This window comes from Colias eurytheme, chromosome 17, assembly GCF_061535395.1.
Source record: "Colias eurytheme isolate Ceu_HAF_F1 chromosome 17, ilColEury1 Martin Lab GWU primary, whole genome shotgun sequence".
NCBI lineage: Eukaryota > Metazoa > Arthropoda > Insecta > Lepidoptera > Pieridae > Colias > Colias eurytheme.
Window position 1 is genome coordinate 1,487,601 of NC_142996.1, and position 273,513 is coordinate 1,761,113.

Below are 273,513 nucleotides of genomic sequence, written 5' to 3' on the forward strand. Positions count from 1 at the left end.
CGACCTTTCGAAGTCGAAGACCAGCACCACTGAGCTACTACTGGCCTCTGGTCAAACTCAATCTCAAGCTAAAACATTTATTTATTCAATTAGACTTCTTTGATCGCTCTTGAATCGTCATAACATAGTTTAACCATTAACCATCGGCTGCTGCGGCATTTGCTGTAACTTATACCTCAAATCATAAAAATTAAGCTCTAATTCACAAACAAATCCGTTGCGCAAGCTAGTGCACATACCTGCTACTGATGACCTATAATCAGGTACAACAGGAGACAGGAGGGGAGCAGCTTCCTGCAATCAGCTGCCCTATCTCCCTAGATCTCGTGTCAAGTGCACATTTCCGTGAGGCGTTACTAGAGATAGGGTTGCCACCTGATCCATTTAACTTTAAAATAAGATGAAGCTGAGTGTTGTTGTAACTTGTAAGCAAAGTAATTTATGTGATACGGCTGATCATTGTTACATCCACGGAAAAAACAAGGGCCAATGCAAGTATTTCTGCAGCTGATGCGTTATTCTGCTACATAAGCTCTAGTATCCATCCATCCCCATATACTTTTATGTTGCCAATATTAGAAGAATTTTGCAAAAATCAACTAAAAAAAAACATGTCCATAAGTAGCAAAACTATAGATATATAAATTTTCCCGCTAATAACGACCTATTTAGACATTTAAATGACGATGTTAGAGCTGGACCATTTACATCTCACATCGAAGATGTAAAAAAATCGATCGATAGTATAAAACGGAGGTAGGTATACATATATCAGCGTAAAGATCATATGAATATTGATGTCCTTATGCAAAATCTTACATAGGAATATCCCTTAAAAATATTCCAGTTTCACAATAGACTTACGTTATCAATAACAATCAAACATCACGTGTTTTCTATCTTTGGAACATATTGTATTGTGCCTCTCGTAATCCCAGGCAATTGGAAGCTATTGAGGTAAAAATAAAACTTGTTAAGATGGTACCGTGAATGTGAATTGCATAATGATAGCTCCATAACCTAAGACACATGTCTTCAAAGGTACCTAAATCTTTAATAAAAACTCTTCGTGTACATAAAGTTCTCAATAATGTACATAATTTTATCAATAAAAAATGGCTTGTAACTCTAAAATCTAAAAATAAGTATATGTAGTTTTACTAACATTAGAATTAAGTACTACTAACAATATATGGGCAATGCTGCCTGACATAAAGAAATAAATAAATAAAATAAAGTGGCATTTCGTACCTAATTAATACGCATACAGAATCCTAGCTTCTATATTGTTTATATATGTATAACGTCGAGAAAGGTCTTATTAAGACACATATACCTATACCTACGTATTCTCCACGTACGTACTAACAATTAAGAACGGATGTATTTGTTAGGCTGGGTCAGTCAACCTGAAATGAAATTGGGAATTGGTCCTTCGAGACATATTGTTCTCTCCGTTCATACCGATTCAACTTGAAACAAACCACATCTCACAAATCCTATGAATACAACAACAGTATAGATTCAATTAAACGCATCACTAACCTTTATTAATGTTTCCTTTGCACTTGTCCTCTTTCTAGGTACCTGCCCAGTGTTAGAACCGAAATAATCTAGTTATCTTTTGTATCCTAGATTCAATGAATGAGTGTTATATACTGCGGTAATTCTGTTTACTCAGTCAGTTTGTAACCAACTTTACTAGTCGCTTAATGAAAATTACATTTTCATTCATTATCGAGAATCACAAAATTGGCAAGAACGAATTTATTGCGCCTGTTAAAAGAGAATAAGCAAATCTACAGTACTTAAAGTGTTTAATAGTTGCAGGCGTAAAATGTATACACATACTAGTGCTAAACGAAACACTATTCTCAGCAGTGTAGTACTTTTGTCTGTCTTCAGTTCATGTAAGTAAGGAAATTAAATTGTACAATAATAATTTGGCAGCGAGTATATTAGACTTCATTAATTCTAAAGTAAACATTTTTTAAAGTACCGCACTTGATCAATTTTATCACCAATGCAATGTGCTTATTATATCGGTAGTTAGTTGTCCATTTATAATTACAATTACAGAGTTTATAAGTTACATGAACGTTACATGGGTTAAATTTAAGTCCACTGCACACTAGAGGGCGTTATAATCAATATCAAAGTATGTTAAAAATTAATTTGATGACATACCGCCAGATGTCGTTAAAATAAATAAATTATATATACTCCATATTTTCTAAATCTGAAATACCCAAATACCACAGCCAAATACCATCGAATTCTTAGCCAATTTACAGAAGCCTTGCTTCGTGCTCATTAATGGATTTTCAGTTTGAGTTTAACAAATGACTCTATTAAGATAGGTACCTCTCACCTATCTAACTAATATTATTTATTAATTTCATTTATTCTTAATATCACACTAACTAATATTATAATTTTGGAGGAGGAGGATGTACTCGTTTTTCTAAATTCCCCTGGACACTTACATCGCTATCAATATTGAGTAGTTTTGATTTTTAAAGTACCGGAAAGTTAATATTCTCATCAATAAGGAACCACAAAGGAAGTCACATGTCAAAATTCCTATGTAATAAATCCCATGTGGAAGTCACCGACCTTTTGCTCTCAGACGGCATTATTAAAGTAAATTGTATTACCGTCGACACCGTATCCGCTGATCTCGCAAATTGTGACTGGCAGCCATCCTTCGTACCTATCTTAGTATCTTCATATCCTGAAACCACCAAAAATGCGTTATATTGTATGTTTTTACATGACAAAAAAGTAACACATACAAACAATAACATGTACCATTGATATTACAGAACAGCTTTCTAAAGTTCTTCCGATAAATCAATATTGATGTTTTCTAAAATATCCTCAATTATTTTTTGTCCTTATTGTTTTATTGTTGGATTATATTTAAATACATTTTCTATATAAAAGTGACCTCTACCTACGATGGATTTTGATGAGACTTTATACGTAACTACACAGTATTCAACTAATTAATTGTTTGTCCCTTTATAATCAAGGATGAATGGATTGGCCTATCAAAAGCCTGAAGCCTTAAATTCTTCAATTAGAAGACAAATTTTAATCGTTAGGAAACATCAAAGAACTATCGCGTGTCATTTACAATTTACTTGTAATTTGTTAAACTAAACCGTAATTAAACAGTAACTTTTCTAGGGCTTATTCTGGTTTTTATAAGTACTTTTAATACTTATTATAATTACCTATATGTTGTCACTTTTGTGAGGTTATTCCACAGGGTTATTCGCATCCCCTAATGCTAGTGTTGTACCACAGACTAATAATAATATACTACGTATACAAGTTGTACTGTGCTAAAAGTATATAGCTTACAGTAAAGAGTTTTGGTAACTCCTAGGAAATAGGGGTTGTACTCGTAAAAAAAATATATTATTTAAAAATTTTAGTACAGTAGTGTGTGTCGTTTTTGCTTTACTGTAGGATCTTGTCTATCTAATCGTAGGTAGGTAATTACTATTTTAATACCAGTAAAACAAAATAATTATTGATGTTGTTACGATTGGTAATTTAATAAAATATAACAATTCATTGAAGTGAACAATCAGAACTCAATAATAAAACCTCATAAATTCCCTATTTATGTAGAGTTGTAAATTAAAATTTTGTCAAAGATTTGAAATTAGTTCGAAATTTTCCACAATGACCAATATGATCGAATTTCGCCGTATCAAGAGATAACCATAATAATAAACTAACATCAAGTTAAATAGCAATATAAGTATGAATTCTGATGTAAGATATATTAGGTCATAGTGCATCATAAATAAATAATTAATTGAATTAACATTGAGATTATTTCTTGACATTGGTTTAAATTAGTTCCTATTGGATCGTCTCGTTGATAATTAAGTACAAATATAAAAGTGGTGTAAAAAGAAGCTATTTTTATATCTGTATGATGATAGCTTAGCTTGGTTATGTGCAGCCGACTTAGTTTGACCGACTTTCATTGTAAAGCTTTATAAATTTACAGAATAAGGATGTTTATTGTCACTTCTAATAGCTTTATTCGAACCTCAGAGCGTGTCCACTTGCGGTTCAGTTGTTGGTGACCATCTGACCAGTGACAGTAGTAAAAAGGTTTTCTAATAAAAAATAAAAACTGTCAAGTTGACGCATAACTTTTCCCGCCAATTTTCAACAATGTTCGTTTTATCTGTGGTGTGTTTATTTGTGGTAGTTCAAGTCGGTGAGTTAATTTCAGGCTTCATTTTCGTAATTTTATTTGATTAATTTATGCTTGCTGGGGTGCATTTTGTAGACCATTACATGCATACGCACCTTAAATAGGTACTCTCTTATGATAATATTACTTAGGGACATCTTTATTCTTTGATACAGGGCGCTGAAAATATTATTTAAATAATTTTTGTAAAAATAAATTAAAAATAATCAATTGACATTAAAATTATTTCCATCGAGCACTCTATTGAAGCTAAATGATTCTGTTAAGAGAGGAGTTAAATTAATAAGGATTTTCAAAATAAGCAAATTAACCCATTCATTTCTATTGCAATTTTATAATTTCCAAAACAACTTTGAATACAAAAATTCAATGAAACCCTTCAGCCGGTCATAGGTTGGAAAGGAAAGGTTTGTAAAATAAGTGTAAGAGCTATATTTTCCGAATAGTGCAATTAAAATTCAATTAAATTTATCTAATAAAATACTGAACAGAGCTGGCTTTTTTATGAACAACGAACTGGAGCATTTTATGAAGTGAGCAAATAACTACGATATGACCTGCATTATAAATGTATTTTTATTTATTTAACACTTTATTGTGCATAAAAACGTATTTATATACGTAACAATATGACATTAAAATAATATAAAGCACAAGGCGGATTTATCACTGTGCAGTGATCTCTACCTGCAGGCAACCACGAAACTAATGTACTTACTAAGCTAGAATGGATAGGTTTGGTAACCTAGGTAGTATTTTGAAGGCTATATCAATTCAATGTACCAAAAATAATTTCCCAGGCTCAGCAATAAGATGCTACGACTGCAACAGCGCCAACAATTCCATGTGTCTCGACCCCACGATATACGACGTGGAGAGCGTTCAGAAATACCTGAAGACCACCAACTGTGAACGGAAGATCATGGCCGGACAGCAGAACGACAAAATGTTCTGCCGGAAGATTATACAAACTAGTGAGTTTTAACTGGAATAAAAATTAAATAAATAATAACATACCTACAGGTGAAGCTAATATAAAGCGTGTAAAAAACGCTCTCTGCTGTCTACTGCACTTGCACAAATGCAAGTAGACTTCCGTGAGTGTTTTTTTTAATCCCCACAAAGAAGAGTAATATTTTGTTCACGTTTCCACTTTTGGAAAACAGTTACTACAGAGAGGAGTGAAAAGAAACTCTGCGGTTGTATTTTAAATTACTTACATAATTATGCCAATTTTATAATTAATAACTTACGCTTATATATCATAGTAATGATATATAACTTTACTGTGGATTGGTACCCAACCTATGTTTTAACTTTTATTGCAAGTGTCAGGACTCAGGAGCAAATTCCAGAGCCTTTGAAGGTTCTTCGGTTAGGCCTATATCTCCCTCTAGCCTGAATTTTAAAAATATGATCTGATACGCGTTGGCGCGAAAGACAAACAAACATAAAATAACACAAGGAGAAAGAACTAGTAAGACTAGGTACTAAACATAATATTATTTCAGTTCTTCACAAAGGTCACGACGCGGAGGTCCGGGTAACTCGCGGCTGCGGCTGGGTGAAGCATCACCGCGACTGTTACAAGGCTGACAACGAGGACCACCTCGAGACTGTCTGTCAGTGCTTCACGGACGACTGTAACTCAGCGCTGGCTCTCAGCGCTGCGACGGTTTTGCCTTTAAGTCTGCTTGTTATGTTCGCGCAATAAAATGTTTTTTTTGGATTTTGTGGTTTTATTTTTTAGTGTGATAAATAAATGTATCTTTATACTCTTTTACACTATAGAATAAGGTTATTTAGGCTTTCTTTGTGAATCAAAGCCTTTTCTAACTTTAGCCTTATGTTTGTATAGGGATGTTAAAATATCCAAATATTTTTTCATCATCATCATCATCATTCCAGCCTTACAGGACGTCCACTGCAGGACATAGGTTTTTTTTTTTATAGTGGAGATGCATTTAGGCATACCCAGGGCACTCGGGGGAAGAGCCCTGGGTTATGTCGGACTCACCCTGCTGAGTGCAGGGACCTACCGACTAAACTCAACTGTGTTCCGCCGTGCCGCTTTATTGACGGGGCCGCGGGTATTCGGTAGAACCGCGTCCGCAGAACAGGACATAGGCCTCCCCCAAAGATTTCCAAAACGACCGATCACCAGCGGCCTGAATCCAGCGGCTCCCCGCCACTTTGATCAGGTCGTCTGTCCATCGCGTTGTAGGCCGTCCCACACTGCGACGGATTTTTTAATTTATCATATTTTTTAATAAGTACTAAAATATTATTACGTACTTTTCCGTTTCAATCAGATGACGCCGGGACACAGAATACATAATAGTAGCTAAACGCTACAGAACGGACACTCTCCGCCTCCCGCCAAAATTAAACTTACCTCACCCCCGCGCGATCAGACATAAAATGGGCCATATTTTTCTGCAAGGACGATACGCAACGAAGATTGACAACATTAATCAAATTGACTTAAAGTAATTTTGTTATTTTGGATTTGTGATTATCGTTTTTCGTAGAAAATGGTTAGATATTGTGCTGTTTACGGATGTATTTCATCAGAAAAACGCGAATTTTTTTTACGCTAGTCACAAATGTGCCAACCATAAAGCGTTAACACACACATTTGCAGTCTCTACAGTGTGACTGTCAAAACGATCATTTTGTATGGAGTGTCCGGGGTGTGGCCGGGACCAGTCGCGAGAATATTATTCATTACTAGGTATTTATCTATAAACATCCTAACAAGATAATTATTTTAATTGCTGTCTTAACAAGTCACGGCCTTTGTAAAGGGCTTCCGTAGATTAAGATGGATGGATTGACAAGAATCTTTAACATCTTGTAATTAAATAATTAGCTAGGTTAATCACGTGAGCGTGTGAAGGTATTTTAACTCTAGGGCATATTTGCAAAACATTTCTTATCTCTATACGTAATTTATACTTTGTAATGATGCCTCTTGAACTGCAGGTACTGGAACTGCAATTGCAGATCTCTTTAAAATATTATGTATAAATAATTATCTTTCATCGTTTTTGTAACCAAACTCTTCCGAAACGATTTGTTGGTTCTGTTTATATTATGTAGGAACGAGTTTATTCTGGCAGAACAAATTTTGCTGATCAGCTATTTCTAGCTAGGTATACGATAATATATATATATGTTAAATGTCAACTTGTCAGTTTCTTTTCATCTAGGTATTTCTAATTCTAAATTGAGTCATGAACAATATACAATACATTGATACATCTTTATATTTAAAGATGTAGGTAGGTATAATATAAGAAATTAATCGAAAGTCGAAACTGAGACAATTTTACTTTTAACATCTTGACAATAAAAAGTTGGTAGCTCTGAAGCTACACAAATTATATTATATTTTAATAAAGTCGACTATAGCGCCTATATTTATGTATAGAAACTTGTATTATGTATATCAATAGTACCATAGACAAATATCTATTTGTCCATGATAGTACCCTCCTTTTGTATCAGTATCTAATGGTGGTTTTAGTGAAATCGTTAACATGAGTTATGTAGCCGTGACCATTTCATTATGTTGACCAAAAGTATATACTTTTGACAAAAGAATTGTTATGGTGAATGATCTCTTTGTAATCCTACTGGCTACTGTATTGTAATATTTTAATTATGCTGGTATGACATTGTAGGTCACCTAGGCCTGTGCCTAGGCTGAGGTTGAATTGTTAAACAAAAAACTACTGCTGTTGATTGATTCTATTTAGCTTTGAAAACCAATAAATTAATAAAACAATGTTTTCTGTACTCTGTAGACTGTTTTCTGTTTACACCGTATAACTTTTTACACAATAAAAATTAATGGACCACAGTACCAAGGTACTCTTAATTAAAGGTAATTCAGTCTAGCCGATGTATCATAAGTCATAACTATTCTTTGTGTTTAATTTTCTTTTTGATGTATGATTTACAAGAAGCAAGTTAACATTAAATAAATAAATATGAAATAGGATATGCAGATGATACTACTGTTGTGGAGAGGTATCTGTCCAATGCCCAAGCATCCCAAATCATCACCAAATCCGAGCGGCAGGCTATGGTTACGCGTATGAACTCAGCCTTACAGGATGTCGCTAGTTGGGGCGACGCTAATCTGGTAGAGTTTAACGCGAAAAAAACACAAGCGTGTTTTTTCACTGCCAAACGGACTTCTCTCCATCTAACTCCATCTTTCTGTGATGTACCGATCTCATTAACTGACTGCCTTGATCTACTTGGTGTATCGATTTCTGCAAATCTCAATTTCGGACAATTCATCGAGTCCAAAGCCCATATAGCAGCCAAAAAACTTGGAATACTTGCTAAAGTGAGACAATACTTCACACCGGAACAGCTTCTAAAACTTTATCAAGCCCAAGTTCGGTCGTGTGTGGAGTATTGTAGTCATCTTTGGGCGGGTTCCGCCAAAACTCACCTTGGAGCTTTGGACTCCATCGAGCGACGAGCTTGCAGAATTATTGCCGATCCCTCGTTGATTCGTCGTAACCTTCAAAGTTTAGATCACCGCCGACAAGTTGCATGTCTGTCGGTCTTCTATAGAATACATTTCGGTGAATGTGCGTATGAACTCCACCACCTTATTCCACCTTCTCCATTTCTTTATCGAACATCCAGGCGTGGAATGGGGTTCCATCCCTTCACAGTCGATATACCGCACACACGCACTCAGCGTTATGCGAATTCATTTTTCATTCGAACTGCGAAGGTGTGGAATTCTCTTCCATCGTCAGTATTCCCGGACCATTATAATCTGCAGCTCTTCAAGTCTAGAGTGAATAGGCTTCTTCTAGGCAGACGTGCTCCTTCATAGATCACATCACCGCTTTACATCAGGCGGGATAGTGGTCAAACGCCTGCCTATCATGTATAAAAAAAAAATAAAAATAAAAATAAAAATTTCATGAATTTTTGGTCAAACTTACACGTTTCATAATCGCGCCATCTATTACATATTTCTACAATCATTTTATTGTGTTAGTTCGCGGAATATTTCATAGATGTCTATTTGAATATATGTTTAGTAGAAAAAGTATATATATGTACGTATGTAATTTCTATTTAAAAAATATATTAGGTACTTAGCAGCTGCTATAATATAAACGTTTTAATAATATGGTCAAAATCTTATGGTCATATCTTTAACGATATATTATGCTTGATTTATTATGCCTACTTCTACTTAAATACTTAATTATTGCTTTTCGAAAAGGACATAAAAACGAAAGAGATTCTCAATTCGACCACAGATTCGACTATATTATTTTATTTGTGTTAGTTACCTCAGAACTTTTGACTGAGTGGACCCATTTTGATGTATCTTTTTTTATTTGAAGGCTGGTGCCTAGCATATTCTGGTCCTATATTTTAAAGCCGCAAAATTTATTCGTGATCTCTTAGGAATATATTGATTTACATTGATTACTGAGTTGTATGTACACTAAGCCGTACATATTTTGTTTTGTAAAATATGCAATTTAACATTTACTTATAATTGTAATTTTCATTTAAAATTTAAGAATATTTAGCTGTTATGATCAATGAAACTTTAATTAATCTTCTATAAAGCAAAATTTTCTGTAATTAAAAAAAAAAGAAAAAATACAACCATTTTGTCAGGTGTGGGGTTCGAACCCACGCTCCCTCTCGGGAACCAGAGCTTAAATCTGGCGCCTTAGACCACTCGGCCAACCTGACGTGACAAGTAATGCAAAATTATTGATAATATTCTAATCACATATTTTTTTTTTCTATCCAATGAGTAATGACTAGTTACTCGTCCCAACTCTGCACACTGCACAAGTTAGCGCATACAAATCACACAGATATACTTATAAGATATTTTATTCATATTACCATGGACCAATATACCTTGGTCCATGATATTACTTATAATATGTTTACCCACGTCCGATTAGGGCTCTTCTGGCCTCCTCCACTCAAGCGACAGCCCAAGCCGAGGTTCGAGATCCCCGTCAAGGGGGGACGCCCTTGTGCATGTCGCTACCAGGGTGAACCTTCAGTTCAGCCCCGCGCCCGCGTTAAAATGTAGAAGCCCTTCTGGCTAACATTGAGACACCACACAAAAAAAAATAAAAATATGTTTAGTTACCTATTATACATATTGCATCATTATGATGACCTAAGTACATAATTTTACAATACTTGTATCATTATAATATGGACGAACTATTTTTATTTTAAATTATTATATAATACAATATTAAGTATCTAATGTACTAGTGTACTACCTACTATAGTGCTCTGTGCTACTATTAACGACCTATTTAGAGGGAGGTGGGTCAATTGTGAAAATGGATATTAGTCAGTTCAATAAAGAAACGAATCTTCAATGGCGGCCAAAGCTGACTTTGACAGATGGTAGGATCATCAAAAAAGAAAATAAAAATAACGTAAATTGATAATTATTTTATTAATTATTTCAAATTGTTTGTTGACAAACTTTTTTGTTATTCTATTTGTGTATTTATATGAATTATCATATTTACGTATACAGAATGTAATAAAATCCCCATAATACTTGTAATAAGCCCATAAAACTGAACAACTTTTCCCAAAGAACATATTTTGTCAAATTCCAATAAAACATTATTTACTTTCGCAAATGCATAATTGTCATTGTAAATTTATGATAAAAACTATTATAGGGAAAATCAAATACATTTTAGTGATTTTATTTTTCCATTTTTTTTTTGCATACCGTACGGCCGTGTGTGAGCGAGAGGGAATGATAAGCGCCGCCATTGAAGATTCGTTTCTTTAAAGAACTAACTAATAGCCCTCGTCATCTTCTCTGTATATTATTATTATATGTAAATGTACTAGTTTTCCGCCCGCGGCTTCGCCCTTGTTTTCAAAGAAAGGCCTGCATAGTTCCCGTTCCCGTGGGATTTCCGGGATAAAACATCTATGTGTTTATCCAAGTTACCCTCTATATGTGTGCTAAATTTCATTGTAATCGGTTCAGTAGTATTTGCGTGAAATACACATAATATACACTGTACGCAATACATACAGTTGAATTAATGTTATGCATTATGTCTGTGATTATGTTTTGTGTCACGCTATCTTATCAACAGCCAACATAAATCATAATATAACGTTGATAGAAATTAACAACTGCGCAATATTTTAATCTATGTAAACAATGTAGGTAGGTAGGTACTACGAGAAAAATTTCCATTGGCTTATATCTGGCTTGTTCTAGATTCTAGAATCTAGAATGTACAAACACACACAGCGAGGATTACAATTTCAAACTTTAATTCTTTGGATTAAAGTCTAAAATATCTTACCTGTTGTAATGGTGTACTCACACATTCGAAAGTGTGATGAAAACATAAGTGAAAATAACACATACGCACAAATACAAAGCACACATGTATTTACGCACACTTACACACAAGTATCAATGGATTTGGAATGTGTGGACGGAAAAACAACAACAAACGACGAAATAAAAATATTTTGATAGAGCAAATGTTTTCACTTAAAATATAAAATGGAATGTCCATTGCGTTTGATATTAATACCACGTTATAATAACTTTTGATTGAAATTTTTATCTAGTTTTGATAATGTAGAGTTCATTGTTACGTTTTCAATGTGTAATCTTTCTTGTTTGTATTCAATATACCTACCTAGCTATAGGTACGAGTAAGAACCATTTTTATAACGTGTTCTATAACAAAAAAAAATCCTAATAGGTACGATTTAGCGAAATGAAATATTTCAAGATAAAGCACAAATTAGATATACTATGTAGTTAATTAGAGCAGGTATATTTATTTTCCTAGTTTATTACCACAATTGTTATTACTATCTTCTAATATACCTGCAGAGTGCAGGCTGCAACTGACAATGTCCAAGGGTCAACAATCTACCTGAATTCTGAAAGGTAACAAAAAAGTTATCCCTTACCTACATAACTACATAGTCCAAAACCATTGCAAAATAAATAATATTATGTACCTACTAAGATAAACCCGAAACTGCTGTTATATTTCCACAATGTTCAATTTTAACATTTGACGTTTTTTAAACGAAAGTTCTTTCAGTCAATTTAAGCGCTAAGTAGGTTATTTTAATCGAAATTCTTATCTGTCTAGACTTGAGACTTAAGAGTGCTTAAGATGACTCTTTGATATGTAATGTTTGGTGAAAAATTAAAACATTCTTCGGTCTCCTTGGAAGAAATGTCCAAATAAATTAATTTATCCATTTATGGTACTTCTTATGGCTTCGCGTGTCACGCAACACGCAAAATCTTTGTCACGTTGCAACCAATTATTAGTCAAATAACACGTGACAATTGTGTCACGTTTACTTTCTGTGTTTCCGAGAAAATTAACACAATTTACCATAAAGCGTGTTGTGGCTTTTATCGTTATATTAGTATGTATTTAGTACAGCTACGTCATCATTGCATAATATTTTGCGATGACTCAGCTGCTAAAATGACGTCGAGTCGGTTAACTGTTGGTTCTTGGAAGGCCTAAGGTCAATAGTGTTATTGATCCTACAGAATTTAAAAGCATGCTATGTTGTATTGTTATGTAAAAACACCATGCTTGTATAATGCGAAATTCTGTCTGTGTTTGTTGGGTTAGGTTTGGTTTTTACTTTTTATTTTTGGAATTTGGATGAATCGGTATGAAAAATTGTTGCATTGATGGACAGCTATCGATAATAATAGATCTAAATCATCGTGACAAAATTTTTCTTAGATAGGTAAAATAATAAAAATAAACTAGGTAAGTAATAACTAATAACTATTAACTGTTCTATTAACAGTACTATTCTGTTGTATTGTATTCCGTCTTATTAATACTATTGGTATGGTAATGAACCTAACTACTTAATAAAGAAACGATATTGTTCGCGACAATATAAAAACGTATGTAAAAGTTATTACTTTAAGTTTCATTTATATAGAGTGTTTATTTCGTTTCATAATAGTTTAACTGTGTTATAAGTTCATTTGTTTTACATAACAAGTTTAATCGTTTATAATGTATGTGTAATGTTCTTTTTCGTGTATTTAGTTGCGTTAACCTGTATAGAATGTTTTAAGACTGATTTAAATGTGTTATGTTCGTAAATTGTAATAGTATATAAGAGAAAATAGTGTGTGATACATAATAGATAGTAAAAATAGTGTTCGTATAATTTTTATAGTTTATAGATTGTTTTGACAAATAAAGTTTATGATTATTGGTGTTGTTATTTTAGCATAAGTAAATAGTATTATAATGTAATAGATATAAGTAAATAATATAATGTAATAGATATAAGAAATTATGAGAAATAAATGAGTACTACGCGAGAGTTTTCCTACCGCACGCATTAACACCTGTAATCGACACATAAATATAACCGCTTTTCGCGCCAAAAGCACGCACGCTCGCATAACTCAGACCACATAGTACACTCTGCGGTAGAAGACTCGTCGTATAGTAATAAGCAGCATTTGGTCTTTCTCTTCACCAACCCCAGCACAACTATAGGGTGGAAGCCTCCACCGATGTGAGTCTTACAGTCCCTCACAGATATACTTAGGTTATTTTCCTTATTTAATGTGTCAGAATCAAACTAGTATATTCTAGAAATACCTAGCTTTTAGAATATTACCTGTGACCTTAAGGGCCTAGAATACGACCTTTAACGATTCAGGTTAATTTGATTACTTTCCAAGGTGCCTGCTAGGTATTCCGTGACATAGAGTCGTTCAAATATATTGGAATACAGGTATTAGACTATCATATATTATCTGTACCTATGTTTTTCCTTGGTTTTTCCTATTCAAAGTATGTAACAAGTTTGGGTAGTTCATAAAAGGATTATTTTAGTGCATTGGAAAAAAATATAAATTAGAGAGTTACCTATTGAATAAATAATATAATGTAGGTATATTATGATTTAAGATGGTTTTTCATTTTTTATGGATCACATACCTATCTACATCTCGCATGCCCTTTGAAGTTCGAACCATAGATAAAATAAAGATATAAAATAGAATATAATATAACAAAAAGTACGGATTGCGATTACGATATTTACTTTTTTTATGTCTGGCGAAAAATGTAATTTCCATGATAATTTTCTTTTGACTACACGGACGAAGCTGCTATTATTTACATAAATACAATTACTGATATGTTATCTTCAATCTTTATTAGTAATAATTAAATTAAATATCTCTAAATCAGAACTGAAAGATATAATTAGAATTCCAATAATATAATCATTTTATCGGATATATTGATAGAAGCCATTTATCAATCATTTCAATCTTATGATGATCTATTTGTCATTTTAATATTATATTTTTTTGTTTAATCTTGTAGTTATATGAATTAATCTAATATATAAAATTCCCCTGTCACAATGTTAGTTACCATACTCCTCCAAAACGACTGGACCGATTCTCATGAAATTTTCTGAGAATCAGCCAACATCTATTTTTCATACCCCTAAGCTTACCCCTAAGTGATACCACAACGTTTGCCGGGACGGCTACAGACTAATGTTATATTTTCCATATACATTTCTATTTTATAGGATTATCTACTATGAAATCATTAGATTGCATTTGATTTTAAAGGTACCTAATTTCTCACTTATCACTAATTTGATATCCAATAAATTGCCATCAAATTATTAAAACCTGCATTTTACAGTTATTGCATAATATTTAAGAAGTAGTGATGCTCTTTTTATTTCATCAAATCGAATTTTCAATTTATGTAATTTTGAATGAGTTAACCATTTCTACGTTACTATTGAATACACAATATGGACTCAGATAATATTAAATGGTGTACACATGGCATTTCTGGCGTAGGTCTGGACTTTCACTGCCATTGTCATTTCTGCTATTTCATGGAAAAAATAAGGTTTGTGTTAAGAAACTGGTGGCTATAAGTGTCCCAACTTGATTCAGGTAGCAAGTACAAGCAAGCAAGTTGTACGCATAGAGACAGGTAAATAAAAAAACAAACAATGAATGAAGTAGAAGAAATGAATAGGTACACACCTTGTGAAATAATTTATACAGGACTTAAATTATATAATATGCTACGAAATATATTATAATATTATATAGGTACTGAAACATACATAAAAAATAGTTTTTTTTTGTATAAATTAATTTTTAGTTTAATCCAGTCCAATAATCGAATATCTCAGTGTGCACTAAGGACTATTCAATGAAATCATTCATGTCATGTCATTCGTCAATCAAAATTCAATTCCTATATTCGGAAGTAGATACACCAGGAGCAATCTGTTTAAATTGTTTTGAATAATATTTACGCAGTTAATTATATTAGAATTATACGTTATCAAACTATTTGACTAGCATAAAATATAAAGGAAACGTATGTTTATTTGTAATCCATCTTTAATATAAAAAGGTATGGTAAGTTTGTCTGTCTGTACAGTGAAACTATATTGTGAAGTGTATACTACCTACATCAAAGATTTAAGCTGTGTTTAAATACTATTCAGAACACATTTTCTTTATATTGATAGATCATAGACCCATTTTTTTAAATCGCATTATTTTTCATTTTTCAAAAGAATACCGCTAAATTTGAAAAATACCACGTGTTTTTGTTGCGTACCACAAACAAAGCCGCAAAATTGAACTATGTAGTTTACATTCTTCAGGTCAAAGACACATTTTTCCGTTATTTACCTTAACCGTGATCTTAGTTGATTAATTTATAAATTACTTAAATAATTTTATAAGCAGCTGTTGCCACACGCACGTGGTCATGTTTATGTGTGTATGCCATTGATAATAATATTTGTGTGTGTGCGTAATGTTTTGACGCTGTTGGGTTAGGTAATAGGTTACATTGATGAGCTTAAGCGGGCGTTTAACGTGTCTCCAACCGAATGAATAGAAGAGATGACATAATGTGATTGTACATAACATGAGTTCATTGTCCGCTCTATGTAGAGCTCTGTTTCCATTCAATGAACTAACTAAACGGTTTCGCTCTCAACGCTTTTACTCAATGATTAATTGATGATCTTGTGAATTAGAAATAGTCATAGAATAAATAAATAAAATAAATAATAAATATTATAGGACATTATTACACAAATCGACCTAGTCCCACAATAAGCTCAATTAAGGCTTGTGTTGTGGGTACTAGGCGACGATAAATATAATATTTAATAATTTATCTATTTATACTGCCTATTATATTATTTTTTATTTTATTTCTGGTTTAAGTTTTTTCTTTTTTTCCATTTTTTTGGTTCCATCTGCTTTCTGGGTTCTGGCAGAATAAACAGCGTCATGAGTCAGCCGACTCATGACATATGCTGAGCCAGGACCCTTTCACAGCCATAACACTTATTAGCAACCTATTTACTTATTTATTTATTATGTATTAAATTGTCATGTGTTTGGTGTTTTTTATTTGTATTTTTTCTATGTTAAGTATTGTGATTGTCAGTTGTAATAATGTGTTATTTTTGTGAATAAATGTTTGTCTATTGTCTATTGTCTAATAAATACATATATAGATAATAACACCCAGACCCAAGAACAAATAATTGAGTTCATCACACAAATATTTGCCCTGACCGGGGATCGAACCCGGGACCGTCGGCTCAGTAGGCAGTTACTTTACCACTGCGCCAACCGCGTCGTCAAATGAATGAAAGTCAATTTATGATTGGTTTCTCATAATTGATCACCTTCGTTTCAAATTAGTGGAAAAAGTAATTACTTAATAGACAGAAATGTTCTCATTATCTAATTATCGCACATTCATGGAATCCAAAAACAAGATAAACTCTACACAGAACTTAGATAATATGCTACCTGTATTTCTAAGTAAACATAAATCGCTGCGCTTATGGAACGTAACCAGTCCTCAACACGTGAGCTCACAATTTAAACACACGTGCAAGTCACGCACACACACCCATCCATGACGCAGATGGCTCTGGGCCGCGGGGGGAAGCGCGGGGGCTTGGTGAGGGGGGTGTAGAAAAACGTAAGCTTATATAGGACGCGCGAACGCATCACAAACCAGTTCAATTTCAAACGGAAACAAAGACACATCCAAGAGGTAGACTTCGGAAATACATACGTAATGGGTATGTATTCTTGACCTTAGATAAAATTTGTTTCATAATTAATCGCTTGTTAGTTGTTTTGTTTTTAATCTAATCTATTTTTAGTTGCTTCCGAGTTCCGATTTCCTAGTTTTGATAATTTTGGGTCAAATTTTAACTGTGTTAAACTGTACTACAGGGGGTTTACTCCATTCCATTCCCATGTCCCAATCATGAAAATTCTCTTTCCGGTGTATTAAATTTTATCGTATCCTTATTATTTACAATAAATGTTCCAATCTTCTTGAAATACTTGTCACCTTACGCAATTAACAATCTAGCATTGAGTCGAGATAATTCTAACCATCTGCAATGCTAGGGATTTCCCCTATGCCAACAACATTATCAGTCCTTTTAAATAGTTCTCTTATCTCTATAACATTTATCTGTAGGTATATATGTGAAATGTATCATCCTTAGCGACTATAATACCATCAATTGGTTTACAATTGACCCCTAATTGAGTATCATGCGCGTTCGTCGTGACATGGGGCACTAATACCATATTCATTCTGAACAAAAACCTAAGTACTAAAAGCATTTCGGTGTCTCGCATATTTCAGTACGTATGATCATTAAATTTATTTCTCAGTAACAATGTAACCATTCTTAATTATTGTTTGTTAAATATGATTCGGAGAAACGTTTAGCGTCGCATATTTCTGGGTTATTACAACACCATCCTTAATGAATTATGACGCATTGATATGGATACTTATTACCTACTTTAATAGTTTGCAGCCTTGCCAATATTTAATGCTTTGAAATCGCAATCTAAATGTGTACTGGGTATGGAAAAATTGGTGACATTGGGAATTCTGGAATCATTTGCGTCATAGGATGGTGGGGTGCGTCACGATGTCATCGTACTTGTACGTACAGATTTATCTGTAGTTCCGTTTGGTATATTTAAAGTACTTTTGGCACGTATCATACTTATATTAATAATTGGTACCTACATGGACTTCAAAGTAAGTCGGCTATTTTTAGAATCGGAACTCGGGGAATTTTGGCATCTTGATAATTTTATGGCTTCCAGTACAGACAGTTAGGACGTAGGTAGGTAGATATATTGTATAAGTATGGATAATATATACAGTCGAATCGTTCCAGATTTAGATATTTTTTGAGGCTTCGCCAAGCACTTGGAAACTATTTCTATCGAATACGATCATCGCATTTTAGGAAATTTCTTGCTTTCATAGTTCGTACATTTTATCTTAGGCCATCTTTATTTTTATTTGTTCCTTTTACTAACGATTGACTTCTTTTTCAGATACGTTGAATATAAAACCGTTAAGTAAGGCCAATGAGTGGTCTCTGGACGCGTCGGCCGGCGCGGAGACCGCTCGGGAGGCGGTGCAGACTCCCGCAGACATCGCTTCGACCTCGAGCGAAGAGCGCGCCATCCGCCGCGTTATGGGCCGCTGGGGCGCCGAGTGGTTGAGCTGACTCGGCTCCGAGTACAAGTCAACTGGGCCCCAGTGGCCCTCGGAGCACCCCCTGCCGCCACCACGGTGGGGGGCCCCGCGCCCAGCTGTGGAACTGTCCCTGCAGCAGTATGAGGACCTAGTTGCCAAAGCTGAGGCAATAGTGAGCCGACTAGCGGTCTCCGAGAACTATGATTCCGTCAACAACTTCATCACCCTCTACGAATCTTACATGGCTTCTCCTGACGAGACGTTAGCTGACTTCTTCCCCAAATACAACCCTCCGATCCGCGCGCACAAACATACTTGCGTGGGACTGGGCATGGAGACGATTAAGCGTTTGAAAGTCCTCGAAAAGGATTTCCCTGGAATCACAAAGGCAATGATGCTGGTTTCTTGTGATGAGAATATTCAAGATCTGGTCGACTACGCAACGGCGTCCCCAGGCCCTCAGGGCTTTTTGATTGAAACGGAGAAAGACCACGTGATGCTCTGTATCCACATTCGGGTCGCGGGAAGGCCTGGTGTCTTCCTGTCGGACCTTGGATACCACATCGCGCGTGTGGTCACTGTTATGGCGGATCGATGCTACCCACATACTGGTAAGTTTAATTTCATGCTTAATTAACAAATATTTCTTTTTATTATTTTGTATCAATCATTTTTGTTCGATAACAAAAACTAACTAACTTCACCATTGAAATTATTATCTTACTCATAAAACGACAAAGTTATTGCATTGTAAAATCTTTATATCAAACAACTAGTCGTACAAAAATACGAGAAAAGCATCCACAGATAAATAACCTCTTTTTTTCTACAGGCTGGTTCACCCAATCGGACGAGCCTCACAGCCGCAAGGAGTACAACTACCAGCTCAACTTGAGCAACCCCAACTACGTGGAGTGGCATGAGAGGGACACTAGAGGTGCCAGCGTCAAGGAGCGACTATCTCTTATCTACGTCGCCAAGCCTTACCTCACTGCTGTCAGTGTTACTGAGAAGAGGAATCTCGTGTGGGATATGAGGTAAGAAATAAGAATTGACTTTTTGTTACCCTATAGCATTTTTTACCAGGCCGCCAGAAGAGAGCTTACGCGTATGGGTTGTTCCAATGAATACGCTGTGAAAATATTGGAATTGACCAGCTATAAAACTTATCATTTCAAAATAGCGATAAAATATTACGGGGCTTTTCATTCAAATACGTTCACAATTAACATTTATTTTTACGGGAAATAGATTTTACTGCACTGAATAACAAAAATGACATGAATTCACATACTTTTTTCCTATGGAACATACCGAATCTTTCAGGACCAATTTCCTGAATAAACTCAACACGTATTAACCATCACATTACATTTTCCAGGAGTCTTTTGGCGCGTAATCTCAAAGGTCACTTGACGGCCGGTATCTACTTCCCGGTGAAGGAGAAGGACCAACAGTTCACCATGTTCTTCGACGGCCACAACGGCAAGCAACGCAAGAAGCTCAAGTTCGAGTCCTTCTTGGAGTTGCAAAAGGTGAGGATCCACAAAACGAAGTAAATACAGTTTGATCCGTTGGGTATCGAGCTGAATTGATATGATTTGAAAATATTTGCCCGATAAAGAATTTTAAATTCGTGTTAACACAAATATTATGTTTTCTTTGGTAGTTCAGATGCCGGAGTCAGCTAGTGTCATTTTGATTTCAAGCAACCGCATATTTACATTTTAAATTGCCTTCTTTTTTGCATAATTGCGCATAGAAACAAATTCGATTTGCACCAAAAATCATCATTTATTTCACACGTCTATTTCTCAATAACTAATGAAATATTTCCTAATTCCAGATACCAGACGATTTAGTGGATGACGTAGAGCAATGTAACGAACAACTCAGAATGAGGGACGGGGAGCTCCTCTCCATCTTGAAGAAGTTGGCTTCCATCATGGCTGACGAGGACTACATGGTTGAACTTCTGGAAATCAACAAGAAGATCGTTGAACTGTCCGCTGGAGACCAGTAGACAAGTAGACTAGTAGAATAGTAGACTAGTGCCTTAGTTCGGCTCAATGGGGCTAATAAAAATGTAGTGAAAATTTGTTTGTTTTATTTTGTAACCTGAAAATATTTGTGGGACATTTAAACTGTTTTATAGGGTAGATGTTTCAAAAAACAATTGCTATAATGATAGAAAATATTTCTCTTTTTTATTTTTTGTTCGAAAATATTTTTTGTATTTCTTAAATGCATTATTAGATTGGATTGGATATATAAGTAACGCAGTCAATAATTATTTATTTTGCGAAATAGTACACAGTACACACTTTGAGACATATCCTTCAACGACTGCAGTTCGTAAAACTGATGAAAATACAATTTATAACTTACTTTATAACTATACAAGAAAATGTCTCAAAATATTGTAAAAAAAGAAACAGCCGAATGTAACAAAATGTTATTAGTTAAAGTTATACAGTTAACTCGACTTCAAAACTTTGTTTCAAACCCACATAAACTGAACTGATTTTATGAAATTTACAGAGAGACCGTAGCCCTTACTTCATACAAATAAAATATTTTGAACAATGTAGGTAAGGTGCATTGGGGTAATTCCGGTCACGGGGTAAATACGTATATTATGTTAAATTAATACGTAACTATCGATAGATTAAGCAAATATGTATGCTATTAATATCAAACCTATATATCTTCATGCCCTTCCTTCACGATACTTATGATAAAGCGATGCTCTAAAGTGGTGTTCACAATGTTCTGAAATTACCCCTCATCCGAAATTCCCCCAATGCTTTTGTATATAAAACTTTTGTATATTGGCATGTGTTTTTTCTACGATTCTACGCTAATATTATATTTGGATGGAAATTTTTGATTTTCAGTTTTTAATAGGAGGGTAAAATTTTTAAGAATTTATGCTTGAAACAGAATATTATGTCTTAGTACCTACTTTTAACATTTGTTGAAATGATACTTCTTTATGGGGGTTGGAAAAAAATTTAGAGTAACATTTTTTCGTTACGCGTGATATTTTTCCGTTACGCGCCATCTTTTTCTTAAACCTACCACGCGTGATTCGACATATTTCTGCATTATCTTGCATAATAAATTATTTTTTGAAAAATAGGGTCATAAAGAAGTTTCACTTCTTACGTGTGTACACTAGTACACGCACACTTTTTTTTGTCTCCACCAGTAGTCGTAATCAGCGACTCGTAGAGTTTGTAAGTTTTCTTAATCTGACACTAGATGGCGTTAGGTGCATACCGGGAAAGTTACATTACAATGTAAATGTAAGGATTTGTACATGATTTGTATAACTTTTTTTAAATCTTTGAAAGAATATTTTAACCTGATTTATGTAATTAAAGTACGAGTTTACACATTGTGTATGTTCATATCTACGACTACGTAAAAAGCAGCACCCTGGCAGATTTTTTAATTAAAAATTAAAACGCAAGCGTAAATTTTGATGAATAATAACAGCTTTTTTATATAGTTTAGATAAGTAATAACTAATATCAATCGTAAATTAAAATGCGTATATTTTCAAGTTGTATGTTAGTGTCAAGTGGTTGGTATATTACAAAATCGATACAAATAAATTATAATTATTTTTCAGTACAGTCAACGGGTAATAGCCATCAAGGCTGGTGCGCCTCATGTGGTTCCATTTAAATTTGACCCAGATCTTAATAGTTTGAGTTATTCTCAATAACGTAATTAATTAACTTCATCTTCATCACTTATCACTAATCGAAGTAGATTTTTTGTATGTAACTGTAATACTAGCTTTCCGCCGGCGGCTTCGCCCGCGATTTCAAAGAAAAACCCGCATAGTTTCCGTTTGCGTGGGATTTCCGATATAAAACCTATCATTTGTGTTAATCCAAGTTACCCTCTATATGTGTGCTAAATTTCATTGTAATCGGTTCAGTAACAGCATAGGTAACAGTGCGTGAAAGAGTAACAAACACACACATCCTCACAAACTTTCGCATTTATAATATTAGTAAGATAATAGTATTAGTATAGGATCATATGTCATTGAATAAATTAGATAAACTTCTGTTTAAAATTTTTATAAACGTAGATATTAAAACAAACAAGCTGCAATTTGTATGAATTATTTATATATTTTTTTACACCAATCTAAGACCTTGGCCTTGCCGCTGTTCTAGGAATCCTGAATAAAAACAGTATTTTAATTACACATGCTAGAAAAATAACACTTCATGAGTTTCATAATTAAGATATTGTTGCACGAGGTTCAAAATTATAAGAAAAACCTTACTTTTTATTATTAATTTTCACTTAATTTAATGTAGGTAGAGTCTTCGACTCTAGGCTCTATAATATTGTAAATTTACAAATTCATTAAAATTATTTAAATTGTAAGTATAATTCGAGAAATTTATTCTTCTTTTTGGTTCTTTGTCAGTGGATAGCATAATAATATGTGAGACTGCATAATGAGAGGTTTCAGCTGCACGTTCTACAGGGTGATTCATAAACGATTTTCAGGAATGGTATTTTTGGATTACATTTCAAGTAAAATTTATTTTCCTAATAATAACACGGTATTACGTCCTGAATCCTGATTAAAAACACAATTTTTTTTTTTTTCAATTAAACACTATTGGAAACGCAATGCAGGTACCTACTGCTCTAAAAATCGTGCCTGAGTAAAGGCAAAGACAGAGCTTCACTACATAGTATGAAACAAAGTAGCTTTCTCTATCCCTATGTATGGTTAAATCTTTAAAACTACACAACGGATTTTGATGATTTGATGAGGTTTTTTTTAATAAAAACGAGTGATTCACGAGGAAGGTTTTAGTATGTATATTGTATAACTTAGGTAATAGGTTTGGACAAAGTGGGCGAAGCCGCGGGTGGAAAGCTAGTAAATATAAATAACAATAAGAAATAAAACGTAACAAGGTGTCGAAAACAGATGATACAGCCTCATGTTTCGAAGGGCACGTGGTTCTGCAGCCTGCAGGAAGATTCTTTTTATACAGAGTGTGGAAATTAGCAAACGATTATTTTTTTAAACGATTAATATAAACTTCTGTATAATTTGTGCATATACATATACATTGTAATGATGTGAATGCAAATTTATATAGCATTGAATCATACACAGATAAGAAAGAAACAGTTTAAGAGCAATTATGGTAGGTACTTAAAAATATAATAAGAAGGTTGACGCGAATAAATATTTAAGGCTAACCTTAGTAATAAAGTAAACGACTGAAATGACATAAGGTCATACTGAGACGAAACGAAGATATATAGAGTCAATACCCTCGAAATGTCAAAAAGAAGGTATATAACCACAGTATTACAATTATTTACTGATTAAATTTGTAAACAAGTAATAAATGATAACATTTAGGTACTATTGAAATTCAAAACTATTTCATATTATTTTTGTTTAGTTAAATATTTTGTATGTGTATCTTAATGGGCATTGGGCGTGTCTGTTTTGTCTCTTTAAAACAAATTATTTGTAAATAAAACAATGCTTGTTATCACGTTCATTAGTTAATATATTATTTAGGTTATAAGTACAGAAGATAAATAATTAATAAATCGAATAATCACTGTTATTTATTCTATTTTGCGCGGGGAATTTTAGGCGCCGCGGCCGCATTGATTATAAATTCTCTGAATTTAATAGATTTTAGATAAGTTAACCGTATTGCGTAGGTATTTAGGCATTTGTAAAATAAAAACAATTTACATACAAATATCTGTCCTTATAAATGCAAAAAATAAAAAATAAACCGCAGCCATTTTCACCAAAGCGCGCGCTGTCAAAGTGAATATGTCGATTCGAATTGTCAATGCACGTCTCATTCATCAATGAATAACTGCAACAAATAAATTCATGCGTGTTTATATCGGTTTTACGATAAGCCGCGTGGTCAACAATGGGTCCGCATGATTTTCAGGCATGCGCAGAAACTACGGCGTCTACGTAGCACGTGCTAAAAATCGATGAGGAAACGTTATTTATTTACAGCGCGGCGCGGTATCGGTATTCGGATAGCAGGTATCGTTATTGGGTATTTGTACTTTTTTACACTTATTTGACGAGTTTTGAATGTAAACTACTTTTTTTAATGTGTGCTGTTGCTGTGCAACGATTGCTAGGTCGTAATGTTTAATTTAGATTAAATGTTATAAGTACATTGTGCACGTAAAAGATGACGGGAATATTAAAGAAATCCTAAATTAAAACTATCTTTTACATGATTACTACGTTAGATATTATTCGTTTCGCCTTACCATGTTTACGCTACGCTATCTTATCACAGTTAGCAAAGCAACTATGAAATCCTATTATAAAGCAACGCTTAAACTTCAATTTAAACAATTATAGCAGATTTTTATTGTCATTACATCATTTAGCTCCAAAAACTAGAAAGTTAGTGTAATATTCGATACCACACATACCGATACCAATCGTTTTGATGTCGAGTATCGCACATCACTAGCGCGACGTATAATAAAGCGGCCACGAGCGAGCACAACAATCAGTTTGTCTGTATCCGTTGCTACGAGAAGCGACTCGCACAGGGCGCGGCTTCGGCACCTGTTTTTCTTTTTTTATTTGGCTGCTAGCCGTTGTATGGGTAAGTTGACGTATTCATTTATCATATTGAGTTATAGTGCCGATTTAGTGTTGTGCTTTTCTAATATTTTTTCTATCGCTCGATATATTTTACGATGAAACGCGCGGCGATATGTGGCATGGCGTACGGAATTTGTTTTCTTGCGGATATAAACAAAGCGATCCGGTTATTTCTGCTATAAAATTGTTAATTTAGTACATAACAAACATTACTAAATTTATATGTATTTATTTGTTCATATTTCATGAGGAAAAATAATTCTTAAAACGTTCGATAGCTCTATTTTATTTCCGCAGACGGCTGCGATTTTGATGTTGCGGGTGCGGATAAATGAAAATCCATATACATATCGATTAAAAAAGTACGCAACTGTAAAACACATGCAGCAGAATATAAAATAAATATTGTATGCATTCGTTATCTGCGAAATGCTATGAATATAAAGTAGGCAGATAGTGACGTATAGAGCCTCGTTGTGAAATGTAATTAAGTTTAAGTGCCAGTTGATACCATGGTTACTGGAAACCGTCGTGAAAGTGAACTGAAAGGTGAAAGGTATTGCCTATATAGGACAAGAAATTATAACATAAATAAATATTTTATACACATTTATTACGTACTAGTTTAACTACGTAGGTAACTGAAGTGCGCATCCTGATAAAAGAGCTATGAAATTTTCATTCCATTTTCAAAAATTGATTTGTTTTTTTTTGCTTCTTAAATTAATATGGATTTATTTATTGACGTGAAAAATAAACGATTTCAATGTTTAATTTAAGGTGCGATCGAATGTACTAGTTTTTGCCAGACGGAGCCGCAAATTGGTTCGATTTAGCCAGACAATTTTAGCGCAGTTCAATCCAGATGTTACTATACAACATAAAACCCGTATTGTCAGGTTTACCTATATGATATCAAAGTTTATATTGTAGGGAGTTTATATTTACAAAATAACATACTTACCTAAATAAATAATAATCAATACCTTTTATTATTAAACAAGTGAACAAAACACATTTTTAAAGATTGCGAAATATTTATTGCATAACAAAATTTCCGATAATCGCAATAGTTTCAGGAAAATCAAACACACACACACATATATATCGAAGGCTGTTTGTCATTGTTTTAACAATTCACGGCACGTCACGAGATCACGTGCGAGATAAGGAGTTCTCAAAAACCGTGACGTAACTGAATAAAATACATTTGCAATAACGTGACTAGGTCTATCTGGGAAAGGACCTTCGTCACGAACAAAACACAATAAAAAACAATAATAAGACGTCATTTATTTTTAAACTTCACAGTTTACAGATTTCTTGCCTTACCTAATCTACATATATAGGTACCTACCTATCTATGATAGGTACAATACGCAATTACGAGTTATACAATTATTATCGATTATATATTTAAACAGTAACTTAATAAAGAGTGGTCATAAATATATAAATTATAAAACGATATTTTACTAATTACGTTAGTATATTATTAAAATTTAAATCAAAGTGATGAACCAATTATAAAAGATAATACGATTATAGTCTGTCCACTATAAGAATTGCTTTTTGACAGCTCGACGGGTGATACCAGAAGTGATGTTCAAAAGATTATCGATTGTGATACCATTTCAATTATAAATTCAAAATATTATCATAAATCGAATCAGGTACGTAAATAATAATTACAACGTAAACGTACTAATAATATATGTAATAATAAGACCACATATCTATGCATTGTATGTTAAAACTAAACTAAACTAATATTTTATTTTTTATTGGTTTCTATCTTACAATTTGGTTGTCTTTACGTTTAAATTATATAACATAATAGAAGAGTTTTTCTGTATCGGATATATTTTACAGAGTATTTCTATCGATTATTTTAATCTATCGACCCATCATTGAATAATTCTGTGTAGACATCACTAAGTGGGCGGAACCTGTCCATGAAGAACGATAATTATTTGTATGACATTTTAAAATAGACAATACAATCCTTCATAGGCGTGCAGCTGTCAAAAAGCAAATAATATAATGGACAGAGTATAATTTAAAAATTGTTTCCCACAGATTATACTCATATATTACAGTGAAAGCCGAAGTCATTTTAATTGATACAGATAATAAAATGCATTATATCGTAACGGCCAGACGGTCGTTAATATTTAATGTCTATAAAATATTTACTGCGTTCTGCTCTTTTTCAGTTATTATGGATCGTAAAATCTTAAACGGATATAGGTACATAGTTATTTTTATTGGGGAAACTGATAAAGTGTCAGTTTTATTTTATTAAAGCTTTATTTTAATTTGCGATACTACTTATTGATATGCATTTTGGAAAACATATGGTACACTGTTCGCTCTTGTAGAGTTATTATTGTTACAAATCATAACTTTATTTGCAATATGTACATATCTTTACTTGATGAAAAAGTCAAATAAATAATAAATAACGCTATACAGCTTGTCTAGACTGGCCAATTTAGGATTCATTTCGATAGGGATTCGTGGCTATTATTTATTCCGTGATGCAGGGGAGGAAAATTAAAGGGTAGGGGTGGAGAGAACCGTCTACTCTCTACAGAACTTGAACGTTTTAGATATGTATAGAATATATATTTTTTTTTTTCGATTACTTTGTTTCTAATTTTGTACAAATTCTCTCCGTTTGTAGAGAGTGCCTAAAATGGGTTTTGGTTCTATTTTTTGGATAATTTAATACTTAGTCTATAATGCTTATATTTGTCTGTATTATATAGTATGGTGTATTAGATCATTTCTATACAAATGATAAATGATACTGCTTGGCACTCTATGTAAAAATTGATATTTATTCGCGAGAAATTGGGTCGACTAGGTATGTTTCAAGATTTGATTTCTTGCCAACAAATGCAAGCATGCAAGAGTTTAACCTTATTGGGATTTTTATTTTTACATAAGTTAATTATATAGTAGTCTGTAGTATAGTAAGAACTAGGGTTGGAAAGTTTTAAGTTTAAATAACATAATTAAATTTGTACATACCTATAAAATAATTCTTCTTCTTCTCTTAACTAATGGCTCCACTATAAAATAATTTTAGATTACCTATAATGAACTAAATAACAATACATACAAGATATTTCTTTTATTCATATGAGCTCAGCGTGATATAACTGATAAATTAGTCATTAATTACAATGACAATGTAGGAAACCCCGCCAATAAATAATGATCTGTCAATGACGTGCGATTTGGCGGGAATTGTATTATTTTTAATTCTGTGAGTATTTTACTTGACACTGGCAAGTTGTCATATATTTATGAAAAAGAAGAAAAAAAATATGAGTAGTGCTGACCGCTTTTTTTTTGCTTTCGGAGTGTTGCCCTGCGCAACTGCGAAATTCCAATTACCAGTCGTGTGACTTACAATCTGTTATAGAATGTTCAAGGCGGTCAAGTGATCATTGAATGCCCTTACATCACGTGTAGGAAGGCTGATGACACAATGGCCTACTTGCGGTCTCGTGCCGTGAAACGTGCTGCCAAATCTGGAACGAGGGCTTTTGTTCGACGGTTAGAAATGCTTTGAATATATTTTGTAGTAACAGCCGATTGGATTAATGAATGGTTTCTCATTATTTACGCTTGATGACGTTTCGATAGCGTTGTATTGTTTTCGTTGAGAAGTTTGTCTAGTTTTTTTCACTCTTATAAAATTCTCTGAGGTAAAGAAAATTCGCAAAGTATTAGTTAAGTTATCAGATATGAAATAAGATATGAACTGTCTTAAAAATTGGAATGCTAGAAATATTCTAAGAAATAAAAATGTGCATTTTATTGCATCTCGATTGAACCATTGTTGTTGAGAAGAATTGAAGGAATAAAATGCAGACAGCGGTTTGTGTTTCGTTGTTTTGTGGTAGAAATGCAAATGGCGGGAAATGGGCGGGAAACAATAACTTTAAATTCTTTCTTGTCTGAACCGTTTTGTGTTTTAATTATTTTATTCAGCTATGAATAATCTATAGTTTACAAAAGCGCGAAAGTCCTTTATTAGGATTCTTTATTCATTCAATGTAGAAAGAAAAAATTCTTTAATTAATATTTGTGATTAATAACTTAAAATGTTAGCATAATAAAAACGCTGAAGCGCTAAAGCTTGAGTAAACTCAAGTTGCGCGTGCAAACTTCATAATTAAAAGTTCATTGTATTGAGCACAGGGCATTAATCCCGTTATGTTGCAAAAATTGCATTTCTTTGTTAGCGCAACGTTATCGCTATCAATCTCTTTACGGCCAGTGATAAATACAATCTGCGTTCATCGTTACAGATAATCAATGTTTTATTATCTATGCTTTGGCACAGATAAGATAAGTTAACGTCATGACAACCTATAATAATATACATAATTATGTTTTAAATTAATTTTATATAATTGGGAAAAGCAACATTAATCCGTTTTTCAATTAATTATATAATACAATGTTTAAAGTACGTTTCTAAAAACTATTCGAACTGAATTCGTATCGATTTTCAACGTGTAGGTACTCCAATTCATTTATCAAATGGTCCAGGACAGGACAAATATAGTTATGGAAGTGTTTTAATCACTTTCCCGTAAATTCCGCTTGCTTTGGATTGTATTCAATAATAACTGAACACCTACACAACACCCACGGTTTCTGACTTTCTGCCTACGTGTTATAACATTTTTCGTAGAATTTTCTCTATGTTACGCAGACATTTTCTTGCCTAGAATAGCCTTAAAGGTTAAGCCCACGTCATATTTTGTTTTAATGTAAATAAAATGGAAGTGTTAGTAATAAGAATTATTAATGGCTCTTTATTGAATGAGCGTTAAAGAAATTAAGAAGTAGGGTCAACCGGGGCAAATGCAACTATGGGGCTATGGCAACTAGTTATCATAACTATTTTATTAGAGTTGTTGTAATAAATCGCCACCTATGATTCAATAACTCAACGACTAATAAATCTTACAAGTAATAGATGGTGCCCCTACGATGAAAACTATTTGATTGATAGGCCATTTTGTCAAACCGCTATTTTGAAGTTGGTGTGCGTAAAAACAGGTGTCGAGTTTTGCAGACAAAAAAATTGTTTAGGACTGATTTTTTGCAGGTGTTTTTGATTGGACACGATTATCACAAGCCGTTAAGCATATTTCATTTATATTTTTAGTGCGTTAGTTGACTCTATTTTGTGTTATTGATGCAGTTACAATTGCCTCATGAAAATTTCACTGTGGGGTTATTGCAACTGTGAGGTTAGTTACAATAGCCCCTTATATTTTTGTATGAAACTAAAAACACTAGTGATGTGATAGTGTCGATATTTTTATTATGTATCCTTCTTGGTAGTCAAAATATATTTTCTTTATGATTAATTAAAGAAGAACCATCGATTATTTCTTCGATATTATACCCAGAGACGGGTTCATAAGTAAAATTCAAATTAGATAAAGCGTGGTTAAAGAATATAAGTAACTAAAAACGATAGGTAGGATAGTTCTGTGATTGTTCAAGTAATTTTTAGTAAACGGTTGATTGACTAATAAACGTATTTTGTTTGGTTTACGTTTTTAACAATATTTAACACAAAGAATATTATTTGTTCTGATTAAAAACTAAAATTGACTTAGTAGGTAGTACACTGTTATTTTTTTTGTTGCGATTTAAAGTGGTAAATCAAAGTAGGTACATGAGTTTTTCCTCTAAATAATGCGGCGCCATCTACGATCGCAACGTTATTGTATAGATAACGTTATTGTATATATATAGAATAATAAAAATATATCGATGAATAAGTTTTTTGCATTCCCCACACTAATTCTCTAACAAATAGTCGCATTTGCCCCACAATCAGAAAAATAAGATTTTTCCTGAAAACTCGTTCTTGCTACACGGTAATCCAGTTCAAAATCCTATGAATAACATGAAATCTCATAAATTTATTCTATATTCGTTGTTTTATATGAAATAGAAGAAGAGCTATGGCAGTTAGTTGCATTTACCCCCGACTAGGGGTTAATGTAACTTTTTCTACCAATTTTAGGAAATATTCTCACTACCAGTTATTTATAAGACTACTGTATTGCTTGATTGGTTGAAAATAATCTTGAATAAATACAAAAATCACTAAATGGGTCAAATAAATGACAAAATATAAAAGGAGATAACTGCAACCGATCAAACTTGAAACTTGTTATTTTTTAGTTGCATTTGCCCCGGTTGACCCTATTAATTTTTATTGTTTGTGGATGAATGAAATGGATTCATTATTATGAGTCATCACTTTGCTGACTGTTATTATATAAAATAATAATTTATCTAGTTCGGATTACTTATACAATTTTCTTATTTAATTTAAAAAGAGGCTGTTAATCTGAAAATCCATACTCAACAGTCATTAAAAAAAAGTTGAACCATAGACATAATGGCGGGAAAAGCATAGAGATGATAGAGACGAGATTCATTATGTGTCGGCATTTCTTTAGCTTGACTCATGAGTTGTAACCAGGCGATTACATGTTTCCTGGTACACAAAGATACTTGCGTACATATGACTCAGGTCATACGTCATTCGAGTATTTAGCAAATTGCTTGATCCACAGCCACTGAACGTTGAGCGATAGGTAAAAGTTCAATGAATCATGATGTATGTAGATTTCTTTATTACAGCGCTGATGGTTCAGCATTTGCTGATTGCTGTACCTTTGACGTTTACTTTTCTTTCTAAATGATGATACATTAGCAAACTAGAGCAAAACGAATAATATTCTAAATACCTATTATACTTTTTACTTTTCTACATTCTTTATTTTCATCATAATTTTACGCTCTCAAAAATTTGTTGCTTCCTACAAAATATGTATTCAGTATTCTATATTATCCCGTCAAAGCAGCAGCTACAAATGTGAAATGAGCAAACAATTTCCATTTACAGTTTAAACCGTGATTTAATTTTCCAATTTACACCCTCCATAACTCATGCTCGATGCACAAATATTTGGTAATTTGCAGTTCAATTTTAACTGGCCTTCTCTCTAATTATGTTGAACCAATTTTAGATTGAGTGCGCAAATAACCTCGGCTGTGTGATAACATCTAATGATCTAGATTGTATATAGACAGACTATTTAGATAGACCGCAAGGCTGTTTTTATTGCACGTTCGTTTTAATTAATGGTCCGGGAGCCAGCAGCAGATTTTATGACCAAGTTCCTCTCAAGCGGTAATTAGTAAAATGCATCAAAGTATAGTATTATGAAGCCTCGTGAACGTCAGCTGGAGCTCGGTTGGGGGGAAGAGCGGTTGTAGCCTCCCGTATCAGCTGACGGTTTTTCATATATATTTATCCACAGTTACATATAAGCTATCATCAGGTAAATTTTTGTTTGAGAGGAAATAACGGAAAATAAAATTTTCTTTAAATTTAACTTTCATGTTCGAGACACCAGCTGACGTATAATACACCATGTTGTAACCAGCTGACTATTTTTTTTCGTTGAGATATTGGGTTAGCTACAATTTGACAAATTTTTAGCTGAGAGGAAATGAATGAATGAATGTATTTTTTTTCCTATGTGCGTGGGAGGCTACAACCGCTCACCCCCCCAACCGAGCGCCAGCTGACGTTCACGAGGCTTTATAATACTATACTCTCATGCGTCTGACGAATTATCTCTTGAGAGGAAATAGTTAACCAAATTTGCACCTGGCTCCCTAACCATAAGGGCTTGGTGATTAACGTTAACTAGGCTAGCTTGCGGTTTCACTCGTCTGGTACGGTAAAAAGCTTGTTGTAATACTAGAGACGATCTCTTGTACCAAATTTAATGTATGAATATTAAAAACTAACAAAAATCGATCTTACCATATTATTATATATCCTATAACTTATAAGTAGGTACTTATTATTATAAAAATTACTGCGACGTTATTTCAATATATTTAACGAATAGTTTATGATGTTAGAATCACGCTTGCAATCACCGACAATGTTTCCTTTAAAATTCGCAGAACAAGTATTCAGAATTAACTTCACTACATTGTAATCAACGAGATTGGATCATTATTACTTTACTAGGAAAAAACACTAAAGAACACAAATCCTAAGTCACTTTCATATCTCCAAGCTTAACTAAGATAAGAGTTTTAATTTTTTACTAAGTCATAAATGCCAACTCGGAAAATAAGCAAAAAAAACATACCTAGTTACTTAATAACTAAATTTTTACAAACATAACTATAAACCATGAATTATTATGTATATTATTAATATACTATTGAGTATTATTAAATAATGGTAACATGACATGACTTCCCGGAATACAACATTTTTCTATGAAAACTTATTAATTACCAAAATGTTCTTGAAAAGAGATACGTCATACAATAATCAATGACAATAATGGGTTCGAAATTATACTTCGCGGAATTTATTTTTTACTAAACATAATAAGTAATATAGTTTTATAGCAGGAAATAGCTACAGACAATTATTATTTTTTAGGCTTCCATTAAAGTTATTACGCGCTGAAAGTCATACAACGACCTTTGTAATATGTATAGTAATAGGTAACTTTTAAACCATATTTCACTTTGAATTGAGTTAAAGTTCCGTCAACTCAATATGTAGTTTGCATGATTGCCTGAAACTTGCCTGCCTGGGTCGGGGAGATGTGAATTTGTATGACAATTCAATTCTATTTTTCTAAAAACCTAAGAAGAGGTCGCAAGTAAATGATAGAATTTGTATAAAGTGCTATGAAAACAAATTCCTCGGTAGTATTCGCCTTGCCAATATATCGATAGTATCTCTTAATCACAGACGAATAATAATATACTACGTATACAATCTTAATGTAAACTCGATGTAAGAGTATTTTATGTGAGGATGTGTTATGCATTAGGTGTATGTAGCGCAAGATCGGATTATTTATGATGTTTTGAGAATAGAACTGTTGGAATTCATAACATCTGGTAAATTGCTCTCTTTTATCGTTCTCACACATAAGTACAAGATACTATAATACGATTGGAAGTAATTTAACAGAGTTTATGCATTTCCTTTAGAAGTAATTGTGATACTGTAGGATTTTTTATGTGTTGTAGTAATTGATAGAGGAGAAACATAGAAATAACAAGAAATATCATTGCAGAGCGTGAAAAATCGTCAGCACTGGTGTTAGAGAAGCGTGAGGCGCTCGCCAAGGTAGAAGCGACCTACGAGCGTGTCCGAGACGATGCTCGGCCGAGTTCCAGGGCGGAGGCCGAGGCGGCCGGGCCTTCCGTGGGCCGCTGGGGCGCGGAGTGGCCGAGTTGACTCGCTTCGGTTGCGGGCGACCGCGAGCCGCCCGACCGGCATCTGACCGCACCCCTGCCGCCCGCGAGATGGGCGCAGTCTCGCAAGCCGCTGGCGCTCTCGGCGAGCTCGCACGAGCAGCTCGCCACCGAGGCGGAAACCGTCCTCCGCTGCCTGCTCGTCACCGACAACTACGACTCCGTCAACAACTTCCTGTCCCTGTACGACGAGTTCCACCGCACGGAGCACGCGCTGTACGACGTGTTCCAGAAGTACTCGCCGCCGATCAGGAGCAAGAAGCACACGTGCGTCGGCCTCGGCATAGAGCTGATCAGACGGTTGCGGGGGTTGGACAAGAGGTTCCGCGGCTTCACTGCGGCGATGAGCCTGGTGTCGTGTGAAGAGGCGGTGGTCGACGTGCACGAGTACGTGACGAGCGGACAGGGGCCAGAGAGCGTGGTGACCGCGGAGAAGGAGCACGTGATGGTAGCCGTGCAGATCGCGGTGGACGGCCGGCCCGGCGTCATGCTGGCGGACCCCGGCTACCACGTGCCGAGAATCGTCACAGTCATGGCAGATCGCGCTTATCCTCATACTGGTATGTAGCACTTTAATTGTGTATATTCTTTAATCAATTTATTTCTGATGTGGGTGTCAATATATTGTTGAGATGCTAAAAGAACAAAACCCTTTATCGTTATATACAGGAACACACAGCAGTCCAACATGATTTAACGTTACTTGCGCCAATTTATGTGTTCGAATAAATAACCTTCAAATAGAGCTCTTTTATTACTTCGAATTTTTATGATGATTAACTATTGCGGTATAAAGTACAAGAACTGCAAGATAAAATCTATGAAATTGTCGAGAATAAAGCCAAATGCATTGAAATTTTCAACAGCGCACGAATAATGCATACATTTGTATCTTCTACTTCCGACTGCAATGTGCACTATAGGTACATAACTGCAGTTTCGTTGCTCTGACCTAAAATGTGGCCGTTTATCTCAATTCTACGAATGGATGTGGAACACCCACACTCCGACATTTTAAAGAATTATGAACCAGATATAAAAGGGTTAACAAATATTTATTCGGGATCACTTAATTACAATTTTCATTTGTTGGCTTTTGTGAAGCTTTTACCTTTTAACTTTTCATGTAAATACCGGCTGTAGACAGTTGTGTGTTTATACTTTATAGGCACTTAAAATAATTTCATTTAGTAATCAAGTTAACAGCTTTAATGTACATAATATGTGAGTAGGTAATGAATACGTAGCTACAATGTTTTCTCAATTCACTTTGAGCTTTTGAAACGGGAGCTTTACTTATTCTAAAAGAAAATCGATTTTATTATCAAACAAGTCAAAAGACATGGGTCTTCGCTCAAGTTCTGAAATAAAGGTCTATATACAATTTGTTTATTCATTAAAATAACAATACAAGATTTAACACTTAAATAGTACACAGCTCTATCTAAGCCATAGAAAATTTCAGTTCCCACAAATACCAAATAAGCCAATTAAAATCATTCATGGTCATTCTAAGTCAATACAAGTCTGAAAGTATAAAATTATACAATATATTATATATAATTGTACAATTTCCCTACGCCAAAAGTAGTCTGACACAAGCCAATTTCCACAGGTTGGTTCACACAGTCAGACGAGCCACACTGCCGCAAGGAATACGAGTACAGCTTCAACCCGCAGAACAGCAACTACGTGGAGTGGCACGAGCGGGAGACGCGCGCCGGAACTGTCAAGTACCAGACCTCGTTAGTGTATGTCGCCAGACCATATCTGGATGGTGTTAACGTCACTGAGAGGAGAAACTTGGTGTATAACTTCAGGTCTGTTTAGCTTAAATATTTGTTTTCACTTCTAGTTATTTTTTTAAGAATACTGTGTTACCTTTCTAAATATTTGCCTTATTATCAATGTTCATCTATTTTTATCAAGTGTTAATTTTGCTATCGAAACGAAATGGGATAGGTTATTCCCACATTTTCAAGTTTCGGTCAAATTTTAAACTGAATTTTAATTATCTTCAAGTTTCTTCCATGATAAATGCTATTTGTTTTTCGTTCACTTTAAAATAAAACAAAATATCTCCCTCCAGGAGTCTCCTCGCGCGGGACCAAAAGGGCCACTTGACCGCGGGTCTGTACTTCCCCGTGGGAGGGAAAGGGAAGGACGCTGTGTTCACACTCTTCTTCGACAATGGAGAGAAAAGGAAGACGAAGTATAAGTTCAGCATTTTCTCCGATCCTAATAATGTGAGTATTTCTCATTTATTGATTTCTTTAAACGTAACGTGGTAAAAAAACAACTGTTTTGCTTTAGCAGCAAAACAGTTGTTTTTTTAAAGCTAAAGCTACTTTTCATAACGTTTTAGGATATTATGATATAAGGTTGGTACTGTGTATTAGTTACCATAAAAAAATCTAAAAAAAAATGAAAAGAAAATTGAAATGGTAGGTAACTGTTGTTTAGGACGATGTACGGCGTCTGTTGGTTTCAAAATAAAAGTCCATGATAAAGGACCTTTTAACAGTTCAATGACATATGACTTTGCGATTACAAAGAAAAGAGATTAACAAAGGCATTCATTTGTCCAGGCCGTTTATACTGATCTGCTTAAAGGTCAGTTGAGTTCATGACATACAATACTCTATTTATAACGTGGCACATTGAAAAAACATATTTTCTATAGTGTAGGCTTCTGTTTATAATCTTCTTAGATTACTAAATCGGATTTTTTTATAATCTTCTTAGATTACGACGATTAGAATAAAGACATTATCTATACTAATATTATAAAGCTGAAGAGTTTGTTTGAACGCGCTAATCTCGGGAACTACTAGTCCGATTTGAAAAATTCTTTCGGTATTAGATAGCTCATTTATCGAGGAAGACTATATAGGCTATATATCATCACGCTACGATCAACAGAAGTGGAGCCACGGGGGTGAAACCGCGCGGAGCAGCTAGTATTCATATAAAAAGATGAATCGTAAAACTTACATTTAGATAAATTTTCGAATAGGAGCAAATTAAACGTATCATAAATAAAGATCGACATTCCTTTCGCACATTAATCAATAGAAGTATAAACAACTAATTAAAACTAAAAAGCATTAAAACTGTGACAAGTTAAAAAACAAAGAAAAATGGCGACAAAAAGCATTATGTACACTGTTTTGATAAGGACTTCTGCGAAGAGTCGTGTGTCCCGCAAAATGTCAACACGTGGCTTCGATAACAATGCAGTTACTTGTAAATGTATTTAATTATGCTGTTTAGTCACAAGATTGTAAATAAACTATTTATGATTGATAGTTTTCTTGATAATATGGTAATTATTACGCGTGAACCTAGTTTTTATACCCTGTGGATTATAAGAAACAGTATTCTTCTTTCTTACGATTACAATTAAAGGTTTAAGTATCTAATTATTAAATAATTCTCATGGTATTATTTTTAAATAACTTTCAACGCAAAAGAGCCCAAAAATTTGCTCCGTTTTTTTATGATATTATAAAGAAAGGTACCTAGTCAAAAAGTGGCTACGTTCACATCAGGTAGTCATATATTATATTACTCTATGAGGTAGTCTTTACCGGTACTTAATCTGTCATTCTCCAATTTCGTTGGGGCTTATGGGTAAATAAGACCTCTGCATCCAACGTTCATTTTAATTAAAATCTTCCAAGTATTCATTAAGGATAATTAATGTTTTTTAAGTTCAACTTTTGAAGTGGTTAATTATAATTTCTAAGGCTCGGTCGCTGAATATAATGTAGGACTGTATAATTATCACTTTTTGTATAACCAACGAACAGTTTAGAAGAAAAAGTCAATACCTACAGCAGTAAAAAATCAATACGATAGTAATTAGGTACGCTAGTGTTTTGCGATAAAAAGACTTTAAAAATTACACGTGTATTCAATGCACAACAAAAGACGCAATTTACATTTTAATAATTTATCAAATGGAAATCAGAGGTCTTTGTAAACGTACAATTTGAGTTTGCGACATTATGTTTATTATTCAAAACATGTTGTCATGAAATTACAGGTCTTTGAAGATTCTTAGAACATAAGAGAAGTTAATGATAAGCCGCGTCCAGACCGGCTGAGCGCGGCTCGCGAGCCGCGCTCAGACTTCCTGCTCGCGAGCCGTGGCACCAGAGCTATTTGTGAAAAGTTCCGAGCCGCGCTCGCGAGCCAAGGTGAGCCGGTTTGAGCATTCAGTTTATCTCCGTATAACGATGGAAAACCACGTTTTATTAGCTGCTGCGGCGCTTGTGTTGTCTGGATATATCATAAAAAAAAGAAAAAAGAAACAAAAAATCTGGATTAAAAAATTGTACCAAAGCCGAAACCAATACGGTAACAGTTTGTTAAAGGAACAGGAACTCGCTTGTTTTTATTTAAATGATCTGGATCTTTCGAATCCAATAACATTTTGAAGCTTCCGTAAAGTTGTATTAAGCGAATACTGTCTTCTTTATCCATTTTTGATTCTGGCTCGCGAGCGTCGTTATGTCCGTCCACACCGGGCGAGCAGCTCAGACTGAGCCGCCTTTGAGCATCGCCAAAAACCGACAACGCATGGCTCGGGGCTGAGCGGCGCTCGGCCGAGCCAACGTGCGCCCGAGGAAGCCCGAGCGCCGTCCACACCGGCCGAACTATTGGCTCGCGAGCGGGACTCGCGAGCCGCGCTCGGTCGGTCTGGACGCGGCTATTCACGATTATCTTAAATTTTTTATTTATTTATTACTCTGTATTTAAATAATTTTAAACCCCCATGGTATGCATTAAATATTTGAATAGGTAGATAACTTATCTATAGGTACCTACTTATTATTATTAATCTGAAGTTCAAACCAACAAACGACTTGTTTGTTTTGTTTGAACGCGCTAATCTCAGGAAGAGCTAGATCTATTTCATAAATTCTTTCATCATTGGATATTATACATGATCCCTTAGACTATAAACCCGGACCTCTATTATAAACATTCTTAATTAGATCCTCTTGTTACAGATACCAAACACAATCCTAGAAGAAGTGGAACTATGCAACAACCAGATGAACTACAAGGAGGGTGAACTCCTGACCGTCATCTGCAAGCTCGCGAGGGTGCTCGCGGACCAGTCCTTCATCGACCAAGTTCTGGAGATCAATGACGAAATCTGCCGCATGTGCCTCTGACAGTCACCGAGTGTCGGCGAACACAAAATGGCCGACGGAGAACATATTCAATTATCTTAATTTTGAACTGTATTCCAATTTTAAATTTTTAAATATATCCAAGATGTATTATATTTTAATAATTTTGCGTATTAAATTGTTTATCTATGTTATAGGTATTGGTTTTGGGTTAATGGGATTAAATTAGTAGATTAGTTCCTTGGTTTCATGACAGTTAATTTAATTAAATATATTATCCCCAAAATTATGTGGTTTTATTTGATTTGCAATCAATATTAAATCAACATAAATATTAACATTAGGTTGATAAAGAATGATAAGATGTGAAGGATCACAAGGCTGAAAACGTGATATTTATTTATTTAATAATAATAGACTCACGTATCTGAATTGTCCAATCATCACCTATTTATGTAATCGTTATCTTATTATCGCTATCCTATACTTTGATAACGATTACAGATCTTTAAAATAATATTGATTCTTGGTCAAGATTTCACAATTACCTATAAATTATTCAAATAATAAGTCAAAATTGATATACATTTTTCTAAGAAGAATGTAATTTTTTAAGCTCGGTAAAGAAATTAAACAATTTTCAACTCTAATGTAAATACGATATGTACTTGAAAATATGGTGGCTCTTATATTATATCTCGTAAAACATGGTGGCTTATAATCCTTTTTGATAATGTATTTAAATCGTAGTTTTAAGTTAATTGCAATGTCGCATAACCCGCTAGCTATAGCCATGAGCCAGCATGATGGATTTATTTATGGCCTAAACCTTAATAAGAGGTATTTCTCCATACTGAGAAATTATACAGGCTGTGACAGTGTTACAGTGTGTGACAGTGTTATCAATATAAATTTATAAGAAAAAAGGTATCAAAATAAAACACCGTCATAATATTCACTAATTTATTTCTATAGATCACACGAATGACATTGGTTCCTTAAGGTGATTGCTACGATCTGTTCCCAGCCAATGTCCCGCTAGATGGCGCTGAATTCTACATTTCTAGTTTATTTGAGTTTTTGCGTAATTGGAATAGTCATCAAACCTAGGAATAGTCATGGCGGTTACTGAATATTATATTTTATTGAAATATGTTATATCATTGCCTTAAAATCCACCCAATTCGGTAAAATTATGCGTTTTAACATCTGTCATTGCATACAGGGTCGTTTACACACACAGACGTATACAAAAATGATAAAGATTTAACTCTAGATGGCGTGAATGTAAAGCGCGTCACACACGGTGAAGATACTACCTATAATATTTTATCTAATCTAGTAATATTTTATATTACAGTATCTTAAGGTATCCGGTATCAGCGTTCTGACCATCATTTTTCTTTTTTCGCTGTAGAACCGCCATCCTGTTACAAATGACCCACAAAGGAGAATGACCACGGGTGGTATCGGTAAAATTTTAGTTGTGCCACGTATTCGTTATATTGTTAATTCCTATTTGTATTTATAATGATCATATGTATCAATATTAAGTCTTAACTAAACCGGATAAATTGAAATAATAGTAAAAGTTTTTCTTTTGAAACATGTATGACTACGTATGGAATCGGTAAAATACTAGTTGTGTCACGTGTTCGTGATATTGTTAATTCCTATTTGTATTTATAATGATCATATTTATCACTATTAAGTTGTAATTATACCGAATAAATAGAAATAAAAGTAAAAGTTTTGTTTTGACACATACCTATATCTATCTCTCTTGCAAACGTCATAATTATGTCATAGTTTCTATTTGAAATGTCAAATGAATGTGTTCGACGCATTGTTCGATGTTATTTTGAAATAATGTTTAAATTACGATTTACTTTTCACATTTGTCTTGTAAATTAAAATATTACCTATGTAATAAATGTAAAACTTAACGTTCATCGTTAGTTTAAACTCGATTAAGTAGTTTTTTGAAGTGTTGAATAAAACTATTGTTTTATTTTTATTGTCGCGAACTGCGGCTTATTTACATAAAAACTTTAATCATATCTAAAAGTACTAACATCAAGCTTTAAATTGAGCTATATTTCATCTTGACACAATAAGTTTGATTGCGATACCAAGTGCCATAGTCACTTGGGCAATCTCCTGTGGTTTTCATTTTTCTGTATGGGTAGACAAAACTTCAAAACGCCACCTGCTACGGTTTATATTATGAACGATTAGCTTTCCGCCCGCATTTTCAAAAAAAACACGTATAGTTCCCGTTCCCGTGGGGTTTCCGGGATAAAACCTATTCAATGTGTCCAAGTTACGTTCTATATGTGTGCTAAATTTCATTGTAATCGGTTCAGTAGTATTTGCGTGAAACACACACATACACATCCTCACAAACTTTCGCATTAGTAGGAAGTAGGATTGTTATAAAAATAAAAGTTATATTTGTTGGCGTAAACTATTTTATTGTAATTTTGGGAAATAAATAATGTCAAAATTGATTACCTACAATAAAACGCAGTTTTATTTTATTACCTACATTACACTATTGTTTTTTTTTATCAAAACATGTATTTGAAGTAGCAAATATGATATTATGCTGATCCAAGCATTTTCACTCAAAACTAATATCACTAGTGATTTGTAAAAGTAAATTATTTCAATATACATTTCATAACCAACAAGTAAGAATAATTATTCATACAACAACAAATCAAAAACACTATTTACTATGGAAAAAAAACCAGGAAGGTGAAAAACATATTTACGATTTCGATGCACTCGACTTTTAGTAAAATAATAGGTAAAAATATTATTAATAAGGTTTTGATCACAGACATATCTGTGGTTTTGATTTTAGCTACTAGTATCAGAAAGCTGCGTGTTCAATGCACGTCGGGGTCCCACAACTGTGGAGGAAGGAAGGTAGAATACCTCCATCGAATAAGTGAAGTTTCTCGACATACTCGATTTGCCGGCCGGCCTCAATGAAGATTGTCCGAAAGTTGTATATGTGCTCTGTAACGAAAAAATTTCGCTAGCGCGATTCAGAGTGAGGTGTCGTACAATATACCTAATGAAGTTTTTCATCTTTTTATTTTACTGCAAATACAAAATAAAAATTAAACAATGGTAATGTAAATTCTAAACAAACTACTACCAAAATACAATTAGAACAAAAATCATTTGACTTGTTTATTTCACCCAGAGGCCAGAGGCGGCTCGTGACAAAATTGTATAGGTGTTCACTTGAAATAAAACAACGAAAATACAATAGCGTTCGGGATGATTTATTACAAAAAAATGAGCACCACATTTTATAAATGTCTATAACACTAAAAATTACAAAGTACAGGCTATTTCAAAACGAATTCAATGACTAGGTATCAATAATTAGTAAATCACCGAATTTGCATTCGCGAGCGTAGGTATCCATAGTGTTTGTCACTGACGGTCACTGACCTCTATAACTTATAGTTATAGAGGTCAGTGGTGTTTGTTGTGTAAACATGTATGTATTTGAGTAGTTAGTAGCATATTATATTCTGAATTTCTGATCCATGCCTATTCACTCAAAACTAATAACACTAATGATTTGTAACAGTAAATTATTTCAATAGGTAGGTATTTGAACATTTCCCAACAAGACGTAAGAATAATTATTCGTAGGTATACAAGATAAAATAACAAATCTAATACACTATTTATTATTTTATTATTTACTAGCGGTCCGCCCCGGCTTCGCCCGTGGTACATGTTTACGTTTTCTCTCCATAAGAAGTAATAGCTAGAGAGCTAGCGCAAAGCTACCTGTATGTATTTGACCAGACCTGGATTTTTGTGTGTTGATTCCCCTATACCTACTATACATGAGATGAGGAGTCACTAAGCCCAGAGTGGTGGACGGGGCGCGCGCTTAGGTAAGACAGGTGGAAATTTTTGGCGAACTTTGAAACCATTTGACCACGTCTGCCATTTTGATATTTGAAAATAGATTATTATTACTATCGGAAAATAACAATGGCAGACCATTATCACGCGGATAACATTCTGGCAGACACTTATGAAAGTGCTGAAAAAAATACAATTTTGAAAGTATTTGACCAGATCTGCCATTCATATATTTTATTTATTAGGGTCTTAAAAACTTATTTTCGAAACGGCAGACATTTTCATTGCGTACAGACTTCAGCAGACAACAAAACTTTACAGACTTCAGCAGTCAACAAGACTTAGCTTCTACATGGTCAGATGTATACCTATATGTATTACGTTCCCTGACCTTACATCAATGATTTACTTTATTAATGTTTTTATGGTCATTTACATTTAATTTTGAAAACTATGGAATAAAATTTATAAATTTGATGATACAAAACTAAATATACATTTGTAAAGAATCTCAAATATAAAGTTGTGTTGCAAATAACAAATCATCATTTAAATATTTAGTTTATTTCTTTATTTAAGAAACAATTAACAATTACAAAACAACATAAAAAAACACGCATGCATTTATTGAAATGTTCATTCATCATCACTATCGTATGGCGTTGTGTGACTCGTCTTCATAATCCATTGAATCGGATTCTGTAAAAGTAAAACGTAAATTATATAATAAAAGAAATGAGTAAAGTCAAAAATAATTATTAAAGAGTTAATCATTATAAACTTACCTAGTAAGGCAATGCCTTTGATGTCGCACGATGCCGCCGCGCCGCCAGTGTAGGTACTTCTGCTGCTACATGAAAATATGCTAGGGTTGCAACAAATGGGAAATAAAACAATTGTGATTATTACTATTATGATGTAATCATTTATTCATATGTACATTCAAAACAATTGCGATTATTAAATCTGATGTAATTATTTTTTCATAAATATATAATTATTATTAATTACATAATATATTGCACTGTGAAATATTTACGTATCACTTTATTTTTGATGTTCTTAATTGTCTTTTATAAAATTTAAGTGACGCATTCGCATTGGGATCAACAATCCGATAAGAAAAGAATGGAGACAACATATACATAGCTTTGATTTCAATTCTACAGATACAAAATATACAATCTATCTAAAATGATACAACGGATGTTTCCTGCTTTTTCTCGTCAAAATACCGAAACAACGTAATTATTGTATAGTAGTTGGGCGTGAAAGTAAAAAAACAAATGAAAAGTGTTTTCCATATGATTATTTATTAAATTTACGCGATTAAGAATAATTTCAACGATACAATTTAGTAACCGAGAATTCAGAGGATTAAAGAAAATACCTGCCTGATCATTTTATCAAACTCTAAAAGAATTATGGTTATTTCGCATCTATCGGTTTATTAGTTTGGTAATAATTATTAAAGGTAGTTACAACCCTAGCCATTGAGTCGAACGGTAGGCAACACAATATCGACTTTGTGCGGGTACATATGGTACATTTCTTCTTGCTGTGAAGCGTAATTATTATTATTAAGATTTTTTAGGCTATTTTGAATCAGCTGTTCTAATTTAATTCTAGAAATTTATTAAAACGTGATTTTTTTAAAAGTATATTATGAGTTTATAAATACCTCAACCAATAGTTATTGTGTCCTATCCTCATTTCTTTATATCTTGGTAGTTAACTAAAGTGTTAAATTTACATAACCTCAACAACAACATTTACACTGCCACTGCACTAAAACTAATATGGAATCCATCACACAGTCTATTGATCAGATGTTTGAAGTGTTTAACCACAGAATGGATGAGTTCCAAAAGGATCTCCAGACAATTTCAACAGCCCCAATGGGTAGCCCGTCTTCTAAATTAGCGTCTGACTTTACAGTCTTTCGCACATTTGTCTTGACATCACTACAGTGTCTACAGTCTGAGGTTATCCTCCTGAGTAACAAAACAAAAGTACCTACGACGGACGACCACGCTTCGAGTTGCCAAACACACAGCCAAACAACAATAATGAGTAATAAATTGTTTACAAAAAAAACAAGTTTTCCATTTTTCTGTATGAGTAGACAGAACTTCAAAACGCCACCTGCTACGGTTTATATTATGAACGATGGTTATAAAAATAAAAGTTATATTTGTTGGTGTAAACTATTTTATTGATCAATAATTTTGGAATTTAAACTGTCAACATTATAAATAAATATAAATATAAATATTATAGGACATTATCACACAAATCGACCTAGTCCCACAGTAAGCTCAATTAAGGCTTGTGTTGTGGGTACTAGGCGACGATAAATATAATATTTAATAAATACATATATATAGATAAACACCCAGACCCAAGAACAAATAATTGAGTTCATCACACAAATATTTGCCCTGACCGGGGATCGAACCCGGGACCGTCGGCTCAGTAGGCAGTTACTTACCACTGCGCCAACCGCGTCGTCTGACAACATGAACATTGATTACAATAAAACGCAGTTTTATTTTATTACACTATTGTTTTTTTATCAAAACATGTATTTGAAGTACCATATAATATTATGCTGATCCAAGCATTTTCACTAAAAACTAATATCACTAATGATTTGTAAAAGTAAATTATTTCAATATACATTTCATAACCAACAAGTAAGAATAATTATTATTATTCCTACCTACAACAACAAACCTAAAACACTATTTACTATGGGAAAATAACCAGGAAGGTGAAAAACATTATATTACCTATTATTTACGATTTCGACGCACTCGACTTTTAGTAAAATATAGTAGGTAAACATAATATTATGGTTTTGATTTTTGCTACTAGTACCTATAAGAAAACTGCGTGTTCAAACTACTTGTTTGTCTGTCTGAAAATTCGGAAGTACTTTGGTAGTTTACCGATTTATAATAATATTGTATATATCGTTGTTTAAAAAATATTCAAACACAATAAAATATGATATACTGATTTATCACTGGTTTCAGTGATGAACTGATGAGTCAATGTTAGCCACTATACTTTCGTCATACGTGTGTATGATTGATGTGATTTGCAACGTGGTGATATTTCAGAAAAATCACGGGTCAAATTGTCCCACCGAAAATATAACTGCGTTATAAGAATAACTATACCTACGATAAATTATACATAATACAATATAGTCTCAAATGCATACTAGTGAAATATTTTATTTGAATAAATAAAATAAAAAAAAAATAAAAAATAATAATAATACAAAAATAAATTCACAACACAAGACAATCCGCGCGCAAATCATAGCGCGTGACAATGAAATCAAGAACTTTCGAGCCGACGCGACGCGGACGACGAAGGAGCCTAACAAAAGTACCTACAATCATAGGCGGCTCGTGACAAAATTGTATGGCCGTGTTCACTTGAAATAAAACAACGAAAATAGGTACCTACAATAGCGTTAGCAGTACAAAAAAAATGAACACCACATTATAAATGTCTATTTATACACTAAAAATTATAGAGTATTTCAAAACGAATTCAATTATTATTTAGCAATAATTAGAAAATCCCCGAATTTGCATTCGTGATCGTATTCATAGTGTTTGTCTACACTAATATTATAAAGAGGAAAACTTTGTTTGTTTGTTTGATTGTAATGAATAGGCTCATAAACTACTGGACATTTTACCAATGTTTGCAAGTTTGTGATTACTTTGATAGTTTACCGATTTATAATAATTGTATACTTATATCATTGTTTAAAAATACATATTCAAACACAATATGATATAGGTACTGATTTATCACTGGTTTCAGTGATGAACTGATGAGTCAATGTTAGCCACAATACTAATCACTTTCGTCATACATGTGTATGAACTATGATTGATGTGATTTGCAATGTGGTGAAATTTCATAAAAATCACGGGCCAATTTTTTGTTTTGAATCCCACCGAAAATACATATATTACTAATTGCGTTATTAGAATAATTAATTACTATACCCACGATCAATTATTACAATTTACAATATAGTCTCAAATGCATACTAGAGAAACATTGCAATTTGAATCAATTAAAATGCATAGCATACAAAAATAAATTCACAACACAAGAAATTCTCATTCTCATTCAAGAATTATGCTCATTATGTATAAGATAACGAACGCGAATGCACGACATCTAGCGCGTCAATGTCTAAACATCGCCTTTCGTTTAGACATTGACGCGCTAGATCTGTAATAAGTATATAGTCTATGCGCTAGATGTCGTGCTTTATGTCGTGTTTCGCTTGGCAAAAGTCACGCACACTACTGTAGAAGTGTCAAATTTTTCCGGTATTTTACTGTTGTTTTTCTAAGTAAATATTGTAAATTATTGATTAAAAAGGTCGAACGCGCACACATTTCATTATAGAGAAGTGATAAAATGATTAGTTTTAAAGAAATAGTGTCTGTGTTAAGTGTTTAGAGGTAATCAAAAATGTATGGAGGGACGGTCGGAACATCAACCTTAATCTAACATCAATATTACACAAAAAGATTTATTCAGACACTTTATGTTGAAGTGAAATGTCAACGTCGGAAAGAGACAGACTGAAGGATCTGTCAAAATTAGCGGCAAATTTGAATATAGAACGGTTAGTATTTCAAATTTATAAAGATCGTCTATGGTTATAAATGTGATGAAATCATTTTTTCTAACAGTATATTTTATGTATTCACTTAACCATCCAATAATTTATATCCCTATTACATTTATCATTCATAAATTTGAAATACTAAACAATCCGTAATTATTTTATAGTATTTTCTAATCTATTTCAATTTGGTACCAAGGTATATTATTACAATTGAACTGTCGACTACTTTTCAAACTACTAGTATTCAATCAAAAGTGAAAAGGAGCTCAACCAGAAACAATATTCAATATACAGGGTGTCCCGCTATTGGTATACTAAGCGCGAAGGAACTTGTAGTTTTGCATACACTGATCATGTAAAAAATACTTTAAAAAAAAATTACGTCCAAAATTTTTTGCTAAATTTTTCCTGAAAATCCATGTTTTCTTCTCTAGCTTCGCGCAGCCGGCATATACCGCTTCTCTAATATGAGCATTTTATCTATGAAAACATAATCTTAAACGATAGCTCACGTGCTGGTGGCAAAGTTGGGCGGCTCGCTTGTTATGGGTGTACACATAGAGTTTTAAGAATTCATCTATTTGAAAAAAAAATGCGTCTGGAATTTTTTAACTATTTTTTACGTACTCAGCGTATGTAAAACTATAACCTCCTTTGAGCTTAGTATACCAACAGTGGGACACCCTGTATACGCTAACATGTTATAAGACAAAGACGCAAGATACGTTGTAAATAGCTCCATCTCTTTCAGCGAAGTTAAAATTAAATTGTAATTATATGCCTCAGTGTGTACACTGTTCCTAGCTTTTTGCGTAATGGCAATGACATCAAAGTTGCCAGTGTCAAAAAACCCGCATTTTAACGTATGACAACAACAAAACAAATATTTAAGCGTCCAGCACCTATTTTGTGCCATTCTTACAAAAGCTATTTGTTTCTAATGTTTAAAGTTATTACATACAATGCGTTTGCACTAAAACCTATCTTATTTAAAAAAAATATTTAATCAATACTAGAATGTTTTCTCTCTCACACACATGTCATTTTTCATGAGGGAAAGAGACAAAACACTGAGCAATTTAAACATTTATTACGTTTATGAATTCTAACAGATTTTATTTCTCAGTAACTAATCAGTTACCCCTTCACTCTTCAATGTTTTATCACTAGAGAGAAAGGGACAAAAATATTTTTTTTTGTTTTTTAGTTTGAAACATTAATTACTTATTTAACAAACATTTATGATTATGGAAGCGTGTAAATAAAACCTTAATGACGAAACAATAAGGCTCAAATTAAGTATGAAGTGAGGTATTTAATACAGTCCTGCTCACGAGATTTAAAATTTAGAAAATAATAATAAATATATGAATAGAATTTCCTTATATTTAAATAAGTGAAATTTAATTCCTATTGAATGTAATTAGAAATTCTTAATATTCCCTTTTTAAATCTCGTGAAAATAAACGAAATACATGAAGATTAAAATAATTTCGGTTCGCATTTTTTTGTTCCGTTTTGAAATCTGACATTTATTCCGTTTAAAATTCGAAAGAATTTTGTAATTTAGATTTAAAAAATGAACAGAATAAACGTTTCATTATTTTTATTCATGTTACAGCATACTTATTACATATCAGATCGAATTTATATTTCGTAAATAAATATCCTACGTACATTTACACTAAAATTATCATACTTATTTATAATTAATTATTATTTATAATCTATTGATATTAAGAACAGGCGATAGAACATGGAATAAGGAATAGCTTGAAAACAGAAAGAAATTTAAATGGAATTAATTTTATTCTTAAATCGAACAAAAATTTAGTTGCAACTACCATCATGAAAAGACACGAATTTAAAATGAAATGAGTTATAGCGATATACAAACTTCCAGCGTTTAAATGACGTAAAAATTATACCTTCGTCAAATAAGTATGCAACTACTAAACCATGAAAAAAAAGTATTAAAAAATGTGAGCTGTCAAAAAATTCATACACTAATTAAAAAAAAATCAAACAGAACATCAAATTTAAATTTCTTCTTCCACATAAATCGTACCGGCCAGCATTTACAGGGCTACAGGAATATTCGTCGACACTCGTCTATGGTCACAATCAGTGTCAAGTGTCAAATGTCTAGTATGTGTGTTATGTGTCAATGTCAAGTGTCAGGTGTCATGTGTAGTGTCACTGTCGAGTGTCAGGTGTCAAGTGTAAGGCGTCATATGTAGTGTCGCTGTATGGTGTCGCTCTGGAGTGTCTGGTGTTATTTGTCGAGTGTCAGTGTAAGTGTCGGGTGTCTAGTTGTCGGCGGGCGAGTGTCGGTGCGACTTGTGGTGTTTGTTCCTGTGACGCTGCGGGTGCGAGCCGCCGTACACTTCACGGACACCGGACCTGCAAAACGCAAAATTGAAGGTCAAAAGAGTATTTTTTAGTGTATGGAGTTTTATGCAAGTGCTTTTAAAGGAACTCCGTGAATTCCGTTGGTTAAAGACGTGTTTTTTTATTATTATGAGTAGAGAGTGCTTTATGACGAATTCATAGATAAGAAAATGTTTTTCGGATAATAGACATTTTATATTTCATACATACAATATTTTCTTACGAGGGCACAAAGTACTATCTAATAGTGGGAAATAACGTAAAAAAAAACGCTAAAACAAATCATAACAACATTGAAAACTCTAAAACTAAAAGCGGACTCATGCACCGCATCCACTGAAAGCACTAATATATAGAAAAACATAGCAAACGTATATACAGCATAAATAAATAAATAAATATGATTACTAGTAACATTAGTAGTAACGCCTCCTCCAATATCTGGAACTGGAAACGATGCCTTATGTAATAATAATTATTAATTTTATTTTATTAGCTTAACTATGTATTTAAATTTAATTTTATCTATGCTATTAAATACCCTGTTAGATGGACATTGGACACAGAGAACATAGACTGTATTAAAAAATTATATTAGACAATAATGTTAATATTTTAATCATAAAAGCTAATCAATATTGGAATCACAAGTTATTATCCACATTTCTCATGGGATTGGGACAAAGATGGCAGACAAGATAGAATGGTAGGAAAAAATTGGCAATCCATTTTTTTTATTATTATTAAAAAATGTGAATTTTTTGATTTTGTTTTATAACAAAATAATTATACTTTAACCAACATAAAATTAGAACCAACACAAATTATAAAAAGGGTTAATAATTAATATGATCGTATTTCCCTATATCGCATATCGCTAAAACCCACATGAAATAAGAACAAAAACACAAAAATTAAATTGTATTTCCCTATATCCCTTCACATAAAATTACAACAAAAAACACACAAAATTAATCGTAATTCCCTATATCGCATACCCCACTAAAACCCACAAAGTTAGAGCCAAAACACAACAATTAAATTGTATTTCCCCATATCCCCCTATTATATTATCTGGACAAGCCAATGGGCTGGCATCCCCAAAAAACCCACATAAAAATAGAACAAAAAAACAAAAATTAAATGTTATTTCCCTATATCCCCCACATAAAATTGTTTGTCTGTAAAGTCGGTTTACTGACGATAGTTGAACGTGACAACGTCTGATTGTGCTTCTTTGTCGCTCGTTCCGCGCTCTCACTTGCACTTCAAGCCTTACATGGAACGCTTCAGAGCGTCATGTTTTTTCGTTCGTGCAGCCGGCTTTATCGAATTATAAAGCGCGTCACACACGGTGAAGATACTATATCATCATCACCATCCTGTTACAAATGACCCACAAATTTCGGGTAATTTGTAACAGGATGGCGGTTCTACAGGGGTCTTAGTACGCAATGACAAAAAGAAAAATGATGGTCAGAACGCTGATACCGGATACCTTAAGTTACTGTAATATAAAATATTACAGTATCTTAAGATAAAATATTATGGTATCTTCACCGTGTGTGACGCGCTTAAGACGTTGTCACGTCAAAAAACTGACACTTATATATCGAATACTCCCTATATTCCATCGCATATTACCTGGAAGAAGTAGCCAAAGGGTTGGCCGTGGTACGCAGAGGTCGTCGAGCGCTCGGGCGAGTTCGTCTCGGTGCTTCACTGTAAGAGATTCGCTAGCTACTTACACTACGCTATACTACTCGTGGTGGATGGTGGACAAATTAATAAAAACAACATTGACTTTGAATAGAATATACTTTGATTAGTTTTAAGGTGTTAATAAACGCGGGATCTTTGAAAATCTAGAAAGAGTTGTTCATTTAGAGGGTAGTTTGCAAAATTTTTGGGCATTTAAACGGAGGCATATTTCGACACGATTTACATTTTAGAGGAAACTTTGAAAAGACAAACGGACGTATTTTAAAACGTTATTTATTTAATACTTCTAATTAGTCTGTTTAAAATATACAAATTATTTTTAAACCGAATATTTCTTAAATTATTATTGCTGAAGTTGTAAGTCAAACAAATGATTTAATTTATCTTCGTCAAATGCAAAAAAAATATACTTACTGCAAAAAATTAACGCGCCATTTATACTGTGCATATCAAAAGAAATTAATTTCTTTAAAATACTTTATCCACCTATCCATCACAAACATAATATAATGCAGAAAAATAAATATGTATAAATAAAAAAATAAAGAGGCATATTAAAGCAATATTTGCAAATAAAAAATCTTCATGCTAGCTTACTACTCTATAACCGTAAACTAATAAATGTATAATAATAAGCAATATTATCAATAAACATGTTATGAATATCCTGTTGTAGAAAAAATCGATCACGATAGGATAGGAGTCCTTGATCAAACTGTTGGTTCGAATGCTGCTTCATGATCAAATGTTTTTATTATTTCAAATATGTGTAAGCATCTTAATGCTTACTTTTTCAGATTTTCATATGAAGTGTTTGAAAATCTGAATGATTTCTCGATTAAGTATAATTATAGTTGATAATAAAAACTTATGGTGATTTAACTGAAATTTATAGTTGTTTGACTAAAGGTATAGGATAATTTTTATCCCGGAAATCCCACATTCCCCCCATCCCCATCCCCGGGAACATTCCCATAATATGCCAGTTTTCCATTTACAACGCGGGCGAAGCCGCTGGCGCAAAGCTAATAGGGTCCGTTCACACAGACCGGCTCTTAGTATGGAATTTGAATGTGCCGTGTGTGAAAATTGTCCTGAAATATTTATGTAAAACAATACTCACGTAGCGGGCGGCGGTGCGGGTAGCGCGAGGCGCGGCTCGTGGCGAGGTGCGTGCGAGTGTGAGTGCGCGTGGGAGTGTGTGTGCGCGCTAGATGTGATGCGCGCGCTGCGGGCTGCGCGCTCTTGGAACTCTCTGGAATTTGCCATTTAAGTCAAATAAGCACCGATTTGTCAATGCTTGGATAAAACCAAGAAGCTTATATTATCTATGTAATACTTTAATCCCTTTTGGGATAAAAAAACATACAGGCGTCATTCAAGGTCATATTTTCTTGTTACAAGTTAATGTTCATACTGAAATCTCCAGTGTATTAGATATAAGCTTCTTGGATAAAACTTATCCGTCCAATAAGTATTACACGATAATATTAAAATGTCACGTAAACTGGCAAATACGGACAATTAGAATACGTTTTTAAAATGGTAGTTTTATACATTATTCGACGAATAAGTTTTATCCAAGCATTGAAAAATAGGTCCTAAATAAATTAACAATTCCCAAATATTATACGCCACATGGCAAATCACAGCTAGTCTTAGATGCCACTGCAGGATTAGTGCGTTCATAGTTCTTTTTGATGAACCCAAAATTTTTGACTGGCAACCTAGGCGATATAATATATTCTCAAATCCATACTAATATTATAAATGCGAAAGTAACTCTGTCTGTCTGTCTGTTACTCAATCACGCCTTAACTACTGAACCAATTTGCATGAAATTTGGTATAGATATATTTTGATACCCGAGAAAGGACATAGGATAGGTTTTATCCCGGAAATTCTACGGGAACGGGTTTTTCTTTGAAAACGCGGGCGAAGCCGCGGGCGGAAAGCTAGTATTCTAAAAAACTATGAATGCACTAATCCTGCGGTGGGATCTAGTACAAAGAGGATCACCTTTACATAATGTAATACCAAACTTATAACCTGTGAATCACAATAAATAATTTTGAATTTGAATATGCATTCATGTTTATTTATTGTCGACATTCCATTTTTTTTATTAACGCTATCCCTTGCTAACAGATGGCTATAATGTTATTCCTGTGACAGCTTCCACTTAGCCAGTGTGATAGATTCTAACCTGCACTGGCATAGAAAGTATGTTTTCCATTATAGACAAATTTATAATCCCACCTTGAGATCAATCTTTAAATCTATTTTTAAATTTATATTTCTTAAGTGGCGATTTTTCAGTCCTTGGTTAAAACTTATTCGTCGAATCATGTATAAAACTACCATTTTAAAAACGTTTTCTAATTGTCCGTATTTGAGAGTTTTCAAGTGACATTTTAATATTATCGTGTAATACTTTATTTGACGGATAAGTTTTAACCAAGCATTGAAAAATCGGCCTTAAAACATTTTGAATTCTACAAAGCAAAATATCAATTAATTAATAAAAATTAATACAAACAAATAATATTTATTTAATTCATACAAACCTGTCAAACTGTTCCGCCTCATCCTCCTCCAAATTGATAAACTCCTGCCGCTCCTCTGCGTCCCCAGAGTACACGTTCTGTTCCCGCTCGATCACGTGTGCACGCTCGCCGATGTGGTGCCCTGGTAATTATTTATATTTATTAGATAGGTAATAGATATCTCTACTGTAAGAAATTAAAACGAGAGAGAGGCCGGGTTAAATATTAGTTTGAATGTAATAAGAATGTACTGTGATTCTACACAGCTACCTAATTGATGTAGGTAGTTGATAACAAAACGCAGCAAGTCAACGACTATTAGCAAAGTGAGGGTAGTTGGGTCGAACGTCGTATAAACAACGTCCGAGCCCCTAGGCACGATTCATACGAATGCGCCACGAGTCAAAGGAACGCGGCAATTTATAGTATACAACAGCTAAGCATGTTCGGACAGGAAACAGTGACAACTATATTGACATTTGACAACTACTCATCCACAAAAATATTAAATCAAAAGTTACGTCTAACAATACTAATATTATAAAGCTGAAGAGTTTGTTTGTTTGAATGCGCTAATCTCAGGAACTACTGGTCCGATTTGAAAAATTCTTTTGGTGTTAGATAGCCCATTTATCGAGGAAGGATATAGGCTATATATCATCTCGCAAGACCAACAGGAGCGGAGCAATACGGGTGGAACCGCGGAGCACAGCTAGTTGTTAATATTAGTTGAGGTAATTTAATAATACATTAAATATGTAAATAGCGGAAAATAGTACTGAGGTACTAATAGGGTTGTCATTGAAAAAATGATTGAAGTTTTTGAAAGTACTTACAATTACAAATCATCATAATCATTGTCTTGTCTTCTTTTTTATAAACCAACTAAAATATATGTTTAAGCTTTGTCAAAAAGGGACTGAATTGATCCATTTTATTTTTACAAGTAATTAGGTCAACATGTACAAAATTAATGTAATAACCAAGAAATAAAACATTTTATCATGTGTTTTGACCACAAACCAAATTGATAGTGTTCTATATCAAATTATTTGTTCAATCCTTTGCTTGAAATATATTTTACTGGTGTTGTACTAAATCTACATTTTTTCAGTGACTGATTATTTTACATTTAGCAATCCTTTTTAGTGGCGTATATCCAGGAAGGTTATAATTATTTTAAGTGATTGAATCAAGGTCCAGAGTTGTAAAACCTGACTGCCTAGTTTATTTTATGTTTAAATGATAAACTAATACACACATACTCACCGATAGACATTTTCTTGACCCCAGTGCGAGAGTCCTGCAGAGTTTTGCGCGTCTCCTTCACTCCATTGGGACCGATCTTTGTGCTGCTTGATGAACTGTATACCTGTTGATAGTTTATAGTTTTAATTTCTGCTTTCATATACATACATACAGGTACTTCGAGTTTTAGTTAAGTTCTCAAGTAATTTTGTAGTGTAAACAGTGTGATTGTATTTAAAGTGAAACTTTTATTACATCGTCTCAAACTTTTTGGTCTGTGTAGCGCATGTCGCGTGTATCGCCACGCGACATGCGCTACACAAAGCAGTGTTCGGAACCGTTCGAACAGTATCACTTTTACCGTGGTTTCATAAAACCACACAACATTTTTTTTTTTTAAATAGAATAGTTGCATTCCACATGTGTTGCTCTTGGATGGATATCAATAGCAAACAAAACAATATCTAACTGAATATTTCATATAAATTTATGAAGAATAGAAAAAATTCGATCACGAGGCGGGACTCGAACCCGAATCCTTTCGCGCCAAACCGGGGCGGATGCCTGACCAATTCAGCCTGACCCGATTCTGACCCGCCAGAGTGATCGAATTTATTCTATTCCTTCAGTTTTATGTGTCTAAGGGACACACCGCGCCATGAATATTTCATTTTATTTTTATTTATTACTACCACATTAAAATATACATTTTCAGTTATTCACAAGTGCTCTACATTAAACTGTGCAAATATACCCGTATTTTATCATTAAAATATGTTCATAATACACTAAAATGTATGCTTACAGTCATATGTTGTGGGTATACCTGCGGCTTTCCATTTGGTCCGCTGGACATAACTACAGTGCTGCTGCTAAACGAAGTGCCTGGCCCCATGCTGCCATCTGATATATTATTTGCTAAAAAAAAATTGGTTGTTTGTAAAGTAGGTTTACGATCGAGATGTTTACGTGATAACGTCTTATTGGTGGCAGCGCTCGAGATGAGACGGGAGATCGATCCGTCTCTCTCTCGTTATACCTGCGATCGCGCTCGTGAGGTTTTGGTGTGACACAAGTTTCTGAACATTTCACCCGACTAAAACGATTTTAAAAACGTTATCACGTTAAAAATTAAAATAGAAACATTTTTTTGAATATAATATATATTGTGATATCAAAAACAAATAAATATAAATCACTACATAGCATAAAACAAAGTTGCTTTCTCTGTCCCCATGTATGCTTAAATCTTTAACTACGCAATAGATTTTCATGCGTTTTTTTTTAATAGATAGGGTGATTCAAGTAGAAGGTTTGACTATATCATTTATTAGGTTTAACACAAAGCAAAGCCGGGGGCGGAAAGCTAGTAAGTAATATAAATATTCTAAAATATTTTAATGGTAAATTATTTTTAGTTTTTTTATGATGCAATTAGTTCTCACTTCAATCATTAAGTGAAAAAAAAATTAACATAAAATGTGACTTTGTTAACGCTTAAATATACATCAATAAACATTTTTACAAATTACAAAAAAAAGAAGTAAACATAATAAATCGCATTGCACATAAAAAGCATTCCAATAATACCTGCAAACAAAGTATTCATCGACGGCATTTGTGGCATGAATGGCATGAGAGCGCTACCGTGGCGCGGCCCCATGAGAGACAGGGTTCCCTCACCGAGCATGCAGAAAGGATCAGAGAAAATGGAGTTCATCATGTTGCTCATCTGACGCATGTGGCGCATGTGCGATCTGGAATCGAATCAAGGAACATCTCATGAAATTATATATGTGTCACAATGTTTGTCCTCAATGGACTCCTAAGCCACTTAATTTGGGGTGTCATGGCTGTATAACACCTAACAGCCAAAGCCAACCTCACCTGCTCGCGGTGCACCCTGCTGATCGACGAACGAGGCTCTGGCGATCAATTTACATAGTGGTAGAGCTACAGTTGCTTATATACTCTGTAAGTAGCACGAATGGGCGGTAGCTCGTCCGGGGTAGAACCACTGTCACGCAGAACACCGGCGTGAAGTTTTTATCTTCTTAAAAACGTTTCGCAAAGGTCAGCGTGATAACCGGGCGCCCATCTCTCCCCCCCCCCCCCTTAAATAACTATGGCAGCGAAATTAAATAGATATATTATACCCCAGGAGGGTACCAGCACAGATTGTGCAGGAGAATCCCTCCCTGAGCTCTCTGGTTCAGGCTGCCCAGCGTATTCTGGGGTGGGCAAAATTTCGCTCAAATCCTCTTCCCGGGCCAATAAGAAGAATCGCCTTTCCACACCCCTCTCCACACTACAGGTGGATTTCTGTAACGTCAGGGGTCTGCACTCGAACATAAATTCCATTCACTATCACCTGGAATCCACGAAGCCGGCGATGTTCTTCTTAACGGAAACACAAATCTCCTCCCCACTCGATACCTCGTATCTTCACTACCCCGGCTACAGTCTGGAACATAAGTTCCTGCCGCGTGCCGGTGTATGCGCGTACATCCGTCAGGACTTGTGTTTTCGTCGCCTTGGGAACCTTGAAGTCAAGGACCTTTCAATCTTCTGGCTGCGTATAGATTGCGACGACCACCCGCGCATCTATGCGTGCCTTTATAGGTCCCACAGTGGTAACACGGAGACAAACAAACTTGTGGAGCACATCGAATCCGTGACAGATCACATACTCCGTGAGATCCCCTCTGCTGAAGTCGTGATACTGGGCGATTTCAATGCCCACCACACAGATTGGCTGAATTCTCGTACAACCGACCATGCAGGGAGATCTTTTTATGAGCTCGCCATTGCCTATGGTTTGACACAATTGGTGCCCTCACCTACAAGAGTGCCCGATGTGAAGGATCATTTGCCTTCCCTGTTAGACCTTATGCTGACTTCCCACCCTGAAGGCTATCAGGTTAGTGTCGATGCACCCATCGGCTCGTCAGACCATTGCCTAGTGCGGTGTGAAGTGCCAATAACGTTCTATCACCGCCCTTGTGCGAGTTCTCGTCACTTATGGCACTTCAAGTCAGCAGACTGGGATGGGATGCGCACATTCTTTTCTTCGTATCCCTGGGGCAGGGTTTGCTTCTCAGAAAATGATCCTAGCGCTTGTGCAGAATCTGTCACTGATGTCTTGCTGCAGGGCATGGAACTCTTTGTTCCTAGCTCTAAGGTGCCCATCGGTGGCAAATCAAAGCCCTGGTTTGGTGGTTCCTGTAAAGCGGCTGCTCGCTGGAAACAGGAATGCTACCAGGCCTGGGTTACAGGATTAGCGGCTAGAGACACAAATTCCAGTACCCTCAAAAAGAAGTTGAACTCTGCCTCAAGGTCATTCAAAAGAGCAATTGCAAAAGCGAAGTCGGAGTATATTGCCAAACTAGGTGATAAACTAGCCCACCTTCCTTCTGGAACAAAAGCTTTTTGGGCTCTCGCCAAAGCCGTTCAAGGCAATTTCTGTCGCCCATCTTTTCCATCTTTACACATGGGAAATGATCGGTTGGCACACACTGCAAAAGAGAAAGCCGATCTTCTGGGCTCTCTTTTTGCAGAAAATTCCACATTAGAGGATAAAGGTAAATTACCGCCGCACATACCGCACTCTACATGCTCTATGCCGGAAATACGTTTCACGCAAAAAGCTGTACGTAAAGCCCTTCTTTCTCTAAATGTGAATAAGTCATGTGGTCCCGACGGTATTCCCCCCATTGTGTTAAAGATGTGTGCCCCTGAACTGACTCCAGTTTTAACGCGTCTCTTTCGGTACTCGTACTCTTCAGGCATAGTCCCAAGCTCCTGGAAAACCTCTTTAGTACATCCCATTCCCAAAAAAGGCGATCGCTCAGACCCGTCCAATTATAGACCTATTGCTATCACCTCTCTGCTCTCAAAGGTAATGGAATCAATTATCAATCGCCAGCTTCTTGAGTTTCTAGAGGAGCGCCAGCTGATTAGCGATTGCCAATACGGTTTCCGTAAAGGTCGCTCAGCTGGCGATCTTTTGGCGCCCTTGACTCACAAATGGGCGACTGCTATTGAGAGCAAGGGTGAAGCTTTAGCAGTTAGTCTGGACATAGCGAAAGCCTTTGACCGGGTTTGGCACAAGGCACTCCTATCAAAGCTACCATCATATGGGATTTCCGAGAAATTGTGTCAGTGGGTCACCAGTTTCCTCACAGAGCGGAGTATCAAAGTCGTTGTCGACGGTTCGTGCTCCGAATCCAAGCCTGTGAATGCTGGGGTCCCACAAGGCTGCGTTCTTTCTCCAACTTTGTTTCTTCTGCATATCAATGACATGCTACTATCTAGTGGCATTCATTGCTATGCAGACGACAGCACTGTTGACGCTCAGTATACCGGCCGATGCAATATTTCTCGGGATACCGTTACTGAGCACCGGAACGAACTTGTGTCTCAAATTGAGAACTCTCTTGAGGAGATCTCCAATTGGGGTAAACATAACCTTGTTGAGTTCAACCCAAAAAAGACACAAGTTTGCGCGTTTACCACCAAAAAAACTCCCTTCGTCGTGTCTCCAGTTTTTCAGGGCATTCCCACCAGAGTCTCAGCCAGCATTAGTATACTTGGAGTCGAAATATCGAATGATGTCCAGTTTCGTTGTCATCTGGAAGGAAAAGCTAAGCTAGCCTCCCAAAAACTTGGTGTGCTCTGTAGAGCGGGACAGTATTTCACACCCGGCCAACGCCTACAACTTTACAAGGCTCAAGTCAGGCCGCACATGGAATACTGTTCCCATCTCTGGGCCGGAGCACCCAAGTATCAGCTCCTTCCTTTTGACCGAATCCAGCGACGAGCTACTCGATTAGTGGACGACCCTCGTATTACTGATCGGCTGGACTCTTTGGCTCTCCGTAGAGATGTTGCATCTCTCTGCGTATTTTACCGCATCTACCACGGCGAATGCTCTGACGAACTGTTCGGAACAATACCGGCTGCTGAATTTCACCATAGAACTGCTCGCCACAAGTTGAAATATCACCCTCAACATCTGGACACTTGGCGCTCTTCCACCGTGCGATTTAGGAGGAACTTTCTTCCACGCACCACTCCTCTGTGGAACGACCTCCCGAGCTCAGCATTTCCGGACAGATACGACTTAGGGTACTTCAAAAAGAGAGCGTACTCTTCCCTAAAAGGCCGGCAACACACCTGCAACCATACAGGTCTTGTGGGTGATTATGGGCGGCGCCAATCATCGCATTAATCCGGTGACGCGCCAGCTCGTTTGCCCGCTAATATATAAAAAAAAAAAAAAAAAAAACTTAACCGATTATAATAAAATTCGCACACCATGCGCAGTTCGATCCAACTTGAGAGATAGAATATGTTTTATCCCGGTAATCCCACTGTAAAGGGAACTATGCGGGGTTTTCTCTTAAAACGCGGGCGAAGCCGCGGGCGGAAAGTTAGTGAAATTATAAGTTAAAATGTGATAATGGAATCAAAGTAAGATATTGAGAACTAACACAGAATAGGCGATGACAAGGATTAGCCCAAACATACCTTTATTATTAGTTAAGATTTCCAGACAATAAAAACATATCATATAATCACTCAGTTAATAGGATGTGAAATAAAAACACATACTTTTCGTTTATAACATTAATGTAGTAAGGAAGAGAGGATTCACTATTGTCTAAAATAAATTCATTTATTCATATAATATTCTTTTTTTTTTCAATACATTGGTTGCTCGGGTTGCTTGGAAGAAATTGCTTGAAGCAATAAAGCCGCCCTTTGCATCAAATGTCCTGTCTGTGTGTGTGAAATTTGTATTTATGTTATGCAATAAAGATTATAAATAAATAAAAAAATAAATAAATTCAGTTTTGCTGCATCAATGCATGGTAGTAATATGGTATTCCCAGCTGCATAATAAGTCTTGAAGTGTATTCACAGCTATATTATGGACCATGATTACAGATTACCATTTATCAAATAATCCAATATATTTTGTGTGAAAATAACAAAGAAACCTGAACAAACCAGTACAGTTTTGAGTGTATGTTAAAAGCGCTGCTGTGTAATATTAAGTACACTGAAAGTCACACCCATATTTTATTGGTACAATCTAAATTGTGAATCAAATTCTAGTCAGCTAGTTTATTTTATAAAATACCTATTCAAGATGATTTAATTCAGATAAGCCTATTTCAAAACTTATCTTTAATACCACACAGTTGATGATCACTCATGATTAAAATACAAGAAAATTAATCTAAAAAACTTATCACCGTTGGCTATGTGATCCTTTAGTTCTATAGGCCATTTAATATTTATTTATATTCCTTTGCGAAGCCGTATAAGACCACTAGTTTATCATATACTGAATTAAAATACAATTGATAGAAATACACACACTATATTATAGGTAAGTTTTTCTTCAGTCATTTGAAAGAAAAAAGTCACATGAAAGAGGGTAGTATAAAAACAGCTATTTAAACATTCAAACGACCGTCGCAATATTTGCGAAAATCTCGTTCACGTGTAAACTTATTAGTCAATACGTATCTGTCGTTTCTTGTAACTTGTAACATATTTCTTCTAAAAGAACACCATTGGAATAAAATTTTCCATTCCTTAAGTTTAAGGCTTTGAGCTTTCATACTACGCATATGTATTATTAGTGATATTCCACATATTTGTAAGCTGTTAATTATTATGGCCTTGCTAATGAAACAATTCCATGCGAAAAGTAAACGAAGCTTACCCGAAAAATGGATCTTCCTCAACGTCCGCCATCAAAGATCCGAAAAGAGACATTTTATTAGCTCTCTAGGAATATAAACGAGAAAAAGATCTTTTAGATAAAATCAATAAGTTACAGAGATTCACCCAAAGCGCAATGAATTCAATATTTGCAGATAAACACGTATGATTGTGCAAAACCGAAAGCTCTAGCAAATATCAATTATCAATTCAGCAGCACATTCGCTCTCTCACAACAAAACTACAATCTGACTTTACTCTCTTGTCTCTGCCTCGCCCATATAACAGATTAAACAATACCTGCGTGTGCAGATAAATAATAAAAATAATCAAAAATAAACGGTTCCATGACGGTTTCAAATTAAGTTTGGAACTGTGGTTTGGAACCTCTAGAACCACAGAGCAAGTTAAATATTATCTTGTCTTGAACCTTTCGAATATTTTTAAATAGTATGAAAAGATCCATTTAAAGTTCCCTAAAATATTACTATTTAAGTACTAGTGATTAATATAATTGTGATTATAATACTAAGGACTGGGTACCATGCAGTTCTAAAAATTAATTTAAACATTTCAAGTTTTATGCACTTTATTATAAATTAATTTTTAATGTTACATCACAATGATAAATCACAAAACTAATTTACACCATCACTTAATTTACATCATACAAAAAAAAATTTGATAATTCTCACTAAACAATCAAATTCTAAATTAAAAACGATATTTATTGTGACGACGTCCCACTAAGTTTGATCGCTGACCATCTCCGTGAAAGCTCCAAGCAGCTGACGATGGATATGAGGTATAAATTACATCTTGAAGGCCATTTCTATACTTACGATTATTAGACGGCAAATCCTAAGTGTAAAATAAAATTGATTAGTTTCTTTCCATTAAAATCATGCCAGAAATTAAATAGAATAATACAAAATACAAATACGATTAATTGTATACCTGTTTTGCCAAATCTGGCTTATTTTCTTTTATGACATCTCCAATTTGACCATTTACATGTGCAATGTCCATCTTCTGATTAATAGGTTGATTATTAGCATATGAATCACCTCCCGTTTTCTCTACGGGGATAGGATTAAGTTGTTTTAATTCCTTATTTATGTTCAATCGTCTATCAGACTGCGAGGGACCTTCGACAGGTACCTTAACACTTTGTTGTGTAAACGATTGAGAACCTTTGTATTGGTTATAAATTTGCTGCAATTGACTTCTACTTGGTGTTTGGCCAACTGGTTTATTGCCCATTAGAGACGTTTTACTAACAGTCGCCTTTACATTGGAGTATTTGGCTTGATTGGTTTGTAAAGGTTGAGGAGACAATGTTTGTGGCAGCGTTGGTATAGGTTGATGGTACATATTAGCTGGAAGCTTTTCCACTGGCTGTCCAAGAGTGTTGAAGTGAGCTGGATCCATATTTTTACGGTTAAGATTATTGTAAATTTTTTGATGTGTCGTATCTACAGGAAATATTGGTTCTTTGAAGGTTTGAGGTGTTAGATTCTGTTGATTAGATAATTGAGACTGTGGCTGCGTCATAACTAAGTCTTCGCGAACTGTTGCTAGACTTGGTGGTGAAGTGAGAGCACCCGTATTTGGGTCAAACATTTGTTGGGGAGCTGATTGCGGCAATGTGTTTTGCTGAGTCATTTGAGGATTTGCAACCGCTTGGTAAATTTGTTGATTATTCGCAGGAATTGCGTTCGGTTGTTGTTGATATGCTGCCATTGATTGGTTATTCGGTTGAGTTGATGGCATTAAACTTTGTTGATTGTTCATTTGTGTCTGATCCATAATAACGTTACTTTGAACTTGATTTGCAGGACCTCCTTGATTAGATACCATTTGACTTTGCGGTGTGATCGTATTTTGTTCTGGCTGTGTGGGTGATAGATTACTAGGCTTCTGGAACATTTTGCCGATATTTTCATTATTGTTCATCATTTTCTGCATTGTATTCATAGCCGCTTGCTGTTGATTTGCGGGATTCATTTGAATTGCAATGGCCATTGGATCGAAGCCCAAGTCACCACCTAAACCTTGCATTACCCCTGGAAACATTTCATTAAATTTTCTTATACCTTGATTATGTTGTCCGTAATTAGGTGCTTGTTGTGGTAATTGAGCTTGTTGCATTGGATTTGCTTGTTGCGTTGGATTAACTGATTGCATATTCGACATTGTATTTGTAATATTGGCGGCATAAACATTCTGCTCATTTGGATTGATGCTTTTACCATACGATTGTACGGGATTATTAAAGTTACCGTAATTAGGCATAGATAAAGGCGTCACTCCAACTTTTCCATGGGGTGATTGAGGAGCGTCAATGAGCATCGGTTCCTTTAGTTGTTTGCCTTGCTGTTGCTGCGGCGCACCTACAATAGACTCCCCGTTTATCATATTCATAATTTGAGGACCCATGCCTCCTAAATATTGCTGATTCTGAGCTGTACCTGGCATCTGGGAATTTTGCATCATTTGGTGACTTTGCATTTGACTGGATGGCATCATGTTATTCGTATAACTTTGATTCGTGGGAACTTGGTTGGAAGAATTCAAACCTTGTTGCGTTTGATTCAAACCCATTTTTGCACCCATTTCGTTGTTCATGATTGTGTTTGCAGGGCTAATGGTTCTAAGATCATGATAAACCTCCTTGACCACCGGTTGCATTAATTTTTCATTTAAAAAGTTATAAGTATCAGCGTACAGTTTAGGTGGATTGCAACGACCCATGCAAGAATAGGGAGCCTGTTGTGAATAGGGCTCTCCACCTGCAACCCCGTTATACCCGCATCCGTGCCCATGGCAACAGCCGTGTCTATAACCTGCCTGTTGTACAAACGGCGATGCCATTGAGTTATTATGCTGATTTGAATTACCAAACAATTTTCCCATGCAACCGCTGTAATAAAAAAATACTTTATTATTGTATCAGTGTATTACTAGGTATTAGTTTACATATTGTATATAGAACTACTTACCAGTCTGCACTCTGTAACTGATTTACAACGCTCCCTAATTCGCTTAATATCTTTTGCTTATTTAAAGTCATTGCCTACTTTCCTGAAAATTTTTATTACTTTCAAAATTTTGATTTCAAAATAATGTATTTTACATCCAAATTATAATTGCCAAATAAGTCTTTTGTTATTTTTTAATCGTAATAAAAAATCTTATTTTTCAAGCCATGTTTCCAGTTTTAGACGAAAAAATATATTAAACCTATATAAAATTAATAAATATTAAGATTTCGTCATTACATTTTTATTATTATATTCTAATTGCTGAATTCATGTAAAACATTGTTTCATTTTTCATTTTTTTATATAATTTTGATTTATAGCACAACATATTATTTTATTTGTACAAGTATCCGAATGGGTTCAAAGTCAAACTGACTGATGACGTCAAAGTTCAACTTGAAAGTTGAAACTTGAAAATTGAAATTATAATCATTCTGTGCCTGCACCTAGATTGCTCGGGGTCACGTATTTTTAAATTAAATTTCCATTTTGGCTTTTATCAGTGCCTGATAAGTTATATCTTTAATAATTTAACTGTTATCAGTGTAATACTTCAAATTCTGTGCAAAGGATTCAATATAGAGTGTTACATTTTCCGTGTAGATATAACTTCGCAATAATAGCGGTACAAGCAGTCGTCGCAGTTCAACGTTGAGTAACCGAGGTAATTATAAAACACCAAAATGGGTAGAAAAGTTTTCGTAGTTGGTGTTGGAATGACTAAATTTGTTAAGCCTAGTCCAGACAAAGATTATCCCGAGCTGGGCAAAGAGGCCGTTTTAGCTGCCTTAGCTGACGCCCGTATCAAATATGATGACGTACAGCAAGCTGTCTGCGGCTATGTCTTCGGCGACTCGACTAGCGGTCAGCGCGTATTGTACCAGGTCGGAATGACCGGCATCCCGATTTACAATGTGAATAACAACTGTTCGACCGGCTCTAATGCTTTGTTCCTCGGTAAGCAACTCATCGAAGGAGGCATATCTGATGTCATCCTCGCCGTTGGATTTGAAAAAATGGCTCCTGGTGCGTTGGGAGGGGGCGCTTACACGGACAGAACGAATCCAATGGACAAGCACACATTGAAAATGGCAGATCTGGCTGAACTTACAGGTGCTCCAATGACCGCTCAATATTTCGGTAATGCTGGGCTTGAGCATATGAAGAAGTATGGCACCACTGAGGTGCACATTGCAAAAATCGCAGCGAAAAACCACCGCCACGGAGCAAAGAATCCACACGCGCAAGGAAACAGGGAGTACACAGTTGAGGAAGTATTAAAATCCCGTAAAGTGTATGGTCCCCTCAACAAGCTAGCATGTTGCCCGACAAGTGATGGTGCTGCTGCTGCTGTCCTCATGTCTGAGGAAGCCGTAATCAAGTACGGCTTGCAGAGCAAAGCTGTAGAAATCATTGGTATGGAGATGGCAACAGACACTGAGGGTGTGTTCAAGGAAAACAGTTTAATGAAAGTTGCCGGGTCTGATATGACTAAATTAGCAGCAGAACGCCTCTACGCCAAGACTGGTATTTCTCCAATGCAAATAGATGTGGTAGAATTGCATGATTGCTTCGCTACCAATGAAATGATCACATACGAAGGGCTTCAGCTCTGCAAGGAGGGAGAGGCAGGCAAGTTCATAGATGCCGGAGACAATACTTATGGCGGCAGAGTTGTTGTCAACCCCAGTGGTGGACTAATAGCCAAAGGTCATCCCTTGGGAGCAACGGGACTAGCTCAATGTTCCGAACTTGTGTGGCAACTGCGAGGCGAAGCCGGCGATAGACAGGTTCGTTAAAATTTCTCAATGGTTGTCGGTGCAAGACATGTGACTGTAAACTGCTGATTACACCACTCAATACTACATACCACTGTGATATAATTGTTTTACTTGGTTGCCGGTAAACCTGTATTGTACTCAATGTGTATCATGCCTATATTACATTAGAAATATGTGTACTATATAACAGAATACAATGACGAAAACTGTGATTGTTTCTAAATTGACATTGGTAATAGGGTTACATGAATATCTGCTCACTGAACATTTTTGTGATATGTATAATTGTATTATTGTCCATTGTGTAGTTTTCATTTTCCTCTTTGAAATGACTGTACTGTATTATTTTGTTATGTTCTTATAGATAACTTATGATTACATTTATATATAAGGACAATGCACCTAAAATGATAACATACTCGCTGATAAACAATGTTCTTCATTGCTGTATTTTATCATTCTGCAATGTTAAAATCTTCACATTACAAAATTACATACCATAACCTTAATGACATGAGAATACATAAATGAATACCTACATATTATTTACAATGCTCACTTTCAAGGTTTATTGTCTCGAAATTTCGATGTTATTTCATACAATATAATGTTTATATCTATTGTGTTAATTTTTCCTGTTGTCTGGCTTATAAACTCAATTTAATTTTTGCAGGTACCTCGGGCGCGTATTGGTCTGCAGCATAACTTAGGTCTCGGAGGAGCAGTAGTCATTACAATGTACCGCAAGGGATTCCAGAATGCCAGCCCTAACCAGGTTGCAGCCATCACTGACAACCCTGAAGGGTTCAAAGTATTCAAATACATGAAAATCTTAGAGGAGGCGATGCAAACAGATGAGGAAAAACTCATCGAAAAGGTCAGAGGAATCTACGGATTCAAGGTCAAAGGACCCGGCGGTCTCGAGGGATACTGGGTGATAAACGCCAAGGAAGGCAAGGGGAAAGTCACGTACAACGGTAAAGAAAAGTGTGACGTCACATTCACAATCAACGACGACGATGTCGTCGACCTGATCTCCGGTAAACTGAACCCGCAGAAGGCATTCTTCCAAGGGAAGATCAAGATCCAAGGAAACATGGGACTCGCGATGAAACTGACAGATTTACAGCGCACGGCGGCAGGCAGAATCGATAAGATCCGATCCAAACTGTAAAAACCGCTTGGAGCCGGTTTTAACCAGCAATTACCGCTAAAATCTGGGCTATGGTGCGGGCATGGGCATTTAATTGTAAATATTTTCACAAACTTAGTACATGTAGAGTAGAATGTGCATAAGGTTTATCCAAATGTTTATAAATCATTCCATTTTTAACACGAAATGGCATTATGAATTATGATGGTATTGTTGTTGAGATATTTTTTATAAATTAAATATTTTATATAAGACTGGCGTTTTTGTTTATACCATTGAGTAGCAAGAGTATGATGTTGCAAGTTTCGACGATCGTAGAGCGTTGCGTAATGCGAGTTTCCTTATTACACAAGTCCCAAGTATTAAGTTGTGAATTAATTATAAAGTTATAAATGATTATTTGCAAAAAATATTTCTATTTGTGTGCTAAATATGCAAATTAGCATTTTATTGGGTAGATTTTTCCACAGTTTTAACAGTGGATTGAGTTGAAATTTCAATATTAACTACTGACAAGTTTAATTTCTCTTTGTACTAAGTAAAACATTTTGTTTCTCTTGAAGATTTGTTTGTCAGAGGTCAGGAACTTAGCGTTTGCGCATTGAGGTCATCTCGATATCTTTACAAACATGTTATTGTATTATGATTTATGAGTTAAAATTAGTCACTTCGGTTTGGTGTGTGTTTGGTTTCAAATTGGCGAAAATATTAATGTTTTATGTTGGTAATAAAAACGTCCAATCTCGTCTAAATTAGTTATATTTTCTTAAATAATAAACATGATTAAACATTTATTTCGAATAGATTCTAAAATACAAAATTTTTAGATTCTATACTTTCCACTCTAGATAAAAATTTCCATCACTTAATTAAAGTGATTTTTTGCTTTGAAATAGTAAGTGTATTTAGGTAGGCCTTTTAAAGGTATATTTGGCAATTTTACTAACGAATTTTAGTTTTTTCTTACACTGACCTAGCCAATTTTGTATGATAATTTATTTGAATAAACCGGTATACCAAACCAACTACAAATAGGTCGAGGTAGGCTGTGGAGGTAGGTAAACCTACTGACCTACCACATCATAATATTATGTAGGTATGTAGTTATACTTTAAATTATCGAATTAGGTATAAATCTAAAGCTTTCTTGAATCCATTGTAACAACAAACAATCATTAAAATCGGTCCAGCCGTTTAGCAGGAGTTCGGTGACGAATCAATTATCAAATCTAATCAATGTGTTATGTGTCACTCCTTTTTGATAGACAAGCGAATGAACCTTTTCATTTTGCTAGAAAATGTAGACTGTACTTGCCAAACATGCTCTCCCATATGGCTCTACCTGTGTCTTAGCTGTCTGCTGACCGTACTAAAGCGGCAAATAAAAGCACTCTGAATGATTTCTGGAGTAAAACAAAGTTTTTCATTTAACAAATTATCAGAGTTCAACATCTTTATAACTTAATAAAAACAAGGGACAAATTGTAAGATTATTCACTATAATTTGAACGTTCGCTGATAATTTATTTAATAGATAATCTATTTTGTTAAAATTAAATTAGAGCTTGCAAAATATTACAAAATATACATGTCACGGCTAAAGGTAGGTGAGAACACATAAACTTAACCCTCCGTGCACCATGTGGGGTTTAATACACCCCAGCCATACAAAAAATCTTTGTATCTTTTCCAAACATTGTGCGAAAGTCTTGAAACCTCGTGTAGCTGGAGTTGCGACCTTGCCAGACCTCTTAGCGACATTGGTTTAGTAATAGCGTCGCAGACGCGGTAAACGGACGCCGTCAAAGTGCAGCTGGGTGTCAGAAACCCCACGTAGTTCGGGACGTCCACTAAAAGGTGAGCAGTATGGTGTGATAAAATACGACTATTTTTATATAAATATTTATTTGGTTTGTTTTTTTATTATTTAAAATTATCTGAAATTGTTTCTAGGGCTCATTATGGCTCATCACATCAATGAAAATGCAATAATATCCGCACTTATGGAAGAAAATGATAGCGATACGGATGAGCTGTTTCTACCTGGAAGTGAAGATGACTCGGATCACTTGAGCATTCAGTCTGAAAGTGAAAGTGAAGAGGATGTACAGGATATTAATTTTTAAGCTATTGCATAGCTTCTATCGCGGGCTTTGAGCGCGGGGACCGAATCCAGAAATTCCGTAACGAAAAACCTCACGCTCCCCACTCCGACGGGCACGGAGGTGTGGTTTGAAGGCATAGCATGCAATATCTTTACCGCGGCAGTCCCCGAGTGCCACACGTATTTTTTTTTTCTTAAAGTCTTACCGAACCGAACATAGTCTTATTTTAGTTGGTAAAAAGTACTATTTTTGTTACATAGCCTTAAGATATAATAAATGTTTATAATATTTGATAAATTTATTTTATTTTTAACCTCTTATAGTCAAGGGATAATAATAATATACACATTACAAATTTACAATAAATACTAGCTATAAAAACGTGGAAAGATTATTGGGTCCAGGAAACCCCACGTAGTGCAGGACGTAACTTTTATCCACGTGGTTCACGGAGGGTTAAGATTAGCCGGCTAAACTTAGGTTTATTTTCGACGAGGTGTTAATGTTAGTTTGTTCTATCTTTAGCCGGCTAAACTTAAGTGTAACCGCAGGCCCGTGGCTAAAAATGTCGGGGTGGGTAGATTTGGTTAGCGCCGGGCCGGTGGAGGGCTTGAGGGGCCCGCACAGTGCCAGAAAACACTCGCCCTGTTCCTTACATGTATTATAGTAACCAAATCTACCCACCCCGACTCAGGGCAGAAAGCTGGTGGCTAGGTTAGGTTAGGTTAGAACTCTTAAGACCCGCACGAGCCGAGCGAGCGCAGCGAGCGTGCTGCGGCAGCAGCCGGCGAAGTGCCAGAAAACACTCGCCCGTATCCTTACATGTATTATAGTAACCAAATCTACCCACCCCGACATTTTTAGCCACGGGCCTGCGGTTACACTTAAGTTTAGCCGGCTAAAGATAGAACAAACTAACATTAACACCTCGTCGAAAATAAACCTAAGTTTAGCCGGCTAATCTTAAGTTTATGTTCTCACCTACCTTTAGCCGTATAACATACATACTTAATTGATGAGTAAATTCTTTTGGTTTCGTTTATCGTTTTCTCTACATTTGGATTTTGGACATAGTCGTCCGTTTATAGTACAGTCCCAAAAGGCTACGATATTTTTTGTTTTGTTTTGTTTTGTAACCATGACTATTGAAATATGTGAAACATTGCCTTTACATAAATATGGATTTCATTAATTTATTTTATTCCCTTTCAAATGCGTTTTTCCTAGAGAATTACTTCATACTTGCGTAAGATACCTATATAGGTACGATGGTAAACCCATGAATTATTGGCAAATAAACAAGGAAGGAAGCCCGGATACTTACGTAAATCAAGAATCAAGGGGACATAAATGAGGAAGATCTGTACATGAGAAATAAATATTATTTGTAATGATTTATGACTTCGAGCGTAATTAATAACGTAAATATTTTTTTGTTTTACACAAAATCAAGCAAAAATAACGGATTTTAATGAAATTTCATAAATATACTTGTTACTAGGTATAGGTACAACTACCTGGGTATCTAAATAAATTAATATTTTTAGCGAAAAGGCAATAAATAAAATAACTACATAAGTACATATCATTATTTAGCTGAATGAAATAAAATAATTGTGTGGAAACCAACTAACCGAATGAAAAAACGTCTTTTTAATTTACAAGAAATACAAATACATCATTTAAAAGCGAATAATAATTTGTAATCCGAATTTCGTCAGGTAAGTAATTAAAATTATTAATTCGCAATCTTATCTTTTAGAAGTATTAAAATCGAAATACTTAATAACTAAGCTGATAGTGTTTGAAAAGATTTAATTATATAATCTGAGACGGTCTGATATAAGTACAATAATCAAGCATCGTTTCACTTTGCATTTTGCAACTGAGTTTTAAGAAGGTTACCTACAAGGTAAAATAACTTTAATACATGTAATCGATGTTTAAGTAATTGTACCTACATACGTACAGCTACATTGTTGAATTATATCTTGAAAGTTTAACTAATGAAATGTATTGCCACCTTTAATTAATGAAAATATGTATTGCCACCGTCATTCGTCAACCATCTAATCTAATATCTAATATTCTAATATATAGTATAAAGGCGAATGTTTGTAAGGATGTATGGATGTATGGATGTTTGTTACTCTTTCACGTAAAAACTACTGAACCGATTACAATGAAATTTAGCACACATATAGAGGGTAACTTGGATTAACACATAGGATAGTTTTTATCCCGGAAATCCCACGGGAACGGGAACTATGCGGGTTTTCCTTTGCAAACGCGGGCGAAGCCGCGGGCAGAAATCTAGTATTATATATGATGATATGACATCTATCCCATAAGGCTGCTGTACACGGGTATGGTAGAGTGAACTAGCATACTACTCTACCAGTTTTAGTAGAGTAACTGACCAAATTTTAGTACTCTGCTCTACCAATGGTGTCTAAATAAGTATAGGTAACTGTAAGTACTTAGGACAGTTAGTACTCTACCACTCTACTCTACCGTTTACTCTACCCGTGTACAGCAGCCAATGTACATATACTTCAGTCTTCACGTATACTTACTAGACGGCTATATATTTAAAATAAATAGGTACGGTCTAATATTTAAAATAGTTAATCATTTATAACCTTAGGACGGGTTCACAGTCTGACCTCCGTATATAATTGTATGAGAATTAACATTGTGTGGAAATGACGATAGACTATAGCTAATCTTATATATAAAAATGAATCGCAAAATGTGTTGGTAAGCGCATAACTCGAGAACGGCTGAACCGATTTCGATAATTCTTTTTTTATTATATGCCTTGAAGTACGAGAATGGTTTTTATGTAGAGAAAACGTAAATATGTACCACGGGCGAAGCCGGGGCGGACCGCTAGTAAAACATAATTATAGGTATATGGCGTGTATTTTATGTCAGATAATATTAAAATTAAAATAAAATTTCAGAAACTCCGTTCTTTTTGGAAGTGCATAAATAAACAAATTGGAAAATTACACGCATATTTCTGTAAGATGCCATTGAGTGATGTATCATCATCTATTTAAACTAAACAAGTTAAGAATATTTTCCACGATACATATTGCCTACTAATAATAACCGCATCAAAAACGGATCATCCATTTGGACGCTACGAAACTCTAATATACCTAGTACCTACACCTCGTTTTACGTAGTGGCTGTAAAATAAAATAATTTGGAAAATCCAAAAGTGCACGCCTCATAATTTATTTTTAATAAATATTTATTAATTATTATTTTTGTTTATTTAATAACAATTAAACCACATCGAATCAGACCCTGAAAAATGAAAGGGTTCTATTCCTGAGCATACTCAAGCGTAAGAGAAAAAAAAAGACTCGATTAGTAAAGTATTTCGGTCGCTATCGTGTTAACAAGAAAAAGGATCCGCACATACAGACACACGGACGTCCAAGACAGAACTTTTTAAACTGTTTTTTAACTAGTTTAAATAACAAAAATGACATCAAAAATATCATGAACGTTAAAAATAGTGTTTTTTCTTAATATGTGTGTGTATGTATTATCTTACAAGTGCAATGCATGATACATAAAGACATTTTAAGTTTGAAAAATCAGATGTTTTGCGCGAAGTGACAGTAGTACCCACCTCAACGCTTCGCTTATGAGGCGTGCAATAATTTGGAAAATCCAAAAGTGCACGCCTCATATTTTTTTTTTAATAATTATTTATTAATTATTATTTTTGTTTATTTAATAACAATTAAACCACATCGAATCAGACCCTGAAAAATGAAAGGGTTCTATTCCTGAGCATACACAAGCGTAAGAGAAAAAAAAAAAGACTCGATTAGTAAAGTATTTCGGTCGCTATCGTGTTAACAAGAAAATCCTCCGCACATACAGACACACGGACGTCCAAGACAGAACTTTTTTAAACTGTTTTTTAACTAGTTTAAATAACAAAAATGACATCAAAAATATCATGAATGTTAAAAATAGTGTTTTTTCTTAATATGTGTGTGTATGTAGGTATTATCTTACAAGTGCAATATATGTATGATACATAAAGACATTTTAAGTTTGAAAAATCAGATGTTTTGCGCGAAGTGACAGTAGTACCCACCTCAACGCTTCGCTTATGAGGCGTGCAATAAATAAAAAACCCAACTATTGATTGATTAGATTTTATAACTCAGTAGGTACTGATTTATTTTTATTTATTTAGGTAAATAATATTGTAAAAATGATACAACCGGTTCTTATACAGGCTCGTTAAGTTTTTTTTGTAAGTTTGTAAAAAAATGTGTTATGAATAACGCAAATATAAAAATAATATATCACGACGAAACCATAAATTATGTTCACTCTAGTCACAGGCCACAGCAATTAATTTTACATAGAACTTCGTAAGTTCGTAGTACCATAGACAAATATACCCAAGTTACCCATATTATATTATTCGTCCATGGTAGTACTTAGGTATTAAATTAGGTATTAATTAATATTATCCAAGGCAAAAACAACGACTCGCTTAAAATATAATAGATATTAACTATATGAGCCAATATCTATTGTAAAAAAATAAAGATTTACATTTTGTTTACTTCTTTAAGTAACGATTAAAATGATTAAGTATTCGATTAATTAAGAAAATCCTCTATACTGTTAGAAAGCTTGGTAGGTATATCTTTACCGAATAAGTAATTGTTTATTCATTTTCTATTTCATTTTAGCCACTTGCATCTTTGTCGCAGGATCATTTAAATATTTTTGAAGTGAAAACTTCTTTAGCGGCGTTGAGCACTTTTTCTGTAATGGGTATAAAATCTTAAACTCGCGTCAGGACACGTGACCTGATCGAAAAAGCGTAAGACGGATATCATTCCAAAATATCAAACATGCTCAACGTTAATAATCAAGTTTTCACTTCTGCCGGCACTCCCGGAGTGCAACCCGTCATTTTTTCTTAAATATTTCACTGAAACAGTAAACACAATACACATGCATCCGCTGTGTTGATGAACTCCAAATCGCCAATATGGAAAATTACAAACTTTCACATTCTTCTTAAAATAATCATTCATCGTATCGTATCTAAAGAAATATACCTATTGGTTTGTATATATGTAGTTAATCTAAATAAAGAATAGTAGAAAGAAGTTCAATCAATTCTATCAAGAGCGATGTGATAAAATAACGACCTTTGTACACTTTTTATGCAAAGCGATACATGTAGATAAATTATTTATAAACCGGTTATTTCGTTAATCAAAAAAAAATAGGAGAAGATAGTGAAGACTCAAGACGATAATTTGCAAGATATCTGAGATATTTTTCATTAAGTACATACATATTGAGATTTTTTAAAGATTACTCATTTTTTTTTTGTTTGAAAGAGCTAATCAGATTACAGGTGCTAAATAAAAAAGTGTTCTTTTTTTCAATGGAATTTATTTATAGATTTTACTCTAACTTCTTAGAAATTGCAGTTTTGAAGACGTGGATAGATCCCCATGAAAAGTTATAAATAAAACGGGGCTGGTTATAAACTGAAATAATATCAAAAAAATGAACAACACTATACTTAAATAGTTAGGTAATTCATTTTTGAAACATACATATTATTATTTTATTTTTGCCTTGATACTATTAAAGGTCGTATTCATATAAAAAAGTTAAAATGATAAAAACTTTACGTCTCGGTGAAGAGAAAGTTAAAACGAAAACATAAACCATCTCAATTCTCAACAACAAGTACGTTTCAAGAAATTAGCGCCATCTATTACAAATTATACAAACTTGTTTCTTTTTCATAATGTTTGGATACGCGTACTAAATAATATCACATTATTGTAATATGGTATCATTACAATACAGATGATAAAATCGATGGAAATTATGAAAGCACTGTTTCTCATGGGAATATAGTTGAAAAATGTTTCCAGCTGAAAGCAGTAACACAATCGCTAGAGGGTGAGAAAATATTAACTTAGCATTTGTCGGCAAAAAGAAGGGTGCTGATTTGAGGAATTTGGTTCTAACTAAATATTTTTATTGAATGTCATATAAAATCACTGTCTACCTTTTCTACAAAGAAAAGTACAATTGTTAAAATGATATTAAAAAGTAAGGTCCCATTTTTTTGAGCTCAGGATTCGAACCCATGACTTCGGCTAATCACTCATACGTTGGTAATTCATTCACTAATAATTAGTTATCCTGATGTGGAAATAAAAAAAAATCAATGATGCCTCTAGGCGGGAATTCTACATTTTGGGAGAAATAAAACCGTCATCAACTTGAAATATTTTATTTTGCGACTGTAGTGGTGGCATCTTTTTCAAAGAATACATAGTGTATTAACAATCATACATTGAGATCACAGGAGTAAATCATACCCTGGCAAATCACCAATTATTACGTGCGCATTTTGTTCATATCTTTTATCTGCGGAATTTATATAAAGTAAAAACGCGCGCCATTTTTTGACTATTCTTGGAACAATTTTCTTCTCGTGACTTAATATAGAATGGAAATTATTAAACAATATTTAAAAATATATTGATTTCACATATAAAAATAGAAGCATCATGATATATAAATAATAAAAGCAAGATTGAGATTTAAAAAAAATAATAAAAGGTCTATAAATGTAATATAATTTTATATCGATAAAAGATATAAACAAAAATTTGCGCCTTATTTTATACTTTAGTGTAACAGCCTGGCATTCCTTTACAATGTATTACAGTTCTGTAAAACAATATTTACATATTTTGTACTCTCACTGTCTATATGATGCAGTTTTATAATAAATTGTGTCTTTTCCTGTGATGTTTACGTAATTTGTAATAAATATACCTTATTAATTAAATATAGGCTTGAAAATATTGGGATATTATGCTGTTAAATTGTTTAGTAAGTATAATAATAACTGCAAACAAGGTAATATTATTCTTTATTCTACACTATATTCTAATAATAGTAGGTACATTATAGTATCTACAGTTGTTTAATATTTTAAATTTTGTATTTTATTAACAGAATATCGTCAATATTAAACATGTTTGCAATTATTTTTTAATTAAGTATATGTACTTTACGTTTACACAAAAAATATTGAAATAATCGTTATTTACTTTTACGAATGGCAAGAATATTTTCAATATGGCGGCAATTCTAAAAATAATATTGTGATGTCTATTGGAATTATTATTATGCACAATTAGTATTATTTAACGATTTTGATTTTTTGCCATAAGTACCTACTTATCATATCATACGATATTTATATTTGCAGTGTCCTTTACCTTCTTTTTCACGGAATACAATAAAATATTTTTAAAGGGCAAACATTCTTGGCCACTAACAATATTTTCCAATCCTTTAATAATTTCATGTCAATTTAATTGCGGATTGTCAAGGCTATTTTGACCAAAATATGCCAAAGAATCTATCATTATAGATAATATTTTGTATGTATGTATATGTACATATACAGGGTGTCCCACTATTGGTATACTAAGCGGTAAGCGCGAAGGAACTTGTAGTTTTGAATGCACTGATCACGTAAAAAATACTTAAACAACAAAATTACGTCAAAAATTGTTTACTGAATTTTTCCTGAAAATTCATGTTTTCTTCTCTAGCTTGGTGCAGCCGGCATATACCGCTTCGCTAATGTGAGCATTTAGTCTATGAAAACATCATCTTAAACGATAGCTCACGTGCTGGTGGCAAAGTTGGGCGGGTTGCTTGTTATGGGTGTACACAAAGAGTTTTAAGAATTCATCTATTTGAAAAAAAAATGCGTCTGGAATTTTATAAGTATTTTTTACGTACTCAGCGTATGCAAAACTATAACCTCCTTTGAGCTTAGTATACCAACAGTGGGACACCCTGTATACTGATTATATTTTGATGTAAGTAATAATAAATAGAGGCATTACAATAAAAGTTAAGGACGCTGTCACAAATCTGCGTTACTCAAATTTAGGTATCTAACGACGTAACTTTGTTCGCGGCAATATCACGCTCACGTAAACATAGCGCATTCCATTTTATAGACCATCTTCATACTTGATATTATTTTTAATTTTTGATATTATGTATTTTTATTGAAATTGATTCCAGAAGATTACTAGGAACTTTAAAAATTCATTTTGTTACTTTTATTAGTAGGTCCTAATAAGTATGTTAGTATATTCAAACAACTTAAAAAAGTGTGACTATTTTACATCATTATTTCATTGAATAATAATCTATGAATTGTATACAATATCAAAGCTTTTTAAGAAATGTAGAATTATTATCATACATATGATGTTACCGGCACTGTATTAAATCCGGCATTGTATACAATTATTAGTAAATGTATGTTATTCCGAAAAATAGTCGGAATGAAATAAATTATAGGTATTCGTCACATAACACATTACCTAGGATACTCTTGAATCTGAACTTTTCCTACGTAGCAAACACATTTGCAAGTGTGGGTAGTTTTTGGGGTAGCTATTAACCAATATGAGGTCAAAACTAAAATCCAAGATGGCGCCGACGAAAATTTTACATCTTTTCGTCATGGGTGTCATTTTCAAGGTTTTGGAGTAGCTCTTAACAAATATGAGGTCAAAACTAAAATCCAAGATGGCGCCGACGAAAATTTGACTTTTTTCGTGATGGGTATCATTTTCATGGTTTTTGGGGTAGCTATTAACGAATATGAGGTTAAAACCAAAATCCAAGATGGCGCCGACGAAAATTTGACTTTTTTCGTGATGGGTGTCATTTTCATGGTTTTTGGGGTAGCTATTAACGAATATGAGGTCAAAACTAAAATCCAAGATGGCGCCGACGAAAACTTGACATCTTGTCGTCATAGGTGTAATTTTCTTAATAATAAAGAAGTAAACTAAAATAAAATAACAGATTTTCGTCGGCGCCATCTTGGATTTTATTTTTGACCTCATATTGGTTAATAGCTACCCCAAAAACCATGAAAATGACACCCATGACGAAAAGATGTAAAATTTTCGTCGGCGCCATCTTGGATTTTATTTTTGACCTCATATTGGTTAATAGCTACCCCAAAAACCATGAAAATGACACCCATGACGAAAAGATGTCAAATTTTCACCGGCGCCATCTTGGATTTTAGTTCTGACCTCATATTGCGTAATATCCACCCCAAAAACCATGAAAATGACACCCATGACGAAAAGATGTAAAATTTTCGTCGGCGCCATCTTGGATTTTATTTTTGACCTCATATTGGTTAATAGCTACCCCAAAAACCATGAAAATGACACCCATGACGAAAAGATGTAAAATTTTCGTCGGCGCCATCTTGGATTTTATTTTTGACCTCATATTGCGTAATATCCACCCCAAAAACCATGAAAATGACACCCATCACGGAAAGATGTAAAATTTTCGTCGGCGCCATCTTGGATTTTAGTTTTGACCTCATATTAGTTAATAGCTACCCCAAAAACCATGAAAATGACACCCATGATGAAAAGATGTAAAATTTTCGTCGGCGCCATCTTGGATTTTATTTTTGACCTCATATTGGTTAATAGCTACCCCAATAACCATGAAAATGACACCCATGACGAAAAGATGGCAAATTTTCGTCGGCGCCATTTTGGATTTAAGTTTTGTCAAATTGCTTTACCCCACCAATCCGTTCAACAACCCATAAAAAAAGAGGATCTCAGTCAACATAATTTTTAAAACATAATTTTAAATTACAAATAACTGGAATATGAAACTTATACAGTTTACTCTTATAAAGTATCAAATATTTCAAATCACGAAAACGACAGTATACGCACAATAATCTTTTTCTAATTCGTTTTTATTTTTGGGACGAGGAGCGATACACCCGTCCTTCCAAGAGCGCTTCTGAGCGCGGTCTGACGACCCGCGAGAGCAAAATGTATGAAGAAATCGACAAGTATTTTTAATTTAGCTTATAATTGAAATAAAATTTTGATTTAGATACAAAAAAATTATCACAATCTATAAAGGACTATATATCCCTCAATAATTTATAGGTAAGAAGATAGATTAGGCTTTTAATTTTCTTAAAAGTGTACCGGTTTAGACCCCATTTTTTTGCATTTTATGCGATCATTGTGCTGGGAAAATCGTATTTCAGTGACAATTTTGTATGACGTCGTACAATTTTTATAAGATGATCGTAGAACTGAATATATTATCTTTAAATTAAGATATTACTTTGTTCTCACGTGTAAGTGCTTTGAGTTAAAATTGTACCGTAAAATAGCGGTTTTTGTTAAAAAACTGTTATAGCACCCTTAAAACTATGAACCCAAATCTAAGAATTTTATAGTTTATACATATTTATGTAATTTCCTCAATTCTTAATTTTGTAAGATTTTTTTAATATTAGAAATTCCACATATTTCAAATGAATAATAGAAACTCGGAATCATAGTTTTTTGTAATATGTAATACCTACAATCTATTATTGTAGAATGTAAAATTTTTCTTTTTACTATTACATACTTACAAATACATCTTTTTCATTCAATGTATTATGATAATTGCCAAAATAGCCTTGTCGGATAAAGTGTACATGGCCTCACTTAGCACCATTTCCACTAACAGACAGTGAGAGAAACTTGAAACTTTTCCATCGATACAATAATTACTACAACAACTTATTGTAAGAATTAAAGCGTTAACATATTTAACAGCCAATTATATAAACACAGCATAGACACATATTTTAAGTTTGTAAACACAGTCGAAAAATTGCGAGTATGTCAATTTAATTACTCGTAATTAAATCAGTCATTATCTGTGTTTATACAATTAAAATGGCCAAGCCATAGTCTATGAAAGAAATATACAGAATTCCATTTTCAAAAAAGGTCCATAGATAATTAGAACCGAAATAGTTGCCAATAAATACTAAAATTATATTATATTTACATTTAATAACTACGTTAGCCAAGCCAAAAACATCATAGCACCAAAATATATGTTTAACATGGGTACTGACAGAAAAGTTTCATTATACACACTATTTAAATACACGTACATACGTTCATTACTATTTAACTCTAAATTTTAAAATAAGTTATAACACTCGCCTGTGGTACTTATACATACATACATACTATAAAAAGTAAATGGTAATTTTTTCATATTTTTTTTTCTCGAAACGTCTCTGACTAGAGATACCTCCTTAACTAAAAACTGTATTGTAACAACTACGTTATAGCACTCGTCGCTATAAAAAGAATAATGTATAAGAAAAAAACATCAAGTGTCTACATATATTTTGAGCTTTGCCAAAACAGTTCGACCGTGAAATTTTATTTCACTATTTTATCTGTGCCAGGCACAGAAGTGGGGTTGCCCAGCCAATAAATTGGAATCAATTAACGCAAAATATAAAAAAAATACCGAACGGTAAAAAATGTTTATTGGTTCGAACCATTGTCTAAACTTTTTAAGTAAACTACGAAAATCACACGGCATACATAATATTTTCAATACGGGAGTCGTCTTACAAAAAACGCTCTCCTCAGTCACGACTATTTACAAAAAATGCTCTGTTACTGGCTAATGTTAATGCATACTTTGCCTAACCAACTACCCAATAGTTTGCGTGGGTACCATGACTTCTTAATGCCATTTACAATTGCAGTGATTTTTAATCCGACAGAGGTATAACGATGCATTACGCCTACATATCGCCCTTGTCTAGTCGTTACTGCTAACTTATTGCTATGATTCTAGATTATTATCGGAAAATTCCAGGTGGAGTCCCTTTATAACAAAATACGCGACTAGGACTCACAAATAACTATCCAAGTGGAAAAAACAATTCAAGAATTTATCGAAATGTACATTTATTTGGATATTTTATTACAACTTGTGACCAGATTGAAACATACTAGAGAATGATGAACTTGTAATTTCTCATAAAATTAAATTATCTTTCTAATTAGTGAAGTCATTTGTGAATCATGAAACAATAGACCAGACCCGATATATCTTAAATGAACGGCAATTGTTCGCCATGATACCTTTCGTATTTTAAAAATTATAATAAGAGACCACAAAATTCGTAAAAAGTAGGTAGGTCTTCTTGTACGCAAACTTATTGAGAAGATGGTACAAGCCTAACTTTTAAACAATGTATTGTGATGTAAGGGAGATATTTAACCGAATATATACCAAGTAGTAAAGTATAAATTTTATATAGACAGAAAAATCATTACCTAGATTTAAGTCAGGCAGTGATTTCACATTAAATTATTGCTCCAAAGTACAATAAAAAATTATATACGTGTAAAGAAAAAATGCTTACGTTAAATTTCTTAATTTAGCCAAATATAATTTTATTTACAATGAGGTAGAATGCGGGATTTACCCTTCATATATAAATTTTGTCGGCCAGGACATAAACGTAACAATTTTTATTTAATTAAGCCGATCCTATATATTATACTAAGATCAAATGTGATTGTTCACGTATTATAAGCAGTACAGCAATATTTAAAATTTGATTTATTTCCTGAATTACAATAAATTAATCTTGGATTGGAATTTAAGCGTCCTATATACATATTATCGTTTTATGGATTTATGAAAGATTGTTATGAGCTTCCCAGAAAATACAGATAAAAAAACAGTACAACCTTTCCAGAGGTAAGTTAATACATGTCATGAATGAGTTAATTCAAAATTATTTGGTATATCTGAGGTTTTATACAGAGTTATTTGTGTGAAATCTTAAAATATTAAATAGGTACGACAAAATAACTATATTGGCAGTCTAGTCTATGTACAAAAGATGGGAAAGATGTAAAGTTTGTATATAAGAATGTTATATTAAAAATAACCCTGTATAAATTATGCTTATGGTTGTAGACTTTAAAACTATTATTACATTACGTGAGTATTTTATTATTATTGAAAAAAGCAGTGAGGTTACGGAAAGGTAACGGGATTACCCTGAGAATGGCACATGAAAAGATTATATGAAAACAACAGTATACAGAGAACGTAATCGCAAAAAAGTGTACTTCCTTTATGTACATGGCTATCGGATATTATATAGATTTGAACCGACATTCGGTTTTAAGTAAACAGTGTCACAGACTAACGTCGCAGAGGGTGAACGGCGCTCAGTGGCGCCGTGCGTTTCAGCACCTCAACGTTTTGTACTCTGTAGCGCGAAGCGTTCATCACATAGTCACAAGCCTCATAATCACTCGCGTCGGTCAACAGGGCGGCGGCTCGGCCTCGCTCGGCGGCGGCGAGACCGCTTTGTCTTCCATCTTCTTCTCTGCTATTGCACGTTCGCGCCGCTCCAGTTCCCTCTCAAGCTCGTTCAGTCGAGCCTCGCGCTGGGCCAGCTCTGACTCCCGCTCGTCGAGCCTTCTTTCTCTTTCAGTCAGTCTGGCTTCCGCGTCGAGGAGCCTGGCGGTCAGTTCTGGATCGGTCGGGGGCGGAGAGGTCGATGACGTCACATCGTCGACAGGCGGAGTGAGAGGTTTGAGGGCGACGTTCGGTTGGAAGTCTTGCTCGAACCGCGTGCAGTCTGCCAAGCGGACCACTCTCTCCGGGTGTTGGAGCTCCGGTTCCCTCTTGCCCCAGGGTCGGAAGGCGGGCGTGGTTCTGCAGCGCAGGTGGGCGTAAGGGTCGAGGTATAGCGCGTAGCCGAAGTCTTCGCTTCTTACTTTCTTCGGCGGCGACTCTGGCGGTTCTGGCTTGCAGACGATCGTTTCGACGACCTGAAATTGAGAAATATAGATTTGAGTAAAAGATGATAATTCTACAACCGATTTATCATATAGGGAACAATAAAATTAAGAGTTTGTGCATAAGTATATCCATACCATATAGGTATACCATACAGATCAGTTACTATAAACGAGGGATATTATATATTCTATAGGTATTCAAAATCATAGAATTCTCTAGAAATTAGCTTGCGAACAAGCGGGCTAAGCATCGATTTAGTGAGATAACATCTCACATAATGGAAAGTTCTAGATGACTACGTCGTAAATATCTTAATTTGCGACGCACTGACGTGGATGCTCAAAGAGGTCGTGCTTATCTCCTTGTCGAGATGAAAGTCTTGACCGACGACATAAACAACTTGTTTACCATGGAATATCATGTACTAAAAGCATTAGACATTTTGCGAATGAACGAGAATTATTAAGTCAATACTATCTTTAAAATATCAACAACCCTCTTGGCTCGGTTTTAGTGAAGGGAAAGTTATGAAATGTTATGAGACTCGTATTATAATATGAATTATAAACAATGCGTAATTAAATATGTATAAACTTTTAGCTAAGTTTTATAAGAACAAAGAAAAATCTAATTATGAAAATTGAATGTTTTCATTTTGATATTCCTTTCTACAGACTAACTTAATAAATATAATCTCCAGCTTAATTAATGACATACTCGTAAACCATCTCTCTGAAATGTACTTATTTCCATTATATTTAAACATAAGAAAAGGAGAATAAATTGCCCATTACTAAGCATCTTGGAACCACGCCTTCTACGCCAACAAATGTGAATCTATAGTTCACAGGCGGATTTAAAATGAAAATATTTTCCTAAAGTTCGCCGCAATACGCTAATTTGGGTATTTTTATCTTTAATAGAAATTAAAATGTCCATAAGGTAAAAAAAAAACCAAAAAATTGCTATCATAATTCATAAGTGATGTCATAAGCAAGGAAAATGGCGTTTTTTTTTACTTGTTGACAGTTGACATTAATAATTATCTACAATGGTGGCGTGACTTTATCTATGGAAAACAAAAACAATGGCGCGACCGCAATTATAGCTATTGATAACGGTTAAATATCTGAAAATGTCTGGATATAACCTCCCACAACGTTGGCATAATAATTGTATCACGTACTTAACTTATGCAAAAATCAAAGAAAGTCGATTTCGGTATGTTTTCTCAAACGGAACAAAGTAAAAGTTTTCGTAAAGTAGTACTTTATGTGGAAAACTTTAACGAATTTTAGAGACTCTACCACCATGACTGTCTAGTAAACCTACTTGATAATTTAAAGCATTTGCTATTCTCGTAAGTAACGCAAGCATATTTACAAAACTTATCATCTAGATGGTGGTAACTGCTACATAAAACCCAAGTGAAAATAGATCGCGGCTACACGCGTGGAACCCGGCTATCTATCTATATGAAACTATCTGTGCCAAAGTTCAACCAGCTCCAATAAAGTATGTCAATAATATAAGCGTATACAGTTAAAATCATTTTAAACTGAAAAACCGCAAAGTAAATATGTAGGTAATAAACTTTAAAGGAAGTGCGATGCATCATAATCGCGAAAGGTATTCACATTCACAACATTACGTAAGCTGAGGGAGGCAGACGTGGGGTGAGCTATGTAGGTCGTAGGTCGGGGCCGCACAGACGACCCCCAGACAAGCTCACCCTGACGCAAGCCGTGTTGCTAATACGAAAACACCGATCGATAGCTGCTTTTGCGTGTAAAGGAATCTCTCTATTTTAGTGGCGGCAACACTTTCATAGTTAATGTCATGGAGGTAAAATTAAAAAGTGATGAGTGAACGAAAGGAGATTATTTTTTGTGGGCCCACCAAGACTCGGTAACGTATAGTAATAAAAAAAACGTGTAAAAATATTAAATTATATTATGAATTTTGAAGCTTCGTTGTTTTACAAACGAAACCGGAATCATGAAATCGAATTAAAAAGCTATATTTTGATATCATCCCTGCTGTAGTGCTGTCTAGAAACCAAGAACAATGGCCAACATTAAAAATAACTGGAACGAAACGTTTTTAACGATAGAATGAAAATAAAACCAAAAAGCGAAAAAAAACTGCCTTAAACAAATCACTTTAGAAACTGTTTTTATTCCTATTTATATGGAAGAATGTGATTGATAGCGATTTTAAATCCTGTAATTAATCAAATAAAACAATTTGTTTCTACTAAGCTAAAAAAATCCGTGTAACGAAACGTTACATCTATTGGCTGCATATTGGCTGCTTTGATAGACGTCAGATTCTTCCTGTCGTAGCTGTAATGTTTTTAACATAACAATGTTTTTATTTCCTATTTTAAAATGTAATTGCTACAACTTAAGAGCGTTAGCGAATATTATTACAATAGAACATGAATAATAGCATAGCTGTGCAAATGGCTACCTATCCTAATATTATGTACCTACTCCTAGTCATAAATCACGTACCTACCTACCTACTTAACTAATAATTTCTTATTTAATCAGTTTTCCCATTCGCTAAAATCGCATAAGGTCCAGAAACTTGAGGTACACACACTTATATCACTTATTTTCTATACTATTTATAACCAAATCGGGTCTGTGTGTTTGTGGTAACTTCGCGGTTTCCGATTTCCGAGCTTGGAATAGTGACAATGTATGTGATGTTTTCTAATATTTATTTATTCATTCATTTAAATATATTGTACCCAATTATTCGGATGTGTGACCCAAGACAAATCGCTCATTATCAGTTAGTTTTTATGTAGGAATGAGGTAAATGTTTGCATATCGTGTTTCTAAGGATTCCGGTTAAAACATGTAAAAGTAATGTCACCACTGTAATCTGGGGACTTCAAGGAACAAATTAACACACATTTCATTAATATACGCTAAGAAATTGAGGTGGGCCTATTCTCCAAACAAAAAAAATCGTCTCCTTTGTAATTGTTGGACTTAAAATGCGACCTATTTTTTATACAAAAGAATCTCATACATTCGCGAATTATTCAATAATAAGTTAAGTGGTGGGTCCTGATAAGTTATAGTCTGGTGAATTAATGTAAATAAAACTAACATATCTAATCTTTAATAATAATTTAAGATAAAAAGTAAATATGAGTATCCAGTTTTTTGAGAGGTTATCCATCGGTCCATTAACCAAATTTATACGACTTTGATAAGTTATGAACACCAGATAATAATATCCATACATTTGGTATAAAACATTTCTGATAATTTTTAAATTGTGATTTCATATCGAATTAGCGGTCCGCCCAGGCTTCGCCCGTGGTACATATTGACGTTTTCTCTACATAAGAACCATCCTCGTACTTCAAGGAATATAATAAAAAAAGAATTATCGAAATCGGTTCAGCCGTTCACACGTGATGACGTGACAACGCGAAACGGGTTTCATTGTTTTATATATTTAAATAGGTATCAATAAAATCTCCCACTAAATGCACATTTCGGTATTAAAAACACGTAGCATAAAATGCACATTGCGATGTTGCCAGTCGCAAGGGAAGGTGGGTCAGAGGTCGCGCCGGAGTGGTGTAGACGACCCACTTGTGAATAATTTAGCGACTCTGTGCGAACGCACGTGTCGTCTGCTAGTTATGGTCTCTGCTGTCGATGGATCTTGGGTTGAGCGGACTATTTTTTTATATTCATAAAATGTAAATATTTATATAGAGACCACAATAGAGACAATAAAGATAACCATTAGCAATCAAAACATATGCTAAACTATTCTCCATTAGTTAAAATAGCAGTCATTAATTTTGACAGTTCGATATTGGCGCGAATGTCAAAATTGTACAAATAACCAAGAAATAACCTAAATATACGACGAACAAATACTATAATGGAATTTCTTCGTCCCATATCGATGTCTATTGATGCAATACAATAGATAGTATAGTTATTTATATGTAGTAGATATATATGTAGTCAGTGTAGGAGTACAGCCATTGTTAACAGCGCATAATGCTCAGCAAAGTACTACTAATGAGAATACCGTTCTGTATTTCACGACGATTTTTAAAAGTCCCCTTTTGTTACGTTTTTCACTCGTAATCGAAGTAGGAAACTCGTTGCCAAGGGCGGACAATAGTAATTTTTGAACGATATTTTTTTACTTCTTTTTAGATAAAATTATTTTCCACATGCAGCTGCTTCAGATATGTTTGTTAATGTTGAAAAATATTTAGGTCTTCTTACAGGTGCCTTGTTGGTGTCAAAAATAGGTCCTTCATATTCTTGCAGATTATTATGAATCGTAAAATGCTTTCAGGGTCCTTTTTATTCTTGCTCCAAAAAGCAAGTAGCAAGTAGATGATGCCTTTATGTACATATAACCTTATTATTCATTATAATGTAGTAATCATATTCAAAACAGACACTATTTATATTCCTAACATAATATTATCATAGTTATAGATCTTGGTTTCTATAAGGCAAAATAAATATTCAAGAACACGATTTATCTATTGCACATAAATATGTACGAAATAAAATGAATAAATGATATACGTACGCCATGTTATATTCATTTTTTCTTGTGACTTAGCATTATATATTACGATAGTTTTGGAATAATTTAGTAATCAATAATAAGTTACCCTTGTTTTTATACCTCTTTAATTTATGATATTATGTTGATATTATTACATACGAATTTGGGCACATTTGTATCATGTTTCTATCGTTGCCGTTGCAATAAGCCTTCAAGATGTGCTACAACGTAAATCGTGTAAAAAAATCTTATAGACTTTAATTCAGCCTGTTAAATTGTGTTCTATTTCATTAAACATATTCCAATATATTATTATGTAATAAGCTTATTTCGGGCATCGTAAAAAATATTGATCCTCTCAACTGAAGATTATGTAAATTGGCGAAGCAAATCATAATAGCCTTAAATCGGATAAGTCCTTGCCAGGTTTCCATTGTTAAAACCCGATTATTACTGCCTAATTTGTTAATAACATTAGAAGGAAAACGAACCTTGGACTGGCAGTACTAGTCTTACATGTGTTTGAATATAAAGGGAACTAAGTATTAACATAAGGTAATTAACTGGTCGAACGTGTAGTTAGTCAATACTTATTATTTCTTTTGAACGGTATGTTTATGTTTAAATTTAAACCTATAGAAACTATTTTGCATTAATAAATAACAGCTGGATACAAATTAATACAGTCTATTTATTTGAGTAAAATTGATGAGGTAGCTGAAAACAGGAGCATATAATGTCTTTAACAGGAACCCCAGTCATCGTTAAACACAGTTAAAACGAAAACAAAATTTCTTTCCTCCTTTGGGGGAATATAATTCGCTTAAAAGAACTGCCAAAGAACATTACTCAAATTAATTTATTATATAGAACAGCAAAATTACTTAAAATCCATTACACTATCTGCCCGGCCCTTTACTACGAGCTATATAAATATCTATTACGAAAGCCGACGTACCCCAACACCCCCTGGCGCCAAGGTCACAGACGTCCCACGCGAAAATCGATTCTATACACATACATATAGTGTACACTCTCGCTAGAGTTCGCCGCTCGAATTAGACGTACAAATTTAGTTCATTCAACGTTCTGCTTTATTGAATGGAATTAAGATACAAATTCGCAAACACAAGGGAATTCAGTGCCGGATTTCACGCGAGCTAAGCAATTGTTTAGCGCTTGAAATTTTGCCAAAATTCAGTGGGTTTTTCGCTACTATCTCCGAAGGGGAATTTCAATGCCTCTTGACACAAGAGGGGCTGGCTTACGTGTCGATTCATAAATTTAATTTGTGATTTGTCAATGGATGGGAGTGAGTTGGAATTTATTACTTATTTATGGTTATCTTCGAATCTTTCCCCGCAATTTCGTAAAAGGTTTTGTATATTAGCTTTTTATTTCAGTAGGATTCAGACTAAAAATGTAAATTTAATATTTTATGCTAAAAGCAAGTTCTCGTTACTTTTTGTCCGTGTATTAAGATTTAAACTTCTGTTCAAAAATACTAACTAAATTCTAACAGAACTAAAAAATGCGCTTAAACTTCGCATTGATTGGAACTAAAGTATGAAAAAAAATATGTCTTTCACTAATTTAATTCTATAAAACAGAAATGCCTACACTACTTAAGTTAAATAACATTTACTAAGACCACATAATATTCCTAGAGAAAGACGAACTAATCCTAAACATGAATGAAAGCGACATAATTTTTTATTTTATTTAAAAAAGAACCCGGATACAAATCCGACCCTGGACGTAGTAGTTGCAATCAATGAGGCAGCTTCACATGAATTATGGAGCGTTTGAAAACAAGTCTGAGTTGTGAAACAGCATTGTATTGCTTATAATAGTTATAATAATACTTATGCATTGCTTGATCGTATATTATTGAAATCCCTTTTTATAAGCGGCTCTATCCGGGTTGAACCGGATTTAAATTACAAATTTGAACATACAAACTCGGACATACCAGTAGGTATACTATGATATACATATAGGGCTACTTATTACTAGTATAACACCGAAAGTCTTTATGTAGAAGGTTCATGTAAACTGATTTAAGTATGGCATAGATTTAGATTATCGTCTAGAATGTAGATCTTTAGTCAATTCTTCATGCGGACACAATATGATTGAAGTCGCGGGTTGGAGCTAGTTTAAAAACAAGGTTTTTATTGCACGTATCTCTCTGCTAATACAATTTTAAATCATATAATATGTACTTAAAAAAATGTTAAAAGTAATCTTAATATATATGTACCTATACAATATAAATCTCGTGTCACAATGTTTGTCCTCAATGGACTCCTAAGCCACGAAACCGATTATAATAAAATTCGCACACCGTGTGCATTTCGATCCAACTTGAGAGATAGGATAGTTTAAACATGTAGGTACCACGGGCGAAGCCGGGGCGGACCGCTAGTAGTAATATAAATATTTAATATCCCTATGATTATATCATCAAAGTTCACACACATACACGGAAATAATTTTACCAAACCAAATTCAGATTTCTGCTACATAATTTTCACCCTAAATGTTACCTTTTACTCAATTCTACGTACGTTCATTTAATTACATGTGAAATATGATATTTCTACCAATTTCTACCCGCGAAATTCCCACGACCTCGAATTTTCTGCGAATCACTCAAAGGGTCTGTAATGCTTTCAGAACCAATTATTGAATATCTTCTTATCTTATGTATAAAATTCTCGTGTCACAATGTTAGTCTGCATACTCCTCCGAAACGGGTGGACCGATTCTCATGAAATTTTCTGTGCATATCGGGTAAGTCTGAGAATCGGCCAACATCTATTTTTCATATGTACCACGGGCGAGGCCGGGGCGGGCCGCTAGTACCTATATAAAATTCTCGTGTCACAATGTTAGTCTGCATACTCCTCCGAAACGGGTGGACCGATTCTCATGAAATTTTCTGTGCATATCGGGTAAGTCTGAGAATCGGCCAACATCTATTTTTCATATGTACCACGGGCGAAGCCGGGGCGGACCGCTAGTATTATATAAAAATATCTTCGTAATGTATGGAAAATACTGCTAAAATACTGATTAGTAGAATATATATATTTATAAAAAAATGCTACGAATAATATAGTATACCTACGTATAAACAAAATTCCGAGAATTCAAAAGGTTTTTTTAGTTAGTTTTTAAATATGGTTTTTCACGCAAAAACAAATGCGTCAAATCATAAATTGAGGTAAATTTAGCACAGTAATAATAAGTAATTGAAACATAAATAACATAAATACTTTAATACTTATAAAATAAAATGCAGTTATAACACAATATACTTACATGTCAAAACGACAACCTCCCTTTTTGAGGTCGGTTAAATGTATTTATTTGACATGTTCAACTTTCTAACATCCCACCCACTGCCCTTATCAAGACAAGACTTATAAAGTACTTGTTATATGTCCAAAAACGACGGACAAAACCTAAAAACATGCTAAAAAGCGTATTAATCTTTTCGAATAAATAAAATTTAAATATCTGTTTGAGATTTCAAAATAACAAGCTTTTTCAATGCGTTTGAATGCTCTTGCTTTTGAAAAAACCGTTATTTATGTTTATTAACCCTATTTTTTATTAGTTAAATATTTTGGTAAAGGATATATGTATTTAATTTTCATCAGACTTTACAATTGATTATTTACTGAGAAAATTAATTGCAAGTTTCCAAGTTTTCAATTTATTTATTTACAAATATATAACAGCGTATTTTTAAACGATTTTTATAAGAAAACCAAACTTCCTCAAAAGATCAACCGATGCGACAAATACCATGTGAATCGATCGCTATCTAAACACTATGAGATCGATATCATGACATGTGACATTTACCACCATCGCATCGGTGTGACATTTTGAGTGACCTTAGAGTAAAAATGTATTTCATAGTCACTTTAGAGTGCTTTAGTCACTTGGCAAGGCTAGGCGCGTAAATATCGCAAATCTATACTAATATTATAAAGCTGAAGTGTTTGTTTGTTTGAACACGCTAATCTCAGAAACTACTGGTCCGACTTGAAAAATTCTTCCGGTGTTAGATAGCCCATTTGTCGAGAAAGGCTATACGTATATAGGTATATCATCACGTTAAGACAACAGTAGCGTAGCAAATAGCAATGCGGGTAAAACCGCAGGGCACAGCTAGCATATGTATAATATAGATAGAAATGGTAAATAAGAATGAAGTTATCGTTGCACAATCTAAATCAAATCTAAAGTAAAATTATATAGAGTAAATATTTAATTCAGTGACTAAATCAAAACTACACGACCGATTAAAATACTGTTTTATCTGCTCCAACTTTCCATTTGTTATGTGTAGAACAGATAATTTAAAATGTTGTTTGTTTGTTCTAACTGTACCTACCGAATTATCAACATATTAATTTACAAACTTATATTAATAATTTTTAATTTTTATTTGCACTTTTGTCTTTTATACACAGATTGGGTACAGGTATTACGACAATCGTTTGTTTGCTATAAAGATAGCATAATATATACATAGTTACTATGCTCTTTTAATCCATACTATATTTTAATATTATAAATGCGAAAGAAACTCTGTCTGTCTGTCTGTTACTCAATCACGCCTAAACTACTGAACCAATTTTCATAAAATTTGGTATGAAGATATTTTAATACCCGAGAAAGGACATAGGCTACGTTTTATCCCGGGAATGACGCAATCCCGGAAATCCCACGGGAACGGGAACTATGCGGGTTTTTCTTTGACTGCGCGGGCGAAGCCGACAATAATATTCTTTTTAATTCGCCAAAATATATTTATCATTCTTTACGACCTTGGTCAATCTCTGTTTGGGTAAAAGTAGGTAATCATTCTTTAACACGGTCACATCACGGTTAACAATACTAATGATAAATTGGACTCTACTTTTTCTATATCTAACAACATTCTATTCTAAGAACAGCTGCGAAAAATTACTAGTAAGTTAAACTCTGTAAGCAAGAAAGGTTGTTTACAACTAATAAATAATAATTCAGAACATTGTTGATGAAAGTCGGTTAAAATTTAAAAAGCGTGTTCAAGATCAAACCCACACCTCAAGAAGGTAATGCGCGGGTGTGAAATATTTGCGTAAAAAATCCTTGAAATTCGTCTGTCGTAAATAATATGAGTAATTCATTGATACAGAAAGTTACTGATTCAACGGTTTAGTCAGTGTTTATCGATCGCTCTACATTTTCAAAGTTTTAGAGTTTATAGTTTTAAACGTTTAAAAATATTAAAAAAAATTTAAGATTCAGCTTCAGACATTGCAAATTGATAATAAAACAGAAATGTGAATATACATACAACAATATTTTGTAAGTGTTGCTCTAACGTAGATTGTGAAGATTATAAAAATAATAGTAATAAAGAAGTTTTAATAAAAATTATAAGCATGTCGTATGTTACAGAAGTTACAAAAGGAATAGAATATTATTCAGTCTTTATAAAGTAGATACTAGCGGCGCTCCACGGTTTCACCCGCGTGGCTCCGCTTCTGTTGATCTTAGCGTGATGAATATAGCCTTATAGCCTTCCTCGATAAATGGGCTATCCAACACCGAAAGAATTTTTCAAATAAGACCTAAGTTCTTGAGATTAGCAGGTTCAAACAAACTCTTCAGCTTTATAATATTAGTACCTATAGATTTCACATTTTACTTAATCGAAAGCTTAAGTGGGTATGCCAATATTCCATGAAATATTTTATAGATTAAAAGAGAAAGGTTTATAATTTACTCTATGAGCAATATTGTGATACTAGATTTCCGCCCGCGGCTTCGCCCGCGTTTTCAAAGGAAAACCCGCATAGTTCCCGTTCCCGTGGGATTTCCGGGATAAAACCTATCCTATGTGTTAATCCAAGTTACCCTCTATATGTGTGCTAAATTTCATTGTAATCGGTTCAGTAGTTTTTACGTGAAAGAGTAACATACATCCATACATCCATACATCCATACTTACAAACTTTCGCCTTTATAATAGTATTAAGAATTAAGAATAAGATAGTTATTCTCAAAATTAATTAAACGTTTGCCAAGGAATCTCCGAGAAACAATTTAATACAAATGAATCTATCTTCGCGCCAATTATAAAATATTTTGCTAAACCACTTCCGCTTTATATTGATGAGTCGATTTCCGTTCAGAAATATCGACTGTGATCATGGCACCGGATGTTTTTGGAAAACTAAGAAAATTCAATGAAAAATATTTTTTTGTAACATTTATTCTAAGATTTATGTGGACATAAAGTGGTTAGGAATGTGTTTGTTTTTAAATAATTTAACATTTTTTGGCATGTGAAAAGCTTTTAAAAAATTGAGTTTAAAATAACTCGGAAACAACAAGATAATATTTTTTGTTACAGAATAAAATTCTGTATTTCATAATATCCTGCTCAATTTTTATAGCATTTTTTTTTTAAATGGCATGAATTTTCTTTTGCATCCATTGTTCCTTTCAACGTATTATTTCAATTTTAACTAAAATTTTTAAGAAAATTCGAATCCCACAACATAAAGTTGCCATATACGATAAAAACCGTGGACTAAATCCTTTAAAATCCAAACAATCTCTCGAGCCTAACAATAACATTTTTTCAATGTTTTCGAAATCCTTCGTGGAAACTCTATTGGTCGGTTCGTTAGTCTGTGGACTTGTTTTTTAATAAAAATAACTCCTAAAATAGCCGTTATTCGGACCTTGGAATTATAATTGTGTTTTTTGCTACTTTTGTTTTCTGTTTAGTTTTGTGACGTTATTTTGGGATAGCAAGGTCACATATAACATGGAATGATATATTATAATATGTATTGTATAGTATAACATGGCGTAAGGTGTGATAATTTTCTATAAAGTTTTTATAAAATATGTAGACAGTATTTAAAATCTCAAGAAAAGTTTTAATATGTCAGTATTTTCAATTACAGAATCAAAATCCGAAAATCGCGTGTTCTAAAAAAACGAATGTCATTTAAAAAATGGCGGGAAAATGAAGCGATTCTTTTTTACGGCCGGTAATGGAATGGAAAAAATTTGACGAGGCTCCAAGAAAACGCTCGTGTAATGTTTTCATGAGCTAATTCCAAGAGAATCTTGGCGACACATTTACAAATTCTTCAAACGAAATGATTAATTTTCGGCGGGAATAATATATCGGTATAATAAAGCCTATGGAACGAATATTCCGAATTTAAATGTTGTTTGTTTTTAAATGTTGTTTATGGTTTAGGTATGGCGCTTGTTGTTTTTATTGAAGACTCATTCAGTTAGTTTTAGACTAATTTACGTACCTACCTAATTTATTAGTGTGAATATTTTATATATGTAATAGGTATTGTATGTATACAGTATATGTAAGCATGCTAACCTCTAAAAAGATTTTATACCCTCTATCATTGAGATAATATTACTACGTATGGAGGAGACACCACGAACAAAATCTGTGCGCCATTTTTTTGCTCTAACTAAGTTTTAAAAATTATTATCTAGTTAGGTACTTAACGATGAAAGTTATTCCTTTGCACTTTTCCGTATTATTTGTATTATTTGTGCAATATCGTAACACACACGAAGGCATGTTTGATGCGTTTCACTTTAAAACCATTAAAAAATACCGCTCAACATACGTCACATGACGTATGTTGAGTGGAACATAAGTGATGTAGGCGGTGTCGTCTCCTATTAATATTATCTCAATGCCCTCTATGGGTTATAAATTAGAACGGTTGGACAAAATATGCCCGTTTTCATGCTGATGAACACAGCTAAGCCGAATCTTGCTGTTATCCCTTGGTGTTTTTATATCTATACTAGGGTTAGCTACTTTTGAGTATTCTGTGTAGTACGTTACTTCTGCGTATTACACACTGCCATACATCTCATACAAGTACATATAAATCATAATATATACATCTGAAGAAATGACAAATGTATCGGTATTTAGAGAATCTTGGCTCCGTCTCTGGGATGCCAGAAGCGTGACATCGCACGATTCGGCGAATAGATTAAAAATAAGGAAAACTGACAGATATCGCGAGTAACGAAGGGCCCAAGTTATTTGCTGAATCTTTTGTTGGGTATTTTTATAAGAAGGTAAAAAAATGCGACGAAGATTGCGTGGGGGGCGGTTTTTCGCAAGATTCTTGAAAATTGATAACTCTATATACCTAAATAACAGTTTTATGTATGAATTATCGAATAAACTTTGTATTAATTAGTCTGCTACGCTAAATTGTAATGTATTTACTTAATTATTTGCAAAAAACTTTTAATATAATCCGAAATAGCAGTCTTTTGAAATCATTTGAATTGTAATATATGTTCTCGCAGATTTGATTCATAGCATTTAAATACAAATAGTAGATACATATTTAGAACTGTATCGTAATCTACGAAGACTTCGAGTAAACTAATATTATATAGAGAAACAAAGCTCTTCTAGTCTTTATTCCCATTTTAATAACGATTTCGATATATTTTCTGTGTTACTAAGTTATATTTTAACTTAGATTACAATTTTAATATTTAATCTGTGATTTTTGTAACCTGCATACTGCCAAGGACTGAATAGAGACGATTTTAATATTGTTTTTTTTTTGCAATAAGAATATAATGTGATGCGTAGGTCGAAACTTCAGAGTGAGGTCGGATTTCAAAAGCACAAATATCGCCTTTTTATTTACATTGGCACACGCAAATCTGACTCACTCGGCCACCTGAGTTATCTGGGCTTTAAGTATTTGCCATTCGCTTAACGATCCGTGACCACGAACGATTGCCGATATAGAATTGGCTTTGAATAAATTAATAGTTTTCTAATTTGCATCGCCGAGGACGCTAGCTTGTTTATGTCTTTGTTTTTTCATATTATTGCTTAAGGAAATTAGCGTAATGGCAGCGCATGGTTTGGTAGTGATACTATGGCGGGCGGCAAGATGTTGCCAACAATTTTTAGAGTCATAAATCATGAGAAGCTGTATAATGTATCGTATAAGCTTCAAGTTTATGAATGGATTGGTAGGTATATCATGTTTAGAGCATGTTTGCTTGTTTTGTTATTGTAAAATATGTACTTTGAACAAAAACCAAAGAACTACGCTTTGTGGTAACTACTAACTAGACTGGATGAATACCTACTAAAAATATTTATTTTGCTCTTAATGACATGTTTATCGATTGAACTAATACAATTGCGTCAGCGATGCAACTAGTTCATTATTCAATAATTTGTAATCAGTTAATTACCTACTAGACTAGAGTAGATAATTTTTGAAACAAAAAAAAATCGCAGTCAGATGAAACCCATTACAAAAGGAGGGGGATATGATGAAAATAAAAGGAAAAATAAATTACGGTCAATCCGAGTTAGGGAAGTGGGAGGGGGGAGCTTTTAAGAGAAAAAAATGGTCTCTCTCGATTTTTGACAAAACTACAAGTCCTACGGAAGAAAGTTCAATGGCAATGTTGTAAGTAATAAAAAGTTCTACAACTTTTGTATTCACAATTTTTTCACAAAACCTCAAAATTTAGGTGAAAAATTCAAAAAACCATTTTTTTGGTTTTTTATTTTTATCTACTTCAAAATTTATTGTTTTTCTACGAAATTTGGTGAAAACCTACTTTATTATGTCCCAAATACACTGTAATTTATTTGATTGAAAATATTTATTTTTTCGCCTTATTTTGAATGAATACCAAAAAAACAACCTAATTTTCAATTGAAAAGTCACCCGTCAAAATATCAGCTTTTTTCAAAAACTTGGAGTGCCTTTTATTCATTGAAATCGCTACTTTCATATGGTGTAAAAAAAATAAACACCACCATAGTAAATGTTCTCAGAAAATACATACAAACAGTGTGAAAATTAGCTTTTACTAAATCAGGCACACTTCTCGAACTACCTGAAATGTTTTTTTCGACGTCATTTTGCTTTTGAATATGCTGTAAAATATTAAACTTAGAACAGATAATTATTTTTCTTTTGAAATATTACCGAAAAGCCGATACAAGAGAAGATATAGAGTTCGAGAAGTGTGCCTGATTTAGTAAAAGCTCATTATCACACTGTTTGTATGCATTTCCTGAGAACATTTACTATGGTGGTGTTTATTTTTTTTTTACACCATATGAAAGTAGAGATTTCAATGAATAAAAGGCTCCCCAAGTTTTAGACAAAAGCTGACATTTTGACGGGTGACTTTTCGATTGAAAATTAGGTTGTTTTTTTTGGTATTAATTCAAAATAAGGTGAAAAAATAAATATTTTCAATCAAATAAATTACAGTGTATTTGAGACATAATAAACTAAGTTTCCACCAAATTTAGTAGAAAAAAAAATAAATGTTGAAGTAGATAAAAATAAAAAACCAAAAACTTGGTTTTTTGAATTTTTCACCTAAAGTTTGAGGTTATGTGAAAAAATTGTGAATACAAAAGTTGTAGAACTTTTAATTACCTACAACTTTGCCATTGAACACTTTTCCGTAGGACTTGTAGTTTTGTCGGAAATCAAGAGAAACCATTTTTTTCTCTTAAAAGCTCCCCCCTCCCACTTCCCGAACTCGGATTGACCGTAATTTATTTTTCCTTTTATTTTCATCATATTCCCCTCCTTTTCTAATGGTTTTCATCCGACTGCGATTTTTTTTATCTTTATATTATTTTTGAAGGCTTCTACCCCAGTCTATACCTATTTGGCGCAATAAAGAACATCTGTAATTGACAGATGTCAGCTTGACAGCCGTCGCAGATGCGGGCCACAGATAATGTTATTATAAACATATTTCGTAACAAAAAGGTTACATAACTCGGACACGTGTCCGACGCTATTATTGAATGACCTAGACACATAGCTGTCTAGACGCTGATAGCAGGAAAAAATTATAGTTGAACTTGCGTTGAGGCCGTATTGCATGTAATAAAAAGTCAGCGTTTAAAATTAGAACATTACATGTGGTCTTCGTACTTTTTTTCGATGTAAGAACTAATATCGCTTCTTACGTTGGTGTACGTGGACGTGGTTATTTTTTTTTAATTGACCACAGTATACATAAAAATATATAAACTGGCACATTGTAGTAATTATTAATGTGAGCTTTTCTAAACAGTTATTTTCAATGTCCTTTTATAATTACAAATTCATATAATATTAACAAATAGAATAAAATTTAAAACATAGGCCAATAAACAGAGACCATTATTTAAGTAATTTTGGTAATAATAATCACGCTTATTTCGTCTTATTATCTAATTGACGGGTAAACCCGAGAAAATTTATGAAAAACTCGATAATTTTCCAATTTTTTTCCTTGACTACCTTACTATCTTTCTTTACAATCCACCTTGTGATAGATAATATTTATGTGAGATATTTTTTTTACACGACGTAAAGTACATAGTAACAATATTTAAATGAATAAAGGACACAAGCTAAGAAGTTTATGTATTCGATAATATATTTTTCATTTACAAGTGTATTCCTAACATTGAATATTTTAAAAGAATAACTATAGGAACAGCTGTATAAGCAAACAGGAGCAACATGTGAAATATCAACGTAGGTTATTTATTTATTTACATATTTATTACATTAATATATTATATACTACTTTTATGAGTTAATAAATACTTGATAGGTCTAGTATCACCTGTCCATATCACAGATATAATACCATACTAATAAATTAATCTAAATTTGAGTATTTTGTGTATCACACACAGATTGCTAAACAAGATTTTGATAATTTATAGTACCCAGATAACATATTGAAATTCGAAAAAATCTTTTTCAACGTTTGTGTTACAAACTAAACACTTCTATAATGAGCAATGGCATAAAACATGATTGATGAAGTTCATAATACGTAAAAATCAATAGTTTTCATTGCTAGACGTAAAAATACACAACAGGAAACGGTACTTTCGCATTTAAATTATTAGATAGTAAAATATAGTTTAGTGCGGCTAGACGACAGCCGAGTTAAGTAGATCAACGTCTGTGACAGCAAATATTTTGTAAACATTTCCTATTAGCTTGTGTTCAATATGAAGAAACGAAAGTAGGCTCACTCTGTCATTGAGAACTAGTGTGGAGTGAGAAATATTAAGTTTTTGTATTCAACTAGAGATTTTGTGTTCCTTTAAGTAAAAACCTTTTTTCATAATACCTTGAATCATACTCTAAAGATATAATTTTGAAGTCCTACCTTCTAGAACTTGGTGTTTTTACATTCGTTATGTGGCAGATAAAAATAGGTAGATGTTCAATGCCACAGTCTAACATCTACAAACTTTCAAAAAAATCCATTCAATTCATACGTGAAAGAATTAAGAACAACTCAGTAGCCCTACGCAAACTACTCCAGTCAGTCTAGACATTCAATTCACAATAATTCCAAAAGTTATCAAACTTCGGTCAAGTGAATGGTACATTGGGACGACAATAAATCCCATTTTGCAACCTTGTCCGCAGTCCGGAACTGCAATTAAATTATTTTTTGCTGTATGGTCCTGAAAAAAATTCCAAAAGTTCTGCAAACTTGAGGAAGTTTTCGATATAATATTTCATATCACGTATTAAATTTGCAACCAATCTCAGTGTACGGAACATCTTTTAATATTGAATATTAATGTTTTTTTTTTTTTTTATTGAAATGAGGTTGCAAATTTGTAAATGCACCAGAATAGATGTTTTCGAAGTTTGCAATCAAGTTCCAAAACTTTTGTAATTATTCCGAGACCACCTTACTCGAAAAAATGACCACGAATTAAAAATAATTATAAATAAACATGTTCCGGTCAACGAAAAAGGTTGCAAATTTATACAACTGTTCGGTATATATTTCCGATATCTGTGTTAAGTTTGCAGAACTTTTGGAATTTTTTTCACGACCATACAGCAAAAAATAATTTAATTGCAATTTTAACAATGTTCCGTACACTTAGATTGATTGCAAATTTAATACGTGATATGAAATATTATATCGAAAACTTCCCCAAGTTTGCAGAACTTTTGGAATTTTTTTCACGACCATACAGCAAAAAAATAATTTAATTGCAATTTTAACAATGTTCCGGACTGCGGACAAGGTTGCAAAATGAGATTTATTGTCGTCCCAATGTACCATTTACTTGACCGAAGTTTGAAAACTTTTGGAATTATTGTTAAATTCTCGATTTTCAATGTCGATTCTGACTGATCTAAACTTTCACGACAATATTATTCAGATTAAGAATAAACTACAGGATTAAAACAACGTCAACGAAACAAGTAACAACATCATCCAGTCAATAAGATAAAGACGTTACACGCACTATTCAGAGAACTCAGGTCCAAATTCGAGCATAAATCCACAACATATTCTTATTAGAAAACGTTGGCAGGCCTCCAGTACATGTCGAGATGCCTGTGCACCTGCCCAGCGTTGCAATGCAGCTGTATATCTAATTAATTGGGGTGAAAGTGCCTATTGTCCCGCGTGTGCCTATTAATTTATTCGGAGAAATGTATCGCCTTATAAATGATGTGAAATCGATTTTGGTTTCTGACAGTCAGCTTAAGACGCCATGCAAGAATTTATTTATACTGAGTACTACCACATTACCAGTACATAGGTAGGTATATAGGTAAAGAGCCATTGCCAGATTTTAAAAAGACTTTAACCTTGCTCAAAATGGAGCACGCAAAATAGAAACAGTAAAACAAATATGCCTGACTCATTCAGATCTAATACCATAAAAAGGAGCCCAATTAAGTTTGGTCATACGCTACACATCGATGTGTACTCACACATAATTGGTAGAGACAAAAAGATATCCTAACGGGCGACTCGATCGCAAACAATTCGCTATTCCCGTATAATAGATATATAAAAGCAATTCCTCTGGTAGTTTTATTGCGTCCAGTTCGTCCACCCCAGTCCCCACTGGGCTTGCTAATTTCGTCCGCAGCTCATTTGATCTTATTGCAAACTATTCTTGCTACCAAGCGTTGACATTTTCAAAGACCTGACGCAGTTGTGTGGAAACTTTGGTTATTTGTTACTTCGCTGATCAAAAATGGTAGTTTGGTAGACTTGAGCTGGAGACAAACTGTTTTCTGTGAGGGGATCTTAGATTCTGTATTAGTGTTGATTCCAAAGGACTTATAGAGGAATCAATTAACCCGTGACACGTTCTACGCACAATATTTGTGTCGTAACGCAAATTGTACTGTAGTGTACTGCGCACAAACTCTGTGCCTAACGCGGCCCGTGACATTGAAGGCCATCTGTAGTGAATTACAAGTGAATGTTTCCAGTATAAAAAATATTTCTCTATGCCTTAAACATTTATAATTCGAATCGACACGACTCCGAGACAGGCAATAGAGACCAAAACCACAAAATAAAAAAAAAAAGTGAATCATTGATTGAGTTGCGTCATCGGCCATAGTTTGTGACATTTGTCTTGTTCAACGAATATTTGGATTGTGAATTATGCCGAGAGGAATAATTAGATGAGTGATAATTGAGACGTATATTACTGGAAATTTTACGTAGAATACGTTTATGATATTGGTTTTAGGGATATTTGAAGAATACTCAGTGAAAAAGTGTCTCAACTTTTCAGTGCGGAAGACGCAAAATGGCGCTTTTTTTCTTGTTTGTGAATAATGGAGATTTGTTATTATTCATAGTGAAATACGTTGTGTTAAATGTGTGAAAATATAAGTGAATGTATTTGGCAATCGTGTAGTGATATGAAAACGTGAATATGATCATTTGATGACTCAGCATTATCATGTAAGTGTTAGTATGTAAGCAATTAAAATTAAAACAAAAGAAAATCATTTTTTTATAATTTTATAGAAAAAATATATCGTCATGATTACATTTTTATGCTATAACTAGTTTCTTCCTCTTTCCAAAAATATATAATACATGGCATATAATTATAGAACAATAGGGTAAATAAAATTTTCAAACTCGGTAGTCATAAAAAAGCTAGATTTCGTGAACTCCCTTGACACTATCGGGATCGGTGCCGGCTGTGCGCCAGACGCGTGATAGGTTAATGAGTGTGCTTGTCTTTGTACACAAAGCTATCTGTGACTCACGATCTAACTAGGTAACGTAAAACAACGATTCTGTTGTGAGGAAAAGTATCGTCAAACGCTCTATCGATCTTTAAAAATCAATTAATATTTAACAAAAAATAATTTCGTTTGTAATTACTAATTTTGTTAAAGTTTCATCAAATTCTTGTTTGAAATAAGCAACAAAGCGTTTCAAGCTATCATAAGCAGCTTCCAACAGTTTTATTTGTTTTAACATTATGCGATAAAATACCATATTCATAAATTGACACATACCAAAGGTTTCCAACTCCTGCGCTACGGTATTACTGTTCGCAGTGTTTTGTTTGAAGTCAAGTGAACGGTGTTTAAAATGATGTATGAATAGCTATGACTAACGCCTTATAGATGTCTTTATGTCCATATTCATCTTATTGTTTTATTTCTTTGAAGAGATTACCGGCGAATGGTGCAAGATCGCAGGATTGTATCGGATGATGGACGTATTAAAATGTCATTTCGCTCCAAGTGAATTAGCTGACGTGGGACGCCATGTTGTTGTAGATATATAGTGAAATATAGAATATAGTGAAATATATTTTATAATGACTGGATATATTATTATGTAGTGACTTGTTATTTTAACTCTAGAGGGTTAAAATATTCCGTTAATAGTAATATATCCAAACTTCAAATTTTCTTTTATTACGAGATAACTCGACCGTAGACATGCTTTTCTATATTCTATCAACGAAATATTCCTACTTCAAAGTTTACTATGCTATTTTTTTAAAGATTTTCCGGATAAACCGGGACGTTTTGCTAGTAAAAGACGAAAAGGTTTGATCCACAAATCGCCTAAAGGCTCGCAAGGAGGCTTCTAGCATCAAAAACAGCTCGATCCAAGATCATTAAAGAGGAAGTCACGGACTATAACCAAGTATATCTGCCTAGCAACCGGTTCGCGAGATAAGATCATCGCCTGTGCACTAACCTGTTAACTTGAACCGTATTATAATGAGATCGCAGATACTAGTATAGTATGTGTTATATTATCTGTGGAAGATTATCCATTGACATGGAAATCGTTAGGAGTTAGGACGTTTGTTGTGTGCTGTGATGTCACAACAATTTAGATTTTGCATTTTTATTTTGAATACGAGTTCGATTTATATGATTTATTGAATAGAAATTTTTAATACGAGTTCGATTTATATGATTTAGAATAGAATATATAAGAAATTTACTGCGGTAGATTTTATATGGATGGATGAAATTGCATTGCATTGAATTTTTTTTCGACGAATAAAGCACGTGCTCACGTTCTTAAGTGAGCTGAGTAGAGAATCCTGAAAGGTTTTTTACTACGATACTACTACATATCTACGAATAATGAAGTTAGGTTAATATGATCATAATTAATATTATGATTCGTAGCTACTAATGTTTTTAATTTTTTATTCTCCCTCAGAGCACTTTCTGAGTCTTTTATGAAAGAAATGAAGAAAAGATTGGCAATACTTTCATTTATTACAGGACTTTGCATTATTACACTCCCTCTTCCTTCAAATTAAACAAAACTACTAAGAAGGTAATATATTTTTTATAGTATATAATATGTTTCTACGCATTTAGATAAATTCTAGTAGCAATTCGTTCAGCACTCAAAATAACTTGATTTCCATTTTTATGGGGACAATAAATTTTTACGAATTGGAAAAGCAAATCGCGTAAACGTCTAGATTTAGGTTATAGCATATTTCGGAGTCAAGTCGCGTTTTAGATCCGTGATATGTAAATTGTGAATTTACGACCTTTGGTGTTGGACCACCGGTAATGGGCCGTAACTTTTTAATGGACGCACAGATAATAAAATACTATAGATGGATTTTAAATTCATACTGGCAAAGTCTTCGCCTTTTGCCATACCTAATCTATACTATATCTATAGTTATCGCAACATTTCTCTTCGTCATTTCGTGGTAGTTTCGTGGTAGTTATGCTGCTTCAAAGTGCTGGAATAATTTACCTCCCCCTTTACGAAATCTTTCTTCAGTGCCATGTTTTAAAAAACGTCTGAGGTTTTTGTTGCTCCAGCATCAGAAGCAATTACCGATAGGAGTTCGGCCCGTCGCCACATATTTGAGCCATTGATCATTATTTTATTGTGTATTTATATAATATCTAACACTCTCCCACTGTTCGCAAAATAAAATTAAGGTGCACATTATATTTTTTCTCTACCTATGCTACATAAACACACTTTCATAATTATATATGTATCATTTAATACTGAATCATTGCATCTGTACAGTCACGTGGTCTCCTCTGAAAATCAGTGCAGCAATACATTTTAAGTAATGGTTGCTGCTTTGCTGACGGGGAGTCCTTTTTGCCTCCATTACTATCTTTTTTTCTGTTTTGTGTATTAATTACTAAGAGTTACATGGTGGCAAATAAAACGCTTTCTATTTCTATTTCTATATCTATACTAATATTATGAAGCTAAAGAGTTTGTTTGTTTGAAGGCGCTAATCTCGGCAACTACTGGTCCGATTTAAAAAATTCTTTCGGTGTTAGATAGCACATTTATCGAGGAAGGCTATTAGACCGGGAGATACTGACACAAAATTTCGAGTCATTTGTAACAGGATGGCGGTTCTACAGGGTTCTTAGTACGCAATGACAAAAAGAAAAATGATGGTGTGAACGCTGGTACCGGCGGCTTAGTCGCGTGGGCGTTAGTCGAACTCGTCGGAAAATAGCGAAAGTCAAACGATTTGTAACAGTATGGCACTTATTTTTCCTGGAAGTTTGAGGATCAAAGAATATAAATACAAAATTTCAAAGATCTAGGTGTTGGAAATCTTCACTTATATAAATTAATACTAAATTAATTTTTCAAGTATGACAGCACTTTTTCCCCCTACTAGAAGTATGGCAAATATAATAATGGTCACATTTTATCAAATACTCTCCAAAAATCCAAATGCAATACTGGTACAAAAAGTTTGGCGAAATAATTTTTTTTTGCAGATTTTCGGCGGTATGGCGACCATTTGGAATCGTCCGAAAAGTATGGCATGGCGATTTCCGTAAATGGCTGCACGACGATGGTTACCTGTGCAAAAGTTAGCCTGGTACAAATGGTTGAATAATTGTTTTATTTAAATCAACATATTCGCGTCGGTATGGCGGGCTGTAAGTCACACCGGAAAAGTATGGCATGACACTACCGCCTACTTCTTTTTTATGGGCTATCGGTAAATACTAAAATTTTTGTGTTACAAATCGTTTGACTTTCGCTATTTTTCCGACGAGTTCGGCTAACGCCCACGCGACTAAACCACCGATACCAGCGATCACACCATCATTTTTCTTTTTATCATTGCGTACTAAGACCCCTGTAGAACCGCCATCCTGTTACAAATGACTCGAAATTTTGTGTCAGTATCTCCCGGTCTATATAGGCTATAAGTATATCATTACGCTAAGTCCAACAGGAGCGGAGCCACGCGGGTGAAACCGCGAAGCGCAGCTATTTGAGGATAAAAGGGAACCTGAATTCGCGAACCAAATTTTTTATTACCATCAATGTTTTTTTTTTTTCACAGTAGGTACAGGCAATTCATGGTAAGTGATCAACGCGCCGCTCGTTTGCAAAATTGCAATGTACGTAACTTGTCATGTTTTTATTAAATGTTGCCATATAATTATTTTTTTAATAAAAAGGCATTTAAATATATAATTTACGAAAGTCGTATTTGAGTTCACACATTAGTATAGACTACTGCGAAATTCCATTATCGCGAATAATTAAAAAAACAGATTATTAATTTCTAACACACAAAACGGGTTTCAAATTAACAGTTCCATTTAGCATTCACTATTTAATTAACAAAATATGCATAAAAAATCGTTAACAAGTCAGCAACGATATAAAGAATAAATAAAACCGGCCAAGTGCGAGTCGGGCTCGCGCACAAAGGGTTCCGTAGCAGCAAATATAATAAATTACAGTTAAATCAACCTATCTCAAAAACTATAAGAGATACTTTGATCAAACCAAAAATCGTTGAAAGAGTTAATTAGCATGCATCACCTCTATTTTTTTTAGAATTTTATACCCCGTAGTTATAAAAATAGAGGGGGGGGGACATACTTTTTACGACTTTGAGAGCTGATATCTCAAAAACCGTTCACTTTAAGAAAAATGTTTTTTAGAAAACTTTATATCATTTTAAAAGACCTTTCCATTGATACCCCACACGGGTATGTACATCGAAAAAAAAAATTTCATCCCTCAGTTACATGTATGGGGGGCCCCACCCCCAATTCTTTTTTTTACTATTTAGTGTCATATTTTTGTAGCGGTTCATACAACACATATTCCCATCAAATTTCATCACTGTAGTACTTATAGTTTCCGAGTAAATCGGCTGTGACAGACGGACAGACGGACAGACGGACAGACGGACATGACGAAACTATAAGGGTTCCGTTTTTGCCATTTTGGCTACGGAACCCTAAAAATCGATTTTTCACTCACCATGTTGTGCTAATAAATTGCCTACACAGCAATAATTAATAGAGCTGATACTGTTATGAATATAATTTATAAAATAAATGGCTTCAAATTATAATCATAAGAGTGGTTTTTGTTAGAAAGTCGATCGATTTGCTTTTAACAAGATATTTATGGTTTTTTATCAATGGGAATTAGCTGCTAATGCCACTGGTTATAATTTACTAATCTTAATCTTATATATAAAATTCTCGTGTCACAATGTTAGTCTGCATACTCCTCCGAAACGGGTGGACCGATTCTCATGAAATTTTCTGTGCATATCGGGTAAGTCTGAGAATCGGCCAACATCTACTTTTCATATGTACCACGGGCGAAGCCGGGGCGGACCGCTAGTACATATATAAAATTCTCGTGTCACAATGTTAGTCTGCATACTCCTCCGAAACGGGTGGACCGATTCTCATGAAATTTTCTGTGCATATCGGGTAAGTCTGAGAATCGGCCAACATCTATTTTTCATATGTACCACGGGCGAAGCCGGGGCGGGCCGCTAGTTTACTATAAATCTTAATGAAAATGTAAATTTTTGTGCTTCCCATGATAAAGGTTGCGTTTACGAAAAGAGTTCGTTCGTTTACAATAATTAGGAGGAAAATATTTTTCAAGGTTATTTACCAGAAGACACGTGTATGCAATTCTTTAGCATCTAAGTATACTAATATTATAAAGCTGAAGAGTTTGTTTGTTTGAACGCGTTAATCTCGGGAACTATTGGTCCGATTTGAAAAATTATGTCGGTGTTAGATAGCCCATTTATCGAGGGCTATATTATGTTATATATTATCATCTCGCTAAGACCAACAGGAGCGGAGCCACGTGGGTGAAACCGCGGAGCACAGCTTGCAAAAGCATTACAATTACCTACATTTTAACCCAATCAAAAATTAATATTAATCACTTGATCTAGAATAATCTTATTTCATCATAACACATGCTTAAGCCCTTACGATCTCAGTGACCTTTACAATTACAATTTCCACCAACAATGCAATTTATTATCAAGGAAATTATTTAAACAATGTAATACAGTAAATACTTAAAAGTCTCGAGTTATCATTTATCAGAGGTCAGAGGGCGCCGCGTGCGCACACAGCGGTCAACGACCCCACCCTTCCTAGAGTGCACTAATTATTATCACTTATCAGTTAAATAAACACGTGTTGAAAAAATAACAAATAAACATGTTATCTTTAAAAAATAACAAATAAACATGTTATCTTTAAAAAATAACAAATAATCATGATATCTATAAAAACTGGTTTGACATTGTCAATTTGTTGTTTATTTTTTTAAACTGCACGTATTGTATATACCTAATTGTTTATGTAATATTAATTTGTGGAAAGTAACATAATGTATGAATAATGTTTTATAATTTTGAAGAATTGTTCATTTCTCATTTGCGTATTTCATGACGATGAGACAGAAAATAATAAGATTATAATATTACTAGCTTTCCGCCCGCGGCTTCGCCCGCTTTGTCTAAAACCTAATAAATGATATACTAAAACCTTCCTCTTGAAACCGCATCAAAATCCGTTGCGAGATTTAAGCATACATAGGGACATAGGGACAGAGAAAGCGACTTTGTTTTATACGATGTAGTGAATGTATTATCACAGATAATATGTATTATAATATACATGTCTGTGATTATAATAAATATCGTTCTCTACACGTGTCGATTCTCCACAATGCATTGAACAAAAACATAATATTATGGACTATCCTAGATAATATGCAAAATGTTTAATTAAGAGCGGGAGATAGAAAGAATATGAACAATTTCTACTAAATACATTTTGTTAATCAATTTTATAGAGAACCTAATAACATTTCTATAAAAAATGTGTTATTTCCTGTCGTGTGTCAATACTTAAAATATATCCTTAAAATTATGTTGAGTTTGGTTTCATAAACTAGGTGAGCACGCTAACAAGAAAATCTACTTATTTTTTTATCCGAATTTCAAGTTCACTGCGTAATTAGGAATAACCTTGGCATTTATACAATAAAAACACACAAAGAAAGTGGATAATATAAATACTGTGATAATTGAGACCACTTTTACCATATTTGCTAAGATTAATAAAACTTGAAATGTTCTTGTAAGCATTTTTTTTTTGATTTGCAGCACTGTAATAGCGTCTTCAATTTTAATGAAAGGCATTTGACTCTATTATTGTAATATAAGATGACGAAACTTTGTCCGCGTCGTGGTTTTTTCTGGGAAAAACCTCCTTTATTAACAACATCGCCAAAACATATTACTAATACCGACCATCTCGGTCAGATAAAGTCTTGTTAGAATCAGTTCAGCCGTATCGGATGACAATAAACAAAAATATGATTTTATATAATTCATGGTTTGGTATTAGGCAAAGTACTTAGTTTTTTTTTCACATTCATAAAGTTATATTGAAGTTCATTTTCTATACCAAAGAAAGTAAAGAAAGCTTGGTTACTAAGTCCAGCATAGCTTCACGACCATATTCCCAAGTGATAAGCCGAGGTTAGTACAATCACATTTCACCAGCCAGGATACCCGTTTAAAGGTCGAGGTTTTTGTCCTAAACTAAATACCGTTATAAATAATGCAGGGGTATTTAGATAGCACAGATAAGGGAAAATCATGTAAGTCGTAGAAAAAAAAGTTTTTGGCGGTGTTCTAGTTTCGAATATCTAACGATTTATTAAACACCAGCAGTAGAAAAATACAAATAATTATAGGAGTTGATTATGGAAAAAAATTACCCTTGATTTGATCCTGGGTGTTCAATTATTTTCATTGCAAATATCATTCAAATCGGTGCTGTTGTGTAGATACTCAACCTAAAAAAATTGGACAGACTATCGCATTTAAAAATCAAGAGATTGGAGATTTTAATGCAGATTGCAGTCTTAACCATAGAGAAAGCTTGCTACTGACATTTATAGTCAAAATACATTGTCTTATTTTGTAAACAAATCACGAATCCCAGCCCATTCGTAATAGAGTCGTTGCAGTAGTTTATTGTAGTACACCACTCGTAAACTATACCCCCTACGATTCGTTTTTGTTAATGCAGGACGCATCCAAATCATCATGCATGGAGCATGTCATTATAAGTTAAAAGTTCCTGTTTTTGGGATTCCTGAGGGCATGGAATGTTTATTTAATTTTGTTATGAAATGCGTAGAGGAAGTAAAGAAGATTGTCCGATAGATTAGAACTGTATTAGGAATTTTTCATTGCATTTGGATCCATAAGGATATAGAGTAACTGAAATATTCGGGTAGCTAGATGATATTCATTTATTAAAGTGCTGCCAGACCGACTTTCTAAATATAATTGATGTAAGAGCTAACCATTTTTGACTGGAATATAATCGCCGGTTTAATGTTAATTTTTAATAATGCAATGAAGAGCTTCTATGAGCATGTGTCTTTATACATTTTGAGCCTATTTCCATTGAGATTCAAAGCGGAGCCGGGGCGACCAGCTAGTCCTAAAAACCGTCGCTAGATGCTCGGAAGCATGTGTAGATTAAAGTGTGAATATCAATGAAAGCGGTGCATTAAGCGCATCCTGCACATCAATATTCCCGCGCGACGTGACGTGACACCCAATATGTAATCTGTGACACCGCGCCAATGGTGTTGCCGCTCGCATACCGAGTGCACGAATTTGTGGAATATATAAGTGGGTAACGTGTGTGATCAATTGTAGCACGGAATACGTAATTGATAATACCTACTTCTTGTTACGCAATATAATTCGTGATGTTTTGTGTTGTGGTGTTTTAAAGAAACCGGACGTGAATAGTAACAGTATACAGATATGAAAAGACAATACTCTCGAGTAAGCCGTTAAAGCTCTTGAAACTGAGAATGGTTTAATCTTGACTCTACCTTTTTAAAGAGAGCCGAAAAGAACACTTCTTTACTATTTGATAAATACTTATAACTTCCTTCTGGTACTTACTTCCTTATTAATTTCTTTTTGAGTGGTAAACTGCATTTTGATTGATTGATTAGGAAACACATCTAGATGCTATCAAGACTAAACCTTTACATGGATATACGAAGAGACCTTTCAGTTTAAACTATGCAGTTTCCATCGACTTTATCCAGTGAATGAAAGAGTACTGCAAAATCTATTTCTATTTTTAAATATAATGACGCTAAAAACAATGCGCACTGCACAATGCATACGTGATATTAATGTAATATGCCCATACAAATGTGCCATTTTACCGCACATAACAATATTGCACGTGGCAACACTGCGGCCATTTTGAAATCTGCCACAGACTACAGAACGGCGACCTCGCGACCGCGCACACACGGTATAACCCGGCTAAAAATATTTACAACTTGAAAACACGACCGACCCTATAAAAAAGTGTCTCCTAATTCAGTCGGTGTTTCCGTTTATTGTTTTTGATACTTTTTGTGAGACGAGGTCGTGTGGCATCCGTTTTGAATATTATTATGGGCTCCGAGAAAGTTGTGAGATCGTAGATAACAATCGATCTTGTGTTGGAAATCGGTTTTTGTGAACTCTTATGTAAAGTGCGACTTGTTTGTTGAGTTTAGAACTGATAGTTTTGATCGGCGGACTTTTTTATTACAGATACGATTAATTGTAACAAATATTAAACGATTTTTTTATATTACGATTTACGAATAATGAATTTAATTAGAGTCATTTCTTTGGAGATTGATATGATTTGGATAATCTTACTTATTTATCATTCGCCCGAGGGCCGAGATTACTACCGCCACATGTGTATGGCCGAAGCGTGAAAATACTATCAAGAATTGCAAAGTTATTAAGAATAAAATTTTATTTACCTATCTACACAAAAAATATTATCAAAACATTTAAATTGTATTGTTTTTCTAGTTGTTTATTTGAACCTCAATGAAACGAAAAGTAACTAGCGTGACGTTAGAAGGTTAGGGCCAAATGATATGCAGTCACGATATAGCTGTTACAAACGTAAGGTCATCTACTTCCCGATCTAACAGTCTATACAAATAATACAAATGTATGTCTGTCTGTTACTACTGAACTGCTGATCCTATTTGGATGTTTTTTGATATACGACAACTGGTTAATTTTAGATTACCAGTTTAACTTTAAGAAATAGGGGATTAAAATGATTACTGAACTGCCGAAAAGGTTTCGATATTTTCTATTTAAGATCATAGTTACTTTTATCATAGTAAAAAATTTTACTATGCTTTTATCGCAAACATCTTGAAGGGATGAAAGGGACGATAATTTGCATGGAATAAGGCAAAAGAAAAAAGTATTTAATAAGTGTTTAAAAATACCTATAGGTCTTGTTATATAACTGATTTTTATCTTTTGAATAATGAATATTCCCTTTTTAATTTGCCTTGCCAAAAATAGCATTTACACGTGTAGGTAAAATTAAATAAAATGAATATTCATTATTCAAAGATAAAAATTAGTTACAGATAATAAATGAGATAATAAACAAAACAACATTAGTTTTTTTTTTATAAATTTTGAATATAATTTGAGTTAATAACATTTACTCTTAGCTCTGTCATTCAAATGGCTCATTAAGGCGTTACCCGGCAATTCCCGGCAATTTCGACTATGTTCAACCTCTATAAAGTCTGGTACAACATAAAGCACAATACCGAAAAAAATATATAAAATAGGATGGTCTTTGATCTTTAATTGCTCGCGAGGACTTTTTTCCAAAGTTAATAGATTTCTAGAAAAAAAATGTGCCGTGGTCATCGATTTTTCCGCAAATACTCTATAAACTTCGTAACCTGCTGACTTAGAGCTCTGAAAATTTTATGTTTAATAAATTATCAGTTACACAACAGTCCCTGACGAGGATTTTTTGTTTCACTGATTGGTATCTTTTTAAATACAAAATGCGAGGAAAAAAGAAGGTGCAGCGGAAGAGGTTTGAGATCCGTCAAGTATGGTCAAGGTTATTAGCGCATGTATAAGCCTTAAATTTCTGGGCGCGGGTTGTGGCTACTCGCAGTCCACTCGCAAAAAAATAGAACACGCTTCTATTCACTTTACTACACAGCCTACTAAACACTTGCACTAAACAGTCGCTGTCCACACGTAGTCACTAATCACCTGCATTCGCACTAATAAAAGTGTGAACCAGCCATATGGCTAGTTCATGCAGTGATACAGCATACAGGTACATAGGTATTTGGTTTTCTAATAATATGATACATTAGATTACATACATTTTTTACATCGTACCTTCTTACTGATATGTAAAAAATGTCATAATTTTTTAATAAAAAACTTCCATACAATATCACTCAATGTCATCATTTCACGAAAAAGGAAAATAAAGGTAATTCGTTTTTATACCAAGCGGAGTTACAGGAAATCGAAATTATATTGAATAATGCTGTATTGAATGGAGAATATTGCCAGTTATAATACCTATAGCAAATCACCACCTCCCATGGTTTTATTGCTTAATCGATAATTGGATACTTTTTACTCGTGTGTTGCCAGTTTTTACCATATTTCCATAATAAGTAGTAGCCAGCACATGTTTTGTTGTTTTTGTTGAATAAATACGAGAATTTATAGTTGAATTGTTTCGGTACCTGTAATTTTTACGTGAAAAATTATATTGATAGTGAATATTTTTGATCTGTGATTGGATTGTTCGAAGTAAACTACTCTATGTCTATGAAGACCATAAATTGTGAGAAAATACTTCAAATTTTATTTTGAAAATAATTTTCAATAACATTCTGTTTTGTTTGGTTTATTATATGGTTGTTAACTTACGTATATATCTTTATCCGAACATTCTTTTAATTACCTGAAACAAAAAAGATTACAAATTATAAAAATATGTTAATATAAAGAATACCTACTAATTTTTTATCTATGCTCATTATAACATAATCTTTTCAAATACCAGTTTTAACTGGAATATTTATTTATTTATGTATAATGAACAAGGTTAATTATATAAATAAATTATTATACATCATATAAAATTTCAATGACAATAGAATAACAGAAAATATAGGTATGCAAATAATAAAAAATATATCAAAAGAGTTGTACTTATATAAAACACATGTATAATATCTATTCATCCACTTAATTTGTATTCAATTTGCTCACGAATTTGTACAACACGGCGAATATTGAAATTAAAAATTCTAAAACACATGGACAGCTATCCGAATGCGATGCCAAAGCGCGCGCGAACCAGATCTGTCAAACGCAAGTTGAAAATAATGGCGGATATTTTTGGCGGGAACGCAGTAATATCATTGGCTTCGTTATGAAGAAATATAGCTACGGATAAATCGTGGCACTCTCATTTGTTTTCTGTTATGAATCAACGCCAGATTTGCACGAGATTTACGATAGTTTTAACGCGCTTGGATCAGTTGAGAAATTATCGTAAATAGGTGTTACATTTCCACTAATGGCTTGCGTAAACGCGACTTTTATACATTCTCTAACCTTATGTAGCGGAAAGGTATGCTGCGATACATAAATGATGTGTTTGTGGACATACAGCTAAACAGAGCTACATACATAAACATAATTAATGGCACGTGTTGCATATTTGAACTGCATACATAGTAAAGTACGTAATCAAAGACCTCTTAACTACAAAGTTTGTCTGTTTGTATCGTATTACAGCTGTCGTATTACTAAGACTGCCATAAATTATTGAAGTGATATTTACTTCGTAAACCAACTACGTATTGATATAGGTTATAGATTGTATATAAATAATACATAACGTATGAAAGGTTGTCTTTTAATTTCGTCATACATATAAGTATTTCACAATTTTGCTACTAACAGGATGTGGTATTACCCCAAGTAATATATTTTATAACTAACATAATATTCAGGCATGGACCAAAAATAGTTTTTTGGTGCATGATTCAGGTATCTAGGTAGTAGGTACTTAGGCGGAATCAAATTAAGCTGAGGATGTTAATTTTCTCAATTACAAGATTTAGGAAGCTACGAAAGCAAAACCTTTACGACTCAAATATATAAGCCTTTGAAGTATACATACAAAAAAAATCATATGTAAGCGGAAAACTAGTTTTAACTTTCCACATAAAGTTCTTGACATTTACGTAAACAAACAGGGGAGTAGGGTTAGGGGAAGCAAAAGGAAATTTTTCATGCATATTCCTGAAGGCAAGTACTTTTCAGTAAAGTCCCCTTATTTACTATTTCACCCTTTTTAATGGTGGGGACTATGTACTTAAAACATTGGGGTGCGTTTAGAGTGCAATTTATAAGGGAATTTCTTGGTACATGTCAGTACATATGTGTTATGAACGTTTGACATAGAAATATATATCATACATATGTATAATATGGACTAGCATTTACGAAGTGGAATTTAAATATTATATGTATATTTTAATAGCTAACCGTCATTTTAATTAAAATCAACTTTTATTGAGAATATAAATTAGATAAACAAACTAGGCAGGCCAACATTACGATCAATAAATAAAAATCTGTATAATTTTGGTATTGGTAGCAAGTAGCAACAAAGTAATAAAAATGCGCCTTTATGCTAAACCAAGTTTGGTTCTACAGAAAATGAAAGGAATTTTATAAAATACGATATGAAATCAACAAAAAAATAAGTCGTAAAACATTGTTTAACCGCACTAAAAATAAATTTACGACCGCAAAAAGCCATATACGCCGTTGCCACTTGCAAATTTTAAATAAAACCGGCCAAGTGCGAGTCGGGCTCGCGCACAAAGGGTTCCGTAGCAGCAAATATAATAAATTACAGTTAAATCAACCTATCTCAAAAACTATAAGAGATACTTTGATCAAACCAAAAATCGTTGAAAGAGTTAATTAGCATGCATCACCTCTATTTTTTTTAGAATTTTATACCCCGTAGTTATAAAAATAGAGGGGGGGGGACATACTTTTTACGACTTTGAGAGCTGATATCTCAAAAACCGTTCACTTTAAGAAAAATGTTTTTTAGAAAACTTTATATCATTTTAAAAGACCTTTCCATTGATACCCCACACGGGTATGTACATCGAAAAAAAAAATTTCATCCCTCAGTTACATGTATGGGGGGCCCCACCCCCAATTCTTTTTTTTACTATTTAGTGTCATATTTTTGTAGCGGTTCATACAACACATATTCCCATCAAATTTCATCACTGTAGTACTTATAGTTTCCGAGTAAATCGGCTGTGACAGACGGACAGACGGACAGACGGACAGACGGACATGACGAAACTATAAGGGTTCCGTTTTTGCCATTTTGGCTACGGAACCCTAAAAAGTATAAAAGGATCAACGACCGCGCGCGCGGGAACATTGATGACATCTGTCAAAATGGCAATTTTTATGGCAAGGTCAGAACACGGAGCGAGTTCGTTTTAATTTATTTATTTCCGTCGTCAATCAACTGGATGCAATTTTGTAGTGCAGCGACCTTAGCTTTATTTTATCATCTGTACTGAGCGGTGACCTGTTCGCTTTATGGTCGATAGTGCTTTTTTGCACTTTTTGCTATATAAAAACTCAACGTACCGTGTATAATGTAACTACTACATTAATTTCGAAGCTTTTTTACTGTAGGTTACATGAAGTTCTATTTCTGATTCTACAAATGTTATCCTTGTTGTGTTTTGGCGCAAAAATTGTAATTACACGGTTTTGACTTAAATTTAGCATAACATGGCCATAATTAACGCTGAGAAAATCTGCGGTTTCAAGCTAATCTTATATATAAAAATGAATCGCAAAATGTGTTGGTAAGCGCATAAATCGAGAACGGCTGAACCGATTTCGATAATTCTTTTTTTATTATATTCCTTGAAGTACGAGGATGGTTTTTATGTAGAGAAAACGTAAATATGTACCACGGGCGAAGCCGGGGCGGACCGCTAGTCTTATATATAAAAATGAATCGCAAAATGTGTTGGTAAGCGCATAACTCGAGAACGACTGAACCGATTTCGATAATTCTTTTTTTATTATATTCCTTGAAGTACGAGGATGGTTTTTATGTAGAGAAAACGTAAATATGTACCACGGGCGAAGCCGGGGCGGACCGCTAGTAACTTATACTTACAAAACAAACATTAGTAAGCCGGCACTCCCAACTCTAACAGAATTTTGAGAAGTGCAGACGAACGACTTTTGTTGAATGAATTTATTTTCTTAAATATAACACAGTGTAAGAAGGACTATTTTAATTACATTTAGCTTAGTTGTTAAGTTAGCCTGTTAGCTTGGATAACTAAAAATATATTGCAACATGATCAATGCATCGAAAGAATGTTATAGTTATACTTATACCCACATAAATAAAAAAAAACAATATAAATACATAGTATTTTAATAGAAAAAAAAAGGAAAAAAATATGTTCCTCAGATATAATACTTTTTATTAAAAATTAAAATATTGCAGCGGTTGTTTACCTATTGCTATAGCAACCAACTGTGAGTAGAAACTAGATGAGTGCATTCATCTTACCCTAAAATCCTCAATCGACAATGTTAATTTTTTTATGTACAGGAAAAACTTATTTCATACTTATTAACAATATTCCGTTTTTAAAAAACCAACATCATACATATTTATTGTTGAATTTTTTCGTACTTTAATCTAACCTTATTATTTTTTTTATATCCATACTAATATTATGAATGCGAAAGTAACTCTGTCTGTCTGTTACTCAATCACGCCTAAACTACTGTACCAATTTGCATGAAATTTGGTATGGAGATATTTTGATACCCGAGAAAGGACATAGGATAGGTTTTATCCCGGAAATCCTACGGTAACGGGTTTTTCTCTGAAAACGCGGGCGAAGCCGCGGGCGGAAAGCTAGTATTATATAAATTACTATAATATAGATTATAGGTATTATGCTTTGCATTTCAACACCTCATTTCTATTATAAATTTTATTCTTAATTTCCTTACCAAGCAAATGTAAGAAAAATGTTACACACCATTAAAATAACAAGCAAGAAAGCTTACATGTAATGAGTATGGTTTTTATCTGTATGTGCGATCTCTGCCAGACAACCTAGACGTAGATAACGCTAAGTGATGTAGTTGCTGGCATAATGTACATATACAAGAACATATACATATTATGTAAAAACTCTTTGTATTCATTTTACATTTTATCGCGCGTTTGCAATGTTCTAATTCTAACTATAGTCAGTCATTAAAATTTTTTTTCGTTTATAATAATTTTAAAACAGCTTGCCCACAGGCTACATATCAATGTTGTATGTTATGCAATATTTCGTAATATGAATTAAAAACTTCTTCAAATATGAATGCCTGAAATTTTCCGTTTTTTTTTTTTTTTATATTAGTTTATTTAGTTCTTATATTCTTTTATACATAGTTGCACCACATACTAAATCACACTTTTAGCAACATAACAGAAAACACTAATTCTTATATATAAAATTCTCGTGTCACAATGTTAGTCTGCATACTCCTCCGAAACGGGTGGACCGATTCTCATGAAATTTTCTGTGCATATCAGGTAAGTCTGAGAATCGGCCAACATCTATTTTTCATATGTACCACGGGCGAAGCCGGGGCGGGCCGCTAGTAATATATAATATCATGCAAAACATTCATCTCGTGAACAAAAACCTCCATTCATCAAACGAAACGGATACACACACATGCATTTGCAGATCTATTGAAAAGCCTATGCAATTACTAGAAAGTTCTTTTGATATATAAATCCCTTGAAGGCTTCGAGGCTGACGCCCTCTAAACAGCTGACGGAGGGAACGTCCCTTGGGAGCAATGAACTCCAGTATTATCTGTAGTCTGTACCTAACATTAGCTGAATACGTACATAACTTGTTTAGTACAGGATTAAAAGCTAGACTTTATACTGGGATCTGTGTTGAACGAAATTAAACCTTATTATAATAACTTTAGCCACTCTGCCTGTATAGTGACATACTTATTATTAATATTATGATCGTCAAATTGGAATATCAAGGCAATAATAATATAATATTCCTTTTGCAATACGCGGAGGATATAAATATATAATCTATGAAAGGTATCAACTATAAAGTCTGCCCACTAATCACTATAACTTATAGAGTATGGCCGCCAAAAATTGTACATTCAAGAAAAAAAAAATGTCCTTGTCATTTTATATAGCACCAGATTTTTTATATAGTAATTATGGTAGTTTTTAAATAGTTTCAGCTTCACTATGTTATATTTATCATTATATTAATAATTTAAATTAATTTTGAGTGCCTTTAACAAGCTCAATATTTTTTTTTTTGAAATGCTTATTTTCCTTTCCATACTAAAATCATGTGTCCCACTTAGTCATCTCACACTTTGAAGTCACAAAATTATGCAAAAATCTATTGATACCTGTAAAATTTTGGTATTTCTAAATTATTCTGTAAACTTGTGGATAGTTTTAACAAGTTCTAATAAAAATAACATAAAAGAAATTAATATAAAACTCACTTAAAACTATGTCTCACTTTTTTTCACGAATGATACTTCACGCACGGTTACCATAAAATAACACCCTAAATAACTAGATATCCAAGCCACAAAAATATTTTTAAGTAGGGGCAACACCGATTTACATGTTGGCCACCCTTTAGAAAAAAAATCGCCATTTTGTTACTGTCAAAGTTAATCGAAAGGTAGTCGGCATTTTTGACCCGCAACATTTTAATAATTTTGAGTGAGAATTATGCAAGGTAAGAATACAAATTTACTATATTATTTAAATTATGTGTGTAGCTTTAGTGTTCTAGTAACAAATCAAACTATGCGGCGTCTTATTACTACAATACTTTGGCGAATAAAGGCTTTTTAGGTTATGTCCAACCATATTTTTATTCACGAATGATACCATGTGTTACTATCGTGTTACGTAACATCCGTGAGCGGCTCTTAGGGGTAGTACTCACTAGAGAATCTAAAGTTAAAAATTTACTTTTTTACATAAAGAGAACCCACTTCAAAAACTATCATGTTTCGGAAGTTAGTAACTTTTTTACTATAATAATTCGTATTCGTAATTAATATCATAAGTTGTGAATGATTCTTGCATTTGTAAGTACATATTATAGAAATACAAAATTTGAGAAATAAAACTTTTTCTTTAATATTTAAATTTGTTTTATTGAGTTTTAAAGTAATTTAATCAAATAATTTAATTAACAATATAAAACAGAAATGTAAAAAAATCTCCTGCATTATTAGTTGTAATGTACACTAGGCTTAACAAAATCACGTATGTTACTATCAGTCACGTATGTTACGGTGTGTTACGATTTCACGACTGTTATTGTACAATATTTGGCGGCCATACTCTATACCTACCACATACCTACTATTTTAATATAGAGATGATACACACGTGTAGCGATAAATTTGACTTTCCCTAAAACGAAATAAGACACACAAACTCGCTCTAAATTACATCTTCATAGAGCCTCATAATTAATATTGATTAAGTTTTCATAAGTTATGTTACAAGTTACAACTAGCTGTGCTCCGCGGTTTCACCCGCCTGGCTCCGCTCCTGTTGGTCTTAGCGTGATGATATATAATAGCCTATAGCCTTCCTCGATGAATGGACTATGAAAGACACTGACACTGAAAGAATTTTTCAAATCGGACCAGTAGTTCCTGAAATTAACGCGTTCAAACAAACAAACATAAAAACAAACTCTTCACCTTTATATGTAATATGTATTAGTATAGATTTAGAATAGATAGAACAAGTTCTACGTAATATTATTATCTTCTAAAATCCATATGAGCGTCTATAACGTTGTTTATCAGACAATAACTCAAGATAAATGGAATAGAAAACAGTATCTTCATTTTAATCAAATCTTATAGTAATTTCGGAGTCCATCTTTAAAATGATTGAAAGTATGCCTCTATCCGTAATATTTATATTAACTCCATCCCGTATTACAGTAATATTAATGTACAAATTACTCAGATTATACTCTGTGTAGTAAGAACTCCGGTGTTTTTTGCTCTACAGTAATTTTTTACATTCTTTGATGTAACAATTAAGTTTGTTGCTAGCCGAGCGCTCAAGGTCGTTAGCCCCGAAAACCGAATCGCATTATTATGCCGCGAATTTAAACATTTAAATAAATAACAGAGAGAACCTTTCGTGCACAACTTATTTCTACAATAGGCGCTATCTCGTTCTGGCGGGTATAGTCGCGCGCGTGCGAGCGGGACCGCGTAACAAGGTCACTGGTCAGCGCTCAGCCGTTCTCTCAGACGCGCGCGGGGCGCGGGGGAGTGCGCAGACGGCGCAACGACATGGCAGTCAACACTGTGACGTCACTGCGGGTCATGAGCGCAGGCTTCGATGCGTAAGACGATGCATACACGTGAATACATTAAAAGTTTTATAGTCTGTAACCATTGTCAGTAGTTGTCTGTAATTCGATTGTTACGTTTTTAATACGTGTTCTAATGTTGTTTTATTTGTAACATGATTACAATTGGATTTATGTATTTTATGGCTGATAAACTACGGATTGTTTATTACCTACTTAATATACGATTGTTCAAATGTCTTTACATAATATACCTACTTAATTAAGGAACATTTGACCGGATTTCTCCGATAAAATATGCATCAGCAGTGAACAGCTTGTTGCCCTTCTTTATAACACCTATACTAGTAACTATGTTTATTTTTTTTTGGTTTCAATTTACATAATAAATGTTTAGTTTATGTAATGTGGGACTTTAAGTATTCAATTATTCAAGAAAAATATTTAAATTCTTGTTAAATGAGCTATTTTAAGGAAAAGTGTCTCCAGTTTCAACCAAAAATAATCAAAATAGTAAATACGTTTCTTGAACAAGTTTGAATTTCGCTAATTCGACAGTTTACATTAGGTATATAAATTAATTTGAAATTGAAAATGATGGTAGCCCTCTAACTCGCATAAATACCGAAGAAGATTTACTTAAAATAAATGAAGATTGACTATCTTTCGATATAAAATTGTGTAACTCGTCAAAATTATTACATAGACAAAATTTTGTACTTAAATTTACATGTAAATATTTCAAATACGTTAGAATGATTAATATTTATATACACTTTCATATTATTTTTTATAAGATATGTTTTGGCAATGTTAATGTTTTTAAAATAAAAAATGTATTATATAACATAATTCGAATAATGTTGAATATTGTTAGCTTAAATTTAAACTTATGTTACTTTTATAAAATGTTAAAATACAACAATATGTACACAAAAAACAAATTACACTACTCATTACACTACTACACATTTACCCAGGTTCCACCCCTTATTCATACACTACTGTGCGGTTTACTCTCAATAACGTTTTCAATCAGAAAAATAATAATCGGTTTAAGCTACCCAAGTTTTAATATGAAAGTTACAACTATATTAGTATGGCCATGGTTATCTAACTTAAGCGAGATATGCATTGTTAAAAATTCACACTACATTGTATTTGCGTTCCGTTCAAAGATTGTAGGTCAAAAAATTTATATTAAAATTAAAATTACTCAAACTATTGTGACGAATATCTTCCCTTTTATAACTTAATATTATGGCTATTCACGTAAATGAACTTAAACGAGACTTAGATAACTATTTTGTCTCTAATTCAGTTATATGTAACACTGAACGGGTTCGAGACTTTGTTAATAAGGAGACGTGTAAACTTACCGTTTTAACACAGAATATACGTAGCATATCAAAAAACTTACCTCAATTTGAAATTTTCCTTAAACAAATTAATATAGATATTGATATTATTATACTAACGGAATGTTGGTTAAAACATCTGCCAAGTATACCATCGCTGTCCGGATATAATTCTTATGCCACCAATCATTGTCCATCTCAAAATGATGGTGTTGTTGTTTACCTACGCAACACGTTAGTGGGAGCCACTGTTTCGGAAAGTATATTTCGTGACGCCAATACTTTGGTTATCAAAATAAACAACAACACAGCTATAATTGCCATATATCGGTCCCCAGCGACTCGTTTAATTAATAATTTTTTAGAAACTCTTAGTGACCTATTATCTACGCTTACCTCTTTTGTGAATTTAGTTGTCATTGGAGATTTGAATATTAATATAGCTGAAACTAGCACCGATCCCAGGATAGAAGACTATTTAAACACCATGGCTAACCATGGGCTCTTACCTGCCCATAGGTTCTCAACTCGTGGTAACAGTGCGCTCGATCATGTTTTGCTTAAATCTCGTCTGCCATGTAATACTGTTGTTATTAACTCCTCGGTTACAGATCATGCTGCAGTTTTGTTATGGACAGAAAAAATAAAAATTAATAAAACAAAGTCCGCAACTGTGACCAGGATAAATTATGACAATGTAGTGGATCAAATTAGAACTAACAATTTTAGCGATATTCTTCAGTTAACTGACGTAAATCTTGCCTCTGAAGCGCTGACTACATATTTGCAAACGGTTATTCAAAGCAATCTGATTTACAAAGTAATCTCTAGGAACTTTGTACCAAGGAAACCGTGGATTACTCCAGGCCTCTTGCGTTGCATACGAAATAGGGATAGAATGCATCTGAAACTGAAGAAACAACCTGGCAATCAATCCTTACATATCATCTACTGTCGCTATAGAAACTTCTGTTGCAATGTTCTAAAAAAAGTAAAGCAAGCATACGAGAAAGCGGAATTAAATAAATGCAAGAAGAACGACAAACAAACGTGGAAGCTTATTAAGGAATTTACTAACATGACATCTTCAAAAACTGACAACTTGGAACTCCTGAGGCATAATCAGACTATCGATGATATTAATGAATATTTTGTAAATGTAGGAAAAAATATGGCAGAAAATATTTTAAATGACCATATAAGAGTTAATGACCAAAATTCTATTCATAACTACCAAGTACCCTGCGATTCTATGGGCTTAAGGGATACCGACATATATGAAATAACTGACATATTAAATAGTTTAAAAGCTGACAGTGCTACGGGTTATGACAATATCCCTTCTAAAATATTGAAACTATGTAAAGATTATCTTGTGCCAGTCCTTACTCATATTTGTAATCTCTCATTGCGATCCGGAGTTTTTCCAAATTCATTCAAAATTGCTCTTATTCATCCAATTTATAAAAATGGAGACTTAAACCTAATCCACAATTATCGCCCTATATCTGTCTTACCCGCAATATCTAAAATATTGGAAAAAATTATTTATTTTAGACTTTCTAGTTTTCTCAATAAAAATCAATTCTTTTCAAAACACCAGTACGGTTTTCTCAGAGGTAAGTCGACAAATGACGCCGTAAATGATTTAACAAGCCATATTGTGAACAATCTTGACGGCAAGAAAAACTGTATTGGTATTTTTTTGGACTTGGCCAAAGCCTTTGACACCGTGTCTATACCCATACTCCTGAAGAAACTTGAAAGAGCTGGTGTCAGAGGGTTGCCGCTACAATTACTAACAAGTTACCTTACAGACAGAAAACAGGTTGTCAAGATTGGATACACAACTAGCTCTGAATGTACCGTCACCTATGGTTTGCCACAGGGTAGTGTACTAGGCCCTACATTATTCCTGGTGTATATAAATGAGCTATGTAACATATCTCTAACCAACGGCCATGTGATAACTTTCGCTGATGATACGGCTCTCGTCTTCAGTGGCAATGACTGGCAAGGCACTAAAAAATCAGCGGAAGCTGGTCTATCTAAAGTAATGACTTGGTTAAATGATAACGTTCTGACTCTAAACTTAGATAAAACAAAGTATCTTACGTTTTCCTTATATAAAACTTCGCAGCCAAAGGACTTCACCATAACAGCACATACATGTCAAACTCCCGATACTGAAACTTGTGATTGCAGACAAATAGCAAGCGCTGCCACCGTTAAATATCTAGGTGTACACCTGGACAATCAACTTAACTGGAAACATCACATTAAATTATTGTCGTCTCGTACTCGCAAACTTATGGTTATATTTAAAAAGCTTCGCTCAATAGCTGACCAAGATGTACTTAAAAAGGTTTATTATGCAATATGCCAATCGATATTATGTTATTGTATTCAATCGTGGGGTGGAGCGGCTAGAACACAAATGTTGAAAGTAGAAAGAGCACAAAGAGCGGTATTAAAAGTAATGATGGCTAAGCCCATATATTATCCCACTACAACCCTTTACAATGAATGTAAATTACTATCAATTAGAAAGCTCTTCATACTTAACTGTGTTCTTGCTTTTCACAAGCAGACAAACTGGCATAACATAAAAGTTGAAAAAAGGCGCAAGGATAGAGTTTTCAACCTACCGCTTGTCCGCACCGCAGCTGCAAAACGTTTTCATGATTTTTTGGGCCCACTTCTGTATAACAAAATTAATAAAATATTAAACGTTCGTAATTTGACCTTATCAGATTTGAAAATTAAAATTACCAATTTGTTACTTACCTTGTCTTACAGCGAAACTGAAGATTTTATGAAAGTTTAATCCCAATCACACATAAAATATATATAAAGAACCGCATACTCACACAATCTCTCAAACAACCGAACATACACACACGCACACTCACACACACCCACACTTACACACACACACACACACACTTACACACACGCACACACAGACACACCCACACAAACTGCATGCCCGAAATGTTATTATTAACCTTATTTAAAAAATCAATTTGTTTCTAATTATTCTGTACTTACTTTATAAAATATGTAAAGTCTACTAGTATATAAGTTAACTAAACAATACTGGCTAAGTCTGGAGAGGAAGGCGTCGATCGTCTCTAGCACAGGTATGTTCCTAGTTGAGGCGATCGTCGTGTCTAATTTGTTTTGTATTTATGTATTGTTTCGAAATAAACGATTTTTATTTTTATTTATTTATTTAATTTTAAAAATTAATCATCGCCAACATAGGCTTCGGAGTCAATAAATAGGTACATAATATAATTAATAATATGTATTTACGGTGTATCAAAACCTTACTACCATAGTATATTAAATATACTATGCTATTATGGCTATAAATTTTATACATACTATGTTATAATACTGTTGTTCCGCAAGCCCCGCCCCTTTCCGAATAAGCGAAATGAAACAAAACACTGCTACAATGGCTTGTACAAACATAAAAAGCGATCTGCGTAGTTATTTATACGTGAGTGCGGGTGTTTGTTTGTCACACCGCCAAATGTTAAAATTAGACACTTGATAAGATGCCGCGAGTGGCGAACTCGTTACGCAACCAGTGATTTTGGTACATTAATAAGAATAATATCTTAATAATGCCTTAGAATTCAGATTCAGTGTGTAAATGGCTTTATTAGCTCATTTTATAATGGGGGATTGACACAGATCGTAATTAAGAAATTGTTAAGTGGATTTGATGAACTGTATTAGTTAATGGTTTTGATAACGCATTTGCTACCACACTTTATACTGAAATTTAAATGCTACAATGGTGTTAATTTTTACATTGCTACAGAGCAATAATATATATACGTTTGCTAAGAAGTTGCTTTCTACGACTCTCTGTCATATTGATATCTCTAAATAAGGTCAAATTCAACGTCATATCTATAACAATTACTATATAAAAAGCGGTTATAGATAAGACCCGGTATGAAACTCGTGGTATATACCGAATTCCAATTGAGGAGACATTAATTGGCAGCAATTTCTTGTCATTTGTTTTGTATTAATAGACTACAGGCACGGGTTGAAAAAATTATGGGTCATTTGACCCACCACCTGACCTATCTAGAATGATATAAGAGCATAAAATAATAAGATTCAGCACTATGACGTCACTTGTAAGCTGTCCACCTGAGTGCAGATGAGAATTCGAAGGTTCAGGTAGAGATTTTCTCCCCTTGTCTCCATGATTTTTGTACGGCGTTGCGGAATAATTGATTAAAAGTAGTATAGAAATAGTATGACACAGATGCCGTACAAAATCAAATGACCAAATTTACCCCGGCAACTGTCGAAAAATAAAAATAAATTCCGACTTTGTGGACCACCATTTTTGTACGGCATCTGTGTCATACTATTTCTATACTGCTTTTAAGCCATTATTCCGCAACGCCGTACAAAAATCATGGAGACAAGGGGAGAAAATCTCTACCTGAACTTTCGAATTCTCACCTGCACTCAGGTGGACAGCTTACGAGTGACGTCATAGTGCTGAATCTTATTATTTTATGCTCTTAAGTAACGTAACGGCACCAGTCTTGTACAGATTAAGGAAAAAATTAAAGTTTTTTGCAAATTTCTCGTAGGTTTTTTAACTTTATTGGATATTGTTTAGTTATACCTTTAGTTCAATGTTAGTTTAACGTAACCAATGTTAGAAAAAAGATTACAATGCATAAATAATGAAGTTATTTATAAATTAAAAAACCACTTTTTTGCACCAGTGTTGGACAGTGAAAAATCTAATGATGGACACCCAGTTTTGGACAACATCCAGTTATGAACACCCATTTATGGACTGTACCTAATGTTGTTTCTCCAGTTATTTACACTTGGAGAAGACTTATAGTTATCAATAGAATCTTGAAAATGATGATAAGAATACAATAAATCGGGGATGTATTTATAAAAAATAGTACTTATTAATTATTTTGCATAGTTATAATATTTAAATAATGTCTTAATTTCCATTTTCTAGGCAAAAATTGGACAAATGCATCGTTAAATACGAGTTATGTCCGTTAAGAAACACCAATATGGGTTTTTTTCTCAATAAGTCAGGGATGAAAAATATAACTAAAAAAAGTACTGCCATTCCATCCATTTTGGGACTTCTTCTTCTTCGTCATATCACTCTAGTCAGAGCGAACGTGGTCAACATGAGGTTTGGGGGGGGTAGATGTTACCCGCTTCATGATGTTCCGCCTGTTTCCTGGCATTCCGCTACACTCGTGAAGTGAATCGCCAATCTAAATCCGCCAGCAGCCTTAATCTGATCGGTCCATCGATATGGATTCCAAATTGTAGCACGAGACAAAAAGCTTTTTTTAAACTGTTGTCAAGATGGTGTGGATGAAATTTAAGCGTCTGTGCTATATGGTGGTGGAATTTAGCAGCAGACAGCGATCCAAACAGTTCATCAGAGAACTCTCTATGATAGATGCGTTACAGTACGCATAAGTATGCGACTTCTCTACGCAGTGATAGAGAATGAAGCCGAGAACGAGTCGCACAGCACATAATGACCCATTGTTCTAAAATATATTCTTCACGTTTAGATAGATATTATGTTGTTGGACCCATTAGTGTAATTTTAACAAAAAATATCAATGTCCATTATAGGAACCAAAGCAAATCCAGTCATGGACAATTGTTGTACAATATTGGAACCCTTTGTTTGAAATGGTCGTGATAGGTATATTATTAATCAGAAAGAAAAGACAACACAGAAAAGCGCATGTAATTAATACCTTTAAAAAAAGTTTATTTTCGACATATGTCCATAAATGGATATATCCATAGAATTAAATCCAGTTATGGACACTGAAGAATTTTATTTAAACAACATAACCTATCATGATACTAAATCGTGTAATATTTCGTACAAATAACTACTATAAATAAAAGTAATGTCAAATTTTGCTAACATTTATACAAAAATTCTTATAACCAAAATTATGCCCTCACTTCCTTAAGGATTTCCTTAGTAAAAACGGATTTCTTCGAAACGAGTCGCAGCAACTAAACATAACGTTCTGCCATCTTCAAACGTTTTGGCCGAATAAGATAAAGTGTCGTATTTTGATAGCTTATGAACCAGACTTTTATTTTAAGTATTGCCAAATTATATAAGGTTAATTTTGGTCTTAATATTTAAATTTAATATTTATTTTGTCCATTACTGGATGCTTGTCCACCACTGGTGCCGTTACCTTATATCATTCTAGATAGGTCAGGTGGTAGGTCAAATGACCCATAATTTTTTCAACATGGGCCTGTAGTCTATAAGTTTTATACAAATAAACTGATATTTTCTTCTGCATTGTTTTCACAAACGACCTTCACTCGAATGACAATATTGACGTATTATTTCATGGCTATTGATAAAGTGGATAATTGCGCAAATTTTTTATTTAAAGAGCGCCGTATGGTTTCAAATTAGGACGTATTACCAAAGATAATATAATACTAAAGGTATTACTAAATATGAATTTTGTTTTTGGATGCTAATACGGTTGTATGGATTTGCATAAAATTTCGCAAGTAAACCATGATTTAATTGTTATGCATGTTGCATAGGTACCTTAAATAACAGAAAACAGGTAGGGATTACCTACTTTGAAAATATGAGGATAATAGGAGATAATACATTTATTTAAGGATAGGTCTAGTCTAGGATATTGTCTGGGACAAGTAAAGACGGGCCGACTTTTCAATGCTTGGATAAAACTTATTCGTCGAATAATGTATAAAACTACCATTTTAAAAACGTTTTCTAATTGCCCGTATTTGACAGTTTACGTGACATTTTAATATTATCGTGTAATACCACAGTATTACCATATTTCCTAATAAATAATATTGAAAAAATATTGTAATACTGTGGTAATACCCTTTAGTTTCTGTGATCTGTGTGTAATACTTTATTGGACGGATAAGTTTTATCCAAGCATTGAAAAATCGGCCCTAAATCAATGTGACAAGGTATCTAATTAAATATTGTGCGTAAAATTAAGATTATTTATACTGGGTTTTAACTTTTAACTTTATCATTTAATTTACTTATCAATTTTAAATCTGAGTTAATAAAAAATGATTTATAATTAATTACCTGTAAATCAACATAATTGTGGAGGTGTGGATTGTTACATAAGTATTTTTTCAACTTAATTCAAAGTTTTAAATAAAATTCTAAGTATATTATATTATAACCGAAAAAAAAACTTGAATTAACATAAATTGGCTCAAGCTGATAATGTTTGTAATTTACGTCATAACCAGCTGGTATTTTATTGTACTTGAGTATTTATTCAAGTAATTAACGTGAATTATTCGCAATGTCAGAATAACTAGCTTCCCGCCCGCGATTTAGTCCACGTGAACTTTCAAAATTTGATAATTTTTTATTGGTAGAAAGTAGCAATTGCTTCCTTGTTTTACCACTTTTAAATACTTTAGTGCTCACATCATAAAGGCATAATGGCCGCTCTATACACGGGTAGAGTAAACGAGTAGAGCGGTAGAGTACTAACTAACCTACTTATTATACTACTAGTAGATACTATCGATAGAGTAGAGTACTAAAATTTGGTAGAGTAGCTAGCACCGTGGCAATATGAAAGTTACTCTACTAAAACTGTTAGAGTACTGAGAACTGGTAGAGTAGTATGCTATAATGCTAGTTCACTCTACCGTTCACTCTACTCGTGTACAGCAGCCATAAAGTACATTTATTTAAAGTTTTAAATTATCGTTAGTGATACCTTTTTTTTTTTTTATATATTCAGACTAAATTAACCTATCTTTATTTCATAGTTTTCAATCACTGATTTATTATCTACATACTCCGGCTTCGCTTGGCTTGTTATGAACATGTGGAAAAAAAAACTTCCTAGTCCTACTAAAAATGCTATCGTGTTTTTGTTTGTCCGTCTGTCTCGTCTCAACGGAGCAACGTACATACACGTAATTTTTTGCACATCAAGAGTCGGAGGGTCTGCTAATTATATCAATTTTATAAGGTATTTTTTTTATCTGCAGAGCATTCAACTCGATGAATTCAAGGGTGTGTCGCTAGTCTTCACTATTATTATTAATTAGGCATTATGCAGAATCCTTTGATTATATTTTGTTGAAATAAACTCAAAAACTCTTGAACCGATTTTGAAACTTTTGTCACCAGTAGAAAATTCATTAATCATTCCTGGTTCACACAGCTTATTTCGCACTTGTTTCTATCCCGGTAACCCGGATAGGACCGGCACTATTTGGATGTCAATACATATTATGTAAGTATAAAGGAAGATTATAGACATTTATGTTTTATCCTAACTAAACCCGAACAATTCCAGGGCGTGTCTCTAGTTATACATCACATAGTTTTTATTAAAAGCCTCCCGTACACGTGAAACGTGTCACGACTGAGTTGACCCAAATACCCAGTCGGCAGTCATTTCGGTCGGCCGCCATTTGCGACGACGATTTGCCACCGCGAAAAATGGCGCGAATTTTAAATTTAAATATGATGTTCTGTAAAGATTTCGGTCTACTTTTTTGTGTCGGAATGAGATTAGGGTTTTTTATGTGTTGATATTTATAAAGTGGTTACTGAAATAATTTTAAAGATAAGTCAATAACATAAAATCACTACGACATCGCCATGTTTATTACCTGTGTTTATTACGAACTACAAAAAATTTCACTGTTTTATCAATATAATATGGACACCATTAAATGGCATGTACTTGTCTCTAATAGCAACATTTAGAAACAATATAATTAGACAGGTTCCAATAATTATTCTACATTAAAGTGTCGTTCACACTGAAATATTTTAAAAGCAATGCATATGTAACAGGGTTTAGATATTCTAGACTTGCGTGGTGCGTTGAACCCAATAATGAATACGACACGTGTAGGTTATTATTTAGACTTCCTTAGTCTCCTTGTTAGTGCGTAATGTAAGTACCACAGATAATATAATACATATTATATGTAAAGTATTATGAATTAAATCAGGTGTGTACTTTGTTTATGGACCTTTATTGTCTATGCCCAATGATTCATTTCGGTTGTTTCTCTAATAAGTAGGTAGTAATAAGTAGGTCATTATTAAAAAAGGGATAGCTTACTCCTGTAATTCTCAACGGCTTTCCGTTGCACGGGGTGAATCTAATAATAAAATATTATTAAGCTAGGTATTGCATAGCTTCTATCGCGGGCCTTGAGCGCGGGGACCGAATCGAGAAATTCCGTAACGAAAAAACCTCACGCAGAGACATAGCATGCTATAGCTTTACGGCGGCAGTCCCCGAGTGCCACACGCTTTTTTTTTTGTATTTGACAGATATGCATAGAAGTGTATAACTTGTATACGTAGTATATTATTACTAGTCTGTGGTATAACTAACTATGTAGGTAAGTATAGGTACCTACTTCAAAAGTATCTTTTGTATAACATAGGTATACAGTGTTTACAAGAGCATATTTAGATGGTTTTCCAATTACAACCGGTTCCAACATATTGTTAATTTGCTACCAATAAGAATCCAATTGGAGTCTGATAAAATAATAAGTGTGGGGTTTTATTTTTACAAACTCCGCAATTGTGTTAAAGCTCGAAGCATAAAATAAATAAAAAACAAAGAAATGTTAGTTACAAACGAAGTGTAAAAATACGTTGAAAAAAAAATATCAAAGTTACGTCGATATGATCGCGCAAAAAGTAAAAAGCCGCCAATCAGTGAACCGCCATCTTGAATCCGCGTAGCAACCATAGACAAGTGATTTGTGTTCGTCGTCGAATCACTGGCGAGTGGCGTAGAATAGAAAAAAATGCGGTACAAATATTATGCATTGCCACTTTTCTGCCGTTACATTTTCATTATAAAAAATTAGTTACATGGTACACGAGTTGCCATAATTGTCTAACAAATTTGCCTTCACCGGAGCCAAATGCAGACATTTTAACTTCAATTCATTACCATTTGGTATGTATTCACTAAAACTTACTGTCAGTTTATGAACCATGGAGGTGTTTAATAATGTTATATGCATAATTTACAATATTAAATGTCAAATTATCTGGCTATAATTACGGCAATATTTTAATTTAAAGTAACACGTTTTATGACAGTCGTAAAAGAATAGAGCGTGAAAAATCGCAATATTACGAAGTTTTTATTACTGATAATATGTCTACAACAGTTACGGCCACAGAGTATATAACTTTTTAATCATTCACGTAGAAAAAGCGCACTATATCAAATTCAAACACGGAATACTCCGTTTGTGCGCAAAAATACCACAAACTTTTAAATTTAATTTTAATATTTGGCAACATCTGGAATCATTTTAAATTAATAGCACATTTACGTGCTATTATATATTATAAGATTATTTTAATTGAAACGTTGTGGTTTGTGGCCAAAATGGTGCCTGCCTGACGAATTATGCCATTCCATTCCTGTTTGAAATTTCGTATGAATAGATAATATTGTCTATGGTCTGGAATAACATTTCCTTCTCCATAGCAGCAAAGGCAGGGTTTGAAGCCGTTATGTATTTTTAGAAATATGTTATGATGAAGCTAATAAATAATAGTTACGAATACTAATTTGAGACCAAAGAAAATACTCCCGTGTTTACGAACTATACAAATAAAGAAAATAGAAATATCTCTAACTACTCCTTTTAATCTTTATCTACTCCCTCCATGTTTAATCTTCCAGATACTATTGTAACAATCTCTATTGTCAGTGCATTATAGGTATTGAAGAAAAACAGCTAATATGGTAATTGGACTGGGCGCGAGATAAAACAATTTATATTTCTCTATCCTTATTTCTTACACACGCAGCTGCAAATTTCAGCAATGTATTTATACAGGTTCCACAAAAATATAGGCATCATTTGGCAATGTCATTTTAAATTTACGCAGTAGATGCGAGAAGACGATAAACCGGTACAAAGAAGTCCTTGAAAACTATCTTTCACATTTCTACATAAATAATAATTAACAGGTGATTGCTCGCAATTTTCGGTACATATCACATAACTTCTGATAGCATACACGTGTAAGCAAGTTGATAACATATTGTACTGAAGGAATTCATTTGTTATGTCAAGTTGTAGACGCTCAAAAGCCGTGTATCACTGAATAATCGCTTTATCGTAAAAATATAAAGTTATATTTGAGGAAAAACTTATCTTTAGGATTATACTTTCATGTCTTTAGATAAAAAAAGATGTATATAATGTTTATAGGACCACTTCTGACTTCTGAGTCTGAAGTAAAATCTCCTTAGATTAGGACATAAATTTATTCACATTCGGCCAAATAATCTCGAAACTATCAATATAGAGATTATGTGATTTAAAAAATACAGCATTAATTTATTTATCAATTTAAAATTGCACCTGATATGCAGATAGCGTATAAAGAATAGAATCCAGTTCTAATCGCAGAATATCTAAATCAAACCTGACAAGTTTTTTTACATAGTAGAAAAACATGTCAGTCTAGTCAGTACCTAGTTAGGATTGCCTCGTGTTTGAATCAAGTCCAATGTCATCCACTCATACTTCCAGGAATTATAAAAACATTTCCACGAAATCACTTGCACTGTTATTTGTTTATCAATTTGCAAAATCGATATGTCATTGTTTCATTTTAAATAAAGGTCGTATTATGACTGGAACTAATTTGCTGTATAATGCTGATTTGTTTATTGTTGATATCTATAGTCAGAAAATGTTGCGTATTAACTTTTTTACTGCTAAGTATCTATTATTTTCTACGTAAAAAGGTCCGCTATATTAAAACATGGGGACATGCGCAAAATGGTATTCAACATTTATTAATATTATTCTCAATCTTTTTAAGTTTGTATTTTGAAAATGGCAATGATCAAAACCGGAGTAACACACATTTACATTTATTAGCGGCGTGTGTTTACCGATCCTAAAATGGATATTCTTATAGTTAGTCTATTTTCAAGAATAATATTATATTATATAATATTTGTTATTCAAATACGAAATAAGCTCTTAACGCCTCTACTATTCAATAAGAAAATTATTGGCCACAGTAAAGACTACAGTTTCTACGGTTCTATCGGTAAGCGAAACTGTCTACAATTCTAGTTGAGCCATAAATTCACAGCATTAAGTCGCCCTCCAGTCTACCATTAACCTTAGCTGTAACTGGGCATGCAAACCGCACGATTTGAAGATACACGATCGCTCTCACAAGGCTATGTCACTGATACCTATTAAACTCGGTGGCATTAAAGCAATGGAGGGGATTAACCAACCGGATTGAATAGAACATAAAACAGAACAGTTGCTAATAGCGAAATGCAAATTTGTACTGATCGGGTGCTGCAAGCCAAGTGTAACCCGTACATATAATTCGCATACCATTTGCATACTTGCTCACTGTCAGCCTACTAAATGGATTCTATTTTTAAACTACTTAAATTTCGAACTGGCTGTTGTCTTTGGTATATAATATTTTATATTTAATCTATTGAATTGAAGTAAGTGGAAACTTCGTACTACATTGTACGTCATGCCACGAGTATTTCGTTGTTTTCAACAACAAATCTATCGTAGAGACGTTATGTATGGATTTATTAAAATTTATTGAGGTTAGTGGCACCACCAAGGTCTGGACGCGTTATCTTTGGAGATAAACAAAAATCATTGTTTATTGTGACGTGATGAATGTAAAATATAGGTACCTAGGAAATGAATGTACTGATAACATTTTAACGATTTTCTAATGAACATTATTGTTATAAATAAGGCAAAGGCTACAATATGATGTATTAAGAAAAATTCTAACGGTTTTTCTTTCTTCTTTTTTCTTTACTTCAGATTCTTGTACTTTACTTAGGTATATGTCTTAAAGCATTAGCAAGATTATGCACTTGAAAATTAGAAAAATTCGTAGAATTCTTTGTTTAAATAGATCTAATAAAGCTGAATTAAGACATTTTTATTAATATCTTATAATCCTGCAAGTTTAAGCATCATTAAATACAATGTCAAATAGGAAACTTCCAGAATATTCTAAGTATCCGACACGTGGGCACGTGAGAACTTTATTCATTGCTATTCAAGTTTATGCCCTTATTTTCAAGCTGTAACTGATAATATTGCACACTTCAGAAATGGAATTCTAGGTTCTTGTTTATTTCCCTAGTATTTGTTAACTATATAAGGCAGCTGCATCATGTACTTATTTATTTTCTGTTGCACTGACCATAATGCCGTGATGGCAAACATGTAGATTGTAGGTACCTTTTAGTTTTGCCATTATACTAGCCTCAACAAATATTACCATTGGCATGCCATTGGTGATGAACCAAATATCACTTTCAAGTACTTTGACTAAAGTAAGAGAAACGGAATTAGTAAGTTTATTGGTGAATGATTAAGTATAAGCAACTGCATGTCGCATTTTTCATTTTGAAGATTTTGAGTTTTGAGCATCACCAATTGGAGCGGAGCATCGTTGTTGCAAAAACATTCCTTTTGCCAGCAGACAAAGAGGCGTGGTTCAACTAGTATACAATAAATAACAATAAGCCTTGCTTCAATTTAAAAATAGTAGCGTATCATAAGACCTTCAGCTTGTCAGATAACTCCTGGAATTTGATAAGATAACAGGCCTGTAGGACATGTAATTCGCTAAATTCCGACTTATCTTTGTTTGTCTCGAGTGATTTCGGTTGCTACGTTATTGTGGTACACTTGCAGACAGATATTTGTCATAGCTTTTTGGTAGTGTTCTTTATAAGTAATCTTCCCAGTCTATTCTACACATGAAAATACCTACCCTATTCTATAAATTTGATGATTGATTGTTTCATGTTTGTTACTTTCATTCAAAATCAGCTGATTAGATCTATATGAAGTAGTAGTAAGCACTGATATAGGCTATATGTTTAGGATGTCATATTGGCTACTTTTCTTCCGGGTATAACACGAGGTGGCGCACGAGGTCACGAGCTCGAACTAGCATTTATGCTTACCATATTCTTTGCCCTTGCCCTTTTCGAGAGACAAGAACACAATCTACAGAACTGGCTATAAAATTAATACAAATTGTATCACCACATTTTATAAAATAGTCACCGGGTATATTTCTATCAATTCGAATAGATCAATATTCGATTAAAGAACATTCACTTTCCCTAACTTTCGCATCACAATACATCCAGCAAAAAGTAAACATAAGATTAAGCCGTGCAGTCATAACAATTTCGATTCGCGAGAAATACTACCTATATATAATATAATTAATAATTGCTTGAAACGCGCATCAACACATAAAAGAGATGGTAAATATAGTAAGACGCTGGTTAATAAAAATCGGCATAAACTATTTTACTGCCCACTTTCGAGAGCAATTAAGACAGCCTCAGTATCAGTGGTTGTAACTATTCATGCTAATGATAAATGTTCGTTTACATTAGGTGACGGAGCGGCGGCACACAGCTGCGTAAAATACGCAGAATTTATGGGTGAAATTATGGCGATGATTAATGAGCAATAGTTGTCAAAATTCGCAGTCATAGTTGTTACAGAAATCTTCAATAATGGAAGGAATTTTCTTAGCTAAAATATCTTTTCTATTTGTTACAAGTTATCTGATAAGTATTCTTTTCTTGTGGGTCTTTGACGACTTTGCCTGACCAATGTCTTCTATGTAATTACATATTTGTAAACTCACAACAAACAAACGAGAAATCCTAGCATTTATTCAGTTTTCTACCATATATTACAAGCTCTTGCGCTTATTTATAGGAATGTGAGCCAAGTTAATAGATTTCCAAATGAACTGTACAGTAATATCGTGCAATGAAACGCACACAACAATGTACAATCCAGTACGATATAATTACGCACATCGCATACTTTAGACGCATGGATCAATTTGATTTTGCGTGTTTAACGCCATGCGAGGGTGTGGTACATCTCGGTTTATTCAGTATGGAGGTAACTGGTTCCAAGAATGTAGCAATTATTTTGCTAACCTGTTCTTCAAGCGCTACTGTATTGTATTGTTTTTGGAATTTCAACTTCGATTCGATTGTCGTTGAAGTTTCAAGAGTGGGCCTTATAGGTTACTTTTTGTCATTTAGTATGCTGGTATTAGTGATCTGACTCTGAATTCTACTAGTATTCATACTTCTTAATTTTATATTTTACATTACCATTCGTATAAGTATTATGTTATAGATCGTCAACACAAGACAATGTTTTTCGCAAATAGTTCGTGTTATCAGACAGACGATTGTGACGTCAATCGCTATCGGTATATACCTAATCTTTCGTTCGACAAGCCAATCTGGTCGCACGGACACTCAATTATTATTCTAATAAGATTCCAATTAGAAAATACCACATTTGATGGTGGTGATTTAGGACAAAGTCCTCGTAAGTTAATCGTTTTAAACGACTCTAGCTGTCCATTTTTGCGAAACGTTATCCAATTTAAGGCCACGTCGGAAGTCTTACTCCGCCAGACGACATGCGCTACATACCTGCTTCCTTTTAATGGGCAGCTGCTTAACCAACGTGTGGGTCGGCACAGAGTGCGTCTCTTTCGGCTCCCTCGCCGCTATGTCGTCCAGCAGAGCCTCGCATTTCTCCTTATCCCGCTCGTCGTCCGATACCAGGAGGAACCTCCGCCACCTCGCCGAATCGAAGCCCCAGTGGCACGTGCGGTGCTCCGTGGCGTGCGTGTGGCACACGAAACGGCGCGGAACATACACTCCGCGGCATTCCACACACTGCACTAGCCCCAGCTCAGGCGCGCAAACCCCGCGCGCTCCCCCGAAACACTCATGATACACCCGAAAGCCTGGCAACTTTTTGGCAGCGGCGGCCGGCGCGTGCAACAACGCGGCGCACAGCCTCTCCGCGTCCGTCTGCGTGATCAGGCCGCACGACGGCGCCGTCCGGGGCAGCACGCCGGTCGACTTCAACTCGTGCAGTTGCTCAGGCGTACACCTCGAACAGTATATTTGTAAGTCGTCACACACACGGTTTATTTGCTCCAAACTGAAGTCTGTCAGAACTGAGGTGAGGATCTGAGGGAGGCACAGGCGCCGTTCGCCGCCCACGCTGAAGCAAGATATCGGCTCCCCCTCGAGGGCAGTCTCGCCGCGCTCGCCGAGCACCGAGTCCGCAGTGAGCAGGAGAGGCGGTGCGGCGCGAGGCAGTGGAGGCGGCGGCGCGAGCGGCGGGCCCGCGCGCCCTATCCCGGGGCCCTGGAGGCTCCTCGGTGCACTGGCCTGGTAAGTCCTCAGCACCGAACTAATATGCGGCGTCACTACATCCATGGTCGCGAGCTACGCCCGTCTATCGCGCGAAGGACCGCGCGCGCGCGACTCGCCTCGACAGCGGTCGGAGCATGTCTGCGGCGGCCCGTGCTGCTCCTCACCCCGCGCCGATTTCCCCGCCCCGCTCACGGATCTGTGCAAAAATAAGCATCGACGAACTCATCACAATATTTAAAAGACATTCGAAATCGGAACGTCCACAATTCTAAATTTGAAAAATCTCGCGAAAGGAACGGTGATGGTTCATGCGTGTATAGGGGCGTGGAATCCGAGCGGTCGCAGTCAAAGCAGACGATGGCTCGGCTACTGGAGAGTCTAGCCGGCGCCCCGCGCCCCGCACTCCGCCGCCGCGACGGGTCACGTGACCGACCTTCCCGTCAAAATATCCAGAATGGCGTTGAGAGTCGGCGCTCCGACTGTGTCATTGATAAATCATCGTAGACGCGAAATTAAGTATAAAATAAAATAGTTTGGAAAATCCAAAAGTGCACACTTCATAATTGTTTTTAATAATTATTTATTAATTATTATTTTTGTTTATTTAATAACAATTAAACCACATCGAATCAGACCCTGAAAAATGAAAGGGTTCTATTCCTGAGCATACTCAAGCGTAAGAGAAAAAAAAGACTCGATTAGTAAAGTATGTATTTCGATCGCTATCGTGTTAACAAGAAAATTCTCCGCACATACAGACACACGGACGTCCAAGACAGAACTTTTTTAAACTGTTTTTTTAACTAGTTTAAATAACAAAAATGACATCAAAAATATCATGAATGTTAAAAATAGTGTTTTTTCTTAATATGTGTGTGTATGTATTATCTTACAAGTGCAATGTATGATACATAAAGACATTTTAAGTTTGAAAAATCAGATGTTTTGCGCGAAGTGACAGTAGTACCTACCCACCTCAACGCTTCGCTTATGAGGCGTGCAATATCCATTAAAAGTCTGCAATATATTAATAATACCATCAAAATTCTATACAATGAAATGAATATATGTATATTAAACCAATTGAAGCATTCATCATTCATCATATCAAGAAAACATAAAAAATGTACATTTATCTAAATTTAATTTGGTTACATACAATTTTGAAAAAGTACTTCGATTTCCAGTTCCCACTTGTCGCTTTGAATGTATCTTTTCGTTAACCTCACAATGACTCGGTCTTATAACTCAATCCCGCAGCTTGATTTCTCGCAGAATATAATATATAATTGGATATGTATCTACGTTTACGAATCTGTGGCCCACAGATTTATCAAAACACACCTATCTATTTATTGCATTTATTTTATTTATTAATAGCAGCTTGCAATCATTCAGTTCAAAATTAAATAACATTTGTTAACGTCGATCTTGCTGTGTTGGATCTCAAATGTTACTTCTTGGTTTAATTTTAATATTCTCTGAGAGGCGGCATGTAATTGTATATAAATAATATAATACAAATGGTGTCAAATACTGTCTACAATAAATTGTTGAATCTTTGAATGCGCGACACGCGCGGGGTATGAGGGGCGAAGAGCGAGAGGGAAAGGGGAGCGGGACGCGCGGGGGGAGGCAGCTGCGTCTAGAGCAACCGTTCGCAGCTCCGTGAAAACTGTTTTTATCATTACCATTCCGTACGCGATATCAAACTTTACTCTATTACGTTAACGTCCTTATTCGCGTGCACGTCACATTGTTGTGAATGTCATTAAAATCACCAGTTCATTGAAGTGTAAGTACTAGCGTTAGATGCATAGAAATAAGGTCGAATATCGCGTGTAAAGTTCAACAAAGCATTTTGTAATTGCGACCGCCTGCGGAGTGGATCTATTTTGTACAGTACCGAGCTGTTGATACTTTGCGTCATAGTATTTTGTATTGCTTTTGAATTGATTAAAATGTATAATTCTAAGTGTATAATATTATTCTCTAAAGGAAATATTATAGTTGTTAGGTATTTTTATATGAACTAGTCTTATGATATTTAATAGTAACCTTTATCACTCGCGAGTTGCCACTGTACTCTATGAGTTATGAGTTATGACGTGATCCGAATTGAGGTGGCTTATTCCATATATTATTATTATTATATCATGAGAGTATAATACATAATGTATTATCTATGTTATTAATTATTATTCCACGTTGTTTTTAAGTTTTAACAATTTTTCACCCTCTGTGATTTCCTAATAAAATTTTCTTCCAATTTCCATTCAAATAAGTTCAGCTGTTTAGTGTGTTATTGTAATCTCGTTTAAAAATAAGCATATATTTTCCAATTATTAGAAATCGTCGTAGGGACATACCATACATTGCTATTTGCTATTTACAAAGGAAAATTCTGCCTGGTCTGACGTCATAGTTTTCAGAATAGATCAATACAAGATAAAACAAAGCTTCTTCTCTCTTCTCTCTTCAACTTTATACCTATTACTAGTAGATAATATGAAAGTTTATAACAATATGGAACTTTTGGTCTTTTTGTTATTAATATTATTATTTATTACATCAACATTTATCTTTAGTTTCATTAAGTTTAACTCTGTACTTTCTAAAACTGCACTTCATTGAATATCGTGTCCCTACTTGCGAGATTTGTGCCAACTACTAGGTATGTAGAGATTGTCTAATCTAAAAATGAACGCCCCTCCACTGTGTTTACGCTCACATTCAAAGTACGCGTATAGACTATAGACGCAATACACACAAATTGGTCTGCCTCATTGGTCGTTCAGTCGCCAGCTAGACTTAAACAAGAGAATACGCGTCGATTACACCTCAAAAGTACGGTCAGCATGTCAACAAAAAAACATCTTCGTAGTCAAGTGAGTATTATTTGTTTTTATTGTCACGTTCTCATTTATTGATATGACTTGACCCACAGGAAAACAGTTTAACCAATTAATAAGGTGATTATTAATTATGTAATGTAAAAATGACATCACATGTCATGTGTTAAATTTATTTTTCCTGTGTCACTTTATTATATAAATAAGCAACGACTATGCCACGATGACCTAAACTATACAGTACTTAAAACGTATACGTTTGTAAATCATAATTTACCTATGTATCATTTTACAGGGCAAAGAAATTATTTCAAAGGTCTATCACCGAATGAAATATGAGGCAGAAAATGGTGTTGAAAATTTAACTGATGCCAGATGGCGAACTGCTCAAGCTGTTGGTTACAGTGAACATACTATATCAAATATCTTAAAAGAAGAAAAACAAGCCGGTGCTAGCACATCCACAGACATGGCACATAAAATATTTAAGTCACCCTCAAAAAGAAAACGTGTGTGTCCGAAATCGACGTTGGACGATTTTGACACATCTGTGCTACGAAGAACAATTATGTCATTTCATGTAGAATTTAATGAAATGCCTACTTTAAAAAAACTCAAACAAGTTTTATCAGAAAAAATTGGTTTCGACGGCTGTATAGAAACATTACGTACAATTTTGCAAAAATCTGGATTTGAATGGTCCACAACTGACGACAACCGTAAAATACTTGTAGAAAAACATGATATACAAATGTTGCGTTTTAAATATTTAAACCAACTGAAAAAATACCGTGATGAAGGTCGATACATCGTGTATACTGATGAGAGCTATGTTCAAACCACACACGTACAAAATAAATGCTGGAAAAGTGTGAAAGAGGTATCACCACTTCAGAAAAAGTTATCGAAAGGAATGCGGGTCATAATCGTTCATGCCGGTGGATGCCAAGGATTTGTTCCAAATGCTTGCTTAATATATAAAGCAAATTCAACAACTGGTGATTATCATGACAATATGAATTTCGAAAACTATAAAACATGGCTTACGAAACAATTATTACCTAATCTTCCAAAAAATTCTGTCATAATTATGGATAATGCTTCCTACCATAACGTTGTATCTGAAAAATGTCCTAATTCGAATTCAAACAAGAGCATTATGCAAGAATGGCTAACTGAAAAGAATATTCCGTTTGAAGAATCAATGAAGAAAATAGAACTCTATGATATAATATTAAAGAATAAAGACAGATTTCAAAGATTTGTAATTGATGAGCTAGTTAGGTCAAAAGGTCATGAAATTTTGCGCTTACCACCTTATCATCCAGAGCTTAATCCTATTGAAAAGATATGGGGAATTTTAAAAAACTATGTAGATAAAAAAAACCTTGGACAAAACATGACATCTATAATGGCTCTAATAAAGGAACGTATGGAAATGATTGATAGTTCCATGTGGGAAAATACATGTCGTCATGTTAACGATTTAGAAAAAGAATACATGAAAAACTTTGACATGGATTTCGAATTTATTATCAATGTTGAGTCTGATTCCGATGAAAGCGATTATTTTGACGAGTAAATTATTAATTACTGTATTATATTAGGTAGGTATATAAAACGTATTTTGAGAATAATTCGTTACTTTTAACAAATAAATAAATCTGAAAACAACTTAGAACTGTTTTATTTAATAGGTACCTATTATATAGAAACAAAAAGCATATTTGTTTAAAATAAAATAAAAATATCTTTATTCTTTAGGTCTTCAAAAAACACATAGAATCGTCGAATAGCATTGCAAATAAATTGGTTAGTCAGTCCGTCTGTCCTGTCAGTGACTCGACCGTGGTTTCGGAAAGGCAACAGACTGAGAAGAAACCACAAGAAAATTTAATTTAATTTAATTTTTATATGCAAACGGTACTTTTTAAATTCTACATGCCCGAACGACAGGACCAGTTGGCCAACTAGTGCATAAATGACGCGATGCACGACAGAACGGACGTGTCATTCCGGACATAGCGCGCTCTCCCCGCCATAACAATGCTAGGCACCTGAACTGATCGCCCGATTAGTTGACAAATCAGTGCGCGAGAGAGTCAAAGTTTGAAGTAGAATCGCCGCGCGCACACATATAAAGTGGTTCAATAATTATTTGTCCTCACACATTGAAACAATTAAGTTTAGTGGAGGGCCGAGGGGCGTTCATTTTTAGATTAGACAATCTCTACCTATTGTTACTAGTTGAACATCGCGACTTTGGTTGTGTTGTTGTGTTTATGAGTAGGTAGGTTTTTTTTATTCCTAAATCTACTTTAATTGAAAAGCTCATTCTCTCTCTCTCTCATTTTTCATTTTCATTTTTTTTAATCGACATCGACTTCAAAAAAGGCCATGAGGATGTTCAACTGCTTTTTGAAGGTACAAGCGCTCTAACACAGTATTAAAACACATTTTTTTAAAGAATATGTTACCTATTAAATAAATCAAATAATAGATTAGACACCTAACTAAGTAACTATTTACCTAATGTGGAGGTAAAAAACAGGTTTATCAGATGAATTTTATACAGATTCAACTTAGGTTATACAAAATAGGTTATAATATACTTAAATACATCAGAATAACACATGAGCTATGAAAATACTTGATTTTGCTGAAGGGTTCGTTTGTCCGCGGATGTAACCGCGCGCCTTGCGCACTACGGAAAATATTTTCTATTGACTCCATTTTGCGCCACGCGAACGTGGTGATTCATTATCTAGTTAATGGGTACAATACTAGATGGCGCTGTATAGATATGTTTAATAGGGTGGAGTGATAATGTATGAAAGAAATTTTTTTTTGTTTTTTTCAAAAGGCATAGCGACAGAAAGGTGCCTTTTAATGAGTGAATTCAGCATACAAAATATTGTTTACCTGTCTTGATGTTTTGAGGTGCCCCAACCCAATTGAAAATTAGAAAAATATGATTTTTTCGCAAACTTTGATTTATTTTTTAATCACACTATTTTTATGGCCTTCAAGTCTATTATATAACAAACTTCTTTGTGATACAATAAATAATAGCCTGATTAGTTGTTTTAACGTATTTCATTAATGAAAATGATATTATAGAGGAATGAAAATATCAGAAATAAGTAATTATTTAGTACTAGCTGCGCTTGCGGTTGCCTCGCGGTTTCACCCGCGTGGCTCCGCTCCTGTTAATCTAAGCGTAATGATATACAGCCTATAGCCTTCCTCGATAAATGGGCTATCTAACACCGAAAGAACTTTTTAAATCGGAACAGTAGTTCTTGAGATTAGCGCGTTCAAACAAACAATATCTTCAGCTTTATAATATTAGTATAGATTATAATATTAGTATAGATAACGCTGTTTTTTTTTCAAAATTAGGCATTAGCAGTCGTGATACTGATGCTCTTGCCATTATAAAATCACTTTGTTTACTTTCTCGGCAAACTGCACTTGAAGCTTATGTCACCAATTTGATAACATGCTTTACGGCCTGGGCAAGACATAGAAAATCTTTGATATTCTGAAACGTAGTCAAACCGCTTTTCACGATGTCTTTTAAGGTTTCTTCAGATAAATTAGAAGTCAGAGGCTCAGTTTTCTTACATTCTTGCCACATAGTTAAGTTGGTATAATCTTTTGAGCAAGTACAAGAGAATTAAAAAAAAAAATGCATTTGAAACTTCAAATATCAAATAACCTTTGGTACTGAGTGACAAAATACTTCAGTTATCTTTTCTTGTTCTTTTTTGTTAGTTTGTCGGTCTTGATAAGGTTTTAATAAGCGTCCATATTCATTGAATATGGTGTGTCGAATAAGTTGTAGTACTCTATTAAAGCTAATAGTGGGAAGCGATGCTTTTCGCCACACATCAAACATTTCCGTAGCTTATCTTTCGGATAAATCATGAATTTTGTTATTTTATCAGGTTTAAATTCATATCTAATAAATAAGTAATAGTTTCTTAGCATCAGTATAAGTTGGTAATTGAGACACTGGGTACTTCTCTGGCAAACAAAATACAGGACAACATGTCGTTTGTCGTATTTTGACTTCCAACACTTTACTGTAACAAAGCGAAATTATAGATAGAACTCACATCAAAAATATTAAATTATGATCTTAATTATATTTACGTGTAAAATATAATTAAGAAATATTACTAACATTAGTGTTATTTCCTTAACGGCACTGTTCAAAATCAACGTTTCCTACAGTAAGATTCGGCGCAAACGGGCCACCGACCAGAGCCACTGGTAGCCAGCGAAAGCCACTTTTTTATATATTGAAATATTATGTATTCTGTGTCTTCCCGTTGGCAACCAACGAGATAACACAGAATCTGATTTAGCGTTAATTTGTCAAAATTAAACTTTAATGATTTTCGACTAAATTTTTTGAATTTCTGAAAGTTCATGATGTTGGGGGCACCTCTAAATGTATCATCTGCAAAGTATAATTTTGCAGGTGTATTTATGAGCAATAATGACATCTTTTTACAGGTATGCCGAAACGAAAATGAAAAAAAATATTTTTCACTCCACCCTAATGTTTAATGTTTATTATATATATAAGTTCTAAAAATCCCGCTTGATACATGCAATAGTTTACTATATAATTATTATGTCACTTGTTCGTTTATTATGAACTTATAGATGGGAACAATTAATGTAAGTATATAAAACTTGTAAAAAAATCGCGAAAAAAAATCAAACACCATCTGGTTTTTATAATAAAACCACAGACTAATAATAATATACTACGTACATATATAAATAAAACGTGTTGAGTATCTCCACGTCTTGTAAAATTGCAAAAAGAAGACATTCGTTCTATTTTTTATCTTTGTCTCACAATTAAAATTATTTCGCATAAAAAATAATGTACACATAATATAACAAATAGGTACCAACTATCACAGATTAATAATAATATACAACGTATACAACTATACGCTACTATATTAATAATTACCTCCACTATGATGCTCCACAAATTACATATTTAGAAATATTGTGTAACATCACGTAAGCACAGACTAGTTAACTTAGTTCATTAAAATATTTTTATTCACAACGGGCGAAGATTACTAGATAAAATCCTTTATAAAATCATACAATGATTATTATATTCATATTTCATAGGTACATATATTTTTTTTTTTGCAACGTAGGTAAGGTAAGTATGCTATTTCTGTAATTACATTATTTTGAACAATAATGATGGGTATTATAAACTCTATTTTTTTACTTACGTATATTTAAATGTTTCAAATAATTTTTACATAATATGATTTATATTATCAAATACAACTACTCGCTACTTACTTCGTACTAACTTTCAAGATTCTGTGGTCACTGGTCTGTGTTCTGATCGATCCTTGCGAATGTCGAAAAATTGCAACAAAAACGGCTTGTATTTTTTTGATTGCGTTGGGTTACCTAGTTTGGTTTCTTGATTCTTCACAGCTTGAAGACCCAAGGGACGGTAGAATTGAGTAGGTACTTACTTATTCGATACGAATTTCAGCATGACACCTCCACGCATTCTTGAGAAAAAGGGTCTTGACTGACAGACAGCAATTTTTCGACATTCGCAAGGATCGAATTTCAAATTGGTAAGTAATTTGAGGTATCATGGCATGATACCCTGATGGTATGGTATGGTATGGTATCATCTCTCATAGAAAAAAAAAAACACTTTTAGGTTTTGATTAATTTGTGTCGGTGACATTAATTTATTACGGTAAACAAAATATAATTTTTAATTAATAGGAATCGAAATCGTATCAACTAAAAAAGACGGGTTGCACTCCGAGAGTGCCGGGCCGGCAGAAGTGAACTTGATTAATTATTAACGTTGAGCATGTTTGATATTTTGGAATGGTATCCGTCTTACGCTTTTTCGATCAGGTCACGTGTCGTGACGCGAGTTTAAGATTTTATACCCATTACAGAAAAAGTGCTCAACGCCGCCGCTAAAGAAGTTTTCACTTCAAAACTTCTGCTAGGTACGGTAAAAAATTGAAGTACATGTACCATCGACATGTACAAACGTACCTAGTTTCATAGAGTTCGTCTAGATGGCACTACACTACACAGTACACAGTCAAACAGTACAAACCACGTACAAACCTTGGTACACAGTTCTAATTATATTACTTAAATATTGTAAGAATACGTATTTTTTATTTAAATGCAACGATTTTATATAAATGAAGATGAATCAATTATTATTCAAATCACAAATTATTATCTGGACACCTTTAACCTCAAAGCGATATGTTTGCTATGATATTTGGTTTCTAGTTTAGAACATATTTTAATACATTATAACGACGATATTTAACGCAATTGATTATTGAAGATTATTAGGTGATTATAAGAATATAAAAACAATGTTCGTCGTTGTTTTAATTTTGTGATAACATCCAACAAGTAAAACATAGATAAATTATTGCGAGTAAAAATTTAAGGCTGGCAACTTATGTTGCTGTATTGTATTGTTAATTGTATCGCTATCCAAATTATTTCAAATCAATGATTTAGCTATGTCAACTTCATTGCATTTTGCAGAATTGCAATTCTACTTTTTGTCTGGATATTAAAAACCCGTTGTAAGACTTGTAACAGTTTATTTATAATAATATTACAAACACTCAGCAGTGGCAGGCATTTGGCTTTTGGCCTTCAAGTGAGTACACACGCGATATAAATTATTCTATTCCCATCACATCATTCGAAAACATGAAAATAAACAAAAAAAGTGTGGAATAATAATTCTTTCATGTCTGTTAAAGATTTTGATGGATCCTTGGGGTTGTGAAGTGCATCAGACTGAAGCTCCATCGGAATTTGAGGATAATTTTAAGCCTTCGCATGAATTTGAAAAATTGTCGGATTCCTCAGAGTACCTAGCTATCCTTGGTGAGTTATTATGCACTATTAAATATGTAAAGTTAATTGACTTTGGTATAAAGTAAAGCGGTTTTAAATGTTTACATTAGCGGTTAATTATAGTTAACAAAAGGGAATGATACTGTAATCTTGTTTCACATTGTCACACGACACCGCCGACGACGGTCGTCTCGATAGCACAGTGTAACTTGTATACGAATAATACGAAATTAAATTGTAAATAAATAATATATTTGCAGAGAAGAAACTTCAAGCATTGAGAAAGAAGAATAAGGTTGTCGAAAATTTAGCTGCATATCGGGCCGACTGTATCGATCGCCTCTTGCGAGAAGGGTGTGATCTCGACCCCGTGATTGGAGATACCGATTCGGAAAAGCTACTTCAGGACTAAAGTGATACATTGTAAGTAACATGGCATCTTCATCATCTACCATAGATCTGTCCGGGCCCACATTCTGTGTGGTCTCTGGCGCCTCTCAGGGCATCGGCCGGGCTATAGCTGTCGAAGTATCGAAACACTTGGGTCCCAACTCCCTCATGCTCCTACTGGCCCGTAAGAAATCTGATCTTGCACAATCAGCGAGCCTCTGTGAATCGGACAATGTTAAGGTTGTGTACACCTCAATTGACTTATGTTCAGCATCGGAGAAGGAGATGTACGATGTCATAATACAAGGTCTGAGTGGAAGGAAGGTGACCGACTTCACAACCAGCCTGATCTTCCACAATGTTGGCTCGATCGGTAACTTAAGCATTGAGACAACTCGCATGGAGAATATTGAAGAAATGCAGGAATACTTCAAATTGAATGTGTTTAAAGTTATTTCGTTGAATACTCAGTTTCTCAAAATATTTAAGGATGTAGAGGACAGGCTGGTTATTGTGAACACAACATCGCTCTGTGCAATTAAGCCTATGGGAGGTATGGCATATTACTGTAGTGGCAAAGCTGCGCGTGCTATGTACTTTAGGGTTCTCGCTGAGGAGAAAAAACATGTGACGGTGCTGAACTACTCCCCTGGCCCAGTTGAGACATCTATGATTGAACAGGTCATAGAAGAAGCAGTCAATCTGAATCTCAAAGAGGTGTTCACAACATTCAGAGACCAGGCATCTCTGTTAAAGCCGGAGGTCACAGCTAAGAAATGTCTCAAAGTCTTACTTTCCGGAAAGTTCAAATCGGGCGATCATGTTGATTACTTTGATGATGAATGAGCTAATCTATGCGGCAGTTAAACTGGGTTTAAATGCAATTAATATTGTTACCATTTATTGTTTTTTGAAATTCCTCTGAAATTACGCCTAAATTTTATCAATGTTGCCTAATATATGTATAATATTTTAAATCATTCAATATCATTGGTCATATAAAAATCCATTTATAAATTTATGGCATACAATAATTGCATTTATTCCACATCAAACTTCATTACATTCCTATATATTTATGTATGAATGCAATTCATATTAATAAAAGTGCTTCAATGTCAAATGTCTTTTACTTAACCCTTTATCTGTTTTTTTTTATACATAATATGAGTTACATTCATATGTATCTATGTTTTTCATTTGATAACACAACCTAACAACAAAATCATTCTATGTTCAATTATTGCACAATATTTTATTCAGTCTCAATAATTAGTTACCCAATATAGAAAAGATATTTTAATTGAAAGGTCATTTTATAGTTAACATCATGATCACTTATTATTTTGTAGATTTGTTTATTTTATTTTAAATTGACTCCTTTTATAAAATTAACTATATTACACTTTCATAGTTGTTTTTTACATTAAGAGAACATTGACTTATTAATAGCATCAATGTAGTCAATTGTAGTTTAATCAAAGGCAATGACTTTCATTATCAACTATAGAGAAATAAAAATAACATCTGTAATGCAAGAACAACAATGATTAACGGTATAAATATTTATTTTAGGTACTCAGTTGAATACATTGACATTGATTTTATTTTCATTCATGCCTTTAATAATTGATATCCTCATAAACCATTGAAATTCTCAATTTGTATTTTTTAAAGTACATTAAGTATATATGAATAGGTTGGTAGGTATTTTTATTTTCCATTCATACTTAGATATATTGAGCAAGATCTTTGAGTATTTAACTAAAGTAGCTAGATTATGAAGACAGTAGTTAAGTACCAAAACCAAATTTAATTTGGGCATAACTAGCTTACCGCCCGCGGCTTCACCCGCTTTGTCTAAAACCTGATAAATTATATACTAAAACCTTCCTCTTGAATCACTCGTTCTATTAAAAAAAACCGCATCAAAATCCGTTGCGTAGTTTTAAAGATTTACGCATACATAGGGACAGAGAAAGTGACTTTGTTTTATACTATGTAGTGATTATAGAAGCAGCTAACAAAAGTAGGCGCCTTAAATTGATCACTTGAATTGTCGCTGTTTTCAGAACTCGTTATGCAGGTCTTCCAGATAATTTTCTACCAACAAAAAGTCTAGTTAAAATAATAAATGTTTGAGTTGAGACTTGAGTTGGAGTTTGAGTTAAGACTCTCTAGAGTATTTCTTGCCTTGTCCCAGAAATCGATTATATTCGGATTATATTTGCGGTTAACATGAACCGCACATTTGTATCGTTAAGATCAGAGGTTGAGCTAACAAGTAACAATGTTATCTGACTTCTGGTTCATATTACAAGACTAGTTAGTGTCCGTGGCGACGCTTATGACGCAATTTTGAAATATGAAATGGTGAGAATAAAATAAACAAAATTAAAGTTAAAATTATTGAGATAGGTTAGTGAGAAGCTCACATACCTAAAATGCAGCAGTTCTTATGATTATCGCAAACAAGCACTAATTACAGAATATCTTAATAATAATTGCTAAAACCATTTCAATAATATTAACTTGTAGTTTTCAATAAACCAGGTTTTTTAAATCGTCGATTAACCTATAGTCAAAGCTCATTGCCAGTCAAAACCACTTTTGACTATAGAAATCAGTCAAAAACGTCTTAGACTGGTTTATGCTGCCAAAAAATGATAAGTCCGGCAATGAGTTTTGATTGTAACATAAGTACATAATATACATATTATATGAATGATTTGTTTTAAGACAACTCCAAATGAGATAAATGATAAAAGAGATAATGAAACTAAATTGTAACATAATATTATATCACTCAGTATATTTATAACAGCATTTAAAATGTATTCACGTGTTTGTACTCGTGTTCATACGAAACTACATATGACTAACATATTTGCTTTGCTCCTTTTTATTAATTTTTAACATAACTTGAAAGCTTGATACCTACTAGTTTTTATTATACGCACGATATTGTCCACTCTTGTTTCTAATCCAGAAAAAAAAACATTGTTTTTGCAATTTTGCATTTGAATGGAAAGTTATAGTTAATACTAGCGGTCCGTCCCGGCTTCGCCCGTGGTACATATGAAAAATAGATGTTGGCCGATTCTCAGACTTACCCGATATGCACAGAAAATTTCATGAGAATCGGTCCACCCGTTTCGGAGGAGTATGCAGACTAACATTGTGACACGAGAATTTTATATATAAGATAAGATTAAGATTATAGGACGAATAGGGACTAGTCTATATAAATGATCTATCAGTCAAGCCTTAATAATTACATGAAGAATTTCTTTTTACAATCTATAGCTAAAATAAGAAATCCCACTTTAAGGGTAATTTTCCACCAGAGATGTGCGAGGATGCGTTGCGAGGGATGTGTTTGTAAAGAACCAATAATATCGCTACAAACGCTAAATGAAGCGATATGATTGGTTATTTATAACTACCTACATCCCTCGCTACGCATCCTCACACATCTCTGGTAGAAACGCAGCTAATGGCACTTCTTTTTAGTATCGTCGGTAGGTATACGGTAATTGGTATAATGCCTAACCGATTAATATTATAAAAATTTATTAAAAAATCTTTTACTAATAGCGTCGTTATACTTGACTAGCTTTCCGCTTGACTAGCTTTCTTTTGAAATCGCGGGCGAAGCCGCAGCTTCGCCCGCGATTTCAAAAAAAAAACCCGCATAGTTCCCGTTCCCGTGGGATTTCCGGGATAAAACCTAGCCTATGTCACTCAGAAATGATGTAGCTTTCCAACAGTGAAAGAATTTTTCAAATCTGCCAAGTAGTTTCGGAGCCTATTCAATTCATACAAACAAACAAACAAACAAAAAATCAAACCTTTCCTCTTTATAATATTTGTATAGATAAGCAGGGCATTTTTAATAGTACCTACGTTTAACATTTTTACGCAATAGAATCCAGCGGATATGACTAGTAGATATAATAGTATTAGAAAAAGTAGAATAATAATTACCTAGATGCGGCTAGATCATTACGCTACAAAGCCTAGTATCTAAGTATGTATTATGCTTGGTAGAAAAAAAGCCCCTTAGCACTTTTCTATTATAATATTTGATCGAAATAATTAATGTTATGATAATTAAATGATAAATACAATAATTAATTCCACTGCTAGTTAAGTTTGTAAATTTCTTTTCGTTGAGAATGGTTTCTTCACTTTCTTCCATCCTACCGACTACCGTGGAATTATAAATATGATGTTTACGTGTTAGGACTTACTGGACTTTAATTAATTAAATTATAAATAATACAGACGAGAACTTTAATTATGTCTATTTAGGTGTTATGAGAAACAAGCAGGTGATTCTTGTTGGTGCAAAAACTTGATTGTGTGAATAATGGATAGGTAGGTACCAAAAATTTTCATGAAAATCATGAGTTTTGAAGAACAAAACTGGGAACGTAATTTGACGCGATAGAACAGTACTCCCAAATTAATAATGCGCATGCAGATCTTCGCTAATTTTCGTATGTCCAGAAACACCCGAATCATTGAATCGGAAGAGCCCTAAACAATGCACTTTGTAACTTGTCCGACAGAGTCAATTCACAGTCATACACAATCAAAAACAATTTGGGCGGTAGGTGACCTTGTAGGAGTTGTAGGTGACGGTAGCCTGTCAGTCAAAAATCCGTCAGTCGTCTTTATACATTGGTGGTGACCGCACGTATTATCTCTGGAATAATTACATAGAGCTGCTGTTACATGTACCCTTCTTAGTTTTGTTTCAAACTAGAATTTTCCTAAAAATGATTATTTACACAGGTAGCAGATAGCAGTGGGGAAAGTGAAAATTAATAAAAGCATAATGAAAGTTCTGATCATTCTACGATAGAAATAGAGATAATCCCTGATTCTGTAAATACTTTTGGACTGAGATTTTAATGTTTAGATTTCTACAATTTAAATGTAAACCAGTGTTTGAAAACCATTTTTTTTAATATATACTTTGTCTTATTTTAACCTTCCATACATCATTACGCCAGCTTCAGTAAGACACTTTAATAGTTCTAAGTTTAGAATTTTCCAAGTAAATCAATACAACAAATATAATATATTCGCAATCGTGGCTTATCCTCGCTATTCACTTACATTGAATTATCGAAACCAATATCGTTACTTATCCCTTTTACCATAAAACCACAATAAAACTCATAATTCTAATAAACTATGCATGAAGAAAATACATTTAACCACTCTACATATTATATACATATTGTCGTCGGAGGCTAGTTGCCGAACAGTGACGAATTTTTCTATGCGCATTATCAGTTTGGGAGTACTGTTTAACATAGTCTTCTATTTTTCAGAGCTATATTTTACTATGAATTATGAAAATATTACGCAAGCCTTTACTTTAATATAGAGCGTTCCGTAGAAAAAGGTTCTCAAAAGAAGTAACACTACCTACTTTTGACGCCAGTTGCAGTGAGCTAAAAATAGTACTAAATTACAAAGTTATTTTGTACAACTATTCAAGTACAAAAGATGTGTTTACAAATTCCGAGTTTGTCTTATTAAGAGCAAACAAAAGAGATGTTTTTCCATACAAACGTAGTCCCCTGTTTTCTCCCTGGATTTTAAATATAAAGTTTGGAAAATCCAAAAGTGCACGACTCATAATGCTCATTTAATTATGAAATATATAAAAAAAAAACTTATTGTAGTTTTCGTTTTTTATTAATTGCAATTAAACGACACTGAATTAATTAATCATTCGCATTCAGTGACCTACAATCGTCGATTAGAATATTTAAAAAAAAATTTAACTCAAATGATGGATTTTTTCACAAGTTATAGTGTTTTCAGGTTTCACACATGACGGACAGGAAAATTTTTTGACCTATTTCGGTGTTTTTTTCCAATTCTATTGAAGTAAATCAATTTTTAAAAAGTATGGGATTAATCTCCATTAAATTATCTCGACAATAGTATGCAAAATATCTTGATTCCGTGAACTAACAAGGCTATAATAATAAGAATAGCTGCAAAAATGAGGCGAAAAAAATTTTTCGATCGTAAAGCACTCTCTGATGCTTCGCATCATGAGTCGTGCAATACCTATATTCGATTGCACTAGTTAATAAGTTACATCTGCAAAATGTGTTTATATCATGGCTTAATTGAGGAGATTATTACAATTTATTTTTAACTCGTTATCTATAAATATTGCACCTGTTACAGTTTGCACGTTTTTATTAGCTTCATCTGTATATGTAACCGACACCTATATACTCGGTTGACCTACTCTAAACCAATTTAATTTAAACTTTGTACTGTATATGTCGTGGCCATATCGTAGATTTTATCATTTCATTCTTTTTTATGTGTGGTGTCTCTCAATGTTAGCCAGAAGGACTTCTACATTTTAACGCGGACGCGGGGGTGAACTGAAGGTTCACCCTGGTAGCGACATGCACAAGGGCGTCCCCCCTTGACGGGGATCACGAACCTCGGCTTGAGCTGTCGCTTGAGTGGAGGAGGCCAGAAGGGCCCTAATCGGACGGGATCATTTCAAAATATGATCGATCATTTCGTGAAATGGTCGCATTTCATGAAATGGCCAACATAGTTTGATCAGATCGTTAAATCGTCAATGTTTCACGATTTGGCCATCCACATTTGGCCAGATCGTATAAAATATAGAGGGCATAAAATATTAAAAAATTCATTCATGTTATCCTTGTAAGTTAGTGGGTAGTGCTTGTGGTAGTGCTAAAGCGCTAATCTATGGTTCATATTATGTAATTATTTTCTAAGTTTCCTCACTTTCACGGAAACCGTGGAGCATTAATAAGAAAGCGGTAGAAGTTGTACCAATTTCCTCGTTCCTGTCGATTTAAAATCACACGTATTAAAACAAGTAAAAGAAAATAAATAGCATTAGGTGCTTAAGTGTAACTATTTTTATTGCTATTCATGCTTATTCTACATACTTTTTTAATAAAATCTCTACTAATATTATGAATGCAAAAGTAACTCTGTCTGTCTGTCTGTTACGCTTTCCAGCTTATCTCAACCGATTTTGATGAAATTTGGCACAGACAATTTTTAGACCCTGAGAAAGAACATAGGCTACCTTTTATCAAAACACCACGCGGGCGAAGCCGCGGGCGGAAGCTAGTATTAAATAATTATACGGAATAACTTATACATAACATAATTTGAACGATGCTAACAACAAATAAATGAATAAAATCTATGTGCAAGGCAGTCTATCACTATCCGAAACTTGATCAAAATCGGTTCAACCGTTCTCGAGATTAAACATATGCCTACATGTCGGGATATAAAACATTGGTTGCCATGGAAACCGTTCAGTCTAACTGTATGTTATTTACACGCCTCACCGAGGCATGTGGAAAAACATAATTAGTGATCAGTGTTATTGGATAGAAAACATTTAGCTTTGTATGAGAATGTATGGAATAGACTCAGTGATTTTGAAGTTTTTGCGGGTAGCAGCAAAAAATGATTACTAACGTTTTTCCCTTTCTTCTGCAATTAAAATAGCAAATTACCCTTTTCGATCAAAGCAAATGGATCGAATTAAGTCCTATCATATAAGTATAATTAAAAAAAAAAAGATTAAAGATTTAAGCATACAAAGTGATATAGGGACAGAGAAAGCGACTTTGTTTTATACTATGTAGGATATGTTATGGTAGGAGCTAAGTAATAAATAGAGCTGCTTTTCATTTTCGAGTATAGGGTACCTCAATATTTCGTCGGTGGCCGGTGCCCCATGGGCTATGGAGCTTCGGGTGTAAGGCGGATGTCGAAACTATGTACAAATTGTACATATTTACCTATTCAAAACTAAAAATTCCAAATTTTATCCGAAGCAAGTTTCTGGGGAAAGCATTTTTATCTTCGTAAAGATTATAATTTTATAATACTTCACCCACATAAAGCAGTTCCTTTGAAAACATTAAAAATGTATAGTACATATATACATACCAAGCTAGTCATTATTCTCTTTAAAATGCTTTGAAACAAAGTAAACATTGCAGAAAAAAAAAACAAAAAAAATTAATTAAAAAATAGACATTGTTAATCAGCACTTTATGAATATTAAAGCAACGTATAATCAAATGATTTATTATAAAAATTGTAATACAATGAATATTTTTCACGTCTTAAATAATGATGATGTTCATGTATATTACAAAGTAACAACTACAACTGAAAAAAACGTCGCGTTTCAACTTTTTTTCCAGTTTGCGGCTTCTTTGCGTCGCCGATATGATATATGATATATGCCTTCCTCGATAAATGGGCTATCTAACACCGAAATAATTTTTCAAATTGGACCAGTAGTTCCTGAGATTAGCGCGTTCAAACAAACAAACTCTTCATCTTTATTAGTGACACCAGCGTACACGGTACACAACTAGTAAAGTCTTAGTAAAGTAAATGGAAGGTAATAAAAAACCGGTCGATTGTCCTCGCAACACATTATTATTATTAAGTTATTAAAGTTATTATTTTAACGTGTGCATTATACTGAAGTTTCCGTTAAAAACATCCTACGATTAATATAAAGTTTAATTATAGTCGGTCCCTTGTGCGTAGGTTAAAAAATAGTCAAGTGCGAGCCTGGTGATGATTCTGTATAAAATTAAAAAAAAATTGCAAAAAAAAACGATTTTCATCATACAAAATCCTAATTTTTAAAATATATGCTGGTTAAATATACATAAAATCTGCTATAAACGTGTTGTTGGCAAAAACAACTAAGTATACAGCATAAATAGAGGAACCTGTTGTATCTAGGCCAGTTTTTTATATTGTTTTTGAAAATTAATGGCGCTATCTATATCAAAAAATGCGTAAGTTTCAATTAATTTATAATACATACTAGTACTTAATAGGCTTGCGACATCTTACGACCCACATAAGAGTCCTGGCCACCGACACGATTTTTTTTAAGTACTATTTTGTCTTTATCTGATCTATCGTATTCTCTAATTTTTACTTGTAACCCATTTTTATTTTAAACATGAGCTTATTTAAATCACTGCTTATATTAAACTAAGTTATAACAAAAACAAAAAGAAAGTTAACAATATGTCATTCCCAGACTTTCAATTACTGAAAAAAGATTGAACTAGAAGTAACTGTTTAATATAAAATAAATTCCCCTGTTATGAGATTACTTGTAATCTCATAACAGGTTGTAAATACATATATTACAATAGCTCCACTTCTATCAATATAATTTGTTTGACGTATATTTAAGAATTTCTATGCGGTAATGAGGAATCAAAAATTATAATTGCTGATATTATGACACAAGTACAGCACTACTACTGTGTTGAAAAAAATAGTCTGTGACTGTGGCTGTACGCTGTACATACAGGCTATATTTTCAATCGAATTTTAGAATTCGTTTGGACCTAGGTCCAGAACCATCAATCGATTAGAAATACATAGTTATATTCTGGTTTCGTTGCTATTAACCCATTGAGCCCCGAACGGCCCGATCGGTCCATGAAACAATAGATTTTCTATTGTGTCTGTGATTGCGGGGCCTGAGGTATAGGATCGTGTTTATCTTTTCCACGTTTTTTTCCGTTGAGCCGCCGAATCCTAAAAAAAGACGAGCTACCAATTATGGTATCGCCTTTAAATAACCAATTTTCTGATCATATCAATAGGCTCGTAGTTTCCAAACTATCTGAATCCTGTTTTCGATAATACAGCGCAATTTCAAACCGACTGTAATTATATTATTTTACAATGTTGCAAACTGGACCACTATTGTTATACATATTAGTAAAAGAATTGGAATCAAATTGCCTATCGTTATTTAATATGAAGTAATTTGTAATGCGTAATTTCTAGAAAATATGCGGTTTTGTGGCCTGCTTGTGGTTTTTTATTACCTTCCATGTATGCACTTTATCCATACGGCCATACCATCTATTATTATCAAAGACTAGCTGTTCCCCGCGGTTTCACCCGCATTACTCCGCTCCTGTTGGTCTAAGCGTGATGATATAGCCTTCCTCGATAAATGGGCTATCGAACACCGAAAGAATTTTTAAATCGGACCAGTATTTCCCAAGATTAGCGCGTTCAAACAAACTCTTCAGCTTTATAATTTTTGTATTAGTATAGATTTTAGCAACATTCTCGCCTATAATCAACGATTTTTGAACAGTTGATCAACTCATGTTTACCATGATTCTGAGGCTTAGCAGTTTAGTAACTCCTAAATTCGCTAATTCATATATTCCTTCCAGAATCATGACGGTAGGTCGCAAGAGCCTGTTCCTGTTCCTTATGCGGCTGGCGTGGAAGTGCAGGTTCACGATGCCGCTCCTCCTCAGCGGGACAGTGGCGCTGCTGGGACAGGCGTGGATGTTCCAGATAAGGGTGCAGACGGTACACAGGCTGCATGAGAATGAGGTGACTAATGTAGTTAGTAATGTGTTTTGTGTGGTGTGGTTTTGAGACAAAAAATCTTAATTTTTTTGTGCTTGGAAGTTTTTTATGATAAACATTTTTTGAAGATATAATGTAAAGATGTAATGATTTTTGTTGTGTTTTTGAATAAGGAAATATCTATATTTTTTTGCTTGGACATTTTTGACGATAAAACTTTTGACGATTTTTATGAAAAATAGTAATTGAATATTATGAATAATTGTTATTATGTATTTGGATTAAGGTAACTCTGATCTTGAATAAATAATCGAAACAAACAAACAGATGATACATGACCTAGTCACCTGATTTAACTATTTATTGTAATATTTTATGCTTATCTCCTCTAAATAAATAAAGATTGAAAAAAACTGCTATGTTCAAACTTCAAATGACCACCTCGCTGGTACAGTGGGACGCATGAATGTAGATATACGAGGGGTCCTAGATCCGATTTCCAGGGATGAAGCATAAAATGTTTCGGTTTGGCAAGACACACAAACCCGATCACCTATTTTTCCGCAAAGAAAATTGGTCACGAAAACAGACGTGTAATTCATCTGCCCCATATTTTTCGCCAAATTCTGATAAATAACAAAATTCGCGTTCATTCACTTTTGTCAGAAGTTTTACTGTATGAACTTGATACAAAAGAAATGGCAGGAGATAGAGACCTATAATCTTAACGCGCAAAACGCCGGTAGACTAGTTTTTATGACCCATAGACTTTTTTCGACCCATACAAGGAAGTCATGGTAATAATTATTATGTTCAGCTATTTGCTGCAAAAAAACGCAAAAGTTGTTAGACAGCTTTGTAAGTATAAACGCGGAGCTAAAGAACATGTACGATGAATTTTCAAGGGCTATTTATTAACATATCCTAAAATACTTACATCATCATATCCTATGGAGTTGGCAATCCAAAACTATTGTATGTGCATTTGATAAAATATCGAAGTGTAGGAAAAATTGTTGTTCACATAATTTGTCTTCAAAATGATTTATTAAATTCGATGTAGTAAACGTATTAGGTAAGGTTCCACCAAAAAAATATTAAATCAAACATGAAATTCTGTTACAATGTTGTACATACATGTAATTGTTAGTAATTATCGCACTAGTCTGTATAAATTAATATATTTTTTCCGTGATTTTTTTAACCAAGCCTGTCTAGCTTTGATTGATTCCTTCATCCGATTTCAGTACAATAATAATTAAATAATAATTAGTGGGGCATGAAATAAAATGCAGAAAACGTGTTCTTTTGTTATTTATCAATATCAGGTTTTGTGTCCCGTCAGTAAACATGTTCCGAATATGGCATGAATGGTCTGGGATCTGCCAAGTAAAGATGTACTGAGAAAAATGTAGTACGATGTTCTACCTTGACCTTCGTAATGTTAATAATATAGTTTTACTAGCCTTTACTAATTACTAACTTTGGCCGGTTTGATCCAGTGCGAGAAATAGCCCATGTTATCGACACAAATGTAGATTTTCTAATGGTAAGAGGTTTTTTTATATCGATCGCGTAGTTTAAAATTTTTCAGTCGTATCGAAATAAAATACAACCTACTCTAGTTACTTTATTTGCAAGATATGTTTGGGTTTGGTGCGTGGTTAATAGATTTCGGGTGCGTTTAAGAACTCTTGAAATGTTCCGTGATAATTTTGATAATAAGGTACTCTTAGAAATTGACAAAATTTAAGGCAATGTAAAAGCTGTCACAAGACAAACACTACGAGCTTTAGGACCTTCTACTTCAGGAGGTGTTTAAACTGCATACGATTTAGCCCCGCTCGCGTGACTTTAAACGTCATCGCGATATACTAATTAAACCACAAATTAAACATATTTTGATGTATTACCTCGTCGGCCTACTACCAACAAATGACCAGTATAATAAGGCAATAAATTAGAAGAACATCAATGTAATAATAATTATGCGTACAAGAGTCAATTTGCCACTTTTTGCATTTTTAAATTGACGCCCGGAAATACGCAATAACGGGCGTATATGAATTTAAATGAGGAGTTATTAATTTTCAACAAGGCCCTAGATTTCAAAGTATGGGCTAATTACCCTGGTTCATTTCATAATTAATGTAGAGGTGATAAAAATAAATAACATAAAAAAAACAAGTATTAGATGTCTAAAGACCAACAGATTACATATTGAAATTGTTGTTTAGGTCGATGGTAGAGCGATCCTAAAGACACTGAACTATTTGCATTTTTTAGGGATGTATAATCTTCATATTTTCTGATGCTATTAACTGACTCCGTAATACAACTTTGTTTAGAAATTCATCTTACACACGTTCAGAAATACAAATTAATTATTCGTCTCATCTTATCATCCCACATTATTGAATAATTTTTTTTAAATTTTTAACATAATTAAAATTCAAATCACTAAGCATTTCAGATTAAAGCCTAGATTAAAAATAGCCTGTTTTTCCTTCAAGACGCAACATGTTGCTTCGTTGTAAGATAAAATGTTACTCCCGGATAAACATCAACACGTTTCAATCCAATACGTGGCAACGTTACTGATATGGATTGTTTTCAATATAATTAAATCAATTAAATAAGTACATTACGCAAAGGGTTGCATGCGAGCGTGGTCCACTTGCAAGTTAATAACCTCGACTTCTGCACAAGATTCGCTCAATTGTTTAAGTATTATTGGCATTTTATTGTGAGAGAAGTAGGTTGATTATTGTTGGCACTATTATGGGTAATTCTATTAGTGGTTAGGTAATATCGTTATTACGTGTTTTTAACACTTTTATTAGCTTCATCTGAATGTTTTAACGGATTTAAGCCTCGTAGCCGTGGTGAACTTTTGTTGAGCAACAGTTTACAACATTGTTGTTGACTTGCTGGTAACTTTTTAAACGTTCATAGGGCGTAAACTTTTAGGAACAGTACCTAATTCCGCAACATGTTGCTTCGTTGTTAAACAAAGTTATTTTCATTAGAACCTTTCCTGCTGATTTTCATCAGAACTTATTGGGGGTTCTTCTACGTTTGCCCTTTTCTCATATTGTTTTTTAAGTATAATTTGTATTACTTACTTTTTAGAATTTTGGGAATTTTGTTTATCCTATCCTTTGATTTTCTCCTCGAAATAGTATCTGATAATATCCCCTTGTCACTTCCAAGAAGTTTGAGTTTATAGTACAAGATTGAAACTAAGCACATGACTAATAGGTGTCTGTCCATTTTCCACTATCATCACTTATTGACTCACCTTAATGGATCTATGTATTTGGCTTACCACAGCCAAATTGATTTCGACGATAGATAGCATTTGATGTTGTTTGTCTCTAATTGGATTGTTTTTGGCTCTCTAGAACAGTTTTCAGTATTCATTATGTTAATTGATTTTATCTTCAACTAGCTTTCCGCCCGCGGCTCCGCCCGCGTTTTCAAAGAAAAACCCACATAGTTCCCGTTCCAGTGGGATTTCCGGGATAAAACTACCCTATGTTTTAATACAAGTTAGCCGCTATATGTGTGCTAAATTTCTTGTAAATTGGTTCAGTAATATTTGCGTGAGAGTTAATAGATAGACTGATTCAAGAGGAAGGTTTAAGTATATAATTTATTAGGTTTTAGACAAAGCGGGCGAAGCCGCGGGCGGTAAGCTAGTATGATATATGATAACATGATCATCTTGTATTTGGTTATGACGTCAATGCAAATTACAGGATAAAAACTAGAAACGAGAGCTGGTTTTGTAGGTTTTCCTGTCTTTTTTTAATGTAGCTGATTAGACAATAATTGGCAAATTTTATTATATGTATTGATGATTAATTTGAAAAGCTTTTTATTAACTAGCTATTATTTGCCCTGATTCGCTTGGGTAGACATTTTTTGTAAATTTTTCATATTTTTACAAATCCAACTGACCAAAAATCATTTAAATTTCAGCCTTTTTTTACTTTTATGTGATTTATCTAACATAACATTATTTTATATAAATAGATGAAGGATAGGAAGGACGATAACTTTAATGCAAAAGTAAGGTCCCGTGTTATGCATACATCTGTTTAACTGATAGATTTTCTTTAGAGACAAATAGTTGATCCGTGATAGACCTTTTATTATCCTGCCATCCTCTCTACCAGGAATCAAACGCACGACCCTTCGGTTGTACACTCACGCGTAAAGCTCTATACCAAGGTCTATTATCATAATTATGTGCTTTATTGATTTTTTTTTCTTTATGATTGCGCCTTCGTGTTTAACCAGCATCGTACATGTCCTTTATTTTTACGGTTGCCTGGAAGAGAAATTGATTTAAGCAATAAGGCCGCCAATTGTGCACTTACCATATTCATGTTCTCCATGTTAAATTATATATGTTTTTAAAGTGAAACTTTTATTACATCGTCTCAAACTTTTTGGTCTGTGTAGCGCATGTCGCGTGTATCGCGGCTGCCGAGTAGGTATACCTACTCGGCAGCCGACCGACAACACAAAGCAGTGTTCGGAACCGTTCGAACAGTTTCACTTTTACCGTGGTTTCATAAAACCACACAAAATTTTTTTTATTACTGGTATTGTACAATAAAGTGTCATAAATAAAATAAAAAAATATATGTGCCTATAATAATCGTGATGTTCTTAATTCCAGCTAGCATATTACGACGATGAGGAGGACCAAGACGACGACTCCTGGGAGACAGAGTCAACTGACTCCTGGGAGACAATCGTGGAGGAGGTTGCCTACGGATGACTGATATTCAGTGTGCTGTCCCATCATGATCATGCGCATATGCTGTTCAATAGAGCCATCCTTCCATAGATGTTATTGTTATGTAGAATATGCATAAATAAGGCATAAATAAAATTTGTGAATTTTTGGTGTGTCTAAATGTTCGTAAGTCTACAAATGTGTAAGGCATAAATAAAAAGTTCTTAAACAAATGTGTAAGATATACCGAAAAATGTTTGCTATTTATGTCTTAAATGTGTACGTAGACTACGTATTGTTTAGGAAACGAAATAAAATGTTTAGTGACAGACTTATGGGAAAGACTGGACAGTAACCTGCAGGACTTATTTTTTGTTGTACTGATGTAAATAATATAAAAACACGTGCTGTTTCATTATTAATTGCTATGTTTTTATGTTTTGATTGTTTAAATAAAATATTAAAGGTATTTTTAATTTCACTATTTCTTAGATATTCTTGATCTCCTGATTTTTTTTTACATGGCAAAAATCCGTAGGTATTAAACTTTTGGTTTTTATGTCAATATCGTGTGCACATTGTAAAATAAAATGTTTAAAATATGTAACTCCAAAGTTGCCAATTTTGCGTCTTCCGTGGCAATTAGACTTAGACTAAATTATCATAAAAATAGATTTCAAATTAGTTAATTGAGCAATAAAATATACACGATTTCCTAAATTAAACAAACAAATCAATCGAATTAGGTGAAATTTAATAAAAAATAATATTTAGTAAGTAGATATGATAATCAGAAAGTATGTAATAACAACTTAATTTCTTTTTAAAAGCACTTTTTAAAGATAATATCTTAAATACACTGTCCCTTATCATTTGACCACTCTATCATGAATATATATATCTACATAAAGACAATTATAAAATAACATAAGAAATAATTTAATTCAATATATTGTTCAAAATTCAAGTCCTAATTAGTGAATAAGAAGGATTTTTATATTATTACTAGCTGTTGCCCGCAGCTTCGCCTGCGTGGAAAAGATATAAATAAACATGATACAAATTGTCATCCCCTATTTTATCCCCTTGGGCGTAGAATTGATCAAAACCCTTTCTTAGGGGACTCCTCCGTCCTAACATCTACCTGCATGCCAAATTTCAGCTCGATCCGTATAGTGGTTTGGGCTGTGCGTTGATAGATCACTATATCAGTCACCTTTGAGTTTTATATATGTATATAGATATTTATTTTGTATATAGAGTATATAATAGACATTGACATAATATTGTACTTTTCTTTTAATAAATTACCTACTTCTTCGTTGTGTTTTTACCCACACCGTCTACGCATCAATACAGTTTATTATTCTTTATATAATCTATATATTACTGTCGATACGTATCGTATGTAATATTATAATAATGTTATACCTACATAGCTAGGTTAACTTTTATAGATAAGATACAATTTATTGTATAATTTAATTAGTATTAGTTTTATTTATTAGTGTTATTATCACTTGTTGACATAAATCAGTTGAAATATTGAATTTGACGAAAAATTAGATACTCTATGTAGCTGTAGTTTATTAATAATATTCATTGAAAATAAATATAGCAGATTAGAATAGTTCTTTGGTTGATTAGAAAAAATATTGTATTATTAGGTTAAACATATTAAGTATTAGATAATAATTCGTTTTAGTTTTTGGAAATTTTGGGCTGTGTGATATTAATTTAATAAAAAATCATTCGAAAACTATCTTTTATTTACCTGTCTTTAATTTACTAACATACATGTTACTAATAAATACTAACGTATACATTTTACATTTATAAATAAGTACAGGTACGCTTGAAATATATGTGCTCAAAATATATTGAGAATCAGACATAACCTTTTTATAAGCCAGTTGAACACGACTTGCTAAGAAAGTCATTGATAAGTGATAACCATTTTTTGGCAAAACTGTATCTTTCATATATCTGTCAGTTAAAATGACAAAAGCATTTTAACTGACAGATAAGCTAAACAGAACATATCCAGTAATTATGAAACTGGCTAAAAATGCTATATGGGCCCTCTACACAATGGCCAGCGTTGGGCGATTAAAAGCGATCACGATAATGTAGAGTCCAAAATGTCTACGATCGACCGTCATAGTAGATATTTATTCATAATCGCCGTCGAGGCAAACATCGACGATCATTTGTTGGGCCAACGTTGCCCATTGAGTAGAGGGCCCCACATTGGACCCAACAATCGCTTTACTACAATGGTACAAGGTACAGACTACCTATAAACAAAATACCTATCTGTGTTGCCACTTATCATTCAATTCATTTTTAAGTACATAGCTTTCAATTGTTCTAAGAATATGAAAGTGAAGATTGTATGAGGTCCTATTTTCGCGTAAGTTGGTAGAAATCCGCTCCATAACGCTAGAACACCTTCGTTCTTTATTACACTCATTAGAACAGTTACTTGACTCGCTCCTTTTGTTGCGTTTTGTACTCTGAAACAGAATTTATAGGTTAGTGTTGCCAGGTAAGTAATTCTATTTCACCTCTCTTATTTGCGATTTTTATAAATTGTGTTACCACAAGACTGACCTCACATTATCACCTATACGCTGATGATCTCCAAATTTATTCACAAGCCACTTTGACTGATTTACCTGAAGCTGTGTACTGTATAAATCGTAACCTCTCACCACAGACATGTATATTTAAGTAGACAACGCACGTACCGCGATCTGTATGAAAACCAAGCGTGTCATATTTTTTGTACTGACCTTGACGCGTTATGACGTCACGAGCGCTTTTTAGTGATGTTAATTTCATTTTACGCTAAATCGATTAGGCCGCCACTCGCGCGGCGATTCTAGTATCGTCCTATCCCATCGAAGTAAATCGAAAGAAATCAGATCAAACTAGATCTATGTCTAAGAGGTAGTCAAATAAATGAATCGTAATCGATTACTTAATCGATTCAAGACAGAAAAATGATAATTACCATAGACAGAGGGATGATAAAATAAAGTTATAAACCTTTTAATATTCTAACAAGTAAAATAATGTGTTTTAGCTTTTTCTTACATATGCCCATTGAGTTACCATGTACTACGTACTAGAGAGGCCATCGAAAGAAAGTAATGAAACTGTCAATCAATCAATCTTTATGTCCCGTTGCATCGATCCATTTTCCTTTTATGTTCGGGTTACTTGGAAAACTGAAAAAACAAACATAGTCCAAGCAATAAGGAGTTTTCTTAAAAAACTCCCAAGATGACACTTTAACTAATGGCGTCCATGTCAAAATATTTATTTTTAGTACCTTTGTATTAAAATACTTAAAAGTTCTAGGTCAAGTCGTATTAAATGACAAAAAAATCTATGCCTTTTTTTCTGAAAAATTGCTCCTTCAAATTATCATTTTTCTGTTCGATTATAAAATCGATTAGAATCGAGAACTGTTGCATCAAATGAACATCACTAACCACAAAATTGGACAGAAAAATGAGAACAGAAAAATGAGAAGACGCTATTCATTGCTTGTTATCATACGACGCGATCTTTACCGTACCAAGTAAAAGCCGCAATGTATTCCGAATCATTTCGTATGATTTGGTATCCGTGTTTGTCACGATCGTTTTCCACAGATATTCTTTATTTGATTTTAAAATAAATAGTGCATATTCTGATTAGAAAATTACTTAACGGTGGAAGGAAACATCTATGCTAACTCGGCTACTCACAGCTGTGGAGTTTCTACAGTTTATAACGGCGCAATTCGGCATTTTACTTTATTCAGCTTCACGTCTTTCCTTGGCGAACTGCAAGCGCGGACTGAGTGTAGGCCAGCGTCAAGTAAGTTTCATAACCTTAGTTTGGACACGGGAAGTACATACACTCGCTTAGTCTATCTTGATACATGTCTGTGCCTCTCACACATATCCGATTGGAGTAAATCTTTTGGACTGAGTTTAAATCCTTTAAAATCTCAAGCAATTATATTTGGCAGTCAAAGTCTCCTTTCTAGGATTAATTGGACGACTCTGCCACCGATTGCACTCGATGGTACTACTGTTCCTTACAGTAAATTTGTTAAAGATCTCGGTATCATACTAGATGAAACTTTGTCATGGTCTCATCAGATTAAAAACATAAGTTCCAAAGTATTTGCTGCCGCCTCTAGTTTGCGTAGAATGCGTAATTTGCTTCCCATTCCCACCAAAATTTTGCTGGCCCAATCCTTACTTCTGCCAATCCTTGACTACGCTGACGTATGTCTTACTAATCTAACTCAAGAACAACTTAATAAACTTGAGCGGTTACAAAATTTTGCTGTGCGGTTCATTTATGGTCTGCGCAAGTATGACCATGTTTCGGAATTTCGGTCAAGACTTCAGTGGCTCCCCATCCGCCTCCGCCGGAATACACATATCCTTGCCTCTCTTTATTCCATTATCTTTAATCCCACATCACCTTCCTACTTAAAAGCTAATTTTGAATTCCTCGGCACTAGGAATACGAACTTACGATCAGCTGAAAATCTTACCCTTCATATACCTTCCCATTCTTCCAATTTCTTTCATTCTTCCTTTTCCGTTCAAGCAATCCGGTTGTGGAACTCCTTACCAGTCACGATAAGAAAAGCACAGACCCTTCACTCCTTTAAAAGTCAATTGAAGAACTACTACCTTCGCACGATCACTGACAAATCGTTAAAATAAATCTAAATTTAAGTTTTTCCTTCTTTATAATTTTAATCTTATTGTAATATTAATGTATCAACTTATGTGTCCTTCATTATGTATAATACTTTTCTATGTTTATTCTTTCTTCTTTCCTTGTCTTACTCTACTCTTTAATTCTTGCTCACTGTATCTTTATCTACATCGAGTTGCTTGGAAGAAATCGCTCACGAGCGATAAAGCCGCTCTTTGTACATCTCTACTATAAGCTATCTTAACTATGTAACTTTATCACTGTGTATATGTACAATAAAGAGTATTTCATTCATTCATTCATTCATTTCATTCATTCATTCTATTTTTTTTTTATTGTAGAATGTTACTGTTTCATGTGTTAATAAAGAATTTATTTAAAGGGATATTGTATTTTAGATACTTATTATAAAATTATAGCCCTGGTAAGATAAAAGAGATACCGGGTTCGATTCCCGGTAGAAATAAAATAAAGTCATCTAGAAATTATATACGCTTAAGTACAGTACTTAGGTAACAGATAAGAATGCAATTTTTAAATTGGAATAACATGCGTAGGCAGCTTTCGCCATGCAATATATTTCAAAGACCCTAAAAATAAAGTTTTTTTATAAATAAAAACAGATTCTATATATACTAACCTAGTTTTCACAATATCCACGGGTAGGGACGCAGCCGAGGTGATCAGACCAGAAATCATGGCGCAGACTGCATGCAGCGGCATGCCGTCACCCATGTAGGCAATCAATGCTTCACGTGACTACATTAAACGAAATGTTAAATATTAATTCAAAATATGACCTAACCATTAGCCTAAGCGGCCGTACACGGTCTGCTCGAGCAGTCAACGACTTACGACCGACCGCTTGAGCAGTCCGTGTTCGTCGCTCTAACACTTGCAAGCTTAAAAACTACAATTTTCACTTAGTTGTTATAAATTTTAGGATATAAAAATCAAACGATACATAACATCTTTGCATAATCATGAAAGAAGCGATGCCGTCATGGAAATCATCATACTTGTGCGTAAGAAGAAAGTTGCGCTCCATTCACCACCATGGCTCTGGTGACGGTAGCAGTCACACCACGCATTAGTGTCCCTGCACCTTCTTCTTTGATTATTCTGTAAATATTATATTTATGCAATATGAGAGTAGGTATACTTCTTTCTTATGGTCCCTAAAATATAGCTTTGCCAATATAAGTATTTAAATATTTATTTCGTTTACGTCATGCTATTTGGTATTTCACAGATGAACAAATTGACTTTCGATTAAATTTCTATTGTAAACTGAATCACACTTTCCTTGGTCAGTTTCTACTTTTAAATTAGGAGATAAGAAAGCCCCCTCATTCATGGTATTTAAATTGTACCTAGAGACTGTTGCTAAAGTATAAAAGTTCTCTCCCGAAGAGCGCATTTTATTTAGACAAAGTTCTGATGATTCATTCATGACCGATCATTCTACATACTGTTGCTCAACAAATGTTTTATCAATGCCTTGGCTTTGATCAACCACACGTTTACTACTATTATAGCTATGTACCTAGAAAGTGCATTGAACACATTGCTATAGTTGCGTCTCTGCTCGGGCGGCAGGCGACCATCAGCTGTCATTCTGATGAGGGCCACCTCTGACGGGTTGCCGAACACCGCGGCCACGCCGCCCGCAAAACATCCGAGCAATATTTTCGCCCCAAAATTTGGTGTGCCGTGATTTCTGAGAATCAGGTTGCCAAATGAACGGTGACTAACGTAATTTGAAAATTAAATGTAAAATCGAGATACTAACTCACATTCCACAAAGACATTATTTCTAATCTAATCGAATTTAAAAAACTTTGGAATTAATTTTCTCAATTACTATTCTTGTACCTACTTCTAGAAAAATAATTTTAAATGCATGTCGACAACACACTTATGGGAGTTCATAATTTTGTATCTTTCCATATTCTGTTGTCTTTTACAAAGAGTCAAAAGCAATTGCTGTTCTTTGTGTTATAAAAAATAACGCGTTTGGACTTTGGTATATTCAAGGAGGTACTAGCTACTAGAAGGATTTGTCCAAAAAGTATATTAGGCCCCAACTAAATAAAAGGATTTAAACGTATATCTTACTGCTGATAATAATCAAACAAAGCATTGAAGCATCCCAGTCTAGCCGTAGTATACGTGGCCTGTCTGAACAGCGACGCTGAGAGGCCAGTGTAGAAGCCAGTGACCCCTTCCTTCTGCAGGATTTCGCTAGCTATTGTGCCCACACTACTGTTGCTTTTGGGACCCGCTAGTTGCATCCGCGTTTTGACGAGATCAGCTGGTTGGACTATGACGTTTGCCAGCATTCTGTATAATACAGTGTTTGATTATTTTTTTTTGGATATTTCCCGTTTTATTTTTAAAAAGTTATTATTGTCAGTATACTCATTAGGTTAAGGGCTTTAGATATCAGTTTAAAGTTTTTTGATATCTGCAATAGTTACGGAATAATCGCCTGTGCACACTTAAGGATTACATCCTGTATAATGTATATTATATTCTGGGTTTTATTTACGTTTGTCAATCAAATATAATGAAAATAAGTTGTAAGTATAACAACTATCAGAAAACTGTTATGTAGCACTAGCAGTTAAGTATCATATATTTTCATTTTTACTAATTGAAATGACTTACATTATAAACGAGAAAGTTTTTAAGTATGGATGGATGTTTAATAATCTTTACCATAAAAACTTCTGGACGGATTTAGATGAAACTTTACAGAAATATAGGTAAATATAAGAATAACTTGAGCTATAGAAGTACTCGCTTTTACACGAATCTCCTTCCACAGGTGAATCTACTCACTACAGCACGAATTATTTAACAAAACTGTGTTTTACTGTAAATTAGGTAACTTTTACTGACCCACTCAAACCTCCGATGAGAAAATTTAGCCAACCAGGAATAGTTTTAGGTGCAGCTTTGTCACCCATTTCCTTTCTTTCTTTATCCCGTCTTTCAGTATTATTTTCTTACATCTTTGCTATTTATATATGTACCTATATTATAGTTTGCATAGATTGTATTGGTTTGACAGTTGATAGCTAATGTTAGTGTTAATGTTATAGTTTTTTTTTTCATTTTTAGCACCAAGAAGGTACCTACTTTGTTTATCAAATATCAGAGTGATCCTATTATCAGAGTTGAAGGTACTTTATAGTTTATTTATCAAATGTCAGAGTTATCATATTATCAGAGTTTCTTTTTCTTCTAATATATTGGAAAAATATCTTAAGGGGTAGTAAATAAAACAATTTTTAATTCACAATAAATATATTTAAATTTAATATTACATAGGAGGTATTATAATACAAATCCAGAAATTCTTAATTATTAACCTAATGCTATTACCACGGCCAGGATTCTGTCGAGTCTTGGTGAAACAGGTTACGTCTGAAAATAAAGTATTATGTATATAAATAAATAAATAATATTATAAATGCGAAAGTTTGTGAGGATGTGTGTGTGTGTGTGTTTGTTACTCTTTCACGCAAATACTACTGAACCGATAACAATGAAATTTAGCACACATATAGAATAGAGGGTAACTTGAATTAACACATAGGTAGTATCCCGGAAATCCCACGGGAACGGAAACTATGCTTTTTCTTTGAAAACGCGGGTGAAACCGTGGGCGGAAAGCTAGTGTAATCATATTTCTTTATTTTTATTCGGTCCATCATCATACAAACTACGTAAAATAATAAATCTTGCCTTCGAGGAGGTGTCTCTGGCGACTCAATACGTCTTGGAGGAGTGTAGTCTCCCCTCAATATCCTCGGCGGAGTATAGTCTCCCCTTGTAGGAGTATAGTCTCCCCTCGTAGTGTAGTCTCCCCTTGTAGTGTAGTCTCCCCTCGTGTCAAACAGTGTCCCCGGGGGAGTGTCCCCAAACGATCTTGTGTCCCGGGACATGGCCCCAAGGGACTCCCGGGGGTAATCCCGGGTGTCCCGGGTTGGTGAGTCCTGTGCCCGGGGCTGAGCGCGGGATACTTCGTTGAGTAAGGATAGGCAAGAGTGGGAAAGGCGTTGACTGAAATTCTGTAACGCAATAACATGCAACAAATAAATAATTTGAACCGAAGAATAAGTATATCTATTTTTGCTAAAATTGTATTATAAGTTTTATTTTAGATTCAATGAACCTGATTATATTGTCTGTTTTATGATTGAAAAAATAATTATCGTTACTGTTTATATTTTTCCACCTAGAATAGAAATAAAACTACCTATATGTATTCAACTCGATTCTAATCTTCTTATATATAAAATTCGACGGGTGGCCCGATTCTCATGAAATTTTCTGTGCATATCGGGTAAGTCTGAGAATCGGCCAAAATCTATTTTTTATATGTAGGTACGACGGGCGAAGCCGGGGCGGACCCTAGCGGTATTATATGAAAATGTGTTCGACTTTCAATTGTAACTAAGACTAAATTAAAGTATTTTCATACTTTAAACACCACTAATCTACATAGGCTTATTACTAACTGGTTTATCTAGATAGCTAGTAATTTTTATCACTAGCTATCTAAACCAAAACCATAGTTTGATACATCACTACATAGTACATAGTATAAAATAAAGTCGCTTTCTATGTCCCTATGTCCTTATGTCCCTTTGTACGCTTAAATCTATGTAACTACGCAACGGATTTTGATGCGGTTTTTTTAATAGATAGAGTGATTCAAGAGGAAGGTTTTAGTTTATAATTTATTAGGTTTTAGATAAAGCGGGTGAAGCGGTAAGCTAGTTTACTACAAAATATATTATACAATGTATAACTGAACTTTTTAAGGTTATGTAGGTAGCTGGTAAAGCAAAACCATAAAATATATTATTATGTATTGTAAGAAATATCACGCGAGGCCGGGTTAAATATTAGTTTTTAATGTAATAAGAATGTACTGAGATTCTACACAGCTACCTAATTGATGTAGGTAGTTGATAACAAATCGCAGCAAGTCAACGACTATTAGCAAAGTGAGGGTAGTTGAGTCGAACGTCGTATGAACAACGTCCGAGCCCCTAGGCACGATTCGTACGAATGCGCCACGAGTCAAGTCAAGTCGGGTTTTCCACGCAGGCCTTCACAGGCCTCGGGGTAACTGTTCGGGGCGACGGCCCCTTTCAGTGGTGGCAACGCCGCCTGCAACTACAGGCGGGGCACTGGGTGGGACCTAGTGGTCCGAGGTGTCGTGTCCGGGAAGTGTCCTGCTGCAGTGCGATCGAGCCCGCGTGTGTCGCGGGCGATCTGCGAGCTGCAGCAGGGAAGAATGTCCGTGGGTGCTTCACCGCCGCTTAGCGAGGTCGAGCCCGCCGGCAGAGTGCCGGGGGGCGCCCATCAGCCAGCGGCGAGAAAGCGGTCGTGTCCTAGGAGACTAGGTCACGTGGTAGGCCTCTTATGTCCGGCGGTCGCCGATGGTATGGCGCGATGCCCTGCAAGTGCTGGGATCGCGCTCCGTCGGCGCGCGCGAACATGGAGGAACTAAGCGCTGCGCCACGAGTCAAAGGAACGCGGCAATTTATAGTATTCGACAGCTAAACATGTTCGGACAGGAAACAGTGACAATTATTCATCCACAAAAATATTAAATCAAAAGTTACATCTAACAGTATTATCTATATATTTACCGGCAAGCAAGATCCCTTCATCTCCCTGAGGTCGATCTTGCGGAACATCTCACACAGCAGCAGCTCGTGCAGGCTCGGCGTGCGCGGACTGAAGATCATCTCTATTATTTCTACTACCTGCAATTACACAAAGAAAATATGGGCAATAATATTTAATAATAATTTATAATATTTTCATTTTTGACGTGACAACATCTTATAATTCGATAGAGCCGGCTGCACGCACGAAAAAACATGACTCATGCGGCGTTACCTCGCTCTGAGGCGTTCCATGTTTAGGCTTGAAGTGCAAGCGAGAGCGCGGAACGAACGACAAAGAAGCACAATCAGACGTTGTCACGTTCAACTATCGTCAGTAAACCGACTTTACAGACAACCAATTTTTATTATTATAATTAATATCTTTTGTATGGGCTAGTGAATAAGTAGCTTGGATATTTTAAAAGAGCAATGTATTGCGTATATAATGCTTAGTGAATATTTCCATACGTGTTATACAATCAATTCACACCTGCGGATAGCCAGCCTGCAGGTCCGGCAGCAGAGAGAGGTCAGTGTCAGCAGCCGCACACATCTCGAACAGCACGTGTCCGAGGGACAGCGTCTCGGCGTGCTGAGAGACAGCCGTGTGGGGGGGGCGGGGGGGAGTGCCTATTAGGGTGTTCTCCAACCCGCAAATGCTGTAAAAATAAAGTAAAGAATATTTATTCATAGATCAAGCATATATTTTCAGGACAATTTTCACACATGGCACGAGCTGATCCAATACTAATCTTTCGCTTGTGTTATGGAAACCAGATGGCTGATAAACATAGGTACATATATATATATATATACATGTTACCGGAAATGTATGAAATCAAGGAATTGTATACAAATCCTAGAAAACGTATACAATTCCGATACTATTTAAAAAATTTATAAAATATTGTAATTTTCCTCGGAATTTTATATATAAAGTAAATGCTTTCTGTACTTAATAAAACACGTTGTTAATATTTTTTTATGATAGCACTTATTGAGACAATCGGGTCATACCGTAAAATAATAGGTATTATAATATGTTCATCAACTATCGATTAACTTTTAACGTAAATATCACAAAATCAACTGAAATCGAAAATTTAAGAAATTTATTTCTCTATGAATGAGAATTTTTTAAAAGAACAGAACACATTCGACCCCGCTTTTTTCGCCACGGCGAAGCCTTAGCCACTCAAACACCCGTGATCGATATTATTCTATTCCTTGAAAATTTTTCAATCATAAAGCATTTGAATGAAATGAAATAAACGTTTTTATTTCTCGTTTTTCTTCTATAATATATCAAAGTAAGGCATTAACAAACATACAACAGTTTTCTGAAAAGAAATCAAGTACCTAACTATCACGATTCTCTATCCTTGATCTAAATAGATAGGTACAATGCTTAAAAGTTAAAACTACAATATCGCTATTTCTCCAACAATTTCAAACTCACCGTGCTACGCCATTTTGAATGATCACGTTCCCAGAATGCAAATGCCTGAAGGGTGGGAATCCCTTATCCTTTAAAAAGAGTAACCCTTCGAGTATTTGTCGACCAAACCTCGCCACTTGTGAAGCTGGTAACCCTGTCCCTATTGTTGTGTATTTCTTGAAATATTCGTCGCTCCATGTACTCTGAAAAAAAAAATGTATGCGTGTACAAGAGTACATACGTAAGAAGTGAAACTTCTTTATGACCTTAAAAATGTCACGAGTATGGCGTAACGCAAAAATGTCACGCGTACGGCGTAACGCAAAAATGTCACGCGTACGGCGTAACGCAAAATGTTACACTAAATTTTTGTCCAACCCAGATAAACTTTCACTTCAATAATTATTTGAAAGCATTTATATTTCTTACACTGCAATGTAGCTTATAATCTTTAGAAAATTATATATTTCTGTAACATCGGTAGACCGTAGAGACTAGTTTCTCACAACACAGGGGATAGTGTGTGAACTAGTGGATCTTCATAAAGTGTTCATTATTATAATATGCAATTTCTTTTAATTGTATTCCAAGGTTATTGTACACCGTGTAGTGTGTTATGAAACAAATAAACGATTTTTATTATTTATTAATTAAGTTTGACTAGATAGGATTATAATACAATGTCGTTAAAATTTATTTGAGGAAACCATACCAAAATAATTGTTAACGACCGCGACATTCAAATTACTGGATCTAGGTACAAATCGATATCAAAATATGTATTACTTTAGACGTTGTTTGAATGACCTATTTCTGCCTTATATTAAGGTTCTAAAATCAAATCTAACATAATTATATATTTTATATGTACAATGTAAATGTACTCGAGAACAAATAGAGTACAATGAAATTGCGAGACGAAATTATGAATTCATTCACTTACGAAGTATTTGGCATTTTTATTTGTTTATTGCTCATCTTTCGAAGTGCATACCATGGCTGTGGCATGGCATTTTTACAAAAAGGAACTATTAGATAGAAGATTAAGATACTATTAAGTAGAAAACTATTTTACAGTAGCCATTTTTTTTTTTCAATTTTTAGGGTTCCGTAGCCAAAATGGCAAAAACGGAACCCTTATAGTTTCGTCATGTCCGTCTGTCCGTCTGTCCGTCTGTCCGTCTGTCACAGCCGATTTACTCGGAAACTATAAGTACTACAGTGATGAAATTTGATGGGAATATGTGTTGTATGAACCGCTACAAAAATATGACACTAAATAGTAAAAAAAAGAATTGGGGGTGGGGCCCCCCATACATGTAACTGAGGGATGAAATTTTTTTTTTCGATGTACATACCCGTGTGGGGTATCAATGGAAAGGTCTTTTAAAATGATATAAAGTTTTCTAAAAAACATTTTTCTTAAAGTGAACGGTTTTTGAGATATCAGCTCTCAAAGTCGTAAAAAGTATGTCCCCCCCCCTCTATTTTTATAACTACGGGGTATAAAATTCTAAAAAAAATAGAGGTGATGCATGCTAATTAACTCTTTCAACGATTTTTGGTTTGATCAAAGTATCTCTTATAGTTTTTGAGATAGGTTGATTTAACTGTAATTTATTATATTTGCTGCTACGGAACCCTTTGTGCGCGAGCCCGACTCGCACTTGGCCGGTTTTTATTTTATTTCTCCCCACAATTCCCCAACACATAAATTAATCTACATGCATACAAAATTATCAAACAATGAAGTTGGCATTAGCCAATTTCAATTGGGTAATGTTCAACTTCAACTACAACGCCAATAATAAAATGAACGCATAATATTCTTTCCACTATTAAATAATAAATGAATACCTTATACAACAAATCCTTCAAGCTCCCCTTAACATTGAAGGGCAGAACAGCCAAGGCATGACCGTTGCACATTTCTAGGTCCAAAACGGGGTAAATGTAAGGGTGGTGAAGGGCTCGGAACAGCTCCATTATGAGGGTCTGGGTCCGCTCGGTGGGGTCTATTGGGCATTTGCTTGTTAGAGGTACCTGTAGAAAAGTACCTTATGTTTCATTGTAGAAGCAAGATTCCAGGAACGTGTATGCTTAGTTATTAAAACAACTGTAACGGTGCATTTATATCAAACGAACATACAGCTAAAATTAGAGCAAGAGCATTCTTTCGTGATCTCGAAGTGTAAACGAAAACTCGTACTCATAATATAATCTATTCGAACGCACTAAGAAAAATCAAAGAATGCGTTATGGAAACCAGATGGCTGATAAACATACGTATACATGTAAAATTTTGAATAAATACTTATATAAATAATTAACACCCAGACACAGAGCAAACGTCTATGTTCATCACACAAATATTTGCCCCGGGTGGGAATCGAACCCACGACCTCTGGCTTGGAAGGCAGGGCCACTACCAACCTGTCAGTCAATGTCATTTCATCAGTCAGTCATTTGTTGTGGGGATAAACGTATTTTCGTAGGTAATGAAGCACATTTAAACTGAAACAAGAGAGGATATAAACTCACCAAAGTAAGCAGTCTTTCAGTTTTGATAGAGTTGTCGTGTATCGCGAACCAGTGCTTGTTGGAGCGATACCCTATTGAGCTTAATGGGTGAAGTAGGACATATCTGGAAAATAATAAAATTATATAGTTATTCTGTATTTTAATTGTGACTATAATTTTTCAATAGACTTGAAAAAAGGATCTCAATTCAACTGTACCTATTTTTTTGGTTTTTGGGTTCGATAGTTCAGTTTTTGACAGGGAGAACTGATTGGATCATTGTTTTGCACACCTGAGAGAGATAATGCTCTAAATTGTCACCAAATCAAAAAATCACGATCCACTCATCTCATTTTTTATTTTATTACAATTTGAAGGCGGTTGTGTTAAAAAAATACGAACTAAAGAGTTAAATGTTGCGTACTGAGCAATATAAAAGTATTATTTTATGCATCTAAGAAGATTAGTTTGTGACGGGGTTTCACTTGCCTACGTAATTTCAATGAAATTAAATTGCATAATAATTATCTATATAATGTTGTCGTTTAGTTTTCTTTTAAGCTTTTATAAATTGTAACTACTCATGTATACTAATAATATAAAGAGTATCAGAGTATGTCTGTTTGTTTGAACGCGCTAATCTCAGGAACTACTGGTTTGATTTGAAAAATTCTTTGGGTTTTAGATACTTAGCCCATTTATCGGAGAAGGCTATAGACTATATATCATCTCGCTAAGACCAACAGGAGCGGAACATTGCGGGTAAAACCGCGGAGCACAGTTAGTCATCTGTGTTGTAAAAGATTATTCTATATAATTTGAATGAATTTTTAAAACAAGAAGTATATTAATAAAATTAATTACCTAGGTGTTTTTGATAGATATTCGGAGCATATAGCCATCGCCACTCCAGTCTCGATGGTACACTCAGGATACCTGCCCAGTGGAAAATTAATAAATACACACTAGCTGTATGGTAAATAGGAATTAGAAAATTGTTCAAATTTAATAAAGTCTACAATTTTTGTAAGTAGTAGCTGTTGCCGCGACTTTCCTCGATGTAAAAAATATGTAAACCTAAATCATTCTCCAATAGGTAGCTAGAGCTGTACAGTAGAGTCGATACACAATCGGTTCAGCGGTTTAGGAGGAGTTCACTGATAAACACACAGAATAAATATACACATAGACATTTAAATTCCAAACTACATAGCACGCTAATTAAATACAAAAATAATAAAATAATACTTACTTAGGCGAGACCTCCGAAGGCGAGTTCTTGTCGGACCCTGAACCCATAATTGACTTATTGAACAATAACTTTGCTAAAGAATCTATTTTCTGTGCAACAAGCGGTGTGCGATCAGAATTTTCCTCTAGAATACATAAATATATAGGTATGTATAAATATTCAGGGACTTAACTAACTAATGGGAGGTTTGCAAAATGACAAAAAAAATCGTAAATACAATTAATATGAAAATGGTACATAATCATTTATCTCTCAGTGCTGGGAATCGAACCCATAGAAACACCATTAAGAGGTTAATTTTTCCTAGTAAGACTCTATCTACAAAAAACCGCATCAAAATCCGTTGCGTAGTTTTAAAGATCTTAGCATACAGATACACAGACCTAGACGCGACTTTGTTACTAGGTATATGTAGAGATTTATTTTAAAATTGTATGTATTAACTATATAACTTTAATTATGAAAGATTGATATATTAATTGGTCACTTGTGTTTCTACTGTTATGCGAACATTGTAATACATATAACGATTTTTAATTTTAATTCAATTAAGATGGCCTGATGAAATGGCATAATCGAGGTTAAAATTTTAAATCTTAGAAGCGATTCAAAGTAAAAGCTAATAAAGCAGGGAATTATGTTTTTTTTTTTATATCTACATTTTAATAGATTGTGTTAGCATATAGCGTACCTATACGCTTAGATAAAAAGGCATATTATAATTTTGATCAGATAAAATTAAGAAAGAAATCCAACCGATTGATTTCATCATTTAGATTTTAATGCGCGTGTCTATTAAATCAATATATTAATTAATTGGTGCTTTTTTGACGATTAATTTAATATTTATTAAGCACATATTTTAATAGTAACCTAATACAAGAAAGGTTTAATAAATTTTGAAAAATTATGAGAACATTAAGATTTGATTTCTATAATCGCATTCAGCATCAGTTATCAAGTTCTTGGCTCTTGCTATCACTATAAGCGACTGCATTTAATGTATTTTACAAGCACCACATCATCACATCACATATTAAATACCCTATATCAATTAGCTTAACAATAATTCACCTTCGCTCTCCTCTTTATCCGTAGACACGGAGCGGATTCGAAACGCATTCCTCTTATTAGCCGCAGCGATAGACTCCGGGTTCAATTCCGCCGCTGACTGCGCCCTTCTACACGACCCTCGACGTTTCTTCTTTCTATAACTTGACCTCGGCCGTTCCTGGTAGAACCGGTCGTGGCCTGTAGTCTCCGGCTCCCGCTGTTCCTTCCCCTCGTTCGTCGCCTTCATATGCTGGTACAAGTTGAACATCTTGACAATAATTTTTCCCCGCAAAAAACGTAGCTTCCCAATTTTGCTCGCCTAGACGCTTTCCTCGCTATGTACCGTTCACTGTACACGTATGATTATTATTTGAAAATGTCTCAACAAGTATAATCTGATTAAGTTTTTATGAGCATTAATATATAGAACAGAGGTATTACGGTCTTATAGAATATAGAATATTATACGTATACAAGCCGACACGTTTATAGAGCGGTCCGAGAGAATATGTCATTATAGTTCAACTAATTGAAGACCTATAAGTGCTGTTAAGCTAACTTGTAACTCCCACGTATAATATGGGCACATTTTTCTGTGTTCTCTACGATCGAAAATGACACGAAAAGTGTATTACAATGTTGTAGTTTTAATGTATTAGTTGAATAATAGGATATGAATGTATAATGAGATAAATACGATTTATTATAGTTTGATTACAGAGTAGCTTAGGTACTCATAATCCTAAACCATATTATATTTATTTCTTTAAATTGAGTACCTAATTAATTTTATATTTTATTACAATTTGCAATCTAAAACAATATAGTGGTGTTCTATTCTAGTGAGTACCGTATATGGTACCCTTTATTGTTATTTTTACTTTTATATCGCTGACTTTTCTCTTCCTATTAACATAATAATTAGTAGAACTTTGCCATAAATTACATTTTCTTTAACTAAACGTTATTGCATTAAAATATTAGATACGACCTTAGGATACGACTATCTCACTACTAGGTACCATGGACGCTACTACTTACCATATGGAATTGTCTATTTCAATTACTCGTTACACGATAAGTTAATTACAATAGTACATATCAAGTCAATGAGATTAGCTTTAAACACAAGTTAATCGAACGTATAATTTATTATACACTAATCCGATAATCCAATAAAAACGTCTGTCTTATGCAATTATTCCTAACTATAGGGTGTCCCAACAAGAACGCAAGATTTATTTTTGGCGCCATTCGAAGTGTCATTGATGACATTTCAAAAATTGTTATTTTTTTTTAATAGAAGGACAGAATATAAAATAGTACTCGTAGAAGGTTAAGGTAAGTAAAAATGGAACCACAAATGGAACGCTAAACGTAGGATCAACGCATTCTCATTGTGAAATTTGTTTTACCAAAATGTTGAAAATTTTGCGGCTACAGTACGCAAATTACGATTAATTTGGGGTCACAATAATGCTTGAAGCATTATTGCGACCCCAAGAGTCAACTGTAAAGAATTTTATGGAAAAATTTGCTGAAACTGGTGTGTTAGTGATGTAAAGAGATGGCAAGACATCTTTCATGTTTATTAAGTTAGTCAGGATAATACTAGAGCGGGATAGCTATACTTTTGTCGCGTCGAATTCAAATAAACTAATGCAAGGAAGGGATTTGAAAAAAAGGTAATCAATTTTATAACAATTTATTTCTAGTACATAAGTTAGTCACACAAAAATGTTTCTATAAAAATATATATGGAATTTATATAATAACAATATCACAAGGCCATGTCGCGTATAGGTATTTTATTATGAAATACATATATTTTCTTACTCATAAAAAGTATCTAAAGCCTGGATAACTATTTCTACGTATAGCCTGCTTGCATTAACTACGTAAGAAAAAATAACAAAAAAACAATAAATTATAAATATTTATAACCTTAAAAAATATATGAAAACAACTTGTAAGCTTAAACTACTGGGTTGGAAGAAAAAATCGATTAAATCGACTGTAAAAAAACTCGCAAATATAATGTTATCTCTTTTCTACAGCTTAAGAGTGAGAGAGAGCGATATATCATCGTATTTCGAGTTGATTTGCAACTGTGATTTTTAATGCGATGTATTTAAAATACATAATTCTTTGATGCTATGTTAGCGTATAAAAATGCTTAAAAATCATACAAAATGCAAACTAATGAGTTGTTAATTACTCATAATATAAAAAATCACGTGTGCGCTCACTCTTTCAAAATATTAAATAAATCTCAATAAAAAATAATTTTGAATAAACAGCTCAAATAAAAAATCTCAAAAATAAAAAAAATGTACTTTTTTCCTAAATAAACCAAAAACACATTCACCATTTAACATTTGGAAGAATCATGGCAGTTAATTTGGCACTAGTTTAATCAAAATAGACTTAGCACTTTTGTGTGTGAGCAAACGTTGTGCAATCATATAAAAAAATGTTTATACATACATAGAAAATGTTACCTCCTAAAAGCTATTTGTACTAAAAAAACTAAGAGATTATTATCGGTTAGTTTAAAAAAATTACAATTCATTCCACATAGAATAAAAATAATTGCTTTGAATTTTTTTTAAAGTAAGTTTACATATGTATGGAACTTCATTCCATTGCTATTTCTTTAAAGTTTTTTTTTTAATTTCAATAATTTCTGTTAATGTTATTCGTCATGGGATTTTTTAAAGTGAAACTTTTATTACATCGTCTCAAACTTTTTGGTCTGTGTAGCGTATGTCGCGTGTATCGCGGCTGCCGAGTAGGTATCTATCTACTCGGCAGCCGACCGTCACACGACATGCGCTACACAAAGCAGTGTTCGGAACCGTTCGAACAGTTTCACTTTTACCGTGGTTTCATAAAACCACACAACATTTTTTTCATAAATTATGCCATATAAACCAAATCTAAATGATATAACGTTTAAAAACTTTTAAAATCTAAATATGTAACTGAATTTTTTAATTGAGGAACTATATACTTGTTATATATAATAACATGTTCGTTAAATTATATTGGATATTAGAAAGGCGACAGCAAAAATACATAATTGATTGTTTTGAGAAATTATTTGTTTTATTTTTCTAAATTTAGAATAGTTTATAGTTACAGAATAAGTATGTTTTTGGTAACTCGTATGAATCCATACTAATATTATAAATGCGAAAGTAACTCTGTCTGTCTGTCTGTTACTCAATCACGCCTAAACTACTGAACCAATTTGCATGTAATTTGGTATGGAGATATTTTTATACCCGAGAAAGGACATAGGCTACCTTTTATTGCGAAATATGTACCACGGGCGAAGCCGGGGCGGACCTCTAGTAATAAATAAATTGTTATTGATGTTACTCTTAAAATAATAGTTTGGTTCCCTTTTTTATTATATTCAATTCAATTTATGTTATTGTGTTACAAAATTTTAGAATATGTACCTACTAAGGGGAAAGCAAAAGTTTCCCCCCCCCCCCATTTTTGACTTTTTTTTCGATTTTTACATATATTTAAAGTATGCAGAGTTTAATTGTTCTAAGAATATAAAAGTGAGCACAGTGTGCGGTCCGAGACGTGCGTAGTAAGGCAAGAAGCCCTTCCATAGAGAGAGGACTCCTTCGTTGCGGAGTAAGTTTGTGACTACCGCCATCTGGCTTTGTCCTTTGGCGGCGTTTTGTATCCTGGAAATAAGAAAATCATGTTTATTTAGTTTTCATAATGTTAGTAGGTACAACATGTTTATTATATTTAATTTTTAAACTAATAAAATTTTTTTCAGACTGTTTACAGAAGATTTAGAATAGTTTTTATTTATATGAATCACCAAATATGCTGCTAAGTGTAAGACTAGAGAACGGCTCCGCCAATTCACCTTGTTTTTTAACGTTTTTGTTAAGGCACAAGAATGATTCTTATGGAGAGATAATATGAACAAGGGGCAATAGGGCAGGACAACGTTTGCTGGGGCAAATATTTGAGAATACATTAAAATAAAACTATTTTATCATTTTAAATCGAATAATACAGAACTTTTACGTCACCCTGCGTATAAAAGAAAAAAAAGACGGGTTGCACTCCGGGAGTGCCGGCAGAAGTGAAAACTTGATTATTAACGTTGAGCATGTTTGATATTTTGGAATGGTATCCCTCTCACGCTTTTTCGATCAGATCACGTGTCCTGACGCGAGTTTAAGATTTTATACCCAACGCCGCTAAAGAAGTTTTCACTTCAATAATAATACATTACCTAGTTTTAATAATATCGACGGGCATAGACGCGATGGTGGTGACCAAACCGGAGACCATGGACGCGCAGAAGTGTAGCGTTATACCGTCCGGTACGTAGCCAACAAACATTTCACGCGCCTGTAATTATAATTATTTATTATAAATATTATATACAGCAAGTACCTACGTATTTAAAGCAGTCTACACATGATTATGTCTAGAGAATGTAATACTTAATGCGAGTACAATAGAAGAAAAGAGTGCGTGCGTGTCAGTGTGTATTTGCGTGTGTGTGCATTCGAGCGTACGTGTGCGTGTTGTTATGAACCATGAGGGAATGAATTTATGTTTAAATATTTGAAATTTATTCGTTAGTTTCGCTTATATTCTTACATAATTTTTATACATATATCAACTTTATATTTAATCTTTTTTTGACTCCTTAAAATACTTTTTGACATCAATTTTAGATTTCATTCCGAATCCAAATAAAGTAGAGAAAACAAATTAAACTTACTCAAAATAACCTAACTCAAAATTGAGTACCAGTTTGAGTTCAAACTCACCTGTGAGTACGTGCTGAGTTGTGCTGCATTGACCACCATGGCACGACCAACTGTAGGGGTCGCTCCTCTCCATAGCTTGAGAACACCTTCTTCGCGAATTATCCTGTTTAAATTAAAATAATCTATAGTAATATTATAAAGCTGAAGAATTTGTTTTTTTGAACGCTAGCGCTAATCTCGGCAACTACTGGTCCGATTTGAAAAATTCTTTCGGTGTTAGATAGCCCATTTATCGAGGAAGGCTATCGGCTATATATCATCTCGCTAAGACCAACAGGTGCAGAGGACTGCGGGTAAAACCGCAGAGCACAGCTAGAACAATATATACACATACATAAAAAAATTGCTTTCTCATATGTGTGTGAGCGTGTGCGTGTTGTGTTTACATTAAAACCAACATAAAATATTATTTTAAAAAGTGCATAGTTATTTATAGGAGATGGTATCTTGCGTTCTTAAATATAACTTGGTTGTTAGTTAACTGCAGTAGTGATTTCTATTGTTACATCAAACTGTTCGTACTTTCACCTTTTTTTATTAAAGGCAGTCACCTAAATAAAAGTAAGGTTTGGAAAGTGTTCTACGAAAAAAAAAAACATCTGGTATTGTATAAAAACATTGAGTTAACATTTATTTCTTTAATTTTAATCATATACCTACTTATCATTTCCTTCTAATAACATTATAAATGCGAAAGTTTGTGAGGATGGATGTATGTGTATGTGTAGGTGTGTATGTTTGTTACTCTTTCACGCAAATACTACTGAACCGATTACAATGAAATTTAGCACACATATAGAGGGTAACTTGGATTAACACATAGGATAGATTTTATCCCGGAAATTTTACGGGAACGGGAACTATGCGGGCTTTTCTTTGAAAACGCGGGCGAAGCCGCGTGCGGAAAGGTAGTAACATAATATATTCATAATTGTAAACTAAGAATAAATTTTTAACGCGTGGAATATTTAAATAATAATCCACTATAAGTACATAATAACTTCTTATTTAATAAATAGTCTATTAATAGTTGTTTTCTTCCGCACAATCAGCTGTCATGCGATTATAACTGTCACGTCAGCGAAAATTCAAAATGGCGCTCTACTTACAGAGGTGAAATAAACACTTATACGGTGAAATTAAATTTACTAAACACTTAGTAATTCAGATTATCTGTAAATTTTGCTGAAGTGGTGACCAATTTGGTACTATTATAATATTAAATTTGTATTTTTTTTTGTAATAATGCTTATTTTTTCCACGTGAAGGTGGTAGTCATTAATTCATTTGGTATTTAACTACAGCATTTTACTTTGTATAATGTTAATTACCTTAATAACGCATCCATAACATTTTTGTAGTTTCTTCGTTGTTCCGCGGGCAGCCTTCCGTCAGCTGTCATACGAATTAGCGCCACCTGTAATCATTTATTAACATAATAATCACCTGCTGTGAATCAAGGATTTCTATATCTAAGATGATATTCTGACCTGTATAACTGTAAAGTTTCATCCAAATCTGTGCAGTAGTTTTTTCGTGAAAGAGTAACAAATATACATACATCCATCCACAAACTTACGCATTATTACGCAGATTATACAATAAAATTAATGTAAAAAAAAATAGTCAGTACCCCAATGTATATGTTTCGAAAAGGGTCTTTGTATAGTACATATTATACAAGTTTTATATAACTTACAACAGACTAAAAACGACATCTCAAGTCGGTTTAGTATTCCCTTCACCGACCCTCTTTACACGGGTGCTGTTTAACCTTAAATATTTATCTATTGAGCAGTATATTAAAAACAGCACGTGCAATTATAAATAGCCAAACAAACAAACTATTTTTACAACAAAACATCGCTATGGTAACGCAGAACACTTGACGAATGGCACAATGACCTGATATTTGAAGCTTGGCCAAAACTTCGCCGGAAATAAACACACCTTTGAAATCAAGTTCAAAGTCGTTTATGTAATCTTGCAGGAGATAAGAAACACTTGAAAATTGGAAGATAAAGGACTGCTTAGATGTGATGTGAAATCTCCTTATCAGTACTTAGTATTTAATTTTATTTAAAAAAAATTAATCCGCCTTCAGATCTGGAGATAATTTAAATGCAAATGAAAGGCTCTAGCTTTCAAATTAAAAAAGAAAAATCGCAATCTGTTCGGCCAGTCGAAAGTTCTGAGATAGCAAACCCAAAAAATTAATTCGTATTGAGAAATTTCTCCTTTTTCAAGTCGGTTGAAAACAAAGTCGCTTCTTGCTATTAGCCTGTCCCTATGCATTCTTAGATTTTTAAACTACTCAATAGATTATGATGGGGGGTGATTTTGGAGGAAGGTATATTATTGTTAAGATTTATACACATTCATAGTTATGTCACAGGAATTATTTAGGTATTTTTTTGCAATTAAAGTTGAAGTTGGTAAGAATAGTACTATAGACAAAGGATAACATATTTCCTAATTGAATTTTCTTTTACACAAATTGTCATCCCTTCCAGTCCCCTGCCCCACAATGAACGGAAACTGTGGCCTCACCTCAGCAGGAGTCCCCACGAAGGCTCCTATAGACCCTGCCGCGATACCGAGCGCCGTTTTCATGGCGAAGCCCGGCGCTTCGCCCCCGTGCTTTCTGAAATACAATTATAAGCAAATTGGTCATTTCATAATTAATTTGCGTTGTAAAAAAGTTTATTAGACGCCATATTCCCGTTGCCAACTTATAAAATAAGAAGTTGGTACATGTATGTGGCTATAAAAAAAATCTGTGGCTTGATTTATTATTTCTCATTATAATTGTCTTATTTATAGTAAGTATTCAATGCGGGTAATTTATGAAGCTTATGATGTGACTGCAAGTAATATAAAATTTCCACAAAAATTCATACATACATTCATAGTCATAAAGATTGACGTAGGTTTTTATTTGAGTAGATTAAGGGTTTTGTAGCGTCAGATATTAAGTTTATAGTTCCTTATTAGTAAATCAGGGTAATTATAATCTTTAACGTCACAGCACTATCACCAGAGCAACATAGTTGTGATAGTGATGTAAAACGGTAAAAGATAACTCATGAATGTTGAATTAATTGATCGATAACTATACAGACGATTTATCACAATTTATATGATGATGAAGTATATGGCATAAAAACTATTTTATAAATATTTATTTACTAACAATATAACCTTGATGTATACCACTTTTTATTAATGATATATTCGTTATTATATTATATGAAATAATATCTGCAGTTGACAACCCTGCACTCTTATGACGTCACATATTTACTAAGCCATATCATAAAATGAATGATGGGCTCAAGACATAAACAAAACTATTTTCGTACAGAATTTTGCTTATCCGACTCTACCGACCGATTCGACCGACTATTTTACACATTGCATTTTTGCATCTAATATCATTCGTGGACACGTAATAGAAATTTTTGCTTTGAAATGTTTTTGGCACGGTTAGAACAACATTTTGTTGTTTCCATGAAGCCGAAGTGAAACACCTACCTAAGTCCATCGTGGTAGCATTCCTATAAAGTTGCATAATTACTAACAAATCGAGAAATTTGTAGGTATTATCGGTAATTCATCAGGAAGGCAAGGGATCAACATTTACTAAAACGGCAGAATTTATTGCTATTTTTGCGGTCGGTCGGTTTGTGGTTACCTCACTATTTAGATGTTTGTGGTATAATATAACTACATTGAAGTAAAAATTTTATAGCACTTGCTCCGACGCGAGTGTAAGTCCTAAACGTCCTCAGTAGTCTAGTTTTATCCATTTCATATTAAATTCGTAATGGCGTCAATTTTTTAGGACTACTCTACTTTTTATACATTTTTTTTAAATTGCTCCTTTATAGATTTGGACATTTGTGATAGTAATTAAGTTTATGTTCTCTCTATCGAATACGATATTTCTCAGTTACATAATTGATACCATGGTTAACTTATTGATGTAATATTTACATCATAGTACAACTATGGAATTGTAGCACGTCCATATTGACATTCGACCTGGTGATACGCATTGTATGATAACGTTAACATTGTTTATTCATCGACATCGATATGCTCATAATATTTGGACATATTAGTATACGTTAACATAGATACATTCAACCTTGAATTTCAGCCTAGATAATACAATCTGGTCTGAAAAGTCCGTAGGTAAAGTACCTGTATATCCAAAGGTCTATCCATCGTTAAGTTTTATCAATCTTTGATAAAATATAAAAATCTGATCGACCGTTTTGATGGCTAAACAGTAAACACTTAAGACAGTCAATTATTATATTATTTTATAATAATATTTTATACTTACCTAACTCAAATACATAATATAAGAATTGATTTTTTTTTTATGCTACGTAGCTTTTTGTTGTCTTCATTATTTCTCCTCTTTCATACTTTTCACTTATAGTACTAGTTATATTTGATTCTTAGATATCTCGATTGGTCAAACATATTACGGGTTCCCGGAGGTCTAAAAGTTAGTCCTTCGTTCGAATTAGTCTCTATCTAATCTAATCTCTATAGATTGCATATAGCCCTAATTATTATACTTTCTTCTAACACTAAAATAACTACTAATTTCTAGTACTTCTAACCTACCTTTACAACTTAATTGAGCTGATTACCTTCTGCCCTGGTTGCCTGGAAGAGATCACTTCTAATTGATAAGGCCGCCAAATACACTAAACTGCTCCTTGCTTTTATTTTTGTATGTTCTAGTATGTAAGTCTGTTTAGTTGTATTAAAGAGTAAAATAAATAAATAAATAAAATGGAAAAGATTTCATGTAAAATAACATAGAGTACGTATATGGTTATATCCTTGTACTTTGTTAGCAGTTAACATGAACGTGACTATTCATTTAGTCAATTGACAATTCTATTGTTAGCTCGATAAATATTACAATACAGTATTTAGATAGTATTTGATACTTGCTAAGTATAATATGTACATTTTACTAACGACACAGATGCCTATCCCTACTTATAGTGTAAATGGGAATATATTATACTGTATGCGAAGCAGTTGAACGGATTTTCGTGAATTTTAGAATACCGATAAAAACTTGGTTGAAATATGATCGCAATTTGTATGGAAATTGCAAGTCAAGCCTGTCGGCTTAGCTAGCTAGCTGTCGCTAATCTATTGAAAATGTACTAAAATTTAAAGGTTTCTTTCGATTTCTATTCTTTAAAAATTTATCATGTAATAAAGCATTTGAACGCTATAAAGTAATATAAAGTTAATAAATTAATTTTAACCCATCTTCATAAAAGTAAAATAAATTATTATTTATCTTTTACGAAATTCAAATTTATTTTATACTATGTATTATGTAAAAAGGCCAAGGCAATTTATATTTCTTCGCGTAGTTTCCCCGTGACCACGCTTGAATGTGTTAACACGATAAATCCGTTAATATCTTTAAATTCTAAATGTATAATACTCGCGTAAAATCAACTAGAGAATACAATGTGATGCAATTTAACTATAATCAGTACATGCATCATAGAGTTATAATTATGATAACATAAATTTTATCTAAATTTTTATACTAAACTTGGATTAAAAATTCTTCTTTTATCTTTTATATTGATGGTCTTCAATCTATTATGTTTCAGCACATACAGAAAAACAAATCTCCCTTATAACATAGCTATAAGCATATAAGCTGTGCCCCACAGTTTTACCCGCACTGCTCAGCTCTTATTAGTCTTCCCACGAGTATACATATATTATAGCCTATAGCCTTCCTCTATAAATGGGCTGTCTAACATCAAATATTTTTTTTAAGCCAACCCATAATTCATGATTTAGCGCGTTCAACCAAACAAACTCTTTACAATCTTTATTATAAAGGGATTCGGCAGATGAGTTTCTGAACGTAAAAGCCGAGAAGGGCTCAAACAATACCACTAATTTTAACGTTTTTACTAAGGCACATTAAAGGTTCTTATAGAGAAAAAACGGGCAATCAAACAGAACAGCATCTGATGGGACTAACTAATATTAGTATAAACATAAATTACTCACTCTTTATAAGAATCAAATAGCCAACTATATACACCAAGGCGAGTGGTAGTATATGTAGCCTGTCGTAGGAGACCCGCCGAGAGCCCTGCGTATAGGGCCACAAAGCCCTCTCTCGCTACAATCTCACCGGCCACAGTGAACGATGATCGACCGCCACCGCTCAATTGCATTCGAGTTTTGATCAAATCCAAAGGCTGCACTACACAGGTTGCGGCCATACTGTAAAATAATTACATATATGAACTAGGATTTACAAACTTAATAATGATTTTAAACATGTTTAAATTGTAAAAACCATTAAATCCTCCTGAAAAGGAGTAGGAATATTTTGATGTTTAGGAGTTCAGTGACAAATACATGCACAGAAGTAGTACATTATCTTCCTCATATTATAAATGCATATGATTTGTAGAATACATATTATAATGTTCCTTTTTCACGGGAGAACCGCTAAATGGATTTTGATAATACTTAGCAGAGATATATCATATTATGACCAGCTCATCTACCATTCAGCATGTATTCATTCATATATCATTCAGCCTTTCTTTAGTAGTATGTGGTCAAAATAATGTCACTTCTAGCTGTCTGTCTATGTATGTTTAGATCTTTACAACTATTTAGTGGTTTTTGATGTATTTTTTTTATAGATATACTGACTCTCAAGGAATATTTTAGTGTATAGTTTGGTCAGTTCAATCAGCTGCTTAATGAGGAGCCTACCCTATTTAATATTATCTTCTTTTAATAATCTTCAATTACAATAAATCAAATTGTGAAATGTAAAACAAGTGATAACTGCGTTAAAAACAACCGACTTCAAACTTGCATTTGCAACATTTACAAATACAGACAAAAATGCTCATAAAATAAAAACTACTGGGCCTATCCGAATAAAATTTTTATGGGACCAATTCGATACCATCCCGCATAGAACAAAAAAAGAATCACGTAAATCGGTTCAGAAACCTCGGAGTAATAGGTGTACATACATAAAAAAAAAAACATACCGGCCGAATTGATAACCTCCTCCTTTTTTTTTTGAAGTCGGTTAAAAATCATCAATGTTAATAGCGAAATGCATTTAGTATACGTTATATAATCGTTCTTTCAACATAATAATAAAAATTTGAAGGTCAACCACATCAAATTCATATTTATAATTAGATATGCCCAAAATTTTAATTAAAATTATGTTCGATAAATAAATAGTTTTGTCAGTATCAATAATATGTTCAAGGAATTTCCATTTTATATTATGCTAATTGTGAAAATACACAGTATCCTTAAATAAATATACAAACCCTGCAAAACCACCAAAGGCGAATTTCAATCCATTTGGAATATATCGCTCTTTTACAGGTGCTGCAACTGTTTGAGTTTGAGCCATTATTGTTGGTTAATTTCTTATTTACTGTTTAGTTAAAAAACACCATCAATGTTATATTAACACTCGTTCAACGAGGTTATTCAGGAGTGAATCGACTACCTAACAAGTAACAAGATAAAATACAATAGTAATAAAATACATGTCAATTGTCATTTTGAAAGATGAGTTGACTTCGAGTTGACAGGATGGTATATTTTGACAGTTACATTTCAGTTTATTAATTGAAAAATTCTTGTAAAATAAACTGATTTAAACATACCTCAAACAATATATTAAATAACTAATAATCAATTTAACTATTGTATTATACATGGAACTATAGTCATACTGGAACCCAAACTCCTAAGAATAAATAAAAAACTGATAGAATGACCGCAAGTAACCCCTGTTTACCCCATAGGGTAGCCAGCGTGATTGTAAATTTTTCCCCTATTGACGTGCATTAAAAAATCGACTGTCAGTAATATAGGTAAACCAGAATCTGATGGCAATTAGGGAAATCAAAATTTTGAGTGTGCAACCCTAGGGAAAATGGACTGAACGATCTTGATACTGCTTATTTTTTATTTTGTCCTCAATATCATTAGTCACATTACATAAGTGGACAATACTATACTTAATAATGAGACATCCACTTAATATTATGTAGGTACATACTTACATATGTATAATATACATATTAAGTACTTTTATTACAGGTAATACATATTATTATTTACACATACCTATATTTTGTATATTCATTATCAGTATTCCATGCATGGAACTATAGTCATACTGGAACCCAAACTCCTAAGAATAAATAAAAAACTGATAGAATGACCGCAAGTAACCCCTGTTTACCCCATAGGGTAGCCAGCGTGATTGTAAATTTTTCCCCTATTGACGTGCATTAAAAAATCGACTGTCAGTAATAATAGTCTATATGACATTAATCATTAATAAAATCCGCTAAAAAAATGAAATTTAAACGAGATTCATGCAGGTTTGCTTTTCCATTGAAATAACAAAGGTTTACAACTTTTAAAATGGACTGCTTATCGAACACGCTCATAATTTTTTTCCCATATTTTGAATTATGTTATGAAAATCGTTGCGCGGCAGCCCCAATTCTAGGTGTCAAATAATGTTTACTGCAAAATGGCGGATGTTTATGTTCATTTCGTGAGTTTGTTCTTGTATTTTGGAATTATTCTGAGCCAAAATTAATAGAAATGGTTGTAAATATATTGTGCGCGGTTGCAAAAGTGAATGGCATCCAGGATGTGATATTATATTTCATTCGTAAGTACAAAAAACCATGCATAAACTACGCTTCATGTAAAATTGTAGTTTAGTAATATTTCTACTTTAATTGTTGTTAAATCTGGAATAATAGATCGAAGTTGTGATTATAATGTTAATTTTGATTAGGTTTTTTCCATTTAACATCGTTATTTGCTTATTATTAAATGTTTCATGATTGTAATAAATATTAGACTAGGGTGTCCATACTTTATAAAATTGTGTACATATATTTCGGTATGGTATTTTATATGAGGAGAAGTCTTTCTCCACTTGAGTTACTTCAATTGGCGTGAAAGTTAATGGTATAAAAACGTTGTTTACTACTTTTATATAATGATATATTGTAAAATCAAAAACTCAAAGTACATACATATATGGTACCTACTGAAATAGAAGCACAAGACAACAGCACAAATTTTGTGTTATCTGTATCTAAATGACATTTTTTTTTTTATATTTTGCAAATAATCTTCTTTTCTCTTTACAGGTTTCCGTCCAATCTAGCGGAACGTAATACATGGCTAAATATAGTAGAATTAAAAATATCCTGTTTTGAAAAAGTGAAGATATGCAACATTCATTTTAAACCCGCACTTGGCCAGTGTGGTGGATGTGGCTGTAACCTCATAGGAGGCCATGTCCCAGCAGTGGGAACGTAATATATACGTTACGGGAAATAAAATGTATGGGAGGGTTTAAAGTTACATTTTTAGATATTTCTTGTTATATTTAAAAAAAGTTATTATTGTTATTTTACTCATTAGGTAAAGTATCATATCAGTATCATATCGATATCAGTTTAAAGTTTTTTGATACCTGCAATAGTTACGGAATAATCACCTGTGCACACTTAACGATTACACCCTGAATATATTATATTTTGTTTTTTATTGTATGATAGGGAAGCGCTAGACCACGATCTCATATTTCAAGTACTCTTAAAACTATTTAAATACTTAAGGGTATGGAATGATAAAAATATTTTCAGTGAACCGATTTCGTTACTTTTTATTGTTATTATCTTATAATTTGCAAATTTGTAAAGGCAGTTGGCATTGTAATGATAAATAAATATTATAAAAACACATTGATATTTTACTTCATTAATTCCTCAAATGAATGGACGTAACGCCAAATTATACAGCAAAATGTTGTCATAATTTATAGCGGTCCTGTGTTCTGAAGATGCAAGACGGAAGACGCAAACATGAAAAAGCGCTGAAAGGAACATTACAATTTTCCAATGTTAAATACTTGAACATCTATTTTTTATCTATTTGCAAAAATTCTACAGTAACTATATTAGAATAATAAATGCAATTACGTAATTTATTTCCGCCGTAAATCATCAACCATCAATCAATCAATAAATATAAAACTCTCCCGTTACTTAGTGACTGACAGACAACGCACAGCCTAAAATCACTGGACCTAAAGACATGAAATTTGGCACACTCTGTATATCTAGAGTATCCTAAAGGTGCACTTAGAAAGGCTATTCCGAAATCCCCACGGGATAAATGGGATTTTATGTTTTATGACTTCAACGAGGACGAAGTCGCGGGCAAAATCTAGTATTATAGTAAAATTTTAATACGAATAAAATTGATGTATCCGTTATTTTTTTCCTTAATATCCTGAATTTTTTACATTTATACTCACCCCACGGAAATATAGACATACTATATATATTATGACTCACCGTAACTAGAAAGAGACGGAGGGGAAACGATAAGATTCAAGGTCAAATTTTTTGACTTTACTTTTTCTTAGGGAGTGTGGGTTCCATACGTAGTATATATAGTTCCATGATTCCATGTGAAAATTTATTTATTTATTTATTTATTTATAATACTTCATTGTACAAACATGAAAGGACAAAGCAGAAAAAAAAAGAACAAAATTACAAAGGCATCATTTGTACAAAAGGCGGCCTTATTGCTGAACAGCAATCTCTACCAGGCAACCTGGTAGGAAAGGAAATGTAAGAAGGTCGTGGGATAGCGCAAAATAAATTACTATAATTACAATTACATATAACAATACATTGCAAATAATGTAAAATAGACACATTTACACACATATTTATATAAACTAAATATTGCATAATATACTTCAAAAATATGTAGGTACATATACTAAAATACATACATAAAATATTACTAAAATACATATTGTACATACACATACATAATATTAAATACATACTAAACATACACATACATATTACAAAATACATACTATACACAAGCCATAGTACACAGATGATAAGACATTCAAAGACAATGGTTACAGTTACAGATGTCAGCAAGCAGAAACAGAAAGGTAGGGAAAAAGCTACAGTAAGGAAAGGTAGTGATCTTTTAATAGTGATTTAAAAGAGGAGAGCGTTTTAGCGCGTCTAACACTCTCAGGTAAAGCGTTCCAAAGTTGGATAGCACGAACAGTAAAAGAGTTGTTGAAAAAATTGGAATGGTGGATAGGAGTGCATAGTAATAACAGGTTGGAAGAACGAAGAGAGAGGGAATTGCTAGAGCTTAAATACTCAAAGTTGTCCTTTAAGTATTGCGGTGACTTAGGGCTAAATAGAATAGTGTACAGAAGATGCAGCAAATGAGTATCCCGGCGTTGGCGGATGGGGAGCCACTTTAATCTTTTCCTAAACTCAGAGACATGGTCAAATTTACGTAGTCCAAATATAAATCTGACACAGAAATTTTGAAGCTTCTCAAGGGTGTCCAGCTGATATTCACGAATATCAGGATAGCAGGAGTCAGAAAAATCAAGGAGTGGAAGGAGGAGGGATTGAGCTAACGCAGTTTTGGTTGAGATAGGAAGAAAGTTGCGTAAGCGCCGTAAGGAAAAAGCAGAAGAAAAAACCCTTTTTTTCACTTGTTTAATTTGCTCATCCCAGGAGAAAGTTTGGTCAAGAGTCAGGCCAAGATTTTTAACCTGCGTGCTGTACGGGATAAGTACACCATCAACGATGACGTTCGGAAAATTGGTCCAGTCGATTTTCGAGATTAATTGCCTACTTCCGAATATAATAGCCTGGGTTTTGAGAGGATTAACTGTTAAACCATGATTTTTGCTCCATCTGACAATTGCTGCAAGATCAGCGTTTACTTGGAAAATCGCTTCAGGAAGTTCAAGGAGTGAGGCGTGGTTATACAATTGAAAATCGTCTGCATACATATGGTAAGGTGACACAATGGAATTGGAAATGGAATTTATAAATATGGAAAAAAGGAGGGGAGACAAAACGCCACCTTGAGGAACACCAGCGGACACATTGCACCAAGTTGAGGAAAGTTCCTCAATTAGTACACGCTGACGACGTCCCTGTAAGTAGCTCCGTACCCAGTCAGCAGCCGAGAGAGATAAGTTAAGAGAGCGTAAAACAGCTAGCAGTACATCATGATCTACGCTATTGAATGCATTACTGAAGTCAATAAGCGTAAGTATGGTGAGCTTTTTGCTGTCGAAACCTCGGCGGATGTCGTCAGTAATTTTAATTAAGGCAGTGGTCGTGCTGTGCCCTGGTCGAAAACCAGACTGGAAAGGATTTAGGAGTTGGTTATGATTTAGGAAAATGCTTAGTTGTTCTTGAACCAACCGTTCAAGAACCTTGGATAGGAAAGGCAGGATAGCAATAGGGCGGAAATCAGATGGGGTCGCAGGATTCGGTTTTTTAGGAAGAGGAAGAATATGAGCATTTTTCCAATCACTAGGAAATTTTCCTGAAGTAATTGAAAAATTAAGGATATGGGTAATGATAGGATTAATGATGGGAAGGATTGGAATGATCATGCTTCGACCAACACAGTCACTACCAACAGCCTTCGAGGTAATTGACAACACGCTCTTCTTAACGCTACACTCAGAGAACCGACGGAATACGAAAGGAGGCGTTGTAGGGAGGGGTAAGGTATTAAGATGGGTTAAGGTGTTGGATTTTAAGTTAGGAAGGAAATCAGAAGTGGGATTGGAGAAGTGGGAAATAAGGTCGTTGACATGGACTGTACTAGGATAGGAAATGAGCGGGGATTTACCAAGACCAAGGGATCTAAGGAATTTCCACATTTTCGACGGGTCACCGTTGTCAATGGATTTGGAAAAGTGCTGACGTTGTGCATCCCTACATAAAGTATTGCAGCGATTTCGAATTATATTAAATTTTTCCCGATTGGTATCCGAGTTAGACAATTTTAATTTAGACTTTGCTCGCGCCTTCTTTCTTAACAGTTTTTTTAGATCATCTGTCATCCATGGAGCTGGTAAGTGCTTTAACTTAACAGGACGGAGCGGGGCATGCGCATCGTAAAGTTGAATAATCAGAGAATTAAAAAGAGACACTTTCTCATCGATATTATCGGCTGAAAAAATACCCGACCAATCAGTCTTACTTGCGTCTTCAGAAAGGCGCTCTGTGTTTATTTTAGCAAAATTACGATGCATGGCAATTTTTGGTTTTAACTTAGGGGGTTTTAAATTATACGAAAGGAAAATAAGGTCGTGTGAGGAAAACATGTCGGCCGAACACTGACCATGCTCGGTGACATGCTCTGGAGAGGAAACAATGACAAGATCGAGGAGAGATGGAATACAGTTAGGAGCGGTATGGGTAGCTTGTGAAGGAAGGATTTTCAGATTGAAAGAATCTACAATGGATGAAAGCCTTTTGCTGCGATGGTCACCCTTGAGTAAGCAAGTGTTAAAGTCTCCCAAAAAGATAATATGCTTATAAAGTGGTGAAAAGGATTCAAGGATGTGATCGAAGGACGGGAAATAATTAACTGTAAGGTTGGGGGAATAGAAGACACCAAGAAGGATTTTAGTATTCGAGGAAGTAATTTCGATAAGAAGATGTTCGGCCGCATCGCCAGGTGGGGGCTGAGGAGATAAACTAATAATGGAATAAGAAATTTGAGACCGCAAATATATAGCCACCCCGCCGCCTGCTCGGCCGATGCGATCATTTCTAATCAAATTAAATCCAGGAAGACTATACGAAGAGGAAGGGAGACAGGGTTTTAGCCAGGACTCAGAAACTAAAATTGCGTGAACAGGGTTGGAGTCGAAAGTAGCTAGGAGATCGGGATAGTGTGCCGGAATACTCTGCGCATTAATATGTACAATATTTAAGGTATTCTTAGCATTAGAAAAAAGGGAAGAAATGCAAGGAGTAGGAGAACAGGTTGTACTATGGAAGCTGTCATCTTCTGAGAAATCATTGCTTGAATTTAGGGAAATGAAACTTTCATTCTCTGTACTACAATTTAAATTCATAAATAATAAAATATAATATAATGTATACTACGTATATATATTTAAATAACTAATAATAAGCAAATAAAAATATAATAAAAAATCTAACTCTCAAACATAACCTTTACCACCAGTTACATTCATATAAAATATAAAATAAAAATTACAACAAAAGCTAAAACAATTACTGTCTGTGCGAATTCAAATATGCTAGTATCCACGCAACTGATAATATTATAAAAGTGAAGTTTGACATTAAATATTAATTGACAAATGACAATAGCCAAAGTGCTGTTTACAATAATAAATTTACAATCGGGTATCTAGCATTTAAATGTAAGGGTAGTAATATTATTATGTATTAACTATAACAAAAGTAGGTACATAACAAGATAAGAATATACTAATTACTAAAATACAACCAAAAGCTCATATATGAAAATATAAAGAAGCATAGCAAATTAAGGGAAGAGATATTAACATAGTGAGAACTCCAAGAAACTGAATTAAATAGCTAAATCATTTCTGGGCAAGATATACAATAGAAATAAACATGCATTGAATGCTTACTTAACTTTGCCGAACCTCTTGGGCCTTACATTTGAAACCGGCTTCGATTGATTGGCTTGTGGCAAATTTGTGGCTGTTGAAGCTGAACCCCCGGCAGCTGAAGGAATGGTTTCAAGATCTGCCATTGTTGTGATCTTATGTCTTGAGCCATCTGGAGCTTGAACAATGATGTAACCATCTTTGGACCAACAATTGGCTACACCGAAGCGGGTTCTTGCAGAGATGAAAACATCATGTCTTTCCTTAATAAGAAATTCTGACAGTGTGTATCCAGTGCCCTTCAGAGAGGTCTTTGAAAACCAAATGGTGTCTCTTAAAGCAACATCTTTAAATTTAATAATAATGGGCCTGGGCTTATCAGACTTCATTGAACCCAAACGATGACACCGGGAAATAGCTTCCTGATTAAACTGAGATACTTTTAAGTTATCCACCACTACTTTGGCAACTAAATTCGCAGGATTTTCTTTTGAGGTTTCTGGTATTCCATGTAATAACAACATTTTCCTCCGACTTCTTATCTCCCATTTGATATACTCATTTGAGAGGAACTCAATTTGCAATTGCAAAGTATGCAGAGAAGATACAACAAAAGAGCGGAAGGTGTTAAACTCCGCTGCTAATTTTGAAGTGGGGCTGGTAGAAGCAGGTTGGGAATTGTTGGTGTTATTAACATTGTGCAGGTCACGCTGGAATTCAGCCATTTTAGCATTGAACATCGCTGCCATGTCTGTCATAGATTGTTTGACAGATTCCATTGTGTGGTTCCAAAAGTGAAGTAATAGTTCTAGTGTGTAATTGTTGGATATTAATATATGGAGATTTAACTGGTAGGTGAAGGTGCAAAATTAACACATACAGGTAAATTAAAACTATGTGTTTGTATGTAAAATTGAATTTTAAATATAACAGCTTACTAAAAAACGTGTGTCTCTTTTTGCTCCTACCCTCGAAGAAAAAACTATCGATATAATGATAATTTAAATCAAAACTAGACTGCTTATAATTTTTTATAAAATAAAATAAAAATAAAATAAAACTATGTTTATTTTCGTAACTAAGTATTAACAGATACACACATTATAAAATTGACTTGGACAGCTTGGACTTGACGAATAGCCGTATTGGAAACTCCTGTAATAAGTTTTCATAAAATTATATTCTAATCAACAAACACTATTATAGTTACCTAATAAATTATATACTAAAACCTTTCTCTTGAATCACTCTATTTATTAAAAAAACCGCATCAAAATCCGTCGCGTAGTTTTAAAGATTTAAGCATACAAAGGGACATAGGGACAGAGAAAGCGACTTTGTTTTATACTATGTAGTGATATGATTCTTGTCTGTTATTTTTAAGTGCTATTAAAATGATATATTATCTCTTTTACCATATTCCATTTCATAATTATTACATGGCATTCATTTCTCACTTTTCTATCGTCATCTCTAGAGCAATACTATAGTGATATTTTATGTTTGGGAATACAAAAGAATAAAATAAATTTAATAAACTAGAAGAAAGTAATAAATTGTAATATAAACATTATTTATTATTTAAAACTCAATAATTATTTCAAGGTACATACTATTAAGTATACTTAGATAATTAAATTATATTGACTGTTGTTCAGTAGTGCAATCTTTGTAATGTTCTGACCAGTGAGATGGTTCTTTCCCAAATGCCTGAAATATTAAAACATGTGTTAAATAATAATTCTTAAACAAATTACTTAACAATATAATTTTGAAATTTCTTCCCAAATAGAAATAAATGTTTACATTATATTTTTAAAGGAGAGTTATGTTTTTAAATATATGTTTGTATGTATATTTCTTTGGCGCCCTACAAACTAAACCACTGGACGGATTTTGACTCATGAGGTATGGTTGTAATCATCAGAATTGTGGTAGTGAAATAGGCTACTTATGTTAACACTAGCTTTCCGCCCGCGGCTTCGCCCGCGTTTTGAAAGAAAAACCCGCATAGTTCCCGTTCCCGTGGGATTTCCGGGATGAAACCTATCCTATGTGTTAATCCGCGTTACCCTCTATATGTGTGCTAAATTTTATTGTAATCGGTTCAGAATTATTTGCGTGAAAGAGTAACAAACACACACACACACACATCCTCACAAACTTACGCATTTATAATATTAGTAGCATTGAAAATAATTGTTTATGTGTCTCTCAAACAGCCAGAAAAAAATTACATTTCTGAGAGGTAATTTTTAAGATGTGAAGAAATATGCTTAGCAAATACATACTTGTGCAACCTTTTTTAAGAGAAATATCTTTGGAACCTCCTCTATTGCCCGCCGTCCCCATTCAAAGAGATATTTAGCCAAATCACCTTCACCAACCTGAAAATATTTAAAAGATGATTAATCAAAGTTATTATTTAAAAATAAACAATATTATTGCATTAAGAAATATTAATATTTCTCATTTCCATAATACTCGGGTACCACCAGAAGGACGGTACCCGGATCTTTGGAAGGCTTACGTGGGGACACGGATCCAACACGCAGAGGCCCTTTCGGAGAATTTTAATGTGTTGTGGGACACCAGCCGCAGCCTGCCCATGACTGCACTATAGAGATACAGTCCTAGGCAGTCCGCGGCCGATGTAGGACTATTGCAGGGTATGGAAATTTAATAACTGGGTTATGGATTGGGATGCTAAATGGACTGGTATTGGGGACTATGGGAAACTATGGCACCTGCCTTTCTACTAAAAGAAAGTAAAAATATGTTGGCAGGTGGTGACTCGCCCTCTCACTGTATGGGCCCCCGAAATAAGTCGCTGCAATAGTGCGACAAGGGGGCAACATATTGTGAGCAGCTAAGGGTGGAGAGGCGTCCCTGGACTTTAAACTACGATCACGCGCTCCCTGAGGGTCCAGCATCACGTGCCCACTCGCCACTTACGATTCGCATCCACCCTTCGAGCTAAAAGCTCTCGCGACTCCACTCTGGCCGGCCGGTTAAGGCAAGCCAGAGGTGGGGGGTCCTGTCCTCGTCAGGCTTCACTCCGACCGGTCGGTGAAGGCAAGCCGGAGATGAAGACGGGGGCCTCCCCCGGGAGCACTCGGTTCCCGCGGGGTCGCTACTCCCCGACACCCCGCCACAAGGTGTCCTGCGGGTTGACTGATTGCACGGGTGGAATATCTGTTGTCACGTAGACAATAGATATTCCAACCGCGGGCGATGGGGTCGTCACATCCCTACGCCCATATTAATATTATTATTAATATTAATTAAGTTTTATGGTGTGTTTTACAATTTAATTATTTCTGATAATCTATACAACTGTAAAGTTCCATCTGAAACTGTAAAATAGTTTTTGATGAAAGTACATAACAAACATTGTTCGTTACAAAATTTTGCATTTTTAATATTAATAGGATTGTCTATCTCTTAACACAAAACAATGAAATCCTAAAAACTTACCTTTGAATATTTCAGATACTGTTGTCTAGTAAAAAGATGAGTTAGGGTCTTTCGACCTGCAAAGTCGTTTTCTTCCAGTAAACCAGTTTCTGCCAGAAAACTCCACATATCATCTGAAATTATTTATTTATACACATTTAATTTAGTATACACTAGCGGTCCGCCCCGGCTTCGCCCGTGGTACCTACATGTTTAAACTATCCATCTCTCAAGTTGGATCGAACTGCACATGGTGTGCGAATTTTATTATAATCGGTTAAGTGGTTAAGGAGTCCATTGTGGACACACATTGTGACACGAGATTTATAATATATATTTAGTAAACATATGGCCTGGACCCTCATAGGAGGCCTGTATCCCAGCAGTGGGAACGTATATGGACCGAAAATGATGAATTTGCCGATGATAATGATGATGAATTTAGTAAACTTGTGCATCAGTAGCAAGCTAGATCAATGTGATATTTAATTTTTTAATACATGTAGATGGAGACTAACCATTAAAAAAAAACGAAAAAAAAAACTGGCACTATTACAGTTTGTTTTTTCTATATAATTTTTTTAAGCTATTGCATAGCTTCTATCGCGGGCCTTGATTGCGGGGACCGAATCCTGAAATTACGTAACGAAAAACCTCACGCTCCCCACTCCGACGGGCGCGCAGGTGTGGCTTGAAAGCACGCTATGGAATAGCTTTACCACGGCAGTCCCTGAGTGCCACACGTCTTTTTAATTGTTATAGCAATGCCAGTTACACTATTAGAATTTAACAAGAGCGCTTTACAGCTTAATTATGAATAATATATATGTGTTGAAAAGGAATAACCATTTAAAATAAATACCTTCTTTCACAGGAGCTCTACTCATTAGAATATGTGTTAGCGCAGCTATAAGCAGCTGACGTTGATGTGTGTCTATTGTAGTTGAGAGCAATGACCCTTCACTTGGTTCTGCGAGCACTAATATATATTGTATACCACTCTTTGAGTCAACTTGCACTATCTTGTAACCATATATCTGTAACATAATAAGAGAATAGATATAATATGATTTTTTAGTGACATTACACAGCAACCGCGAACAAACTCATACAAAACAGTTTGATTTATTTCTTGTGTATATATTATTTAGGTATAGGGGTAGGCAAATTATTTTATATATTTCTGAGTAACATGGTTATGAACTGGCAGAACAATATTTGCAATATTTTCGTTATATTCGTCTATTTTAATGTTCGTTAGATGTGATTTGAAGTACCTAAATGTAAATTTCTCTTAACCTTTTTTAAAATCTTCTCAGCTTCCCGGATAATTGCATTAACTTGCGAGGTAGATACTTGGGAAGTGCTGTTTAAAAATTTTATAATATCAACACGTTTTATGGGTATTTTACTTCCTTCCCGGCACAAAATATAACGAACACATTCGTTTATAGCGTCACCCAAATTATCAAAAGATTCGTCCGCATTACTTCTACTGGGCCTAGGCATTTTTGCGACTTATTTAGTGTACAAATTTATTAATTTTCATTACACAACAGACTTATAAATAAAAGGAAATTTACAATAAAATGTTTATATTTTTGTTTACAAGCTCAAATGAATACAGTGAATGTCAGTATGACATTTCTGATTTTCTAGTGTCTATTCCTTCCTCTATGTATATATTTAATATTGTTCTCTATTATCTGTATTTTGTAATTTTTTGTGCGTCTAAAACAAAAATCTTGTTTTGTAAGCTAAGTTCGGTCAAATAATAGTTGATATTTTCAATAAGTAAAATTCATTAACCCGGCACACTTTATTTAGGTACCAATTATTGATACCACATTGATATAATATTACATTCATAGCATATTATCCTTTGTCTAAACCAGCGCCATTATTTGAAATGTTACAGCAGCCGGACACTTTTTTATATTTTATACTGTATGAGATGACTCTCCTTACCTCTACCCTCCATACTCCAGAGTCCAGACCAAGAAGCTTATATTTAATACACTGGAGATTTCAGTATGAACATTAACTTGTAACAAGAAAATATGACATGGAATGACGCCTGTATGTTTTTTTATTCCTATAACACCAACTTGGCAAGTTATGACTCTCCTTACCTCTACCCTCTACCCTCCATACTCCAGACCAAGCTCCAGACCAAAAAAAATGTAATCTATGGCCGCTGCAAAGAGTATTTTATAAAATTGCCGCCTGTCGTAAACGGGCAGATTACAAATTTATACTATGTAGATACTTTAAGATTTTCTGTTTGGATGTTCTAGCCAAGTTTGTGCACTTTGATTGGAATTATTTGTCTATGGTGGATTATTTTTACCATAGTCGTTCACCATCGAATCTAGTATCTACTAATCATCATGATTCCGTTATCTTCGATTACCGGTTCACGGCTGGCATTACATATTATTATTATTATACAATATATATTATTATCTGTGGCGGGCATTCCGAACTTGGCAGCTTAGATAAAACACTGTATATAAATGCCTGGTAGATGGTGCTGTAGTATGTGGTTCAGTCGGGTTCAGTTGAGTGTTATTACGGACAAGAGCGCTAATTTTTAAATCGTAAGTAATATTTACGTCTATTTTTAATCATATATTTATTCGACCCTTATGGGTTTAGGTTGTTTAAATTACGAACAATATTATTGTTAATGTTTTACTTAGGATTCGTCTATAATTATATAGTTCTTATTATAAAAATTAAGGAAGTTTTAACGGATTTTAAACTTTCAAAATCTGTTAAAAATAATTTTAAATGTAAAATAGGTACCTACTCGCGTAATGTTAAACAAAAAAAAACCATGTTTTAATAAAAAAAAAAGTGTTTTTTAACTGATTAGGTCTCATTAAAATATAAACGAAGGATTAAAAACCGATTTACTTTCTCTTAAAAAAATATTGGAATTAAAAATTAACTGTATTTAAGAAACTGTCATGTCGCCGTGTTTGTTAGTTAAGTTATAATAGTTTAAATTTGTATCGGTTTAACGACGTGTTTTAGTTTATTTACGCGAAAATTAAGGATACTGTGACATTTTTTTTTACTTTTATATCCGGCATAAAACATGAAGACTAAAGAATAATTACTGATCGAACGAACAATTTTAAAATCGAAAAAATATCATAATATGTAATAGATGACTTATTTTTTATTTATAATAATAAAATGACTCCGAGACATACGATCTCGAAAGTCATAAGCCAGAATTAAAGAAACTAAATGAAAGTACCTTTTTAGAATCCAAAAATAAACCAAATTTGAAAGTTTTAGATTCAAGATTTACGATTTATTTTAACTAATAATTATTTAAAAAAAAAACCTTTTTTGTCTGTAGGTAATTAAGAATCGGTAAATAATCGACAAACAATTTACAATTTGGTTAACTTTATTTTGCTTGTAGATATCCGGCTATCTGAAATTTAATTTTCTCTGCTATCGTCTAAATTCAAAGCTATAGTACCATGTTAAAATTTTATGCACTTTTTTGTTATTTTAACGTTCAATCTGACAAAAAAATCATTTAATATTTTCCTAGATGAAGAAAATATGTGGAATATTTTTGTTAGTATATTCGATATACATAACTATATAGATGAAAAATAAATCAAATAAAACCAACAAACGTATTTTCAAGGTCTCAACGTCTATTAGATTTCAATTGAGTTACAATTATAGCGTTATGTGTAGTATAAGTATTCACGAGTAGTCACATTCAAATTGGAACATTCTGGATCTAGGATATAAGCTAATAGATTCTAGACTCACTTCACCCACAATACGATGGGATAAAAGAGTCAATTATATCCGATCTAAGGTTTATTCAATCAAGGGCCGATTTTTCAATGCTTGGATAAAACTTATCCGTCCAATAAAGTATTAGGTACACGATAATATAAAAATGTCACGTAAACTGTGAAATACGGGCAATTAGAATACGTTTTTAAAATGGTAGTTTTATACATTATTCGACGAATAAGTTTTATCCAAGCCCTTATTGAAAAATCGCCCCCCAGACAATGTAAAGTTCATATCTTTCAATCTATTGTTGATATTACAGTCTATTTGTGTCAATCGATTGACCTTGTGGTATTTATTTGTCTATCGGATTTAGGAAGTCATTTTTAAATTTTAATAGTTATCCCAAAGTTATCGGTATCAAAAATGAATAGGTATGGGAAATCTAATTAAAAATATAAAATGTTATTTATTTGATGCAAAAAGAATAATAAAAACACATTAAAGCAGTACTCCTAATACTTAATATGTATTGTTATTTTAGCATCCATGATCCAACTTATTGAAATGGCGCAAAAACACAGTTTTAACAAACATATTTATATTGTATACGATTTTATGCAAGTTTCTATTTTCAGATGCCGAAGGTTGTATTGAAATACTTGACGCTGAAGGCCCTCGGAGAGCCCATCAGGCTTCTCCTAACGTATGTAGGCCAGGAGTTCGAAGACGAAAGATGGACCTATGAACAACTGTACGGCCGCAGAGATTGTGAGTAAAAGAATTAACTATAATACAATCCGGAGACATCACCCTTCCTTTTCTTCTTTATTCAATACTAGGTTTCCGCCCGCGGCTTAACGCCCGCGCAGTCAAAAAAAACCCGAATAGTTCCCGTTCCCGTGGGATTTCCGGGATTGCGTCATTTTCCCGGAATAAAAAGTAGCCTATGTCCTTTCTCGGGTATCAACATATCTCCATACCAAATTTCATGAAAATTGGTTCAGTAGTTTAGGCGTGATTGAGTAACAGACAGACAGAGTTACTTTCGCATTTATAATATTAGTTTGGATGTACATCCGTACACGGTACAATTTCTTTCTTCATTCCATACATTAAGTCAGCAATCCATTTGTAGAGGCGTAGAGTCTGCAATAGCCTTAGAGAATAGAAAGAATTGGTAATTTCGATGTGGAATGGTCTAGATACATTTATTTAGGAACATAATTATTTCAATACATTACTTCGTTTTATCAGAGCTTAAATTGCACGCCTCATAAGCGAAGCGTTGAGGTGGGTACTACTGTCACTTCGCGCAAAACATCTGATTTTTCAAACTTAAAATGTCTTTATGTATCATACATTGCACTTGTAAGATAATACATACACACACATATTAAGAAAAAACACTATTTTTAACGTTCATGATATTTTTGATGTCATTTTTGTTATTTAAACTAGTTAAAAAACAGTTTAAAAAAGTTCTGTCTTGGACGTCCGTGTGTCTGTATGTGCGGATCCTTTTTCTTGTTAACACGATAGCGACCGAAATACTTTACTAAAAGAGTCTTTTTTTTTCTCTTACGCTTGAGTATGCTCAGGAATAGAACCCTTTCATTTTTCAGGGTCTGATTCGATGTGGTTTAATTGTTATTAAATAAACAAAAATAATAATTAATAAATATTTATTAAAAAAAAATTATGAGGCGTGCACTTTTGGATTTTCCAAATTATTTTTTCTTTAAGACTCAAATCATAGTGATAAGGAGCTAACTTGTGACCATTTCCTACAATATGGCCGACCTTGTTGACTCGTGTTTGGATAGATTAAAATAACCGTACATTTGAATAAAAAAATCATCAAGGTTATGGCTTTTTTTTAATTCTTACGGTACTACATTTACTAAAGTTATGGAGGTATTTTTGGTATAACTTGTAAATCTGGAAAAATTCAGAAAGTTGGAGAGAGACATAAGGCGCGGGACATATACAAGCGGCGCGGCGCGCATCGGGCGCACCGCGGGCGCACTGCCGGCGCGCATCGGGCGCGCTGTTGGCGTCCGAAAATGATATTTATATAGAGTGGTTAAATGCATTTTCTTCATGCATAATTTAGTAAAATTATGTTTTTTGTGCTAAAAGAGATTAACATTAATTTGAAAGTAACGATTTTGTTTTGATAATTCCTTGTAAGTAAATAGCGAGGATAACCCCACGATTGCAAATATATCTTTGTTGGAAATGTTGGAATTTACTTGGAAAATTTTATAGTACTTTTAAAGTAATTTTAAAGTAGTACTGGTGTAATGATGGAAGAAAAGAAGGTTAAAATAACACAAAATTTATATTGTACTAGCGGTCCGCCCCGGCTTCGCCCGTGGTACATATTTCGCAATAAAAGGTAGCCTATGTTCTTTCTCAGGGTCTAAAGATTATCTGTGCCAAATTTCATCAAAATCGGTCCAGTACCTAGTTTATGCGTGAAAACCATACATACATACATACATACATACATACAAACCTTTCCTCTTTATAATATTAGTATAGATAAAATATGGTTTTCAAACACAGGTTTACATTTAAACCATATAAATCTTATCATTAAAATCTCAGTTCAAAAGTATTTACAGTACTGATCATTCCACAATATTATTACAATTACAAATAAATAAAAAACACAATCAAAATCAGGATTATCTTTATTTCTGACATTGTAAATACATGGGAACTTTCATTATGCTCTTCTTCATTTTCACTTTCCCTACTGCCATCACCTGTGTAAATCATTTCATCGATTAATTCAATTCACCTTTAAAAACAAAACGAAGAAGGGTATGTAATAGCAGCTCTATATAATTCCACACAGAGAGAACACATTTTTGACTGACAGGCTACCGTCTCCTACCACCCGATTTGTTTTTGATTGTGTATGACCGTGAATTGACCTCTATTTGGATGCGATGGGGGAAGCGCGCCTGCGGTACGCCTGCGGTACGCCCGCGGCGCAACCGTGGCGTGCCGCCTCGTCGCCTTTCCAAAATTCTTTCATACAAAATGTATAAGAAGGACGTGGTGCAAAACAGATTCAAGAGGTGCGCTTATGGCACGCCCGCGCCCGCGCCGCTTGTGTTTGACCCGCGCCTAAAATATGTTTACCGCGCTGAAATGTTCATTTCCATGAAAATTTATATTGACCACACGAGCGAAGCTACGGGAACTGCTGTGATAAGAACAAAGCTTGAACACATAAAAACAACATACAAGCATCACATCTAATATTCTTGAACTAAGTTGACACGTCGTACAGTTTTTCCACTGTATTATTTTTACAATAATTTTGCTTATCACACTATTTATTACTTTTTTCTGTGATGCAGTGATTCCCTTCGGCCAATTGCCAGTGCTAGAAATAGACGGCAAGCAGTACGCGCAGAGCCTCGCGATTGGCCGCTACCTCGGCCGCAAGTACGGGCTCGTCGGTGATAACCCAGAACAGGACTTCGAGATCGACCAGAATGTCGACTTCTTATACGACATTAGAGGCAGTAAGTTGTGAATAAAAGTAATTACTACGTACGTGGCAGAATCGCTGTGTTATCGCGATGAATGGAAGAACGATCACATTTAACGTGTCTGATGTTCTGGGCATGCACTTTTTGTATTTAAATGTAGATTGATTAATACGCATCATTTAAGAAGGTCGAGATAACCTATTTACTTTAATAATTTAGCTTGCTCTTGGTAAGATTTTTTAAAATCTGTCCAGTACTTTCAAGTTTAGGTAACAAACATTAAAACATAGGTACCAACGACGAGAATCGATTTATAGTATAAAAATGGAAAAATAGTAATTGTTGATTCCGCAATACAGGAGCAGCGACTGTGCACTACGAACAGGACCCGGAAATAAAGGCGAGGAAACACGCAGAAAACACAAAGAATTGGTATCCAGTGCTCTTGAAGAAACTAGACGATATTATCAAGGAGAACAATGGACATCTTGCGGCAGGCAAGGTGGGTTATATGTTTGTTAATCTAAAGAAAATAGTTCAACGAAAAAAAATCCAAATAAAATCGCCATTCCATCAGGACAAAATATGACCAATAAATTCAATGAGCTGCTCAAACTTGAGGGTCAAACGTTAAAGTTTTGGGTAGACAATACATAAAAGAGTAGGATTGCAATATGAGGACTTTAATACATAGTAAACATAATTCATTACAATTCATTTTTTAATCCATCAGGCCCCGGAATCACAGACACAATAGAAAATCTATTGCGTCGTGGCCCGATCGGGCCGTTCGGGGCTCAATGGGTTAAGTGATCTAAAGTGAAGAAATTAGTATCTCAACTTACATAACAGAAAAGCTTCAAAGTCTAACCATAAATAATGAATTCTAGCTGACCTGGGTGGACTTTGTGTTTGCGGGCATGTTCGACCACCTGCGGGTGATGCTGCAGATGCCGGACCTGGGCCAGCAGTACCCGCGCTTCCAGCAGCTCGTGGACTCCATCTACACCATCCCCCAGATCAAGGCCTTCAGCTACAAGGCGCCCAAGTGTGTCATGTAGACTCTGCTCCTCATTGACCATACCAATCTTAGTTTACTTTGAGTGGAGTGTGATATTGTAACTGTGCCAAAGGCAAATGTAATATAGTCAGTATCACACAGTGCCCTATGTTATAAAATAACTACAAAGTGCATTTATTTCTATACTAGCTTTCCTTATTAAAACCTATCCTATGTCCTTTCTCGGGTATCAAAATATCTCTATACCAAATTTCATGCAAATTGGTTCAGTAGTTAAGGCGTGATTGAGTAACAGACAGACAGACAGAGTTACTTTCGCATTTATAATATTAGTATAGGTAAACCAGAATCTGATGGCAATTAGGGAAATCAAAATTTTGAGTGTGCAACCCTAGGGAAAATGGACTGAACGATCTTGATACTGCTTAGTTTTTATTTTGTCCTCAACATCATTAGTCACATTACATATGTGAACAATACTGTACTTAATAATGAGATATCCACTTAATATTATGTAGGTACATACTTACATGTATAATGTACATATTACTTTTATAGGTATAGGTAATACATATTATTATTTACACATACCTATATTTGTATATTCATTATCATTATGCCATGTAAAAATATGGATGTAATGATAATACAGATCAAAACTAGATTGCTTATATTTTTTTATAAAATAAAATAAAAATAATATAAAACTATGTTTATTTTCGTAAGTATTAACAGATACACACATTATAAAATTCACTTTAACAGCTTGGACTTGACGAATAGCCGCATTGGAAACTCCTGTAATAAGTTATCATAAAATTATATTGTAATCAACAAACAATATATATTATAGTTACCTACTTATAATATTTTTAATTTAAAGTACCAAAACGGGTAAGTCCAATTTACCAATAAAATATTCAAAATTTAAAATTGTGATGTGTTTGACCCTTCTTCATCGAATGTTTTTCTATACACATTATAAACAACACCTCTTGCTTGTGATCGCAGCGGCTTTTTCGACATTTTCGAAGATTTTTTAGACAAAATCCTAAAAATTATTCATCAATTGCAAAGAAAACAAATAATTTGACAACCAATTTGATAGTTGTCAAATAAAGTTGCCACATGAAAATCTCTTATTTCATAAATATAAATAAGTATGCCATCAGATTCTGGTAGACCTATATGGATTATATTTTTATTAGAATAAGCTTTAACCTTGTTATCTTGTTATGTTTTAAAAATAAATTAAAAACCATATGAAATTTGTTTTATTTATGACCATTGACCGGCTATAGTTAATCTGTAGTAAAAATTATAACTAGCTCCCGGGTTGTTATATTATTTTATTTGTTTAAAATGTTATATCAATAACTATCAGGTAATGTTTTTGGTGGGATCATATCTCAGAGAAGCTATCTTACATTACATTAAAATTTGACAGCACGCTATCAACGGGACTTCTTTCGTGGCATAAGCCACACAAAAACACGGTGTTATTAGTTTCAGCCACAAGCGTACCTGAGTGTGCGGTTGAGTTGGTGTACTTGTTACATATCGATATAGAAGTTTTCATCGTAAGTAATATTTGCTCTTAAACGGCTATACTTATTTTAATAAAAATAAAGCTAATCCATACTTCCATACTTAATATTATAAATGCGAAAGTAACTCTGTCTGTCTGTCTGTTACTCAATCACGCCTAAACTACTGAACCAATTTGCATGAAATTTGGTATGGAGATATTTTGATACCCGAGAAAGGACATAGGCTTCCTTTTATTGCGAAATATGTACCACGGGCGAAGCCGGGGCGGACCTCTAGTAGGTATATATTTTTTGTCACGTATGCCTATTGAGCTTAATAATTGTATAAAAATATACATTTTTTATTTATAATAAAATCTATAGAAACCTGCACGACCGGTATAAACATGTTCAAATTTAATGTAAACATAGGTTTTTCTAATTTTCAATGATGTTAATTTTAGTTATTCATTATATTGCCTTTAAAATTGAATTTCTAATCACATAAGTTGTTTCCTTGATAACACACACATGAGGTGTTGTTTGGATAAGTTGTATAGATAATAAAATGTAGAACCGGCTATTCCTAAACGTGTAGATTAAAATTGAGTCCATGATTAAGGTAGGTACTGTATTTTTCAAGTTTCCAGAACAAAATGCCTAAGGTTGTAGTCCGATACTTCGAAGGGAAGGCCCTTGGAGAGCACATAAGGACTCTCCTCGCGTATGGAAACCAGGAGTTCGAAGACATAAGAATACCCTTCGATCAGTGGCCCGCCCACAAACCATGTGAGTAAAAGAATATACGTTAAATTAAGTTGTAAAGATATGTGGTAAATAATAATTATAGGCAACAACTTCAATTACGCTCTCAATAATTTTGCCACATAAATGTTTCTCGTTAGGTGCAGGCATGACTTGCATAAACTTCGTGTAGGTACTTAATTGAATCACATAATATTATCATCTGTTCATTTTGATGTGTATGTCGCGGGCAAATTGCATAATTTGGCCGTTTACAAACGCCGTCGCCAGTTTACTAACGCGCGGTATTTTGTAATTTTTATGAAAATTTATTTTTTCTAAACGTCCACAAGGAAGCGGTTGCGTGGCGACGGCTATTTGCGTGTAATTAAAAAAAAAGCCCTACCTAATCCAGCCCCTTAGTGATACTAAAAAAAAATGCTGGCGTTACATACAAAGTAGGTACACATGTCAGAAGTGAAACTTGTTTACTATGCTAACTACGTTCGCCTTTTCTCACTCTTTCTCAATCGGCCTGGAGTGATAGCTCTCTCCTACTTATTCGAAAAAAAAAACGTTTCGAAACATACACTATGCCTGTATTTCAAAACATTTATCGTTTTGAAATACAAGCATAGTGTATGTTTGATATCTATTAACCTTGAAACTAAATTGCCACCTACAGTTTTTCCGTTCAAGTGTTAAGTACAAAAAGTACATTAGAATATAAAAACAATTTACATACTTACTACACCTCTATATGTATTTAAGTCATACTTTCAAATATGTAGTACATTTTCTTCCAATTTTCTGAAAATTAAATTTTCTATTTAATTAAATTTTCTATAACCTTTTATCATGTAGGATTACTTAGAATCGACAGTCAATGTATTTTTTTTCCTTTTTTATGCTTTAGCGACTCCCTTTGGCGCAATGCCAGTGCTGGAGATAGACGGCAAGCAGTACGCGCAGAGCCTCGCGATTGGCCGCTACCTCGGCCGCAAGTACGGGCTCGTCGGCGACGACGCGGAACAGGACTTCGAGATCGACCAAAATGTCGACTTTGTGAACGACATCAGAGCCAGTGAGTCAAGTCAATAGTATGTTCAGGTGGTAATTTAAGGAAAAAAATATAAAAAATGTATATTTTTTTTACAATTTTTTTACTAAAACTGGCCGTTAAGAGAAATCATTAAAAAATATAAAATTTTCCTCTTTATAATATTGATTCAAAAATATTCATTGTCGTGTCAAATACAGAGGCGGCGGTTGTTCAGTACGAACCGGACGCGGACATAAAGGCGAAGAAACACGCGGAAAACGTGAAGAATCTGTATCCAACGCTTTTGAAAAAACTCGATGAAATTATCAAGAAGAACAATGGACATATCGCCGCTGGCAAAGTGGGTTATTAATTATCGTAGATCGATATAAATTATTATACGTAGTTTTAAGACGATCTAATAATATTGTACCTTAATTAAATACCTATATGTGTGTGTTTAATTACGAAGTCAATTTTGATTATTATGTCTGTGATTATGTCCTTAGATTATGTCATTTGTTATAATATCTTTCCACAGTATCTTCCATATCTTCAGACTATCTACTATCTATTGAAATCTTAAGGATTTATTTTTAAAAAGAGTCTGGATGATAGCACAGATAAAATAATACTATACTATAGTAGATAGTAAAATTATCCGATATTATTTTTGCCGTGATAACGTTTTTAAAATCGTTTTAGTCGGGTGACATGTTCAGAAACTTGTGTCACACCAAAACCTCACGAGCGCGATCGCAGGTATAACGAGAGAGAGACGGACCGATCTCCCGTCTCATCTCGAGCGCTGCCACCAATTAGAAGTTATCACGTAAACATCTCGATCGTAAACCTATTTTACAAACAACCAATTTTTTTTATTGGGAAAGTAACGATTTTGCGTCCTTTTTATTTTTTGAAGTGAAACGGTCGAATTGTTCATTGGCAATTTTTTATGTCATCATGGTAAGCGGTACCATGATGACATAAAAAAATGAAGTCAGTATCAGTAGGCTTAGTTAACCGTAAATATACCAGTTTCCTTGACGAGTCCATGATTATTTTTGATCACAGCTCACCTGGGCCGACTTCGTCTTCGCGGGCATGTTTGACTACCTGAAGCTGATGCTGCAAATGCCAGACTTGGAGAAGCAGTACCCAAGCTTCCAGCAGGTCGTGGACGCGGTGTACACCATACCGAAGGTTAAGGCCTTCAGCGACAAGGCGCCCAAGTGCATCGCATAGTTTTTATGGTTTTTATAGACTTTAGAGTTTAGACCATAGACTATCCTGGGCAGTTTTCTACGTACTATGATAATATTTCGTCAGAAAAAATGTTAAAAAAAAATTATTTTTTTATTTACAGTAACTAGGTATATTTTAAGTATTTACCTAGGTAAATTACTAAATTTGGCAAAATAAACAATAACGTCCATTGTACATTATAATGGTTATTAAAATGTTGAAGTATTATTACAGCTTTGTATTTTTAAAATTAATTATAAATTTAAAAACAAATGCAAATTGTTTTATTTTTCCTTTAATATTATGTTGTACAAATCCTATAATATGCCTCAGATAAATGCTGCAGCCACACTATGCTCCTCGCGCGAACAAACGACATTTCAAAAAACACACAATGTAGGTACTGAATGGACATTGATGAAACTGTTTAAAATATAATGATTCATTTGAGGTGAACAGAAAAAAATACACATTCATATATTATAAGTTAACAGTAAAAGTTTTCTTTGGTGCATTTACATCAAACGAACATAGAGCTAGAGCAAGAGTATTCTTTCGTGATCTTTCGATCGCACTAATAGACCGGACTCTCAGTGGAGTTTCGTTTGCAAAAATAGAGAAACTGTAAGAAATGTTATAGTATGCTATATATTCGTGATCTACTCAATAAGCTCTTTCATTTGATACCCCACACGGCATGTTTCGGAAATTTTTATTTTTTTCTTTGTATGCCATATTTAATTACCGGGGTGGGGAGAGGGGGACCACAAAGCTGGTTGGCAACATCTGTCTATAGGATGTCTGGGATCTATACAATATATATCAGAAGTCAGATTTAGGTCCGCTATTTTTGCAAACGAACATCTCCTTGGAGCCTGCTCTATAAGAACAACGAACGAATGCTATTTACACTAGAGGAATTTGACATAGTGGGTTTATAAATTATAATGAGTATTCGCTCATTTTATGTAATTGCACCGAGAACTTTAATAATAGGTTAATTTCAAAAGTTTTTTGTAATTGACAGTTTAATCATGAATACAAAAAATAGTCAGACTGTCTAGGGGCCGATTTTTCAATGCTTGGATAAAACTTATTCGTCGAATAATGTACTTTTATAAACGTATTCTAATTGCCCCTATTTGATAGTTTATGTGACATTTTAATATTATCGTGTAATACTTTATTGGACGGATAAGTTTTATCCAAGCATTGAAAAATCGGCCCGAATAATTTAATCGTGTGCCCCTAGACAGTGCCTTTCTATTAGCGTAAAGTTGAATAGAATAGATTATGAATGTATGAGATTGACGTTTCATTACGACGACGACGACGATTGATTACGTCAATCTCATACATTCATAATTTATTCTATTCAACTTTACGCTAATAGAAAGCCACTTGTCTAGGGGGGCTGTACTTTATAGTACAGTACTTAATTTAATTTAATAATGGATACTGGATACTGTGCGTACTTAGCGGAGACCGCTGTAGTTTGAACCTGGCTTTAACTTAGACATGAATCAATATTCATTACTATATAAATAATAATTATCAAATATGGTATTATCTATACACACCAATCCCGTATATTTATTTTTAAAGTATTTTTATAGTCATGCATTTATACAAATTAACTGATAAAAATATACGTCGTCTAAAGATAAACATTCACGCTGTTACAAAATGATGTTATCATTTTTATTTTTACTTATATAAAACAGGTTTTGATGATGAGTAGCTACTTTTCGGAGAGTCATCATGCAACAATTCTTTAATAAAATTTATCTATATACATATATAAAAAATAAAAACTGGCTTATTGTTTGTCTGTCATATCCAATTTTTTTATTGGTGTTGCGCTTAATTTCCCCTTTGAGTGGAAGGGACTTTTGTATTAGGTATCTGGTGTATTGATACCTTCGATCCTCCCATTAGAAAGTTTTAGACTGGGCATTGGTAGAGTTCTTCTATTGGTTGGAGCAGAAGGAAACGTGACAACTGACATTGCACCAAAGCTAGTTTTCTTTTATAGCTTACCTGTAAGCACTAATAAAAAATTATAGATAGGCCCGTGTAGGGGGTAAAACAAAGGTCAATTTGTAAGAAATTACTGTAGTAAAATATATGCCTGAACGAAGTCACGCTCAGACATCTTATCCGTTTTCGGTACAAAATATTTGTTATCTGCAGACAAGTATAGGTACATTGATCCCTCAGAATGATAACGGTCTATAATTTACTATGATGACATTCTATCATCCGTAATCCAATTACGTTGATTAAATACCACTTAGGTAATATGAATTGTCAATTAAGTTATCATTTGAATCTTTGTCTTTCAAATTATTAATCTCAAAATAATAATAACCTAATCTGTGTCTTCGCTTTCGGCGTTAAAACTTCTCAATTGATGGCTATTAAAAGAGGTCGTCAGATTTACAATTAATACATAAAAAAACCAGCTGGAGGTAGTGGAATGGTGAGGAAAAATATTTAAAAGAACAAAACAATATAGAGTACCTATAGAACTATACATAGATTATAGAGAATATCAGGGAAGAGAGGACCTTCAACATCTTTTGCCATCAATAATAATTCCTATTATTAAGAAATAATTTAATTATCATTATTTAAAGATATCTTTTGTTGGCGTTACGTTTATTTTTAACCAAATTGATAAATTACTGTTCTTTTTCTTATCTGTAGGTAGGTAAGTATAGTACCTATTAGCTGACCCGACAGACGTTGTTGTCTTCGTTATACCCCAGCCACACTATGCTACTCGTCCTGCTACTCGTGCTGCTCCTCGTCCTGCTCATCGCGCTGCCGCTCGCCTCGATATTGCCGTCTGGCCACACACTGCTCTACTCGCGCGATTAATCGCGACGCTCTTCACTAGGGATGGGTCGTCGACGTATTTTTCATCAACGAGACTAGATAGTTAAATGTCGTTCATCAACTAGTTAAAATCTTCGACTAGTCCATGTGTAAAATAAATAACTATTATTAAATAAATTCTTAAAACAATAAATTCTAATCTCAATAAAACAATTAATAAATATTTATGCTTTCTTACAAAAATTATACTCCCTAAAAAAAGTATTACTAAAAAACTTATTATCGTTTGTTTTTATAGTTTAAATTCAAAACATTGGTCCTGTAAACCAAAAATATTTTTTTAAAAAAACTTTAAAGAAAAGAATTTATTCTTATCAATAAGACTGTTTAGCCGTTGAATTCAACTAGTGCATTGATGAGCGATGGACTAGTCGAATCGTTGAGTGTACATATAGACGGTTAATTTAACTAGTCCGTTGATTCCATGACGCCCATCCCTAATTCGCACTCGTATTGCCGGTCCTTTGACTCGCGCGCAAAAGCCGACAGCAGTGAGCAGGACGATGAGCACGACGAGTGGCATGACGAGTAACGTGGCCACACTACGTCCCTGCCTACTTCCCTCGTCACTTCCCATACCACTCGTCGAGTCGTGTGGCTGGGGCATTAAAATAGCCGTTAGATTTTCTATTATTTTTTTCATTTGGCGCTATTTTCTTCAGGTTTCATTTCAAAAGATCCTTCTTTGGCAATAAAGAACACATAACTACACAACAATGAATGAATTATCGAAATCGTTTCAGTTGTTCACGCATGATGCCATGACTTACCTAGTTAGGGAAATAGGGATTCATTTTTATATATTATGAAAGAAGATAATAGAAATTACATTTTAATTAAATTATTTAAATTAAACTATTTCTTTAAAACTTGTCCATTTCAATAAATTAGAGTAAGAAATTGTTTCTGAATTTATTTAAACATTTTGTAGTGATTTACGTTTTGCACGCCTCATAAGCGAAGCGTTGAGGTGGGTACTACTGTCACTTCGCGCAAAACATCTGATTTTTCAAACTTAAAATGTCTTTATGTATCATACATTGCACTTGTAAGATAATACATACACACACATATTAAGAAAAAACACTATTTTTAACGTTCATGATATTTTTGATGTCATTTTTGTTATTTAAACTAGTTAAAAAACAGTTTAAAAAAGTTCTGTCTTGGACGTCCGTGTGTCTGTATGTGCGGATCCTTTTTCTTGTTAACACGATAGCGACCGAAATACTTAACTAATCGAGTCTTTTTTTTTCTCTTACGCTTGAGTATGCTCAGGAATAGAACCCTTTCATTTTTCAGGGTCTGATTCGATGTGGTTTAATTGTTATTAAATAAACAAAAATAATAATTAATAAATATTTATTAAAAAAAAATTATGAGGCGTGCACTTTTGGATTTTCCAAATTATTTACTTTTAATTTAACTACTTACATAATAAGTTAAAACTTAAAAAAATGTGTATTTCTAAAAGTTTTTATGTTTATCTTAATTTTCTAGCGGCATTTAAATTATTATGCTAACTCAATGCTTTCTTTCATTGGATATGCTTTTGAAGATAAACTTTGACTGGATGTCGTTGTGCAGAAACATGTTCATCGGATGTTCTTTGTTCGTTTAATGAACAAACACACATACTTAAATCTAATGTCTCGACATAAAAAAATGTCTAGAGTCTAGACATGTTTCGAGGAACAATATTTTTTCTATCGTATAAAATATTATTACTGTAATCTGTTTTAGTTTATACCCATTATAGGTACCTACATTAAAATCAACTCGATTGTCTATAGGTATGTCTGATAGATATAGACAGATAGAGCCCTATAAACGTGGAGAGCTTATGAAAAAACTACACTATCTAATGATGTGTGATGGATCTTTTTCTGAGTAAATTTATTAAAAGAAATAAAATCATATTGTTTGTTTGTAAAAGCCCTACACCAAATTTAACGTGAGGTTTTTCGCATATTAAATTCCGCAATTAGAATTGATGGAATACCTACGCACTACGAATATTCGTGCTATTTTTGTCAGTTCAGTGCAGCAGAATACAGCTACTGTAATGCGAAGTAGTGCGAATATTTTCTTCAATTTTACGGCTATTTCACAGGTTTGACAATTCGTGCGAAGACATAACAACGTCTGTCGGGTCAGCTAGAGCTAAACTGATAAGAAATAAAAGTTTATCAGTCTGGTTAAAAATAAGCGCCATATAATGCCAACAACGGATAAATATCTTCCAAATTATTTTGAAGGTCCTCTCTTTATTTATCAAAATTTACTGATATTCACTTTAGTCTATAGTTCTATAACTACCTACTATATATGAATTTGTATATATATGTAATAGGTATGTACATTACTAGTCTTGTTATTATTATTTTTAAAGTAGATTTATGGATAAAGTATGGGTACTCGATAATATATCTAAAGACATAAAGTTTATTTAGAGCTTGATAAAAATAAGAATTACCTATAATAAGTATCGCCATGAAATTGATAAAGGCATAAAAAGGAAATATGTATGTAATGGGAGTCTTTCAATCCAAAATGACAATTTTATAAAATATTTTTCTAAGTACATAGTTACTACAGTGTAATACTTGTACACCAATTCAAATTAAGTAAAAAAAGGTAGTAAAGTAGTGGCGGCTACGATTTTGAATAAATATCGCTACAAAGTGTCTAATTTGTGTCTAATGATATCCATTTAATTAATTCCCTTTTCAATTTCAACTTTTGTTTTTTTGGTTGATAATAATATTATTTGTCTATTCTTCTATCCTTACCATTGTTAACATTAACATCTTCTATATTCTATACGACCTATTTCGTGAACATCGATTCAGTAGTTTTAGCGCCAAAAGTGGCAGCACGCATTGGATTATTATTTTAGATTTATGGTACACACATGTACACAGAAAACAATACTCAAAAGACATTCAAGAGATAGCTTATTAACAATTTATATTATCTAAGTGGTATTTAATTAATGTAATTGGATTATCGTTAAAGGTAATCATCGTGGCACGGTATAGAAGGTTATCATGCTGAGTAATCAATTATTATTGTAAGTACGTAATACAGGGATCTTTTGGCACTTAATAACAACCAAAGATAACAACATAACACGACAATCTGTCATCAAATGACGTTTTACAAGCTGAATTTCGCCACGTGCTCAAAGATCCGTGTACAAAAATACTGTTTGTACCTCAGAGGAATAAAGGTTTGTACAATCTCGTTTGTAGATAACAAATTATTAGTATCGAAATTGGATAACCTGTCTGGCCGTGACTTCGGTCGTGGATACCTTTTATCAGATTAGCTCTTACAAATCAATATCTTGTTTTAAAAATCTTTGTTTTTACTTCTTTAAGGGTGCTTTTACACCAATAATCTGCGAGGATGTGTAACGAGGAATGTGATTGTTTGAACCAATCATATGGCTTCATTTAGTTTAAAGCGTATTTATAGCGTTTGAAGCAATACTATTGGTTATTTACAAACACATTCCTCGCACATTATTGGTGGAAAAAAGGGTGCATTTAGAGATTTTTTTTAGTACCTATTAAGAGTTACACTATAAAAGATCGAGTGCTTGGTGCAATGTCATGTTTCTAATCTTCTTCAGCCCCCCTATGCAAGTGGCTTTCTGTTAGCGTAGCGTTCAATAGAATAGGCTACGAATGTATGAGATTGACGTTTATCTAGGGGGCAGTACTTGGGGCAGTATGTTAATGCCCAGTGTAAGTTTCTGATAGACATGGTAGTCAGGCAATATGTCAGTTTCTCTCTTAGGCCGCCTTTCCATCTACAAGAAAACTTCCGCAAGAAATTATGTTATGCGATGTTGTTTAAAAGCTGCTGTCAGACAGACTGTCGGACATTTCTTGCGGAAGTTTTTTTACAGATGGAAACGCGGCCTTAGCATTCACATTTTATTTAAGAATAGCTACATGATAAGTAGGAACTCTTCGCTCAAAAAGTATCTATTAACTATGAATAAGCAAAAGCCGTTTCATTTTAGTAATAATAAACACGATAACATCATATCGTAAGAGCGAGAATAATATCTATAAGTAGGTATATTTTTATCAGTTAATGTACAACAGTATAACTAAAAATAAATATAGGGGATTGGGGTGTATAGATCATGTTAACTTAAAAATCGAATGCATCGAACTCTCATTTATGTCATACGAGCTTTCTCCCGCGTGGTGTTTTCATAAAAGGTAGCCTATCACCTATGTTCTATCTCATGGTCTTAAGATTGTCTGTTCCAAATTTCATCAAAATCGGTTTAGAGGTTTAAGCCGGAAAGCGTAACAGACAGACAAACAGACAGAGTTACTTTCGCATTTAATATAGTTGTAACGTTGTATAATAACTCCTAAAATACGAAAAATCGCATAACATAATATATGGGGGTTATTCGGATAGCCCTCTAGGTCCTCTACCTCACAGCTTCAGTATATCCATACTTCTTGGGACTCCCTGTGTACGTAATTTCATTAAAATCCATTTAGCGTTTGTTTTTAGAAACATCGTTCCTTTCATTCATTACTCCATACAAACACTCACACGACACAAACAGTAATCGTGAGATTTTTGACGTGACAACGTCTTATAATTCGATAAAGCCGGCTGCACGCACGAAAAAACATGACTCATGCGGCGTTACCTCGCTCCTCTGACTCATGAGGCGTTCCATGTAAGGCTTGAAGTGCGAGCGAGAGCGCGGAACGAGCGACAAAGAAGCACAATCGAGACGTTGTCACGTTCAACTATCGTCAGTAAACCGACTTTACAGACAACCCATTTTTTTAATACCGTTATAGTCTCATTTCAGGTAGATTGAGGGTGTTTTCATACCAATAATGTGCGAGGAATGTGTTTGTAAACAACCAATAGTATCGCTTCCCATCGCAAATGCTAAAGATTTCAAACTTCAACACCTTCAAATTAAAGAAAGCGATATGATAGGTTATTTCAAACACATTCCTTGCCACACATCCTCGTACATAAGCACCCTTATGATTTTGTCAAAATCTCGAAAATCGAAATTTCTTTTAATTATCACCCATACAAGATAACTCTTTTGCTTTACTGTCAACCAAGTTTGTCAGCCCTATCTACTTTACAAAATATATGTAATTTTAAAAGATTTCTATACAATTTAAATAGATTGAGAATAATTAAAATTGAAAATGCTGTTGATATTAATTTGGTCAAATACTTACCTACATGTATTTCCTGATTCCTGTAACAATAATTTTAAGTCGGGTCTGATTTGGGTAATAATATAGGGTTTATCTACCATACATTAGGTTAAAAATAAAACAACTTGCATTTGTTTTTCAGTTTAATATATAGGTACAAGTTAAAAATACATAGCTGCTATAATCTCATTCTTCATTTTAAATATATTTTTAATGTGCAATGAGCGTTACAAATAATTCTGCCCAAAGTTACCCATTAAAAATTAAAAAAAATATTTTTTTATATATAAAAAATGCAGTTTTGAAGTCTATTTTATTTTGTACCAAATCTTTGACATTATATACCTATTTGTCTTTAATACATATATTTTTTAATAACTTGAGGTACATATACTGTAGGTACCTTATATTATATTTGTCTATCTATATTCTATACAATACTATAGAAATGCTATTTTGGCCATGGCAACCAATCTTCATAGAGACAAATCTCAAGAGGTACAAAATATTGTGTTTTATTTTGATACTGAGTTTAGGACATTTTTAAATGAGGTATTTCTTCATTATATTAATTGATGTGAGTATTTATTAAAGATGTCTTTTCTAGGATGGCTTTACAGAATACATACTGTGAAAAATTATTGTGTTTTTATTGTTGAAAAACACTACGTGATGTGACGATAAGTGATGTTACGCTACGTGATGTTTCGCTATGTGAAGTTACGCTACGTGACGTGACGCTACGTGACGTTACGCTACGTGACATAACGCTATGTGATGTTACGGTATGTGATGTTTCGCTATGTGAAGTTACGCTATGTGATGTTTCGCTATGTGACATGACGCCATGTGACGTTACAAAACATTTGCATCACAATACCAATATACATACACAGTACATAGTAAAATATTATCAACAATCGACTTAAGTCTATGGTCTGAAAGTTGTGAAACATAGTCTTTAGTTTATACATAAAATGTTGTAGTATCTATGCATTGCACTTGGGCGCCTTGTCGCTGAAGGCCTTTACTTGCGGTATGGTGTACACCGCGTCCACGACCTGCTGGAAGCTTGGGTACTGCTTCTCCAGGTCTGGCATTTGCAGCATCACCTTTAGGTAGTCGAACATACCCGCGAAGATAAAGTCAGCCCAGGTTAGCTGCGATTAAATATAAAAAATATACATTACTAAAAAAGTAAAAGTAAAAAGTGAAGTCCCGTGTCCCCGTAGTGGGGTAGGGGGCAGATGCATTATTCATACATCTGTTTCACTGATCCATTTTCTTTAGGGTAGGTGATCAGGCTTCTGTGTCCTGCCAGACCGAGACATTTTTTTTTTCGTCTCCACCGGGAATCGAACCCAGGACCCCTCGGTTCTACTTACGCTCACGCGTCAACCACTGTACCAAGGAGGCGGGCTCCCTCCCTACTCCCTATAATGAAAGTGCCATAAAAATTCTCATAAGTTTTCATGAATTTGTGATAAAAAACTACTTGTGGTTTGTTAACTGAGCCATCTGTGTTTAAGACTATTTTGGACAGACACTTTTAATTGCATCTGTATCTATAGCTTTCCACCCGCGACATCGTTCTTTCGTTTTACCCTCCGCAGATTTTAGCCAGTTTTCATTTTCAATAGGTCACAGATATCACATTTTTACTTTTAAGTAGTTTTCAAGAGGGTTCTAAACACCTATAGTTTTGTCGACTATTGCAAAAATTAAAAAAAAATATATATATGTTATCCAAAACGAACATTATAATTGTCTTTGCAAAAATGTAAAAAAAAATTAATATTTCATCCAAAAGGAACGTGATTTTACTTAGTTGCTGTATAACATGGTGGTTCTTATTTCCCTTTGTAACATGTCTTTGCTCTTACTACAAAAAAGTAACAAACATAAAAAAATCTATACTTCACAAATAGAAAGAATTATCAGATAATTTTACTACTCGTATAGTATTATATTATCTGAGCTTTAATTCAGATTTTGTTTATCAGATAATATTATTTATATAACGGGGCCTCATTTCAGTAGATAATGACTGACTGACTGACTGATCAATGATCATACTCTAAGGATCATACCATCAAAATTGACATGATTATACACATATAGGTATTTAAATATAGGACAGCATCTTGCCAACATTATTTGATTCTCTAAAAACGAATTGATCTATTGTGCTTAAGCACTATTAAAAATAAATGCAGGATTTTTCTTACATATAATCTTTATATATTATTTTTTGCGTCTATATAAGTTGATCTACAAATAACCCACCTTGCCAGCGGCGATATGTCCATTGTTCTTCTTGATAATTTCGTCGAGTTTGTTCAAAAGCGTTGGATACACATTCTTCACGTTTTCCGCGTGTTTCTTCGCCTTTATGTCCGCGTCCGGTTCGTACTGAACAACCGCCGCCTCTGTAATGTGAACACGACAATGAATCTTTTGTACTTATATAATAAAGAGGAACGTTTTTTATTTTTGTATGATTTGTTGTGACTGGTAGCTGGTGGTAAATACAAAAAAAAAACCATTTTTTTTTTCAATTTTTTTTTCTTAAACCTACTAATGGCTTGACTCACTGGCTCTGATGTCGTTCACGAAGTCGACATTTTGGTCGATCTCGAAGTCCTGTTCTGCGTCGTCGCCGACGAGCCCGTACTTGCGGCCAAGGTAGCGGCCAATCGCAAAGCTCTGCGCGTACTGCTTGCCGTCTATTTCCAGCACTGGCATTTGCCCGAAAGGAGTCGCTGGAGCACAAGTGAAATACGCATTTATAAGGAAAAATTACATTGCGAAGTGTATTTTTTAGTAGCCCAGAAGAAAATGTCTTTGGACTGGTTGGTTTTACATAAGAAAAATGGATTCAAAACTGGACAAGTAGTAAATTTAGGAATTGTAGCATCATTTGAACATGAGAACGAAATTAATTATAAGTACATATACTAGACTCTAGAGAATTATTGTGTAAATCGTTTTATAATGTACACTAGCTATAATGCGCTTTCGACACTTACTAAGTTTTGGAAAACGAATAATAACCTTTTTTTACACTTTAAATGTTTACTTTATTCAGCTAATCATATACAAATCCAACAAATAAAAACATGAAGATAAGTTTTGGGTTATAATATTTTATAAAGTGTACCTAACACTTGAATAACAATACAGCGGATAAAACTGTAAGTGGTAATTTAGTTTCAAGGTTAGCAGATATCAAACATACAATATGCTTGTATTTTAGAACGATAAACATTCAAGTTTCTCATTATAGATGCGTAAAATTCAAATGTAACATAAACTAGCTACTAATAAAGAGTCGTTATAAAGGTTATATGACTATACTAAATTAATGTAAATTTTTTATGGATAAGTATATTTAATAGTTGAAAATTTTCCTTAATTTAATCGTATATTTCGTCTTCAAACCTGTAAGCCAACGTTTTTTTATCGTGTTACCTTACAATTGCTGTATAATTTTGCCGTACAAAAATGCTTAGAGCAAAACTAGTAATGAAATATTTCAAATTGTTGCAAAAGTTTAAATTATCATTACTTACTAGTTAGTTACATTAAAAATGATAGTGAATTTTATATTTACTTATTTATAATTTGCTTGTAATAAATAACGTCACAACCTAATACATAATAATTATTATTAATCCATATTATAGAAAATTATTTCTCCATTACAAAGATAGTTTACCTATCCCCAACTCACGACACAGGCTCTAATTTTTCCGAGTCGAAGTCGATGGGATATATTTATTGTTTACAACAAACCTTTGTGAGCTAATCAGTACATAGTGTATATAAAACAACAAAATTAAGTCACCTTCCGTCTTTATCTGACCGTTCATATATTATGTATGCTTAAATTTTTTAAACGCAACGGATTTTTTAATAGATGGAGTGGTTTTTGAGGAAGGTTTTATTACATAAATTGTTAAGTGGACGAAGCTGCGCTTGTAAAGTTTGTTTAACTACATTGTATTATTTTACTTACATGGTTTGTGTTTTGGCCACTCATCGAAGGATATTCTTTGGTCTTCGAACTCCTGGTTTCCATACGCGAGAAGAAGCCTGATGGACTCTCCGAGGGCCTTAATATCGAAGTATTTCACAACAACCTTAGGCATTTTGTCCTGGGGACAAGAAAACTTTATAATATAATTAATCTCGTATACTGCATAAAGGTACAAATAAATACCGGCCGAATTGATAACCTCCTCCTTTTTTGAAGTCAGTTAAAAATATTACCTAGGTATATAGTTTGAATTATGCCGTGCCTTGAAACCATGATCAGGGTCTATTTTCAAGTATTTTACACGATTTTTTTCAGTAGAAAATATTATTAATTTAATAATTTTGTTATTTGGAATAAATACCTATTATTTTTGCGTACGCGGGATTGCCCCGCATGCGTATTATCACAGATTAAATATAGATAGCATAGATAAAAGCCACACGATATTATAAATATCTAAACCCAATTAAATTTTATTTAATATCTGGTAGGCAATAAGTTCTAAATATGTATTATTACGTCGTTTACTATTTTTTTATTGGTTATTTTTGCTACTTAAACTCAAACTCAAAACATTATAATATTGCTTATTGTACAAAATGCACAGGGTGTCCCACCGTCGTTGTACTAAGCTGAATGGGTCATAAAGTTTTTCTTACTGAGTACGTAAAAAATACTCTTTCGATGAATTACGTGTACGTACATTGTACTGTGTACACCCCTAAATATCCGTCCAACCACGTCCAACTTTGCCATCCGCACGCACACACGTTAGTGATTGTTTTCATAGATATTATGGCCTAAACTAAATTAGCGGATCGGTAAGTATATACCCTCTACACGAATCTAGTAATGTTTAAGTGTTTTTTACGTTATCAGAATACCTATGCAAATTATATTACCTATGTGATGTCCCTTTCAGGCTTCAGCTTTTTACACCGGCCGTGGGCCGAGGCGGTAGGACGTCTGATACAGATAACTACACATATAGGTACCTACTAGATAAAACATACTTCTATTTACATTTTGATTCCGCGTACATGTACAGGAGGTACTTCAATAGCATCAATTAATTTCGTTATGGTTAGACTTAGGTACCTTTAAGTACCTTTATGTTTATATTTTGATATAACTACTATTTCGAATTCAATAACTAGGTTCAGTTTAAGTTTTCATGTCCGTGGATTAACAAAAATAAACTAATAGGAAGCTAATAGGTACCTAAGTACATAACATTAAGTAATTGAATATACTTACATACCTACATAAAGACCGGATACCTATCATTTATCAATGACAGTTTGAACATTTGAGTTTGAATCTAGTGCGTCTAGAATCAAGATGCTAAATTGCTAGATATCTAGAATGTTCTAATTTGAATGCTACACAATTTTAGTTTAGACACAATAGACCTTGAGACCTTGGAAAAATACAATTAGTAGGTAGGTACATAAACATTTATTAGGAATGACCGGTTCTATAACGACTATAACCTATATTCGATTATCTCTAAAACGAGTAAACTTAAAGTAAGTACATGATAGGTAACATATAAATATCTTCATCAAGTAAAATATAATTTGTATTCAATTTTTAACACCTAGCAACAGTAAAAATATTTTTCTATTCAATTTTAACATGATTATTAATGACGTCATAATCTCGATTAAGATTCTCGGAATACTTTGACGAAAGTTTTCGTGCTCGCCTCTCATAATAAATAGTTAGGTAATATAAGTTAAACAAAAGTAAATATTACTTACAATGAAAATTTTAGTGATCGATTATTATCAAGTGCAACAACTCAACCACACACGTAGTCCGAACGCGAGAGCTATGTAGGACAGTAGGTGTAGGTACTGTGACAATGGTTTTACAAACTTTACTTTAGAATTGCGCCACGAAAGATGTCCCGTAGTCGCCCTGCTGTCAGCGTCCAAAATAATGCTGCCAGTAATAATATTTATTTGCAGAGAATAAATCCCAGACATAATGATCTAAGAAAGAGTTGGAAAAAGTGGAAAACCGATGTGAAAAGGGTAAGGAAAGGGGATAAAGGAAATATAATTTAATTTTTAGTATCTATTCTACGTATTAGTTAAAAATCAGTAGTCGTTTTTTTTCCTGAATTTTCAATATAATATATAGCTTTTCATCAGTGCGTACTGTCAAAAAAGCATCTTTGCTACGATCTTTGAGATATGCACGTAGTAAAAAAATATATAAACTAGGTATTAATAAAGTATTACAAGCCCTAATCAGAAATTTTTTGTTTGGATAAGGGGGTGGGTTAGGTTAGGTTCTTGCTTAGATCATTAAGTAATGATCTAAGGGTTCTTGTTTTTAAAACTACACATAAAGTTTATGTAGTTTCTGATTACGAATTCTCAACGTATTACAAAATGCTGCGCGTTTGTAATCGGCGAGATTACATTTTGCCTGCGACATGCCTCGCGCGAACCTTGCTGCGAACACAGCCTGCGAAGTGCGACATTGACATCTGTGATTGACATTCCTTCCGTCATCCGTGACGTGTCCGTTAATGGTCAGTGACTTGAATTTTGAGACTCGCGTTTGTAAATAAAAATATTAGAAACATAAATTTTATTAGTTTTATTTAAATTTAATTTTATGTTAATCATGTGAAGAATGAAAATAGATCCAAAAATCGCAAAGAGCTAGTCAAAGTAAAACTTATATAGAATATCTTGACATGATTTGGGTGATTTGATTGATTATTAATTATGGTGTTGAGAAGACGTAAAATACCAATAAAATGTGTTCATATTGTAAATTTTAATATGTAGAATGTAGATACTTGACAAGTATTATCAACTCAAGTCATTTTTGGAATATCTGGAATCTGAGATATTATATGTATTTGAAGGTAAAGAGAAACTACAACAATATATTAATAAATGGTAACCATGGACGTATAAAAAAAGACGGACGCCGTATTACGAACAAACAACGTGAAGCCACCATAGTAAGCTAGCGATCGTGTAAAGACAATAAACACGCTCACAAAAAATATTTAAAATGCCGTCTTTCGTGGTTAAATGGTGTCGCAACAGTACAATTTTAAATAACAAAACACAAGGGATTACATTCCACAGGGAAGCAAGTTATTTCTTTTATGTTTTAATGACAAAATTATTACGGCAAAATTTATAGAAAAATATACAGCCGCCATTGTCATCAAGAAAACTGTTGCCATGGCAACATGGCACACACACATGGATGTTTCGCCGCCATTACTAGGCTTCACTCAATGTTTAGGCGATATACCGTCCGTCTTTTTTTATACGTCCATGATGGTAACTTATAAACTGTACATAAACAAGTCGTTTTAATCTAGTAGCTTAGTATTTAATCAGTAAAAGTTTTTTTGGGAATCAGAAGTTGGAAATTAATCATTAGGTATATATACATAAAACTAGCTGCTCCGCGCGGTTTCACCCCCGTGGCTCCACTCCTGTTGGTCGTAGCGTGATAATATATAGCCTATAGCCTTCCTCGATAAATGAGCTATCTAACACCGAAAAAATTTTTCAAATCGGACCAGTAGTTTCCGAGATTAGCGCGTTCAAACAAACAAACAAACAAACAAACTCTTCAGCTTTATAATATTAGTATAGATTTATGTATACAAAATCTTATTAGGTTTTCTAACGTTTGAATAGAAAATGAAAAACATTAATTTGATTTTTAGTTTATTTTCAAAACATTATAAAAATAAAATGTTAATATCCTAAAAATAAACAATAGGAACAAATTATTTATAAAAATAAATGCACTTTGAACAGTTATCTTATAACATAGGGGACTGCGTTATATACTGATTATATTACATTTGCCTTTGGCACACTGTTACAATATCATATCACACTCCACTCAAAGTAAACTAAAATTGGTATGGTCAATGCGAGGAGCAGAGTCTACATGACACACTTGGGAGCCTTGTCGCTGAAGGCCTTGATCCGGGGGATGGTGTAGATGGAGTCCACGAGCTGCTGGAAGCGCGGGTACTGCTGGCCCAGGTCCGGCATCTGCAGCATCACCCGCAGGTGGTCGAACATGCCCGCAAACACAAAGTCCACCCAGGTCAGCTAGAATTCATAATTTATGATTAGACTTTGAAGCATTTGTGTTATGTAAGTTGAGATACTAATTTCTTCACTTTAGATCACTTAACCGATTGAGCCCCGAACGGCCCGATTGGGCCACGACGCAATAGTCTTTCTATTGTGTCTGTGATTCTGGGGCTTGATGGATTAAAAAAATGAATTGTAATTAATTATGTATCTACTACTACTACTACTACTACTACTACTATGTATTAAAGTCCTCCTATTGCAATCCTACTCTTTTATGTATCGTCTACCCAAGACTTTAACGTTTGACCCTCAAGTTTGAGCAGCTCATTGAATTTATTGGTCATATTTTGTCCTGATGGAATGGCGATTTTATTCCGTTTTTTTTCGTTGAACTATTTTTTTTAGATTTTAACAAACATATAACTCACCTTGCCTGCAGCAAGATGTCCATTGTTTTCCTTGATAATATCGTCTAGTTTCTTCAAGAGCACTGGATACCAATTCTTTGTGTTTTCCGCGTGTTTCCTCGCCTTTATTTCCGGGTCCTGTTCGTAGTGTACAGTTGCCGCTCCTGTATTGCGGAATCAACAGTTACCTACTATTTTTGTTTTTCTAATAAAATAAGACTTTGGCTATATTTTCAATGTTTGTTTTCTAAACTTGGAAGTGCTGGACCGATTTCAAACAATATTACGGAGAGCAAGCTAAATAAAAAGGGTATGCCCGGAACGTAAGACGCGTTAAATGTGATGTTTACTTGCAAATAAATGTTTTTTTTATTTATTTATTTATTATCATTCTTCCATTCATAGCGATTTCCAACCTGCCATCTACAATACCTTGTTCCTTATATTCACAACTTACTGCCTCTAATATCGTATAAGAAATCGACATTTTGGTCGATCTCGAAGTCCTGTTCTAGGTTATCGCCGACGAGCCCGTACTTGCGGCCGAGGTAGCGGCCAATCGCGAGGCTCTGCGCGTACTGCTTGCCGTCTATTTCTAACACTGGCAATTGCCCGAAGGGAATCACTGCATCACAGAAAAAAAAGAACAATAAATATTTACTAACACAATTTAATTTCACTTCGCTCGCGAATGAAACGCTGAAAAATATCCTTTGCTACCAAATTTATACCAAAAAAATCAGTCCATAAAGACGATTTTAAAAGAATGCATAATAAGAATTTGAAAAAACTCTAATGTTGATGATTTATTTTATTTACATGTAAGGTTAATCTATTTTAATCTACCCATATACGTGCCAACAAGGTCGACCATATCGCTTTGATCAGAACCATAAAAAATACCGGCTCTGATGAAAGGATTGCATGGGTAAGGGAAAGGATACGGGTCTCCGGATTGTACTATATAATATATTATTTTACTCACAATCTCTTCGGCCGTACAGTTGCTCATAGGTCCATCTTTCGTCTTCAAACTCCTGGCCCACATACGTTAGAAGAAGCCTTATGGGCTCTCCGAGGGCCTTCAGCGTCAAGTACTTCAATACAACCTTCGGCATTTTGTTTCTGAAAAAAGAAACCTGTATAAAATCGTATACTTACATGAAAATATATGTACATATTTCAAATGAGTTTTATGCGGTATTTCAAAACGTTGGATACTAAATACATTTCAAGAAAACTGGAGAAAGAAAATCAGAAGAACTTTCTATTTTACATTCTATTTTAAATTATTTTTTTAATAAATAAATACTACATATTTTGAACCTTTACATTACTTAACTATAATTTAAAAATCTTTTAAATATAACTATGTCTTCCTATATTCATTTTTAATTGAATTTTCCAATTAAAATTTAATAATAATTTCATACGAAATAAAAAAAATCCTAAATCCGACAGACTAGTAACTAAATACCGAACAAGGTCAATCGATTAACACAAATAAACTGTAATATCAACAAAAGATTGATAGCTGATATGAATACCAATTTAACATTGACTGGATTGGATTTAATATAAACCGTGTATTTTGTCGGTGAAGTGAGTGCGTCTAGAATATCTATGAGCTCAAATCCTAGATCCAGAATGTTCCAATTTGAATGTTACTCGACGAGAATACTTATTCACCTGCCGCTATTGCATAGAGGAATAATGTATAGCTGAGATAGAGTGGCTACTCTGTGGTAATAAGTGCATGTATGGAACGTGCTGCCATCTGCAACTTTGTAGGATAACTAAAGGAGTGTATATATATATATAGCTATGCAGTATGCATATCGATATATATAGCACCAGATATGGAGCGAAAGTATATTTACAAAAATATTACTAACACCACGAAAAGCGTCGTTTTCCTGACAATTTTCTTTTTGTGGAGTTAGTAATATTTTTGTAAACATACCTACTCTCACTCCATAAGTTGCCTTGTAAGTTGAGTAAATAATAAATTTGCCAAAGTAATGAGGGCAACCAGGGGTGAGAATAAAAAACAATTTCTTTAGCGATATTCACGTTTATTGAATTGAGATTTATATACTATATATATAATTGCACTGCACTGAAATAACTAAAGCTTTTGTTTTTAGCAGATTTAACTCAGTGTTCCGCGGCACACCGATGTGCCGTGCGTGGTCAATAATAATTGGCTTGCCGCGGGAAAAGCTTCTCATTAAATGGAATAGAATGCATTTATTTCCAGGTGGGAAGAAATGATAGAAGCCTTTTCCATGATCACTTTTAATTTTATAATAAGCAATAAATATTTGATAAAAAATTGAATTGAATTTACGGTGCTGCACCTCTAAAATATCCTGATTTCATAGGTGCACCATGCATGGAAAAAGTTTGTGGAACACTGAACTAGGACACAACATGGCTTTATTTTCTATAGGTTTTATAATTATTATAATATAATTGTGCTGATTTCTTTATTTTATCCTCCCCATCATAAGCTAATTTGCCGTCTAATATTCTGTTAAGAGATCTGCACCAACTGAATATAATTAAGTTGATGGATGTATCCACAAAAGTTTCTTTAAATTTTTATTTGTGGTTCATACAATCAATAAAATTAAAATCTATAAATAATTCGATAAAGGCTTTAATTCTTTCTTTTATATTTTTTTTGTAGCATTCACTATTCAGGAATGCAACTGTTGTTTCCTGTATTTCTTGGAAACACGCTATTAAGCAATCAGATGGGTAGCATAGCCATTGTTTATTTTTGTTGTATTCTTTTTGTCTTATATATCTATACTTGGCATCTTCCGGATTGCCCAATAGCGTGTTTTTACATGTTTTGCAACCTTTTACAATTTTTTGCAAACATTTTGACAGGGCCCACCCACATACATAAATTCTTTGATCAGCCCCTGTGTCTAACACAGTTCTGATGCCTTCAATTACTTCTAGGGGCTGATCAATTGCAATATTTTGGGATTGTGATGGTGCTGAAATATTTTCTTTATAATTTATTAAAAAAGATATCGACTGTAAGCAATCATTTTGGTCTTCTTCGCAATTAGCGTTGACTGAATGATTGCTGCTGAAATTGTTCAGCAAGAGTGTTTTGTATGCACCCTCAAATCCCATACAATTAGGTGCCACATTACGGGCACCTAAACTTCTGATACTTCCGAAAAAGTTTTCTAGTGGGTCCTGGTTAAAGTGTCGCGTCAACATTGCATCAAAGGAATACTTTCGAAACAACAGTTGCCAGAGTGTCTTAAAACCTTCGATTGTCTTAATCAAGTTAGTAACAGTTGGTACAGACTTTTCTATTAGTTGGGAATTCTTTTTTAATACAAATTTTACTGTTTTCAGAACTTGCACAGCATCTAGCCATAGCTTGTGATGAGGAGAATTTCTTTTCACAGCAGCCCTGTAAATTTTTCCATTGGGCACTGAAAAACTAGATGCATTCAATGAATCAAATAATTTATCCATTAATAATACAAATGGAATCAAATTGGCACATTCTTCAGCAACACTTTGTCTGGCAACTAGATTGTCTGTTGCAACAGCCATGCTGTAGCTCAGTACTTGAGCGGCATTTTTTACTTTCATTTTCCTTATTTTATCCGGGTCTAAGTGTTCGTTCGTTAATTTGGGCAAAAGACGCAACTCACCGTGCGACCTGTCCGCTTCAAATACTCGCTGGAAATATTCCCACTTAATGCTTTTTTGTTTATCTTCATGAATGTATTTTAGTTCTTTATTTAGCAAATTGTTCCTTACCCCTTTAATTAAGTGGGGTGCATCATATAAAGGTATTATAACTTTTTTATTAATGTATAGAACATCATTTCGCCATTCCTTTTTTTCTTGGCAAAATATTTTTTTCGAGTCCAATAATAAACTGTTAATAGCACTAACATTTGGGGAACTTTGGTCGCACACGGTTGCAATAATTTCTAAACCTGTTGCTTGCACTTTTGTTATAATGCTTTTCAAAATTTGTTTAAGCTTATCGCTTTTTAAAGTTTGCGTGAAGTAGTATGCAACAGGTTGTTTAAAATTTTTCTTTACCCCTTTAATCATGAACACTAAGACGTGATTGGCAAATTTGTCCGTCTTTTCGCCATCGCCGTAATTTTCAAATCCTACAAGATCGTCTGTGTAAACATTGTAATGAATTTGTGGTGATATCGACATTTCGTCGAATATCAATGTACACAGACGATCTTGAGGTAACATTTTTGTTACAGTATTTTTTAATTCTTGAAAAATTTTAAAATTTATGCCTGGCGACAATTTTACCTTAGACAGCATTGCTTTTATTACTTTTTTCGAAGGTAATATAAAATGCTTACATAATAATTTGTAAGCCTTAGGGCTTTTTTTAAAAATCGACAAGGACAAAATTTTTTCCTCCTGAGTAAACCTGTGTCCCTTTTTCTTTTTTCTGCCTTCAACAAACTGCATTCGGCTAAATAATTTGGCCGATTCTGTCATATTTTTAGTCAATTTCTCAAAGTCCTTTTGAGTTGCCAGCTTTTTCTGCTGCTGAAGACGTGACTTCCACATCTTCACTTTTTGGCGCAGTCTCCTAATATCATTCGTCTTCTTTCGCTCCTTTCTTGCGTGCGTGGCTTCTGCTTTCTTTAAAAGATATCTGAATATTTGTTCTGAAATCAAAAAAAAATAAGTATGAAAACTCAATCTTATAATAAGTAATGATTCTTTGTAAAGTAACTACTAAAAGTAGTGGGTCAGAGAAAGAAGTATCTTTACTAATATGTATTTACTAATATTATAATTATACAAATATACATGTATCATAGAAATGGGATGGGTAAGTCTTTCATTGAAGAAGTTACTGTTTGAAAGGGATATTGTTTGTAAGTCATAATCGAATGAATGGGTTATCCTACCCAGTCCCTGCTTTACAATATGTTCCGTAAAGGATGAGTCAAATTGATTTCAAGACACATAATATTTATACACTACCTGCATTCATTTTCCTTTTTGTAGACCGAGCAGGGTAGTTTTCATTTACTGTTAAACAAGTGCTTGCGGAAGACCCAGAAGGTATTGCAACAGTTTCTGAAGAAGAAGGACCTGGCAGGGCTTGGTTTGTGATGTCCATCAGAGTCCTGCTTTGTAAATGTTCTCTTCGGGATCCACAGTAACTATGGTCAGTCTCTACAATACTTGCTATTGACTGCCGTATACCTGTAATATAAAATTACAACAGTATTATTATGTAACAATAAAGCCAACTAGACCACTGAATATTCTAAAGTTCTATACTGGTGCAAAATGGGGGCACATTCTTTTGATGGGGCCCTATCAGTAAAGATCGTCACAAATATTTCTGAGCTAGCGACTTCTTAGGCCTGGCCCTCTTGGGTCGGAGGCCTGTGGCATTTTGCCAGCCCTGCCACCCTATAATTATGTCATTGATCATGGCAGACTTAAAGAAGCAAATAATATTTCAAAAATATATCGAAAGAAATGAAAACAAGTTTTACTTACAATGCAATTTAATTGTCGGCACAGCTGACCAAATAAGACGACGTCCAGATATTTTAGTTGAAGGATCAAAATGTTGATCACAAATTCTTCTATTCTTGAATATCCGCATAGGATCATTTTCCTTGAGATAGTCACCAGCAGCTGATACCCAAGCAGCAAATAAGTCAGACCGCTTATTGGGATTTGGGAACTGGTGAAGTGGAACACCTCGCTCATCTGAAAACATCACATGTTCAATGTTCATGCCTCATCTTATTTTTATTATAACTTTGTTTAGTTAATAATAACTATATAAAATTCTTTTATGTATATATTTGGTATATGTTTATGTGTTACAGTGCTGAAGTATGTTAATTGAAAGATCATATATTAATGGTAGTGCCATATTTGACATAGATTTTGCTTGCAGATTTGATTATGATGATGCTTTTTGCACTGTCCAGTCATTTTATGCATTTGGGAATTTAAATCCTAGCCATGGTACACATGAATGAATGTATTGAATGGGGTGTTGAATTCAATCTACAATATGTTTACCACAAAAACATGGTAAACAGCAAGTGCTCATGAAGCTCGAAAGTAGTATTTTTACGCCAATTTGATTGTTGGGTACGTTGTTCACACAACTAGCAGTGGTATCATGCATCATTAAGAAGGCAGAAGGAAACATTTCAGAGGAAAAATCCGGTTTACACAATAGTCGAAATGATTACGCTGCTTTGTAAATATTTTATTGTTATTTATAAGGTCCCAAGATACAGGCTCTGCCTAGTTTGGGACCTATCAGACAACAAGGGCTATTATAAATTGTAAAGTTTTAATAAATATTCTATTCTACTCTAAGTGCCCCCACTTCAATATTGACATTGAGTTATTCATACTGTTGTGCTAATGGCACACAAATCAAATTCTCATCTTGCATTAATAATACCCAAAAACAGACTACGAGTCTACCTGTGCAAGCATGGCAATCCCAATTTGTAAACATATGAACGAATTTCTTAATCTGCGGTTCTATGATGCCAACAGGCAACAGCAGTTTATTACAGGCTAACAAAACAAAAATACTAAGTCTATTGCAGTTCCTTACTAATTTGGGTAACAAGGAAAATGAAGGTTTAATATTTACTTAGTAACGCATTTTTATCGTTATTGTGTGACGGTGTGATGCTAAGCTATACATATAGTGCTAGGTTACACTCATTGTACGGAAAACCAGCCAGAGTATAGTGATTTCGACGCTTTTACAAGTATATCGGTAAAAGTATCACTACATACAATTACACATGAGGTTTACACTGCATAAGCAATTAGTATAATTATATTATAACTTACCTAAAGCGGCACACCGAAAAACGCAAAATCTCCTCCGTTGAAAACTCATGATCACAACGTTCACAACAGTTAACAACAATAAAACAAGTAACAAAATAACAAAACAAAACTTAACCAAAACAAAAACTTAAAAGATAACCATATATTTAACAAAAACAAATGAGATAACCTCGAAATCGCATCAACGTCCGTCCGAACCGAAAGCCAGGAGAGTTGACAACTATGGTTGACAATGACAGTCGCGCATCATTACAAGATGGCGGCTTTTTTTTAATTTTAGTTATACCATTCACCGCCCGCGTCGCTGTCGTCTATGCGTTTACATGACAGTTCTGAGTGTGCCCCCCCTGCGCTATTGTAATAGACGGTGAAATAGATTTATGAGTTTTATTCGACTTAGATTTATTATATTATTTGATTTATTGTCTGCTAGATTTCTGCCCGCGGCTTCGCTCGCGTTTTCAATAGCCTATGTCATGGAATGTTATGGAATACTTATACGAATTACGAACTTTAAAATATCCAAAAAAAACCATCATTGAATATAATATAATTTGCTATTATTTTGCACGCCTCATAAGCGAAGCGTTGAGGTGGGTACTACTGTCACTTCGCGCAAAACATCTGATTTTTCAAACTTAAAATGTCTTTATGTATCATACATTGCACTTGTAAGATAATACATACACACACATATTAAGAAAAAACACTATTTTTAACGTTCATGATATTTTTGATGTCATTTTTGTTATTTAAACTAGTTAAAAAACAGTTTAAAAAAGTTCTGTCTTGGACGTCCGTGTGTCTGTATGTGCGGATCCTTTTTCTTGTTAACACGATAGCGACCGAAATACTTTACTAATCGAGTCTTTTTTTTCTCTTACGCTTGAGTATGCTCAGGAATAGAACCCTTTCATTTTTCAGGGTCTGATTCGATGTGGTTTAATTGTTATTAAATAAATAAAAATAATAATTAATAAATATTTATTAAAAAAATTATGAGGCGTGCACTTTTGGATTTTCCAAATTATTTTATTTTACGCCGTGCCGGTATTCACTCTGATTTTGGTCGATAACGGACAAATAAATTCCAAAGGGATCTACTAGTTCACCGAATTTTAAATTGTCGTTGATGACCTAACTACTTACGTACCTACACTGATTTAATATAATATTATTACATAACTGCGTTAAAAACAACCGACTTCAAACTTGCACTTGCAACATTTACAAATACAGACAAAAATGCTCATAAAATAAAAACTACTGGGCCTATCCGAATAAAATTTTTATGGGACCAATTCGACACCATCCCGCGTCGAACAAAAAAAGAATCACGTAAATCGGTTCAGAAACCACGGAGTAATCGGTGTACATACATAAAAAAAAAAAAAAAAAAAAAACATACCGGCCGAATTGATAACCTCCTCCTTTTTTTGAAGTCGGTTAAAAATTAGGTAGGTACTTAAGTAATTACTTATTAAATTTTATGAAACTCACTGTGTTTTCTGTAATTGTATCGTAAATCTGAAACTTTAAAATTTACTTTCTTATCAGTAGATATTCTTATTTTTTTTTTTCACAAATATTATGTATTTTTAAAGAAACAATAAAAATATCCTTAATTTTCGCCCATAAAATAACTGAAATCACCTTTTAGAATCCAAACAGAAACTTAATTTGAAAGTTAAGGAAACACGTTGAGTTTCCCAAATTTTATTTTTCAATAAAAACAATTTATTAAAAAAATTGGGTATTATGCGGTCACGAAGCGCGCGCAATTAAAATTATTACTAAATTATACCTACAAACGAATCCTTTATAATAATATTATTCGTAATTTTTACAAAAAAACTTATTGGGTCGAATTAAAAGGTATATTAAATTAAATACACGTAAATATTACTTACGATTAAAAAATTCAGTGATCTCGCCCGTGGCCGTGTTATAACTCAACTTAACCGCGCTTTGAAACAATCTGCCAAGCGTTTTTATATAAAGTTTTATCTATGATATGAACTGCAAAGTTCCCAGTGCCATGCCAGTCACAGATAATACAGTACTTTCAACTTTGTAGTGCCGTGCCATGAACCGATAACCACAGCATATTATTTAGGGCTATCAATGGTGGTGAGAAATGACTATGGTATAGGTACTCGGAGAATTGCTCCGAGATGGTATAGAAATAATCCACCATAGACAAATATTTCCAATTAAAGTCTAGAATATGGTTGTAAAATTTAATTAAGCAAGTTCATTTAATAAATAGATCTCTTTAAATTTGAATATTGGACATTATTAAAAATCAAATTTTGAATGTCATAATGTTATTAAAATAAAAATAATTAATATGTTTTTCCATTCATTCGCATTTAAAAAACTGTTAAAAATAAATTTACTGCTCAGCAGTTATATTTAATATTTTTAGCCATTTAGTATTTAGTATCGCTACTCATATTACAAGAAAATTAATACTCATAAAAAGATAAAAATTAAAAAATATACAGTGAATCTCAGAGGAATAAACCTAATTCCTCTGAGCAGTGAATGGTTCACTTTATGATAGTTACAATAGACAATTTTGTTTTTCTTTATTCATGTCATTTGTCAATAAGTGCATGTCAATTGTCATCAATTGACATTCCTGTCAATTACTTGCTCTGTGAATTCGTTTTGTAGGACTGGGAAATTTCAAATTTGTTTGTAAATAAAAATATTTTAGAGATCTTGTAAACAGTATATTAATCCCCTAAATCCTCTTTAAATTGGGCCCTAACGTAGAAGAATCAATACAGAACACTCTTTTGAGTTTATTTGACGACAGTGGATAATTCGTTCGTAATCATTTAAGATCATTGAAGTAAAAACCAATGAAACGTGTTGATATTGTTAAATTTTTAATATTTAAAAAGGTAAAGAAAAAAGCTATACTAACATACCTAGATACATTTATTTTGTACATCACTACATAGTATAAAACAAAGTCGCTTTCCCTGTCCCTATGTCCCTATGTCCCTTTGTACGCTTAAATCTTTGAAACTACGCAACGGATTTTGATGCGGTTTTTTTTAATAGATAGAGTGATTCAAGAGGAAGGTTTATATGTATAATAAGATCCATTAAGTAGTGGAGAAGTACTGTTATTTTTGAGGTTTCTAATGTGATGTCGTAAAAAATTACATTTATTCCGCTTACATTGCAAACGCAGGCTGAACCCTACGAGTTTTATCAAAATAATGTACTAAGTATTATACACATTGAAAAGGTCTACAGAAAAGTCCGCGATGGTATATGTCTATCTCTTATGGATAACCCACAATAACTTTTTTTTGTCATTTACTTTTTACGACAAATAATGGCTAATTTTCGAAGCGATTTTAACCAATACAGCATTAATCCTTAACCAATTAAATACCATGGATACATTGTTCATTTAATATAGATCTATATGGCCCTTTACACCGTATGATTTAAGTGAATATTTTCGAAGATATTACAGATTTAAAAATTGCAGGACGTAGCGTTTGCGGCCGCCCGGCTATGTATTTTATACCTACCCGTGCGATGCCGGAGGCCGGAGCGGGCCGCTATATTTTTATACCTATATATACAACGTTCACAATTTTTCTGTAGTGTATTTAGTATCAGCATTGCACCCGTGCGAAGCCGGGGCGGGTCGCTAGTTAACAATTAACAATAAAGGGCATTGAAACTTTCTGGCATATCAACCCGGCCGCCATTTTGATTTTTTTTCAAAATCGCGGCGCACGATTAAAGTTGTATGCATGGATAGAGGATACATAGACAAACAAAAAATGTCTAATATCATAGTACCCTAAAGCGTCACATTACCGAGATATTTGGAGGTAAATATTCACTTATGAGTACAACGACAAACACTAAAAATTGACTTATTACGTGTCTATATGCATAATATTATCTCCAAATAATCACTCCCAGGTAGATTATTATTAATTAACAGTTTATTGGAAGAAAGTAGGTACATTCATTACATAAAAACATACATACATTACATAAAAATGTAAGTAATGTAATGAATACCTAATTTCTTCCTGTAATAATAATAATCTACCTGGGAGTGATTATTTGGAGATAATATTATGCATATAGACACGTAATAAGTCTATTTTTAGTGTTTGTCGTTGTACTCATAAGTGAATATTTACCTCCAAATATCTCGGTAATGTGACGCTTTAGGGTACTATGTTATGAGACATTTTTTGTTCGTCTATGTGTCCTCTATCCATACATACCACTATAATCGTGCGCCGCGATTTTGAAAAAAAATCAAAATGGCGGCAGGTCGATATGCCAGCGTCCATACAAAAAGTTTCAAACCCCTTAATAAGTCGATCATTTCATGAAATGATCAAATCTACGATAAGGCCACGATAGGCCACGATAGTAGAACCACAGTAGAACCATTTTATCAATAGGCAATATTTTGACAGTTCAACAAAATAATTAACAACGTAACCTATGGTCTAAGATCCGAACATAAGGCGAAATTCAACGGCGTGATATAAAATAAAAATAAATAAAAAAAATTTAATTCATTAAAAATGTCCTGTCCAGTATTTTCCCAGTCAACCCATTTTTAATACATTTTTTAATAGACTAAATTAATTATAAAATTGGTCTCATTCTATTATCACGCCGTTGAATTTCGCCTTATGTTCGGATCTTAGACCACTAGTAACGACGACATAGAATAACAATATGATATTTCGTTTTGTTAGAACTGTACATTTGCTTAAATTTTTTCAATTACGATTAAGTATAAATAATAATGAACGATACAAGTTATTTTAAGATTTGATTTTACTGATAAACCATTCTAAACATATCAAGTAAATATTATGTAGTCCACACGAGTGGAGCCGCGCCGGGGCGGGAAAGCTTATATAAAAATGAAACCCGTTTTCCTTGGTCACGTCATCACGCGTGAACGGGTGGACCGATTTCGATAATTCTTTTTTTATTATATTCCTTGAAGTACGAGGATGGTTCTTATGTAGAGAAAACATAAATATGTACACAGGCGAAGCCGGGGCGGACCGCTAGTAAATAACAAGGATTGCCACATAATACAGATAAGAAATAAGAATCTGTATAATTAATTGAAGAAAATTGTGCTAATTAGCTGTAGTTTAGAGTTGGCTGCCCGGGATGAATGGATGTCCAAAAAAAATTAGAAGATTTTTTAAAAATATTTTGTCAAGCATACACGGCGACTAGACAAGCAGTTTAGCATTGAATAATTCATTATAATATATAACGACATCAAAACAACATAATAGCCAATAGGTTCCGCGAGCCGGTCCCCACTAGGTAGGTATACCTAGTATCTTTATTCAGTGTAATCTAAAACGTTCTGTCGAACCAAACGTGTTTGTACTGATAATAAGAGTGAGTGTTTATCGTACAATTCTATGACAAGATAAATTGTAACTATTAGCTATTTGGTAGTATTTGGTGTTGGGGTTTAAATTGCGTTTTTACAATAAATTAATGGTTTGATAAGTTGTTTCTGGAAAATTCCAAATATAAGTTGCATCTTGTGGGAGTAAACTGTGAAATAGTTTTTAAAATTAATCATGAGAATGCATTTTTTTGCAATATTGGTGAATCAGGATACTTGTAAACTTACTAACACTAAGATTTAGATAACGAATGTACGACAATGATTCAGCAAGTTTTATAAATAGTCACCATAATAATATATAGATGGTAGTCAGGCTACAACACTCAGATCTAGCTGTTTTGTGAGTGGATTTTACCGTATTTTTTTAAGTTAGTGTCGTGATACTATAAAAGTAAGTAATATCACAGATAGTACTAAGTATAATAAATATTAGAAAATTATCGTTTGAGTATCGTAGTTAGTTACTTTTTATAACATATTTTTATAGCATTATCGCCGAGTGCCAACCTTGAATTTAAAATTGTGCTTGTCGTGATAGCAATTTTTATTTATTGTAAGTAGGTACGTACATGATATGTTTTTGAAAATTACTGTTTTTGGAAACGAAATTCTATTAAAAAAAGATACTATGATTATTATACAGCTCACTGAATCATAAAATTAATAGAAAGCGTCGATCGTTACGTGTCTACTAATTAATAAATAAAATGAATTGTTGGATTTATAAGTTAAATAGACTATTGTTCCGATTTTATCGTAGGTGATGAAAAAATAGATACAACTTTTGCCATTATTATTTTATTAAGTAAGTAGTTGCTATAATTTTCGTCGGTTTGTTTCGCTATAAGTTTCATATACCCAACTGCCTTAATGTGTAACGGTTTCTTAATTCCCCACTTTAGTGGGAATAAAAAAATTAAGGAGGGGCGGACTTAGTATCTCCCGACGCAAAAAGAGGGGCAACAAGTTTGACATCGATATTTGTATACCTCTCAAACGGAAAGCCATTTTCCTTGCTATTTGTTAAGAAAAATGTTTGAGTTTGAAAGAGCTTGACCAGTAAAAAAACATTTATTTTAAAATTTCTATATCCTATGTAATTTACATATTAGGTATTTGGTAATAAGTAATAACATAAAAATTTCCAAGAACTACGCAGCAAGCCAGCAAAAGTATTTTTTACTTGACTGCACTTGAGCTATGTCGCCAAGTATCTTCAAGATCGAAGATAATATTAGCATTGCATATCAGTTTACGTGCAACCACAGATAATATCATACAATACGATTTTATACCGCGGCTTCGTTCGCGTAGTCAATGGTAGTTAACAGTAGCGACTGTGGGAGGGAGGGAGGGAGAGGATGGGAGGAACTATCATGACATGGTAGTTATCATGGGATGAACTATCATATCATGGCAGTTTTTAGAGAAATAAAACACGTATCATAATTTATTTTCTTATGAATTTGATATGACAGACTTTTCACCGCGCTTTCTAATAGTCTATCTGCACATACAAAAATCTGTTGGTACTGATATTATATTGAATATTTATAAGAATCGCAGCAATGCGGGTAAAACCGTCGCACCGGGCACAGCTATAGTCACGTCATAAAATTGCACCGTTCGCGTTGCGATGTGAAACAGAGACAAACAAACATTATTTCGCATTAATTATAATATGTATTAGTATCTAACTAACCCTAACTTAAACCACTTAGTTGTATTTTCATGTTTTTCAAACTGGTATCAGTTCTATATATCTATCGTTATCCCTGCAGAGACGAATCCGACGTACCCAAAAATCATTAAAAATCGGTTCAGCTGTTCTTAACCTACAAATCGTGTAACTAACACGATTTTTATTTTATAATTAGATTAGGCTCCGCCCCGGTAACAATTTGTTTCAAAATTTTAGGGATAAAAATTAAAAAGTATCCTATGACCGTCTCTAAGCTATCTGCCTAAAAATTTATAAATAAATATATAGTAACTAGCAGCTACTTTTTATGTAAGAATAAATAAGGATTATCATCTTTCAGGACAATGGACAACGTGGTTTTCTATTATTTCCCGCTCAAAGCGATGGGAGAGAGCGCGCGTCTGCTCCTCGCGTACGGAGGGCAGAAATTTGACGACCGACGTGTACCCAAGGAGGAGTGGATGGAACTTAAACCAAGTTCGTACCACTTTGCGTATAATAAATAAAATATTTATTGAATAAGGCACATATATTACATAGCATATGGACACCAATTCTAATGGTGGTGGTAAATGTTAAAAATATGTTATGACGATTCGAAAGTGCTTCTAAAAGAAGTCTAATTGAATAAATAAATTTTTGAGTTTTGAGTTTTTTTGAATGTAGCTTTTGTTGTGTTTCTCTGTTCCTTCTACAGTTCTACACCTACATACGAAAGTTGAATATATAAGAAATTTTAAAGTTTTACCATTATTTTAATTGCTAATTGCGATTTTATTCATTTTAGAGTTTCAAACACTAAAACACAAATCTAAAATAATGAATAAACTGTGTTTAAAATTGTTAATATTTAAATTAAATTCTCCAACAGATACACCGTTCGGCCAGATGCCAGTACTCGAGATTAACGGCAAAAGACACGGGCAAAGTATAGCTATAGCCCGCTACCTGGGTCGCAAGTACGGTCTCGCGGGAGACAGTATCGAAGAGGACTTTGAGATTGACCAGAATGTGGATTTCTTTGGCGACATTCGTATAAGTAAGTAATAATTATGTTTGTTATAAATAACACACACACATTTCAGTTAATTAGTTAAACTAATTATTGTATAAAATATATATCTTTATTTAAAGTGTATAGCAAAGTTCTCAATAAATCATATAAAATTATAGTGAATCGATGTCTGTAAATATTTAATAAAAATAACTTGGTTATCAGCCCATTTTTGTCATACCAATAGACAATATGTCTATTGGTCAATACTCATAACCAAGACTCATAAGTCATAACCCATCTCATGAAATATTATTCTATTTTGTATTTAAGAAGACCTAATCTTATTTATTGTATTTTGTTATTTTCGAAGCAACAATTTTCACATAACATCCTAAACTGTTAAAAATTTGATGCTAATTTGATACAGTTTTCAACCGATTAAAAAAAAAGGTTCTCAATTCGACTGTATATATTTTTGTGGGTTTGTCACCTAAGAACTTTTGACCGTGAGATCTAATTTTGATGATTCCTTTTCTGTTTGAAAGCTAGTGCATTACGGTTGGTAAATTCATTATTGTTAAGCTCTGACCTGAAGGCATCTGACTTTTTGGATCTCCATAGTTTCAAATATAATAAATGAAACCTAATTAAATTATACCTTACTAATGTTAAAGGAGCAGCCAACGTGTTCCATGAAACAGATCCTGAGTTAAAGAAGAAGAAACATGAAGAACTAGAGAATAATTACTACCCTGATGCTTTGAAACGTCTTCACGACATCGTGACCAAGAATAACGGACATATTGCTCTTGGCAAGGTAAACTTTAAAGCATTTGAAAGAAAGAAAATTTGTTTCAAGAACAAATTTAAATAATGAGCAAACGTTCGTCACTGTAGAATTTTTATGCCTTGCAAGAAAAAAAGCAATTCTTTTGACGTACATGCTTTATTGGAATAATTATTACTAACTAGCTTTATGTGTTTTGATAAAAGGTAGCCTATGTTCTTTCTCAGGGTCTAAAGATTGTCTGTGCCAAATTTCATCAAAATCGGTTGAGATGTTTAAGCGGAAAGCGTAACAGACAGACAGACAGAGTTACTTTCGCATTTATAGATAATATTATAGTAGTAGGGAAGTAGGGAGTGAGATATTATAACCAAATTAAGTAAATTAATCTACAAACCGGCTTTTTATGGCTTATATTTGATAAACTATCTTAGGCATTATGAACTGGGAAAAATAATTGAACATTATTGTTTATACCTTCCGTCGAATCTATACTATAGTCCTTTTCACCTATGATGATTCCTGTGACACTTCATCGTGTTCCGAATTACGTATTTTATGTTTAAAACGCCAAAATAATTTTAGTGCATAATATTTTTATTTTATGGCGGAATTATTGCCAAAAATATAAAAATAAAACATCTTAAACTTATAAATCGAAAACAGTATTGTTTAGTTTAATATAATGAAAAATAAAATAAAATAACACAAAAATATAATACCTACGCAATTTGTGTACATGAAATGGATCGTTGAAAAATCATAGAGTTGGAAAATCATATAATCGGCGCCCATCTTGTGATCGTTTGTCAATCGAGTCAATCGTCTGTACGAGTGCATACAAGTTGCATTTTTATAATGATACTTTACGTGGTATTCTGTTATTGTTACTAATTGTTATTGTTGACTTTTTGTTGCTGTTGTTTGCTAAGTTTCCTTAGTTAATTGTTGGCGAAATGCCGAAAAAACTAATTTTGGTACTTTATTCAAATCGATTTCATTTCCATATAAAATATTATCGATTATCGAATACAATTGATATGATTTCAGTAAAGACATCTCTACACGTGTCAAAAATCCATGTGTCACAGAAATCATCTTAGGTGGAAAGGACTATAAGTATACATATAGGTATTAGCTAGTTCAATAAAGAAACGAATCTTCAATGGCGGCCAAAGCTGACTTTGACAGATGGTAGGATCAGCAAAAAAGAAAATAAAAATAACGTAAATTGATAATTATTTTATTTATTATTTTGTTAATTATTTTAATTTGTTTGTTGACAAACTGTTTTGTTATGATATTTGTGTATTTATATGAACTATCAAATGACATATACAGAACGCAACAAAATCCCCATTAATACTCGTAGTCTCGTAATTAGCCCATAAACTGAACAACTTTCCCCAAAGAATATATTATTAAAGAAAATATTATTTACTATAGCAAATACATAATTGTCATTCTAAATATAAATGGTGAAAATGTTACAAACTAAAAAAAAAAATTAGGCTCGCCGGTACAATAATTACCCACGATTTGAAACCTGGTGATATTACTGTGAAAAGTTCATATTATTTCTTGTCCATATTTTTTTTTGCAATTTCAAGGCAATTCTCAAAACTTTAAACTCCAATATCTCAGAAACTAAGTGACTCCTCACCCCCCCCCTTTGGAGTAGGGATTCCCACCACTCCCCCCTTCCCTCCCCCCCCCACAAAAACCTTAAATTCGAGGGTTGTATTTGTACACTTCTTCCAAAAATTATAACAGGGAAAATTAAATACATTTTACTTTACCCTATTTTTTTTTGCATACCGTACGGCCGTGTGTGAGCGAGAGGGAATGATAAGCGCCGCCATTGAAGATTCGTTTCTTTAAAGAACTGACTAATACATACTTATCTATACTAATATTATAAAGCTGAAGAGTTTGTTTGAACGCGCTTATATCAGGAACTGCTGGTGCGATTTGAAAACTTCTTTCGGTGTTAGATAGCCCATTTATCGAGGAAGGCTATATATCATCACGTTAAGACCAACAGGAGCGGAGCACTGCGGGTAAAACCGCGGGGCACATCTAGTATTACCATATCTATCAAATGTTGATTTTTCAAGATCCCAGGTTTATACGTAGGTAGGACTTATTATTTTCTCTATTTTCAGCTAACTTGGGGTGATTTTGTCCTCGCCGGAATGTACGACTGTTTCAAATTGCTTCTACAGATCCCAGACTTTGAGGAAAAATACCCAAATCTTAAGAAATTGCATGATAATGTAGTTTCTCTGCCTCGTGTTAAGGAATATTGTGATGCTGCGCCCAAATGTGATTTTTAAGATATTTAAAAACCAAGTCTTTACCAAAAAATATATTTTTTATATTATATTTTTTAAGACCATGCAATTATCTTTAGATATAAGCAGAATGTTATGGATTGTTATTTACTTATTTTGTTAATTTGTTATACCTAGTAAAAAAATGCTTTATGTAATACTACCTATAAGTATACAGCCTGAATATATATTGTACTTTCAAACTAATGCACTGTGTTTAATTGGAAAATTTATTTTCCACTACAAAAATATATTGAAACTATTGTATATCATGATTGTATGGATTTTTGTAACTCTTTCGTTCAAAAACTACTGAACGGGTTCTGTTGAAGTTTCAGAAATATAATGACTGTCTATCGTTTAATTAGAACATAAACACATTGTTTTGATTCTGTTGCAGTTGGTACAATAACAATAGTCTGAAAGTCTTCTCAGTAAAACTTCTTCAAATATCATCTCACCTCATCAATTAATAAAATCATTAAATAGATGAAAATCCATACGCGACATATTACAATAATGGTATAATATTATAAACACGCACATAAGAATGTTTGTTCCTTTTTCTTTGTCTCATAAACAGCGAAACAATTATTCAGAAGACATTTATGATAAAACATTTTATTTAAAGTTTAGACCTCCATAAAAGCATGATACAAGCATAGTTTGAAACCCCACAAGAATATTACAAAGAAAAAAAAATTAATTTTTAAAAGGATCACAAAAATCGTCATCACCAGGCATAAGCGGGGCTTCACAGTTCACACTCGCCTAGTTTTTTTTATTTTAGGTTTAGAGATATTTTAAACAGCGGAGACAGGCAAAGGAAACAACATCGGCAGGGATAGGTCAGGTTGTCGCGCAACACTCATGTTATACCTAGCAGAATAGCGTATCTGCGTACATAATAATATGTATTTAAAAAAAACTTTTAAGTGTGTATTAAAAAAAATCTAAAGATTTATTTAAAAGCAAACAAACATTTGTATCGTTAATGAAATTTAGTTTAGTTTAATTAGTTATAAATAAATAAGTTATATGTTATATAAATAAGTTCAATGAAAAATAACAATATTATTTCAAAAAATCAAGTCAATATTTAAAGGGATCACAAAAATCGTCATCACCAGGCTTAGGAGGTGCTTCACACTCGCCTAGTTTTTTTATTTTGAACAAAGGAGACAGGCAAAGGAAACAGCATCTGCTGGGATAGGTCAGGTTGTCGCTGCCGCAGACTGGCTCATATGGTTCTACGTCCGCGTCGCAGACATCGCACCCGGAATGTAGGGCTCCAACACATAGAGATAGGATTATTGTAACTGTAAGAGAATTGTGGTTTTTTTTTTCATAAGATATTGTTTTATTTAGTGCTGATGTATCAGAACAGAATTGTTAATACAATAAATATAAAAACTTTAAGTAACATTACGAGAGATCTCTTTCGAAATAAGGTATTTAAATATGTAAGAGTGTAACATTTATTGTGGCTTATGTAATAACATTAATATAATAATGTAAATAACACCAACATTAAGAAATAATAATACTTTATAGAAATAAGACGTTTAAAAATTATTTGCCTTGCAATAAATACGTATTGTATTATTTACCCTTGTAAAGCACCATTTTAAAACAATACACGTTCACGTACTAAATACTCGTAATTTAAAATAATTATTATTATCAGTAGACCTAAGTAAAAGTCGTTAGAATAATGAGCGACTAAACTGTGAAAATGCTGGCGTCTATATTTATAAAGAAAATAAAAAAATGATGCATTAGTTCTTCTCCCGTGACTTTGTTCGCGCTTCATTTTCTGCTTTGCGAATAAAATTCTCCTATTTTGCACCCTTTAAGTTGTCTTCAGGTAGCGTTTAGCCTACTATTATGTATTCTGTGCTTCAGGTAAAAATAGCAGTATGTTTTGCGACATCCTATCCATTTCGAGATCCTTCCATCCATTCTATATAGCATCTATTTCAGAGATCAAACTAATCAAAATCGAGTCAGCCGTTTTGGAGTGAAAACATATCATATTTTTTGTAGTGAATGAAATATGAATATGATCAAGAATTAAGTCCCTTTATCAAAATTTAATTCTTTTTAACTTTTAAATTGTGTGCTGTTGCTCTTATCAGTAAGTACCTAAGTACCTATAGGTAGATAATTTTAAACGAGAACTTAGAATTTTTTACATAGACATAAGTGTAATCTCATGATTATTATCTATAGGTATTTCGACATGTTGAATGATAATTAATTTGGTGTAAATAATTATTGGTATTGTGAATTTGACCTCTTCTAACTTATCTTTAGCTAAGCAAAAATATTAATGCAGTGATTTACATATTTTTACCCCTAACGTACTAATTATCTACAGAATATCGACTTTTGAAACATACACATCATAATCAACCTATTGCCTAAATTCATACAATTCATACAGATCTATATATTTGGACGTTTCAAAATAAAAAGCACAGTATCCAAGAAATATTTATTCACATTCGCTGATATAATCGTCGTCACTATCCTGCCCACAGACCCTCATATGTTCCACCTTCAACCTTGCATCGATGCACAGCATACAGCATCGGCTATTGTAAATCACGCCATCAGAACCGCAAACTGGTTCGTATTCCAATCTGCATACTAGGCATGGTTGTGACAGGTCAAAAGGGGATATGGACACAGTCTTGCGTATTAGCGAGAGAATTAATAGGAGCACTGAAATAACTGAAAGATTCGTTAAAAACGCTCTGGAACAACTAAATTTCAGTTTATGTTATTGGGATGTATCATGTTGTCTTGAAAGTAAGGGGATTAGCAGAAAATAAATAATTTTATAAAAAGGATTTCTCTAATATAGCTAGCTCAGACTCCGCTTCGATAATAATAATTAAATTATTAATAATTACCCATTTTTAACACCATCTTTAAACACGGCATATTCGAAAAAAAATAAAAAAGAAAAAAAAATGTGTCGTGTTTTCAGTTGTAAAAATAAGAAATGACTATAATTATGGTAGGTATGAAACATGCGTGCATACCTACTTTATTATAATTTCAAATTAGTACCTAGCTAACCGAAGTATTTTCTGTGTGGAATTAAAAAAAATACAATTCCGTATAATATAAGTAATATGTATTATTATTGTCAGTTTGATAATTAACAATAGGTAAATTACTATCTAATTTCAAAAACCAAAACCTGAGTGAAATTAAGAACCTATTTTACTCACCTTTTATTGCAAAAAAAATTGCACAAATAAATAAATTTTGTGTTGTTTTCTTAACGTATACTTATATTTCGATTTCCAAGAAAAAATAAGAAAAATTTCTTTCGATGTCGATGCACGAAGGTTATCAGTTAGTGTATTTTGTTTCGCGAAGATAACTGTGACATATTATCTAGACTTGTTCATATTATTGGTTATTTTTGTGTTTAAAAAGAAATGGAATATTGAGAATTGATAATACACTCGAGTATTTCAAAATAATTTGGAAAATCCAAAAGTGCACGCCTCATAATTTTTTTTAATAAATATTTATTAATTATTATTTTTGTTTATTTAATAACAATTAAACCACATCGAATCAGACCCTGAAAAATGAAAGGGTTCTATTCCTGAGCATACTCAAGCGTAAGAGAAAAAAAAGACTCGATTAGTAAAGTATTTCGGTCGCTATCGTGTTAACAAGAAAAAGGATCCGCACATACAGACACACGGACGTCCAAGACAGAACTTTTTTTAACTGTTTTTTAACTAGTTTAAATAACAAAAATGACATCAAAAATATCATGAACGTTAAAAATAGTGTTTTTTCTTAATATGTGTGTGTATGTATTATCTTACAAGTGCAATGTATGATACATAAAGACATTTTAAGTTTGAAAAATCAGATGTTTTGCGCGAAGTGACAGTAGTACCCACCTCAACGCTTCGCTTATGAGGCGTGCAATATGTAGAACTTATATGCAAATACTGAGTTTCGAATGTAATTCATTAGATTATAATAATTCACCAATACATTCAATTAAATTTAATTAACTTTTAACGACTCTACAAAATAAAATAAGTTAAATTAAAGAATTATGTATCCTAGATTTATCTTTAAATTGATAAATATTTTCTTGCCATTATTGCGTGTTATTTGGTTTAAATATGGTGACTAACTACTTCAAAAAAATGTTCTTCTAGGTATTAGGTACGTATCAATAAGATGCCCAAAATCCTAACGAATAAAACACGCGCTATATCAAAAGCATTTATTCATAAACATTATTCATTAACAACTTCAAGTTTTTGATCGCCCGCACAGTGTCCATACTTCGCGACCGTCAAGTTGGGGTCCACACAGCGCATGCAGCTTGTGTTGTCATAGTCCTTGCCATCAGACCCGCACACAGGCTCATAGTTGAAGGTACACGCACACTGCAGCGGGCCAGACATGACACCGACCACGCACACAAGCAAGAGAATGAGCACTGAAAAAAAGAAAAAGGTTAATTTCAGAAAACTAAAAATTTTGAGAAATAATTTAAGGCTTGAAATGTTGTTAAAAGTAACTGATTTTATTTGATGATTTTTAAAAGACTGTTGCTTTTATATTGTTGAACGTAAAAAAGAAGAAAACAAAACAGTAAAAATAAACTGTTAACTTTAAGACATGTTTATATTCCTTTTCAATACATTTTCAAAGATCTATGCTAAAATATTTCGGTCTATGTTTTGATAACACGAAGTAAAGATTTTCAGTTTAAAATAGTACCTATTAGTGAAACCGTGACCTACAATTAAGTATGTACTTAGGTAAATAATAAGAATAAATACAATTATAATTGTTTGTCTGACTAACCACGAAACGGTGCCACATAAATAAGGAAAATTTGTTCGACACATTTATCAGTTGAGAGGAAGTAAATATGTGGTATTGTTATTATTACAATTATTAATCATTAAAACATGTAGGTAATACAAAATATAGGCCAACACTAGTTAAAGTAAACAATCAAAAATATATAAAAATAAAATGGAGCTTTTTCAATTATTATAACCTATTCTTATTTGAATACTAAGTAAGATCAATAAACTTGAAAACTGCGGTTGAAAAGCTAGTTTACTAGCCTTTAATTAAGTTAGCAAGAATACCCAAAACTTTAAAAACCCTGTAATTAATATATTAGTTATCTGTTTCAATTCAATTTTATTAAAATCTATGTTTTCTCTATAAATAATTCTTCGGTAATTTAATCTGAATTGGACACACGGAATAATTTTTGTATCTACATTTGTTTAACCTAGTTAATAAATAATAATAATATTTACCTGACTTTGACACCATTTTGATAATAACTTAGCAGTTAATTAAATAATAATTAGGATGTAAGTAATATGATTTCGGAAGGAAGAATGGCAAACGACTAAGCTCAGAAACACATTGCATCTATTTATAAAGAGCGTCTGTTTACATGCGGTTTTATGTTCAAAACCAGATACAATAACAGAAATTAGTTTGTATATAAAAATAAATACATTATATGATATTGTTATATACCTAGGTAAACTAAATTATTAAGGTAGCCTCCGGATCCCATAGGTATTTGTTTTCTGTTCTCTAATAAATTCTCATATATAGAGCATTTGAATGCTATAAAATTAAATTGAGAAATATATTTAGGCGAATAAGTTTACTGTTTTTCACTTTTTGTAATTCATGTAAGGATATATTTTTGTATTTTGTTTTGAAGAGCTAATTTTGAAATAATAGATTTATTTCATGTAAAATGACGTTTTATTTTTATGTATCTTATTAAATTCGGATTACAACTTTACAATTTACAATCAGTCCTCAAATTTGTATCTTTGTCTGTGATTTCTTGTTCCTATTCGATTTATTTAATCGTTTTATACGAAGATGTTATAAAACAATCATAATTCATATGTTTGAAGGCTAACCGGTCAAGTTCAGTTAATTGACGGTGATTCCATTGTGAATTTAAGATTTTAGGTACGTACACATAGAAATAAAAATATAAAACATAGATTAATAATATGTCTGTTTGTAATGACAAATTGATAGGGTTTTACAAAGAGCAATGCGCTTTTCAAGAGATAAGAAAAAGTCTGATTCTATTGGGGGTATTTCCAATTTTATCTGGACTTGTATGAGTGTATATAGAACATTGTTCTTCTTCTCTACATAAGTTTTGCTAGGTAAATTAAATAAAACATAAGGTACAAAATGTAGGTATGTAAATCGTATCTAAATAAGTATTCAGTGCCTACACTAAATAAATATAAATAATTTGGAAAATTCAAAAGTCATAATTTTTTTTAATAAATATTTATTAATTATTATTTTTGTTTATTTAATAACAATTAAACCACATCGAATCAGACCCTGAAAAATGAAAGGGTTCTATTCCTGAGCATACTCAAGCGTAAGAGAAAAAAAAAGACTCGAATAGTAAAGTATTTCGGTCGCTATCGTGTTAACAAGAAAAAGGATCCGCACATACAGACACACGGACGTCCAAGACAGAACTTTTTTAAACTGTTTTTTAACTAGTTTAAATAACAAAAATGACATCAAAAATATCATGAACGTTAAAAATAGTGTTTTTTCTTAATATGTGTGTGTATGTATTATCTTACAAGTGCAATGTATAATACATAAAGACATTTTAAGTTTGAAAAATCAGATGTTTTGCGCGAAGTGACAGTAGTACCCACCTCAACGCTTCGCTTATGAGGCGTGCAATAACATAAAATACCACATACTTAGATTTATCATTTAGCTGTAAGAGTAGGTAATAAAGCTGTTTACCCACTGAGTAAGGTTTATTTGAAACGATGTTTCTCACACCTTGTTGTGGTTAATTGTTAAAACGTATTGTCAATGACATCAGTGATCCTTTTTCAAGCAAAGACATCAAATTATCACTGTAATGCATTTTAATGTTTAGTTTTTCAGCATTAAAATGTGCATAAATATTTATTTTTTCAAATAGCTCTACCTCCTGCTAAATAATACGCAATATTTTATACATAAGCAAACGATCGAACTTTTAGGAATGACTCAAACTCACAAGCTTTTTACTCATGTTAAATTTTATAAGCATTTAAGAACCACGAACAAAATCTGTGCGCCATTTTTTTGCTCTAAGTTTTAAATAATTTGGAAAATCCAAAAGTGCACGCCTCATAATTTTTTTTTAATAAATATTTATTAATTATTATTTTTGTTTATTTAATAACAATTAAACCACATCCAATCAGACCCTGAAAAATGAAAGGGTTCTATTCCTGAGCATACTCAAGCGTAAGAGAAAAAAAAAGACTCGATTAGTAAAGTATTTCGGTCGCTATCGTGTTAACAAGAAAAAGGATCCGCACATACAGACACACGGACGTCCAAGACAGAACTTTTTTAAACTGTTTTTTAACTAGTTTAAATAACAAAAATGACATCAAAAATATCATGAACGTTAAAAATAGTGTTTTTTCTTAATATGTGTGTGTATGTATTATCTTACAAGTGCAATGTATGATACATAAAGACATTTTAAGTTTGAAAAATCAGATGTTTTGCGCGAAGTGACAGTAGTACCCACCTCAACGCTTCGCTTATGAGGCGTGCAAAATTATTATCTAGTTAGGTACTTACCGATGAAAGTTTGCACCTTTGCACTTTTCCGTATTATTTGTGCAATATCGTAACACACACGAAGGCATATTTGATGCGTTTCACTTTAAAACAAATAAAAAATGAGCGTCCAGTTACGCCATATGGCGTATGTTGAACGGAACATAAGTGATGTGGGCGGTGTCGTCTCCATATATGTATATCTCAATGTTTAAGAACATGGTTTTTTTATTTTATTTTGGCAGTTTCGTTTTTATTTTGAGGTAGGTGATAGATGAAAATAAATTTCAAAGAATTCGTTCGCAATATTACAGAAATGCACGTAACTATTTTACGTTCAAAATTAAGTTATTAAAATAATTGATATCTTTTGTTTTTAGGACAATGAGAATATGGCAAAAGTAGTGAGGTATTCGCATAGATGTGATAATCGAACACACAGCATAGTCTTTCCTGCGTGTTTTTTTTAACACTTAGAATAAACTCATTTAATCTAAGTATCTTCAAGGGTCCAGATTCTATTAGAATACCATTATAATAGAATCTGGACCCTTGAAGATAAACTTTATATTTTGATCTTAGATCCTGGTTAGGTAGGTAATATTAGGAATTCCAGTCTGACTCATCATGCAGTGTTTAATAATATGTTTAATGTGATTAGCAAATGGAACAATATAATTTGTTATTAATTACACAATTAACGACATTTTGGTAATGATGGGTGTGGAAAAAAATATCCTTAATTACTTCTGGGAATTAGTGGTTAGTACAAATGGGTTTTTATATAAAACGACCGTGTTGTTGACTTAATAAAACATTTTGTAATAGACCACTTGTGTAACTTAACATAAAAATGGCGCGATTGGAAATTGTATTAGGTACCTACTTAGTTAAATTGTTTTTATGTCCTATAATATTTATTTATTTATAATTATTGTAAAGACTTGTATTGTGTTTTTAGTATGTTTTCAGAGTATGCGAACAGCCTGACTGTATCTATATTACTAATTACAATTACTTTTTCCAGCTCTCATATGCATAGGCATGGTAACGGCGCGGATAACATGCCCGTGCCCGATTATTTTCGACCCAGTATGCGGCACGGACGGGCAGGATTACCCAAACAGATTCTGCATGCATTGTGACGCGAATGTCCAAGTGGCTTATGAAGGCCGGTGCGATGAGGGCCCAGGTGTACATCATGACAGTTGATGCCTCTAGAAAATCTCGAAAAACCCACAGTAATTGTTGAGACTGTGGCATAACTGTATGCTGGTAAAGTGTTTTTGTTGGTACTTTGTTAAATTATTTTTTAATCAAACATGCAACCAAAAGTTATCTATGGACATGGTATATGTATAGGCATGATATTACACGCATTTTTGTATGCAACAAAAATTTGTTGCATACAAAAATGATTGCGACGCGAATGTACAAGTGGTGATGAGAGTCCAATTGTCCATCATGACAGTTGAAGGTGGTTGAAGCTTGTTAGAAATCGATCGTAATTATTAAATGCTGGCTTGGAATAACCACAGTATAACTAAAATAATGAATACTGTGGTGTAACTGTCTGTTGTTAAAGTTGTAAACAGTATTTTTCCTATTATGTTGCTAATTTATTTGTTATAAAGCATAAATAAACAATTTTGTTTTCTTTGTTTCACATCCAAGTTCACATCCATGCAACCACAATGCGACGTATTAGAAATAAATAATAGAATTATAAGAAAGAGAGGGGGGAGGTTATTACTAATTTAGAAGCACTCTACACTGTACAGAGAATTTACTTTGCTATTAATTACATATTCAGAAAAGTAAATTTAATAGCAAAGTTTAATTTTGGCGTATTTGCTATATTTAAATAAGTTTTAATGAAATTCAATTTTTTGGTCGTTTAATTTATTTTTGGCATGCATTAATACGATATTTATGAATTACGTAAAACGTATCTAAGTATTTGGAACGTCTTATAAAAAGCGTATCATGCGTAGGTACCTACGTACATTAAATTTAAATAATTACAAAATAAATTATAATAACAAGTTAATCAAATAATATCATGTGCACAGCCTTATTTCATTGTCGTGTGTCTGCAAATTGGATAAAATAACAAAATCTCCATATAAAAGGAGCATACATTAAATTTACGAGCAATAATAATTTTGCGAGGACAGTGATTTGTAAAAATAAGATACAACATGGCGTCGAAAGTGATATATTTGATTTTAATAGCTTTTTTCATAGCTACATTGTCTGAAATGATCGTTAGTGCCCACGCCAAGTCTATGGAGGATGGCGGCCATTTTGAAAGCCGCCATTTTGAGAAACGTTCCTTGCTAGATGGCGATGAAGATAACTATAAACCGGCGTATGAAAATGCTTTTTCTGGCCCACATAGAATTCGTGTAATGCCTGGATATCTGCATTAACATTTTTTATAACTGCGTTATCGGAACGGTGCAATAATTTAGTTGTAATTAGTTAATTAGATATTTTGATGGTTTTTATATTTGGTTATTATTGTAATAAACACTTACGCAATGGCATTTAATTGTTTTATTTTAGTAGATTATGATTAAGATGTTATTCCAACCAAGTAGGTAATGAATTTCAACCTTTTTTATAGGAACACTCTAATAAAATTTTCTAACTTTTTAAAACTATTAAAACAATCCTTAATTAAAAAAAAATAACTGTCTTTTTTTCTTCTTCCAAAACCACTCCAAAACCGTTGGAAATTCTATGGATCATCATCATTAACCCATATACGTTCCCACTGCTGGGACACGGGCCTCCTATGAGGGTACAGGCCATAATCCACCACGCTGGCCAAGTGCGGGTATGGATACTTCTGTAGAATTGAATAATTTGTATTAGAACTTTAGAAGTATCGTTTATCTTACTTTGTAAATACTTATATTATGCTCACTGTACCTATGACTGAAGAAATGTATTAAAAGGCACTTAATTCCTATAAACGATTGTAAAGTTGACAAACACACCAAAGACCGCAGACCACACGCACCTGCCACTACAATATTGTTCCCAAGATATTTACCAACCATTTAGCACGGAGAAACCTTGAATGGATATATTCTCGACTTATTTATTGTATATAATATATCTTTCATATTTGCCATCTAATTGCGTAGTACCTATTTGTGCAGTATCAATGCATGTTGCAGACAAATTGTAAAATATCCACCGTCATCGTCCTATCGATAATGAATAGAACATAGTCTTACTTGTTAGGAGAGTACAATAAAAGCTTAAAAAATTATTTAAAAATAATTTATTGCGTTATGCCAAAAGTCGTAGAACAAAATATGTTGTTACTTATATGTAATGCTATGTTGTCCTGCGAGGTTGCTGGTGTTTTACAAGTAACCCTGTATTACATATAAAGGCATATATTTTCCTGTTCCTAATTCGATTCAATAAACTACTTATCAATATAAACAGTTTTTGTATTTCTATCAAATAATCATATAAAATTAACAACAATATTAAAGCCTCCTCAAAAACGTAAGTGCGTCAAGCGTGACGCATATCGGTCAATTAGGGAAAGCTGGCATGTTCACAGTACTCACACTTATGCAATTTCACTTACAGTATGTTCAAAAATAAATGCGACTCTAGTTTCATTTTAGACTTGAATTGTAAAATATATATATGCAAATATAATTACTTATGAAAGCTCTCATAATTTACCTGTAAAATTATAATTTAAAAGTAAATCAATTGATGAAGTTAATTATTTATTCTAATAATAATCAATTGGATAAAAGTATAAATAGTTACTTAATCATTCAATTATCAAATAATAATTAAATTCCTGACTTTGGTCGAGTAAAGATATTATCTAAGAAATATTATATTTGTAGTAAGTACGTAATAGGTACCTACCAATACGCGCTAACAAATATGTGTTACATGTTTATTGTATAATTTTCACACTATTGGTTTTAAACTCAAACTCAAACATTTATACAATTAGACTTCTTCTAGAAGCACTTTTGAATCGTCATAACAGTTTAACAGTTTTAACATTTACCACCAATTCAGAAAGCAGTATCTATAGAGAAGAAGAAGAATCTATTTAATCATAATCGTAATCTTCTACTTCACTGTAACTTTCATCACTCGAAGAACTCGATGTTTCGTTGTCGGAATTTCTTAATGTTATTATAAATGAGTCAGTGTAATTATCTACTTTTGGTTCTAATTGAATATATTTTTCCTCATGTTATCGCGTCTTTCTCCAAACGTCACTAAACATATCCAGACTAATAGCATTTGCTTCCTTTCTAAATAATTCTTCCACAGTTTTCAAGTTAAAGTTCACATTTTGTGATGCTACTTTCCCTTTAATTATGCCCCATAGTAACTCTATTGGGTTGAGTTCTGGATGGTATGGTGGAAGGCGCAATACACTATGTCCATGATCTTTGAGGATTGCATCAAGTAGGTAAAAATTGTGTATAGTTTGGCTTATTTTTTTTAATAATGACGTGATAACTCTGATTATTAATTAGTAATTTGATTTTTGAAAAAAAAAATGCCGATTTTAGTCAAAATTTATATTTTTCTAACAAGATCCTTATCATCCAAATTTCCACCTTGGTGAGAAAAATTGACATTTCTAATGAAAATGAACAAAAAATTAAATGATTTTATTAAATACTGTAAAATAGTCTATAATTCTTCCATTTACTGTATCACAAAATTCTTCATAGATTTTTAGATATTCGTACTACACCAATTACATCACCCTGTATTTATAAACAATTGCAAAATATGACACATACATAGGCCGGGAGATACTGACACAAAATTTCGGGTCATTTGTAACAGAATGGCGGTTCTACAGAGGTCTTATTACGCAATGACTAAAAGAAAAATGATGGTCAGAACTCAGAACGCTGGTACCGGCGGACTAGTCGCGTGGGCGTTAGTCGAACTCGTCGGATAAATAGCGAAAGTCAAACGATTTGTAACACAAAAATTTTAGAATTCACCGATAGCCCATAAAAAAGATGTAGGCGGTAGTGTCATGCCATACTTTTCCGGTGTAACTTACAGCCCCCCATACCGACGCGATGCGTTGATTAAAAAAAAAAAACAATTCAAACATTTGTACCAGGCTAACTTTTGCACAGGTAATCATCATCGTGCAGACATTTACGAAAATCGCCATGCCATATTTTTCGGACCATTCCAAATGGCCACCATACCGCCGAAAATCTGCAAAAAAAAATTTTTTTTCGCCAAACAATTTGTACCAGTATTGCATTTGGATTTTTGGAGAGTATTTGATAAAATGTGACCATTATTGTAGTGCCATACTTCTAGTAGGGGGAAAAAGTGCTGCCATACTTGAAAATTAATTTATTCGTCACGTTTCAAAAATACGACTGTACAATACGTAAAATAATTTTTTACAGTATGGGATCATTATATTGTGTTTGTTTGTATACAATTCTACCTAGAAAAAAATATCGCAGATTGCAAACATGGGGCGGATGATTGTAAGACTTAAGCCAAGACGTAAAAAAAAAAAGAAAAGAATTGGCGATTTGTACCAGTACGGCATTTTTGGAAAGTATATGATGCAACGTGACCATTATTATATTTGCCATACTTTTAATCGAGGGAAAAATTAGTGCCATACTGCTACAAATCGTTCAAACTACGAATAAAATCTTACAATAAGAAAAAAATCTTATACACATTCGCCACCTCCCACAGGTATGGCATTATCACACTTCTATTTATAATCATTCAGGAGTTGTTGAAAAAAAAATGTAGGGTGGTAAGTACAAATCGTTTGGCGAGAAAAAAAAATTCAAAAATTTGCAGATTTTCCGCGGTATGGCGACCATTTGGAATCGTCCGAAAAGTATGGCATGGCGATTTTAGTAAATGGCTGCACGACGATGGTTACCTGTGCAAAAGTGAGCCCGGTACAAATGGTTGAATTGTTTTTTTTAAATCAACGCATTCACGTCGGTATGGCGGACTGTAAGTCACATCGTAACTGTATGGCATGACACTACCGCCTACATCTTTTTTAAGGGCTATCGGTAAATTCTAAAATTTTTGTTTTACAAATCGTTGGACTTTCGCTATTTATCCGACGAGTGTGACTAACGCCCACGCGACTAGTCCGCCGGTACCAGCGTTCTGACCATCATTTTTCTTTTTGTCATTGCGTACTAAGACCCCTCTAGACCGCCATCCTGTTACAAATGACCCGAAATTTTGTGTCAGTATCTCCCGGCCTAACATGTGCAATGTGTAAATGTGTTGACGTTCCAGCTCTTCTTAATATACCTGTAATAGGCCAGTAGAAATCGACACTAAAAAACCCTAAATTCGCAAAGCACGATGTAGATTTGAATTTTTGGTATGTTGTTTGGATCAGTTAGGGTGATGTAAATCCCAATTTGCAACTTCGAAAAAGTTGTGCTCGCTGCGCACCACGTGATAAACTGCGAAAATTTTGGACTTTTTTCACTTTTTGCTCTAAAAGTCATAAACTATGCGTTTCCGACAAGTATGATTCAGTACATAAATTAAGGTTATTAAATTTGCAACAATTTAAGCCTAACCGCAGCTCTCTAAACCTTATAACGACTAAACTGTGGCCATTCGAAGATGGTTCATTTTTCCCGAAATATTGAAAATTTTAGTTTTGCTCCGGTTTGAAGCAAAATATTGGCAAAAACCGCTCGTTCTATGAGAAGTTCTTATAATAAAGTTGTAGTGCATTTAATTTTCTTTCATAAGAGCATAGAACAAAGTCTGTGAGACAAATAGTTCACTCACAATATCTGAAAAACAAAAAGAAGGTAGAAATAGATTTTTAAAGAATTGAAACTGAGGGCATATAAAATCATAAAAAGGATAATACTTTTTCATTTGCAGGATAGGTAATTAACAAAATTACAAAGATAATTAAATTTGCAACAATTTAAGCCTAACCGCAGCTCTCTAAACCTTATAACAACTAAGCTGTGGCCTTTCAAAGATAGTCAGTTTTTCCCGAAATTTTCAAATTTTTAGTTTTGCACCCGTTTGAACCAAAATATTGGCAAAACCGCTCGTTCTATGAGAAGGTCATAAAATAAAGTTGTAGAAAATTTAATTTTGTTACCTACCTAACCTATCCTGCAAATGAAAAAGTATTATCCTTTTTATGATTTTATATGCCCTCAGTTTCAATTCTTTAAAAATCTATTTCTACCTTCTTTTTGTTTTTCAGATATTGTGAGTGAACTATTTGTCTCACAGACTTTGTTCTATGTTCTAATGAAAGAAAATTAAATGGACTACAACTTTATTATACGACTTTCTCATAGAACGAGCGGTTTTTGCCAATATTTTGGTTCAAACGGGAGCAAAACTAAAAATTTGAAATTTTCGGGAAAAACTGACTATCTTTGAAAGGCCACAGCTTAGTTGTTATAAGGTTTAGAGAGCTGCGGTTTGGCTTAAATTGTTGCAAATTTAATTAGCTTTGAATTTTGTTAATTACTTATACTGCAAATGAAAAAGTATTATCCTTTTTATGATTTTATATGCCCTCAGTTTCAATTCTTTAAAAATCTATTTCTACCTTCTTTTTGTTTTTCAGATATTGTGAGTGAACTATTTGTCTCACAGACTTTGTTCTATGCTCTAATGAAAGAAAATTAAATGCACTACAACTTTATTATACGACCTTCTCATAGAACGAGCGGTTTTTGCCAATATTTTGCTTCAAACGGGAGCAAAACTAAAAATTTCAATATTTCGGGAAAAATGAACCATCTTCGAATGGCCACAGTTAAGTCGCTATAAGATTTAGAGAGCTTTAAGTAGGCTTAAATTGTTGCAAATTTAATAACCTTAATTTACGTACTGAATGATACTTGTCGGAAACGCATAGTTTATGACTTTTAGAGCAAAAAGTGAAAAAAGTCCAAAATGTTCGCAGTTTATTATTTGCGAATATTTTTTTTTCCTACTTTCCCAAATTTTGTTATTTTGTTAATTACCTATCCTGCAAATGAAAAAGTATTATTCTTTTTATGATTTTATATGCTCTCAGTTTCAATTCTTTAAAAATCTATTTCTACCTTCTTTTTGTTTTTCAGATATTGTGTGTGAAATATTTGTCTCACAGACTTTGTTCTATGCTCTTATGAAAGAAAATTAAATGCACTACAACTTTATTATACGAACTTCTCATAGAACGAGCGGTTTTTGCCAATATTTTGCTTCAAACGGGAGCAAAACTAAAAATTTCAATATTTCGGGAAAAATGAACCATCTTCGTATGGCCACAGTTTAGTCGTTATAAGGTTTAGAGAGCTGCGGTTAGGCTTAAATTTTTGCAAATTTAATAACTTTAATTTATGTACTGAATCATACTTGTCGGAAACGCATAGTTTATGACTTTTAGAGCAAAAAGTGAAAAAAGTCCAAAATTTTCGCAGTTTATCACGTGGTGCGCAGCGAGCACAACTTTTTCGAAGTTGCAAATTGGGATTTACATCACCCTAACTGATCCAAACAACATACCAAAAATTCAAATCTACATCGTGCTTTGCGAATTTAATGTTAATTTCCACTGGCCTATAACACAAATTTCATACAAATATATTTATTTTTATGAAGGAAGTATAATAATATAAGTATACTAATCGGACAATAATGGTGTCGTCAATAATTGCTTATCATGTACACGAAAATTTAATAAACAATCGAATAATGTAAATACATAGTAGGTAAGTACCTATCCTGAAAATTTTATTGAGTGCGGTCATTTAATGAAATGAGCCTATCATTCTTTTTTCAATCACTATTATTATGTGGTCTGCTAACTTTTGTTTTGTCTATTGCTTCATTTATAAAAGGTGTTCATGCTTTGAAAAATTAAATTGACTATAGCGCCCGACAAACTTCTTGGCCAAAAAGTAGCGGGGTGAAGTTTGCACATCAAATTTTAGTACATTTATATATGCGCAAGCTTCCCCCACTACGCTACTTTTTGGCCAAGAAGTTTGCCAGGCGCTATACATGGATGTCTAAGCATGGATGTGATTAGTGGACATAATATTATAGTGTGCGTATAGATATTATCTATTACTTATTTTACTGTAAGATGTTGTATGTGGGTGAAATAAACATTGGAGATACATACGATATACCTTACCTTACGATATACCTTTTAATAATACAAGATGAGAGGTGAAGGTAATAATGAAATAAAAACTCGATTATAATTAAAAATCTATTTAATTTATAAAATCAATACACTTTATAATAACTAAATAAGTAACAGGTTACAATAATATGTTCATCAATAATGAAAAATATATTCCTAAATAGTAAATACTAATCAATTATTAACCTAAGTCAAAAGCACTAATAAGTAGGTATATTTTATGTAATGACATTTCAAAAATATATTTTTGTGAAGCGTGCGAGTCCTATATAAATCCAATTAAAATTAAGGAAAAAAATGATTAAATACTTACATTGTCGAACTTATTATAGGTGTATCGTTTTTTAGTGTAGGTATTTTAAATTGTATAATATTATAAGTTTAAATTTTTTCAAATTCAAAATTCTTTATTTGGAACAATAAAAACACAGATACAAAAAACTTTATGAACGATGGCACCTATAACAGATGGCACAGGTAACACAGATAACAGTAGAGTATGACGTCATGTCATGGAAAAATGTCAAACGTAACAGAAGTCGGTTAAATATAAGAAAGGGTTAAATTGTAGTTAATAATTATTGCATTATACGAAAAAAAGGAACTGTAATGAAAAATCTCGTTTTTTTTTTAATTACATAGGACGCACGCTTCACATTTTACAAAAAAAGCACCGTTGATTCAGCGACAATCTCTTAATTTTAATGTTAGTGTTTTCTTGTTCATTAATGAAGATACGATGTACTTTCTATGCACGATACTATGAGATATATTTGGAAATAGGGTTGCCAATTTTTTTAACAGAAATGTTTCATTATCTAAATGACGTTTAGAAAACTAAATATTTTCGTGATTCTTTATCGAATTTTAAACGAGATATACATATAATGTATAGGTACATATATCCGTCTGAATGTTTACTTTTAATAATAAATACTTTAATATGAAAACAGCATTTTTATTTTTTATTAAAAAGTAGAGTTTAGGGAAAAACTCTATGACACCGCTGTTAACAATATATTATGTAGGTACTTGAAAACCCTAGATGCCGTTTGTATCTCATTTTATCATGCTTTTTTAAACACATGTAAGTACAATAAGTACAAAATATCTAGAGTTAGTACACAACTGTGCGAACTATCTACTTAAGTGGAAGTGCAAGTTTTTGGTATTGTCTTAACGATACCACATCGCCTTAAATTAAAAAAAATCTTACAACTATTTTTGGCACATTGAGAATTCACAGAACTTTGGTTATTGGTGGTAATAGCATTGTTTATGGCAAGAAAAATTAAAAAATCTACTTAAAAGAAACTGATATTAATATTAAAAAATATTTCATTACGATATTTTTACGCCATCACAGATTAATTTGATAAAAACCTGCGAACTTAACATCATGTCTCTAGATTTAATTTATCAAATGTATTCTTAATTTTATTAATTAGATAATTTGTATTGGGTAAGTTTTGGAATTCTTAATTTATGATAGAATTTCTTAACAAAATAATAAAAATAAGCTTTTATTATTGATTATTAATAGCTGCAAAGTTACAAAATATAAACTTACATTCTATTTTTGCATTAGAAACAAATCATGTTAAATATAGAATCTAAAAAGCCAAAATAAAATCTAAAAACAATAACTAAGTTATTTAGATATCAATTATCTACCTTCATTAAGGTATCCCGATGGCGTCCGGATTGGAGTATATCGATTGGTACGCGATTAGAGTCTCTATAATCATCATCACTACATAGTATAAAACAAAGTCGCTTTCCCTGTCCCTATGTCCCTATGTCCCTTTGTACGCTTAAATCTTTGAAACTACGCAACGGATTTTGATGCGGTTTTTTTTAATAGATAGAGTGATTCAAGAGGAAGGTTTATATGTATAATAAGATCCATTAAGTAGTGGAGAAGTACTGTTATTTTTGAGGTTTCTAATGTGATGTCGTAAAAAATTACATTTATTCCGCTTACATTGCAAACGCAGGCTGAACCCTACGAGTTTTATCAAAATAATGTACTAAGTATTATACACATTGAATAGGTCTACAGAAAAGTCCGCGATGGTATATGTCTATCTCTTATGGATAACCCACAATAACTTTTTTTTGTCATTTACTTTTTACGACAAATAATGGCTAATTTTCGAAGCGATTTTAACCAATACAGCATTAATCCTTAACCAATTAAATACCATGGATACATTATTCATTTAATATAGATCTATATGGCCCTTTACACCGTATGATTTAAGTGAATATTTTCGAAGATATTACAGATTTAAAAATTGCAGGACGTAGCGTTTGCGGCCGCCCGGCTATGTATTTTATACCCGTGCGATGCCGGAGGCCGGAGCGGGCCGCTATATTTTTATACCTATACAACGTTCACAATTTTTCTGTAGTGTATTTAGTATCAGCATTGCACCCGTGCGAAGCCGGGGCGGGTCGCTAGTATACTCTATATGAGAGTTAAGTGCGTGAGTTCGCGTGCCATCGGGATACCGCTACCCATAACCCACGGCGGTAGCGGATACCGCTCAAATCTGAAGAGTTATTTGAAAACCTCAAATATACATAAACCGATATTGTTTATATTAAACTTAACTAATTATGATATTATAAAATGAATAATCGTGTAAAAAACACACATTCTGAGTCATAAATGTTTTCAATTTTA

General features: G+C 33.6%; 22 protein-coding genes, 3 long non-coding RNA genes and 1 other non-coding gene across 34 annotated transcripts; 14 read left to right on the forward strand and 12 right to left on the reverse strand.

Moving 5' to 3' along the window:
* The first annotated feature begins 3,892 nt into the window (after nucleotides 1-3,892).
* LOC149900995 (uncharacterized) lies at nucleotides 3,893-5,972 on the forward strand. The gene is made up of 3 exons (XM_090111927.1): nucleotides 3,893-4,246; nucleotides 5,044-5,217; nucleotides 5,755-5,972. Exons 1-3 carry the CDS (start codon nucleotides 4,201-4,203, stop codon nucleotides 5,955-5,957), a joined length of 423 nt encoding a protein of 140 aa, XP_089968053.1. The 5' UTR covers nucleotides 3,893-4,200; the 3' UTR covers nucleotides 5,958-5,972.
* Nucleotides 5,973-9,907: 3,935 nt separating this feature from the next.
* TRNAL-UAA (transfer RNA leucine (anticodon UAA)) lies at nucleotides 9,908-9,991 on the reverse strand. Its single transcript has one exon. It is a non-coding gene; the product is annotated as a tRNA-Leu (tRNA).
* A 7,326-nt stretch (nucleotides 9,992-17,317) lies between these two features.
* LOC149900997 (uncharacterized) lies at nucleotides 17,318-20,969 on the forward strand. Its single transcript, XM_090111760.1, has 5 exons — nucleotides 17,318-17,434; nucleotides 18,729-19,484; nucleotides 19,706-19,910; nucleotides 20,255-20,408; nucleotides 20,720-20,969. Exons 2-5 carry the CDS (start codon nucleotides 19,115-19,117, stop codon nucleotides 20,894-20,896), a joined length of 906 nt encoding a protein of 301 aa, XP_089967886.1. The 5' UTR covers nucleotides 17,318-17,434; nucleotides 18,729-19,114; the 3' UTR covers nucleotides 20,897-20,969.
* A 4,472-nt stretch (nucleotides 20,970-25,441) lies between these two features.
* On the forward strand, nucleotides 25,442-34,873 carry LOC149900998 (uncharacterized). The gene is made up of 2 exons (XR_016457663.1): nucleotides 25,442-25,532; nucleotides 34,708-34,873. It is a non-coding gene; the product is annotated as an uncharacterized LOC149900998 (long non-coding RNA).
* Nucleotides 34,872-40,318, forward strand: LOC149900999 (uncharacterized; the record flags this gene model as incomplete). The annotated part of the gene is made up of 4 exons (XM_090111988.1): nucleotides 34,872-35,448; nucleotides 36,504-36,708; nucleotides 36,978-37,134; nucleotides 39,907-40,318. Coding segments are annotated over 4 exons (1,107 nt in total), but the record flags the coding sequence as incomplete, so codon positions are not given.
* Nucleotides 40,319-49,597: 9,279 nt separating this feature from the next.
* Mlf (myeloid leukemia factor) lies at nucleotides 49,598-63,503 on the reverse strand. Of its 4 annotated transcripts, XM_090111476.1 has the most exons (9): nucleotides 63,248-63,503; nucleotides 58,102-58,268; nucleotides 57,317-57,429; nucleotides 56,533-56,635; nucleotides 55,285-55,405; nucleotides 53,841-53,972; nucleotides 52,640-52,717; nucleotides 51,404-51,442; nucleotides 50,870-51,007 (listed from the first exon to the last, which is right to left on the reverse strand). In XM_090111476.1, exons 1-8 carry the CDS (start codon nucleotides 63,298-63,300, stop codon nucleotides 51,412-51,414), a joined length of 798 nt encoding a protein of 265 aa, XP_089967602.1. In that variant the 5' UTR covers nucleotides 63,301-63,503; the 3' UTR covers nucleotides 50,870-51,007; nucleotides 51,404-51,411. The 4 variants fall into 4 exon arrangements, with proteins under 4 accessions (XP_089967600.1, XP_089967601.1, XP_089967603.1 ...); XM_090111474.1 differs by lacking the exon at nucleotides 51,404-51,442 and having other exon boundaries at nucleotides 49,598-51,007; XM_090111475.1 differs by lacking the exon at nucleotides 51,404-51,442 and having other exon boundaries at nucleotides 49,598-51,007; nucleotides 57,338-57,429; nucleotides 63,248-63,501.
* A 422-nt stretch (nucleotides 63,504-63,925) lies between these two features.
* Nucleotides 63,926-66,557, reverse strand: LOC149901001 (uncharacterized). The gene is made up of 3 exons (XM_090111472.1): nucleotides 66,249-66,557; nucleotides 64,204-66,169; nucleotides 63,926-64,107 (listed from the first exon to the last, which is right to left on the reverse strand). The coding sequence occupies exons 1-3, from the start codon at nucleotides 66,317-66,319 to the stop codon at nucleotides 63,961-63,963; spliced, it is 2,184 nt and encodes a 727-aa protein (XP_089967598.1). The 5' UTR covers nucleotides 66,320-66,557; the 3' UTR covers nucleotides 63,926-63,960.
* A 159-nt stretch (nucleotides 66,558-66,716) lies between these two features.
* On the forward strand, nucleotides 66,717-69,478 carry ScpX (Sterol carrier protein X-related thiolase). The gene is made up of 2 exons (XM_090111473.1): nucleotides 66,717-68,080; nucleotides 68,745-69,478. Exons 1-2 carry the CDS (start codon nucleotides 66,974-66,976, stop codon nucleotides 69,243-69,245), a joined length of 1,608 nt encoding a protein of 535 aa, XP_089967599.1. The 5' UTR covers nucleotides 66,717-66,973; the 3' UTR covers nucleotides 69,246-69,478.
* A 13,991-nt stretch (nucleotides 69,479-83,469) lies between these two features.
* Nucleotides 83,470-141,860, reverse strand: Snoo (Sno oncogene). The gene is made up of 2 exons (XM_090111698.1): nucleotides 140,682-141,860; nucleotides 83,470-85,110 (listed from the first exon to the last, which is right to left on the reverse strand). Exons 1-2 carry the CDS (start codon nucleotides 141,480-141,482, stop codon nucleotides 84,598-84,600), a joined length of 1,314 nt encoding a protein of 437 aa, XP_089967824.1. The 5' UTR covers nucleotides 141,483-141,860; the 3' UTR covers nucleotides 83,470-84,597.
* Nucleotides 141,861-144,224: 2,364 nt separating this feature from the next.
* Nucleotides 144,225-145,926, forward strand: LOC149901004 (uncharacterized). Its single transcript, XM_090111871.1, has 2 exons — nucleotides 144,225-144,307; nucleotides 144,567-145,926. Exons 1-2 carry the CDS (start codon nucleotides 144,278-144,280, stop codon nucleotides 145,851-145,853), a joined length of 1,317 nt encoding a protein of 438 aa, XP_089967997.1. The 5' UTR covers nucleotides 144,225-144,277; the 3' UTR covers nucleotides 145,854-145,926.
* Nucleotides 145,927-150,796: 4,870 nt separating this feature from the next.
* LOC149901005 (uncharacterized) lies at nucleotides 150,797-151,601 on the forward strand. 2 transcript variants are annotated; one of them, XM_090111588.1, is made up of 3 exons: nucleotides 150,797-150,986; nucleotides 151,093-151,219; nucleotides 151,450-151,601. In XM_090111588.1, the coding sequence occupies exons 2-3, from the start codon at nucleotides 151,099-151,101 to the stop codon at nucleotides 151,599-151,601; spliced, it is 273 nt and encodes a 90-aa protein (XP_089967714.1). In that variant the 5' UTR covers nucleotides 150,797-150,986; nucleotides 151,093-151,098. The 2 variants fall into 2 exon arrangements, with proteins under 2 accessions (XP_089967714.1, XP_089967715.1); XM_090111589.1 differs by lacking the exon at nucleotides 150,797-150,986 and having other exon boundaries at nucleotides 150,993-151,219.
* A 20-nt stretch (nucleotides 151,602-151,621) lies between these two features.
* On the forward strand, nucleotides 151,622-152,702 carry LOC149901006 (sepiapterin reductase-like). The gene has a single exon (XM_090111587.1). The coding sequence runs from the start codon at nucleotides 151,622-151,624 to the stop codon at nucleotides 152,423-152,425; it is 804 nt and encodes a 267-aa protein (XP_089967713.1). The 3' UTR covers nucleotides 152,426-152,702.
* A 9,160-nt stretch (nucleotides 152,703-161,862) lies between these two features.
* Nucleotides 161,863-168,505, forward strand: LOC149901007 (uncharacterized). The gene is made up of 2 exons (XR_016457682.1): nucleotides 161,863-162,028; nucleotides 166,695-168,505. It is a non-coding gene; the product is annotated as an uncharacterized LOC149901007 (long non-coding RNA).
* A 403-nt stretch (nucleotides 168,506-168,908) lies between these two features.
* On the reverse strand, nucleotides 168,909-174,457 carry LOC149901008 (mitochondrial 2-oxoglutarate/malate carrier protein-like). Its single transcript, XM_090111550.1, has 6 exons — nucleotides 174,390-174,457; nucleotides 173,604-173,828; nucleotides 173,032-173,205; nucleotides 172,505-172,607; nucleotides 172,126-172,244; nucleotides 168,909-169,270 (listed from the first exon to the last, which is right to left on the reverse strand). The coding sequence occupies exons 1-6, from the start codon at nucleotides 174,455-174,457 to the stop codon at nucleotides 169,090-169,092; spliced, it is 870 nt and encodes a 289-aa protein (XP_089967676.1). The 3' UTR covers nucleotides 168,909-169,089.
* A 369-nt stretch (nucleotides 174,458-174,826) lies between these two features.
* On the reverse strand, nucleotides 174,827-183,709 carry Slob (Slowpoke binding protein). 2 transcript variants are annotated; one of them, XM_090111748.1, is made up of 10 exons: nucleotides 183,463-183,709; nucleotides 182,395-182,512; nucleotides 182,001-182,072; nucleotides 181,158-181,260; nucleotides 180,474-180,659; nucleotides 178,638-178,819; nucleotides 177,669-177,837; nucleotides 177,158-177,274; nucleotides 175,239-175,564; nucleotides 174,827-174,917 (listed from the first exon to the last, which is right to left on the reverse strand). In XM_090111748.1, exons 1-10 carry the CDS (start codon nucleotides 183,707-183,709, stop codon nucleotides 174,872-174,874), a joined length of 1,566 nt encoding a protein of 521 aa, XP_089967874.1. In that variant the 3' UTR covers nucleotides 174,827-174,871. The 2 variants fall into 2 exon arrangements, with proteins under 2 accessions (XP_089967874.1, XP_089967872.1); XM_090111746.1 differs by having other exon boundaries at nucleotides 182,389-182,512.
* Nucleotides 183,710-186,804: 3,095 nt separating this feature from the next.
* Nucleotides 186,805-195,817, reverse strand: LOC149901010 (mitochondrial 2-oxoglutarate/malate carrier protein). Its single transcript, XM_090111532.1, has 7 exons — nucleotides 195,641-195,817; nucleotides 194,337-194,555; nucleotides 190,812-190,905; nucleotides 189,593-189,678; nucleotides 188,262-188,364; nucleotides 187,715-187,833; nucleotides 186,805-187,148 (listed from the first exon to the last, which is right to left on the reverse strand). Exons 1-7 carry the CDS (start codon nucleotides 195,724-195,726, stop codon nucleotides 186,968-186,970), a joined length of 888 nt encoding a protein of 295 aa, XP_089967658.1. The 5' UTR covers nucleotides 195,727-195,817; the 3' UTR covers nucleotides 186,805-186,967.
* An 837-nt stretch (nucleotides 195,818-196,654) lies between these two features.
* Nucleotides 196,655-198,098, forward strand: LOC149901011 (uncharacterized). The gene is made up of 2 exons (XR_016457669.1): nucleotides 196,655-197,010; nucleotides 197,501-198,098. It is a non-coding gene; the product is annotated as an uncharacterized LOC149901011 (long non-coding RNA).
* A 4,749-nt stretch (nucleotides 198,099-202,847) lies between these two features.
* LOC149901012 (uncharacterized) lies at nucleotides 202,848-203,661 on the reverse strand. The gene has a single exon (XM_090111989.1). The coding sequence runs from the start codon at nucleotides 203,607-203,609 to the stop codon at nucleotides 202,848-202,850; it is 762 nt and encodes a 253-aa protein (XP_089968115.1). The 5' UTR covers nucleotides 203,610-203,661.
* Nucleotides 203,662-204,437: 776 nt separating this feature from the next.
* On the reverse strand, nucleotides 204,438-208,263 carry LOC149901013 (non-structural maintenance of chromosomes element 3 homolog). The gene is made up of 5 exons (XM_090111533.1): nucleotides 207,586-208,263; nucleotides 207,149-207,323; nucleotides 206,308-206,420; nucleotides 205,122-205,217; nucleotides 204,438-204,540 (listed from the first exon to the last, which is right to left on the reverse strand). The coding sequence occupies exons 1-5, from the start codon at nucleotides 207,793-207,795 to the stop codon at nucleotides 204,469-204,471; spliced, it is 666 nt and encodes a 221-aa protein (XP_089967659.1). The 5' UTR covers nucleotides 207,796-208,263; the 3' UTR covers nucleotides 204,438-204,468.
* Nucleotides 208,264-208,840: 577 nt separating this feature from the next.
* On the forward strand, nucleotides 208,841-214,780 carry LOC149901014 (glutathione S-transferase 2-like). The gene is made up of 5 exons (XM_090111534.1): nucleotides 208,841-208,886; nucleotides 210,699-210,831; nucleotides 213,438-213,605; nucleotides 213,932-214,074; nucleotides 214,463-214,780. The coding sequence occupies exons 2-5, from the start codon at nucleotides 210,699-210,701 to the stop codon at nucleotides 214,631-214,633; spliced, it is 615 nt and encodes a 204-aa protein (XP_089967660.1). The 5' UTR covers nucleotides 208,841-208,886; the 3' UTR covers nucleotides 214,634-214,780.
* Nucleotides 214,781-216,013: 1,233 nt separating this feature from the next.
* On the forward strand, nucleotides 216,014-219,388 carry LOC149901015 (glutathione S-transferase 2-like). Of its 2 annotated transcripts, none has more exons than XM_090111535.1 (5): nucleotides 216,014-216,173; nucleotides 216,766-216,911; nucleotides 217,783-217,950; nucleotides 218,127-218,269; nucleotides 218,983-219,386. In XM_090111535.1, the coding sequence occupies exons 2-5, from the start codon at nucleotides 216,779-216,781 to the stop codon at nucleotides 219,151-219,153; spliced, it is 615 nt and encodes a 204-aa protein (XP_089967661.1). In that variant the 5' UTR covers nucleotides 216,014-216,173; nucleotides 216,766-216,778; the 3' UTR covers nucleotides 219,154-219,386. The 2 variants fall into 2 exon arrangements, with proteins under 2 accessions (XP_089967661.1, XP_089967662.1); XM_090111536.1 differs by having other exon boundaries at nucleotides 216,070-216,173; nucleotides 216,773-216,911; nucleotides 218,983-219,388.
* Nucleotides 219,389-228,015: 8,627 nt separating this feature from the next.
* On the reverse strand, nucleotides 228,016-233,227 carry LOC149901016 (glutathione S-transferase 2-like). Its single transcript, XM_090111470.1, has 5 exons — nucleotides 233,082-233,227; nucleotides 231,298-231,436; nucleotides 229,874-230,041; nucleotides 229,566-229,708; nucleotides 228,016-228,439 (listed from the first exon to the last, which is right to left on the reverse strand). The coding sequence occupies exons 2-5, from the start codon at nucleotides 231,428-231,430 to the stop codon at nucleotides 228,269-228,271; spliced, it is 615 nt and encodes a 204-aa protein (XP_089967596.1). The 5' UTR covers nucleotides 231,431-231,436; nucleotides 233,082-233,227; the 3' UTR covers nucleotides 228,016-228,268.
* A 1,891-nt stretch (nucleotides 233,228-235,118) lies between these two features.
* On the reverse strand, nucleotides 235,119-244,702 carry LOC149901017 (glutathione S-transferase 2-like). Of its 2 annotated transcripts, none has more exons than XM_090112037.1 (5): nucleotides 244,606-244,702; nucleotides 236,808-236,947; nucleotides 236,280-236,447; nucleotides 235,844-235,986; nucleotides 235,119-235,427 (listed from the first exon to the last, which is right to left on the reverse strand). In XM_090112037.1, exons 2-5 carry the CDS (start codon nucleotides 236,938-236,940, stop codon nucleotides 235,257-235,259), a joined length of 615 nt encoding a protein of 204 aa, XP_089968163.1. In that variant the 5' UTR covers nucleotides 236,941-236,947; nucleotides 244,606-244,702; the 3' UTR covers nucleotides 235,119-235,256. The 2 variants fall into 2 exon arrangements, with proteins under 2 accessions (XP_089968163.1, XP_089968165.1); XM_090112039.1 differs by lacking the exon at nucleotides 244,606-244,702 and adding an exon at nucleotides 237,138-237,152.
* Nucleotides 244,703-247,999: 3,297 nt separating this feature from the next.
* Nucleotides 248,000-254,167, forward strand: LOC149901018 (glutathione S-transferase 2-like). Of its 2 annotated transcripts, none has more exons than XM_090112035.1 (5): nucleotides 248,000-248,125; nucleotides 250,184-250,320; nucleotides 250,715-250,882; nucleotides 251,515-251,657; nucleotides 253,793-254,167. In XM_090112035.1, the coding sequence occupies exons 2-5, from the start codon at nucleotides 250,188-250,190 to the stop codon at nucleotides 253,961-253,963; spliced, it is 615 nt and encodes a 204-aa protein (XP_089968161.1). In that variant the 5' UTR covers nucleotides 248,000-248,125; nucleotides 250,184-250,187; the 3' UTR covers nucleotides 253,964-254,167. The 2 variants fall into 2 exon arrangements, with proteins under 2 accessions (XP_089968161.1, XP_089968162.1); XM_090112036.1 differs by lacking the exon at nucleotides 248,000-248,125 and adding an exon at nucleotides 248,379-248,532.
* A 4,049-nt stretch (nucleotides 254,168-258,216) lies between these two features.
* Nucleotides 258,217-259,406, reverse strand: LOC149901019 (ovomucoid-like). The gene is made up of 2 exons (XM_090111365.1): nucleotides 259,291-259,406; nucleotides 258,217-258,449 (listed from the first exon to the last, which is right to left on the reverse strand). The coding sequence occupies exons 1-2, from the start codon at nucleotides 259,304-259,306 to the stop codon at nucleotides 258,244-258,246; spliced, it is 222 nt and encodes a 73-aa protein (XP_089967491.1). The 5' UTR covers nucleotides 259,307-259,406; the 3' UTR covers nucleotides 258,217-258,243.
* Nucleotides 259,407-262,432: 3,026 nt separating this feature from the next.
* On the forward strand, nucleotides 262,433-263,204 carry LOC149901020 (leech-derived tryptase inhibitor C-like). Its single transcript, XM_090111381.1, has 2 exons — nucleotides 262,433-262,488; nucleotides 262,638-263,204. The coding sequence occupies exons 1-2, from the start codon at nucleotides 262,464-262,466 to the stop codon at nucleotides 262,820-262,822; spliced, it is 210 nt and encodes a 69-aa protein (XP_089967507.1). The 5' UTR covers nucleotides 262,433-262,463; the 3' UTR covers nucleotides 262,823-263,204.
* The last annotated feature ends 10,309 nt before the right edge of the window (nucleotides 263,205-273,513 follow it).

Coding starts and splice junctions, on each gene's coding strand:
- Mlf (XM_090111474.1), bottom strand. CDS start 63,300: ATGTCTCTTTTCGGATCTTTGATGGCGGACGTTGAGGAAGATCCATTT. Junction 58,269..63,247: donor GAGGAAGATCCATTTTTCGG/GTAAGCTTCGTT, acceptor ATTCGATTCCAG/ATCGCACATGCGCCACATGC. Junction 53,973..55,284: donor GAGGCGGAACAGTTTGACAG/GTTTGTATGAAT, acceptor GGCAAATTCCAG/AGAGTTCCAAGAGCGCGCAG.
- LOC149900995 (XM_090111927.1), top strand. CDS start 4,201: ATGTTCGTTTTATCTGTGGTGTGTTTATTTGTGGTAGTTCAAGTCG. Junction 4,247..5,043: donor ATTTGTGGTAGTTCAAGTCG/GTGAGTTAATTT, acceptor ATAATTTCCCAG/GCTCAGCAATAAGATGCTAC. Junction 5,218..5,754: donor CCGGAAGATTATACAAACTA/GTGAGTTTTAAC, acceptor ATATTATTTCAG/TTCTTCACAAAGGTCACGAC.
- ScpX (XM_090111473.1), top strand. CDS start 66,974: ATGGGTAGAAAAGTTTTCGTAGTTGGTGTTGGAATGACTAAATTTGTT. Junction 68,081..68,744: donor GCGAAGCCGGCGATAGACAG/GTTCGTTAAAAT, acceptor TAATTTTTGCAG/GTACCTCGGGCGCGTATTGG.
- LOC149901013 (XM_090111533.1), bottom strand. CDS start 207,795: ATGCCTAGGCCCAGTAGAAGTAATGCGGACGAATCTTTTGATAATTTG. Junction 207,324..207,585: donor CTGAGAAGATTTTAAAAAAG/GTTAAGAGAAAT, acceptor ATTATGTTACAG/ATATATGGTTACAAGATAGT. Junction 204,541..205,121: donor TCTTAAAAAAGGTTGCACAA/GTATGTATTTGC, acceptor TTAATATTTCAG/GCATTTGGGAAAGAACCATC.
- LOC149901016 (XM_090111470.1), bottom strand. CDS start 231,430: ATGCCTAAGGTTGTTGTGAAATACTTCGATATTAAGGCCCTCGGAGAG. Junction 229,709..229,873: donor CGTGAACGACATCAGAGCCA/GTGAGTCAAGCC, acceptor TTCACATTACAG/AGGCGGCGGTTGTTCAGTAC. Junction 228,440..229,565: donor GACATATCGCCGCTGGCAAG/GTGGGTTATTTG, acceptor ATTTAATCGCAG/CTAACCTGGGCTGACTTTAT.
- LOC149901012 (XM_090111989.1), bottom strand. CDS start 203,609: ATGGAATCTGTCAAACAATCTATGACAGACATGGCAGCGATGTTCAAT.
- LOC149901018 (XM_090112035.1), top strand. CDS start 250,188: ATGGACAACGTGGTTTTCTATTATTTCCCGCTCAAAGCGATGGGAGAG. Junction 250,321..250,714: donor GTGGATGGAACTTAAACCAA/GTTCGTACCACT, acceptor ATTCTCCAACAG/ATACACCGTTCGGCCAGATG. Junction 250,883..251,514: donor CTTTGGCGACATTCGTATAA/GTAAGTAATAAT, acceptor CTAATGTTAAAG/GAGCAGCCAACGTGTTCCAT.
- LOC149901017 (XM_090112037.1), bottom strand. CDS start 236,940: ATGCCGAAGGTTGTATTGAAGTACTTGACGCTGAAGGCCCTCGGAGAG. Junction 236,448..236,807: donor ACTGTACGGCCGAAGAGATT/GTGAGTAAAATA, acceptor TCTGTGATGCAG/TGATTCCCTTCGGGCAATTG. Junction 235,428..235,843: donor GACATCTTGCTGCAGGCAAG/GTGAGTTATATG, acceptor TATGAATTCTAG/CTGACCTGGGTGGACTTTGT.
- LOC149901014 (XM_090111534.1), top strand. CDS start 210,699: ATGCCGAAGGTTGTATTGAAATACTTGACGCTGAAGGCCCTCGGAGAG. Junction 213,606..213,931: donor CTTATACGACATTAGAGGCA/GTAAGTTGTGAA, acceptor TCCGCAATACAG/GAGCAGCGACTGTGCACTAC. Junction 214,075..214,462: donor GACATCTTGCGGCAGGCAAG/GTGGGTTATATG, acceptor AATGAATTCTAG/CTGACCTGGGTGGACTTTGT.
- LOC149901001 (XM_090111472.1), bottom strand. CDS start 66,319: ATGACTTTAAATAAGCAAAAGATATTAAGCGAATTAGGGAGCGTTGTA. Junction 66,170..66,248: donor CAGTTACAGAGTGCAGACTG/GTAAGTAGTTCT, acceptor TTTTTATTACAG/CGGTTGCATGGGAAAATTGT. Junction 64,108..64,203: donor AGCCAGATTTGGCAAAACAG/GTATACAATTAA, acceptor TTTTACACTTAG/GATTTGCCGTCTAATAATCG.
- Slob (XM_090111746.1), bottom strand. CDS start 183,709: ATGTTCAACTTGTACCAGCATATGAAGGCGACGAACGAGGGGAAGGAA. Junction 178,820..180,473: donor TGAAGGATTTGTTGTATAAG/GTATTCATTTAT, acceptor TTTTTTTTTCAG/AGTACATGGAGCGACGAATA. Junction 175,565..177,157: donor TGAAGGGATCTTGCTTGCCG/GTAAATATATAG, acceptor ATTGCGTTACAG/AATTTCAGTCAACGCCTTTC.
- LOC149901006 (XM_090111587.1), top strand. CDS start 151,622: ATGGCATCTTCATCATCTACCATAGATCTGTCCGGGCCCACATTCTGT.
- LOC149901015 (XM_090111535.1), top strand. CDS start 216,779: ATGCCTAAGGTTGTAGTCCGATACTTCGAAGGGAAGGCCCTTGGAGAG. Junction 216,912..217,782: donor GTGGCCCGCCCACAAACCAT/GTGAGTAAAAGA, acceptor TTTATGCTTTAG/CGACTCCCTTTGGCGCAATG. Junction 217,951..218,126: donor TGTGAACGACATCAGAGCCA/GTGAGTCAAGTC, acceptor TGTCAAATACAG/AGGCGGCGGTTGTTCAGTAC.
- LOC149901010 (XM_090111532.1), bottom strand. CDS start 195,726: ATGGCTCAAACTCAAACAGTTGCAGCACCTGTAAAAGAGCGATATATT. Junction 190,906..194,336: donor CTATTTGATTCTTATAAAGA/GTGAGTAATTTA, acceptor ATTGTATTTCAG/AAAGCACGGGGGCGAAGCGC. Junction 187,149..187,714: donor GTCGATATTATTAAAACTAG/GTAATGTATTAT, acceptor TCTTATTTCCAG/GATACAAAACGCCGCCAAAG.
- LOC149901008 (XM_090111550.1), bottom strand. CDS start 174,457: ATGGGTGACAAAGCTGCACCTAAAACTATTCCTGGTTGGCTAAATTTT. Junction 172,608..173,031: donor GTGTTCAATGCACTTTCTAG/GTACATAGCTAT, acceptor TAATATTTACAG/AATAATCAAAGAAGAAGGTG. Junction 172,245..172,504: donor AACTTTCTTCTTACGCACAA/GTATGATGATTT, acceptor CGTTTAATGTAG/TCACGTGAAGCATTGATTGC.
- LOC149901004 (XM_090111871.1), top strand. CDS start 144,278: ATGTCAACAAAAAAACATCTTCGTAGTCAA. Junction 144,308..144,566: donor AAAAACATCTTCGTAGTCAA/GTGAGTATTATT, acceptor ATCATTTTACAG/GGCAAAGAAATTATTTCAAA.
- LOC149901020 (XM_090111381.1), top strand. CDS start 262,464: ATGGCGCGATTGGAAATTGTATTAG. Junction 262,489..262,637: donor GCGATTGGAAATTGTATTAG/GTACCTACTTAG, acceptor TACTTTTTCCAG/CTCTCATATGCATAGGCATG.
- LOC149900997 (XM_090111760.1), top strand. CDS start 19,115: ATGGCTTCTCCTGACGAGACGTTAGCTGACTTCTTCCCCAAATACAAC. Junction 19,911..20,254: donor AATCTCGTGTGGGATATGAG/GTAAGAAATAAG, acceptor TACATTTTCCAG/GAGTCTTTTGGCGCGTAATC. Junction 20,409..20,719: donor CCTTCTTGGAGTTGCAAAAG/GTGAGGATCCAC, acceptor TCCTAATTCCAG/ATACCAGACGATTTAGTGGA.
- LOC149901005 (XM_090111588.1), top strand. CDS start 151,099: ATGGATCCTTGGGGTTGTGAAGTGCATCAGACTGAAGCTCCATCGGAA. Junction 151,220..151,449: donor AGAGTACCTAGCTATCCTTG/GTGAGTTATTAT, acceptor ATATATTTGCAG/AGAAGAAACTTCAAGCATTG.
- Snoo (XM_090111698.1), bottom strand. CDS start 141,482: ATGGATGTAGTGACGCCGCATATTAGTTCGGTGCTGAGGACTTACCAG. Junction 85,111..140,681: donor TGCCCATTAAAAGGAAGCAG/GTATGTAGCGCA, acceptor TCTCAATTTCAG/GTCGTCGAAACGATCGTCTG.